The sequence below is a fragment of the Grampus griseus genome (genome assembly GCF_964374135.1).
Source record: "Grampus griseus genome assembly, chromosome: 17".
Classification (NCBI taxonomy): Eukaryota; Metazoa; Chordata; class Mammalia; order Artiodactyla; family Delphinidae; genus Grampus; species Grampus griseus.
In genome coordinates this window covers 38,656,584-38,944,941 of record NC_139011.1, presented here as the reverse complement: position 1 = coordinate 38,944,941, position 288,358 = coordinate 38,656,584, and the positions used below count along the sequence as shown (strand labels likewise).

Here is a 288,358-nt window from a genome sequence, read left to right as displayed (position 1 = left end):
AAGAGAGCACCCCTTTTGTGTTTAAGGGGGTGCTCTGGAAGAAGCTCTGATAGCGTGGATTGGAGAGGCAAAGCCGGAACAGGCAGGAGGGCCAGACAGGGGTGATGGGGGCTCAACAAGAGAAGAGGCAGGGGCACTGGAGAAGGTGGGTGGGCTGCTGACGTCACGGCCTGGTGGTGTGATGTGAGGGTTGGGGGAGAGGAAAGGGTAAAGGTGAGTCTAGGGTTCAGGCCTGGATTATCGCTGTCAGTCGCAGAAGAAGGAACACAGGAGCTTCAGGCTAGGGATGTCCCTGAGTCAATTGGAGATGGGTCTGGGCCTCAGGAGAGGACTGCACTAGTGGGGCTGTACGTCATCAGTACTTGATGCTCGTGCTGCCACAGAATGGGTTAGACAGCCCAGGAGAAGGGAGGGCTGCGGACACTAAGGAGGGACAGAGGAAGAGGAATATATAGAAAAAGGGCAGCCAGGGAGTGGGGCAAACCAGGAGAGGGGATCACCCTGACAGGAGGCAACGGAGGAGCCTTTCGTGAAGGACAGATGGTCAAACAGGTCTGATGTCCCAGAAAGGCACTTTTTTTTTTTTTTGGAGGCTTTTTAAAAAATTTTAATTAATTTGGGCTGCGCTGGATCTTCGTTGCTGCGCACAGGCTTCCTCTAGTTGCAGTGAGCGGGGGCTACTCTTCGTTGCAGAGCACGGGCTTCTCATTGTGGTGGCTTCTCTTGTTGTGGAGCACGGTCTCTAGGCGTGCACACTTCAGTAGTTGCGGTGAGTGGGCTCAGTAGTTGTGGCGCATGGGATTAGTTGCCCCACGGCATGTGGGATCTTCCTGGATCAGGGCTTGAACCCATCTCCCCTGTATTAGTAGGCAGATTCTTAACCACTGGACCACCAAGGAAGTCCGGGATGGAGGCTTTTTGATGGTAATTCGCTTTGCACAATTGTGGAAGGAGCTGGAAGCTCTCCGAACACCCTCCTTTTGGATTTTTATGGAGGCTTCATTACATAGGAATGATTGATGAAATAATTGACTACTGTTGACTGATTCAAACTCCAGCCCCTCTCCCCTCCTCAGAGGCTGGGGAGGGAAGAGGACTGAAAGTTCCCACTGTCCCGGAAAGGCACTCTTATACCCATTGGAGTTAACAACCAGAAAAGTGTGGTTGGCCCGTGCAATTTCAGGGGAAGAGTGGGTGTAAAGTGGATTGAACAGTGAGTGGGAAAGGAGGAAATAAAGATGGCAAGAAAGGAAACTCTCTCAAGAGGACTGGCTATAAAGGGAGGAGCTAGAAAGAGCAGTAGCTAGAGAGGGGTATAGGGTAAAAGAATGGATTTTTTTTTAAGATGGGAGAAACATAAACAGACTGTAACATGCTTTAGAGTGAGGAAGGAAGAAAAAGGCATGAAATCTGTAGTGAGAAGCAATTGGAGGATAGAAAGCAAATAACAGGAGAATACAGGCACTATGTTCACTTGATAAAGACAAAGTGCTGTAAGAGTGCATCGAGTCCCCAATTTGCAAAAGGGTTGGAGAATCCGGTTCCATGCCGTAGGAGCAGCATAGTGGGCTGGTCCAGGGGCAAACCCACGCGGCGCAGTCCCAGCTGAGGGGGGCTGGGCAAGCTACCTCATCTCTCTGCCCAAAGTCGGGATAAGCACACCCACCTCTAGATTCTCATCACTGCAATGAGATAAGACACAGAAGTGCCTGGTACACACGGGCAAGTGCTCAGTAATGTTAGCTGTAAGCATCTAAGGAAGCCTACCGTTCCAGGGAGAGAACTCACCCAGTGGCTTCTCACCTGAGCTGCGAACGAGTTCAAACAACACGTCCTGTGCCCTTGTTCTCTAGACTGTTGAGAATCAGACCCGTCCTGAAGGGCCGGGCACCTTGTGCCCATAGAATCCCTTGACACAGTGTGGCTGGGCTCCAGCCAGGCCTGCAGCAGAAGCGCCCGTCGTGAAGGCGGTGTGAACGCAGCCCAGAAATCTTCTGTGGGTCCCTTCCCTGTTTCTTCCCAACGCCTATCCTCTGGTCCTCAAATGAGATTTTCTGTTCAGGAGGGGGCCGAATGCTGGGGATTTCAGAATACCCCAACCCCAGGCACCAGATCTGCGTAATTGCAGTGGCGGAGATTTGAGTTGTCTTTTTGAAGAGACCGCATACTGTTTGTCTGTCAAATCGTCTGCGTGTTGGTGGAACTGAAATTGTAGGAGATGAAGAATGTGAGAATGTGCTCCAGAGTAGCTGGCATGTGGTTGGTGATCCTTAAGCGTTGGTTTCCTTTCTGGAAGGCACGGAGACTGTGTTCTTGGGGGGCAGCATGGCCGGGTAGAAGCCATGTGGGGTTTGCCCTCGAATTTTGGCTCTGCTGCTGAACAGCTGTGTGAACTTGGGTTATTTACATCTTCTTGAGCGTTTTGTCCTCACTTTGGAATGAAGCCTCGTAATACTCGCTGCACCAGCGCGTGTTAGGGATTAAGTGAGACAGAGTAGATGGAAGTACCTGGCACACAGTAGGTATTCTGTGTTTTTTCTTCTCCCTTCTTTGTGTGCCTTTTTTCTTTTTTTTTCGGTACGTGTGCCTCTCACTGTTGTGGCCTCTCCCGTTGCGGAGCACAGGCTCCAGACGCGCAGGCTCAGCGGCCATGGCTCGTGGGCCCAGCCGCTCCGAGGCATGTGGGATCTTCCCAGACCGGGGCACGAACCCGCGTCCCCTGCATCGGCAGGCGGACTCTCAACCACTGCGCCACCAGGGAAGCCCCTGTGTGCCTGTTTCGACTGCTAGGTAACCATGTTTACTCTCACAGATCTGATATATTTCTTCATATCTAGTCAATATGTCAAGTATTTAGTCACACCTCCACCTGATGCATGGAACTCAGGGTGTGGAAGTTACACCATCACCAGACCCGCCATTGTCTTGTTAGACACAGACAGACCTCTGGGTGGCTGCAATAGAGACATTATTGCCAGTTGTCAGTATTGAGGTGATGCTCTCCTTCAGTCTTCAGTGAAATGTGCGCAGGCATTTCTTTCCCCTGGTTGAACGTTTTTCAATCACCTTTAAAAACAACGCCTTCCTCTTGTTTCCCCTGACCTGCCTCTTCTCCTCCCTCTCAGCTTCCTAAACCCCATCTTGTTTCCCTGTATTGTTTGCTTAATGGGCACTTTACTGAGTGTGGTGTTTCCATTTTGAAATGCACGGAACCCAAGACAGAAATTGGATTTCTTCCTGGACGGTTTCCATCCCTTCTCCTCGTTTACAGCTTTCTCTCTTCTTTTTCATTCTGCAACACAACTGAAATTTGCTGAACCAGAAAGGGGTGGAAGGAGGTGTGAAAGGAGAGGCAATCCGCCTTCTCATCATTTCAGGAAGACCTTATTAGCGACCTGTTCTCTAGAAGAGACCAAGTGCTCTAAAGATACTCCAGGTGCCTCTTCTGTTTCCACAAAAGCCCAAGGCCTGAGTATACCGTGCATGACAGAATCTAATTACCGAGATAATTATGGTTACCTGGACTGCCCAACTCTTGTGTTTTGTAATCAAAAGCAATACTGGCAAGTATGAGTCTGAGCCTGCTGAAAATTCAGGGAAGCTATTCGTTGCTTATCAACCTGAAGCAATTTTATTCTAGCCAGGGGGCCTGTGTTACTCAGATTTTATGTTAGCAGAATGTTCAGGGATCTGGAGAATATACCAGAGCACTTCCGCCAACACAGACATTAGTCCCCCTGTAGGAATATCCTCGGCTGACTCAAGTACTCATGTTTCTGAAACTGGACTTCATAGCAATTTCACAAAGCTCTGTGCCGGTTTTGAATCTGTTCTCGTTAAATAGTGGGTCAGTACCTGACTTCAACAGCCTTCATTTGGCATTCAACGAGGATGAATTGATTATTCTTCGGGCCTGGACAGGCTGTAGATATTTGGTGAGTACAGGGTGTGCTACTCCGGATAGAGGTGTGTATTCATACCCCTCGCCACCTGCTTCATAAACATTCTGGCACAGAGCTACAAATTGGCTCTCTCTTCCCCATCTCAGTCGGCTCTAATTTATGTCTTTACCTCTCTGCCGTAGCATGCCAAGGAAATGGAGTTTCCACTTTCAAAATCAGGTTTGCTAAAAATGAGGCAACATGGTAATAATTGGCTTTTTAAATGCATAAGGAATCCCAAGTGGAAAACAACAAGTTTGCAAAAGAGGAAGAGAAATTAAATCACAGAGACAAGGACAGTTAAAAAGAGAGAGGCGAATAACAAAGAGATGTGGGAGAGGTTGACAGGAGATAAGTTGTTAGAAAGGAAGAAGGGTCAAGGAAGCAGCAGAAGGGACGACGGGAGACGGGCAAAGAAATGATGTGGACTTGAGTAACGGACTCGACGAAGGAAATAGAAAAGGTGACGGCTACACTAAGGATTGAGGAGAAGAAAGTCAGAGACAGCCAGGTCTCTAGAATTGCAGGTTATTGGTGGCCTGGGAGGACATGGACGCGGCTAGATCGATCCCTAGTGAAGTTAGGTGTCTGAATGCCTTGGGACAGTCTGATGGTCAGGGGGACTGTCCCCTGCATATGCTAACTCAGACTCATTACTGGGTTTGGCCAGCCTGTAATGGCAACAGAATTCACCGATGCATATTTGAACTGAATTTTCTAACCAAGTTCTTAGATAAACAGTCACCAGCTGTAGCTGAAAATTAGAATAAGGCTTTCGGTGGTAAGCGTTGCTATAGGAAAAGTCTGACAACCCTTCACATTGTGTTTTCCACAGTTTTTAGTACTTTGTGGTTTTTAACCCTGGCTAGTATGGTAGCAACTGTTCCATTGCTGGACTGTGTGGATCCTTCTAGTACTTACTTTTAACATGTTCCAGGGCAGGGAGAGTGGCTGACATCTGGGGTGCGAGTGAATCCCCTTGACAGGAACATTAAGTCTACCAGTAACAAAGGGATCTTTGAGAGACTTGGATTATAACGGGACCATCAGAATCTCCTTTCCCCAAAGTTGGGAATGCCAGAGCAGTTCTTCTCAGCCAGCCCAAATTTGCCAAACCAGAGCTGTCAGAGGAAGGTAGAAATGGCAGGAGGCCTGACAGGAATCTCCAGAAGATGTCATTTTTGCCTACGGCTTCAGATCCAGAGTTTGGAAACCTGGCCTCACCTCCCGGGCTTCCTGTGGACCCTGCACTGGCAAATGGATATTCTGTTGAGTCTGATGCTCTCCAGTAGCTTGTGGATAGTTTTCCATGTTGAGCAGATGCCTTCTGTTGAGCAGTTATGGTTGACGCTACAAGCCCTCTTTGTTTATGTGTTTCTTAGGTTAAGTGACAGATGACACACTTTTCATCAATGAGTGGGAAACGTAGCAGTAATAATCCAGACTGATTTGTATTTGTCAATGGGCTACTCTTTCATCCATACCCTTTGATATTTTAATATAGTTGGGTTTAATATAGTTAGATTTTTCCACAAAATCATGAGGCCCTGTCATGTTCAAGTGTTGCTGAGACACTGGACAGCCCTCCTATTCTTATCCCTGGTCCCCTCCAGAGGAGGATCATTACCTCCAGGCATGCAGAGGTACCATTAGTGGTCAATTCATTCAACATATATGATTTAACAATCAGGGTGACCATTTGCCTGGGACTTTTCTGGTTTTAGCACTGAAATCCCTTAATTCCAGGAAACCCCTCAGTCCCAGGCAAACCAGGACAACTGGTCACCCGATCATCTTTCACGTGCTGATAGAGCCTGAAGAGACCCTAGAAATCACAGTGATTCCTTTTAAAATGCTGGTTAAAACCGAGGCCTCTTTATCAATTTATTTTCCTTCTGATTCACACATTCCCTGGATCGGAGGAGATAATTAAGAACTATGATTGAAGATGTAATCATCAGCATTAAAGAATAAAATTAAACAAAAGGGACTGCTGTGTGCCAAAAAAAAAATTTATAATCCAGATTGGGATTTGAAAATTAGATAGTCAGACATAAAGTGAATCACAAATCATTATCCTCTATCTGGATACTGTTTAGTACCCAAAGAGACCACTTCTAAAATGGTATCATTTCAGGAAGTTTAAAGAATGAAATACAATGAACATACTATCATTCTATCTAGTTATACAGTTTTTCTTCTGGAAAATGTTCACAATAATGTAAAGGCTTAGAAGACCAGCCTGGAAGCCAACAGATGACGGTTCTGGTCCTGGTTCAGTCACTAACAGACAACTGACTGCAGACAAGTCATTCAGCCTCCCCAGGTCCAAGCATTTTCACATCTAAAAATGCAAGTGTAGATAAGAACTTCTTATGGAACAGCTAACAGAGGAGAAATATGAGAAGTCAGGACATGTTGCAGTCTTCACACTACATTTACAACCATGCAGCCTTGGACAAGTGAGCTAGCCTCTTAGTTTTCTCATATATAAAATGGAAAGTCATTAATAGCCTACATAGCAGGGTTCTTGTGAAGACCAAATGATAATGCAAGAAGCAAGGACAAATGTCACATTCTACTGTCATGTAGTATCCCTTAGATCCTATGGTAGCATCTAACATGGGTCACAGTTTAGTGCAAGTGTTGTTAAACTTTTATATGTGGGCCAAGTCTGGCCCATCACCTGTTTTGTGTGTGTGTGTGTGTGTGTGTGTATTTATACATATATATAGACAGAGAGACAGAGAGAGAAGAGAGAGAGTCAGAGAGTCAGTCATCATAACCAGCCATGCTCATTCATTTACATTTATACACTGTGATAGCTTTCATGATACAACAGCAGAGTTGAATAGTTGTGTTGCCACAGAAACTGTATGGCCCACCCAATCTAAAATATTTAGCCTTTAGCCCCTTACAAAAATACTTTGCTAACCCTGATCTAGCAGAAAGGTTTCAAGATTGGTGTTCCAAGGTCCAGGATTCTCCTAGGTCCTATGTCACTGTATGATATCACACAAATGATTTACTCTCTTGTTCTCTGGTTCTCATACTCTTAAAAAGAGGGGAATACAAATCCAGCCCCTTTTTTCCTCATAGAAATGTTGTTAAGTTAGATAAGAAAAAAAAAGCATTGATTTATTTTTTTGTCTGAAGGAAAGATGATTTAAATTCAAAGTATTAGTCATTGGGTAGATGCTGTTAGATGATTCGGGAATGATGAATGGTGTGTTATTACTCTGTGATATTAGTTCCTTCATGTATCTCAGTGGGGGATTACTTAGGTCAGTGATAGCATACAGACCCCTGCATTGTGGTACCACATCAAAAGCTACAGTAATGCACCAGAACCTAATTTAATCACAGAATCCAGTCAAGAGAGAGAGTTTTAATTGCTTCTTTATCCCTTTATCCTCTGAAGACTATCATTAAACATTTACAAGACATGAACTTCAGATCATGCCAGCATCTCTGCTGGGGTCATCTAGAGCTGGCCATTTTAATCCAGGACCAAGAGAGAGGGGCCTTCAGGCCCACGATGAAGGACTACTCCCAAGACAGAAGAGCAGTGGTAGTGGTAACACATGGGCCGGTTTGCAGAGCAAATACCAAAGATATTTGTCTACGTTAAAACTTTAATTCGTATTTGATTCTTGGACACGTGACTGATACCCAGGCTGTTTAAGCACATACACAAGTGAGTAACAGACCTTTGCCTAACACATGTAAATATTAGAACCTCCTCTTTCCCAAGAACTCCCTCAAAGCCCCAGGGAGGATCTCCCTAAAGGAGCAGCTCTTAATATGTCTCAAAGCAGCCAGCTAAGGAGGCCAAGCCTAGTCTTTGAAAGTAACATTGGCTCAGGTGCAGCCCATTACAAACCCTACATACAAAACTCTGGATTTATGGCATAGATAAATTAGTGGGCAATCACTTGCTCTATAAAAGGAGTCTTCACTTTACAAGCAGATTCACTGCCATGTTCCTCTAAGTGATCTATTGCCAGTAGTGCATTTCTAATAAAATCTCATTGTTAGAAATGCAGCCCACATGTGCTTTTTCATTGCTAACCTAAATGGAAGTGTGAAGAGCAGGGTGCATTTATAGTCCCCTTAGATCTTAATGTGGCTTTTGTCAAGGTCCTTTGTTCTCATGCTAGGAGCTTGATGTTACTTGTTACTTATGATTGGCTAGGAGAAATGGAGGTCCATGATTCTTTTTTTGTTTTTTTTTTTTGCGGTACGCGGGCCTCTCACTGTTGTGGCCTCTCCCGTTGCGGAGCACAGGCTCCGGACGCGCAGGCTCGGCGGCCATGGCTCACGGGCCCAGCCGCTCCGCAGCATGTGGGATCTTCCCGGAGCGGGGCACGAACCCGTGTCCCCTGCATCGGCAGGCGGACTCTCAACCACTGCGCCACTAGGGAAGCCCCATGATTCTTTAGTATAACAACAATGAAACAATATCATGTGGTTTTATTGACTAACTTAATCTGATTATCTGCATGAGATTCCAAAACAGTGAAGGAATCTTTACTTTTTTCACAGGAATAAGCTACCTGGTCTTTTGAAGACAAGTCATTATAATATTAGCAACAGAGTAATATTAAGCATTATCATATGCCGAGCAGTATTCTAACTCACTGAAGCTCAAACAAACCCAGAAGCTAGGTTATTACCATTCCTATATTATAGATGAGAAAATTAAGGCACAGAGAAGTAAAATACCCTTCCCCATGTCACAAGCTAATACATGCAGTCAGGATTCAAACTCAGTGAGGCTGGCTTTATAATTTGTGCTATTAACACTCTGCTATATTGACAAGTAAAGCAACTGTCAGGGGCTGAAATGTAGGAGCATATGACATATTTTCTACCTTCAAGAAGCTAATAAGTATATCTGCTTCCAGCCTTGAGAGAGAAACCTGGACTTGCCCTTGCCATAAAAAAAAAAAAAGACTAGAAAACTAGACAAAACATGTCAGACAACTAATTCATCCATTGGACAACAGGAAGGTGAGGACTGTGATTCCTGGGGTAAAGAAAACAAAAGAAGACCCCTGTGATTGCCCCAGTTTTCTGCCTAAAGGCATATTTGGGGTCATGGAGCAGGGAGGGAAAATCCAAGCACAACACAGTAGTCTCACTAAGTTACAGGGATGCAGATTAGAGTTCAGGAAGCCGGAGGCAGCTGTGTTTTGTAGGACGGAGTACCAGAGCAAGGAGCTACATAGAAAAAGAACTCCAGAAGTCTGCATAAGGGTCTCCTTGAGTCTTTGCTGCATAGGAAGCTGAGCATGTGTAGGGTAAAATTCCGCAAGTATCAGCACAGAACAGCCATCAGGGAGCTGGAGACTGGACAATTCCCAGAGACCTCAGGGCTGGGAAATTTTTGAATTTTGATCAGCCAAAATGGATCAGACTTGTTGAATATGTGGTACATTCAACAGAACAAAGAATAAATGAAACAAATGCAAAACAAATAACAAGATGGTAGACTAAAACGCAAAGCATATCAGTAATTACATTAACATAAATGGACTAAACCCTCTGATTAAAAGATAGGGACGGTCAAACTGACCAAAAAAAATGAGACTTAATTATATGCTATTTGCAAGAAGCACACTTTAAATATAAAGACACAAGTAGGTTAGAAGTAAGTGGGTGGATAAAAGATATACAGCAAATTCTGAACATGTGAAGCCCATAATAACTGTACTATCCATAAAAGTAAGTATCAAAGAATATTATTATAGAGAAAAAGGGACATTTTATAAAGATAAAATAGTCTATTCATCAATAAGGCATGTAAATCTTAAATGTGAATGCTCTCAATAACAGAGCTTCAAAAATACATAAAGAAAAAAACGACAGAACTGGGCTTCCCTGGTGGCGCAGTGGTTGAGAGTCTGCCTGCCGATGCAGGGGACGCGGGTTCGTGACGCGGAGCGGCTGGGCCCGTGAGCCATGGCCGCTGAGCCTGCGCGTCCGGAGCCTGTGCTCCGCAACGGGAGAGGCCACGACAGTGAGAGGCCCGCGTATCGCAAAACAAAACAAAACAAAAAAAATAAAGAAGGAACACGAGGGAACTTTTAGCAGCAATGGGAATGTTCTACAACCTGATTGCTGTGGTAGTCACGCAGGTGTGTACATGTCAAAACTTGAAGAATGTGCACTTAAAATGGGTATATTTTATAGTATGCAAGAAGGTAATCATTTGTTGTGTAAGCAATATTAGCACTTACTATTATCTAACTCTTTCCCAAGATTATACAGTACTTTGAATTCCTTTAGTTCATCTGACAAGTAGGAGATTAGCATGGGTTATCTTGGTCTGATCGAACATCACAATTGGAATTGACCTTTACATCCCCTGAGCTTTTACAGAACTTTGGATCTCATGTTTTAGCTCTTGGTGTGCATTTCTTAGCTCCCCTAGTTGGCCTCATAAAGGGCAGGAGCTTGGTACAGCTATAACAGTTCTTTACTTAAAACTTTCCCCACAGCTCATTTTGTGAATGTAGTTAATGTTGAATGAACGTATTACTGGAGAGCAATTGGGATGGGCTACTTAGGAAAGTCCCGAGTTTCCTGTCAATAGAGGTGTTTAAGAGAAGACTAAACAACTGTACATTAGAAATGTTGTAAAGTGATTCAAACATCAGATGATGTTTGGACTAGAGAAGTTCTTTCCCTGCTCTGATTTATGTAAAAAGAAAGCTTCCAAGGGGATGCAGTGTTTCTCCATAGAGAAAAGAGATTCGAAAAAGTAAGAGGGACAGTGGCCATCCTGACAATCCCCTGACCACAGATAGAGTGGGGTTCGCCCTAAACCAACAGAGTGGGATTCAACGCCTGTTACCAAGAATGTGAGGTTGAATTATAAGCAAGGGAAGGATATAATTTTGGAAATGTACAAACCAGATATTCTGTTATGAAATCTAATAGGAGTTTCAAAATACACGGGTTCATGTGAGAAGTTCCATGGAAAGAAAAGATGGTGGTGATGTGGGCATGAATCACCTGAGGATGGCTGATTCATGGAATTGCCCTTTCACTCCACTCTGTGAGGGCAAGACTACCCACTCCTGAGGACCTTCATCCTTAAGATGAAGGAATGAATTCAGCACAAGGTCTGCACATCCTCTCATCAGACTCCTTTGCTTATCATTGTCATTATAACCTTTAAGTCTAAGTTTACTCATCTGTCAAATGAGAATAATAATAATTAGAGAACCATCATGAGGATTTGATAAGATCATGCATGTTTAGTTAAGGCCATGACACACAGAAAGTACTTAGTAAATCCTGGCTATGAAAATGGCCATCATTAAACAGTATGTCATTGTACATTGCCAGTTATCCAGAGACAGTAAGTAGGAGAACCATCTCCAGTCTCTGTAGCACGCCCAGAGCGAAACAGCCTGTGCCGCCTTCTAACACGCTCATGAACAATCTTTACTGCGTTAAAATCAGAAACTTGGGGAGAATGAGTCTTTCTCCTTTTTAAGTTTTATCTGTAGAGTCCCGAGAAGTTTTGGATGTAATACTTTATTTTCCAGTCAACCTCATTTCTACGGAGGTGTATTCTACTAGATTGAAAGTTCTATGAAATTCCGTGAGAGCAGACATCTGTAAGTTACACGCATCGTTGTTTGCCCAGGGCCTAGCAAGGTACTTGGCATTTAGTAGGAGCTCAGTAGATATCAGATGAATGAATATGATCTCCTTTCCAAAAACCTTATATACAAGTCACGTTTGACAGAACCCCTAAGTGGCTGCCTTGCCGTGCAGCAATGAAGCAAGGTTCGTACATTGAAAGTGTAACTGTGATCCTACTGAGTAGTCATTTAACCTCGTTACAGCCACTGGGAGATTGTTTCTCAGCTGCATGAAATTAACAAGGAACTAATTCATGCTTCATGTTCCCTGTTCTTCATAATGAGGTCTTCTTACTAGTTTAATTAGTTAGTAAAGGACAGCATTCTCTTCTTTCCACCTTTTGTCAAGAATTCTAAAGACTTTAAGAAAAATGACTCAGGAGGTGAAACAGCAGGACTCCTGGTATTACTTATAAACTCTGCGCTCGAAACTATTTCAGGGTCTGTAGCAGCGAATCTCAAGCACCATTTACCTTGTCCCATGATGCCGGAGTTTTGAGTATAAATGATGGAGCAGCTAATGACATGTTGGCCCACAAAGCAGCATTAGCTTCCTTTATCATCATCAGCCTTTTTTAAAAAAAAAAAAACCCACAGAAATGTATACATTGCAGTTTATCTCACCACAGAAGCATTTAATCAAATGTACTGTAATTATATTTTGAGTGGCTACTGAGAATATTCACTGTTTCTTCATTATAAGGATTGTCCTAAGAATTACATTAAGGAGGGTGAACCATAATAGCATTGGGAATTTAGCTGCGTTTAAATGTTAAATTTACATCTCAGCCTTGTAGATTCCCTATTAATTGGTAGCTATGGGCCAGGATCTTTTCACGAGCATTGGCATTTAATGGATATTCCTTAAATTGGTGTTTTACTTTAAGTGAAATGTGTGTTTGCATTAAGAGCATATTCATTTCCCAGTCTCCTTCTTATACATTTGTTTCCTTTGTTTTGGAATCCACAAAGCTTTGCATGTTTAGCTCACTTTTTTCCCTCCCTGCATAACGACTTTCAGAAGGTTAAATTTTAAAAGGTTTTGTGTGTAAAAAAAATAAATTGCATCCCTTTAGCAGACAGTCAATTAATGGGGCTGCATTTAGCTGCCAAATGGGAACCTGCCAGGTGACCAAGAAAGAAAGAGGTTATTTGCATAAATAAAATGAAAGCATATTAGAATAACTGAGCCAACATCCACCAAATTTTTCACCAGTGTCAACCTCGAACTTTACCTGCTTCATTTTCAGGATTATGGTTTGAAGCCAGGACTATTCACCATGTTTCTATTTTCCTTGTAGTTCTTTCCTCAGAAGTGGAGGAAAGTTGACTAATACTTTGCAGCTTTAGCCAAATAGTTTGTGATCTTCCTGTAACCCACTGACTTACACAGAAGCATGGACACACTTATTTTGGATAAATCCATGCTATCTGACACATAAACAAACAATAAAGAATTGAAAGGAGTCAAGAGGCACTCAGTCCCAGATCAATTTTCTTCAATGTCCTGAGCGGCCATAGCATTTTTCTGGCCATGATTACATGTTATTCATAAGGATTACCTTTTATTATATTTTTAATGCTATATCTTTTCAGATGGGATTTTTTTTTTTTTTTGTAGCAGTTGTACTTTCTTCTGTATGTTTCCTATCTTCTGTGATACAACTTCCTGTGACCTTCACGCTGTCATATCCAGAAATGAAGAAGCCTATCTTGGTGCAGACTCTCGGTCCATCTAGCCCATAATTCTACTGCTGACAATGGCCCCCAAAGCCATTTTGTGGAGGACTTGGCTGCCCACCTTGACATGATCCCTAAGATTTTAGGTGCACAGTCTAAAATAATCCCATTTCTCTTTGTAACCTAGTATGGCTTAATCAGCTGTGAATTTAGCTAGATCCCTTTAAAAGGACAAGTTTAGCCTGTCCTACCTACTGGGGAGTGGGTGGGGGGCAGGATGGAGGGAGGGTAATGGAGATCCACAGTGTAACTGGAAGGGCCATTACAGGTTCTCAAGACTGATTTCAGTTCCAAATAGTGATACCGATCCTCAGGTGGACTGTCTTCTAGAGAAATACCCGCTGCTTCTGTTCTTTGTCTCATAGCCAGTTAATTCTCTATCCACAGCAAAACATTCCCTTCCATCCAATAGCAACTCAACCTTTTTGATTGTCAGTATAGTTTTATCGGTGTTTCTTTGAATGGGTAAAATACCCCCCTTCTCCTTGCTTACAACTTTTTTAAACCTTTTTAAAGATTGTGAAAACAAGCCAACTCTTCCTTTTATAAGAAAAACTATGATCTTTTTTCCCCTATAGACTATGAGCTTAAGTGCTTAGTAATAAACCTCTTTTAAAATAAATTTTATAAATCCATCAGCTTGGCCATGTGGCAGTGAGAATCACTATGCAGAGGTTCATAGAGTCTCCCTTGCAACCTCTCTCATGGACGAACATCTTCCTATCGACCAGTTGGCCTCCAATACCATAGTCATTTGCAGTGGCTCTCTCCAGCTCCACCATGATCCCCAGGCATTCCTGCCATGCACCTGCCAACCAGCCTTCCAGAATTGTCATAATTCAGTAGAGGAAGTAGGTCTAGAACAGCATGTCCATGTAGTACTTCCAACTTGTCTCATTCCTTTGTGTCTGCTTGCCAACAGAATGGGAGGTGGCAAACAGACACAAAGGTTTCTATCTATCGATACTAACATCCGCCTTCCACTCACAGTGGCTTTGTAACCTTTATGTATCTGTAGCCAGAAATCAAAATCTGTCCATTTGCACACAATTATGGAAAACCATGTTGATTTTAAGGCTTTCATTATAAAGTTCACCCTGGAAACAATCTCTAGAGTCTTTCCAAGTCTGAAGACCCATATGCATTGAATGTTCTCACAGTGTGCTCTGTCAGAGATAGTTTTTACTGATGTTCTCTTAGGAGCATCGTTCCCCAGGTATGGAGAGAACTGCCGAAAGGCCTTTACAAGGAGTCAGGCTGGCTCAGGTAAGTGGGAGCGTTATTGACTACAGGCCATGAAAGAAGAGTGGGCAACAATTTCTGTATGGACAAAGGGAGAATTATAAATTGGGACTGACATATAAACATGAGTAAGATTCAAAAATTCCCCCTCAGAAGAAGTGTCAATATTAGTTTGAGTTACAAAACAAGGTAGAAGGAGAGAGTGGTATAGATGTTTCTTTATAGCTACATATGGAAGCTATGACTAGACATGCACACACATAAAATTATAAACTCAAAGATAAGGAACCAATCATATATGAATGTGATTGTACTTTTAAGGTTTATAGGTGGGTGGTATTAAATTATAATTTTCTGAAAGGCAAAATCATGACTCTCATGTGGAAGGTGTGAGGCAGGTCAGGGGAGAAATTAGGGTATTAAGGGGTGGGTACATGTTGAAGACAAGTCCAATTTTATATACACACAGATGTGCATATATATGTTTTTATATAGAGACATATATACATTCATTTATATTAATGTGTGTGTGTGTGTATAAAATTTGTTTTTATTTTCCCCCCAATCCGCCTCATAATTGGGGACCATCCACTACCCTAAAGGGAGAAGGCAGAAGACCAGCCCTTATGTTGGTGACCAGTTTGCTCAGTGCTGTCAGAGTAATCATGGGTAAAATCATGGATGGGGACTGTGAGTCGCTGAACTTTTGAGAAGCAACATGAATGTGATTATTCATTTAAGGTTGTAGATGGGTGGTATTAAATTATAGTTTTCTAAAAGCTGAAATCATGATTCTCATGCAAATGAAAAATGAACACATGTCAAAGATTTTATTCAATTCATTCATTTATATGGGAATCAGTAAGATATTCACACCAAAGAGCATTTGAGAAACTGAGTTTATGTAATTTAATAAGTATTAACCTAAGATTGCTAGGTTAGATTAAAACTGCTTAACTGGTTAATGTCTTAGAGGCCAATAAACTGTAACCTTTGGAAACAACTGTTCTATGGGACAGAAATAATTTTCATCTAGAAAAAATGAAATAGACTAAATATCTATGAGTTAACATATAACGTCACCAAGTCTGGGACCTTTAATCAGTAGTAAGCAGTGAGTCAAACTAAGTACGTTGTCCTAGAGAATCTTTGCATGGACTTTGCCCTGAATGACATTGATAGGATGTGCTGCCTTATTTTCAAGTTGTGGATAATTTCCATAACAGTGGTGAAAAGTAGAGGAACATATTGAATAGTACATAATAGAGTGTTTAGCTCTCAGCTTATATGTGAAATATCCCATGTTTTTGGTAACAAGACTCTTCTTATCATTCCCCAAGGCAGCAGCTGAGAGAAGAATCCCCAGAAAATAGGATTTACTTAGCAAAATTGCTGTAGAGAGGGAGAATGAAGCCAGTATTTAGCTCTGCTTTTGCCCCATTAGATATTTAACGATTCATTCATTTATCCATACAGTGATTCAACAAACATTTATTGAGCATCTACTGCCTGCCAGGCTTTGGGGAGTAGAGTGAAAAAGACAAAGTCCCTTCTAGTGGGAAAGACAAGCAGCAAATAATGAAATCATTACAAGAATAATAATATAGTTTTAGGTAGTAGAAGAGTGCTGTGAAAGGTAGGGGCGGGGAAGAAGCAGGGTAAGAGGATAACAAATGATTAGAGGGGAGGGGTGGGTTTTAGATGGGATGGTTGCAAGCTCTTAGGAGAATTGGCAGGCCCTGCAGTGTGTGGCCCAGCAAGAGCAGGGGGCTTGGTGTCAGGAGAGGCTCTGCTATCCATCTTCTGATAGGTAGTCCCAGGCTGCCTGAGCCCACTGTCTGAATATGATTACATCTTCACTCTAGTTCATGGCCCAGGATACCTCCAGTTTGAGTTTCCATCTTCTTGTCATGAAGCAAAGTAAGGATGGGGGACCAGAGCTGCGAGTGGAGCAAACAACACACACAGTTCGCCACTGGGGAAAAAGCTGTTACAGATGTCCTGCTTTAAGGCAGGGAGAGAAGGCTCAGCAAACTGGTTAGGAGCATTGTTTTCAGATCAGACACAGCTGGCCTTGAATCCTACCTCTACTGCTTTGGCTGTGTGACTTTAGTTACTCAAATCCATTTTCCATCTGTTAATGACGCATAATGATCACTCCCTCATGGGGTCACTTGGAAAATTAAATGAAATCATCTCCAAAAAGCCCTAGGCACACAGGAGGCCATCAACAAATTGTATTTTTCCTGTTAGTCCCACATTTTGAGAGTCTGTAGTACCATCTTCCTATAGCAGTCATTAATTAGTCTTATTACAGGTGTACGGTTCTTCAACTTTATGGAAAGATGAATCATTATCACAGAGTTTAGGTACATGTGAACTGGAGGTCCTCCAGGTGTGTTGGTGTTGACCCATGTTCTGTGGTCAAAATTATCCAGCCAACAATGCAAGTTTTCCAAAGAGATGGAAGGTGCGAGGCCTTAGTGGCACACCTGAAACCTTTCAGCACAGGCTTGGAAATTCTTGGGTGAGAATTTAGAAACTAAAATTATAATACTTTTCATGGAGCTTTGATCTGGGACGTTTTTCCATTTCCTGTCTGTCCTTTCCGTTCCCTCTTATAAGTTGCTTTCTCTTCTGGAGAGCTATGGGTTAGGAAGCTATTAATTAGCTGCGTCTCACTCTAATTTTCGATGAGATTTAATATAGTAGGGATAAAACTGCCCCTTTTGAAAAGAGAGATTAAATGTCGGCAAATTCCTTGAATTGATTTTCTAATTGTTTTGGTAATAATGTTTTTTCATTTGATAACGTTGCTGAAAGAAATAATAATTTTAATTAAACTTTAAATGTAATTTTTTATTTTATATATCCTAGGGAGACTAAGTTTTCTTGTAGGGAATAAGTTAAGACCATAACCTTCTTCTCTAACCTCATAATTATTATGATCAGGAAATGTCTGTAATACATTACATTGTAATTAAATTGCATACCCCAGACTGTGCAAGATGTGTTTATAAAGGACAAATGGATTTTCCACAGCTGCTTGCCTGTGAGTGCATCCTTCATGAAACATTGCGGCAGCCAATGTATGCACGGAAATAACAGACTTGAATTTAAATTTTCAAAGCTTTCAAATGTCTTTCAAAATCTTCTCATAACATGAATTGCTTAATTTGTGTACATGAAAACCCACTGATTACATATGAATGAGAGTCAACCTACAATAAGAGGGGGCTATGAGAATCTTTGTGTATTTATCCACCCATCTCTTCAGGAATTAGCAGGTATTCATTTAATCTTGTTCTGATATCCTGCACAGGCTGCACAGATCCCCGTCATTACAGGGATCGTTCTGTGAAGACTGGAATCTTCTGTGAACAGTACGGGGCAGGTCAGGTATTTCTGACGATATTCATTGGACCATCTTCACCCAGTCACACAGCTGGGAAATATTTTGTGAGATGAATGTTTACAAAAGAAAAAACAAAAGGATTCAGAGAGGAGAGAGAAGAAGGGGGAAGAGAAGGATGAGAAGGAAAAATAATCCAAACATGGGTCAAGGCGGGGTCACATAGAATAGACCTCATGGTCCAACTGTTCCATCTTTAAGAATAATCATCAGAACTTTGATTGATTAAATAAGTATTTTAAATCCTTCAAGTTGTATTGAAATGATCATGCTGTTGTGGATATACTGGGTTAACCTTGTGGATACGTAATATCTTATAGTAAAGTATTAGCTGAGTGCTTACTCATCCTCACCAGCATCTTGAACTCAGGTATCATTAGCCCTCACTCATTCACGAGGAAACTGAGGCTGAGTGGCCTTACGTGATTCTCCCAAATTCACCCAGATATTAAGCAGAGGAGTTTGAATTGGAACCCGGTCCTATCTGACTCTAACCCCTATGTTCTCTCCGCTGTATCTCCCCGTCTAGGCCAAATTTCTCCTTGACTGACAAGCTCAAGGATACGTCTTCACATCCTTAAATTCCAAATCTCCCTTAGAACTAATTTCCTAAAGGTGAACTGTCCTAATCATGCTGTAATTTGTTTCCAAGGGGTGAATATTAGCCTTCAGAGCAGGCTCCTCCCTACCAGCTTTCACCTTCTAAAATTCATTTCATTTGATTCCCTACCTGTCAGAAGATACTGTGCAATTTATCCCTAAGGACAGTTAACACTTCCTCCGCCGCCCCCCACCTTGTGATGTCAGGCGCTCTCAGAAATTGCAATGCAGGCTCTCCCTCAGTGCTGGTCTTTTCGATCAGTGGCTGTCACTGACAAAATGTCTCCTTGGAACTGCAGAGACAAAGCTGTAAGGCTGCCAGCAGGCCTGCTCTCCCATCTCCTGTGGCTATCAGTGTTCTCACTGGTGGTACCAGATCTTCTGGAGTTGTTTCAGTTTTGTCCGTTGCTCACGGGAACTTAGATGATCGCTGAGGAAATGCTTTCCTTAAGTCACTAGTTTTAAAGGGAGGCAGCCAAATTCCCAGCCATCTGGCAGTCAGTTTCTTTCAGTCTGAGACAGGGAATTTCAGAGGCCTTGAAGAGGGCATGCACAAATATTTCTTGCTTCTATTTTTTCAATACGGAATTTGGAGTCTTGTCTGTCAGCCATCATGCTGCGTCTTTAGGAAACTCTAAATGGGAGGGAACCAGCCCCTAGCAAGCTGCACTTTGTCTCTTGGAATTAAATGTCCTTTTCTGTTTCTTGAAATCCACAGTTCTGATTCATCTTCTATCTGCCCTCAGTGACTTCCGTTCTTTGAACTCCTTGACTTTGTCCTTAACTTGTGGATGAATTTGACATCCAGCTGATGCTCTCTGGGATCCAGAGAGCACATCCTGCTCACCGGCTGCCACTAGTTCTAAAATGTCATGGTTTCTGTTAAAATGCTTCTAGCTCCTACCAAAGTAAACACACAGATTTGTCTCTCTCGGGTTGTGCTGTGAGTTCACGGCGTAAAGTGTCTTCTGGTTTAAAAATGGACCACTGGGCTTTTCACTGGAAGTTTGGTTATCTTTGTACACATGCTTTCCAGAGAACTTCAGAGGCTGGGTTATCATCATCTGGCCCTGGTCTTTGTCACCTGTCCCCCAAACTGTACTTCCTTCCTAGCCGTCTCCTCACCACCACGATTGTTTACAGAATTCTACCTCCACATTTTTCTGGAATGTCTCCCTAAGGTGCAGCTCCCGTCTCCCCACCTTCCTGCCCATTGGCCCCCAAAGCCTTCCCATTTATGAACTGTGTTCAGTCTGTTTTCAGCCTTATTTAGGAACTTTCCAAGATGACGTTAGTTGCCAACTTTCTCTGCCTGTAATTAACCCAAGTTACCCACACATAATGCTCACACGTTCTATTCACCTGGAATATCCGTGTCCCCACCTCGGTCTGTTGACAGCCTAAGTACTTGTGCTAGATATTCTCTTGTACCACTCCTTATCAATCCTCACCTTTCTCTACCCTATACTGTGCCGTTGGAGGCTAACGGTTATGGACTGCCCTCTGGCTTATGATTGGGTTTGGCCAAGGGAGGCCTATAGGATATGAGAGGCACCAGGAGGGGACTGATTCCCTGGCTTCAAACAACCACAGGTCCTCTGGTGACCCTCTCCAGCAGATACAACTGCAGCTACAGCTGCTTTCTTCTCTGCTTTTTTAGGCCTAGGGGTGGAAATGGCCTCCCTTGCTTCTCCTTTAGCATCCCTTATTGGTTTTATTTAACCCTGACCACTCTTCGTAAATAATCCTTTCATTAAATTTTCCAAGTTATCTGCTTGGAGTGTCCCATCTGTTTCCTACAAGGGCTCTGACTGATACAGCACCCCCAAGGCCCAGTTCACTTATACACTTCTCTGATTTCATTCATTCATTCAACAAATTCACATTCCTCATCTGTTTGTTTGGTGTTACGTTATAGGCATTGGTGACAAGAGTGGAGAACAAAACAGTGGCCTTGCCTTCAGGGAAATTACAATATAGTGGGGAAAACAAATGTGAAACAAGCAGTTATAACAAAGAATGGTGAAGATTACGATAGGAGAAGTATGGAGAGCACGCAACAAGGGGACCTAGTCTGGGGTCAGAGAAGGTCATTCAACTACATAAGGTATCCACTATTTTTTGTCCTTTGCCCATAGCACTCAGTGCATTCTGATTGTGTTGTTATTATTTGTGGACACATTTTCTCTGCCTCTACTGCAGAATAAGCTTTTGAGAGCAGAGACTGTCTTTTTCACCTTTATGTCTTAGCCCACTGCCTAGAATGTTGTAGGAACTCAAGTATTTGTCCAGTTGAATCGGACTGAACTTTCTGAACACTTATGAACCTCAGCTCCAGCCCACCCACTGAAGGTTGTACATTATTAGGCTGGATAATGGTGAGATCCCACCCTTTCAGAGCTATCAGAACAACAGAAAACATGTTTTACTAGTTGAAAAAGAAAAATCACTGAAGAGGAAGAGCCTCCTCAACACAGGTGAAGGGTTTGGTAGATGTTATCAACCTAATACACCCTGTTTCGGATATTTGCTGATAGGCATTGGAGTCATTAATTGTCAGGGTTGAGAGTTGAGCTTTCTTTTATATGTTTGTTTTGCATCACTGGCTTGTGTTGTGTTTGATAGCAACATAGCTGAACTCAGTGTGAAATATGAATGAATGGAGGGAAATCCATGTCCTACTCCAGAGCAAGGAGTCTGGGGAGATAAGTAGGTACAAAGTTTTTAAAACTTTGTTTTAAAAAAGCTTTTAAAACTTGGGTCAGCGTAGAGAAAATCTGGACAGCATCCTGAGGCAACAGAGGGCTCAGGAACAAAGAGCAGGAAGTAGAGGATTGGGAGAAGAGAACTCTGGCAATGTGGTAGGCCAGAAGTTCTCAGACACCTAGCTCCCCCTGCCAAAAATAATTGTTCGATAAAACAATAACTCTTTCTATAATACATGGCTTAGTAAGGCAAAGTAAGGGAATTCCTCTGGGGTGAAAAATGATGAAGTGAGAATCTGTAAGAGGTAAGAAAACTCCAGAGCCTTTGTCTAAGGGTATCTGCCAATCCCTTTTCTCCTAGAGCATGGGTTTTAATGAGGCGTGAGTGTGTCTGGGACAGGAGACAAAACCTGGAGCCCCAGTGTCCTTGTATAAGGTAGTGATTAACTTTAAATAAACATGTAAGTCATATGAACATCTGAGGTCTCCACTGAGAGAACTGAAAGAAAGTGTGTAACTTCCAAATGAGTAGAGTTGGGGTGGGGGAAGGAATGATAGGAGGAAGAAAAAAAATCAACACAAAGGAGAGCAAGAAAGAAAAGGGAAAAAAGCAAACTTAGAAAACAAATGGACAAATAGAAAGTAAAAACTAAGATGAAATAAATGAGTCCAATTTAACAATAATCACGAGCTACACAAATGAATTATAATCTCCAGTTAAAAATCAAAGATTGTTAGACTAGATTTTAAGAATTCAACTTTAAACTATCCGTAAGAGAAACCCCTATAAATATAAGGACAGAGGCAGATTGCAAGTAAATTGATGGGAAAAGACATACAAAGAATGAGGTTAAAAAAAGGAGATATAGCTATATTAAATATTACGTAAAACTAGACTTCAAGACAAAAAGCACTACTGCAAATGGCGAGGATGACTACATATTAATAAAGATGTTCAAGCTGGGACAAAGTGAGAGAGTAGCACTGACATATATACACTACCAAATGCAAAATAGTTAGTGGGAAGCAGCTGCATAGCTCAAGGAGATCAGCTCTGTGCCTTGCAACCACCTAGAGGGGTGGGATAGGGAGGGTGGGAGGGAGACGCAAAAGGGTGGGGATATGGGGATATATGTGTACATATAGCTGATTTTCTCTGTTATACAGCAGAAACTAACACAACATTGTAAAGCAGTTATACTCCAATGAAGACGTTAAAATAAATAAAGATGTTCAATTTACCAGGAAGATGTAATTCTAAGTTTATGTGCTCCTAAAAGAATAACTTTGAAATATATAAAAAAGAAATTGCTGGAACTACAAGAAAAATAAACACATCCCAAATCACAGGTCATTTTCACACATCTCTCTCAAAATTGATAAACCAAATAAAGAATAAATCAGTAAGGAGTTAACAGATTTGAAGAATACAATTAACAAGCTTATTTTAATGCACAGACACAATACACTGAAAGCACATTCTTTTCAACACATGTAACATTTATAAAATGGATCATCCAATAGGCCATGGAGAACAATCTCAGCAAAACTCAAAGAATTTGTATCATATAGCCCACATTCTCTAACAGTTAAATTGGAAGTCAAAAATGAAAAAATAACTAAGGAAACCCCATACCTTTGAAAATTAAAAAACACATTCTAACTCATGCGTCAAAGAAGAAAATCAAAGTAGGACTTACTAAATATTTAGAACTAAGTGATCATGAAAATGCTCATCAGAACTGGTGGGATATAGAGAGCTAAAGCAGTAATAGGGGAAAGATTGTAGTCTTACTGCTTATGTCAGTGACAAGGAAAGTGTGCAAAGTAATAAACTGAGCATTCAAGTCAAGAAGTTAAAAAAATAAAAGTGAATCAACCTAAGAATAAGGAGGGAAATAATAAATGAGTAAAAATCAATGAAAGAAAACTGCTATACATTAGAGAATGTCCCCCCAAAACAAGATTGTCTCTCTTTTTATTGAAAGAGTAACACAGCTGACAAACTGCTGGCAAGATTGATGAACAAAAAAGAGAGAAGACTCTAATAACCAGTATCAGGAATGAAAAAGCGTACTCCCTATAGGTGCCGCAGACATAAACAAAGATAAAAACAGGATATTACTGACAACTTTATGCTGATTATTGAATATTTGGAAAAACTCACACATTCCTAGAAAAGTGTAATTTCCAAAGTTAAATCAAGAAGAAACATAAAACCTGAATAACCCAATAACCAGGATAGGAATTGAATCATTAGTTAAAATTCTTACCATAAAGAAAGTATCAGACCTAGATGGTTTTGTAAGGAGTTCTACAAAATGACCAGGAAATAAATCATTCTAATCTTACACAAACTATTCCAGAGTATAGAAAAAGTAGGACCGCTTGCCCATTTTATGAATCAGATATATATCCTTGATACTAAAAATGGAAAGCCACAAACAGAAAATGCAAATTTTTTTAAATGTATAATTTACAGTTGCAACAAAAAGTATAAGCCATGGAGGAAAGAAAACTAACAAAAGGCATGCCAAACTGTATTACAAAACGTCAAAGACATTACAGAAGACTTAATAAATAGAAACATATCAACACACCATTTTCATGGATAAAAACACAGTATCCTAATATAAAGATGCTAGTTCTCCCCAAATTGATACGTAGATTAACACAATTCCCATCAAAATCCAAAAATACTTTTCGTACAATTTTAAAATGATCCTAAACTTTATCTGAAAGAGCAAACAGTCAAGAATAGTAAGATATTCCTGAAGGAGAAGAAAGAGAAAGTGAGGGAACTTGCCCTGCCAGATAACGAGAATTAGAATGCAATGGTAGTTAAGATACTGTGATATTGTTTTGGGAATAGACAAACAGACCACTGGAACAGAATTAGAAAGCCCCCAAACAAAGCAACAAGGAAATCTGATATATGCCAAAATTGATACTGCAGACCAGCGGGGAAAGAGGATATGTTAGCCAAATTTTGCTGAAACAACTAAAAATAAAAAAAGCCTACCCTACACCAAAATGGATTCCAATTCTAAATGAATGAAGAACTTAAAAATGAAAAGCAAAACTTTAAAAGTTTTAGAATAAGACCCCAGAGACTATTTTTGTGATATAAGAGTAGGGAGGATTTCTTAAACAAGATATAAAAAATAAAAATCATAAAGGAAAGGATTCATAAATTCAACTATATTAAAAGTAAGAACATCTATTCATCTAAATGCATGATAAACAGAGTGAAAAGAGCCACAAACTGGGAAGTGATTTATATAAACCAACGACCAACAAAAGATTAGTATCTAAAATATATCAAGAACGCCTACAAATCAATAAGAAAAGACAAACAAATCAATTCAAAAATGGGCAAGGGGGGCTTCCCTGGTGGCGCAGTGGTTGAGAGTCCGCCTGCCGATGCAGGGGACACGGGTTCGTGCCCCGGTCTGGGAAGATCCCACGTGCCGCGGAGCAGCTAGGCCCGTGAGCCATGGCCGCTGAGCCTGCGCGTCCGGAGCCTGTGTTCCGCAGCGGGAGAGGCCACAACAGTGAGAGGCCTGCGTACCACAAAAAAAAAAAAAAAAAAAAGGCAAGGGGCATGAACAGGCATTTTCCAAAAGAGAAAACATAAATGACAAAAAATGCATATGTGAAAACATGCTCAGTCTCATTAATAATTTAAAAAATTAGGGCTTCCCTGGTGGTGCAGTAGTTGAGAATCTGCCTGCCAATGCAGGGGACATGGGTTCGAGCCCTGGTCTGGGAAGATCCCACATGCCGCGGAGCAACTGGGCCTGTGAGCCATGGCCACTGAGCCTGCGCCTCTGGAGCCTGTGCTCCGCAACAAAAGAGGCCGCAATAGTGAGAGGCCCGCGCACTGCGATGAAGAGTGGCCCCTGCTCGCCGCAACTAGAGAAAGCCCTCGCACAGAAACGAAGACCCAACACAGCCAAAAATAAATAAATTAATTTAAAAAAAAATTAAAACCTTACGAGGTAATATTTCACACCTAGCAGATTAGCAAAACTTAGCCTGACAACACCAAGTGCTAGAGAGCATGTGAAGCAAGAGAAAGACTCATATACTGACAGTGGGAGGATAAACTGAAAAGGAAAGCATTTTGGACCTGCATGATGAAATTAAACACACATGTGGCTCTATAGCCCGGCAATTTCACTCCTACATTTAGACCCTAGAGAGTGTTGATTATATTTATTTGGTAGAACTATAAAGAAATGCAATGAGTGGTTAATACGCAAGCAGAACAGGATAGTGGGCACCTCCCTCCTCTGGAGGGAGGAAAGGATCCATGGGGTGGGGTGGGGTGGGGTGGGGTGGGGTGGGTGGGAGGGAGCTCATAAGATGGGCTTCAAAGGTACTGGTGATATTCTTGCATTGAATCATGGACATACGTGAACTCTTATCTTGTCACCGTTTATAATATACATTATGTTCTCTACAATCTTATGTATGTATGGTACTATATTTCATAATAAAATGGTAAGTAAATAAATAAATTAGTTCCAGAGGCTAAAGAACTGCAGTTGGAACCCACAGAATGGGCCAGGTAGGTTCTAAAGGATGACTGGGAGGTGTAAAGATACCTCGAGGCTCTGATCCACGGCTGAAACTACAGAAAAGCTTCACTAGAGTGACAAGAAAGCTCTTAAGTGGGGCGGAGACTCCTGCTGGTGCCCCTGGAGGTTGCTGGGAAATTTTATTGGAAGTAAATGAATGAGAAGAAAAATTTGAGCAAAGGAGTACTGACTTTCTTTTGTATCCAGGGAGGTAAAAAATGTGCACTCTGCTAATACGAAAAAATACTGTCTCTTTATAAAGAAAGAGGGTATTGTATCACTTGCTTTTCAAATAAAGTTTACTCTCCTTTGGGTAGCAGGAAGTCCAGAAGGCGGCAGTGTAGAGCTTATTCAATGGGCTTGCAATATTTTCTAAATCCAGGCTCCTTCTGTCTTTCCACTCTGCCATTTTTAGTGTGTGGGCTTTTTTGCCCCCTGCAGTTCCAAACTTCTCATCTAATTCAGCATGAGGGCATTTTACTGACTCTTGCCAGCCAAGTAAAGGCTTTCCTAGAACTCACCCACCGCCTGCCACTTCATATCCTAGTAGTCAGAACAGTGTCACATGGCCATTTCTTGCTGCAAGAGAGGCTGGGAACATCATTATTTTGCCATCGCAGCCTGTATAATAGGATCAGGGAAGGGGGCAGTGGTTTCTGAGCCGCTATTCGGCAATGCCTGTCAAAATACTTCACTAAGAATTCTTCCTCTTTTTTCCCCAGGAGCCAGTCTACTTGATGACCTATATAAATATTTCTCCTTCCATCACTCCCATGGAGACACCATGACTGTCATGGATCCAAAGCAGATGAATGTTGCTGCTGCTGTTTGGGCTGTTGTCTCTTATGTCATTGCAGACATGGAAGAAATGCTGCCCAGGTCTTAGCAAGAGCAAGAGAGAAGGCACTTTTGTCCTTTCTGGCCAGGAATCCTGGGTCTGCAGCTTCAAGGAGCCCCACTTCACCTAACAATTTTATGTGATCATTTACAAAGCACAACACTTTTTCATACTTTCTGATACCATGTTTCTTGATACTTTCCAAATTCTCTGTTCCTAGTGTAAGGAATAAGCCCCATCCCCACAAAGAATCAGCCAATGGTAGGGATCACAGTGAGGGAATTTCTTTACACCACATATTAAAAATACTGTTTCTACTTTGAAAGTAAATACTGGATAAAGCTTTGGAAGACCTCTGGCTTTTATGCATGTATTTATGAACATTAATTACAGTGACCAATATTTTGTTAAGTTATTCATTGAAGGAGTAGAGGAGTACACAATTGTAGTACAGTCTTAATTGAATGTATGGAGGCATCTGGCTTTCTAATTTGTACATTTTTATATTCTTAGAATTTTTTAATGAGGTTAAAATTTTTTTAATTCACAGAAAGAAGTCACCATTTGGGGAAAAAAATCAAGTATGTAAAATCCAGTTGCCTTATTAAAGATCTGTCACCAAACAAATGATAATACTATTTTACATTTATGTTTTATATATTTCACATAATATATCTATGACGTTGGGGCTTATTCACATTTTGCTGATAACAGGTTTGAGGCTCAGAGAAGCTAAATCATATTCACAGAGCAAAACACTGATCCCCTTCTACTCTGGGAATAATCTCTACTATTCTTCCACACACAATGTCCAGTATTCCATTTAAAAAATTACAAGACACACCCAAAAATGCAAGAAAAACTCATTGTCAAGAGTTAAAGCAATTACGAAAACCAGACAATAGAGATAACTCAGATGTTGGAATATCAGAGAGGAACTTTAACATAACTGTGATTAATAGGTTACATTCTAGTGGGAAAATGGGTCTACATACATGAACAGGAGAATTTCAACAGAAAGATGAAAACTATAAAATGGAATCAAATGCAAATACTAAAATAAAAAATACAACATCAGAGATGGAGAATTTCCTTGCTGGGCTCATCAGCAGACTGGATAAAACTGAGGAAAGAATCAACAAACTTGAAAACAGATCAATAAAAATTATCCAAACTAAAACACTGAGAAAGAAAAGTGAAGGAAAACAAACACCAGAATGGATCATTAGACTGTGATCTAATATATATGAGGCCTAACATACATGTAACTGAATTCTTAGAAGGAGAAGACAAAGTATCAGTTTTATTAATGGTGATGATTAAAAAGGCCTTTCATTTCTGGCAAGGTTGCCGACTGGTACACTGACTGACACACTGAAAACTAAAGATGTTGGATAACATCTGAGAAACACTTTCTTAAATATATGAATTAACTGATTAAAAGGTAAAGAATATTAGACAAAAAATTAAGTGGAGGCATGAACCAAGATGATATACAGCACATAAACCAGCTTTTCTTTTTGAGAAAATATGCAGGATGTGGTGAAGTTAAATTTCTATTTTCACAGCTTTTAGTGGCTCAGGGGACTATAGACAAACCCCATATTAGGGACATTAGAGAACCCCAATGAAATTGGAACCCCAAAGGATTATAGCTCAATACAATGGTGAACTAAAAATAACTCTGAGGACCATAAGGAAAATTACTGTTATTAAGTAACTGCTGAATGGAGGGTCCAGAGAAATTCCCACAGATAAAGTTACACAGTCAAGAAAATAAAACACAAAAACAGGAATCAGAACATTCTGAGCAACAGCAGTCCAAAAAAGAAAACATCAGAATTAATTCACAATATCCTCTGATACTGCAATTTTTAAATCAAGAATTTTCTAATCTATGCCTATTATGGTTTGAGGAAGTAAAAGAAGGGATTGAAAATAGAATAGAGAGTAAAGGACTATAAAAAGTGACGAAGCATATTGTTTTTTAAAAATATAGAACTTCTAGAAATGTAAATGGAATTTGAAAATTATAGGACCAGCTTAACTGCAGATAAGAGAATTCATGAACTAAAACAAATAGTGAAGAAATTAATGAGAATTTAGCACAAAAAGAAAAAGATATGGAAAAAATGAATGAGGTTAAAAACTATGAAAGATAGAGTTATATGCCCTAATATATGTTTAATCAGGGTTCCAGAAAAGAAGAACTAAGACAAAGAATTATCTGAATAAATAATAAATGAAAATTTTCCAGAAATAATGAAATATACCAATCCACAGAATCAAGAAACCCAATGAATCCCAAAGAGAATAAACGAGAGGAAATCTGCACTGACATGTTATAGAGAAACTACAGACCACAAAAGACGTAGAAAAAGAGTCATGTAAAATCCCAAATGCATTTATGATAAAACTAAAGAGGACATCCTTAACCTGATGAAAACCTCCTACCCCCAAAAAAGTTTAAAATATCACAATTACAATGAAATACCAAAAACTTTTCCTTTAAGATAAGGAATAAGACACTGGAGCTACCTCTAGTCAATGGTATCTTAGATGTCCTGGCCACTACAGAAAGGCAGGGGGGACAAAGTCTAAGCAATGGAAATGAAGAAAGAAAACTTTTTATTTGTAGCTAAATATGATCGCCTATGTAGAAAATTCAAAAGAACCTACCAAAAAATCAAAATTAAAAACAAAGTTTAGGAGGTTTGGAGAGAAAAATCAACAAATACAATGAAAAGCATTTCTATACATATTCTTAGAAAATGCAACCAAAAATGTTACTTACATTAACATCTAATAATATATCTAGAAACAAATTTTACAAAAAAAAGATGTGTAAGATTCTTTCAGGGAGAAAATGATAAAACTTCACTGAAGTATATTAAGGTAGAACTAAATTAGATAAATATGCCATGTTTAAGTTTTGGAAGACTCAATAGTAAAGATGTCCATTCCCCCCGAATCTATCTGTAGAATCAATACAATCTCAATGAAAAATTCCCAATGGGATTTTTTGGATTTGAGTTCTTAATTTTAGTTTATTGGTTGGTTGCTTGGTTTAATGTACCAAGCTGATTTTAAAAGGTAATTGGATGACAAAGGACTAACAGTAGGCAGCGTTCCTGAAAAAGAAAAAGTAGGGGATCATAGTAGCCATTAATGTGATTGCCAAATATTCTTGATTTTCTTTCTAGGCAAGGTTGTACTTTCCTGATCCCTTGTAATTTGGTATTACCATGTGCTTTTGACAAAGGAATAGGAGCAGAAGTGGTTACCTCTGAGTGGCAATTTTAAGACCCAGTGCATGATTTTGCCGTCCTCTCTCTTCCTCATCATAGCAAAAGACAGTGTTGCAGAGAGTGCCTGCTCCAGGAATCCCCCTCCAGAGTGATGACCAGGCACAACCCAGCTTCTGGTCTACCCGTAATGAACATGAAGCATGAACAAGAAAGACACTGATATTATAGTATCACTGATAATCTGTGGGACTTTGTTGCCACAGCTTACTCTGACTGATTTTTTTTTATCTTACCTTGCCAGATATCAAGACTTCTTATCAGGCTGTAGTATTTAAGATGGCATGGCATTAGCACAAGGGTAGATAAACAGACCAATGAAACAGAATAGAGAGTCCAGATCCAGAATCACACATTCACGAAGACTTGATTTATGGCCAGGCTGGTACAGAAGATCAGCAAAAAAGAAAACATAGACTTCTCAATAAATAGTAGAACAATTGTCTCTAAGTGAACAATTGTCTCTAAGTAAACAAATTCGACTCTCACTTCATATCTCCTATGTAGCGTCCTGTTGAGAATAGATTGAAAACAAGTGATTGAATCGCTTGACTAATTTAAGGGCACAGTCCCCTGAAACACATCTGAAAGCACCGAGAACAGTGCACAGTACATAGTAGCTTCACAATAAATGTCCTCTGATTGGGGAATGTCAGCTCCTTTAATCTTGTGGCAAGTCCATTTCTCAGTTTCCATTCCGCAGTCCTTCTCTTCTTTGAGGTAATGATAGGAACAGGATAAACATTCCTAACATGCAGCCCTATCAAGAGAGAGCTAAACTGAATACCAGCAGGAAAGTCCTGGCATTCGCTCAAGCAAGGGAATAAGCTTAATCAGGAAACATGGGAAGCTGCCAAAGAGGGAGGTCTTCACAGTTGTGCTTTAGGTGGTCCCATTTGTATTCCATCTTCACAAAAGGAGACAGAAGCCATAAATGGAGACCTGGACTGCAAGTAACCCACATGGTTGTCAGTTCCTACTACAGTGGCCATGCAGAGACACAAGAAGATAGATCTTCTGACTGAGTAATGTTGGTCATGCGGTTTACAAGGTGATGTCTTCCACCTCGATCCAAAATCCAGTCAGTCTCAGGTTCATGCTGGATTGAGAAATACAGCACATCCTAATTCTTTAACCAAGCTCTGTGAGGCAGAATTACAGGAGCATTTAGTCTAGGGCTAATTTTGCCTAACTACTAGGGCTAAACCCTCTGAATGCTCTGTTGATGCCCCATAAATTATGAGATTTTCCTCTCTGATGGGCAGAACAAACTATTTCTGTCCTTGTTGGAGCTCCTGGTGCTATTTCTTCTATCCCTTTCAGTTGGCTCTTCCCAGCCTCTGAGCGTTCCCTCCAACACATGCACCGATCGGTGCTCAGCTGGGGAGGGGTGGGGGACCCTCCGCAGGTCTCTGGCATCTCATTCTGTGAGGCTCTCCCCTCTCTGAGACTGTGTCCCATGAACTCTCGCTGCCTTGGCCTCCCCGGACATTCAGAATCCTCCCTCAACTCATGGTGATTCCCGGGCTCTGCTTGGGTTTCCCTTTCCTCAACGGTGACTGGAAGCTTTCTCAAGGTAAGCTAGTGCCATCGTAGGACTCACTTCGATTATTTTCCGTCTCTTGGGCACCATGGTCCTTCATCTCCTGACATTCAGTATCTTAAAAACTCTTGTTTCATATATTTATTTGAGTTTTTAATTATTTCATACCTAAAACCAAAGCTGATCCCTGTTACTCTTGGGCAGAAATAAGTGTCAAGTCACTATTTTTGGTCCAATGTATACACCCATATACTTTTTACATTTTGTACATTTTGAATCATTCTTTTCTCACTACTTGATTCCAGTTCGGGAATGTAGATTCTCAAGGATTTCACGAACTGTCCAAAGACTGAGCTAAAATTCATGGCATCTATGAATTACCAGAGTCCAAAGATACTCTGTGGCTTAGCTGGTAATCATCTTTAGTTTCAAGGATTATTTTCTAGAAAGAATATGTCCTATACAGATGTATATATATATATTTATATGTAATATCATATATTTTACATAAATGTTAAATGATGTATAAATATATATAAATAAATACCTATATAATCATTTATGTAAACTCATAGGCTGCTGGTTGCTCCCTAAAATAGAGCAACACTTTATGCCCTATTGGACCAATTTCTTCCATTCCCTTCAAGATCAGCAGAGAGGGACTTCTCAGTAGCAACACAGCTACGCTCATGGTCTACCTCCCTTTGACTTGGAGCTGCTGTGCTTTCGGCTTGTCACCCTGAGCAGCATCTTTAGATCACCCTCACAGATGGCAGAGCTCAGATATATGTCCCGTGTTGTATTCTCCACTCATTGCCACCACCATCCTCCCCACTCACTCCAGAATTTTAAAGCTCAGAGCCACTTTGAAAGAGAAAAACCATCACAAAGTGATATTCTAGCCCCTAGTTCCCACCAGCTGGTGAGACTCCACCTCCCCCCCCCCACCAACTGCCTTCTGTGTCACTGTACCCACCCAGCCCCTCCGGGAAACGGGGCCCTTTGTTCCCCCTCCACTTTCTGCATGGGGTGTGGGCTTGTACCTTCCTCGCCTATATCTTAGAACTGTCTCTGAGGAAGTGATTTTATTCCATCTCTTTGCCTTTCCCCATAAAGTTGTCCCTGAAAAATATTAGGGACAATAATAATAAAAAATATTATTATTTCCCTGAAAAAATAATAATTGCATACGGCCAGAGGAAGGCATGTCCTCCCAGGGCCCTCTACTGCTGCCTTACTGGAGGAGAATGGAGGGACTGGGTTGCGGGACAGTGTGAATGTGTGAGGCTGGGGAGTGTGTTGGTTGGTGGGATAATCAGTGGCACTGATCGCATAGGAGCTACGGAGAACCACATGGGGTAAACGGGGGAGGAAGAACTATGAAGAAAGAGAAGGGTCTGTAGAGTTTTTTCTCACGATAACTCTGCTCGCACATCATAATTGCTTAGGTCTCCCAGGCAGCCGTGGAGCCTGGCACGTGCCCTTGAATCACTACAGGTAGAGGCACTTTCAAGTACAATTCTCTTATTTTCCATCAATTGTCAAAGGCACTGTTCCTCTGCTAAGAAACCGCGTCTCATTTGAGTGGTGGCCTATAATGTGCAGGCAGCAGCTTTCCAATTTGCCTTTAGGGTCAAGCTGATTCGTCTGGCTGAGTAGACTTAAGTGCAAATCGAGAAGAGAAACCCATTTACATATTGTACAATGTGGAAAAGGTGAATTCTGTAACAGAAAAGGGAGGCGAGAAGAGGGAAAGGAGGTCAATTGCTGATTTTTCCCTTGACATTGTTAAGATGTGGTTCTGAGGGTTCTGGTGTGTCTGAATGATTTGGAGTTGAAGTTCCCAGAGTGTTCCAATTTCCTCACAATAATTACGCTAATGACACCAAGAGTGTTTTGAAAGTCCTCATGTGTCTGCACTGCATACATTTCATTGCCACGCAGTCCTATTTGCTCAGTGTGCTCCCCTCATAATAATTTGAGATGCTTCCCACTTACCTTGAGTAAATATCAAACAGATCTTGATATCTATATCTGTCTCATGAAATATACATCCTCTCTAACTGTGCCCAAATGATTAATTTACTGCTATGTGATGATTAGCGTAAAAATCTCAGCGCGACACGAGATAGAAATGTTATCAGCTAATTGCCATTTGAAGTGAAGAATGTTTTTGCATAGAAATTAATGATGCATGCTTACTTCTCAATTCTCTGTTAAACCAGAAAACCCAAGACTGTTTTTGAAGCAGAAAGGAATTACCTTTGAAGTTTGTTTTTTTTTTCCTTTCCTCTCCCTTAGATGATCCACAGTTCAGCAAAGGAATGGTGGAAAGCAACGGTTAGCAGAGTTTTGTACGCAAAACTCAGCTTTCACCAAATCAGGTCTTCCAACCAATCAATTACACAATTTCAGGCAAAGACCTTTTCCCTGGACGTTAGAGCCTCTCTGTGGCCCTGAAACTTGACAGAGAAACACTCATATATGTGCAGCATATCCTAAGCTTGCTCAAGTCCTTTGGAGAATCTGATGTTCTTATTATCATTGGTGGTCATTCCAGTTCTGCTCAAGCAGCCGTACAACTATCTATGAGTTTGATGATACCTCAGAAAGCCTTGTTTTATTTTCCAGATTTAAAGAACAATTAGTTGTGCCTTAGATCTTGATGATAAAGGCACACCCTAATCCAATTAGTTCTCTTAATTCTAAGTACCTGCCAGTCTATCCCAGAGATTGTAATGGAACATGAATTTTCCCCAAGCTCTGCCTTGCCATCCAAATCATCATCACCATTATCTGATACCCAGCCTGGGCCAGTTATGCTGCTGAGAATTTTATATGCGTTTTCTCATTTAATCCTCACCCAACACAGTGAGGTCCGTCCTATTTTAATCCCCGTTTTAGAGATGAGAAAACACGGATATACACCTCATACGTTACTTTTCCAAGATCACGGAGCTGATAAAATGTGGCTGAATTCTAAAGCATTCAAACCCGAACATCCCACTCAGACAAACGTAAATCCTCTGGATAATGACCCCTCTAGCCTTCACCGTGTGGACAGATCCAGTCTAACTGGTTCATTTTCATTTCAAGGAATAGAAAGTGGGGCTTGAACAGTGCCATTCTTTGGCTCAAGAAAGAGGGGCTTTGTGCTTTTAGAAGACCCCACATATCACAAACACACACCAACAACAAATTTGTTGAGGGTTATATGGGCTTCTGTCACCAGCTATCTGGCACTCAGGGCAGGCACAGCAAGACTCGTGAGTCTAAGCATCACTTTCAGGCGAATGCCATGTTGGCTCCAAAGAAATGCTGCCCTTGGGTCCTGCCTTTGAGAGACAACTGTATCCGGATGTTGTGAACGTAGACACTGCCTCAGAACATGAAGAAGATTTGAGGGATAAAAGTACTCAAGGAGAAAAGACAAATTCATTAACTTGTCAAATCTTTCCTCTCAGGAAGCAAGAAGGCAATAGTTATTGCATAATTAGGTACTGTTTCCCAGAAGTGTGGAGCGTCCATTTTCTTGATTCTCATCCTGTTCCAATTTGTGGTTCTGAACACACTCATGAATAAGCATGGTACTCGCAACAGTTGTACATGGTGGCATATTGCATTATTTAATATTTTCAATATTATTTAATGTCTAATATCCGTAACTTAAATTGGCAACTAGATGGACATTTCATGCTAGAATTGCAAATAGTTTTATATTTGTAAAATTAATAATATCCAACAAACATTTTTAAATCTAAGTAGAAAATGTTCACTTTAGAGAGTGGCATGGACATATATACGCTACCAAATGTAAAATTAATAGCTAGTGGGAAGCAGCTGCATAGCACAGGGAGATCAGCTCGGTGCTTTGTGACCACCTAGAGGGGTGGGATAGGGAGGGTGGGAGGGAAACGCCAAAGGGAGGGGATATGGGGATATATGTATATGTATAGCTGATTCACTTTGTTATAAAGCAGAAACTAACACACCATTGTAAAACAATTATACTCCAATAAAGATGTTAAGAGAAAGAAAATGTTCACTTTAAATATTTTTATTTTAAAATGTGATATTTGTTCATTATAATTTATATTTCTCTTTTTTAACATTTATTATTTTTAATTGCGGTAAAATATACAGAACGTGAAATCCATCATCTTAATCATTTTGAAATGTACAATTCAGTGGCATTAAGTACATCCACATTTTTTTGCACCCATCACCACCACCCATCTTCAGAACTCTTCATCTTGTAAAACTAAAACTCTGTACAAGTTAACCAATAACACCCCATTACTCTCTGCCTCCAGCCCCTGGCAACCACCTTTCTACTTTATCTCTCTGAATCTGACTACTCTAGGTACCCCATATAAGTGAAATCATATAGTATTTGTCCTGTGACTGGCATTTCACTTGTCCTCAAGTTTCATCCATGTAGTAGGATGTGTCCGAATTTCCTTTTTAAGGCTGAATAATGTTTCATTGTATTTTATACCACGTTGTGTTTATCCATTCATCCATCGATGTTGATCTATTCTTGGTGGATCAACCAGGAGAGAATAATGTGAATAACGCTGTTATGAATAATGTGAATAATGCTGTTATGAACATGGGTGTACCAATATCTCTTCCAGATCCTGCTTAAATTCAGAAGTGGAACTGCTGGATCATATGGTAGTTCTGTTTTTCATTTTCTGAGGGAACACTATACTGTTTTCTACAGTGGTTACACCATTTTACACTCCCAGCAAGAGTGCATAAGAGTTCTGATTTCTCCACATCCTTACCAACACTTGTTATTTTCCTTTTTCTCCCTGTAATTTTTTTGGGGGGTGTGTTGTTTTTTGTTTGTTTTTTGTGGCCATCCTAATGGGTGTGAGGTGGTACCTTGTGGTTTTGACTTGCATTTCCCTAATGATTAGTGATGTTGAGCATTTTTTCATGTATTTATTGGTCAGTTGTATATCTTCTTTGGGAAAATGTGTACTCAAGTAGACATTTTTTCCCCGTTTTTTAATCAGGTTGTTTTTTGTTACTGAGTTGTAGGAGTTCTTGATGTATTCTGGATGTTAGCCCCTTATCAGAGACGTGATTTGCAAATATTTTCTCTCATTCCATGGGTTACCATTTCACTCTGTTGATTGCATCCTTTGATGCAGAGAATTTTTTAATTTGGGGGTAGTCCTGTCTATTTTCACTTTTGTTGCCTGTTCCTTTGGTGTTTTTTCCAGGAAACCACTGCCAAATCCAATGTCATGAAGCTTTTCCCCTACTTTTTTTTCAGAGAGTTTTATAGTTTTAACACTTACATTTAGGCCTTTGATCAATTTTGAGTTAATTTTTATATATGGTATAAGGTAAGCGTCCAACTTCACTCTTTCTCTTCAGTGTGGATATCCAGTTTTTTCAACAACATTTATTGAAAAGGACTGTCTTTTCCCCCTTTGAATGGTCTTGGCACACTTCTCAAAAATAATTTGACCATATAAAATGAAGTGTTCATTTCTAAGTTTTGTATTCTATTCCATTGATCTATATGTCTGTCTCTATTACAGTACCACACTGTTTTGATTTACTGTAACTTTATAGTAAGTTTTAAAATAAGTAAGTATAAGACTTCCAACTTTGTTCTTTTTAAAGATTGTTTTGACTATTTGGGGTCCTTTGAGATTCCATATTTAAAATTCATTAAATATGAATTTTAGGATGGATTTTCTATTTCTGCAGAAAAACACTATTGGGATTTTGATAAGAATTGCACTGAATCTGTTGATCATTTTGAGTAGTACTGCCATCTTAACAGTATCCACAAATGAGGGCTGCTGACTTAGCTTGGGCTAATATAACTAAATACCATAGACTGGGTGACTTAAACAACAGACATTTATTTCTCACAGTTCTGGATTTTGGGAAGTCCAGGATCAAGGTGCCATCAGATTCAGTTCTTGGTGAAGGCCCTCTTCCTGGCTGGTATACAGTCACCTTCACAATGCACGCTCACATGGTCTTTCCTTGGTGTGTGCTCATGGAGAGATCTCAAGTCTCTTCCTCTTTTTATAAGGGCACCAATCTCATCATGAGAGCCTCACCCTCATGTCCTAACCTAACCCTAATTACTCCCCAAAGGCCTCACCTCCAAATACCATCCACTGGAGATTAAGGCTTCAAAAGATGGATTTGGGAGGAACACAAACATTCAGTCCATAGCAAATGTCTTTTTCTATTTGTGACTTCAATTTCTTTCAGCAGCAATTTGTTGTTTTCAGTGTACAAGTCTTTTATCTCCTTGGTTAAGCTTATTCTTAAGTATTTCATTCTTTTTGATGCTATTGTAAATGGAATTGTTTTCTTAATTCCCTTTTCGAATGGTTCATTGTTAGTGTATAGAAATGCAGCTGATTTTTATATGTTGATTTTGTAACCTACAACTTCACTGAATTCGTTTATTAGTTCTAACAGCTTATGGAATCTTTAGAGTTTTTTTTACATATAAGATCATGTCGTCTGTCAACAGAGATCATTTTACTTCTTCCTTTCCGATTTAAATGCCTTTTATTTCTTTTTCTTGGCTAGTTGCCCTGGCTTCAGTAGTTAACTTTGAACATTGTAGAAGAATGATAACTGTTTTGAAAACATATACAAAATGTTTTTAATTGTTTGCATTCACTTTAATTTATGTCTTTATTAAATATATTCAAATTTTCTAGATTTTGAATACAAATTTATTTTATTTTTTAGTCCTTTAGAACATTATTTTCAGTGGAGTACAAATTAAGTGAAAACCTGGATTATAAGAACACAATTCATGGGCTTCCCTGGTGGCACAGTGGTTGAGAATCTGCCTGCCAATGCAGGGGACACAGGTTCGAGCCCTGGTCTGGGAAGATCCCACATGCCGCGGAGCAACTAGGCCCGTGAGCCACAACTACTGAGCCTGCGCGTCTGGAGCTTGTGCTCCACAACAAGAGAGGCCGCGACAGTGAGAGGCCCGTGCACCGCGATGAAGAGTGGCCCCCGCTCGCCACAACTAGAGAAAGCCCTCGCACAGAAACGAAGACCCAACACAGCCAAAAATAAATAAATAAAATAATTAATTAATTAATTTTAAAAAAAAAGAGTAGCTCCTGCTGGCCACAACTAGAAGAAGCCTGCACGCATCAACGAAGACCCAACGCAGCCAAAAATAAAATATAAATAAATAAATTTAAAAAAAGAACACAATTCATGATTTTGCTGAATTGAAGACAAGAAAAATAAAGTTTATGGAATACATATATAATGATTTGCAAATTAGGTATGCCTGATCCAATAACAGAACACCCAAGCATGGACAATAATAATTAAATTCAACCATCTCTGATATTTTTCTGACTTTTAGTCATTATGTATGTATAGTTTTCAAAACAGCATGCTAGAAAACATTTAGTTTAACAGTTTGTTCATTTTCATTTATACTGTTTAAATATTTAGGCATATCTAAAAGTTTCTCACAATCAAGAAGCCCAAGAATAGCCAGCCCAGGCTGGTCTGCTGCTCTACGCTCTCTTTGCCCAGAGCCTCGCAAACATTTGATAGGGGCAGACTTGAGTTTGAAAGTGCGGATACAGTAGACTTCTCATCTACGGAAATTACTCTAATGTGATAACCCCATCCCCCTCCTGGTAACACCGCAGCCAGGATGATATCATACCTTACAAATCTGATTATGCACTCCCCTGCTTGGAACTCTTTGGTAACTTCTCTTTGCACTTGGGGTAACGTTCACAATATGGGAGCCCTGCACGTTCTAGCCCTGTCTTCCTTCCCCATCTCTGTGTATGTACTGCTCTTCCTCTCTTCACTCTGGCCACACTGACTTTTATTCTAGTACGTCCAACATATCCCCTCCTGCCCCAAGACCTCTGCACGTGCGCTTCCTTCTCCCTATGATGTTCTCCTCACCCCTTTCCGGTCTAGGTAACTCCTGCCTGTCCACTGGACTCATCTCTAAGATCCCTTCTTCCAAGAAGCCTCCTTTGAATCTTTGGACTAGATAGATCCCAATAATATCAAAAATAAAAATTATTTTGATGGTCGTGTATAAAATTGACTGTTTGCTCTCCAATAGGCAGAGAGGTAAGCATGTCACATGTATGGACTCCTTTTATTCTTCCAAAAGCCCTCCCCTCCATGTTTACAAATAGAGAAGTCAAGGCTTAGACAAGTTAAGTCACTTGACCACAGTCACATTATTAATAAGAGGTGAGGCAAGATCTTAATCAAGACTGTCCAGCCCCAGAGCTTATATATTTAATCCCAGTGCCACAGTGGTTTTCTCTGTAAGGGCCCTCATTCATGATTTGTTCACTCATTCCACATGTTTATAAGGTTTCTGCCAGGTGCCAAGCGCTGTGAGGCACTGCGGGTAGAGTGGGTAGAGATAAAATTCCTGAACTCAAGGAACTTTATTCTAGTTGAGGAGTAGGCCATAAAAAATAAAAGTAAAGAAATAAACAAAGGATCATTCCTATGGAGGAACCAAATAGGTTCTGCGTTAGAGAGTGAGGATAGCCTGCTACCAAAAGGATGGGCTCAGGTGGTCTCTCTAAAGAAGGGACGTTTGAGCTGAGTCCTGAAGGATGATGGGGCAGAGCTAGCTACCTGTCCTTCAAAATCCATTCTACCTTTTTTCATGGTAACAGACCCCCTAAATCTTAGCTAGATTATATCCTGCAACCCACCTCATAACTAGAGGTAGCCATGTGATTAAATTCTGGCTAATGGGTTATAACTGGAAGTAGCATGAGAAACTTCCAGGAAGTCTCCTTAAGGGGAGCTGGGGGGATGGGCATGCCCTTCTCCTCCATCCTCTTTCTTGTTGGAAGGTTGAAGGAGCAGCAGCAGACTTGGACCATGAAGTGAACTTGGGGATAGAAGCACACTAAGCAGAGAAGCAAACAGGAGGGACTATGGGTCCCTGAGACTATGGAGTACGCTATCAGCCCTGGACTGACTCCCTCAGATAAACTTTATTGACGTTGTACTTCCTACTGAAGGGTGACTAAACTTCTTTACGATTCTGAAGATTTAATACTGCTACTTGGGAAGTATAGACTATGCACTTCATGCAAAACCTTTTAACCACAGTAGTGATGGACTAAACATCCTCAGGAAGTCATTACAGACCCTTCGGCTGCCTCTGACTCCCAGTCACAGGAAATGGCTGGTTTTCCTTCTCTCTGGCTTTCCTTTGGAAGGCGTTCGGGGGCGTTTGGCATGCCGGAAGGGCCACCCACTCTATCAGATGGCACCTGTCAAACCAACAAAGATATAAACCGCCACAATGCAGATCTCTGAGAAATGCCTCCATGGCATGTTAGCGGTTTCACAAACACATTTAGAAGCTCAGATAAAGCTTTTGATGTTCCTGATCTTTGCACTTCCAAATGGTGGCTGAACAAACAGAAATCAGTCTTCTTTGAAAGCCTTCAAAGCAGTGAAATTGCCTAAATCAGTGTGTTGATTATTCTCTGACTTCCAAAAGTCAAGGAAGGTTTTCTGTTTGTTTCTCCTTCCTGAAACACTTTCACATCTCTCCTCGGTACTTTTGTTCTAGGAGATTTAAATCCGTCAATTATCTGTTTGAAGATTCATAGATACAGAGAACAAATAGGTGGTTGCCAAAAGAGAGGGAAGCGGCGGGGGGGGGGCGGGGGGAGGTGAAATAGATTAAGGGGATTTAGAAGTACAAACCTCCAGTTATATCATAGGTAGGTCACAGGGATGTAATACACAGCATACGAGTGTGGTCAGTAATATTGTAACAACTTTGTAAGGGGACAGATGGTTACTAGACTTATCACGGTGATCATTTCATAATGTATGCAAATGTCAAATCATTATGCAGTACACCTGAAACTAACATAATACTGTACAACAAATATATTTCAAATAAAAAAAAAGTATTTGAGATTAAAAAAAAATAAATCTATCAATTATCTGTTTGATATACAAGTTTGAATTCCCAATACAGCCTTGACCATCTTTTCCAAAAACTGAAACATTTTTTCAAAAACAGTTGTATAAACATTCTACTGGGAAATGGTAAATAGAACTTTACCAGAATGGGGGTAAATGCGTAAGGGCAGGAACTGATTCTTTTATCAACGTATTTAAAGCTCATGAAGTCACAAATGTGTCATTACCCCAGAAAATTCTGTGTAGAATCCAGATTTTACAAAATTCTGTGTGCTAAGGTTGTTACGCCACCATTTGTGTGAACTGGGACTTGGTGATGGCAGCAAGAGGGGTATATGATTTTGTACTTGTTTTTCAAGAATTTTTAACTCAGTAATCAGCATGTAAGGATGATTCTCACTGTAAGGATGACAGCATGGAAGTGACCACATGTGGAGATGAGCTAAGAGGCTGAGCCTTGGAGTCTTCAATGTCATTATGACCCTCGTTATCAGGATTCTATAGGTTACCGACAGAAATACAGTTAAACTAACTTCAGCATAAAAGGTGGGGAGGGATATTAGATGGAATGGAAAAATACTGAGCTGAGCTCAAGGTCTCAGTATAGTGAGGCTCCAGGAATTGAACCAGAGACTGACTCCTGCTCAGCAATGCTTCCCACCCTTTTCCACCTGCCAGTATTAGACAAAATGATGATATTTCTATGGCCCATGGGGATAAAATAATGAGGATGCTCCACACAATGGAAAGTGACCTACTCCTTGGCATACTGATCAGCTACCCATACAGCCCTTTTTCTAGTCTCCCAATTCCCAAGTTCTTAGGAAGCAATTATGGCCAACATTTATTGAGTCCTGTAGGGCAGGCACTGTTCTAAGCACTGTACATGCCTTTCATTCACTCATTAAATCTTCACACAATCCTGTAAGTTGGGTATTATATTTTCCCACTTCACAGACAAGAAAACCCAGGACTTAGAGGCTAAGCCACGTACCCAAGGTCACGTGGAAGTCGGTGGAGACAGGGTTTGAATCTACTTTGGCTCGAGTTTGCCCTTAACCCTCAGCTATAGCACCTCTATTGGGCACTAAATCCATCTATAAAAGGAAGTGAAATGATTGGCCGTGCTTGAGGCAGGTGCCCATCCCTGCACCAATCAACAATGAGAAGGGGGTGGGGTTACACGGAAGAAGCAACTTGATGCTCCTGCTACACCCATGGAAGAAGGGAGGAAGGGGGGCTTCCCTGGTGGTGCAGTGGTTAGGAATCCACCTGCCAATGCTGGGGACCCGGGTTTGATCCCTGGTCCAGGAGGATCCCACATGCCGCAGATCAACTCAGCCCGTGCACCACAACTGCTGAGCCGGTGCTCTGGAGCCCGCGAGCCATGACTGCTGAGCCCTGGCACCTAGAGCGTGTGCTCCGCCACAAGAGAAGCCACGGTAATGACAAGCCCGTGCACCTCAAGGAAAAGTAGCCGCCGCTCAACGCAACTAGAGAAAGCCCGCATGCAGCAACGAAGACCCAACACAGCCAAAAATAAATTAATTAATTAAAAAAAAAAAAAAGAAGGGAGGAAGGGGCAAAACTCAGCAAAGGAGCACTTCACAGACGCTCCTAAGGATCTTCCTCCTCTCTCAGGGGCCCAAGACTGACATAGTTATTCTCTTCAGTTCACAGCACATTATCATCATCACGCTTCCCTTGCTTTATTTCATCTTATCCCTCTTCTCCACTCCTGTTCTCCTCTCATCCCCGAAGGCAGCCGTTCTACTCTGTCTGATAGGAATCATTTCATTTATATACGTTCTTAAATAATGTATATATATTGTTTTTGTGCGTGCGTCTTTACATATATGACATTGGGCTACAGGTCCCATTCTTTGTCTTCCTTTTGCCATTCCATCTTGTGTTCATAAGGTACATCCATGTTGCCACATTGCCAGACCATAGCTTCCAACCACAAAATATACCCTATGATGTGCCTGCACCCTTTTCTAATACTTTTCCCCCAACACATGTCTGGGCTGGTCATGGACTAGGTTCTACAGATCAGTTCATCCAACTTGGGAGCCCCCTCATCTGGAAAGGCGCCTCCCTGCCTGACGGAAAGTCCTTCCTCTGTGCTCCCACAGTCCTCCATGCTTGCCTCCCTCAGGACAGAGGCCACAGAGCAGATTGGTTAAAAGTACAGGATTGGGACCCGACTGCCTGGACTCAGAATCCTGTCTCTTTCACTTACAGCTAAGTCATACAGCCTCACGGTGCCTCCACTCCCATGTCTGCAAAATGATAACCACAGCTACTCATGGGATTGCTGTGAAGATTAAATGAGAGAACTCTATGAAAATTGCTATGAAGAGTGCCTGGTACAAATTAAGTGCTATTTGTACTTACTATAATAACATTTGTTGCATGTATTGGAATGGTCTGTTCACTTGTCTGTCGCCACCACCAGATTATGAAATCCTTGAGTCCCAGGACCTTGGCTTTTCCATCTTTGTGTCCCAGAGGCCCACCCATTGCATGAATCCAGGGCGTACTCATTGCATGATACTCTCTCTTACTCACCCTCTGGTTTGACATAGCTGCAGGATTTGTATCTAGAAACCAACTGGGTTGAGGAGAGGCTAGATAGAACAGACTGGAGATGTGGCTTTAAAAAGGAAAACTTTCCTGGAGCTATAATTCTGTGCAATAGAAAATATAGCACCAGCTGCCACACACAGCCAGGAAGGTCAGCAGATCACCCAAGACTGGCCCCCAGAGGACATCCTTACCCAGGCAGATGTATGAACTTGCCTCCAGCATGGCCAAGAGCCAGCTCTTGGTCACGTGCCAACATTTTCTGCCTTTGTGTATATTCACCTCAGTGTGCTCATCTGTAAATTAGGACTAACAGCATTTACTTCATAGGGTTGTCCTGAGGATTCTATGAGGGAACCATTACCAACTGCTTACAATAGTGTCTGGCATGGCCTCAATTGGCAATAAACGTTAGCTCTTCTTAGTGTGATTATCCCCAAATCAATTACTCTTACAAATAGAGTTGGGAGACGCCACACTCATTTTCTTTCTTGTTTCAAGATCTTGGAATTTTCGTTTGTTCATTTGTATGTTTGGTTTTGTTTCCATTTATTTATTTGGCATTCTGGTGGGAATTATTTCTTAGCAGGTTATCTGTTGGAAGGTTCTAGCCCTCTTTCCCTTAGCCTCAACCTGAACTCACAGGTGAATGGTATAGCTTCCCTATCTTTGAAAGTTTCTTAAGAACCATATCACTCTCAGGCTGGAAGTTCTCTGAAGTCTCAGCTTCCAGCAACCCCCAGTCAGATAGTCCCAGGAATACAAGAGGACACCATTTGCAATCACAGAGCACACTTAAATGGGAATGAACTTGATTCTTTCTGTTGTTCAAAAAAAAGGGGTAAGAACAAGGAAATCAAACGCAGGCCCAGGGCTTACCTGGTGGCGCAGTGGTTGAGAGCCCACCTGCCGATGCAGGGGACGCGGGTTCGTGCCCCGGTCCGGGAAGATCCCACATGCCGCGGAGCGGCTGGGCCCGTGAGCCATGGCCGCTGAGCCTGCGCATCAGGAGCCTGTGCTCCGCAACGGGAGAGGCCACAACAGTGAGAGGCCCGCGTAACGCTAAAAAAAAAAAAACAAAAAAACACAACGTAGGTCCAGTGCAATTGTCCTCAGAGTAATAAAGGCCTTTACCATGAGCTTTCTAAGCAACTTTTAGGTGTTGCTGGGCCACAGAAAGACTCTTTAAAAATGCTTTGGTTTATACATGGAAAGAAGCCCTCAGGTGAATTACTGCCCTACACTAGAGGCCTAGCTGTAAGAACCATTAGCTGTAAAAGAGAGGTTAATTATGAGGAAAACTCCCTGGCCTACGCTGAGGGGTTTTAGTGACTCACAGTGAGGGGGCCACGTTTGGTGACCACAGCCCTCTCCCCGGCAAGGGCTTAATGGGGAGTCTGCTACCATGTGCCACATTTGGGCTTGTGTAGGGACCAGGAAGCCTGATCTTGTTTGGGTTCATTAGCTAAGGGGACTGTTGCCCACAGGGATCATTAACTAGTAGCAGCGGGGAAGGGGGCAGGAGCAAGACAAGCTGAGGAGACGCAGCAAAGTTACTCATTTTCTAAAATTAGGATCTTGGTGAAACTCCAAAGACTTTGCCTGGGGCTGGCTCCCTGACCCCTCAGATCAGTAAGCTGGTGGAGACAGCTTTTTCCAGGTTTTCCTCCCCACTCTCATCCACGTCCTATGCTTCAGCTGTGGCTGAAAACACGCTCAGGTGGGGAGCGCTTATTTCCAAGAAACTGCGTGAGATATTTTCTTTCAGAAGCCCTTGAAAAACTAAATGTTGTGTTTTGTCAGGAACATTTTCTTTTGAGCCAGGAACCCAGTTCCCACCCCACCCAACCCCCTCCAACATTCTGAGGACAAATAGGAAGCCAGGATGGGCAAAATTTAGGAGCTCACCTCCAAAAGGAATATTTTAACAAAACGTATACACACTTCAGATCGCACTGCCATCACTGAGCACCTACTCTATGCCAGACCCTGTGCAAAGTACTTTTCCTGGCCTTTCTCCACCATGCCCACAGCACACGGACCCCCAAGCACACGTGGACGGTCACCAGTTCTGCAGATGACACACTGAGACTCAGGCTCGCAGACCGCAAAAGGCCACCTGATGAGCGCAGAGCTGGCGTCTTTACCCAAGTCCTTTGACTGCGGTTGGTCCTATGCCACCCCTTGGCCCTGTCTCAACAGAATAACCCAGACAGTGACTTTCAATGGAAGTTAAAACCGTTGCCATTAGCATTCAGAAGTACATAGCTTAAGGGAAGGAATGTGAAAATGTCTCCCTCTGAGGGTGACACCTTCTGATCTCACCCACCCTATCTACGCTTCCGGACCTTTTTTCTTTTCCTTAATATTTCCAACTTTTGAGTACATGAGTAGGCAGACAAACCTTGTGACAAATACCTGGCCAATCTGGAGTGGTTGCATGTGTCGATGCTCCATGTATATTACCGTATGTTTTCACCATTGCTATGGATAAGTATTATTTTCTACTAACACTTCCAAATCAAATTACCTGTTAAGAATGTCTTCTTGGGCTTCCCTGGTGGCGCAGTGGTTGAGAGTCCGCCTCCCGATGCAGGGGACACGGGTTTGTGCCCCGGTCCGGGGGGATCCCACATGCCGCGGAGCGGCTGCGCCCGTGAGCCATGGCCGCTGAGCCTGCGCGTCCGGAGCCTGTGCTCCGCAGCGGGAGAGGCCACAACAGTGAGAGCCCCGCGTACCGCAAAAAGAATGTCTTCTTGGCGGGCTTCCCTGGTGGCGCAGTGGTTGAGCGTCCGCCTGTCGATGCAGGGGACACGGGTTCGTGCCCCGGTCCGTGAAGATCCCACATGCCGCGGAGCGGCAAGGGCCCGTGAGCCATGGCCGCCGAGCATGCGCGTCCGGAGCCTGTGCTCCGCAACGGGAGAGGCCGCAACAGTGAGAGGCCCGCCTACCTAAAAAAAAAAAAAAAAGACTTCTTCACTGTGCTAGCACTGGATGAAATTCTACCATTCTGCACTTCTACACTTCATGTCCATTTTACAATTAAAATAATGATAAAACTTCCTCCTGAAGGATGGTGTCGTTACAGGTTAATATGAATGAATGCATTCTACCGTCACTCTAGTTTCTTATCAGCATTCAGCCGAAGCATTTTTAATTTTCAGATATTTTCGATTTAGCAGTGTTTCTGAGGCATTTCCACTTGGGTGCAGCCAAGGCAGTGAGCAAATGAGGGGCTGACACTGTTGTGGAAGTGAGCAGAATGCCGTGAAGGCAGGGTTTGTGGCACCAGCTCTCCTGAGTTTGAGCTCCAGCTGCTGTTGATGTGGAGCAAGTTCCTTCCTCACCTGCATCTTATATTCTCCTCCGTAAAAATGAGATTGAAATTGCCTCTACCTCATAGAGTTGCTGTCAAGCATTAATTTACGTGAAGTGCTTTTTAAAATGCCTGGAACATAGTAGCTCTATGTATGTGATTGCTGTTATTATCATGATTATCATTATTCCACAAGAACCACAGGTAGGAGCTCAGCCCTTTGGGAGGCAGCCACCATGAGGCCAGGAATCAGGAGTGTGTGCGTTCGTTTCCAGAACTGAAGTGCTCGGAGCACAAAAGCATTTAGTGATATATTTGCCTCTCCTCCCCTAATTCACTGATCAGACTGTGCCCTGTGATGTGCACACTTTTGAGACTATTCGGTTCTAGTAAATAAAGAAGCTTGTAGTTTACAAACATAGGCAAGCTATCTTAAGATGTTTAAATATAAATAAGCTATTAAGCAAAAAGTGTGATAGTCATTGGCAGAATTCATGGGACGTGTTAAGTATAAGTAGTCAACACGTAGAACATGTGCATGTTAAACACAGGTAACGAAGGATGGAGGAACCAAGAAATACCTAATCTGTATGATGCACCTCAGTGCTAAATATTCATAGTATACTAAATACACATGAGATTAAATATCAGGACTTATTAAATATATATGAGCCTTTAATATTCATGATCTCCTTATCTGGAAAGATACTGGTTGTATGCTTCAGGTCACGTGTCCTCTGCCCAAGAAACTCAAATAGAACTCATAACTGTTCATCAGGCTAATTGGCAAGCAACAGCTTAGGCCAGGCACGCCACAACTCTCTAGGAGGACAAGTATGTGACATTGGCCCAGGGTACCCACCATCTGTGGGCCCCTGTGTCAGGGATCCCCAACACTACCCTCAGATCTGATGATTTTCTAGGACTCATAGAACTCAGAAAAGCAATTCAACTCTTGGTTACGCTTATTACAGCAAAAGGATACAGACAGGGCTTCCCTGGTGGCGCAGTGGTTTAGAGTCCGCCTGCCGATGCAGGGGACGCAGGTTCGTGCCCCGGTCCAGGAAGATCCCACATGCCGCGGAGCGGCTGGGCCCGTGAGCCATGGCCGCTGAGCCTGCGCGTCCGGAGCCTGTGCTCTGCAACGGGAGAGGTCACAACAGTGAGAGGCCCGCGTACCGCAAAAAAAAAAAAAAAAAAAAATGTGGAGGAACAATAATACAATCTATACAAGTGGGAGAAAGAGGAGAAGAAAGATAAGAAGGCAGATGCATGAGCATATCGGTATGGCTATGATCTCATTCACTGCCTCCAGACAGTGCTGACCGCAATTCGCCTCCAGCTTGTGTTTATTGAATGCTCATTGCAGATCAGGTGCCATGCTAAACACTCTAGCTGAATCACTATTTATCCCTTCCCCATTTTGTGGATAAGTAAATGAGGGCACAAAGGAACGTGTGTGAGGTCACCCACTGTCAGTGGTGGAGCCAGAATTCAAATGAGGTGACAGAGTTTACACTCAACCACTCTACTAGGCTGCTTGACTTCTGAAACTGGTTTGTCTTGGTCTCAGGGCCTAGCACAGAGCGGACAGAACTTTTTCATTTGCAAGTAACAGAAACCCAAAGCAAAATGTGAAAAGGGATATATATTCACTCACAAGCCTGAAAATTTTAGGGAATAGGACTGAAACAGCTGGATCCGTGGGCTCAACCAGGCAGGGAGGATTTGCCTGCCCATCTATCATCTCTCAGTTCTGTTTCTTCATTACTTCACTACTGTCAACTCTAAGCTGACATTCCTATAGCTTGGCAATCAACTCTATGAGAGATACTACTTCCCAAGGGTTCCAGCCACAGACCAATGAGTTAGACTGACTCCGATTTGCCCAGCTAATCCAGTCACTGATGAGGGGCAGTGGCCACGCCTGGGTGATATATGCACCCTTGCTGCTGGCTGTAGAGTCAGTCCTATTTGAACCACACAGATTGAAAATAAATGAGAACATTTTCCTAAAGGAAAATGGGGTTGTTGCCAAGAGAAGAGGGAACATCTCTGAGCAGGCAAAAACAGCTAATATTTTCATGAGTTCACAGTAAATGCATGAATATCGGATAGATGGATGGATGGATGGGTGGGTGGGTGGGTGGATGGATGGGTGGGTGGATGGATGAATGTGTGAATGAATGCAAAAATGTAATGCCCAGGGCAAGGGTCCGTACGATGAGAAATTTACAAGAAAAATACTTTCTTACATATCTGAACTGTGAGAGCACTCAAGGTTAGCAATTCCTTTGGTTCTCTTCCACAAAAAGAGACCAGGAGATTTGAGGGAAGTGGTTGGGAGAAGACTACTGAAAAATAGGTACTTGAAACAAAGAATGAGAACATGGGGAAGAATTTCTCTAATGGAGAACATTACAGTTTTAATAGGAAATCTGCCTCAAACAGGGTGGGTTTCTGGTTGCTTTTGTTGGCATATCTCTCCTTCTTGGTGTAGTAAGAAGACTGCAATTGTCATGGGCAATTACAGCCCAGTGCACAAAGTGGTATGTCCCATCTGGAGAGACCGGTCACCTCAACGGGCACAAGCCATCAGAGTCCTCAGGAAATATGAGCTTGTTCCACAGGGATGCTTAGTCTCTTTAACTTCCAAACTCAGGCTGTTCCTGTAGGTGGATCCGTAGTTTTCAGCCACATTTGTGTGCCTGTGAAGCTGCCATTTGGAAAGCTGATTCTCCGAATGAGATTTGGCTGAGCAAATAGAGCCCCAGTTGGGAGAGTGCATCTACCCTGCAGAGAAGGTTATGCAAAAGGACAGGACGATAGATTCCAGCAGCAGATTCAGGAAGAGGAAAAGAGCCACGCACGCCCTCGCATACATAAGCACCAGGACTGCGTTTGTGCACAGCACGAGATCAGGGAGACCTCAGCATGTTTCAGTCCCAAATCCTTGTGTTATTTCATTTTTCACTGTGTGCTCCATTTCAGGGAAAACGTACCGTGCATCTTTCTAATTTGCCTGCCCTTCAATTTTGCCCTTAAGATTTATTAACCCATTTTTTGGAATGTATTAACTCATATAGCTGCTCTTGTGTGACATCCTGTCTTCTAGGGCTAAATAGACATTCGTATCTTTTGTGTTTAAATCGGGGACTTGGGGGGAGTTTTATGCCTCCAAGAAATTGAAGTTTCTTTTTCAATCTACAAGTTTCTAAGTGTCATGGGCATCTGGGCTGCCAGGCTAGAGAGCTTAAGTCCAAGGTGCCTTTTGAGGTGTGATGTTGCCTGCTTTTAGCTCTGATAGGGGACTGAGCTGGACTGCCATCTGGGACCTAACATCCTGACCTTTTTCCTCCAGTGTCAGGCCGTGGATGCCAATCTCAAGTGAATTCGAGTTGAATGTAAGAAGATGTTTTGATTAGAGAATGTAATCGCCAACCTAGAGTTATGCCAAAACTGAAATCTGAAGGAAGAGAGAACAAAGTGGGGTCCCTTTTACAAACTGGGCTAAATGAGGCACGAAAGCTGGTTTTACTCACTGCACCTCGGTCAGGCAGAGGAACGGAGGTCCTGCAGGAGTCCCAGAGTCACTGTCACAGAATTAAGCCCTATAGACCCTGCTCGGGCCCCAGCCTGGCCAGGCTCTCTGCCTCCGCTGGGGAGGGTTCTTTTTCAAGCTGTTGAATAAGAAAACCTAAGCTGAGACGGACACAGCATAAACTTTATTCAGTGGCCAAAGAATGGAGAAGCAGGAACTAAGTTCACAGATCAATAAATCTCACCTGGCCAGAGGGATTTAATTTTAAAGAGTAAAGGCAAAGGGAGGAGGAGTGAGGCCAGTGATAGAGAGGCATATGCATTAGTCTACCGGGGGGAGGGGCAGGGCTTTTCCAGGATGTGAGATGCCACCCCCTTTTTATTCTTTTTTGGTCCTTAATGTCCTGTCATGGTCACCGATAGGTGTGCCATTTATTATGCTCCCGTAGTAACATGAGCTTATAATGAGACTCAGGCTCTGTTGGAGGTCGGATTCATCACCACCTTGGTCCCAGCTGGTTCCACATGGGTGTTTGTTTGTAGCTTCCTTTCTTATCTCTGGACGCTTTAACTTAAAGATTTACATTAACTCTGCTACAGATGGGGGTTGACGGGTTTTGAGCAGCTCTGGCAACATCACCTCCTTAAGAACCAGAGGAAATGAAGACTCTTAATTTCATCTGAGAGGAACCTGAGCCCAGCGAGGCTGAGGCATTTGGCCAGTGGGGGTGAGAAGCCCAGAGGAGCTCAGGCCTCCCCATACAGCACGCTTCCCTGCCTGAACAAAACACAATTATGGAAAAGCAACAGCTTCCCTGAAGTATTCATGCTTTTCGTAAATGCATTAAGTTTCCCCCCTGGCCATCCATTAGAATCAATGGGAAAAGCTAAAAAGAAACAGAACAGAAAACTGAACATCTGGGCCCACCCAGACCAATTAAATCGGGCTCTCAGGGGGTGACAGGGCCCTGGACATCAGTGTTTTGTTTTGTTTTGTTTTATTTAAGGGTGATTTATTTTACTTAAGGGTGGCAGTGGGAATAGTCATAGATTTCTAATACAAACCAAATACAAACATCAAACAACCATAAGGATAATGAAAATCTACAGTGTTTTTTTTTTTTTTTAATTTCCCTGGGCGGCGATTTTAATGCGTGGACAACTTGAGAACCAAAGTACTTATCTGGGCTGGGATGGACCTACCTGAGTGTTGTCAGCCAAACTGAGCCAAGAGAACATGCTGCTGACGGAGCGGGGAGGGTGTCTAGTGATGTGTCACACAGGTGGAGAGAAAGGATGCTGCCCGATGCTGTGGAATGACTCCGACAAGCTTGCCCCTGGGGGAATGAGAGGAGAGGACACAGGGACAAGTTATCTGAAAAGTGTCTTCTGCCCTGAGAGACAGTTTTGTCCTCCTGACCTCTGGCAGCCTGGATTCCTTGCACAGATAATTCCAAGCCTGCCCTTTCCCAGCACTGGTGGAGGCCTTCTGCAAGATTTTCTGCCTTGTCTTATTTTATTACCAATCTATCGCCACTCGTTCCTGTTTTGAACAGATGTAATTAATGGCAACAAGGGCTTTCCAGTCTACAAAATCAATACAGAAATGGCTGAAATAGCGTCTTGATGACAGAAGGAAGGCACAGCTCCTTATACATAATTCACCATGCAAACAGGCTGCTACAACCATAACTGCTCCTTTACACATGCAAATCTGGGAGGTGATTTGATTTATGATCTTAATTGGGCCTCTTTAGGAAAGGTCACATCTGAATTTGGTTTCAGGAAAGTCTACCCCCATTCACCTTCATACCTAAGGTCGAACTCATATTTTTAAGTGAATGCTGGACTGTATTTCTGTTCTCCTCCCCAAGCGCACGCCCCCCACTACAATTTCGTTTGAATTCATCTCTCATAGTCCAGGCATGAATACTGACAACTCACCTGACTGTTTAAAATAAATTTTTTAAAAGGAGACAATTTCTCACACGCTGCAACAGAGAACCCACTTTCCCAGACTTGATGATTTCAATGCATAACTTAGTCTTAGACAGGATGGAGCCGGTAGCACCGAGAGGTGAGAAGTCAGGTGGCACGGCAGACTGATTAGGGGCTAAGGCCTTGCTAAGACCTTTGGATTGGAGGGCTGGAGGCGGGAAGTGACGTGTGATTTGAATTAATTCTTCATCTTTTTGTTTTATCATTGCTTTTTAAAATTAGGATTCAAATTCTACTCAAGAAGCTCTTTAAAAAGGGAGGAAATTGCCAGGTCCAAAAGAACCAGGGGTCACCCTTCAGGAGGCTGGTCAGTTACAGAGGGCAGTCAGGAGGTACCGTCTCACTGACCACTATTCTCCTCTACAGATGGAGCCGTCCACCTTCCACCAAGCATCTTGTCGCAGACGGAGAAGTTCTGAGTAAAGTCAACATTTCACTCATATCATTCTTTTATCCATAAATGACTAAATGATATCATTTTTTTCTTTATTATGTAACTCGATAGACTTTAGGAATTGTGCACCCAGGTGAATCTAAGCTGCCCTTGGCCACCCTGGCTTCAGCCTATGCCTTGCAATGCTTTGTCATTGAAAGGTCCTGGCTGACCTTGGTCAGGTCACCCCCTTTGTTGGACTCACTTTCCTCTCTGGTACCTGAGCCCCACAGGATGAGCGCTGGGACGTTTCCACTTTGTCCTCTTCTATTTCTGGGTCTCTACCTTTAATCTACATTTCCGTTTAAGTGACTGATCTGTGAATGATCCAGAAGGAGGTTCTAAAGAGTGGTTCTAACCATCTCCTTGCTTTATTATCCAGAAGTGGCATCACATCAGTTGCTTCCCGAGGTAGAATGCTTAATGCAACCACCAAGGATTTGCCTTCTCGCCTATTTCCTCAGCTGAGGTCTGCACCCTGCCTTCCTTGGGTGCCTCCCATCATAATTATCTTCCACTCCCCACATTCAACTGCAGCAATAGTTCATTCGCTTAATAAACATCCATGGACATGTCTACATACCTGGCATGGCAAGGCCCCTATTTCTGACCTTCAGAGAAGGAAAGATAGTGACCAAAGGCTAGATATCAAGACAGAAAATTCAGAAGAAAAGGAGGTCACACTGTATATTTTCCCCAGGGAAGCAAACAGGAGAAGCTGGGAAAGGAGAAGGAGAAACTCACAGAAATAGCCTCAGAACAGCTTTACCTGAGAAGGTTCCAGAAGCGGTATCTGGCTTTGCTCTGACTCAGCTTTGGTTTCTTACCTCTGGTAAAACTGGGAGGCTTGTGAAACCGGATTTCAAAGCATCACTCACTCTTCACTTCCAGAAACCAGCTCCTGGTCTCCACATATAGACACATCTTTGGCAAGGATCTGCCTTTCAGGGGATGGGAAAGAGATGAGATATTACAGCCTGTTCTGAAGGGAAGAAAGAGTGACAGCTCGTGAAATAACGATCAACCATAATACATAATATTGGACCCTAAACGTGTAACCCCGCATCTGGAGCACAAAATGATGCATTCCCACACAGACTGCATCTTTACAAATATTTAAGCTGGAAAGGGAGGAAGAAAAAAAATCCTCGTTTTTATATCTGCAGGAAATATCTGAGTTTTGGCCTGGGTGATGCTGGGGCCTTCCAGGGTGAGAAATGATGCCTTGAACAATTATAGTTCCAGCTGCTGCCCTTTGAGCAAGCAGACTGTTTCCCGTCCATCCTGAAGTTATGGTCACTGATGTGTTGCTGTCTACTCTGTTCATGTCTACACGAACTTCCCCAGCCTAAGAAAAGGGGGCTTGCGGCTGGACACTGCTCACTAGTTCTTTGGAGCACATTCTTTATACTGTGTTCATGCGATCTAATAAAGTGGGGACCACGCCATTGGCATCGACTCACTGGGGAGCTTGTTAAAATGCAGCCTTAGCCCTCACCCAGAACCTCTAAATTTGAGTCTGTGTCTGAAGTTATCTGTTTGTTTGTACACTTACTTGTTTGTCTGTTTTGTTCACCGCTCTATCTTCAGCTCCCAGAAAAGCTTTAGGAACAAAGTAGATGCTTAATAAGTATGTGTTGAATAAATGAATGAAAGAGCTTATTGCAGGCCCTTGGCAATGGTGGTTGGTTCAGGAAACATGACCAACATGACCCAAGCCATTCCGTTCAAGACTGGATTCAAGTTCTAGGACTTGGGAATGAGAAGTTCTTTTACTGCTGGGACCAACACAAGAACTGTGGTTTCGCCCAAGACTAAAAGCTAACAAAGAGGAAGGTGTAGCCAAGAGATTGAAGGAGGGAGACCAGGGCCCGATGCCACTGAGCCTCTGGATCCAGCTGTCATCTTGTCCGCGATGAGAGACAATAAGTTGCTCTCTGCTGAGGTCATGCTGGCGTGGGCTCTATCACTCATGGCTGAAAGAGACCTGCCTGACACAAGCCCTGAGGTCCAGGCTTCACTGGGGTTTCACCAGCAGGATCACATGCTCAGTCTAGATTGCAGCTTTTAAGAGCAGAGGTTGTGTCTTTTATTCTTGCTATATCTCTCCTGCTCCTCCTTTCTGCTCTTGGGACTTGAATGCCGGGTGGGACTATCTTTGCATCACTAAAATTGTTATGATTATCATGAGATTTTTTTTTTTTTTTTTTTGCGGTACGCGGGCCTCTCACTGTTGTGGCCTCTCCTGCTGCGGAGCACAGGCTCCGGACGCGCAGGCTCAGCGGCCATGGCTCACGGGCCCAGCCGCTCCGCGGCACGTGGGATCTTCCCGGACCGGGGCACGAACCCGCGTCCCCTGCATCGGCAGGCGGACTCTCAACCACTGCGCCACCAGGGAAGCCCATCGTGAGATATTTTTGAAAATGACTTAAGAACTTACAAATCCTTCTGTGGCTATTATCTCAACAACCCATAAGTCTGGAAGATTGTGGAAGTACAATCCTCCTCCAGTTCATAGATGGGGAAACTGACCCTGGAGGAGACGGAGGCACCAGCCCTGGCATCAAATGGCTAATAACAAGGCAGGGGCCAACCAGGACTCTAACCCAGGGTCTCCGATCACAAAGCCTTCTTTTTCCTCATCGTCTTTATGCTTCCTTCTCATGAAAAAAACAATACACCTAAAGTTCAGTGAGTTTTCCCTAGTGGATCCAAGAACCCCAGCCATAAAGGACACTTCAGGTTCCCCGGCCTGTCAGAATGTTGCCAAACCCCACTACTGGACTTTGTTCACTGAGCACATCTCCAGCAGGATGAAGTGCAGACGCGGGGTACTCACTGGGGCTTCAAGATACCTTATGATGGGACATCAATTGAGTTCACGTCTACAGAGTCTTCCCGGTCGATTTCCTGGTACACGCCGCGTGGGTCAAGACTACAAGATCACGATGATTGTGTTACTGACCAGGGTTCTTGGCATCCTTCATCAATAGAAATTGATCAGAGGCCAGACAAGAAATTTAGGCAAGGCTTTATTGCGGCCCCTGCTGCAGCAGTGGGGAACAAGAAGAAACAACATGTTCCCTGGCTTGCTTGTTCCCCGAATGGGGGCAAGCTGGCTCCTTATATGGGGTGAGGGTAGGGGTGTGTCCAGGGCTCGGGCTGGAGTAGTTTGCTCACCCCTTTGGTGGTGACGTGTGCAGGGGACATGGGCAGTATCCTGCTTTTGCTCCCGACACCCTGATTTTGCTCCCGGCTCTTCAGAAGTGGCAGTTGGGCTTTTTGGTCTTTTTGTATCTGTTTGTCCATAATTTGCCCCAACTGTACAGACCCGAAGTTATTTTTAGTCCCTTATATACGTCCTTCATATTTTGTTACTCGAGGAGACTTTTGGGCAGGTGCAAGCATTGCAGCAAAGGGTCTCAGGTCCCAGGTCCCAGCCTGTCCCAATTGCGCTCTCAGTGTGTTTCACTGAGAATGGCATATTTTGGGACTTGTGCCCAGACAACATCCCAAGGCATAAGAGATGATTCTGCCTTAAGACACCACTCCCCTTCACAAACACCTATGCTCACTGCTCAGAAGCTGTGCCGACTTAAGCCTAGACACACACACACTTAGCATTTATTTATTAGGCTTTTAAAAACTGTGTCCTTTAGGACATGACTGTGGATACAAACCAGGAATAAGCTACCAATAAGAAAGCAAATATAATTGTGATACTAATTAAAACTGTAGCAGGATATAAAGATCTGCCTAAAACATCACCTTGTTGAGAAGAATCAATTTAAAGACACAAGTCAGGATATAAATGTTAGCAAAAAGAGGTTGTCCTTAAGGAGGTTAAGAATTCCAGAGAGTCCTTCATGGGTTTGAAACTTGTCATGGAATCAGAGCAATACTCACAGAATATCCCTTGAAATGATTAGTAGTAGTAAGAAAAATGATGATGATAAATATGTTATCTGAAATAAACAATGAAAAATGCTTTTTAGTTAGCAAAGAACTCACTCTCCATGTATCCTCTCATTTGATGGAAACCTGGAACTCCTCACAGGTATTTCAGAGGCAGCCCTGTGTATTATCAGCTGATGTTCCAAATTGTAGGCTCTCGGGATAAGGAATCATTGAGCCCAGCTAGATTGTCCTACAGATGTTAACAGTAGCCTGTGTTTGTGGAGCCAGGTCCAGTGCTGCACACGTTATATTAGTTATCTCATTAAAACCTCACGATCTTCATCCTCAGTTAACTTGTGAGGAAACTGAGGCTTAGCAAGATGAAGCCACTTGCTCGTGGTTACTCAACTATCAAGTGAGAGAGCCAGGCTCTGGGGCTGGAAGGTGCTGCTGTGACATCCCAAGGTCCCCGTCCTGCATAAGCCCACATTTTTTCGAGCGGACAGCCGAGGTAAAGACAGATTTCCTGCCTTGCAAGCAGAGGGTCCAAAAGAAGACAAGGGGAGACAGAGGACCTGTATTAACCAGCTGTTTGACCTTTTGAAAATCTGACTCCTACAGCCTCATTTTCACCTTCTGTAAAACAAGTTGCTTAGACTAAATGCTCTCTGAAGAATCACCCAGCATTAACATTCAATGATACCATGAAATATGTCACGTCTGCTGACAGGCAAGTGTGACAGGAAGGGAAATTTTGCTATTAACAGAAAGAAAGAAGAGCAACAACCATAGTCCCTTCTGCATTCTAGAGGAGCAGCAGAATTCCTCCCAGGGAAGATTAGAAATGCACCTTATTGAGCCTTTGGTTTTTAGTATATTTCTTATAAAAGAGTCTTATAAGTCCTCTGGTGCCCATCATTTACTGATCACAGTGCTTCAGAATCCTTCTCAACACAGTGCCCCAGGCAACCAACAAATGATCAAAGTGGACATGCAAGATAAAATGCATTTTATATCCCTCCCATACAGGAGTTATCTGGGTTAAAAAAAAAAAGTATGTATCTTATAGACGTATAAAGGTTATATTGTGGTCAAATGGTAGATAGGCGGCAGTCTCTTGAACAAGTGCAAGTCTGCTCAGCACATTTTCAGGGGCAAGATTAAAATGCATCTGGGAGAGCCCAAGCTGTGATTGTCCAGCAGACCTGACAGTCACATTCATAAACTCTCAGTATTAGAGCTTAATTAACACCACCGAGCATAGGATTCAGTCCGTTCACTTTCAGCCACGAGAGGGAAAGAGCAGCTTCTCAGGGAGAGTCCACACCCAGACCGTCAGATTCTCTCTGGGAGAATGAGAACTGCTCTCAGAATGCCGACTCCCACTGGGCTCAGGGACAAAACACACAGATTCTCACATCAATCTATTTCACGTCTTTTTCCTTTGGGAGTGAAGACAAGCCCGTGGGATCAGGGCAGCAGGCTGGAAATAATGGTCGGAGGGAGAGATGGATGATGGGAGAGTCCGGGCTGGCGCCTTGCTGCTATGGCATCCCAGCTCTGCCTGCTTCGGTGACCACCCAATCTCTACTCAGAGGTGCCTCCAGGAAGGAGTGTGTGTCCTCCCAGCTTCTATTTCTGACTGCCTTTGGCCTACCCATTCTTGCTGCCTTTCCTCTGTGAAAAGTTGAATGATACAGCCACAGCCAAGGAAAAACACAGCCTGCAAATCCAGCTTTCTTCTCAAAAACCAGGCAGTCCCATGAGACCCTTTGATGTGCTGTGTGTGTCTTTGATGAGAAAAGAAAAGGTATCTCTAGAGATCCTGGTTGGTGGTCAGTCAACACCCGTGCACTGAGTAGCCACTGAGGGCTGGGCACAAGGGGACATGAGAGAAAGCAAGAGGGTGAGGTCTTACTTCATGGAGCCAACAGTCTAGATGGGAAGCTAGTAAAATGCATAATTAAAATCATAGCTGGAGTAACTGTCATGGATCAAGTGCTATGAGGATGACAGTGGGCTACGGGAGCCTGGTTAATTACCTAATCTGGGCACTAAGCAGTGAAGAGCACCTGCTCCCGCGAACGTACACATACGCACAGAGCCTTGTCACCATAGCTACATCCTCAGCTTCACTCCTCCTCTGCGTCATTCTCAGGCATCTCCCTGAGAAAGCACCCCAATCCAGGATAAGTCATGCTTTCTAACTTCCTGAAACAGCAGCAGCAGTGGCTCTGGTCAAACGGGGGATCAAGGCAGTGAAGACTACAACCGCTCCACTCTCTGCCCTTTGCCCCCTAGCAGCTTCCTGCAGCTACTAATATTCGGTTTCCCTTACCCTTTCCTTGTGCTATCCAGGATTTTTTCAATAAATTCCCTGATTGATTTCAGATTCTGTTTCAAATCTCTGGTAGGTTTCAGCTTTGCCGATTGGACACTGACTGACTCGGGGCACAAAGATGTCCAAGAGACGGCCCTGCCTTCAAGGTCGGCTGGGGTCAAGCCCTTGCCCTTCAAGAGCAAGAACCCTCAATCCTACTCCTGGGCATATACCCAGAGAAAACCATGATTCAAAAAGACACATGCACCCCAGTGTTCATTGCAGCACTATTTACAATAGCCAGGACGTGGAAGCAACCTAAATGTCCACCAACAGAGGAGTGGATAGGAAGATGTGGTACAACCTCCTAGAAAAATGGAAATAAAACCAAAAATAAACAAATGGGACCTAATGAAACTTAAAAGCTTTTACACAGCAAAGGAAACCATAAACAAGATGAAAAGACAGCCCTCAGAACGGGAGAAAATATTTGCAAATGAAACAACAGACAAAGGATTAATTTCCAAAATTTATAAGCAGCTCATGCAGCTTAATAACAAAAAAACAAACAACCCTTTCCAAAAATGGGCAGAAGACCTTAAGAGACATTTCTCCAAAGAAGATATACAGATGGCCAACAAACACATGAAAGAATGCTCAACATCACTAATCATTAGAGAAATGCAAATCAAAACCACAATGATGTATCACCTCACACCGGTCAGAATAGCCATCATCAAAAATTCTACAGTTAATGCTGGAGAGGGTGTGGAGAAAAGGGAACGCTCTTGCACTGTTGGTGGGAATGTAAATTGATACAGTCACTATGGAGAACAGTATGGAGGTTCCTTAAAAAACTAAAAACAGAACTATCATACGACCCAGCAATCCCACTACTGGACATATACCCTGAGAAAACCATAATTCAGAAAGCGTCATGTACCACAATGTTCATTGCAGCTCTATTTACAACAGCCAGGACATGGAAGCAACCTAAGTGTCCATCGACAGATGAATGGATAAAGAAGATGTGGCACATATATGCAATGGCATATTACTCAGCCATAAAAAGAAACGAAATTGAGTTTTTTGTAGTGAGGTGGATGGACCTAGAGTCTGTCATATAGAGTGAAGTAAGTCAGAAAGAGAAAAACAAATATCATCTATTAAAGCATATAGGTGCCACCAGTGGGAAGCAAGTTTACACTTTCATGTATTACTTTCCTGTGGCAGCTGTAACAAATAACCACAGCTTGGTTTAAAACACAGACATTTATTCTCACAGCTCTGGAGACCAGAAGTCCTGAATCAAGCTGTCATCAGGACCACCCTCTCTCCAGAGGTCCAGGGGAGAATCCATTCTGTGCCTCTTCCAACTTCTGGTGGTTGTCAGTGTTCCTTGGCCAGAGATTGCGTCACTCCAGTCTCTGCCACCATCGGCACATGGCCTTCTTCTCCATGAGTGTGAAATCTCCCTCTGCCTTTCTCTTGCAAGGACACTTGTGACAGCGTTTAGGGCCTGGATAATCCATGATCATCGCCTCATCTCCAGATCCTTAACTTACATCTACATACACACTTTTTCCAAATAGAGTAATATTTACAGTTTCCAGGAATCAGGACCTGATACCTCTGGCTTCCCGGGGGAGGCTGATGCCCTGAGCTCAGAGGAGTTCACAACTTCCCCTGGGTAAGAGCAAAAATCAGCAAAAGCCACAGCCCCACTGATAGAAAGAGATGTTGTCCCCTGGGCACCTGAGAGAGCCACTCCCAGACCCGAAGGATGAATGGGGCATGTTCGTTGAGTGGAGACACCCTCTCACTGCACAAGACTGACTCTCAGATGCCTTCCAAGAGCTTAGCTGGTATTGAAAGAGGACTTGGCTGGGCTCACGCTTCTGGGGAAATGGGTGGAGAGAGGAACGGCAGCGTTGGCCGCAGCAGAGGTTTATACTGGCCCAGGAATTCATTTGGGGAAAACGCTCTCACTGCTAGACCACTTAAAAGGAGGACTCAGAGGTTCTGTTTTCCCTAATCTGTGGAGTTTTTCATGCCAACAAAAGCAGCTTAATTTTTTTGCCATGGCAAACTTTTTCTCCCATGTCCAGCTTCACTCTTGAGAAGAGAAGCATCTATCTTCGTATCCAGCACAATACTCAGCATGACAACAGGGAAGACTTGAATGATCAGGCTCAATGGACAATATCCAGTTTTCCTTTGTCACAGGGATGGGCAACTGGCAAGAAAATTCTAGCACTCAGTTTTTCAGCTCTGGTCCTCAGTCTGGCACCTCTGGTCTTACTTGAATTTGCTTTTTTCTCTGTAGTCATCCTCTCGCTCTACAGCATTCGTCTCTCTTTCTCCTCGCTCCCACCCACCCCCTGCTTGTTTAACCAGGGACATGTGTACATGGAAAGGCATAACTCTTAGACCTTCACTTCCAAGATGCATCTTTGGAAGGTGCCCAGCTGAGATGCTGTCAGTGCCCTGGCCGTATCCCCTCAGCATTCACCCCGCCATAACTCCTGCCACCAGCGAGCAACTGTGATGCTCACCCAAAGGCCCCCTCTGACTGCAAAAGCCCCCTGTGCCTGCTGTGCCCACTGCAGCCCACCAGGGGGTCAAGGGTCACACACCATGTGGGAAAAGGCCCTTGACGAGCCGCTGACCGGCGATGGACAAACGCCCGGCTCCCTCTCTCCTCGGGTGGGATAATTCCAAAGCCCACGTTCCACACTGGCCCCCAGTGTTTCTGGTGGGATTAAGCTCTGTTTGTCCCCGGTGGAGGATGGACCACCGTGGTGGACTTGCTAGAGGATGTACATTTATTTGGCTTGCCTTCCCGCCTGTCTGTCTTCCCCAACCCCTCACTGCTTCCCACAATCACCTCTGCCAAAGCTATTTGCACTCAAATACTTGTCTCAGAGTCTGCCTTGGGGAGCAGCCCAAGCTAGGACGTCCTCTTGTTATCATTTTGGGTCCGCCTGTGTTTCCCGCACATCCTTTCCACTCCGCTGTGGCAGGTTCACGCCCTGAAATCTGGTCCCTTTGGTCATAGTGTGAGAAAACGGATGTGGCATCTCCACACTTCCTTACTGCTCTTGGTCAGACAAAACTGTCCCCTCCTGTTTGCTTATTATCTCGTATTACACCCTGGTTTAGCTTCTCCCACAACAAACACACGTTCTTCCTTTCAGAAGTTATTCCAAGGCCAGTTAATGGTAAACCTCAAGCTTTTCTTGCTATTTTCCTTTCTTCTCAGTTTTTACCCATTTTTTCGTGTGTGTGTGTGTGTGTGTGTGTGTGTGTGTGTGTGTTTCCTCAGAAGAGACCTGATAACGGCCTCTAGAACAATTCAAGTTGGTCGTTTGACCCCCTTCCTCTACTCTCAAGCCAAATAAGGCTCTTCTCGGGAACGTTCCCATCACCTCTCCCCGCTGCAACTCTGTCAGATCAGAAGCTGGTCTTCCCGACTCAACCCCTTCCAGAGCTGTTAATAGTTATCTTTCTGGTCTCTGAATTCCTTCAGTTTAATTGGCATCCTCTGACACAGACAGCCTTGAACTATGTCCAGGCCAGCTCAGCCTCCTTGACCTGCTCCATCCATGACCAGACCCCGGCGTCAGCTTTGCCCCACAGGGATCTTTTGCCTCCGTAATTTTTGCTCCACTACTGGGTGTCTCTCGCTGTGTGTGGCCGTTGACTCCTGGCTAATAGTCATGCCTGCTCATGTGATTAAAACCCCAAACCGAATATGAATAGCTATTTCAGTTGCTGGTCGTTTGATCAAACTTCCTCAGTGTTACCCCAACAGAACCCAAGTCTCTGGAAAAACCCTTTACTGGGGTTTTTAAAAGCGAGGTCATGGGTCAACACAGCCCTGCCGTTGCAGCTCTCTGCTCCCCCATGAGTTCGTACATGATCACGAGGTTGGTGGTGAAGGGAGGCTACGAAAGCCAGTGCAAAGCGCCTGGGCTTTGACAGCACATGACCCTGAGCTAAATCTCGGTTCCACCCCTTCCTCACGTGTGACCCTGGACAAGTTAAGCAGCCACTCTGAACCTCTCTTTCCCCAGTGGCAAAATTGCGGTGATAAAATCTACCTTGCAGTGTTGAGTAAAGATGAAAAAAGATAATGCACATCTTATTGATTGGTCACTTATGGGAAGGAGAGTGTTGGAACCTTTCATTATAATGGTGGATTTGTTGATTTCTCCTTGAAACCCTGATAATGTGAAGCTAACCCAGGGCAGGCCCAGAGTCCACATTCAAAAAACACACACGTTTAATAGGAAGAAGGCTAAAGCCAGCAGACTCCCTCGTTTTATCTTTAACAAGACATCATTCTAGACAAGGGGTCAGCAAAACAACCTGTGAGCCAAATAGCCCACTACCTCTTTTTGTATGGCTCGTTTTTTATATTTTAAGATGTCATTTTAAAAAATAAAAGGGAGAATATTTTATGATCCATGCAAATTGTATGCAATTCAAATTTCAGTGTCTACAGATAAAGTTTTATTAGAACTCAGCCACACCCATTCATTCACGTGTAGTACGTGATTGCTTTCATGCTACAAAGATGTAGTCACTGTAGCGGAGACCGCATGGGCCACATATCCTAAAATATTTTCTATCTGCCCCTTCACAGAAAAAGGTTTCTAACACCTAATCTCTGATCCTGAATTATTTAAGCTATGTTAACTCTAAAGAATGCCTCCAAGTTGCCTCAGGTAATGGGAGTTTATTATAAAGCAGCAACCTTCCACAGAAAAGCTGGGGTGACAGTAAAGTGAGGTGCTGGCACATGGCATCTGTGACCCTTGACCTGATGTGCCCCTGCACATGGACCACAATGCTGTGGTTGCCCTCACAATCAACTTAAGAGGCACCAAGTAAGAGCAGGAGTCTCCAAGCCTAAATTAAACTGGAAACTCTGTCTTCGATACTCCAGGTCTTTCAAAAGCCTGGCCCGTTTTCACTTCTTTACCTTCTGCTCTCTGTTGGGTACTGTCCATCTGGTGCTGCGTACATACTTCTGTCTCCTTGAATCTCCTCAACAGCCCTAGGGGGTCAGTGTCATCATCTCATTTTATGGGTGAATAATCTGAGGCTGAGGGAGGTGAAACACTATGCCTGAGGTCACCCAGCTAAGAAGTGTGGAGCTAAGGATTTAAATTGGGTTTTTCTGACTTCAAGAACATTTGGTTCTACCCATTCACATATGGAATTCACATATGAATTTCATTCTAAGAAATGGAAAGTAAAAGCTTAATATTTTAAGATAAAGTCTGAGCTCTTGTCTGTTTTCCACTTTACCAGGGGTACAGAGTGGGATGCACTGCCCCTGCTGTGCGATCTTCAGTACAGTTGGGTAATCACACTTGAAAGGGCAAATTGCCTGAATGGACCTTTATTTCACATCTACCAGTGTGCACTATATCTCCCGAAATGTCCAGGGACTAACTTCTCACACACCTGGGATTTAGGAACTTAAGCTGAAAGCGAGTGGCTCGGTGATCCTCTAAATTAGGCTGTGATGTGACTTTTCCCCCAACAGTGAAAAGCATCACTAAGACTTGATTACCATGTAGGGATTTCTGATTGGATGAGAGGACATATCAAAGGGCCAATCACACGTCGGGGAAGCAGAGGTGACCCGGATGTCCACTTGAAGCAGACCCCTGGCTGCTCCCCTGAGATCTTGGGAAGCCCGCCTGTTGCAGGAGATGGTAGACCCAGAGGAGAGGACAGAGGGATCACCCCAACATTCCCACAAAGAACCTGAAATGAGACACTTTTATGAAGAAAATTATTGATTTTTGGAAAGCAACTTAAAGCGAGATTTGAGGTCCTTAGGACATCCTAAAAATAATTCTGTTTAAAAATACTGAAAGTCATCTTTTAGTACAGATGCTCCAAAAACATATTTTAAAATTAAATGTAAAAAATGAAAAGCATATTTTAATGTTATAAAACTTTATTTTTAATAAAATTGTGATCTGGTTTTGAGATCTCATTTCAAAACATACTAACTCCAAAATCAGTCATTAAAATAAGAGTAAAGAAATGAAACAGTTACTGTGGAATTTACATAATAAATATTACTTTGGGGGGAAGAGCTTAATCTATTCTTTTTAAAGAAGTAGCATAAAATATGTCAAACACAAATACCAAAAAAGACACAAAAAGATGGAAAAAAGAAATAATTGACTAAAATTAATGGTTATAGAATGCTGATCTATGCTTAATGACCAGTGTAGAATTCAATCCCAGATCAGTCCGAGGACAAACAGTTTCCTCCATGGACGCTTGTTTGGAGCTGCCAGGGAAACTAGACCAGGCTGACAGAGGGACTCAGTAGAGGGAGGGATGGGCAGCGGGTCCAGAGTATGGAAAACCAAGAATGAAAACAAGAGTCTGCAAGTGGCAGACGCCTCCAAAAGACAAGCACGGCTCACACTCCTGTAAATGGTACATAGACGTGGGGGGGGGGTCTCTCTCATTTCTCTGTTCCACACTCACATTCATTCCATTCCCCTCAACTCCATCCCCAGTTACAGGCCTTTCCAAACACCATCAAGACTCAAGTCACTAAAACCCATCTTTGTGACCCTTGTTTTTACAATCCTCCCTCTTCAATGAATAATGGTGACTGCTGCCAACATCCACTTCCTATTATCTGCTACACGTTGGTATCGTGCTTCCCTGGAATAGCTCCCAGGACTTGGGACCGAGGCGTGCCGTGCACTGGGCACACTCTGGCCCTTCTAGGGGCAACATGATGTGTAATTTCCACTGGGAAAGCAAGTCAGCTGGGGAGGAAGAGCAGGTAAGGATTCAGGTGATTCTCCTGAGGGGACCTGGCAACTCTAGACACGGAGTGAGGCTGGGTGGCCAGGAAGTGGTGAATTTTTCTAAGGTGGGGAGACAACGGCACATCTCTCCCACATGGTGGAACCACATTAAGGACCCTCACCTGTGAGGAGTGAGGGACACCCAGGCTAACTTAATGCGCTGCCCCTGAGGGCAACCCTCCACTGCCGGGAATGGGCTGGGCAGCCATTCTCCATAACTCAATCCCAGCCACCATCCACCCTTGAGCACTTGTTATGTTCCAGCACCAGCCTGAGCAGAACGTATGCAAAGGTAAGTAAGAGTACACGCCGCACAAGGTGGGTGCCCACAAATGTTTGTTGAATGGCTGAATGAGTGAAGACATCTCTGCCCTCAAGGTTTTTCACACTCCCATAGAGGAGACACAAGCATAGAAAATGTAGTGCTGAAACAACCAAAGTATGAACTGGGCACCTTACCCAGACATGGGAGCAATCATGACTTCTATTTTCGTGGCTCAAGGAGCACTGAGTCTGGATTTGGAAAGATAAGCACGAGCTCTCCAGTTGTAACCCAAGCAGAGAAAATAGCACACGCAAAAGGATGGATCTGTAAAACAGCACGGGGCGCTCAGGGATCTGGAGTTGTTCAACGCGGCTGGAGAATGGAGTATAATTCCTGTGTTATCCTGGCAGGAGATACCAGCAGGAGAAACTGAGTTCAGGCAGAACCTTCCACCAAGGTTTGAGGCACACACGCAAACTCCCCTGTCATTTCAGACCAGAAGAACCTGGCCGCAGGTCATGACTAAGCTGCCTCTCCCCTCCGGGGGCTGGAGAGTAGGAGCGGGGCACCTGTCCTCTGGTTCCCCTTTGTCACCAGAAGGTGTCTGTGCAGTGGTGGTTGGCACTCGGCGGGGCCATGCTGGGTCTTCACGCTGGCTCCACACTTCTCTCGTAGTCAGTCTTGCCTCAAGACAAGGCCAAATGGAAATAAACTGTTGTGGTTGGCCCCTTTCCCAGAGAAATTAAATGTAGCCCCCTGAAGCAGTAGGCTTCAAAATGGTGTGGTGATCCGGGCTAAAAATGGCCATCCGGAAGGAGGTGGATGCGGAAAGGGATCCAGGGATGAGAAACGGGCCAACTAAAGGATGGCTATGTGCTGCAAGGTGTCCTATGCGCAAGTCCTCACGGGCTCCGCCAAATCAAAACAGATGCGCGCAGGACACTGGACCATCCGAAGCAACCGTAAGAGGGGCTTTTCTCTATGGCTCCAGGCCCAGAGCCAAGGCTAGCCGGGGCAAATGCTGTCCGGCTGCAAAATTAAGCTCTACCCCACAGATAGCGTTTACCGTGACATAGTATTAAAGCCCTTTTAGAGCAAAGGATATGAACAGGCACTATACAAAGGGAGTAATAATGGTGGCAAGCATTTGTTTTTTAAAGTTCAACTTTTACAAGTAAATGAAATATAAAATGATACCATTTTTCAAAAATGTTTTTTAAATAATAATAGACAATATTAGTGAATTTTGGAAATAGGTACTCTCATACAATGCCAGTAGGAAGTAAATCGGTTCACCTATTCAGAGTTTTGTTCTTGAAGAGAGCACTGAGAAACACAGGAGACAGATGGATTGGAAGGGGCAAAACTCAAGACAAGGAGACCACTTGGGGACAGGACTGCAGGCAGAGGGGAGGGTGGCCCGAATAGAGTAGTGGCAGCAGGATGGAGAAAGTAAACAAAATTGATAGGATTCACAAGTCTTGGGAATTGATTGGACTAACTAGATAGACAATGTCATTCACTAAAATAAGAGTCTGTCGTCACCGTCACCATCACCATCATCGCTAACCTTTATGGATCACTGAGTATGGGTAAGGCATGTTCTGCGCACTTTACAAGTAATAACACATTTAATCCTCACAGCAGCTCTATGAGGCAGGGGCTAAATACCTGTCCCCATATGACAGATGAGGAAACTGAGGCACAAGAGTTGAAAACCTGCCCAAGCTTCATACATTGAGATTATTCTCTTCAACTTTGTGTTTTTTTTAATGGAAATAACTTCAAAATACAGTAAGGACTGAGTATATAAATGGTGGTACAGTCATACGGTGAAGTGTATACTTTAGAAGAATATTTGATGAATGGAAAAAGACATACAATATAAGTGGGGAAAAATCAACCACAGAATTTGGGGGGTTGGGGGTGTATATAAGATTCTCACGCTCTGATGGGAAAAGACCACTTAAAGTAAATCCACTTAAAACATAAGCAAGTGTTATAATGAATAGCAAGAAACGGATCGATGAGCGATGTATCTTGAAAACTTAAACTAAAAATTATAAAATGTTCATTCATTGTATATTTAATACTATATAGGTTATAATTAAAACTTTGAGCTAATGCTTAGAACCCAGACTGAAAGGAAGGTTGGGTAGAATCTTTCTGACAAACTGAGTCAAGGACTCGTGTGCTGTTCCTTGAATCAGAGGGAGATCCCGGTATTGTGGCTGAGGGACACGGAGTAGAAGAGAGGAACGAACGCAGCGTAGTGTGTGCACTGTCAAGGTCACTCCTGGGGGCAAACAAGGGCGTCATCTCACCAGTGACCTTCCAAGGAGGGCAGACTTGTCCACCTGGGCACTGACCATGAGACTACTTCTCCCCCAGCTCCTGGTTCCACATTGCTTGTAGGCTGTTCCTGGGGCCACTGAAGCTCCCAGCACTTCTGGGCTACTTGTGTGTGTTGGAAGCTGCACCAGTGCTGACACATCAAAGAAGCCCAGGAAGGAAGTGAAGGGTAGGAGCCATTAGTGTGGATGTCCACAGAGAAGCTTCTTCTGTCCTAAAGCCCTGGCTATGGGCAAGGTGAGGCCAAGAGCAAGGTCGTGAGTCTAGCCATCAGAGGTGACCGATACAATAACACGTATAACATGACATGAAAGCATTCTGCTTTGATTTGCAACACAGTCATAATGAAGACCTCTGCAGAAGCATTGCACAGATATTTGAGATCATCATTTTCCCCAAAGACCTTCCTTATCCTTTAATGTTCTCTTTTAAACCACCTTTCCTAACCTCCTCTTGCTTAGTTTCTCTTCGTCCATTGTTAACTGTCCTGACCCTGCCAAACAACATTTGTCCATCACTTTGTATGTGATTCCAGCAATTCTCCAACACAACTTCACGAAACAATGCATCTTTTCCAAGATACAGGATTCCTCCTTGCAGTGAACGTATAATGTGTTTGCAGTTAGCAGAGAGCACAGCCACCAGGTGATAACATCCTCACAGGGCACGGCTTTCCTCTACTCTATCTGAGGACAGAGGGAGGGCTAGCCCGAACCCCTGGATGGCTGCATCTAACTCAGTGGAGCCCCAGAAGATGAACGAGATCCAGAACTGTATTAGCAAGTGCCAGAAACATCGTTGACCAATGGGCTTTCGCAGGGGATAGAAGACAGAAATGTCCTGCCACGAAAATCCTGGGTACAACCCACCACCCCGTGACACGCATTACCCCGAGTCACAGCCCTTGCTTCTGACCAGCCAGGTATGTGGCCCCTCTGCAGGGAGAACATGCAAGAGGATGGGAGGTGGGGGAAGGGGGAGGAAGTCTCCAAAAGCCCTAACTGGAGGCAAGAAGGCAACTGGCACAGGGAGTGATAAGGATCCAGGTAAGACAGGAGCTGTGTCACTTCACTTTTCAAGAGTGACGTTGAGAAATCTGATTGGCCTCAGAGCTCAGGTGTCGGGGCTCAGTGGGTATTCATTTCATAACCCGAGCCCCTAAGCCTTCATCTGAGTTGGGCTGTCATTGAGTACCACCAGGGGTGCTGCCAAGCAGCTCCTCAAACAAAAGCCCCTTTCGCTTCTCTGCCCTGGGAAAGGCACAGGTGAAACCCACAGGGCCCGGGCCCGCTGGAGACGGAGCTTCCTTTACAGGGGCCAGCCCTGATTTTGTAAAGGGCGGTGATTACCAGTTGACCTGACCCATGCAGTGTTGTTCCAGGACAAAGGGAAGCCACTTCCAGGGGAACTGATGCCAGGGCCAGTACCAGTGGGTGGTCACTGCCCACTTTTGCTGATGCAGCCCTTCTGCCTGCCAACCCCCTTCCCACCTCTGCAGCTGGGAGTGAGTCACTGACACACCCGTTTCTGAGGCCTAGCAGGCCAGCCCTGCTTCCCAGCAGACGATGTGTCCAGGCACAGTTGAGGGTTCACCTCATGACTAATCACAAATAATGAATTGTGGTGCTTCTGAAGAGTGGCCAGGGTGGGCTACGGGAGGAGGATCTCTGTGCTGGGGCCAAATAATCCAGGCCGGGGGCGTGTCTGAGCCACCCACCCTTTACCGACATGGTTCTTGGAACTCTGCGAATAACTCCATCCGTATCCAGGGATCCAGGGTGGCAGACCACAGGCCCCTGGCATCAGGCCTCTGAGTTATGACCACTTAGCGGGCTCCAGGTCTGTCCAGATGACCCAGCTGAAAGCCGGCCCCTCGTCTCAGCAGAGAGGAAGCTCAGACACAGTGGTTCAGCCCTGGGCACCTGAGCCCGCCTGCCCGGGTTCTTACTTGCTCTGCACCTGGTAAGGACTCACTAACAAGCTGTTATTAAGGTATGGGGACCTGCATCTGGCCCCGGAATTAGGGACCAAGGGAACAAAACGGCACAAATGCAAGTAGCGGTGAACTTCGGAAGCGCCACACTGTGTTCTGGGCCATCAGTCGACTCCCCTCGTGTGCGGGGAAAGATCTAGCGGTCCCCACCTCCCCTCGGCCCCAGAGGGGATAGCGAAGGGTTAGTGAGCCAGGCCCCGCCCTTTGACATCGGTGGCAGGCCTCAGCCCTGAAGGGAAAAAGGGAAACCAGTGTGTGACAGGGCCCGTGGGCCCAGCGCACTCATGGGTCCTCATTCCTCAGCAACAGGCCTTCGGTACCAAGTTCAAAGCCCTTGCCGGTGGGCTAAGGCTCGGCTGTCTTGACCACATCGGGTTAGGTCGGCTCTGGAAGTAATAAACTTGACCGCGCCTTTGGGGGAGGTGTCACCACCTTAGCTGAAATTCTGGGCTACTTGTCCCGACCTCAGGGGACCCTAGAGCCCTTTGCCCAGCCCCGATCATGTGTCTGGAGGAATTAGTTACCTGTCTGCTGAGGGAGGGTTGGAAATCATCACACCACAGAATCACCAATTTCTTTATGCACGCCTTCACCTGTAGATTCTAAAAAACTGCTAAATTCCTACCATGCCAGCTTCTTTGCTGGACACTGAGGGTAAAACAAAGCCCTCTTGGAATTTACAGTCTATTAAGAGAGACCCAACTAAATGAGCAATTACAATAAACGAGCACGACAAATGCTGCGATGGGACCAGGGTGGGTGCCACAGGGATAGAGGAGGAGCAGGCAATCCAGCTGGCCAGAGTGGCTTCCTGGAAGAAGTGGCCCTTCAACCATGAGAAGGGAGTAGTAATAATGCTCCCTTACTCTTAAACCTGAGATACTATAGATGCCCCCAAAGAAGCTGAGCTCTTTTTTCCCTACAAAAATTACCTTTCAAAAAAAAAAAAAAGGGAGAGGAGAGATGTTCTTATCTGAGCCTTTAGAAAGTTTCATTTCTCATAGCAAAGAGCCTTTTCTCTAAGACTTTATCTGGACCTGTTTAGAGAAAGCATATTAGGCTGACATGACCTGTCGATACTAGTTTACAGAGATGCTCGTTATGGGGATGTTTATAGAGATGACCACATAAATTTGGCTAAAAATAAAGGAGGTAGAGGAATATAGCATAGCTTTAGTTATTATTCCTGGGATGGTAGCCTCCCCGTTTTGTTAGATATTGTGAACAAGCATGCCCAAGCGCCCTCAGGATACAGTACAAGAGATCCCCTTGAAATGACATCAGATAAGCCATGGGTTGTTGCCTGTCCATCTTACGTGGATTCAGAAGGGCTGCGGCTCAACAGCTGAGAGGGAAGTAAAAAAAAATGGATGTGCTCTGGTAAGAGAAAGACGCTGGTGCCGAAGACATCCGTAGTAAAAGAAAGTATTTTAATGAAATGAAAATAAAATACTTCATGTGCTACGTAATCTTAAATATATGTGTATCCCTAATGAGTTAACTTATACCCTAGGGTTTGTATAATCAGGTTGGCAAAAAACAAAACACTTTGGGGGAAACCTTCTATTGAGCAGATGGAAGCTTGCCTTATCTTCGAGGCTGCCTTCTAGGTGGGCAAAATGAGAAGTCTCGGGGCTTCCCTGGTGGCGCAGTGGTTGAGTATCTGCCTGCTAATGCAGGGGACACGGGTTCGAGCCCTGGTCTGGGATGATCCCACATGCCGCGGAGCAACTAGGCCCGTGAGCCACAACTACTGAGTCTGTGCTCTAGAGCCTTTGCTCTGCAACAAGAGAGGCCGCGATACTGAGAGGCCTGCGCACCGCGATGAAGAGTGGCCCCTTCTTGCCACAGCTAGAGAAAGGCCTCGCACAGAAACGAAGACCCAACACAGCAAAAATAAATTAATTAATTAATAAACTCCTATGCCCAACATCTTAAAAAAAAAAAAAAAAAAAAAAACGAGAAGTCTCTTCAGAGCTTGGTCAACCTACAAGAATGTATTAAGAACCTAACTGGGTATTGTGGTGGCCATGAAAAGGAAACCAGGGCCCTCGCATCCAGGAGTTTGCACACTAACTCTGGAAACCAGACCCGAGGGTGGGAAATTATCAGAGGAGAGGAGATGGCAGGGCAGGGTAGACGAGTCTTCCGTGGCACTGGAATGGCCCCCTTGTCAAAGCATGTTCTCCAAATTCAGGTCCACTGTGTCTTGAACTTGGAGGCATCTTGTGTCCATGGGCACCCATCGATAGGAACCAGAGGCAAGGCAAAAGTACCAAATTAACCCAGAGGTGCCCCGTCTTGCCAGTGCAGCCCCCCGGGAAATGGAGAGGTTGATACAGTGGTCCCTGATAAATCAATACCTGGCAGGCAAGGCAAGGGATCTCAGGGAGTCTCCCACATCGGGACCCCCGTCTGCTATGTCGCCAGGCCCCAGCCATTCTTCTGAGACCATGAGGTCCTCCCCAGGGCCCAATCTGGCTCTCTTCAGGCAGTCTGATGGTACCAGGCACCCTCTGTGCCCCAGCTCCTGTACATCTGTGGCTGCAGAAATGCCACAGATCAGAGCAAGCGCCCCAAGCTGAAAATCGGCTGCTTCCTTTCCCTGTGCCCACAAGCCCTCAGCTCTCTGCCAGCAGCCCTCTAATACCATGATGCTTCATCCTGAGCTCACCAATCGGGCACAAGTGTGGCTGACCTGGTCATGAGAGGCAAGCACCTAGGCAGAGCAGGAAGAAACAAATTTGTTTGACAGCCACTACCTTGAAGGCGACATTCATCCCTTTTCCAAAGCGTGCACCATTGGCGACTTCTACGTGAGATTTATGAGAACATTATTCGGCAAATCACATGCTGACATACTTATCTTGTTAGCTGTCAAGATGTGTAAGTATGCACGTTGACTGCCATCATTCAGCCTGCATAGAAAAACACCAGCACTCAAGAAATCTGACACAATAAATACATTTCCTAACATGATTTGTTAGATTTATATTAATCCTTTGTTCAGAGCTTGTCATAACTGACCTTAAATAGACCTACAATGACCCACAGACGAGAGGCCTCGAGTGGTCACTTGCCCCACATATAAAGCCACAGGCTGCCAGCACCACCTGGAGAGATGTGTGATGGAGAAGCTACTCAGCCTGCATCGTATATTTTATTTGTCTTTTGGTATCTAATTACCCTGAAGGAGCCACTGAAAACCATAGGTTTAGGCCTTGCCACCAATGCAAGCAGAAAGCCAAGGGGCAGGTAAAGTAATTGACATATTTCTCTCTCTTTTTTTTCTAATAGATCTTTATTGGAGTCTAATTGCGTCACAATACTGTGTTAGCTTCTGTTGCACAACAAAGCGAATCAGCCATAGGCATACACATGTCCCCATATCCCCTCCCTCTTGAGCCTCCCTTCCATCCTCCCTATCCCACCCCTCTAGGTCATCGCAGAGCACCAAGCCAATCTCCCTGTGCTATGCTGCTGCTTCCCACCAGCCAACTATTTTACATTCGGTAGTGTATATATATCGATGCTACTCTCACTTTGCCCCAGCTTTGCCCTCCCACCCCATGTCCTCAAGTCCATTTTCTATGTCTACCTCTTTATTCCCACCCTGCAACTATGTTCATCAGTACCATTTTTTTTTTTTTTTTAGATTCCATATATATGTGTTAGCATACGGTATTTGTTTTTCTCTTTCTGACTTACTTCACTCTGTATGACAGACTCTAGGTCCATCCACCTCACTACAAAAAACTCAGTTTCATTTCTTTTTATGGCGGAATAATATTCCATTGTATATATGTGCCACATCTTCTTTATCCAATCATCTGTTGATGGACATTTAGGTTGGTTCCATGTCCTGGCTATTGTAAATAGTGCTGCAATGAACATTGTGGTATGTGTCTGTTTTTGAATTATGGTTTTCTCAGGTTATATGCCCAGTAGCGGGATTGCTGGGTCATATGGTAGTTCTATTTTTAGTATTTTAAGGAAACTCCATACTGTTCGCCATAGTGGTTGTATCAATTGACATTCCCACCAACAATACAAGAGGGTTCCCTTTTCACCACACCCTCTCCAGCATTTATTGTTTGTAGATTTTTTGATAATGGCCATTCTGACCAGTGTGAGGTGATACCTCACTGTAGTTTTGATTTGCATTTCTCTAATGATTAGTGATGTTGAGCATCTTTTCATGTGCCTCTTGGCCATCTGTATGTCTTCCTTGGTGAAATGTCTATTTAGGTCTTCCGCCCATTTTTTAACTGGATTGTTTGGTTTTTTTGATATTGAACTCCATGAGCTATTTGTATATTTTGGAGATTAATCCTTTGTCTGTTGCTTCATTTGTAAATATTTTGTCCCATTCTGAGGGTTGTCTTTTTGTCTTGTTTATGGTTTCCTTTGCTGTGCAAAAGCTTTTAAGTTTAATTAAGTCCCATTTCTTTATTTTTGTTTTTATGTCCATTACTCTAGGAGGTGGATCAAAAAAGATCTTGCTGTGGTTTATGTCAAAGAGTGTATTATTTCCTGTGTTTTCCTCTAAGAGTTTTGTAGTGTCTGGTCTTACATTTAAGTCTTTAAGCCATTTGCAGTTTATTTTTGTGTATTGTGTTAGGTAGTGTTCTAATTTCATTCTTTTACATGTAGCTGTCCAGTTTTCCCAGCACTGCTTACTGAAGAGGCTGTCTTTTCTCCATTGTATATTCTTGCCTCCTTTGTCATGAATCAGGTGCCCATATGTGTGTGGGTTTATCTCTGAGCATCTATCCTGTACCATTGGTCTATATTTCTGTTTTTGTGCCAGTACCATACTGTCTTGATTATTGTAGCTTTGTGGTGTAGTTTGCAGTAAGAGACCCTAATTCCTCCAACTCTGTTTTTCTTTCTTGAGATTGCTTTGACAATTTGGGGGCTTTTGTGTTTCCATACGAATTGTAAAATTTTTTGTTCTAATTCTGTGAAGAATGCCATTGGTAGTTTGATAGGGATTGCATTGAATCTGTAGATTGCTTTGGGTAGTATAGTCATTTTCACAATATTGAGTCTTCCAATCCAAGAACATGGTATATTTCTCCATCTGTTTATGTCATCTTTAATTTCTTTCATCAGTGTTTTATACTTTTCTGAGTACAAGTCTTTCACCTCCTTAGTCAGGTTTATTCCTAAGTATTTTATTCTTTTTGTTGCAATGGTAGATAGGAGTGTTTCCTTAATTTCTCTTTCTGATTTTTCATTGTTGGTGTATAGGAATGCCAGAGATTTCTGTGCATTAATATTGTATCCTGCAACCTTACCAAATTCATTGATTAGTTCTAGTATTTTTCTGGTGGCATCTTCAGGATTTTCTATGTATAGTAGCATGTCAACTGCAAACATTGACAGTTTTACTTCTTCTTTTCCAATTTGTACTCCATTTATTTCTTTTTCTTCTCTGCTGTGGCTAGGGCTTCCAAAATTATGTTGAATAAGAGTGATGAGAGTGGACATCATTGTTTTGTTCCTGATCTTAGCGGAAATGCTTTCAGTTTTTCACCATTGAGTATGATACTTGCTGTGGGCTTGTCATATATGGCCTTTACTATGTTGAGGTAGGTGCCCTCTATGCCCATTTTCTGGAGCGTTTTCATCATAAATAGATGTTGAAATTTGTCAAAACCTTTTTCTGCATCTATTGAGATGATCATATGGTTTTTATACCTTAATTTTTTAATATGGTGTATCACATTAATTGATTTGCATATATTAAAGAATCCTTGCATCCCTGAGATAAATCCCACCTGATCATGGTGTATGATCCTTTTAATGTCCTGTTGGAATCTGTTTGCTAGTATTTTGTTGAGGATTTTTGCATCTATGTTCATCAGTGATATTGGTCTGTGATTTTCTTTTTTTGTGATATCTTTTTCTGGTTTTGGTATCAGGGTGATGGTGGCTTCATAAAGTGAATTTGGGAGTGTTTCTCCCTCTGTAATTTTTTGGAAGGGTTTGAAAAGGATCAGTGTTAGCTCTTCTCTAAATATCTGATTTATATCCATTACTCTAGGAGGTGGGTCAAAAAAGATCTTGCTGTGGTTTATGAGTGTATTTCCCATGTTTTCCTCTAAGAGTTTTATAGTGTCTGGTCTTACATTTAAGTCTTTAATCCACTTGGAGTTTATTTTTTTGTATTGTGTTAGGTAGTGTTCTAATTTCGTTCTTTTACATGTAGCTGTCCAGTTTTCCCAGCACCACTTACTGAAGAGGCTTTGAAGCCATCTGGTCCTGGACTTTTGTTTGCTGGAAAATTTTTAATTATGGTTTCAATTTCATTACTTGTGATAGGTCTGTTTATATTTCCTAATTCTTCCTGGTTCAGTCTTGGAAAATTGCACCTTTCCAAGAATTTGTCCATTTCTTCATGGTTGTCCACTTTATTGGCATATAGTTGTTTGTAGTAGTTTTATAATCCTTTGTATTTCTGCAGTGTCAGTTGTGATTTCTCCTTTTTCATTTCTAATTTTATTGATTTGTGTCCTCTCCCTTTTTTTCTTGATGAGTCTGGCTAAGTGTTTATCAATTTTGTTTATCTTCTCAAAGAACCAGCTTTTAGTTTTATTGATCTTTGCTATTGTTTTCTTTGTTTCTATTTCATTTATCTCTGCTCTGATTTTTATGATTTCTTTTCTTCTACTGACTTTGGGTTTTCTTTGTTCTTCTTTCCCTAGTTGTTTTAAGTGTAGGGTTAGATTGTTTATTTGAGTTTTTTCTTGAGGTGAGATTTTATTGCTATAAACTTCCCTCTTAGAACTGCTTTTGATGCATCCCATAGGTTTTGGGTCATCGTGTTTTCATTGTCATTTGTTTCTACGTATTTTTAAATTTCTTCTTTGATTTTTTTCAGTGATCTCTTGGTTATTTAGTAGTGAACTGTTTAGCCTCCACATATTTGTGTTTTTTACCGTTTTTTTCTTGTAATTGATTTCCAATCTCATAGCGCTGTGGTCAGAAAGGATGCTTGATAGGATTTCAATTTTCTTAAATTTTCCAAGGCTTGATTTGTGATCCAAGATGTGCTCTATCTTGGAGAATGTTCCATGTGCACTTGAGAAGAAAGCGTATTCTGACACTTTTGGGTGGAATGTTCTATAAATATCAATGAGATCTATCTGGTCTATTGTGTCATTTAAAGCTTGTGTTTCTGTATTTATTTTCTGTTTGGATTATCTGTCCATTGGTGATAGTGGGGTGTTAAAGTCCCCTACTATTATTGTGTTTCTGCCGATTTCCCCTTTTATAGCTGTTAGTATTTGTCTTATGCATTGAGGTGCTCCTATGTTGGGTGCATAAACATTTATAATTGTTATATCTTCTTCTTGGATTGATCCTTTGATCACTATGTATTGTCTCTCCTTATCTCTTGCAACAGTCTTTATTTTAAAGTCTATTTTGCCTGATGTGAGTATTGCTACTCCAGCTTTCTTTTGATTTCCATTTGCATGGAATATTTTTTTCCATCCATTCACTTTCAGCCTGTATGTGTTCCTAGGTCTGAAGTGGGTCCCTTGTAGACAGCATATATATGGGTCTTGTTTTGTATCCATTCAGCCAGTCTGTGTCTTTTGGCTGGGGCATTTTATCCATTTACATTCAAGGTTATTATCAATATGCATGTTCCTATTACCATTTTCTTAATTGTTTTTGGTTTGTTTTTGTGGGTCTTTTTCTTCTCTTGTGCTTCCCACTTAGAGAAATTTCTTTAGCATTTGTCGTAAAGCTGGTTTGGTGGTGCTGAATTCTCTTAGCTTTTGCTTGTCTGAAAAGCTTTTGATTTCTCCATCAAATCTGAATGAGACCCTTGCTGGGTAGAGTAATCTTGGTTGTAGGTTTTTCTCTTTCATCACTTTAAGTATATCTTGCCACTCCCTTCTGGCCTGCAGAGTTGCTGCTGAAAATTCAGCTGATAACCTTATGGGGATTCTTTGTATGTTACTTTTTGTTTTTCCCTTGCTCTTTTAATATTTTTTCTTTGAATTTTATTTTTGTTAGGTTGATGAATATGCATCTTGGTGTGTTTTTCCTAGGGTTTATCCTGTATGGGACTCTCTGTGCTTCCTAAACTTAGGTTACTATTTCCTTTCCCATGTTAAGGAAGTTTTTAACTATAATCTCTTCAAGTATTGTCTCAGACCTTTTCTTTTTCTCTTCTTCTTCTGGGACCCCTATAATTCAAATGTTGGTGCATTTAGTGTTGCCCCAGAGGTCTCTGAGATTTTCTTCAATTCTTTTCATTCTTTTTTCTTTATTCTGCTCCTTGGCAGTTATTTCCACCATTTTGTCTTCCAGCTCACTTATTCGTTCTTCTGCCTCAGTCATTCTGTTATTGATTCCTTCTAATGTATTTTTCATTTCAATTATTGTGTTGTTCACATCTATTTGTTTGTTCTTTAGTTCTTCTAGATCTTTGTTAAACATTTCTTGTATTTTCTCAATCCGTGACTCCATTCAATTTCCGAGATTCTGGAATATCTTTACTATCATTACTCTGAATTTTTTTTCAGATATATTGACTATTTCCTCTTCATTTATTTGGTCTTGTAGGCTTTTATCTTGCTCCTTCATCTGTGACATATTTTTTTGCTGTCTCTTTTTTTTAATGAGTGGGATTGTGTTCCTGTCTTACTAGTTGTTTGACCGGAGGCTTCCAACACTGGAGTTTGTAGGCTATTGGGTAGAGCTTGGTCTTGGTGCTAAGATGAGGAACTCCGTGAGACCTCACTCTGATGAATATTCCCTGGGGTCTGAGGTTCTCTGTTAGTCCAGTGGTTCAGACTGGAAGATCCCACTGCAGGAGCTTCGGCCTGACCCCGGGCTCATGAACCAAGATCCCACAAGCTTCCAGTTCACTTTGGTGTTCCTCCCATCTCCTTGGGCATCAGAGTCCCCCACCAGTCGCCAGCAGGCGCCCTAGTTGTGGGGAGACGCTAACTGCACATCTTCCCACACCACAATCTTGACTCCGCCCTGCCATATTTCTTAACAGTCCTGTCCACCTTTCCAGAGGCCAGAGTGCAGCCCTGAAATGAGTTCAAGTGCAGGGGAAATAAGAGCATGGATTCTGGGGAGACAGAAATTTCAGTGTATTGAAGGACTTCAGAGTAGAGAAATGAATAAAACCGCCCCTACCCTTCCCTGTTGGATCAGCTCTGGTCAGGCCTCAAGCAGCAGACTAATTGCTGCTTCACTGGTGATAGTTTAGAAGTCTAAAAGAGAGAACATCCTACACTGTTGGTGGGAATGTAAATTGGTGCAGCCATTATGGAGAACAGTATGGATGTTCCTCAAAATCTAAAAATAGAACCACCATATGATCCAGCAATCCCACTCCTGGGCACATATCTGGAGAAAACCATAATTTGAAAAGATACGTGTACATGTACATAGCAGCACTATTTATCATAGCCAAGACATGGAAGTAGCCTAAATGTCCTTTGACAGAGGAATGGATAAAGAAGATGTGGTATATACACACAATAGAATATTACTCAGCCATAAAAAAGAATGAAATAATGCCATTTGCTGCAACATGGATAGACCTAGAGATTATCATACTAAGTGAAGTAAGTCAGACAGAGAAAGACAAATACCACATGATGTCACTTATATGTGGAAACTAAAATACGACACAAATGAACTTACTTACAAAACAGAAACAGACTCACAGGCATAGAGAACAGACTTGTGGTTGCCAAGGGGGAGGGGAGGTAAGGGAGGGAAGGATTGGGAGTTTGGGATTAGCAGATGCAAACTATTTTATATAGGATGGATAAATAAGGCCCTACCATATAGTACAGGGAACTATATTCAATATCCTGTGAAAAACTATAATGAAAAAGAATATGAAAATGAACATGTATATATATAACTGAATCACTTTGTTGTACAGCAGAAATTAACACAACGTTGTAAATCAACTATACTTGAATAGAATAAATTTTTAAAAAATTAATTTCATAAATAAATAAATGAATGAGAGGGCAAACCCTGCCCCCCCACCATGTCCTAAGGGTATAGTTCCTCTTAGTGAGATAAGGGGTCCAGGACTCTGTATTGTTAGAGCCATGCAGAGAGAGGACAGATATGCAGGCCTGAAGTCACCTACTCCCTACCCCACCAAAGGAGGCTGAGCTTCCAGTCCCGTGCCTGGGAGCTCTGGAATCAAGTTCAGAAAGGGCAAAACAGACATCGAAAACACAATTTATCTTCTCCAAAGGATCTGTTTTATCTTTAAATTTATAAAATATTTACATTGTGTGCTTGCTCTGTTAAGATAATCAAAATTCAAAACTTCTTCCCAACTCTCTGAATAAAATTGATTTTCCAGAAAAAGGAAAGTACCCAATTTGTTTACGCTGTGGCTTTCTGTCCTAACAACTGCTAGGATTTTTGGAACACTTAGTAAGTGTCAAGGACTAGAGCTTTACCTAAATCACTTAAATCTCATGATCGCTCTCTGAGGGACTATGACAGTCCACGTTCTGCAGATGAGGAAGCTGAGGCTTGGAGAGATGACACGAAAGCTCACACAGCCAGAAAGACACAGAGGTGGGATTTGTGTTTAGTTTTGTCTGACGCCCAAACTGCTGCCCTTGGCCATCAAGAATCATAGCCTTCAGGCCTGAGAAGCACAGTCCTGGACTAGAGACTGTTTTCTTCCTGATGGAGGATGGACTCGGAATGACACTCCCACAAAAATGACAATAATGACAGCAACAACAAACAATGGTGCGTGTGAGGCCAGGCAGTGAGTGTGTGGAGGGACCAGAACCCAGCGGTCCTTCCTCAAGTCAGGCCCCACCAGCCGTTCCACAGAGAGAAAGTTTGGAGGTGACAGCCCACGTGAGAGCCAAGGCCTCACAGCAGGCCAGGCGGCCTCCTCTCAGAGGGCGCTGTGGGGAGCCACACGCAGAGATACAGCCGTCCAGAAGGCTCTGCGCCCACTGGGCGCCCTGGGTTTGCTCTTGTTCTGAAAAGGTGTATGCTTTCAAAGGGCACTTCTCAAAAGAAGTTTTGATGCCTCCCTTTACCAGACACTCTTCCTCAAATTATACTTCCTTGCAGGTTCCCTCTGACAAAATACTGTGGGGGAAATGCCTCTCATAACCCTGAAAAGGGAGGCACCATAAAGGGCCTTCTCAAGATGCTGACTTGACTGTATAGCTCAGCAGAGGATGAGAAAACTGAATGTTAACCAAAATGGAGTACAGTGAACAGGGAATACGCGTCCCTTGACTCAGGCTGCAGCTTCGCCGCTCATTCTTTGGCTCATGGGATATTTATTGAGCACCTACTAGGTGCCACGTGCTGTAGTGGATGCTGTGCATACATAGATATACAGGATGTAGTTCCTGCTTTTCAAAGTCAAGTAGAGAAAAGTGACAAAAATATCTGTCTCCACTTAAGAGCGCAGAAAATAAGAACTAATGGACACATGGCAATATATAATATGAGCTCACAGTTGCTGAGCACATCTATGTGCCCGACACTGTCTGGACTAAACCACTGGCATGTATTACCCTGTTTAAACTTTATAAATCCCTTAGGTCCAATTAGCAGCCCATTTTAAGGATGAGGGTACTGAAGCTTAGCAATATGGAGTCACTTGCCTGTATCATACAACCAGGGCATTTCAGACCAAGCTTCTCAGGATTTGATCCAGAGCCGTGACCTAAAGGGGCCTGGGTTCCAGTCTGGCGTGGCCAGAAGCAGCCACAGAGCAACCTCTGACTCACAGGGTTGCTGAGGATTAAAGGTTTAAGGCCACTGGGGTGTTTACACCCACTTTAGTCATCAGCCCTGAATGTGAAGGTCTTTGCCTCTACATAATGGGGTCTGGACTAAGTGCCTCTTTGTCTACCTTTGGGTCAGGTGACAATCAGTCAGGCAAGGTTTCACAGAGGTGACCTTTAATAGGATTTTGAAAGAGCTGTACAAGTTTGCCAGACTCTGGGTTATGAGGACAGAGGGGAGAAGGACACAGATATTCTAGGCGGCGTGGGAACAACATGAGTAAAGGTGGAAGCAGTTACGGACAGCTGGAGGTGAGCACAGGGCTGGGTTGGGGAAAATAAAAAGAAGAGGCCCAAAGGGTGGGCAGGGGCCAGATCTGGAGACCATGAATGTCTTGCTACCAAATTACACTTGACCCTGAAGATAACGGAGAGTGCAATGGAAAGGTCACTTGGCAATGATACACAAGGTAGATCTGGGGGAGACCTAAGCGGCAGCAGGAAGCCGAGTTAGAACACCGTGGACACAGCACAGTGAGAGCGTCACACATTCATTTCTTCATTCATTCAGTCAGTCAGTCAGTCAATCAGCAAATATTTAAAGACTGTCCATAGAGTAGTTCTCAAAGTATGATCTGGGGAGCCCAGGGAGTGGTCAAATCTGTTTTCATAATACTGCTAAAACATTATTTACCTTTATCACCCTCATTCTCTTACAAATGTCCCATGGAGATTTCCAGAGGCTACGTGACCAGGGAAAACACAATAGATTCAAGGCACGAGCAGGTATGAGAATCTCTTGGCCTTTTAATTAAGTCAGACGTAGAGAGTTGTATTTGACTTAATAAAACAAGGACATTACTAAATTTCTCGCTTTGGGAAAACAATCATTTTTCATAAAACAACTTATTTATGTTAATATGTAGTGGGTTTATTATTTTTTGAATGAACTAATAAATATTTTTGAATTCCTTTTTTTAATAAATTTTCTGCTTTAATTTTCAATATGGTAAATATTGACACACACAGCCCATATAAAACACTAGGTAGTATTCAGGACTCTAGGAAGAAAGCAATGCACAGGTCTTCCTCCCTGCCCTCAGAAGGCTGTTGTTCTACTCAAGTGAGATAAATGGGTCAACAAACTGAGACATTTCAGGAAACCATGACTGTTTGGGGGACATAGAGCCGGTAATGAATGGAGGATGGCAGGTGGTGAGGTAGCAGCTGATCCGTGTGCGGGCAGCAAACTTACCCTCTTCTCTTGCTCTCAATAAATGCCACTGTCCCCAAGGGCACCATGACCCATGATGCCCTCTCCCATGATGCCACTTGTCCCTCCCACACCCCTCATGGTACAAGCAGACCTGGAGTTGGTGCCGGCTTCGCCTCCTCCAATCCCCCTCCCTCCTTCCTGCTCAGGCATTGATATTTTGTTGAAAGCTTCCCAGAACCAGTCCAGGATCCCTGGACACTCACACCATTCTTTTCATAGATGATTTTTTTACACTCTTTCCACCTCAAACGACTCTTCCGTATCCTCACTCACAGCTTCCTAATGCACTGAGAAAATAGAAACAATCCAAAAAGAAGTTGCACATTTCCCTGTCACCCCACGCAGCCCCACCGCGTGGGCGCTCAGATGCCGGGGCTTTCTATTCCCACCACCCCTCGCACTGGAGATGCGCCCCGCCCCCCGCTGCCGAGCCACACCCATCCCGAGCCACTCCCCCTCCCAAGCCCCACTTCCTGGGGACCCCCTTCCCATCCCATCGACACTGCCTGCTCCCGGCAGCAGTCTTCCTCTCTCGTGCTTCACTCATTTTCTCTCCTTACTGGAACTTTCCCGTTAGCCCACAAATATCATTTCTTCCATTAAAAACCTCCTTTTACCTCACATCCCCCTCCCCCCCTTCTACTGCCCTATTTCTCTGCTCTCTCTTTTACAGCAAAATTCTTCAAAAGTGTAGAGCAGTGGAAATGGTAACTACATGGATAAATATTTATGATTTTTTCCCACTTTTAAAATCACTTTAAAAGACAATTAACTGTTTAAACACAAAAGATAACAATGTGGTGTTTAGTTTATTGCAGTCTTATACACATGTCGAGGTAAAATATTTGACAAATATATCACAAAGTTGAGGAAGGAAGAAATATACTATTGTAAAGTTCTATTATACCTGAAGTGGTAAAGTATCGTTCAAATATGGAGTTTGGTAAGTTAAAGGAGTGTACTATATATTCTAAAGCAAACACTCAAATAACAAAGCAAAGATCTATAGCCAATAAGCTAACAAAGACAATAAAATGGAATCATGAAATCTATTTAAGTATTCCCAAAAGGAGGCAGAAAAAGAAGAAAAAGGGGGTCAGGGAAGAGCACAGGGAACAAATATAAAACAAATAACATGTTAGACAAATCGAATCGTATCAATAATCACAATAAATAGAATGGTCAAAATAACACAACTAACAGGCAAACACTGTGTGATTGTATAAAAAGTGAGACTCAAGTACATCTTGATCGCAAGGAATACACTTGAAATATAAAGACACAAGTAGCTTATGAATGAAGGGATGGAAAAAATATACCATGCTCAAATTAATCAAAAGAAGGTGGAAGGTCTAAATTTCATAGCAAGTAATACTAACAGGGATAAAGACAATTACAAAAGTAACAATTCTATATGTTTATGAATCTAATAACACACACAAACACACACAAAAATTCTCCAAGTGTTTTCTCTCCTCCCGGTCTCCAGTTCTTCCCTTCTCATTCATTCCTGAACTCACTCCAGTCATAATATGGCTCCCGCCCTCCCCCTGAAACAGTGTCCTGATGATGCCCGAGTCCCTAGCTCGGTCCCTGCTCCATCCTCACCTCGCCTGCCGCTTTCAATGCTTTTCACCCAGAGGCTCACATGCTCCTCTTCCAAACACTTTCTTTACCTGTCTTTCAGAACACCACCCTCCCTGGCTTCCTTCCCTCAGGAGCTCCCAGTTCTTAGTCTCCTTTGCTGGTTCCTCCTCACCTCCCCGAATTCTGTTAGAGTCCCTACGTTCAGTCGTCAAATCTTCAGTCTCGATGCTTTAAATACCATCTGCTGTTGATTTCCAGATTTATATCTCCTGCCTGGACCTCTCTTCCCTTAACTACAGACTCATAAATCCAAACTTTGGCTATTAATAGCCATCTCAAACTTCACAGTATCCAGAAATAACCCCCTACTCCCACGCCCCAAAACCTATTCCTTCCAAAGTCTCTCTCCCATCTCCATAAATGGCAACTCCATCCTTCCAGCTCTCAGACCAAATGCCTTGGATTAACTTTAAATCCTGGACTTCCCTGGTGGCGCAGTGGTTAAGAATCCACCTGCCAATGCAGGGGACACGGGTTCGAGCCCTGGTCTGGGAAGATGCCACATGCCGTGGAGCAACTAAGCTTGTGTGCCACGATTACCGAGCCTGCGCTCTAGAGCCCGCAAGCCTCAACTACTGAGCCCACGCACCTAGAGCCCATGCTCCACGACAAGAGAAGCCACGGCAATGAGAAGCCTGCGCGCAGCAACGAAGAGTAGCCCCCGCTCGCTGCAACTAGAGAAAGCCCGCGCACAGCAACGAAGACCCAATGCAGCCAAAATTAATTCATTCATTCATTAAAAAAAAAACAAAAAACCTTGAATCCTGTCCAGGGAGGTTGAGCTGTTCGGTGCAGGCACAGAGGAGGGGGAGAATTAGACTTAATCAAGGCGGAGGTTTTGCCACAAAAGTATCGTAGAGGGAGGCAAGGAGGACAGGACATCCCCACAGACTCCAAGCTAGAATAGGAAGGAACTGAGGACACAGTGATTGGTGGTAACTGAGAAGTTGGCTGGGTCCACGGGCTGGCAGTCCCCATGGAGTCAGGGTTGTTGGGGCAGTAAACCAGGTAGTGGTCTGAATAAGATACTTGAAAACAAGATTTCAGCTATTGTGCACTTGTTTTCTATGGCGCCATACAAACAGTATGGCCAAGGGAGCAAGTCATTGAGGTGGGATACAGGGGAGCGACCAAGGATTGCCTCCCCAGATGCTGAAGAGGAAAATCGCCCCAGTTCTTTGAGCATCCTTGATCTCTCCTTTTTTGTTTACATGTCTGCCTCCCAGACTAGAAAGCAAATCTAGTGCCTACCACAGACCTTGGTGTACTGGAGGTGCTACATAAACGTAGTCGGTTCTTTTTTAAATCAAAGGGGCAGAGAGGAGACCACCAGATGTAGGCCCTTCACCTTATGAAAGAGCTGATTATTAAAATCTTCTGAAACCAAGTCTTGAGGCTGGTGGCCACATCTCCTGCAGTGTGATCTAAGTCCTCTCCACTCTGTGTGGTCCCGGTCTCGAACTGCTGATTATTTAGCCATTTAAGAAGATAAGCCGGTGAGCTCCACGCTACATGGGTCAGCTATTTTCTTCCTAGGACGCCAGGTCCAATTCCTTTTGAATCCACACATCTTTATCTAGCAGCTACCATGTGCCAGACTCTGAAGTGCTGGGGACAGACCAGCTCACATCGCTCGCCCTTCATCTCATGGAGCCCGGGAAACTCAGTTTCCAGCAGAAGGATCGTGCTTCTCTTCCAAGAGTAATTGCCTGGGAATAACTTCTTGTTCTGGAATTGGGAGAACATCTCTCTAAAACTCTAAGTAAGCACAGCATTTTGCTGAATTTCTGTAAATGGGGCCAGCACTGCCTTGTTAGTCAGGATTTCACCTTCCTAAGCTGGGTTCCCGCTAGTTTTGTTTTGCTTTGTTTAGTTATTGCAGCAGAACTGGCTCACAGGGAATGCTTTCTTCCATGTAAGATTGATCTCTTAAAGACTAAGTCTAACTCACAGACACTTGACATAATGAACATAATGACAAGCTTTTCCTTCACATTGTCACTGGCCACTATAGAATCCAGGCTGCCCAGGACTCCCTAGAAATCAGAGAGACAACCCTCTCCCCCCAACCCTACATTACTGGTCAAGCATGGGTTAAAGGTGTCAGCCCATTCTCACCTATTCTCTCACAAACCCAAGTTTATTACCACCCACGTCTCAAAGACAGTATTCCAAACCCCAAGTCTATCACCATCTTTATTCAGCGTTCCAACAATTTTAGCTAAACCTACCTACGCACCGTGTCTTCTCTTAACTCCTGAAATTTGAAAAAGGAATACCGTTCAATATATTAACTCCACTTATTGATTATTTATTCACTCATTCATCATTTATGTACCAGGCACAGTACAAACGGTCAAGCAGGCAGGCAGACATGCGAAGCCAGAATTGCGATGCTGATGACAAATGCCAGCATGGAGGCATTACCAAGCTGAGCGTCTGCTGTTCCGTGCCCTGTTTATCTCTGTTTGACATAACAAAAGCTGAGCTCTGCAGAGCACTTAGTAATATGCCAAGAGCCGTGCACAATTTAATCTTCCTCAGAACTGAATGTGATAGCTGCTTAACATCTCCTTGCCTCAGTTTCCTCATCAGAAAAGATTATTGAAGAGTTCTTAACTTGCTAGGCAGGCATAAACATCACACGATTTTCTTTCTTCAGTAACTGCAGGCAACTACACTCTGCTACTTTTAGGCATTCCGTTGTTTGTTCCCTCCAGTAGGACTTGAGGCTATCTATTTTTTAAGTGGCAGCTCATGTCTATTTCCAAGTTCTTCTCCAGCTGGCCCTCCGGTGCTGACCTGATGTGTGACTCCTATAGTTTGGGGCCATGGGCAGGGGTGGGTCCGAATCTGCTTTCTCATCACCCTCTCTTTGATGTGTCTTCCAGGCACTCATCTAGTGTCAGGCAGGGAGAAGGAAGGGGGAGAGCACCTCTTAGCTGACACCCGTGGTAAGGCGGTTGTCTATTTTAATGGCCGCAGCTCCAATCCAGCTCCCTGTAGACCTGGCAGGGATGGAGTGCCATGCAAACCCGCTGACAAGCCTCTCATCCCACACAACTCCTTAGGCATCAACTGGTCACTTTTGAGATTCTTCTGGCAGAAGCCCCACTGCATTCCTCTTTGCCCCTTCCTGGGGAAGCCTCCACTGAACTGAAGCCCCCATCTCATCTCTCCTCTGCAGCCTCAACTGCGGAGTTTTGGGGGTGACTGCTACCCCCTCTCCACCTGACTGTGTCTTCTGACATCCCAGTTCTCTACTGAGTTGGAGGAGCAAGGACACGAACCCACACTGGGCTGGACAGTGACCAAATCATGAGGTCTAGCATGGTCTACGATGGAGTAGTGTTTGTGCTTTAAGAAAGGGAGAGCCCCTGAGAATTCTGGACAGGGAGATGGCATGATTAGATTTGTATTTTATTATAGTCATTCTCAGAGCACAGTAGAGAATGGACAGAAGTGTGAGACCAACAGCAGGGACACTAGGAAGCAGCCGATGCCATGCTTTCCAGCTTACGATTGTTTCCAAACATGGCCAATCTTGATCAATCTTTTTTGCTTTATGACATGGTCTAAAACTTGTTCAACAAGCTTTGGGCAAATTGATCTTGTCTACCTATGGATGGCTGTAGTGGACTGAATGTGTCCCCCAGAAAGATATGTTGAAGTCCTAACTGCCAGTACCTGTGAGTGTGACCTTATTTGGAGATAAGGTCTTTGCAGATGTGATCAAGTCAATGTCATTAAGATTAGGGTGAGCCCTAAAGTCAATGACTGGTGAACTTATAAGGACAAGGAGAATTGAAGACACAGATACACACACAGAAAAGAAGGCCATGTGAAGACGGAGGCAGGATTGGAGTGATGAGCTACAAGGCAGGGAACTTCAAAGACTATTGATAGCCACTAGGCACTAGGAAAGGCCAGGAAGGATTCTACCCACAGTCTCAGAGGCAGCATGGCCCTGGTGACACCTTGATTTCTAGAACTGCGAGTCAATAAATTTCCATTGTTTTAAGCCACCACATTTGTGGCATCCCTAGGAAACAAATACAAGGGCCAAATAATTACAAAACATTAAAGCCATCTAGACCTATCAGAGGAGGAAGCTGAGGTCCAGAGACCTGACTTGGTTTCCAAATGTCCACAGAGAGTCCATGGCAAGGACGGTGTACTGGAAGGAACCAGCACAGTCCACCCTGGCTGTCATTTCTGACACTTCTGTGGCTGTCCACTTTTGACTTCAGCTCCTCTACTCCTGCCCAAACTCATACCATACTTGTATTAGTCAGCTCAGGCTACTATAACAAAATGCCATAGACTGGATGGCTTAAACAATAAAAATATACTATCTCACAATTCTGGAGGTGGAGAGTCTGAGATCAGGGTTCCAGCAGAGTTGGGTTTGTTGGTGAGGTCTCTCTTCTGGGCTTGTAGATGGCCGCCTTCTCACTTTGTCCTCCCCTGGCCTTTCCTCAGTGTGTGTCCTCTCTTCCTCCTCTTATAAGACCATAGTCCTATGAGATTAGGGCCCCCTCCTCATTTAACTTTAATTTCCTCCAAATACAGTCACACTGGGAGTTAGGGCTTCAACATGAATTTTAGGGATGCCTCAGTCAGTTCAAGCTGCTATAACAAAGTACTGTAGACTGGGTAGTTTACAAACAATAGACATTTATTTTCTCACAGTTCTGGAGGCTGGAAGCCTGAGATGGGTGTGCCAACAAGGTTGAGTTCTGGTGAGAGCCGTCTTCCAGGTGGTAGACTGCCAACTTCTCATGGTATCCTCACATGGCAGAGTGCAGAGAAAAGCAGGCTGTCTGGGGACCCTTACAAAGGTACCAGTCTCCTTCACGAGGGCTCCTCTCTCCTGACCTCATCTGATCCTAATCACCTCCAAAAGCCCCACCTCCTAATTCCATCACATTGGGAGATAGGGTTTCAACGTATGCATTTGTGGGGACACAAATATTTTGTCCACAACATGGGGACACACTTCTATCCATAACTTAAGGCAGGTTTATGTCATTCTTCAAGTGTCTCTTTCCTGCTATAAGACTACAAGCTCCTAAAAGGAAACCCTCTTACACTGTTGGTGGAATGTAAATTGATACAGCCACTGTGGAGAACAGTATGAAGGTTCCTCAAAAAACTAAAAATAGAACTACCATACAACCCAGCAATCCCACTCCTGGGCATATACCCAGAGAAAACTATAATTCAAATGCACCCCATGTTCACAGCAGCACTATTTACAATAGCCAATGTGTGTGTGTGTGTGTATGTATATATATATATATATATATATATATATTACTCAGCCATTAAAAAGAACAAAATAATGTCATTTGCAGCAACATGGATGGACCTAGAGATTATCATACTAAGTGAAATCAGTCAGAAAGGGAAAGGAAAATGCCATATGATATCACTTATATGTGGAATCTAAAACACGACATAAATGAACATATCTACAAAATGAAAACAGACACACAAATATAGAGAACACACTTGGAGTTGCCAAGGGGGAGGGCAGGGTGAGAGAGGGCAGGACTGGGAGACTGGGGTTAGCAGATGCAAACTATTATACACAGGATAGATAAATAACAAGGTCCTACTGTGTAGCACAGGGAACTATATTCAATATCCTGTGATAAACCATAATGGAAAAGAATGTGAAAAAGAATATATATGTATAACTGAGTCACTTTGCTGTACAGCAGAAATTAAACACAACAATGTAAATCAACTATACTTCAATAAAATTTAAAAAGAAAAAGACACAAGCTCCTTAAAGATAAAGAAACCATGGAGTTTTACTAATTTATCTTTTTTTATACCCAGTGTAGTACCTGGTCCAGGGTGAGCACTTAAAGAATATTCACTGATCTGATTGAGTCATTTCTTTGCAAGCTGTCCAACTGTCTCAACCCTATGGTCAGTTCCCATCCTATACAAAAGTATATGTGGAAATAGATATTGCAAAGTTTCCAGCAATCAATGAGTATTCCATGAAAAGAAAATATTTCATGTTCAAATAAGTTTGGGGGTGCTAGGTTATAAAAAGTTAACCTTTTTTCTTTCTGTCAGAACTGCCAGGGGGCTTTAATAGGCTAATACTCGACTCCCCACGATGAGTATCAGTAGAAATTGCTCTTCCTTCAGACCCACCCAACACCTCACTTGTACCAGGTATCCCTCCTTCTGCGCTGAAGGATAATTTGCATTCCTAGTTGATTTCCTTTTTTTTTTTTTTTTCTGTACGTGGGCCTCTCACTGTTGTGGCCTCTCCCGTTGTGGAGCACAGGCTCCGGACGCGCAGGCTCAGCGGCCATGGCTCACGGGCCCAGCCGCTCCACGGCATGTGGGATCTTCCCGGACCGGGGCACGAACCCGCGTCCCCTGCATCGGCAGGCGGACTCTCAACCACTGTGCCACCAGGGAAGCCCTCCATTTTGTTTTTAAGCAGAACATGAGCCAGAGGCATCCTCTTGTCACCTATAAGTCTGTGCCAGCTCTGCTTGGAGATGCTGACATGGCCTTAAATGTCACCACATGCATATTAAAATTCCCGGCTTCTCTGCTCCGCAGCGCCTCTGGGATCTCTGGCTAGAGCCCTTTACAGGGGAGAACAGGCACAAGAAGCAGATTACCATGGTGGTGCATGGCAGTCACCTAGGAGACCAGCTGTGCCTTTCCATTCTGAGTGCAGCCCCCAAATAAATGAGGTGCCTATGCATCCTAGGCGAGCAGTGGAACCGCTCACCTGGCATGATGGCCTGGTGAGCAATGGACACACTTGGAGCTCACCCCCTGCCCCTGCCATTTTAGAGAAGACGAAACAGGGCCCAGGGAGATGCTGTGGCTTTCCCAGCAACAGAGCTGATGAGCTTTTTGTTTTTAACATTTATTTTCTAAAATAAAATATACATAAACATAGTGTCAAGAGTCTAATAATTTCAGAAGTTTGTTACTTAAACAGCAGCCCCTTCCCTCCCATTTACTGCTTCCCAGTTAGCCAATGCTTTTCTCATAATTCTTCCCCTGGGTTAAAATTGTAACTCAATCACCAGCCATCATAAGGTGCTACATTTTTTTCTAATTGCTTCAGAAATAAATAGATGCTGTCCAGGGTGTTAGCTCAGGGGAGGGGAAGAAGGGAAGGGACGGAGGCAGCCACCACTGCCACTGAGACAGCAAGGGGTCCCCAGGGAGAGGCAGAGAATGTGTGCTTTCTCTTCCCAAGTTCTCAACTGCCCACACTCCTGCCTTTCACAGGCTCCTGGAGTTCGCTGCGTAGTTGGGATGGGCAACCCCAGGACCTGGGAGAGAATCCTCCCTTCCCAGAGGCTTCTGAGCCCAGTTTCCGAAGCTCCTGCAAAGAGTGTTCGAAGCCAGCAGTTACTCTGGAGGGCGAGTCGTGGACACTTCTCCCTCCTCTCCGAGAGCCTCGCCCTTCCCAGCATTGACCCTGCAACAGCAAGCCTACCCGAGCGCCCTGTCAGAGGTCTGGCCCCTGTCTGGGAACGTTGGCATTAAACAGGGAACTCTGCCCTGGGGATGCAAGGAGAAGAAAAACAACACCTTGTTCTCTGCCTGGAATGGCTTGCCGTCCCATGGGAGGGGCTGAGAAAGTGTAGTGAAGCTTGTTCTCCCACCCTCCGCTCGCACTCAGCATCCATGCACCTTTCCTAACAGCACCCTGATTTCCTTCTGGTTTGGGGAACTTGCCTCCCCTCCGAATAGAGAAAATAGAGAAATCAGATGCTCCTCCCTCGGTACCCAATGCCACAGGGGCCAGGCAGGACTAAGCTCAGGAAACAGATGCTTTCCCCCATCTCTGAGTCTTGAGTGAGTGTCCCAAGGACCCGTGATACGGTCCTTCTGCCCCTGTAGTGGCATCCCAAGTGCACAGTCCTGATAAAACATGACTCCCTGGCTTCCCTCTCCCGCCCCTCTCAAGGCCGCCTGGCCTCCCGTGTCTTTGCTAGCCTGGTGCTCCAATGGTCCTGTTCATTCTGAGTGCCTGATCTACCTCCCAATAATCCCCACCCCCAGCCCCCGTTAATCAGAGTCATTTTCTGTTGCTTGCAATCAAGGACCCATCAAGGATAAAAAAAAAAAAAAAAAAAAAAAGAGGCACAGATAATCCTCAGCAGGTGTGGTAAATTCTAACGGCGTCACCAAGTGCCACCAGGAGAGGGAAAAGTACACAGGAGGAGGCGGGGAGAGACCCAGGACACCTGCAACGGGCCCTGCAACTGCCCCAGGTGCCACCTCTGCTGCTGCTTCTGTGTGACAACCACAGCCAGGTGGCCCTGCTGAGTTTCCTCCCAGAACTGAAGTCTGACCCAGTGGATGCAGCGCCCCTCCTTCCATGTCTGGGCCGGGGCCCCTGGGAAAGGGAGCAGGGTCCCTAGTGGTAGCAGTGGAGCCAGGTCAAGGAGGGCACGCTGGCATCCTTGCATCCCCCCAGGCAGTCTCTCCTGAGTGCCCAAGCCCAAACCTTCCACTGACCATGACTTGGGGCCATGGTCCTTTTGAGTTTTGGCACCTTCCATCCCTCCGCCTCAACCCTAGCTCACTGAAAAAGCCCGTTCTTCATGTTTACCGTTCTCTGTTTCCCACAGGGCCATATTGGTCCACGTCTCAGTTTTAGTGCTTTGATGGGGACTGTGCTTATAACATTCTGGATCAGTAATTTCCATAGAGATGCTAGCAAAACAACAAATCCAAGTGAATTAATTCTGACAAAACTCTCGCCAGAAAAAAGGAAGAGGGCCAGTCGCATATTATAGTCTTCAAGCCCCAAACTCCCCACTTACCTGGTGTTCCCCAGAGTCAGGAACAAAGGAAGGATAAGCCTGATCTTCCCGCGTGCCTGCCGCCTTTTTAATGAGGGCATTGGAAATGAGGTCTGGGAACCACTCGTTCAAGGTTTCAGCTGTTGGCTCCCAGACAAGGAAGGATCTTGGGGAAAAACATTATAATGTAACTGTGACGAAAATCTCTTTTCAGTAGGAGATTTTCAGAACATTAAACACTCTCCACAGACAGTTTCAGATGGAGTCCCTAGTGGCAGAGGACTGAAAGGCTTTTGAATCTGAGTTCCCCCCCTGCTCTATTTGAAACATCTCCTTCCACTTGGGATGTTGTGTTTGAGGTTTGGCAATGAGGTGGCATTTCCTTAAAAGGGAAAGAAAATTCATATTTTGGTGGCCATGGCTCAGGTAGCCTGTGTTCCCAGAGGAAACAAAAGTCTTTGCAAGGAATGTTTGCCTTATTCAGTATAAATAATGTTGGTTTGTTTATGTCTTAACCCCTGTTTGGTGATTAATGAGAAAAATATATCTTCTGAGACTCAGAGCACACTGGATCCTTTTTAGTGGGCCACTCTAGGGTAAATAAAGATGAAAAGAAGAGAGAGCCATTGTGACTCCAATGAAATACATTCTTCTTAGTTAATCTGAAGTTTGGATGACCCACACTGTTCTTAGGGAAAATATTGTCGCTTTCAATGGTATTCTTCTTTCTTTCTTTTTTTTCTATTTGCAAATCATGACTCCTGGAAATTTTAAATTACTTCCGTGTTTGGAAAATTAGGTAATGACATGATTTACTTTGGGCATTGCATGATGTGGTAGGATTGGGCATCAGTTAAGTTCCCTGATTTGATGTCAGAACCGGCTCCAGGAGGTACTGGCTGTTCGGATCTTAGGAAAGTCGTTTTGCCCTTCTAATTCTCAGTTACTGCAGGTGTGAAGTGGGGTGAAAATGCCCACATCACGTCCTAGGGCTGTTATGCAGATCAAAGCAGATAATGAATTGCAAGTGCTTTGGGAATTGCAAAGCATGTCACAATGGTAAGAGAGAAGGAAAAGGAAGCCAAGGTTTATTGTGCACCCAATGCGCACCAGGCACTTTGCAAATCGACTGACACTGAGCACGCTACACCTCCAATCTTGCTGCCCCCTCCCCTATCCCTCCTCCAGTGGCAGCCAAAACGACATAGATCATGTCATTGCAATTAGAATGAGCATGCAGATAAACAGCAAGGGTTTACTATATAGCACAGGGAGCTATATTTAATATCTTCTAATAACCTATAATGGAAAAGAATCGAAAAAAAGAATAGAGATATATACATATACGTATGAGTGAATCACTTTGCTGTACACCTGAAACTAACACAGTATTGTAAATCCACTACACTTCAATTTAAAAAAGAGAATAGCCTGCAAACTCCCTGCAATGGCCTCTCAGGCCTGATCTTCCTCCTCCAGGCACAGTGGCCACCACTCTGTCCCTCGTGCTCTCTGCTGTAATCACGCGGGTCTCCCTCCATCCTTTGGTCATGCTCAGCTCCTTTCTGTCTCAAGGCTTTTGCATATGTCAAGCCCTCTTTCTGGGAGGCTCTTCCTCCTTTCGTCACCTAGCCAATCTTTTACATCCTTTTCAGTTGACAGGTTACTGCTTCCCCATCAGCCAAGACTACTGTTTTGACCAGACAGGTTATAGAATACGCAGCTCCAGCAGGCGCCATTCACATAGAGTACAGTTCGCACAGCAACGAAGCACATGGTGACCTTGCTCTCAACCTCCCCCACTAGTCCCATGATACCTTTGATTTGCACCGTGCTTCTCCTTCACAGCAATTTGCACATTTATAAACATTTATTTGTTAAATGTCCGTCTTCTCCACTAGACCATCAAGATAGGGACCATGACTCTCCTGTTCACCTCAGAATCCTCGGCACCTAGAACGCTGCCTGCACACAGAAGGTACTCAATAAATGTGTATGGACTGACTTTCTGTGACGTATGATGAAGCCATTCTGTCTCAGTCCAATGGCACTGAGTAAGCATGAGCGTTGAGGCTCAACAAGTGTCTCCACAGTTGTCTGTTGTCCACCTCCCTCCCCAGTCCTGGCGTGGACCTGGAAGCTAAGAGGTCCAGATAAGCCACAGGCCAGGTTCAGAGGACCCCAGAGGAAGAAGGCCATCAGGGCAGCTGAGAACCGAGCCCTACCTTCTGCTGCTAAAAGACGCATCTCTGCCCGCTAGAAGGATTTAGTTTCTTTCTCCAGAAATGAATTCTTGCAAGGAAAGTAGATGACCACAGAGCCTGAAGTCCTAAAGATCTGAGTTTTAATCCTTCCCTATCACAGGCTAGCTGGTAATTACTCACAAGTGATTATAAAATGTGCTGTCCTTTATCCTTGCTAGAATATTTTTAAATTAAGCAAAGCACTTTATAAGCTCTAAAGAATGGCTGAGCTCTTAAGAATGGTTCTAACGATGTGATGTAGCATTATTATTTGCCGTTGATTAGAAACCTCTTCAAGAATGCGGTCACTCAGGGCTTCCCTGGTGGCGCAGTGGTTGAGAGTCCGCCTGCCGATGCAGGGCACACGGGTTCGTGCCCCGGTCTGGGAAGATCCCACATGCCGCGGAGCGGCTGGGCCCGTGAGCCATGGCCACTGACCTGCGCATCCGGAGCCTGTGCTCCGCAACGGGAGAGGCCACAACAGTGAGAGGCCCGCGTACCACAAAAAAAAAAAAAAAAAAAAAGAATGCGGTCACCGTTGCTTCCCTCTCACCTGCTTCTTAGGATGCAGCTATCTTTAGCTATAACTTGTTGATTAGCCAATCACAAAAGCATTAGGAGCAGAAGATAATGCCCACTCTGTATTTTGCATTATATTAAAATAAACAGCACTAGCAAACTCAGCGCTGTTGTTTGGTGAGCCCTCACTCATTCGTTGATTCGTGGAGCAAGCATTTATAAACGCCTTCTCTGCACCAGGGCTGCATTATGTGTTAGAAAGCGTGTGTTTCCTGTCTTGGAGGAACTCACCAGATAGGGCAAGGGGTGGGGTAAGTGGGAGACCCGATGTTCAACTAGAGGGAAGTCTATTCTGATGGAGGTACCAACAGCGTCCAGGGCAGCACGCAAGGGGGCTGATCAGCCCTGCCTGGGTGAGGAAATGATTCTCAGGGACGCCTTCTTGCAAGGCCACCCTGGGTTTGGCAGGTCGCAGAGAAACATCCGCAAGGGAGGGGAGGGACAGGATGCTTCTGGAACTATTCCTAGGCAGTGGGAACCAACTGGATCCCTTCTGTCTTTCAGTTATCTGCTTAAAAACTCTTAATTTCCTGTCATCAGCCCCAGCAGGAAGACAAATGGGGGAATGTTTGCAGAGCACCACCCCCTCCTGGTCTCCGGGGCCCAGGCCCTCCCAGGTGGGCTTGTTGGTAGGAGGTCTGTGGGCAGCAAACCAACTCCAAATTCCCATTGAATATGTGGGGTTTGGTAGGGGGCACTTTGCCTGGTGCATTTTACTTCAGTTTTTATAAACTTGTGTATTTCAGAGGAAATATCAGTCTTGGGTTTCTGACTCATTTACATTCCTCAAAATGTCATTCTTTATTCATGATACAAGAAACCTCTATAAACCCTTTTAAAAATTCCCTCAAAAGGCTGGATTTTTGGATCCCCAATGACCAGAGTGTGGTCTTCAAATCTAAACCTAAAACGAAGAGAAAGTTTGAGTTAGACCCCTTCCCACTTCTGACACCTGGGCTTTCGCAGGGCTGCTGGTGAGACTGTGGAGGGTGGGAGGGAGCTGCGGACCGTGATCTTGACCCTGAGCTGAAAGCATGGTTCTGCTGATATTATCACGCCTGGCCAGTAAGGGGCTGGCTCTGTTGACCTACTGAAACGCCGTGGAACTTCGGAGGGGCCGGTAATAAGACGTCTGGAAGAAAGATGAATGTCCAAGGAAACAAACGAGATGCCAAATGTTCCACGTTAAAAATGTGCAGAAACTTAGGGGTAAAGGGAAAAGACAGGAGGGAAGATGGGAGCAGAAGAGGTGAGGACTGAGCAGTGTGGAGGTGGCCAGAAACTTGAGAAACAGGATTGCATGACACTGTGTTGCACGTCATTTCTGATGCTACAGTGGAATTCCCTTCATCCTCCCCAACCTTCAGTAAAGCCACCTGCACTCTGTGTGAGAGGTTTGTTTGGGGGAAGTTAAGGGAAATGACTGAGTTGTACATTTGGGTTGAACAAACCAAGTGGGCGGTGAGACAGTGGCTGAAATGACTAGTTTAGTGGCAGCAGGAGCTCACAGCATAAGGTGACCGCAAGGCTGTGAGCTGCTCAGAAATTTCCATGACTCTTGAGAAAATAATTAGATGTTCCACTACCTGCAGGTTGAGGGTTTGAACAATCTCATCTAGCCCTTAAGGGACTCCAGCTAACATCTAGGTTTTACACTTTTATTATCCCCCTTGGTCACACAATAAACAGATATAATCACCCTCATCTCCCAAAGGAAAAGGCCAGAGGGGATAAGTCATTTCCCTGAGTCCCATACCTAATAAGTAACAAATCCAGAATTTGAACCCAAGTCTTCAGCTGCAATTTTGCTTAATGTTTTATTTTGAAATGTCCAGGAAGTTGCAAAATAGTTCAGAGAAGCCCAGCTTCCCCAACTTCTGCCACAGTCTATGTTCTTCCCACCATCCACTGAAACTAGGGATAACGAATGGAACTGCAGAGACTGCAGATTTGTGCGGAAACAGGAGTTTTAGGTTTACAGATCGTCAGGCACCGCATCTCTTTCTGGAAACCGGAAAGTAAGCATAAAAGAGTTCAGCCTAAAAAAGGTCAAGCCCTGGGGCAGTGGTTTGCAACCCTGGGTGCACATTCAAATCACCTGGTGGGCTTTTTTAAAATACCTGTGCCTATCCCAGCATAACAGGTTCTAATCTAATCAGTAACGTCTGGGGCTTAAGAGTCGGTATTTCTGCAAGCCCCTCAGGGGGGTCTAAGCAGCGGGTATTGAGAACCACAGCTGTAAAACTACGCCATAGGTATCAAGAGGCTCTGAAGTGAACCCACCCTTTCGTCAGACCCAGGTGTCAAGCTACCCTCCTTCATGGGTCCCATCACTGTGGCCTGAGATGCCTGTAAGAGGAGCCTGTGAATGAGAGGATCCTCAGGTGACCTGGCAGGGAAACTTTCTCTGTTGTGCTTAATACAAAGCTTTGTGGTCCTGCCACTCAGAGCTGTGCGTCCCTTTCTGAAAAAGTAAATCAGCTCCAGGTACATCAAAGGAGAGTATCATTCCTCTGGCACTGGCTTTGTTTTCCCATACATCTAAGGGAAGCAGGTCCACTTATCTCCAGAATACTTTCCCAGAAAGCTCGGTCGCCTGCTGTGTGAGGTCACAGGTCCACAATTTTGCATCCATCACACCTTGTACGGAAGCGGGAGGAATTGGCTCGCTTTGTTTTCCAGCACTAGGGAAACAGATTTCTTCTTAAGCTTCACACAATAAATTGTATTAAATCCTTTCAGCAGGGTTTCCATGGCTATGTGAAAGCAAAATCATACAGTAATTGTTTTAAATAATACAGCAAGGCGAGCTAGAGAGTACATCTTAATTTTTGTCATCTGTGTGGTGTTTCTGTTTGTATGGAAATGTTCCCGAGGCAGGGGAAAGGTTTCTGCATTCACTGGGAGTTGCTTGGCAAATGTAGCGCAAGGTCAAACACAAACTGAAATAAACAGACCTACCAAATCCCTCAGCCCCTTGCTCTGTCCATGTGAGCTCCGGGGCTGGTTTGCTTATTTTAAGTGGCAATTAGGATGGTATTTATCTCTTCGCTGCTTGGGCACCAAAACCTATCCTCCCACTGCATATGCCTGGCTCCTGCTTCGCTAGGGAGAGAGTTGGATGTATACCCTAGGCAAAGGTGACACCTGACAGGAACCACACCCCACCCCCGAGTATCGATTTGTCCTCTGGTACCAGGGACACTCTCTAGTAGTCTTAGCCCAGGATCCACAACAAAATGTCATGGATAAGAATCATTCTTCAAAACTGACCCTCCTACATTCCGGTTCAAGCCACATCAACCAGGCTATTGCAAGTTGCTTCAACTCTGAGATTCCATTTCTTCATCTACCAAGTGAGGGTGATGACACTTACACACCAGAGCTTCTGAGTCTCAGATGAGGTCACGCATGGAAAGTACTTGTCCTCGTAGCTGACAGGGTGTCAGGGCTCATTAAATGGTATTCATTTTTAAATGATTATTACCATTATCATTATTCTTCATTGACTGTAGAAAAGTCCTCCTGATAATATGGTGAATCTTAGAGCTGTTGTCTGGGTGATATCACCCTGGGTGATATCCGGGTTGGACCCCTTCCAGATGGCGGAGAGCCGGCTGGGTGCTGGAAAATGGGGAAGGAAGGTCTGGTTCCTGCCCTCCAGGAGCTCCCAGACCAGGAGTGGGTCCCGTACCACCTGAGGCTCGTGAACGTTACACTCGGATTGTGCTTGGCCCTGGCGGCTGCCCACATTGTGTTATTACTCCAGGGAGGAATCGATTCTTGACAATCCATTGGATAAAGAAGGAGAGGGTTCTACACCGTCACTGACAAAGATGTCATCTTAGGTCCCGATCCCATGTGAGCAGTTCAACTTCCAAATACAGATACAAGTAAGGTCCCTCGGCCAAGCCCCGAAGAGAGCTCAGGGTAGACTTCGCCCCAGGTCGTAGTCTTTGACCACAGCTGATGTTCAGGAGAACCTCACGTGGGTGGGAACTGGGGGAGGTGACAGGAAGGAGAAGGTGGGGGTGGGGCAGCCCAGCCTCACCAAGTATGTATGACATCACTTGGCGGACAAGCCAGCGTTGGAAGGGAAAGGACGTTGGCTCTAACCACAGTCTGCCATTTTGAACTCTGTGGAAGTTTATTTTAGCTTTTTGTTTTTTTAATGTTTTAAAGCATGGACAGTAAATAGTAAGAGAACACACGAAGCAAAAGATTTGCCCACACAGAAGTTGTCTTTGGAGCCAAAACGAAGACATACTTGAGATGCTTTGCTTTCCGTCTGTGCCTGAGCGAGATGTTCCCTCTCTGCAGGTCCCCTGGGAGCTTTGGAACAAACACACCAGATTCCAGGAGCTGAGCCTCAGAGGGGCCAGGCTATGGCCCCCAGGAGGTCAGGGTGGCTTGTCCTTCGGTGCCTCTGGCCTGTTTGTAGCCTCTGCCTGAAATTCATTCTTTGTCTGTGCTGAGCCAGCTCATGCCCTGCTTGCTGCTCCTCTCAGAGCTTTGTCACAGGTGCGACAGATTTGATTCCAAGACCGGGGGCCTCTCTTCTGTGCTCTCACATCACCTCTCCTGTGGTACTGACCCTCTGGTTATACTTCCTGTTTACTCATCTGTCTCCCCCACGAGATTATGACCTCTTGGGGAGGGACTGTCTCTTATGCATCATGGGTCTCCAGGGCATACCACCCAGTCTGGTGCATAGAGATATGCAATGAATAGGTGTTGAATGCGTGAATGACCATATGAATGAATGAATGACCAAAATGTGACTGAACACATCAGTATGCTGATGCACTGAACCTCAGTCTGATGTTCCTTTAGCTCTCTCTGCTGGAGCCCAGCTTCTTTACGCTTGCCCTCACCCACTCTGGATTCCAACAGCTACCCCCTACTCCCACCCTTCCCTCAACATACACGCACACACACTGGATGACAGCACCATCCTAGGCCCCAGGGGACTTTAGACGCCTCCTCTGCCGGGAAGCCCACAGATCTCACTGTGACAAGGATCAGGTCGGCTCAGCTCATGTGTTGGTAGTAAGACCCATCTATGGGATCATAGCAGCCACATTTTCAAAGGCCAAGTGGTACTATTTCTTCTGACCTCAGATTTTCTTTGGAAAATTTCTCCAGTGACTCAAAATGCCCTCTTGGCTTGTGGGAAAAAAACAGAAAGCAATGCAAAGGTGTTAATGACCTAATCTTACCCTCAGGGCATTAGCAAAAGACCAGACTCTTAAAGGAATTCCTCCCACATGCCGCAAGCTCTTCATCTACCTTTTGCACAAGAGCACATGATTTACACGGATTTACTAACCACAGTAGCTACCCACTGACCCATTCACTAAGACCCTGGCACTGTGCTTGTTGCTTTTCGTACTTTATCTCTCTTAATCCCCAACAAATCCATTAGGTAAGCCCTGTTGTGATTCTCACTTTACAGAGATGGAAATGAAGTTCAGAGATTTCAGGTCATTTGTCCACATTCCCATATCTAATAAAGGAGGAACTTGAGAGTTGAAATCTTATCTGCGTATCTACTGCTGTATAGCAAACCACCTCTAAAATGTAATGGCTTTAAACAATTTACCATTACCTCTCATGGGTCTGTGGGCTGACGGGGCTACGGTGGGAAGTCTTCACTGATGCTCTCTCCTATGGCTGCGGTCACCTGAAGCCTCGACTGGGCTGGACGTTCTAGATGACAACTCATGTAAGCTGACTGTCACTGTTGGCTGTGGGCCGGGAGCTCTTCTGGGACTACCAATTGAGCACTAATGATTTTCTGAGACTCTTGGCTCTGTTCACTGGGGTATTGATTCTGGGCTCTGAATCATCCTTCCTCTTCCATAAGAGGTGGCCATGTTTGCAGCTTAGTAGCCTTCTTCTCCTGTTTCCCACTCCTAGAAGGCTCTTTGCATTTTGAACTACCTCTGTCTTTTTCCATCCCAGCTGATGGTGCTTCCTCATTCATAATGCCCTTAAATTGTTGTGAGCTTCCTAAGGACTCTTTTGAGTTCACACCATGAGTCAAAATACACACCAGCAAATCTCTTTGAGAAAGGCCCCCTTTCTGCCTTGGGCTGAGAGTCAGATGGGTGGAACAATGCCCATCAGATTCCTTTGAAACTTTTCTGTCTAGTTGAGAAGGTCTATGAGACATACTCCTAAAACTTTCTAAAAGCTTAACAAGTGTCTTAGAGCCATGCCTTTGAGATAATCAATACCCTCATATCATGTCTTACTTTGAGAACCTTTTTCCAACTGGAGAGGCTGGGGATAAGAATCAGCTTTATTTCTAAACCCAGCTGGTCTGCTTCTTTATATCTCATCTAAGTTTACTTGAAACTGAAGAGTTCAGTTTTCAGCTCATCTCTCTATGCCCATACCTACCTAAAAGAAAACAGTAGGCACTTTTGACGTTCTATCTGGACGTCTCCTTAGCCAAATCTGCTATGTCACAGGTATATTTTCTGTTGTTTGCATTATCATAAACAACAGAGTACCAAATTATCCATCATTATGAAATAAGGGATGCCTTTTTCCAGCCCCCAGTAACAGTTTCCTCCTTTTCCTTCCCATTTTCAGGCATAGTTTCCTCAAGCACTTCCTGGCTTCTTCTTGCTGCTTGGTCCCAAAGCCAATGTTGCACAATTTAAGTTTTTATCATAGCCGCATTCCACTTCTGGGTACCAAATTCTATTCTACTTATCTGTGACTGCATAGCAAGCCACCCAAACCTTAATGGCTTACAACAACAATGTATTGTTTCTCACGGCTTTCTGGGTGGACTGAGCCCAGCTGGGTGTTCTCACTTGGGCTTTCTCATACACTTGCTGCCAGATGTCGGCTGGGGCTGCAGTTATCCGAAAGCTTGGCTATGGAAGATGTTCAGGAAGGCTCACTCAAGCAGCTTCTGACAGCCTGGCACCTGACTCCAAGACAGACCATTCTGAGAGTGAGTGTTCCAGGAGCCCTAGGCAGAAGCTGCAACACTTCTTATGGCCTAACCTCAGAAATCCCAGAGCAACATTTTCATTATATTTTATTAGTTAAGTAAGACACTATGGCCAGATTCAAAGAGAGAGAGGAATTAGATCTCATCTCTCAATGGGAGGAGGGTAAAAGGATTTTATTTAATTTTTGGTCATATTTAATTTTCTATAAAGCTCCTAATCACTAAGATCTGTGTCCTCTCATTAAAAGTAATGGTCTATGGGGGCTTCCCTGGTGGCGCAGTGGTTGAGAGTCCGCCTGCCGATGCAGGGGACACGGGTTCGTGCCCCGGTCCGGGAAGATCCCACATGCCGCGGAGCGGCTGGGCCCGTGAGCCATGGCCGCTGAGCCTGCGCGTCCGGAGCCTGTGCTCCGCGACGGGAGAGGCCACAACAGTGAGAGGCCCGTGTACCACAAAAAAAAAAAAAAAAAGTAATAGTCTATGAAAATTACAGTTCAGCTCTGCATACCTGGTAACTCATTCCCCTAAATGTTGATGTTGATTCTGCTCCAAGGCCATCTTGTTGTCTCTTATCTTACAAAAATATATACACATCCTAGAAATATGTGGACCCAATTCGCCATTCTTCTGGGTCTAGCATCTGCAAAACATCTGCTGAATCTGACACATGAATGCTAAAATTGGCACTGGCTCTGTCAAACAGTCATCCATGGGAAAACTGGATCAGGAATATTGCTTCTCTCCAGACAGTTTCTTCTCCAGGAATGATTAGGGTTAGCTGCCTGAAGCAAAGAGGGAAATACCCAGATCAAATACATTTATAACCCTCCTTTAATGACTTCTAAGTGGCAGACCGCGGTATAAGTCTATGTCCAATTACACACCGTATGGACCATCCGTTTGATGGTTAATAGTCATCGGCCCCGTTTTGCTATCTTCATCCCTCGGCATGGCTGTTTTATGTGGCTGAAAGTGAGTGACCATTTCCCACTTAGACTCCCTCTGCCTCCAGGTACAACCATGGCAGGAGGGCTGAGACTGTTGGAGAGGAAGGTGAGAGGGATAAAATGCAGCCTGGGTCTCTGCAATTTTATTAAAATGTTGGGGGATAAAAGTAGATATCCTATGCTGCCTAAACAGCCATGTGGCAGCATCCTCTCCCCCTGCTGAGAGGTGGTACAGGTGGGTGAGAAAGTCCACAAGCTCTGGAGTCAGGCAGCCTGGCCCCTCCACTAAACATGCCACAACGGACAGGTTATTCACCCTTCTGTGCCTCCTTTCCTCAGTTCTCAATATTTACCTTCTCCTAGTAGTAGCGTGTAAACACCTGAAGAATGACTAAGGAATCAAGGGGAGCCAACTGAAGACTGAGCGATCAGGGGAGGCACATCTGAGGAGGTGGCATTTAAGCTGAGCCTTGAATGACAGGAAGAACCAGCAGACTTGTAATAATCATGACAGGTGCATTCGTTTCCTGTGGCTTCTGTAACAAATTCCCATAAACGAGGTGGCTTGAAACTACAGAAATGGAATCTCTCACAGTTCTGAAAGAAGAAGTCCAAAATCAAGGTGGCAGGGCCATATTCCCTCCCAAGGCTTTAGGGGAGAATCCTTCCATTTGCCTCTTCCAGCTTCTGGTGGCTCCAAGCATTCTTTGGCTTGTGGCTGCATCACTCCCATCTCTACTTCCGTGGTCACATCGCCTCCTCCTATTCTCTGTGTGTCTTCTCCTCTGTGTGTCTGTCCTATAAGGATGCAAATGATTGCATTTAGGGCCCACCTGGATAATCCAGGATAATCTTCTCCTGTCAAGATCCTTAGCCACTTATTTTGCCATAAAAGGCAACATTTAATTTTTTTCCACAGAAGGTAACGATCACAGATTCCAGAGATTAGTATACGGATGTATCTTTTGTGGGCCACCATTCAACCCACTACAGTGTGGTCAAAGAATAAAGAGAAGGACTGGGTAGGGCCTTTTCAGCCTGGTAAGGGGTTTAGTAAGAAGCCATAGGTCTCGGGCCTCCAAGGTTGTGCCAAGGTGTGTACCGAGATACGCTTTATAGTGATCAGTCTTGCTGCTCTGTGAAGAATGGACTTGTGGGGAGAACAGGAGAGTGGTGGTAGGGAGACCAGTTCAGAGGCTGTTGTCAACCTGAGAACTTAAGTATGGGGCAAATCTGCCATTCTCTCTAATCTAAGGATTATAGGCAAATAATTCTTTGTCAAAGCCTGGAATACAGTATTGCTAGTAAGAACAGTCTTTTGACAAAGCAAATTCTAATTCTAAACGCTGCAAAATACGACTGTGTCCGAGCTCCACTTTATTTTACCTGAAACCCAAATAACTGACTTTCACTATTAGCTGAAATAAACTCATGCTCTCTCTGCCACAGCATTTGGGGACTTTCTCCATTATACTGATGACATGGTTCTATGGCCTGGAACTCAGAGTGGCCTTGAGAAGAAGCAGAAACATTTGGTTAACTACAGTCAGAAAGAACAATCTCACATCAGCTATGCTGAAGGGAAAATATTCACCGTGGAGGGCAAGAAGTTAATCCACAGACGGAATTCCTCTCCTGCCGCCACCCTTCCCCGCAGGCCTCTCCCTCATCCCTTGCAGCCAACGCAGTTGGTAAGTCCACTAACTTACAGACATGCTCAGAAATGGACTTTATGCAAAGATGAGACAGCATTCTTGTTTTTGTTTTTTATAAAAAAGGGCAGAACTTTGTTAACTTCCAGGCCAAAATTGTCTCTTTCATGCATAATGCACAGATCTCTCAGGTCTTAACCAGGTCCGCATGCTTGCATGTTTGTAAACTGGCCTCAAAGTTCTATTTCAGACATAAATTTTGGCTCTACTACCAGCTACCCTTGTGACTGCTGTCTGGCCTTGCTTTGCCTCATAGGGAAAAGGGAGGGAGGACCAACATTTATTGGAGACCCACTCTGTGAAACACACTTTCACACTTGCTCCTGTGGCCTGAGACTACCAAAATTCATTGTTCCCCCCCACCTCAGTAATGGGACCCTTGATTTTTTAAAATAAATGTATGTATTTATTCATTTATTTATTTAATTTTGGCTGCTTTGGGTCTTTGTTGCTACGTGCGGGCTTTCTCTAGTTGCAGCGAGCAGGGGCAACTCTTCGTTGTGGTGCACGGGCTTCTCATTGCAGTGGCTTCTCTTGCTGCGGAGCACGGGCTCGAGGCACGTGGGCTTCAGTAGCTGTGGCACGTGGGCTCAGAAGTTGTGGCTCACAGGCTCTAGAGTGCAGGCTCAGTAGTTGTGGCGCAGAGGCTTAGTTGTTCTGAAGTATGTGGGATCTTCCCAGACCAGGGCTCGAACCCCTGTTCCCCGCATTGGCAGGAGGATTCTTAACCACTGAGCCACCAGGGAAGTCCTGGGACCCTTGATTTTTAACTGGCCTAGAGTTGCCAGATAAAATACAGGACTCTCAGTTAAATTTGAATTCCAGATAAACAATGAAAATTTTCTTATTAAAAGTATGTCTCAAATACTGCATTGGGGATACTTAGCTAAAAAAAAAAAAAAAGTTCATTATTTATCCAAAATTCTAATTTAACTGGATGTCCTGTATTTTTGTTGCTGTTGGTAAATCTGGCACTAGGCTACCCTGAATAAAGATGACATTTCTCAATTTCCCTGAAGTTCGGTGAGATTATGTGACAAAATTCTGGCCAAAGGGATACAAATAAGATTATAGCTATATATGCAGAAATAAATGTCACAATCTATGAGTGTGCAAAGAAGAGACCTCGATATAGTTGGAAAAGCATAATTTTAGAGCTAGAGGGATCAGGATTCAAATCAGAGCTCTACCATATAATTAGGGATTTGATCTTGGTTTCTTTCATTTATTTTCTCCTTCTTTAAAATGAGGCTAATAACGTCAGCCTTCTAAAGCTCTTGTAAGGGTCAATTGAAAGAAGGTATGTAAGAGTCCTAGTACATCATCTAGCTCACCATTCACACAGATAACAGATGCAGGGTCTGGAATTTGACCAAGCTGTCTGCTTTCTAAAAGCTCTCTTCCTTGCATACACTCACATACTGTAACAGTTCTGAATCAAGAATAATTCTGTTCCCTTCTGGTCATCCTAACCACTCCTTGGAAATTTAGCCAAGATCTTACTTCATGAAGATTTCTTTTCTAGGGATTCTATTTCATTTATGGTTAGTACTACAAACTTTATGAGTTTCATGTTTTATATATTCACTTTTCGTCTCCTAAGAACCCTAGATTTTAAAAATTCTTTCCTCCATTTTAAAACAATAGCTAAGCACATAATAAATGCTCAATAAAAAAAAAACAGAAAGAAATGGTGTGCCCCTCTCTCTTTCTCCTTCCTGCCCACCTGCTGGAATGTAAAGGTAATGCTGGAGCTCCAGCAGCCATTTTGGACTATGAGGTGATCTGAGGAACAGAAGCCACTCATGGTGGAACAAGAAGCTAAGAGACCTGTCTGCAATAAGAAGGTCCTTGGTCTAGAACAAAAACAAGAAATTAATTTCCATCTTATTTAAGCCACTGCTATTTGGGGTTTTTTTGTTTGTTTGTTTGTTTGTTTTTGCTGCTTGTAGATAAAACTAATGGTAACAAATACACTATGTCAGCTAATTTTCACTCAGCCTTTAAAGTAAGGCATATTATCCACATTTTGGCAAAGAGAATCCCAAGGCTCAGAGACATTAAGTAGCTTAGCCAACATGGTCACAGAGCAATTGTTGAGCCAAGTTTTGAGACCCAGTCTATCTGAAGAGTATCCAGGCTCTTATTTTTTGTACACTACACTGCTTGTCTGGGTGAGAATTTTTATCAAATTCTTAAGGTTTTTATAACATTGTATCAAATTTGCTTCTGCATGTCTGGTACCTAAAGCATTTAGCTCTCTCCCTCATCACAAGTACAGAGTATGGACATTTCTGGCATTTGTTAGTGTTCTATGATCTAGAAGTCCATCCATAGATCTAATATTGGAGAGGACTGAAACAAAGGACATTTTATTTATTTATTCATTTATTTATTTCTCTAAAGAAATTCATCTGGCCTGTATTTGAATATTTTCCTGCAGATATGTCTTAACTGAGTTATGATTCAATATGAAGTCCTCAGCTTTCACAGAGAATCAGTATTAAAATGTCTATTTGAAGAACGTTTCTGGATCTTTGGAAGCATTATTGTGTTGCTTGCTGTTCCTTGCAAAATACAATTTTCATGCAATAAATTTCACATACAATCTAGTGCCAGAAAAAAAAACTGAAAAACATCTATTCAGGTGCGATCCTGTTTCCTTTTTTTTTTTTTTTTTGCCAAACATCGAAAGAATAAGAGAACCTAACAATTACTCTTTTGCTTTGGTTTCCAGGAATCTTGGAGCTAAATCTTATGGTTATTTGCAGTGTTTCGATTAGCCCAGGTACTAAAATATTTATTTCTGTTTTGTCTTTTTTTAATCTATTTTTTCTGTTTCTCTACTATTTTTTCTTTCATATCTCCAATTATCCATTTTAGGATACATTTTTGTTATTATAGGGTCACCTCAAGTCTGCCTTCAGTTATTTAACAAATGTTTTTATTGATTCCCTTGCACATAGCACTTGACGGAAGGAGATGCTACAGGCTATAAATTCCTAGCTGAGCCTTTGCTTGTTACTCATGAGCACTACTTTCTTTTGAAAGGGGCTCACAAACCTCTACGAAATAATCTATTCCAGAATTTAGGTGAGGATCAACAGTAAACCCAGTATTTCCTCAAATTCACTTTTTTCTTCCTGTTTTGGAAAATGGAGATATTATCCCCACAAGCCAATCTTCTGACAGAAGACACACATGAATCTCAGGAACCGTTAACAGGACCAGCCCTAGAGGAAATTGGAAGAGAGTAGCTTTTTAACAGCAGCCTTTCTGCTCCCTTTCTCTTTTGCCAGGGGGCCCTTCCCTGGGTTTCCAAACAATAAGTACAGTTGGACCCTCTTCTCACCCTTCTCCAGCTCCCAACATCCTTCTCAAAGGATGCTCACGCATTGTTTATGTCTCTGCAGGAAAGTCACCCTCCTCTTTTCCTGGGGACAATGGAATCTTAGCCCTTATAGCAAATTAGGGGACAAAAGCCTTTATCTTCATTAAAGGAAATGTACACACCAGTGAACAGACCTCCAAAATGGGAAAAGCAAGCCCCAAAAGCCTTGAAGAAAGTAAGCAATGGGGGCCTTCCTGGTGTCTGAAATCGGCCCACGGAGTCGGGCATCCTCGATGCCTGGGCTGTCCTGCTCCAGGAAGCACCAGCAGGTTCACATCTCCATGGTGACGCAGCCTGGCTTGTCAAATATTCCTGAGCTTTCAGAGAGTCGGGGAAAAAAAGAAAAAAAAACCCACCAAGTGGACAGATTGGGTTTTTGCTAGGCCAGGGAACTGGGATTGGAATTTTGAGTCTTGACTCCCATCCCTGGAAACGGTTGACACCATCATGTGGGAGAGCCTGCATTTTTTGCTATTTTAGGCTGAAAGGAGAAACCAGCAATGGCCCATATTCCTACGGCCTCCCCTGAGCTCACCGCCCTCTTCACGGAAGGCGGATTCTGATCCGGCCCCTCCCAGCCTCACAGGGCACCTCACCCGCAGTGACACGTGGTGGTTTTTAAAGCACTTGCACGCCAAGTGCAACTATATAGTTTTATAAGCTCTGCTGGACTGTTGAGCAAACCAGCTCAGGAAAATTTAGTGACTGGCTTAAGGTAAAAAAACAACAGAGTTGGGACTAAACAGCCAGAGCCTTAACTCCCAGATAAGAGTTATTTTCAGTTCTCTTCAGCTAACTGTCCTCTGGGAGCCGAGCAGGCTGGCCAGGCTGGCCTCCTACCTCTCGGGAGCCTCACCCGGCAGATCCTCACCTCCCTCCATCCCTCCCTCCCCCACGCTTTGCTCACACTTCTCACATCCTCGTATGCAGGTTGGGGTCCTCTGTCCCTGGCCTGTGAGAGTGTCAATGGCAGGGACAGTGTCTGGTTCAACTCTGCCTAACGTCATAAGTGAATAATAACTAAATAACAAACCAATGAACTTGGGGATGGCCCTCGGTGCCGTCTCACCCACACGCTAAGAGCGCCCTGGTCCGTGTTGCAGCCGGTATAGAAAAAAACCCAAATCTTTTTCCTGGCAAAGTTACCTCCACTGCTATATTCATGTATAAATGAGCAGGTGTTGGCAGCTACGGGACGTTCTGGTGAGAAAGATTTAAGACCCTGGCATAACGTCTGCCTCATCAAGTCCACATCAGAAAATCAAACAAACCAGAATATGATCTTTTATTCTGTTTTTGTCTTAACGGCTTTGGAACTGTGGTCAGTGGAAACAGCATCATTCTCAATAAAAATATTCCTGGCCAGCCAAGTGACACATCTGGTCAGTAGTGACGAGGGAGAGAACGAGCTCTTTCATTCCTTGGCAGCCTGGGAGAAGGCATCTGGGCAGGTCCACCTTGAGAATGTTTGCAAAGTGTCACTCCAGTAACTCCAGGAGAGCTGGGGTGATGAATTTCATAACTAAAATCAGAAATCTTGTCCAGCATAAAGTTTGGATGGTTTTATGAAATCATGGAGCAGAAGAGATCCTAAGTGAGAATAATTAATCTATCCCTCCACTGCTCTACAGGACAACACCGAAATTATCCTACCAAATTCTCTATGTTTTTTCTTTAATCTGCAGAACAGGAAACTCTTGAAACCTCTCTGGATAACCCCTTTAAATACCTCACAACCTTCATGGGAAGAAAGTTTTCCTTCTTTCTAACCTAAATCCCTCTTGCTGAAATTCAAATTCATTCCCTTTTGCTTACGGATCAGCCAAGAATTTAATGCCTTGATCAATTTGCATCAATACATGAAATAAAATTCATGTTGTTTTAAGACGTGAAGTATATCTATTAGCAAGTTCCAAATACCCAACTCAGTGGCTAAATAAAGGTCCTTTAAGCTGAGGATGCACTGTCTAGAAATTGGGTCACGTAAACAGCTAACTAGGACATGAGAATCATGAGCAAAGCACTGGGAGAGTGAAGGAGATGGAGCTGAGGCTCTCGATCCCCACAAATGGTAAGTACAGAGGTAAGTTGAGCTTTGGCACCTTAATAGTAAGGGTTTGGGTTCTTTTCTCTTTTCTACTCTGATTTCCACAGGGTCAGTCATTTGAAAGACTTTCTCCCTCATTGTGGCAAAAGAGCTGCAGCAGCTCCAGCCCTCACATTCTTACAGCACACCATCCCTTCAAAGCCACAGGCCTGAAATCCCCTTAGATGATATCAGCCTGGATCATGAGTCCACACTTAAACTGGGAAGTTGAATGTAGTGATTGGCTTGATTTAATCAGGGCCCACCTCTGGACCTGGAGGTGGCAGGGGTGGGGCGGGTGTGGTGTCAGCTTCCTAGAAGCACTTGTGATTTGTGGGGAAGAAGAAGAAAATGGACTGAAAATCTGAGTACTGTTAGGGTGGGCAATTGGATGCTGGGTCATCGTGAAAACAACCTTCCCCCTCCCAAGATTCAAAAGCATGATATGATTTTCTGCATGTAAGACATCTGCTCAGACCTGTGGCTTGTCCACTTACAGACAGGTCCACGCTCCCTGGTGATGAGGATCACCTTGGGCCCTTGTTAAAGATACAGTCCTCAGGTTCCTCCCCTGAAGCTTCTATTCAATGGGTCTGGGATGGAGCCTGAGAATTTTTAATCCAACACATTCTCCAGGTGATGCTTGTGAGACCAGCTCAGCCCACAACCAATCCCAGTGCCTGTTCTTCCCACTCCCAAAAGCGAGGGAGTACATCATGTCTGCAAAGGTCTTCAAGGTGAGGAAGACATACTCAAATCATGGATGCACAATAGATTTCAGAAGGGTATTTCTGAACCTGGTCATTGTGAGTACTGGTCAGGAGTCTATGAAGATAATTGATAACCCTTGTTGAGCATGAAATCTGTGAAGGATGCTGAGTGCTTCACATAAATTTTCTGTAAGTGATGCATCTCCTTTGTAGAGAATTTTCAGGCAAAGCAGAGACCACCATCCTTCTAAAACATTCTTATTAAGAATTCAGAGCAACATCGATGCAACTAGAGATTATCATACTAAGTGAGGTAAGTCAGAAAGAGAAAGACAAATAACATATGCTATCACTTATATGTGGAATCTGAAATATGACACAAATGAACCTATCTATGAAACAGAAACAGAATCATGGACATAGAGAACAGACTGGTGGTTACCAAGGGGGAGGGGATTGGGAGAGGGATGGAGTGGGAGGTTGGGGTGAGCAGATGTAACATTTTATATATAAAATGTATAAACAAGGTCCCACTGTAGAGCACAGAGAACTATATTCAGTATCCTATGATAAACCACAATGGAAGAGAATATGAAAAAAAAAAGAATGTATAAATATGTATAACTGAATCACTTTGCCTTACAGAAGAAATTAACACAACATTGTAAATCAACTACACTTCAATTAAATATATATATAAACTGGAAAGAAAAAGAATTCAGGCACCTTTATAATATATAAAAATCAGGATCCCCCATATAGAAACAGTTTTATTTAGTATCTACTGTATAAGGAAATATATAATATCAAGAAATCACTATTGTGTGAGTGTTTCTTTGGTTGAGGTTACCTTAATCAATTTGTAATGTATTGGAAAGGCTCCTGGGATAGCCAGTAGCATCCAGGCCTCTGGGAAGAGAAAGGCAGTATCTGGAGAGTGTTCGGTATTCAGCTGTGGCTGCCTCAATTTCTGCTTCTCTCCGTGTGTTTGCAGCACTTCTCACCCAACACCCCCTTTTTCCATGCTTAAAACAAGAAGATGATGCTGGCCCACAGCTGCCAGTTATGGGTTACCTCTGTGCCAGACACCTGCACCCCAAATTAATTAAATCAAGTTCAAGTTCTAGAAGGGAGACTGTGGTCAAGCTACGCATAGACGAGGCACCAGCCCGGGTCCAGTTAGCTGTGACTGGGAAGGGAGCAAGGGTGATGCGAACATGGGCCAGGGGCCATTTTCTGTTGGGAGAAGGAAATTAGTTCTCAGAGAAAAAGAGTCTTTGGAGGCCGAAAAGATGCCCCTCATAAAGCTGCTGATATAATTTATTGTATTCATCCCAGAGGCATCTGAAAACATTGGGAAAATTGCAGTGCGATACAGTGCTGCATGCATTTATGGCTGCCCAGAACTACTACAATGATCCCTCAGTTCTCCCAAGTCCAAGGCCAGCACACGGGAGCCAGTGTTTCAGAGGAAGAAGAATAAGCCAGATGATTCTCGGGAGTCCTTGACCTCTCTGGTCACATCCTTGGAAAGAAATGGGAAAAAGAATACTTCGCCCTCCTCTAGAAGTGATTTGAGGACGAGAGACTGGTTCCTTCCCCCTCTGACTCCCCCAGGACCCTCCCAAGGGCCACCCCCCCCCATCCCTGGCCTGCCTTGAAGCCGACCTGGCCACTGTGCCTCTGTGGCTAGTTGTAACAGTTCAGCCTTTGCTGGCAGCGGACTGCCCACTTCCTGGCAGCCCCAAACTGCAGGAGACTAATAAAACGAGCCCTAATGAATGGACAGATCTGCAGTCATGATGATCTCTCTGATTTATTCTTGTTGATAATTTGAGTGGAGTAGACCAAAGGGTGTCTTAGCGTCATAACTAGGAGATAAAATTCTGATGAATGAAGCATTACCTTGTTGCATAATTAAGAGGGTTGTTGACCCTAATTTAAATGATATTGCCAAGGTGAACCAAATAGCAATTCTGGACCAGAGAGTTTCTTGCTCACAGTAGACTCTCTGCAAGCAGAGGACCTAACTTTAATTTTGGCAAAGTTTAGAAATGAGCTTTGTTAATGGGGCTTTTTAACCTGGGTATGGAGCTAGATCTGAAGAGTGCTAGGTGTCAGATTCTGCCTTGTACAGGCCTCCTGGCTAAGCAGAAGGGACCAGGACAGAATCAGGGGTCTGTGCATTCCAGGCCGCCTTTCAGGATCTGCTGTTGCCCTGCTGGGTGCCCAAGGGAACAGGGCCAGATGAAGAACTTCCAGAGAATGTCAGCACCAAAAAAAATATAGCCCTCCACAATACGTAATTTTAAATATATGTAGTAGTAAACCTTAAAATTAATTCAAGGAATTTTAAAGATGTTCTGATTTTTTTCTATTATAACTTCGATGCATCTTTTAGAAATATCAAAGTTCCCCTCTTGGGTAAACCAGCACTGTGAATGAGCGAGAGAAAGAGCCAGGACTGACAAACAACAGCCCTGAGTTCCAGCCCTGGTTCTGCTTCTCGAGCACCTGTGGGACCTTGGGCAAGCCACGTAACTTTTATGGCTCTCAGAAAGGTCATCCAGAAAATAATGGTTCCTCTCTGGGCAGTTGTGAGGCTCAAATGAAATGTCAAAGTGCTTCATAAACTCTGAAATGCTCTACACATACACAGAGGAGGCCTTCCATGATATTCATCATGCAAGTGCCTGAAACAGGGAGTGGCAACAGAAAGTGAAAGGTTTCATACCCCAGAACTATCCACTGCTGAGGTATAGGACTTAAAAAATCCATCCCCACTCCAGACCCCCTTACAATTAATATAAGCACTCCTTCCTGCCAAAAGGGGAAGGTCTGCCCCTTCCTGAGGGTCTGATGCCCACAACAGCTGACCACATTTGCAAATTCAATGCAAATAGATAGCAAAATGAAATTGCAACTCTTGCAATAAATGAGGGATTTCATGAAGTCAATGAGTGTGATGTTGGAGACTGCTCAGTTCAGTTAGCTAAGCCACTGACCAAGAAGTATAGGCAGTTACCAACAAAGAGAGAAAAAGCGCAAGGTTAGTGATGCATCAGAGAAAACCATTTGAGTAGCAAAGCTTTTTTTTTTTTTTTAAGGGGCTCTTGGGGAAATGATAAAAACGCAAGTATTTTGTAAACATTACTCTGTTTTGGATTGTGCTACAAAACTTAAATGTGAAGAATTTAGTATCAGACAAGCATGTAATTTTGCTGGAAATTTTTCACATGTAAAAAATGTTTATTTCATTCATTCTTTAAGAATTAAATAATAGTTGGTATTATGACCCTAAGTTTGTTTGATAGAAAATAAACTAATTTTTATAAAATGTTTCATTTTCTAGGCAAAAATCACATTCAAGGATTTTGTTTTTTGATTTTTTTTTTATTTTACTATGATCTTTTGGATTCACTTTCAAGTAGCTTTTTTTTTTTACTGATATCAATCATTCTCAGATAATGAGGACTTTTTATAATTATTGAAATGAAATTTGCTAATTTCATTATTTCCCAGTCTCCCTCAATGGAAATGATATTGACAGTTTCCTCAAGCCCAAGGGAGGGAAAGGGACAAGCTTCCAGCCCTTTGGAAGTGGAAAGGCTCAGCGTGTCCCTCTTTAAGAGATAAAGCCAAAATGTCTTGGAACCAATACAGTGAGAAGTGAGCCCAATTTTCTGGGCAGAATGGACGCTGCCATGCCAGGCTGGGTGCAGAGTGCACTGGGAGAGGATGTGCCAGGGGCCGGCTGTGAGGCATGAACGCCGATGGCCTCTGTACCCCTTGGACCACCAGACTGGACTCGGCTACTCCAGCTGGCCACGCAGGTGCTCCTACATCTTCTCCACTGGCTCCACTGCTCCCTCCTCAAACCTCAGTCAAAAGAGTCAGGTTTCCAGGACACGCCTGCTGACCCCTCACTGAGGACTTAACTTAGATGCGCTCATCAGTAACCTTGGAAACAATAAGCCTCCACCTTACAGCCTCAAGCAGGCTGATTGAGCAGTTCGACATGCCAGAGTCCTTGGTACATTACCCCTACAGTTCTGGGCCAGCATTCAGAGATGTGCAGCCAGAAGGTAAGATCTCAGGTGCTGCTAGGCGGACCTGTGTCCACATCACAATTCTACCACCTTACTAGTTGTATGACCTCAGGCAAATTACTTGACCTGGGGGCTTCCCTGGTGGCGCAGTGGTTGAGAGTCCGCCTGCCAATGCAGGCGACACGGGTTCATGCCCCGGTCTGGGAAGATCCCACATGCCGCGGAGCGGCTGGGCCTGTGAGCCATGGCCTCTGAGCCTGAGCGTCTGGAGCCTGTGCTCCGCAACGGGAGAGGCCACAACGGTGAGAGGCCCGCATACCGCAGAAAAAAAAAAAAAAAAAAAAAGTACTTTACCTGTCTAAACTTCGATTTTCCCTCTATAAAATAGTAAAGCATTTAAAAATAGGTCTGCCTCATGGGGTTTGAGGTACATGTTAGGTCAGACTCCCCAGAAGCAGACCCGAGAGGAGGATTCACATGCAGTGGTTTATTTAGAACACACTCCCATCACAGGACTCGAGGAAGCAGGCAGGGATGGAGAAAAGTCAAAGCAAGGCATGGTTTCCTAGCCCACGATTCGGCAGCCTGTTTCTCTGAGTGCGGCTCCAGGAGATGGTGCCTGACTCAAGACCTGACCATGACGTCCACCTATATTCTGCCATTTGCAGGAAGAGTTGATCAGAAGCTCCAGTCAATAGTGGAAGCTCCGTGGTCCAGAGCACAGAGGGAGCCTTACATAATCGGGGATGGTTTGTCAAAGCACATTTCACGTGCAACTGATTCTATCACCTTGGGACTTGCTGGTGGAATCAATAATCACCGTACACATTTTGTTAGCTACGCCTCATTAGAGATGGGTTTCTGGAAATGGCATCGTGAAGGCTGCTTATCTGTCAGTGCTCCGTTTAAGTATGGTGAGTGTTCCAGATAGGTTTTTCTAAAGCATTAGACGTCGCCATGGCCAGATGCAGCTCGTCATGGTTACTGGAGTTGAGGGAGCCAGGGGGAGGGATACGACAGCCTGAGCTCACCTTCAGAGCTTGCAGCTTCAAGTGCTGGAGGAAAGCTGGGGAGAAGTGTCCTTGCAAAGTGAGAGCTTGATCAGAACTCTTCCAAAGAAGCGTCTTGACTTCAGCGTGACAAAATTCCAGCTTGAAGTCACTACGAATTCTTACACTTTCTTCTGTGGGTCTCCTGCCTCTGCTGCTCTTCAGGATATGTTTGACTAGCTGCTAGGACCACCTCAATACAACAGAAATACGTCGGTGGAAGATGGCTCTGTCCTTGATGCGCCACGCCCAAGTCAGAAGGTGGAGGATTACTCTTTATCGAATCCTAGCAGGGCTCTGACAGGGGCCCTCCCTTAGTGACCGAGTGAGGGCAGGGGCAGGTCACTGAGTTCTCCATTCCCCGGGCACATTGCAGCACCTGGTACACAGTAAGCGCTCAGTACACAAGTTAAACTGGACTGGATTGTTACACCCTCAGTTTGGGCTTCTCTTCACTGTGAATAGTTCCTCTAACATGAGAACTGCTTGCTGGGCGCTCTCACACACACTGTAATCTATCCTCACTGCTCCAGGACAGGAGCCTTCCAGCCAGCAACAGCGAAAGGCCACAGACAGAATGGAAACTGCTGACAGTATCGGTAGTAGGCAAGGGGGCTAACAGCTCCTGTTCAGCCTAGCAAGTTAACACTCACAATTGTCCTGTCAGTGGGTGCTGAGGAGCATCAGTATTATGTTATGGGTGAGAAAAGAAAGACATGGAGCAGTTACTTAATCCAAGGTTTCATACGATGTCCAAATATAGAGATGCTCATGGATTGTGAAGATCTAGATTTATCATAAAAGGCAAGTTAAGAAATGCTAACTTGCTTCACAAAAGGATTCCTTTTCTTTTCCTTAAGCATGCCCGTTGTCTCGGTGTTTGTAATATGCAGTTGTTAACAACAACAAAAAATTTATATACAACTTTCAGCACCACGTCTGGTCCACAAAGCAAAGTTGTGTGTCCAATGGAGCTCTGTCCTAGTCAATCTGTATTCACGAGGTTAGAATGCAGATTATTCCCATTTCTAAATAGGAGCCTGGGGTTAACCGGGTGTCGTCAAAGGGTCTTCAGCCCCATTCCTCTGGGTGAAAAACAAGGGACACAAGTCCTGAGCCCCGGTGGGGATGGCCCTGCCTTCAATGGGCCCCACTTAGCCATAGCTGGGATACTAAGCTGAATAACTACTGGCTATTTTGTTCATATTTCTGGGCTTTGTTTCCTCAGGGGAAATACGTAAGAGGTTAGATAAGGCAGTCTCATGCTTTGTCAGACCTGAGATTCTAGGATTCTAAATCTGGAGGAGCAGAGGCAGAGGGGTGGGCTGGGTTAGAATGGGCAGGAACAGTCACCTGGTTCAAGAATAAAGAGGATGGGGCTTCCCTGCTGGCGCAGTGGTTGAGAGTCCGCCTGCCGATGCAGGGGACACGGGTTTGTATCCCGGTCCGGGAGGATCCCACATGCCGCGGAGCGGCTGGGCCTGTGAGCCATGACCGCTGAGCCTGCGTGTCCGGAGCCTGTGCTCCGCAACGGGAGAGGCCGCGACAGGGAGAGGCCCGCGTACCGAAAAAAAAAAAAAAAGAATAAAGAGGATGAAGACCTTTTATTCAAATTCCCACCGATGTCCTACGAGTCACTGCAAGAATACCCGTAAGCACACACCGGTCAAGTGCATTCCATCCAAGCTCTCCTTGACCTTGGGAAGGGTGGTGTTTGTGAAGGATCTGTTTCTCAGCATGCACCAGGGAAGTGTTTCCATTATCTCTGTGGCTTCTAAAGCATCAAGGGGAGAGTTTCCTGTTTCGGGGGAATCAGCTCTGAGGCTGTGAATCAGGAGAACTTTCAAGTTCTCTCCAAAAGTCAAGTTGCAGGCTGAGCAGGACTTGAAGCCAGGAAACCTGATGCCTCAGAGAGCACAAGGTTCAACGGTGAGAAACAGGGACCCAAAGTGGCGGTGGTTGAAACAACATAGAAGCTTAGTTCTCTCACCCGTAAAAATGCAGAGGAAACCAGTCCACAGCTGGTATGGCAACTCCACATGCTCTTGGGGAGCCCAGGCCCCTTTGGGCTCACAACTTGGCCCTTCCTGGGGTGCAGACCACATCCACATAACAGACGGGAGGACAGAGGGAGGGGTAAGGACAAAGGGAGAAAAGAGTGGGCACCGGCAGTTTTTAAGGAGGGCTCCCGGAAGCTGCCCCCAACATCCCCACCGATGCTGAACAAAACTGCATCACAACCTACAAATAGAGGCAGAAGGATTTGGAACTCTGAGCAATCTTGGAGGACAGGAGTGGAGAGATGTGAGGAGAAAGAACCAGAAGGAAGACAGGAAGCCGCTGGGTCCTTGCCCCCAGATCATCCATAAAGTACGCCAGATGTGCAAAGTGCTTGCTGGGAGAGGCTTTTGTGGAAAGTGCTGCAGGACCTGAGTGTTGAATGGGGGCTGATAGAGAGGCAAGACAGAGGCTGTGGTGCCAACTGGAAGCTGGGGCAGAGAAGTCCACCAGAGCATAAGCCTCATTTCAGGAGAAGGCTGGAATTTTCATAAACCACAGCCTATAGGTCTGAGTCCAAGGCATTGATTTCAAAATCACACAATATATTGTGGGGCACAAGAGGTCCTAAGCCTTTATCTACAGTACACATTATTATCACTATAAAAAAAAAAAAATCAAGAAATTGGCCCTCAGAGAGGTCAAGCAACTAGCCCAAAATCACACAGCCAGTACGTCCCAGGGCTGAGATTCAAATCCACTCCTGTCTTGTTGCAAGGCCAGTGCTCCCAATCACTACCTCTACTGTCCTTGCCCACCTCGCCCACCCACAGCTCACACACACACCCCTGCCAAGCAAGGCTTTCCCTCAGGTTCAAGTCCAGCTGAGGGGCTGAGCCTCCAGCCTGCAGGAAACCACCGCTGAGGTATGAGGTATGGTGTCCAGAGGACAAGTCCCTCGGGTGCTGGCTGTGGCTTCACCTTTTACTTCAGCTTCCAGTGGGTCCCACGCCCTCCCTGCCCACAGCTGCACTTCCTCCCCTGCAGGTAGACAGAAAGAAAATCCCCCCCAGATGAGGCGGTGGAAAGTAACAGCGCTTTCTTTCAAAGGCAATGGGAGCTCCTGGCAGATGCCCAGGACCAATCTTCAGGGAGAGCCCTCCAGCAGAGGAGCCAGAGCAGGGCTGGGTGGGAGGCTGGGCTCGCTCCCCGGAGGCAGGGAGGGCAGGGAGCTGAGGGCCATACTCCCCAAGAGCGCCGCTCCGCTCCCGGGGCTGCGTCCTGCCTTCAAATAAACAGCATCATAGCACTGCCCAGGTCCAGGGCCACGGAGCCAGGGGCTGCCAACATTTCCACTAGAAAGCCCTAATCTTTCAGGCTGAAAACGCGGCTTTCAGAGTTTATTGTGAATTGAGACTTTTCCATGTAATCTTGGGACCCAATTTTTACTTTTCATTGGTTTGGATTCTCCAGGGATGGAAAGCCCCCTAAGCAACTCCCCCAGGCCCCCAAAGAACCAAAACTAAGCCCCTAGCTGTCTAAAATGGTTTTACTTTTTGTTTTAGACTTCTTTTATCTTCTGTGCTGTGGAAATTGAAATAAAGCTTCAGAGAATGAAGAGTTCCTCTAGGCTGGGCTGGAGCCTGGAGAGCTTTGTAAGTGTGGGTGGGAGCAGAGGGGCCTGACCTCACAGTGGCCCTCACGAAGGACGGGAACCGGGACACAAGCCCTGCCCGGCCAAGGGCAGGTGAGGCCCCCGAGGCCGAGCGGGCCTACAGAGGGCGTCCTGTAATACTACTAGGCCTCTCCAGTCCGTACTTGGTCACCACCACCCCAGCATCAGGAGGAAAAGGAGACTTCTCCGTCCACCGCCTCAGTCCTGAGACCCAGGCCGCCCCCGCAGCATCACTTCATCACCCCATCCTCCCACGCCTGTCCTCACGCAGCTGCTCAAGCGCAGAGCACGGCTTGCCCACAGATGAAGAAAACAGAGGTGTTCCAAGGTCCGAGACAGCCACGCACAGTCTCCCAGGTCCCCCCACTCTGGGACAGGAGAGGGTTCCCCCTTCCGGGCAGTCCCTGCTCCCTTCACTCTAAACCCTCTTCCTCAGAGCAAAGCTTCCCTCCTTCCCATTTCTCACTCTGGCCCAAGGCTGGGCATCTCCTCTGGACACTGTTTTATCTCTGAAGGAGGAAATGTCTTCCCTGCTTGGCTCCCAGGGTGAATTTATCTAGCCACTCACCCACCCGAACATAATTAGCCACGCCCCTTCTATGTCCCGCCTTCTCTTCTCTTATTCCCGCATTTTGTGCAACTCATCTGAAACTCTCAGTTCTCTCTCCCACCTCCTCCCTCCTCGCAGCCCGGCCTGCAAGGAAGTGCACAGAGCCCACTGCCACCAGGGAGAGTTCATCTTTCCCCAGCTGAGGTTCTGGTTATCAGTTTGTGCGGAACATTTCTTGTGAACAGTTTTTTTCACATTATTATAAATTCATTCTAATTCTGGCCTGCCCTATGGCCGAAGGTAAATCCTGCCATGTCTCTGGCCTCAGGGACTTCACCCGTGTGGCTAGTCTTCCGTCCATCCCTTTACTGGCACTGCTCAGTGTTGGAAGAGGCTGACCTGCCTGTGTGTCCCTGAACCACCCACACTCCTGAGGGGTGACCTGTGATGGCTTACCCCTCATCGTGTAGAGAAGACAAGAGTGGGAGCCATGAGGAAGGATGAAGGGCAAGCCGCTGGCCTGGGAAAGGGGGAGCGAAAAACTCCTAAACCTCTCTGAGGTATATGGAAAGACCCATGGCTCCCAGGAACCCCTCGCCAGATTCTCTGAGGCCCCAGCCTGTATCAACTGGCTCCAAACCGCCGCAGGTGAGAAGCCCCGTGCCCCTGCCTCTGAAGGAGCCCTCCTCACCTACCAGTAGTAGCTGCTGACCGCCTTCCCAGACTCACGTGGCTACAGTCAGCAGTCCCTGTCTGGATTATCCGTAGCCAAGAGTCACACCAGAAAACACAGAGGAAAAGCACCAAAACCTGGAGAGAATAATAATAATGGAGAAGAGAAGGAGGTGGGGGGGGGGGGGCGGAGCTGCAGCAGCAACAGCAAGGCTTGATGCCCTGAGACCTTAAAGCAACATGGGTTGTACGCCACATTCAAGCTGCAGCCAGATTTCCATAGTAGAAAGGCTGTCATGCTGTGAAGAAAGGTAGGGAGTTGTTGGCCCCTGGTCCTTACAAATAACAGCAGTGTTTTTGTTCCTGCCTTCCCACTTCCTTAGTAACAAGGATGACCCGGGAATGGACTTCTGCTCAGTGGGCATCTATTGTTTTTCAGGCCCGGCATCCATCCCCCGCTTCCTCTGGTACAGACACCATCATTTATTTTCATTTGGAAAAAATTATCCCTTCCATATTGTCAGTGTTGTAGCTTGGGTGGGGCTGACTCCATTCTGGGCTCCAGGGCTGGGCAGTGACCCAGTTCTTAGTAACTGGTTCGAGTGTTTGTAATGACTTCATGAACCAAGAGAGTCAATCTCAGGGCTTTTTTTCGGGGGGACTGCAAGGGAAGAAATATTTTTTTGTCTTCATTAGGATTGCTGAAAGAGTAATATTTGTGGGTCTAGAACATCAGGCAGCCAGCTTGCCACCAGAAGAGAAGAACCTGCCTGAGAATGAAGTTAATACAGAGCAAAGAAAAGCTGACATGGTTTGATCCCCTGGATCAAGCCCTATCTGAAGCCCAGACTGCCCCTGGACTTTCCAGTTCTACATACTAATAATTTTTTTTATTGCATCAATTTGAGTCTGGTTTTTAATGACTTTCACCTAACTCAGAACTTTTGTCTCTATAGAGAAGAAAACTGGGGCTTAGAGATGCTAAATAACCTACTAAGGTGGCACACACTGACTAGTAACTATCAGAGTTTGGATGTGAACCCAGATATGCCTGATTCCAAGCCTTAGCTGTCAGACTCTACAGCCTCCCATTATATTCCTTCCCCCACTCTCTAGGTCCCTGACCTAACTCTGGTAAACATTTAGCAGTCAACCATTCTGGAACATTTGGCATCTCCACCAAGTACCCAGAGTAGTGGCTCCAGCCAGCTTTACTTAGACCACAGTCCATGCCTGCTGCTCTTTGTTGGTTCCAACTGGCATTCTAGCTCTGGTTTGAAGGCCGTGGCTTTCAAACGCAGACCTGAAGCCAGCTCTAAGGTGAGCACGTTCTGCAACCTGCATCTTACCCTTTGTCTTTAGCACAAAATCCACCACATTTTCTCCAATTGCTCATTGGCCCCAGTGGCTATTGGAGTGCTCAAGGGCACAGAACTACCGTGACTGTTTGGCAGAACCGTTTCTTGTTAGATTGGCATGGGTCACCATTGCTCTAGCTCAGCTAGGGCTGAGGAACAGTTAAAACAGCCAACAGGGTGGGGTGAAGTAGCAAAGCGCTTACTCCCCACTCTAATTAGAACAGTCCTTGAAAAGAGGGATGAGAAATGCCATGCTGGGTATGCCCCTCCCTGCTCTCTCCAACTCCCAACCAAGAAGAGACTGGAAAAAATAAGGTTAGCATCTCTGGGGGCAGGGGTGGGGGGGGGTGACATAACAAAAGCCCTAAAATAAAAAGGTGGGGAGGTCTCCCAGATGGTGATCTTACCAAAGTGACTGGGCTACAGGGAAGGTTCTCTGACTGGAGCTCTAGAGAAATAACAGCCCATATTCTGGATCACCCTTTTGGGTTTCGAATGATAACAACTCCTAAGCCAATTTATTATAGGTCAACACAATTATCAGCAAAGTATGTGTTTGTGTTTATCTGTTCAAAGGATTACTCTAGGAACTGGGGCCAGATTGAGAAGACTGCCTTTAATCAGAGGCCAAATTAAAATTTTGCCTGCTGCTATGGCATTTTTTAAAGCATTATTCAAATGCCTCTAACGTAATTGTTGAAGTGAATGTTCGTGCTTAATTTGAATACTGCTTAGATCCACAGGGAACCCCCAAAAAGAAAAAAAAAAATCATAAAATGTCAGCCTTACACAGTAAAGCTACCAGGGCTGATGCTTAAATTTAAGATTGGTTCAGACATCCTGCTGAAGCACCAAATGTTTTTTCCTAGGAAGCCAGCAATATTGTGTTTAACACCTAAAAATAATTTCCTTGGCCCAAATATCCTTAAATTATTGAAAAATTTACGCATTTTCTTTGGAAGGAAATAACAAAAATCCGGCAGAGGATATAAAAAGGAATCCTGCCGATTGAAAATAGTTTTTAAAGTGCTTCCAGGAGGACCTTCAAGATGGCAGAGAAGTAAGCCGTGGAGATCGCCTTTCTCTCCACAAGTACATCAGAAATACATCTACAGGTGGAACAACTCCTACAGAACACCTACTGAATGCTGGCAGAAGACCTCAGACTTCTCAAAAGGCAAGAAACTCCCCACATACCTGGGTGGGGCAAAAGAGAAAAGGAAAAACAGAGACAAAAGAATAGGGATGGGACCTGCACATCTGGCAGGGAGCTGTGAAGGAGGAAAGGTTTCCACACACTAGGAAGCCCCTTCACTGGTGGAGTCGGTGGGTAGCCGGGGTGGGGGGAGCTTTGGAGCCACAGAGGAGAGCACAGCAACGGCGGGGAGAGGGCAAAGTGGAGAGATTCCCGCACAGAGGATCGCTGCCGACCAGCACTCACCAGCCTGAGAGGCTCGTCTGCTCACCCGCCAGGGCGGGCAGGGCTGGGAGCTGAGGCTTGGGCTTCGGAGGTCAGATCCCAGGGAGAGGATTGGAGTTGCCTGCGTGAACACAGCCTGAAGGGGGCTAGTGCCCTGAAGGGGGCTAGCTAGGGAGGGAGTCCGGGAAAATGTCTGGACCTGCCTAAGAGGCAAGAGACCATTGTTTTGGGGTGCACGAGGAGAGGGGATTCAGAGCACTGCCTAAACGAGCTCCAGAGAGGGGTGCGTGACTATCAGTGCGGACACCAGAGACGGGCATGAGATGCTAAGGCTGCTGCTGCAGCCACCAAGAAGCCTGTGTGCAAGCACAGGTCACTATCCACACCTCCCCTCCCAGGAGTCTGTGCAGCCTGCCACTGCCAGGATCCCGTGATCCAGGGACAACTTCCCAGAGAGAACATACGGCACGCCTCAGGCTGGTGCAATATCATGCCGGCCTCTGCCACTGCAGGCTCGCCCCACATTCCGTACCCCTCCCTCCCCCTGGCCTGAGTGAGCCAGAGCCCCCTAATTAGCTGCTCCTTTAACCCCGTCCTGTCTGGGTAGGGAACAGACGCCAGAGGACGACCTACATGCAGAGATGGGGCCAGATACAAAGCTGAGCCCCGGGAGCTGTGCAAACAAAGAAGAGAAAGGGAAATCTCTCCCAACAGCCTCAGGAGCAGCAGATGAAATCTCCACAATCAACATGATGTACCCTGCATCCGTGGAATACGTGAAGAGACATGAATCATCCCAAAATTGAGGTGGTGGACTTTGGGAGCAACTGTAGCCTTCGGGTGTGCTGTATGCGACTGACTAGTTTCTGATTTTTATGTTTATCTTAGTATAGTTTTTAGTGCTTGTTATCACTGGTGGTTTGTTTATTGGTTTGGTTGCTCTCTTTTTTATTACTTTTTAAATTTTTTTATTTTAATAATATTTTTTAATTTTAATGACATTTTATTTTATTTTACTTTATTTTTCCTCTCTTTCTTTTTTTGCTCTCTTTTCTTCTGAGTCGTGGGTCTGACAGTGTCTTGGTGCTCCGGCTGGGTTTCAGGCCTGAGTCTCTGAGGTGGGACAGCTGAGTTCAGGACATGGGACCACCAGAGACCTCCCAGCTCCAAGTAATATCAATCAGCGAGAGCTCTCCCAGAGATCTCCCCCTCAACGCTAAGACCCAGCTCCACTCAGTGACCAGCAAGATCCAATGCTGGACACCCTATGCCAAACAACTAGCAAGACAGGAACACAACCCCACCCATTAGCAGAGAGGCTGCCTAAAATCATAATAAGTTCACAAAGACCCCAAAACACACCACCGGACGCAGCCCTGCCCACCAGAAAGAGAAGATCCAGCCTCATCCACCAGAACACAGGAACCAGACTCTCCACCAGGAAGCCTACACAGGCACTGAACCAACATTACCCACTGGGGGCACAGACCAAATAAAATGAGAACGACGAACCTGCAGCCTGCGAAAAAGAGACTCCAAACATAGTAAGTTAAAGCAAAACGAGAAGACAAAGAAATACACAGCAGATGAAGGAGCAAAGTAAAAACCCACCAGACCAAACACATGAAGAGGAAACAGGCAGTCTATCTGAAAAAGAATTCAGAGTAATAATACTAAAAATGATACAAAATCTTGGAAATAGAATGGAGAAAATAAAAGAAACGTTTAACAAGGACCTAGAAGAACTAAAGAGCAAACAAACAATGATGAACAACACAATAAGTGAGATTAAGAATTCTCTGGAAGGAATCAATAGCTGAATAACTGAGGCAGAAGAATGGATAAGTGACTTGGAAGATAAAATACCGGAAATAACTATTGCAGAGCAGACTAAAGAAAAAAGAATGAAAATAATTGAGGACAGTCTCAGAGACCTCTCAGACAACATTAAATGCACCAACATTTGAATTACAGGGGTCCCAGAAGAAGAGAAAAAGAAAGGGACTGAGAAAATATTTGAAGAGATTATAGTTGAAAACTTCCCTAATATGGGAAAGGAAATAGTCAATCAAGTCCAGGAAGTGCCAACAGTCCCATACAGGATAAATCCAAGGAGAAACATGCAAGACACATATTAATCAAACTATTAAAAATTAAATACACAGAAAAAATATTAAAAGCAGAAAGGAAAAAACAACAAATAACATACAAAGGAATCCCAATAAGGTTAACAGTTGATCTTTCAGCAGAAACACTGAAAGACAAAAGGCAGTGGCAGGAAATATTTAAAGTGATGAAAGGGAAAAAACTACAACCAAGATGACTCTACCCAGCAAGGATCTCATTCAGATTTGACATAGAAACTAAAACCTTTAGAGACAAGCAAAAGCTAAGAGAATTCAGCACCACCAAACCAGCTTTACAACAAATGCTAAAAGAACTTCTCTAGGCAAGAAACACAAGAGAAGGAAAAGACCTACAAAAACAAACCCAAAATAATTAAGAAAATGTTAATAGGAACATAAATATCGATAATTACCTTAAATGTAAATGGATTATGCTCCAACCAAAAGACATAGATTGGCTGAATGGATACATAAACAAGACCCATATATATGCCGTCTACAAGAGACCCGCTTCAGGGACACATACAGACTGAAAGTGAGGGGATGGAAAAAGATATTCCATGCAATGGAAATCAAAAGAGAGCTGAAGTAGCAATTCTCATATCAGAAAAAATAGACCCTAAAATAAAGACTATTACAAGAGACAAAGAAGGACACTACATAATGATCAAGGGATCAATCCAAGAAGAAAATATAACAATTGTAAATATTTATGCACCCAACATAGGAGCACCTCAATACATAAGGCAAATGCTAACAGCCATAAAAGGGGAAACTGACAGTAACACAATCATAGTAGGGGATTTTAACACCCCACTTTGACCAATGGACAGATCATCCAAAATGAAAATAAATAAGGAAACACAATCTTTAAATGACACATTAAACAAGATGGACTTAATTGATATTTATACAACATTCCACCCCGAAACAACAGAATACCCTTTCTTCTCAAGTCCTCATGGAACATTCCCTAGGATAGATCATATCTTGGGTCACAAATCAAGCCTTGGTAAATTTAAGAAAATTGAAATCATATCAAGTATCTTTTCTGACAACAATGCTATGAGACTAGATATCAATTACAGGAAAAAAAAACTGTAAAAAATACAAATGCATGGAGGCTAAACAATACACTACTTAATAACCAAGAGATCACTGAAAAAATCAAAGAGAAAATCAAAAAATACCTAGAAACAAAGGACAATGAAAAAATGATGACCCAAAACCTATGGAATGCAGCAAAAGCAGTTCTAAGAGGGAAGTTTATAGCAGTACAATCCTACCTCAAGAAACAAGAAACATTTCAAATAAACAACCTAACCTTACACCTGAAGCAATTAGAGAAAGAAGAACAAAACAACCCCAAAGTTAGCAGAAGGCAAGAAATTATAAAGATCAGATCAGAAATAAATGAAAAATAAATGAAGGAAACAATAGCAAAGATCAATAAAACTAAAAGCTGGTTCTTTGAGAAGATAAACAAAATTGATAAACCATTAGCCAGACTCATCAAGAAAAAAAGGGAAAAGACTCAAATCAGCAGAATTAGAAATGAAAAAGGAGAAGTAAGAGTGGACACTACAGAAATACAAAGAATCATGAGAGATTACTACAAGCAACTATAAGCCAATAAAATGGACAACCTAGAAGAAATGGACAAATTCTTAGAAAAGCACAACCTTCCAAGACTGAGCAATGAAGAATTAGAAAATATAAACAGACCTATAACAAGTAATGAAATTGAAACCGTAAATAAAAATCTTTGAACAAACAAAAGTCCAGGACCAGATGCCTTCACAGGAGAATTCTATCAAAACGGTATTTGTTCGGACATATTTGACAGATATCAAATTCTATCTATCTCTATTTAGAGAAGAGCTAACACTTATCCTTCTCAAACTCTTCCAAAAAATTGCAGAGGAGAAACACTCCCAAATTCATTCTACAAAGTCACTAACACACTGATACCAAAACCAGAAAAAGATATCACAAAAAAAGAAAATTATAGACCAATATCACTGATGAATATAGATGCAAAAATCCTCAACAAAATACTAGCAAACAGAATCCAACAGCACATTAAAAGGATCATACACCATGATCAAGTGGGGTTTATCCCAGGAATGCAAGGATTCTTCAATATATGCAAATCAATCAATGTGATACACCATATTAACAAGTTGAAGGATGAAAACCATATGATAATCTCAGTAGGTGCAGAAACAGCTTTCTACAAAATTCAACACCCATTTATGAAAAAACTCTCTAGAAAGTAGGCATAGAGGGAACTTACCTCAACATAGCAAAGGCCATATATGACAAACCCACAGCCAACATCGGTCTCAATGGTGAAAAACTGAAACCATTTCTGCTAAGATCAGGAACAAGACTAGGTTGTCCACTCTCACCACTATTATTCAACATAGTTTTGGAAGTTTTAGCCACAGCAATCAGAGAAGAAAAGGAAATAAAAGGAATCCAAATCGGAAAGAAGAAGTAAAGCTGTCACTGTTTGCAGATGACATGATACTATCCATAGAGAATCCAAAGATGCTACCAGAAAACTACTAGAGCTAATCAATGAATTTGGTAAAGTAGCAGGATACAAAATTAATACACAGAAATCTCTGGCATTCCGATACACTAATGATGAAAAGTCTTAAAGAGAAATTAAGGAAACACTCCCATTTACCACTGCAACAGAAACAACAAAATACCTAGGGATAAACCTACCTAAGGAGACAAAAGACCTGTATGCAGAAAACTATAAGACACTGATGAAAGAAATTAAAGATGATATAAACAGATGGAGAGACATACCATGTTCTTGGATTGGAAGAATCAATATTGTGAAAATGACTCTACTACCCAAAGCAATCTACAGATTCAATGCAATCCCTATCAAACTACCAGTGGCATTTTTCACAGAACTAGAACAAAAAATTTCACAAGTTGTATGGAAACACAAAAGACCCCGAATAACCAAAGCAATCTTGAGAATGAAAAACGGAGCTGGAGGAATCAGGCTCCCTGACTTCAGACTATACTACAAAGCTACAGTCATCAAGATGGTATGGTACTGACACAAAAGCAGAAATATAGATCAACGGAACAGGATAGAATGCCCAGAGATAAACCCACGTACATATGGTCACCTTATCTTTGATAAAAAAGGTAAGAGGGCTTCCCTGGTGGCGTAGTGGTTGAGAGTCCACCTGCCGATGCTGGGGACATGGGTTCGTGCCCCGGTCTGGGAAGATCCCACATACCGTGGAGCAGCTGGGCCTGTGAGCCATGGCCCTAGTCCTTTCTCCAAAGAAGATATACAGATTTCCAACAAACACATGAAAGGATGCTCAACAGCACTAATCATTAGAGAACTGCAAATCAAAACTACAATGAGTTATCAACTCACACCGGTCAGAATGGCCATCATCATAAAATCTTCAAACAATAAATGCTGGAGAGGGTGTGGAGAAAAGGGAACCCTCTTGCACTGTTGGTGGGAATGTAAGTTGATACAGCCACTATGGAGAACAGTATGGAGGTTCCTTAAAAAACTAAAAATAGAATTACCATATGATCCAGCAACCCCACTACTGGGCATATACCCAGAGAAAACCACAATTCAAAAAGAGTCATGTACCACAATGTTCATTGCAGCTCCATTTACAATAGCCATGACATGGAAGCAACCTAAGTGTCCATCAACAGAAGAATGGATAAAGAAGATGTGGCGGGCCTTCCCTGGTGGCGCAGTGGTTCAGAGTCCGCCTGCCGATGCAGGGGACACGGGTTCGTGCCCCGGTCTGGGAAGATCCCACATGCCGCGGAGCGGCTGGGCCCGTGAGCCATGGCCGCTGAGCCTGTGCATCCGGAGCCTGTGCTCTGCACCGGGAGAGGTCACAACAGTGAGAGGCCGGCATACCAAAAAAAAAAAAAAAAAAAAAAAAAAAGATGTGGCACATATATACAATGGAATATTAGCCATAAAAAGAAACGAAATTGAGTTATTTGTAGTCTGGTGGATGGACCTGGAGTCTGTCATACAGAGTGAAGTAAGTCAGAAAGAGAAAAACAAATACCGTATGCTAATACATGTATATGGAATCTAAAAAATAAACATTGTTCTTAAGAACCTATGGGCAGACAGGGATAAAGACGCAGACATAGAGAATGGACTTGAGGACACGGGGAGGGGAAAGGGTAAGCTGGGACGAAGTGTTAGTGTGGCATTGACATATATACCTTACCAAATGTAAAATAGATAGCTAGTGGGAAGAAACCGCATAGCACAGGGAGACCAGCTCGGTGCTTTGTGACCACCTAGAGGGGTGGGATAGGGAGGTTGGGTGGAGACGCAAGAGGGAGGAGATATGGGGATATATGTATATGTATAGCTGATTCACTTTGTTATAAAGCAGAAACTAACACAACATTGTAAAGCAATTATACTCCAATAAAGATGTTAAAAATAAAATAAAGATAAAGTGCTTCCGTCCAGTAATGAGAAGTCAAAGAAATCACAAAATACTTTCAAGAACAATATGCTGAATTGCCCTCTGACCCAGAGACCATTTGATCCTATGTTGGCTTTTGCTAAATATTTGTTTCATGCTTTTATTTAACTGTTCACTGATACTTAACCCCTCCCTCATTTAGATTATAAAGCATGTTGCAGGTCTATATCCTACAGTTCTTTCAACACACCAGGGTGCCTAGTTCATGCCTGAGATCAGAGAGGGTACTAAACAAGCATGCTGTCCAAATCTATGAATAAATAGTGAATGTCCTCAGTCCTCTCAATTATTCCACTCCAGCTATGCCAATCACAGAGCCTGATGAGTCCTTGGCTTTGGTATCACGTGGCAAGTGCACACCCAACAGCCATGCTCCCTTCGTCCCTGCAGGCTGTGTGCCTAGTCCCTGGGAACTAATCCTGGTTGGTCTAAGCCAGTCATGGCAGTAGCATTCCTCTTGCCTAGGAATTGGTCTAAGAGGGGATATATATGTATATGAGACTTATGTCTGGCCAATGAGATGAATGAGGTGTTAAAGGAACGTGCACTACAGATTTCAGGATAGATTTTCCTCCCCTGTAAAAGAGAGAGACGGTTCTACAGGAGAAGCCCCTGTTTGCCCCCTTGGCTACTTTTCTAATTTAGATGCTGTCTTTGAGAATATGATGTTTGGAACTGAAGCAGCCATCTTGAGACCATGAGACAAGTTTGAAGACAAAAAGTCCTTGCTGAGTCTATGCCAAGGATGTTAGGAGGATGGAAAGAATCTGGGGACCTGATAAAATAACTGAGCAGCTAAGCCAAGCGTGGGATCACTTGCCTCCACATTCCTTATTATAAAAACAGAAGCTGCCCTTACTCTTGGACCTCTTTGGTCAGAGTTGCTGTTACTTGCACCTGAAAGCATTCTATCTGATTCATATTACTCTCACGAAAATTAGAAGTAATTATGTCTCCTCTCTTCTTCCAGGAAGGGCCGTATGATATAATGGAGAGAACCTCTGTTTTGGAGCCAAAGACACTCTCATCAGTCAGAATTCCAGCTGAGTAACCCTGAGCAAGTTTTTTAACTTTCAGAATTTCAGCTGCATCATTAACTATAAAATGTAGATAGCAATGCAGATTTCATAAGCTTACTATTATAGAAAGTAAAAAATAATTTGCACATAAGTTACTCAATCTGGCACATAGCAGGTGCTCAATAAATGCTAACTGCCTTGCTTCCTTTCCCTCCATGTGATCCCTGTGTGGAGTAGAAGATTCAGTGAATTTTTTGTACATAGGGAAGCACACCCCTATGGAAATGTCAAGAAGGAATGATTTCTCACTGTCTTTCTCATTTGAAGACAAGAGCAGGGATAGGGACGGCTGTCTGTGTGGGAGAGAGGCTGCAGCTCAAAGAACAGCTTATGACGAGCAGGCCGATCTATGCTGCTTGCACACAAACAAATACCCTAATTTCATAGCTGCAACACCCTTTTGTTGAGTCTGGTGCCTTCTGCAACTCAGCTTCCCTGTAAAACATCTGCTCGAGGCCTCAATAGAGGCCCCCTCTTCTGAGCTGCTTCAGGCCAGGAGAGTCTGTTCCCCAAACTGCCCACAGCTGGGAGCCTCTGAAGTGTGGACTCCACTGCTCAGTTGGCAGTGATCCTGAGTGAGCGTGCGTGCCTGGGAGCCTCGGGGTGCCATGGGCCTGTAGAAAAGCAGCAGGCAGTCTGCAGGCCGTGTTCCAAAGCTGACTTTGGACACACACGTGGACACACCCAGGACATATGCCTTCCCTGGACACACAGATATGGCCCCCCACACACGTACACACAAACACACACACACTTCCCAACCCTGGTGAGTAGGCACAGTGACAGCCACCCTCTGGAGAGCTGGAAGCCTATCTGGGACCACACACCCTCTTCCCTCCCTCCTGAAGTCAGGAGACAATGTTAGTCTAACTCACCAACTCACCTGCAAACCCCAGCCTGAGAGGCAGGGCAGAATAGTGGTTAAGGGGCTCTACCCCCAGCTCCAGGAATTACAACTTACATGACGTTGAACCAGTTATCCAAACTTTCTTGGGCTCTTTTTATCTCATCTGGAAAATGCAGGTAATAATAGAATTGTGATGATGTGTCTAAATGTTCCAGCACTGTGTTTGGCGTGTGGTATGTGCTCAGCAAAACAGACTAAGTCCCAAAGCATACTTAGGAAGAGACAGCTCCTCCCACCAGAGGACCACTCCAAGGTACAGCCCATCCAACCTGCCACCTTAACAGGCCAGAGCTCACAAGACTAACACGTCCACCAGCCCAAACTACTTGTCAAACACCTCCTATGTGTATGCAGTTGGGATTCAACAGTGAACAAAGATCCTTGAAAGCTTACAGTCCAAAGGAAGAAACAAACTCAAAGACAAAATCATAGCCTTGAATTGTGATAAGTGCTATGAGGGAAAAGAAGGAATGTGGGCAGTGGGGGTGGGAGTACCATTTTATCAGGAAGTCAGATAAGACCTCCTGCTGAGAGAATGACACGTGACCATGGAGGAGCTCAGTGACCCTCCAATGTTGTTGGATGAGTAAATGCCCCCTACCCCAGAGGTGGCTCTGACAGTAAGATGAGTTCTCAGGGCAGAAGATGAAGAGCTCTGATGATGATACACTCAGGCCCTACAACCTCACTTCCTGAGGGACAGTCAGCCCGGTCTCGCTCCTCTCTCCCCCTAAGTGTTCTGAACGTTCTCATAAGGTATCTGGTACCATAGCACCAGGCGATGCAGCACCAGGCTTTGATGATCATATGTGTCCTAGAATCTTAGAATTCAGGCTACTTGATACTGAAGCTCAAGGCACCTCTCCCCTAGATCTGCTCCTTGGATTCCATTCTGCAGGGCACTCTCTTGTCCAGCTTCTTTTCAGTGACATCATTCTTTTAGAGACTGACTTTGTTCTAACCCAATTTTTTGAAGTCATTTGAATTCAAGGGACCTCTTAGCAGATCTCAGACTATTATACACATTCATGTATAAAGACAGAGAAAGATCCCAGGAAAGTCATTACCAGAATAACATCGGCTTGGTTTTTTGTTTTCTATTATAGACCTGTGTGCTGTGGAATATTACTAAAGCAGAGCATACCTAGTACATTTCCAACATTCTTCACTTGCTTTCCAGCTCACTTCCATTTTCCTACTTTATTTCCAGTATGCTGTGAGAGTAATTTAGTGTACTTTTTGCCTGAGGCTTTGTGCAGGTAATAGCTTCCTTCCCCCACTATCCTTTAATCCATTTGTATTAGGTTCATGCTTCTCCTTCACTTGAAATTATTCCCAGTCTCTGCTCCTGGGCATTTCCAACCTCTCTGTAATTTGTCAGCAATGCCTTCATGAATCATTAAGGACCGTTCATTTGCTCACTTGTTCAGTACTTCATGAGCACCTACTATGTGTAAGCCCTTGAGCTATAGGAATGCGAAAATGATTAAGACACACTGTTAATTACTATTCTGTGGTCTCAAGGATCTCATAGTCTCTGGTGGGAGCAGACAGGGAAACAGACAAGAACAAGACACTCCATTAGGTACTATGAATCGAAGTATGAACAAAATATTGTGGAAATAAAGAGAAGGGAGGGACTAATTCAGCCCTGAAAGATTAAAAACTACAGCCCAGGCAAAAATATCTGAGCTGTATCTAAGCACCAGAGAGGGTGCACGAGGGTGTTCCCCCTAGCAAATGGTGTGTGCCAATGTGCAGGGCGTGAAGCAGCACCATGGTGTCCACAGAACCCACAGTGGTTCACGCGAGCTGGTGCGCAACACATGGGGCAATGGGAGAAAATCAGGGACAAAGATGAGAGGAGTGTGCTGAAAGTGAGTTTGGAGCAAAATGCGGGTCAATTATGTAGCCAAATGAAAGATGACTGTAATTGTAAGACATTAAATAAATAAAATTCCACAAGTCCATAGTGATAGTAAACAGAAAATAAAGAAAAACATGTCCTTATTTGAAAGCATTAGAGGTGATTATTATATGCCAACTTCTGATTCTGAAAACTGACAACTAAAGGGAACAAGTTAAGCACTTATACTGCCTTTTCAGAAGGACGTATAGTTCATCACCAGATGATGAGGGTAAGGTCTTCCTTATAGAATACCAGCTAAGAAATGTGAAGGAAATGCCAAATTTAGAAAATCACTATTTTGTAACCCACGGAGGAATATCTGATTTGGGCAAATACCATCAATGGCTGCTAAAACCTTGGGACGAAAATTTAAGAGAACCGGATATTCTCACAGTGACCAAGCACCATCTCAGAGATTACCTGCTGATTGGAAGAGGAAAACCTATCTTTACAAAGGAAAGATCTAGTGATCACCATCTTAACTAAGAGATCAAACTAACAGCATGATAGCGGGACAACCTGTCATGTACCTTCTGAAGTGACGTCTTATTAAGCACACACCTCATTTACACAGTATTCTTGCCAAAGGTGTTTCATCCAAATCCTCAGTTTTCAAGAAGTACAGAAGACAGAGAAAAAAGTTAAATTACCCCACGAAGCAGCAATCAGACAAATCCAGAATGTGGAACAGCCTATAAGACAACTGGCCTAACTTGTTTAGAAGTTCAATGTCATGGGGGAAAAAAACTGAGTGGATTATTCTTGTTTTAAAAAGAATGAAAAACAGCAAAATGCAATGCCTGAACATTATTAGATCTTGCTTTTAAAACTGGGCTTCCCTGGTGGCGCAGTGGTTGAGAGTCCGCCTGCCGATGCAGGGGACGCGGGTTCGTGCCCCGGTCCAGGAGGATCCCACATGCTGTGGAGCGGCTGGGCCCATGAGCCATGGCTGCTGAGCCTGCGCGTCCGGAGCCTGTGCTCCGCAACGGGAGAGCCCACAGCAGTGAGAGGCCTGTGTACCGCAAAAAAATAAAATAAAATAAAATAAATAATAAATAAAAACTTTAATACTATAAGATAATCTCGGGAGCAATGGAAAATTCTAAATACAGACTGGATACTAGACGTTATTCGGGAACTGTAACCTTCTGCAGTCTGATCATGGTTTTGTGATTGTGTAGGAGAGTAACCTTATGTTTTTTGAGATACATGCTCAAAAGGGGTGAAACAACCAATTATTTTCAAGTGATTCAGCAAAATATAAACATACAGACACATGAATAAACGAATATGGCAAAAAGTTAAAAATTACTGAACTTAAATGGTAGGTATATAGGTGATCACTGTACTTTTCTATCAACTTTTATGTGAATTTTCATAATAAAGAAGTTCGAAAGAAAAAAATGTAGGGTCAGATAACGAAGGGCCAGTCATGAGCTTCTTAGGATTTTGGACCTTACTCCTGAAGGCTCTGAACAGATGACTGACAGGATCAAATTTACACCTTAGAAAGATTATTGGCTTAATGCATTCACTCCACTAGCATTTACCACCTACACCAAGCGTTGAGTGAACCCTGAGTTAGATGCTGTGGGAGATAGGAACACCAAAAAGGCACTGCTGGCCAGAAAAGTATTTACCATAAACAGAGGTGAGACACAAAACACGGAGCACGGGTAGAGCTTCCTTGTCAGAAGAGGACGGGGAGAGCTGGGGAAAGCGCAGATGCACACGCCTCCAGGTATTAAGTGGTGTTCCAGGTCACCAGCACAGCCACGCCACCCCAAAAAGGATGAACCTACAAGTGACTAAGATCTCCCAGCAATTCTAGACTTCTGATTTCTTATTCCTTGATGGCAGAACCCCACTCCCATGAGAGATGCTGAAAAGTGCTAGATTTCCTTGAAGAAGAGTGTGGGAGTGTGACCCATTTCTGGCCCAAGGGACCTGACTCAGGTCCCCTGAAATCCACCAGGGACTACCAGCAAAGATTTTCTTCCCTGATAAAGACAGAGAGGACCCCTTTCCCCTCCTTCCTGGTTTAAGTGCAGCCAGATGAGGATGTGGTGCTTGGAGCTAGGGAACCATGAGGGGGACCCAGAGCCCTAATATCCCTGTGCTACTGAAGCAAGCCTGCAACTTCCTATCACCCAACTTCTTGTTATGGGAGAACTTCCTGTTATCTTTCTTTCAAATCACTCATATTTAAGTATTGATACTTATAGCCCCAAACCTCACTCAGCCTCCATCTGCAGCCATGTGCGTCTAGAACCAATCCTGACCCTGGGACACAGCAGTTAAAGGAAGCCTCGGCCACAGTCTAGGTCACCCAGGCCATCAAGTCACTGCCCCTAGTTGAACTCCACCAGCAGCTGCAGTGTGGGATGGTCAGGAAGGTTCACATTCACATGTCAACTCTGATTGACTGGCAGTGACTAAGGTGCTATGCGGAGGGTTCTGATGCACCGTGTGAAGGGTGAAATACAGGTTCTGTGCAAAGAAGTGCCTAGATTCCTGTGCCAGATACCTGCCCTGGCCTCACGTTTATCATCGCATGTATGCACGGAGTTTGGAAGCAGAAGACCTGAGTTTGAGCCCTGGCTCTATTGCTTACTGGTTTTGTGATTTTGGTCAAGTCACTTAACCTCCTCGAGCCATCTTATGGGATAATTGTTATCACTGAGATAATGAAAGTGAATGTGCTTTGTAAACCATGAAGCGCCATGTGTGGGAGTTATTTCGTCTTATATTTGTCAAACCTCAACTGAGGACCAGGTTGATAGGACGTAGGGAGAGGAGGAAGGAATTCAAGGTTCCAGCCTTGGACACCTCACCAGAGGGTGCTGATCCGGCTAAAGAAGCAGGACTAACACAAGGTCAGAGTTTCAGGTGAAGGTGAATCAGCAGAAGTTGAGTTGTGAGCCTAAATGGTGAAATATAGTTGGAGAAGATGTCAAAAGCAGAAGTGAAGATGCTAAGGACAAAGAGATAGAAACCACAGACTGGAGATGGGATCTCTGCTTTTTTTTTTTTTTTTTTTTTTTTTACTTCTTCATCACCAGAGGGATATGTCCCCATCCAGCGGTTAACAGTGGCTCCCCAAGGCTGAGGACCTCAAGGGGTAAGAGGGTAGAAGGAGTTTCCAAAATCTTCAGAGGGGCAAAGGGGGGTGTGGTCCCCTCCCTAGGTGAAGCCACCCCAGGGCAGCGTGCCTCCTTCCCTTGTAGCAAATCAGTGCAGTAAGACCAGAAGGGGAAGCCCAAAGTGTAAGAAGAGACAGTCAGAAGTAGATAGACTTTCGGTAAGCTACAGGTAGCAAGACCATTTATTTTTCTCTTCCCCCCTCCCCTATGGCATAGCACAAACTCACGACATTCCGAAAAAGCCCAGCAAGTAACAAGTTAAGAAATCAGAAGGCCTTTTGCAATAAAACTAGGTGAGAAAGGGGTAAGGGACTCTTAACAAGAATTACTCCAAGAAGCCCTTACTCTCCAGGTTACTAAGAGTCTAAATTGCCTTGTGAAGTCTGACCTAGAGGCCAGAGAATGATCCCCCATATGGATCTAAAACACCCGCCAGCCCCATGCAGGAAAAGGGGAAAAAAAAAAAAAAAAAAAAGATTGACGACAATTCCAAGCAAAAGCTGAGAGGAAGCTGAGACCCAGAAGCGGGGCAGAGTTCAAAGCTGTATTTGTCCATCACTTTATCTCTAATGTCTACAACAGAGATGATGAATGAATGGGCCTCTGGGGCGGTGAGGAGCCCCAGATCGGATGGGCTCTGCAAGGTAGTGAAGGGAGGGGTGTGAAAGGGGCCTGGGAAGTGGAGGCTCCACGCCTGTGAAGAAGCAAGTGTGCGAGAGGAACTGGACAGAGCCCCTCCAGTTTGTAGCCCCAGAGGACTCTGCACAGGTCTCAAGAGGACGCTCACACCTGAAGGACAGGCTGCCCTTCATACCCTTTTGCACTCCACCTATCACAAATAGCGAGGCTCTGGGTGTTTAATTTTTTAGTTGAAAACATTCAAAATTGGGAGATTCTACATATTCTGATTCCCCCCATTCCTTTTTGAAGATGGAGCGACACTAGGCCTGCGGGCCCCCAGGTAAACGATCCGGCACTGCCCAACAGCTGCCCCAATTTACACACAACACCCACCTCTTCCCACTGCTCCCAGACACACACACAGGTAAGGCCGTGAAAACACAGAGAAGACGAGCACCTGTAAGCCCAGGAGAGAGGCCTTCAGAAGAAACTAACCTTGCCGGCACCTTGATCTCAGACTTCTAAGCCTCCAGAACCGGAAATAAATTTCTGTTAAGTCATCCAGTCTGTGGTATCTTGTTATGGAAGCCCTAGCGAATTAATACATACATCCTTACGAAACAAATATGGGCCACTTCACAAATTTAATTACCAGCCTAGCCCTAAGGCATCTGAAAATACACTATGTTTTAAATTCATTCTTTCATTCAACATTTGAGCACCTACTATGCCCTGAACACTGCACAGTTATTGATTCAAGCCCAGTATCTTATAAACCAATTTTATTTTCTTGTCATTTAACAACCCACTTCTGATTTCTTCTAACCATTTTCTGCTGGGAAGCTTTATGTGGCATTTGGTTGTCTGCTGCTGATTCTCCTGATTAATGGAAAATGGTCTTTGTCACGAATCTGTTACGAACGGTATCAGAAATCCTAGTTCTCAACTCCGGCTAGACATCAGAATCATCCGGGATGTTTTTAAAATACCTACACCTGGATCAGTCCCTTCCTCCATTCTGATTTAGTTGGTATTTGTGAGGAGCTCTGCCAGGACGTGTATATTTCTTTAAGCTTCCCAGATAATTCTGATGTGCAACCAAGACAGCACTGTTATTCTAGTTTGAAAGTTCCTTGAAGGTCACCTCCTTTGCTACTCAAAGTACAGCTCGCAACCTGCCAGCACCGGCGTCACCTGGAAGTGTGTTAGAATTGCAGAATCTCAGGTTCCACCCTGGACTACTGCATCAAAATTCATATTTTAACAGGATTCCCCACAAAATTCAGAGGTACTCTAAAATTTGAGAAACACTGGATTTCCACTAGAATTACCTGGAAAGCTTGTTAAAAACAAGACTGGCTGGCTTCTTCCCAGAACCACAGAATCGCAATCTCTGGTATGGGCTTGGGAATCAGAATTTTATATATGGTTAACGTAGCTAGTCACACATGGGCCTGAGGCTTAGGAATCACTCCCGTACGCCATAGCATACATCCCCTCAACTACCCAGCCTCTGCTTAACCTTCCAATTCTTTTTTAAAGATAAAAAAATATAACAGAGAAACAGGCTTTTATTTTTTCCATCACGCATGCAAACTTACAACTATTTAAACTGTTTCAGAACAAAGAAATAATTGCATTATTACCAGCGTGTCAATTACCAAGTAAGACAACCAGTTACTGATTACTGTTGGGAGGTTATTATCACAGAACACAGCAACAATTTCCAAATTATACTTTCAAGCCCAGAGTTATATTATGAGACCAGGACAAGCTGATAATTCTAATAGTCACACAAGTCTCCATCTTACACAGGAAAAAAGACTGATGCTCTGGTGAAAGATCTCAAGTAAGCACCTCATCAAAGACTGGTAAGTCTTTATCAACAAACAGTCTCTCTTTCCTTTTGTGGATGCAGGGAAAAGGCAGCATCCCCTTCATCTCTTTTTGAGACTTCTTGTTAATTCCGAAGACTTTCATTCTAAGGCCCACCTCTGGAACTTCATTCGTTAACACGAAAAGCAAAAAACAGACCTGATGTGATAATGATAGTGCACCCCACCACTATCACCACCAACACAGAGTCCCAATCTCCCAAAGCAGTCCTGGTTGAACTGGCACAGGATCTTGGACTTTTGATAAACAATACAGGCAGGGAGAGGGAGACACAGATGAAACCAGGTTGATCATAACTGATAACTGATGTAGCTAGGCGATGGGCACACGGGGTCCAGAGACCATCCTCTCCACTTCTGTGCATGTCTGAAAATGTCCATAACAAAGAAGAAGAAGCTCAAAAAAAAAAAAAAAAAAGGCAGACCTGTACAGTTCTATTTTTCCATTAAGCAAAAAATGAGGAAAATGGTTAGATTTACTTAGAGACAAAATAAGCAGCATATACATTAATCTTCCACATACACAAGGCCACACCTAGAACAAAAGAGAAAGCATCCAAAGTAACATTATTCTGTTTTTGTTTGTTTCTATGATTTATAAAATCCACTAATGATGAGAGAGAGACTGGACAAAACTTTGGGCATACCCTCACCTAGGCGTCGCATTTGCCCACAGCCCTTTAATTCTCCCGTCCCCACCCTGGGGAAGGTCCCTCCCCATCCGCTCCAACACTGAGAGGCAGGCGTGTTCTCCCTGAGGCTCCTCAAGCCATTTCTATCTGCTCTTCCAGGCCCGCTCCACACCAGACTCATTCCCACTCTGTGTTTTTGCCCCAACTCCCCTGCCCAAAACACCCTCTCGACAGCTCTGAGTCAAGACCTCCCTAGCCCCTGGGGAACTCAGAACAAGGTCTTCCATAAGGAAAGGGACGCTGGTGGGTGGAGGGCAAGTGTAGACACAGTCCTACTTTCCCACCCTCAGGGATAAGGGGGAAAGAGGGCACAGGTGAGCCTGGGCAGGGAGGGCCCAGATCAGCTTTTACAGCCACAGGAAATGAGCCTTGGAGATTCAGAACAGGTTCCGCCCACCCCCATCCCCATGCCCCAGGAGACAGCCTTGGGATCCCCCACCCTATAAACCAAAGCCTACTTCTACGGGTATTTGAGGGTAGAAGCCAAGAGAGCAAAGGACTGCTAAGGGTGGGAAAGCTGGGGAATGAGGTTCCAGAGGGCGAGACGCTACCACAGAGGAGGAAACAGCAGGAGGCAACTGGGTCTTAAGGGACAGAGGAAAAGGTCGGAACAGGAGTAACCCTGGTTCACGACACTGCTGCCTGGGGGGTTATCATTCTAGCAGATGCACAGCCATGAAAAGAGTTTTCAATATCAGAATTATAGCGTGAACCCAGGAGTCGGGAGCAGGGTCTGAACTCAGACCCACTTGGCCTTCTGGCTTCCTCTACCCTCTTCCAGCCCAGTGTGTGCGTGTGTACAGCAAGTCCCCAGCTATCTCGCTACCTGTATGTAGAAAACCCTGGTTTTACAATTGTTTTGTTTTCTCTTTCTGAGATGCGGTACTACTGAAACAAAAAAAAAAAAAAAAAGGAAGGGAGGGAGGAGTGGTAGACAGGACAGGGAGAGAGGGAAGGGAGAGAGGGAGGGAAGGAAGAGTGAGGAAGGAGGCGTGGAGGTGTGAGATGAAGTAGCCACAGGCCCACAGATCAGAAACACCTCTTCCCCAGCAACCCCACTATAGCACTCTGGTCATGTGTGAGGAAGGGATGAGGGGAGTTGATAATCAAGATACCTAGATTATACGTGAATCCAGTCCCCACCCTCACCTGGAGCCACAGCCTGATGACAGTGAACACATGTCCATACATACCAGCCCGCCCATCAGTCCGGCAGCCAGGAGGGTTGCTGGAAGGCTGGGGAGGGTAGGTGTGTGTCTCATACACCAGCAGGGCGCCTGGGTCCACAAGCAGTTCTTGAGGTCCTTGTTGACCAGGAAGCCAACTGGGGCCGATAGCAACCTAGACAAAACTCAATGGCCTCATAGTGACGGGTCATGGTGCAGACCCTGACGAAGGTTCACCAGGAGAAGGGCCCAGAGGCAGGAAGAGATGCATGATGGTACAGAACACACGGCATACTGCTTCTCACCCTTAACCTCATCTGTGTCCAGGAGGACAGCATGGGCCCCTGGCCAAAGCCAGAGATCTTGTAGATGGCACCTTGGCTGGTGACCCCAGAGCCACGGAACAATCAGTTCTGGCTGATGGCCAATACCATGTGCACAAGCTTCATTTTGCAGTGGCAACAGAAAAGCTTGCCATAGATGGCATGCATGGTCACATGAACCAGCCCAGCAAGTCATGGGCCCTGAAGTAGTAGAGCTTAAGGATGCACTGGTCCTCTTGTTGGATGACTCATGAGTGTCCACGTTAAAGACAGGTGGGAAAGGCCAGAGCCAAGAACAGGGTCCAGGCAACGTAGATAAAGGCAGCACACATCTGAATCATGTGTGTTTAACATATAAACAGTAGGGGTGAGGTCACGTAACATGTGACACTAACATAAAAAAGCAAGAATGCCATGGGGAGGCAAAAGAACATAATCATAAACACCGTATTCTTGTAACTGAAGTCCAAAGGGAACACAGTGCACAGAGGTCAACATGAAGAGAAGGCAGACAGCCAAACACATGTGGTCAGCCGGGCACGGGTCCAGCAGGAGGTAGTAGGGAGACTTGTGCAGAATCAGTTGGAATTGTTTACCCCAGGCTCTGGGGTCTCCACTGGCTGCCTTGCTGGACATGGCCTGCCCTCCTTTCCTTTCTCCGCTCGGGCCCCTTCACTCATAAGGTAGTACTGCAGGGGATTGGGCCACAACTCCTCGTTGATTATCTCCACAATCTTGTCAGACTCAATGGAGCTGTGGTTTGAAAACCACCCAAAGAAGCTCCGGGTGTCGTCTGGGTTCCCCTGGCTTAGGGACTGAAGATCGTGCCCTGGGAGCCACTGGATTGGAGTAGAACGAGACACCACCTGACCGGAAGGACCACACCCATATTCCTTGATGAGCACCTTATTTTGGAAATAGGGGTTGCGGCCAAAGTAGAACTTGATCTTGTAGCCCAATCTGGCGAGGCCAAGCTCTTCCACCTCCAAGCTGTTCAAGTAGCTGAGTGCCTCTTTATCTTGGTTGTTCAGAAAGGATGCGAGCTGGGGGTGGTTCTGAAAAGCCTGCCCCCAGAAGCCCGGGATATTCTGGATGAGGAGGTTCCTCCGCTCTAAGTGGTGCAGTCGCAACTGCCCAAACTTGCGGGAGAGCCGCAGGTAGGCCCTGTCCGCCTGGGCGTTCATGGTCTCCAGCTTCAGCTGGACGTTCTCCAGTGTATCCATGCTGCCATCTGTTGCCGGGGGCCCTGACCCTGCATCCTTCTCCACCTTCTTTTCCTCTACCACTGGAACGGAGGCAGACTCCCCAGTGGTCCCTCTCTTCGGTTTCCCAACAGCTACGGCCGGAGACGCCCTCCCCACTGCGCTACAGGAAACTGGGGCCTTCTTCCCAGCGGGGCAGCGTCGATTTCCAACGCGAGGGACATTTTTCGGCCTTCCCATGGGCCCCACGGTTCCCACGAAGACAGTGTCTGTCGGCAGGCGCTCCGAGAGGGTTGTGGCCTTCCCCGGGTCGGGCCTGGCTGCGGCCTGCCCGCTATCCCCCTCAGCCCGGGCCCGGAGCGCGAGGCCACAGTCCAGGGGGAGCCGGCAGGCACCCTCTTCCCCGGGCCGGCGGGGCGGCGCGGGCTCAGCGGTTTCAGCGGTTTCCAGGCCACCCCAACCCGCGCCAGCCTGCACCTGTGCCTCCTGGGTCTCCTCCCCGAGCCTCTGGCACTGTGGGGGGTCCGGGTCGCGTGAGGCGTCGTCAGGAGTAGCGCGGACTCGGCCTTTGGCGCGGCCTTTGCCACGGTTTTTAGCGCGGCTGGACTTTTTACCCCTACTTCGGCCGCTCATGATGGTAACGGACTCAACTTCAAACGCACGCTCCGGCCTGCGGCCCCTGGCGCTTGCTCGCTGTCCCTACCGAACGGGCCTCTCCATGGCAACCGCCGACGTCACGACTGCACGACGGTACCGTAGCGCGAGGACTGGATGCGCCCGGTGATTGGCTCCAGTGCCGCAGCTGCGCACCAGCCGACCCTCACAGACGCCCCCACCCCCATCTCACCCCAGCTCGCTCTCACTGTTCGAGAGGGCAGTCCTTTCGTTTAGTTTCTTCTCGTTGGTCTCAGTTGTGCCCTCGCGGTCCTCTTATACAAGACACCCTCAAGACAGCCATCATGTCAGTTCCCCTACCATATACTTTCTAAGCTAAATATCTAAAGTTCCTTCAGTTATCTTCTGTGATATCTATCATAATGAAACTGCTCCTGGTCTCTATGTCTCATCTTTGAAAGCCTTTGCTGAGGGATTTGCCCAGGTACCTTAACTCCAGGGACTTTAAAGGTAGGTACCGTAATGCCAGGCCACAAAGCGATGTGATACGTGGTGGGATGTTAGTACTAACTACTTTAAAAAAAAAAAATAGCAACTGCTATTTTATGAGTATCATTATGTGTCAGGCACTTTACTATGTGCCTTATATGCATTTTCTCAATATGTTAAGGAGGTATTGTTATCATTCTCATTTTCCAGATGAGAAAACTGTGGCTCAGAGATGCCGAGGAACATTCCTGAGGTAATGCAATAAGGCATGGAAGCACAATTCTAACCCAATTCTGACTCATAACCTTTATTTTATATTCACAGGTGTCTAATCCTTCCAGACCTGCTCAGCTGTAAATTACTGCGTTAGCGCTTAAGAAGGCCAGCCTTGCCTGTTAAACCAGCATCAGCCGAGCACCTCTTCATCCTGGGACCATGACCTGAGTCCTCTAGCTGCCTCAGGCCTAATTTACAGAGCTGGGCTATCACTCAAGGTATAGGGCCAGGAGTGAAGGATACAAGTCAGAATTCCTATAACTGGAGTAAGATGGGAATGTGGTCAGAGAATTATTTAATTATCATTCAAGGAGTGGAGCAGGGCTTCCCAGGTTAAAGTTCAGAAGCAGACCCTCCATAGTGGCAGTGAGGAGGCCCTAGAAACTTCTTAGAGACTGCAAAGAAACAGCCAGACAACCTATTGCGTGTTCACAAGAGAGCCCTGGACCATGCTTTTACTAGCTAGGTGAAAGGACCATGAAATAGTGAAGCCAGTGATGAGGTTATGACCAGTATGAAAGTTTTCAGGTTGTCTCTTTAAGTTCAAAGGGAACAAGAAGGCCCTTGCAACCAGCTAACGGAGAGGTAAGCCCCAGCGTCTCTGGGTTCTCAATACCTCTTACACTCATTACTCTCTTATACTCTCTTGTGGTTGTGGCCCAGCAGCCTGGCATCACCTGGAAGCTTGTTAAAAATGCAGAATTTCAGGCCCTACCCCAGACCAGCTAAATCAGAATTTGACTTTTAACAAGATCTCAGTTGGTTTGTATCCACATTAAAATTGAAGTATAGGAGACAAGGAAAAAGAGGAATTGTTTGATACAGTTGGGCCTTACTTTAAACCAGCCCGATACAAACGACTCTAACTTTCCCAAAGATTCTACAATAGCTTGCAAGGCTCTCCGTGATCTGCCAAGTTCCCTCCCTGCCACTACCCAACTTACCTCTCTGACCTCATCCTCTTGTCTCTCCCACCCCCTTCCAACTACACTGGCCTACTTACTGTTCTTCAAAATTCTAGGTAGGCTCCTGCCTCAGGGTCTTTGCACTGGCTCTTCCTTCTGCCTTAAATGCTCTTCCCCCAGATATGGTTTACCACCTTGGCTGGCTCCCTTCACACTTTGCTCAAATGTAACCTTCTCAATGACCATCCTATTTAAAATTGCCACCCAGCTCCATCCTTCTAACTCTGCACTAACTTTTTTTATTCCTTAGCACTTGTCACCTTCTAACACGCTACCAATTATTTATTACGTGTATTATTTAACTGTCGCTCCTCACTAGAGTGTCAGCTCCATGAGGGCAGGGATCTTTGTTTTGTTCACTTGTGACTACAACAGTGTCTGATACATGAAAAGCTCTCAATAAGTGAAATAACCAATCAAAGGAGAATTTTTTAGAAATGAGTTTATAAATTGATTCTGATTCTGAAGTCAGAATACCCCTCTTTTCCCCACAGAAGCAATTTTATAGACGAAGGTTGTATACTCAAATCAATGCATGGAAACCTATCAAACTCATAATTTAGCTAAAAAATCATCTTTTGATATGGGCACCATTCAGGGACAATCTTAGGTAAAAAATCTAGAGTGACACATTTAAAAATTAAATTAGGGGAATTCATATTTGACTTAAAAGGGATTAAGCCAAGGGTTACCTTAAACTCTTGTTGAGGGCCCTTTCATAATCACTTCTTCCCAAGGTCTTCCATGGTCACTCCAGACCACAGTAAGCAGCCCTGTCCTTGATCTTACAGAGAAGTTGTTAACTGTAATATATTCATTTAGCAATCAGAAATGCAGTTTTTGTGCCAGTCCTTGTACAGAATTACCTCTTAAGCCAGATAACCACAGTCTGGAATTCTCTGTAATCTCGGGGGGAAAAAATTAGCTGAAGCAGCCACTATCCCTCTGTAAACTGCAGAAATTGATAGATTGGCCCACTTCTCAGAGCACTAACAGTTGGACCTGTTGTCAAGAGCCTTAATCCAGCATCAGCATCTGCGTCACGTAACGCTCACCCATGACTAAACCACTGCAGGATTAACGTAGGCTGGCCGCTGCAAACAGTGTTTATTGTACAATCTGCTTGAGCCTGTTTTCATCATGTCAAAGAGATAAGCATCAGGTAAAGGGAAACAAATGTGAGACTAACACCTTATATAAAGATACTCCTCTCCTCCTTGAGAAGCTGGCCTGTGCTACTGAACTGAACTGTTGGTTTTCTTTCGAGGTATTGATATTTAATTTATATGAGACTATATCTTGGGTTCCCAGTTAGATAGTAAACTGTATAAGGGTAGAGACTGTGTCTCTTTCTTTTATCCCTCAAAGCACCTAGCGTGGCCCTTGCACATACTAGTAATTATAACAAAAGTTCACATTTATTTTGTACTTTATACAGTACCATGTTCTAATTCACCGAATCCCTACAACCATGCCATGGGTAATATAATTATACATACACATACGTGTACATACACATTCATATATAGATAAACTAATACCTATATATATCAATTAGTCATGAATCATTTTCTATGGGGTGTATATGTGGCATGATGATACTAAACAGAAGTGAGTTTCATTTCAACAGTCCAGGTTGAGAATAAAGCATCTTCATTTGCATTGCATTTGTCATAAGCATTCTATGACTATTACGAAGGAAATACAAATTTACTCTCATGAACTCAGAAATCTGGAAGCAATTTGGCCTTTTCCCAAAAATTAGGCATTAAATCCACAGTAATGTAAGCATTTAATTGATTCTTTTAAATAGTTGATCATTAGCAAATATTTATTAAAAACTCATAAAAACACTTTTCAAAATATTAGAATAACTAGTCGTCACTTCTGTTCTCTGAAAATTGTACTTCCTCCATTCCTTTTAAGGTCTGATTTCCTCCAATCATAGAAATTAACAGGCTGGGAAAAGACATTCCAGTCATCCAACCTATTGCGCAGCCAAGAGAACAATGTTCCCCACCGTCTCCCTGCCGAAGGGCTTGAAGATCCCAGATGACATTTTTTAGCCACAAAGGTTTTCTCTTCCCCCAAGGAGATAGTTTGAGTCTGTTAGATCAAACAGTGAGTATTGCTTACTATAAGACATTTTGCCAACTAACCCTCCCAGATTTGGAGGATCATAGAAAAGGAGTGGCATAGGGAATATTTTTCAAAGCCAAGGAGGGAGAGAAAAATCTGCCTCTTAATGGTAAATTTCAAAAACTATTTGAATTTAACATCTTGAATAATGTGCCTAGCTTCTTCCCAGTTCCCACTCACAGCCAAAGACCAAAATTTTGCAGCATCACCTAAGTTATTCAGTTCATGTCGTATAAGTAGCTGTAAAATATTTTTAAATATTGACAGGTGTATTCTTCCTTCCTGGCATTTTCTTTTTACCCTACAACATTTTCACCATAAAAATTAGACCTTTAGGCTAAGGCTTTTGTTCTGGAGAAGGGAAAATACTGAAGAACCCAGCAAGAGCAGAATTTAGCAACTCAGATTCTTCACTTTGAATTTCAAAATAGGTTCTTGAGAGGGGAAGATACAACAGCATTGAAAGAGAAAAAAAAATTTTTAGCTCTGCAAGAGCAAACCTGGGAGCATTAAGGGCATAGAGTTTATAATATAAACCACAAAGGAAGAAAAACATGTGATGATATACAAGCCAGATCTCCACCACACAAAGAGGAGACTAAAACCTTTCCTGAGCTGGGGTTGAAGAGCTTGGGGAAAATTTAGAGAGTACATTGTTGGTGCAGGATCTATAGAAAGGAACTCTCACAGTTACCCCTCCAGGGGTCAGACCTCTTAGAGAGCTAGTAGAGTCCATCCTCACTGGAAAGATAGAAATCTGAGAGTAGGGAGGACTAGTTCCCAACTTGAAAACTGGAACTCAGACAAGAAATCCTCTTAGAGGGCTTCGTTCCATCACAAGGATAAGTATTGCCAAAGGAAGGTCTTTGAATTTTAAGTGTTTTAAGTGATAAGTTACCTAGTTATTTGAATTGCCATGTTTAAGTTCATCTGAACTTTATAAATTGCTGCAACTATGAAAATTCATACCCATTACAATAACATTACCTAGACCAGACCCAATATCTAATGGGTTTAAGCCATGCAATACCAAAGGCAAGGAAACTTAAGGGACGGGTGACTTCAAAACTCTTTAGAAGATAAATGGCATTGATAATTTTAGAAAATAACAGAGGGTATTAAAAAGAAGCCTCATAAAACATGGTTATGATTGCAAAAATCAAAAAATTTATGAAACTCCAAGCACCAAATATGAACATTTTCACTACAATTTAGGGGGGGACCCTAAAACAAAAGTAAGTGCTGTCCAAGGTGGTCTTCCATTGACTGGTTATGTGTTGAACTTAGAACCATGGGTGTACCCCATTTATTGCAGTTATTACTTTTAATATGTAACTTAGTAATTTACCATACACTTGAATTCCACCTCTGGTTGGGTTACATATGCAAGTCTTTGTCTCCAACCAGATCAGAAGCTTTATGATTTACAAAGGCCGATCTTGCCTTCTATGTAAGCTGCACAGTGCCTTCTCTGAATTACCCCACAGTCATCCCCCAATTTCCACACAGCCCTCATCAATTTCCAAAACAAAAATAAGCTGTCCTCAGTCAACACCTCTACATGTCGTCTAGTGCAGAGAACAGTAGGTGCAAGGTCTCTCTCTTCCCTACCATCTCTTTTCATGCCACTCAGGGATGTTCTGTTCATATTATACCCATAAGTTTATTATCTTTATTGTTCCCTTTCCTGTATTTACACACACACTTTTTTGTTGAAGTATAGTTGATTTACAGTGTTGATGTTTGTATATATGTATGTTCTTTTTCAGATTCTTTTCTATTATAGGTTATTATGAGATATTGAATATAGTTCCCTGTGCTATGCAATAGGTCCTTGTTGTTTCTCTATTTTTTATATAGTGGTGTGTATCTGTTAATCCCAAACTCCTAATTTATCTCCCCCTCCCACTATCCCTTTGGTAACCATTCTGTTTTGTAAATAAGCTCATTTGTTTCATTTTTTTAGATTCCACATATAAGTGATATCATAGGCTATTTGTCTTCCTCTGTCTGACTTACTTCACTTAGTATGATAATCTCTTGGTCCATCCATGTTGCTGCAAATGGCATTATTTCATTCTCTTTTATGGCTGAGTAATATTCTCTTGTATGTATATACCACATCTTCTTTATCCATTAATCTGTCGATGGACATTTAGGTTGTTTCCATGTCTTGACTATTATAAATAGTGCTGCTGTGAACATTGGGGTGCATGTATCTTTTCAAATTAAAGTTTTCATCTTTGCCGGATATCTGTCCAGAAGTGGGCAGCTCTATTTTTAGTTTTTTAAGGAATCTCCATACTTTTCTCCATAGTGGCTGCACCAATTTACATTCCCACCAACATGTACACACACACTCTTAACATCCTTGTGCCTTCCCTTTTTTTCCCAACAATGCATTAATAGTACAGAAATATTCTACAGAAAGAAGTAAAGTTGGTAGATTTTCACTTGGAAGATTAATTGGGAAGAAAAGATCTCAACAGGACTAGGATATGAAACTTGGGATATCCCAGGAAAAAGTCATTAAGAAAGGACAACATGGAAAACAGAAACTGGAATCACCCTCATTTCATATAATCTAAGATCCCGCATGGGTTACACAGGGTCCTGAGATTGAGGAAGGCCAGGATCTTCATGGAGGATGACCAGTACCTGCAGGGAGTTGGGGTCTTAGGATGGGGGTGGGGAAGTGAATCCTCTTATATCACCCAGCACATCTCACACACCAGACAGGTAGCTATAAGGATGAGAAGACCCCCCCTCCCCTTATCAAACAAGCCATCAGTTTTCATGAAGCTAGGAATTTTCATCAAAGACATGGGGAAAATGAACAAAGAATGTTACATTGAATTTTAAATTAATAGGCAAGCATTCTGCAGTTAAAATGTTCAATTGTATGTTGCAACCAACTAGCACCCATAAGCATGAGGTTTCATTGTTCCATTTCCTTTTACCTGGACGAATTTAACTGAAGATACTCCTTGTCTTCTAGAATGCCTGCTTTGGTTATTCAGTCTGTGTTTGTGTAATATCTGACAGCAATAAGATACTTTAAAAAGCACTCAAAATTAATAGTCAAGAAAAAGAGTAAAAGAAAATAAAGAACTCGAAAATGAAGAAAAAAAGCAGTGAAATACAGTCACCCCTCAGTATCATGGGGGATTGGTTTCATGATGTCACCTTGAACAAGAAAATCCAAAGAAGCCTGGGTCAGTCCCTTACATAAAATGGTGTAGTATTTGCATATAACCTAGGCATGTCCTCCCATATACTTTAAGTCATCTCCAGATTACTTATAATATCTAATACAAGTAAATGCTATGTAAATAGTTGCTGGTGTGCAACAAATTGAAGTTTGCTTTTGAAACTTTCTGGAATTTTTTTTAATACTTTCCATCTGAGGTTGGTTGAATCCACAGATGCAGAACCTGCAGATAATGAAAGGTCAGCTGTCCCCAAATGCATCCCAATCCATTGTGTCTCCTACACTTGCTAGAAGCTGGGCACAGATTTGATTCTGACCTTTTATCTACCAGTGCAAAGAGAGAAATCAGATGTGGTGTAACGTTCATAATGTTTGTAATATTAAAAAACAAACAACAACAAAAACAGGTTCTCAGAGAAAATGCATTGATTCTCAGTGCTGAATCCAGAGAGGAGTATCAGGATTCCAAGTCCCAGTAATATCCTGACACTGAGTCCAGCACCGTGGTACCTGTAGCACCGCCTTATAGGCTGGTGAGCAGCCAGACAAAGAGCCATGTTGTAAATGCAGTTCCATGGCGGTTCAGGTCCAGAGCTAGAAGGCTTAATCCAAGGAGACAGTTTGTAGAATTTTGAGGAGAAAGCTGGGTGTGTGTCTTGAAGTCAGCCTCTGCAGTATGGCCTCCGCGGCTGATGGTGTGCCTGGAGCCTGGATACGGCCTAGAGCCTCGACACGGCCTGGAGCCTGGATATGGCCTGGAGCCTGGATACGGCCTGGTAGGCATCACATGAAGAGCGAGCTGGTGAACTTCATTCTGCTCCTTGCTACCAAATCGGTCCAGACCTTTCCTGAGAGCCATGCCCTCCTCTCCCATTCCTTCATCTTTTTTTCTGTCTCCCCTCACTTTCTTTTCTTTCCTTCCCCCGTACACTGATGTGTTTAGAGAAACCACTCCAGCTGCTTCAAAAACGATTTTCCCGCTCCAGGCCCTCTCCCATCCACACGCAGACTAAGCCGAGTCCCTGTGAAATTAAGCCATGTTTCCCTCTCAGAGTGGCTTTGTACCTCAGTGTCTCCACACTGTCAGAGGTGTCGGTTGGGGTCAGGGTTCAGGTACAGGACCAGGCACGTGGCATAGGTGAGTGAAGCAGGCCCAGTGCAAGCCTTTAGGGAGTTGAAGAGGGAGTTAATGCCCCATCTCAGGCTGGCAACTGCCACTCCACTCCAGCTGATTGTAGCCATGGAGAAATCTATTTTTATGTGAAATTTCTCACTTTAAAAATCCTGTGAGAGCCAAACAAGACAATTCTGCTTGTAGGCTCTAATTTGCTACCCCTGTTCTACATCCTTGTTTTTTAAAAAAAAACAGTTTTTAAATGAAATCATGAAGGAATGTCTGGAAATTATCTGAATTCCTCCAAAGAAGAGCAGTTTTTGTGGTTGTCCCTCGAGAAGAGCCTATGAACGTAAAGAAAGGTAATATGATCAAGCTGGACTCCACCTTACGTTGTTAGGGCAAGTGAGGAATTGATGGCAACTGGGAGACAGCTTTACTCAAGGTGAGCCCAAGTAAGGGATTATATTTTTGTCAAGATTTTTATCCTTTTTCATTTTAAACTGCAAAGATGATGATTTTTAATTGGTTTTATTTTTTCATACATTAAGACTCTGTGCTACCTCTGATTCCTTAACATGTGTAACTTAGACTCCAAAACTATTTTCATCTCGCTACAGTATGAAGGCTTTGCAAGATCAACTCAGAGACACGTCCATACTGCTCTCTGCACCCAGCAGCCACATCTGGACAGCTCTACTGAACAGCTAATGCAATTCTGACACAAGTGGTGGATTTGAGTGACTAACGCTGCCTCTCTGTTGTTTTTTTCCTCCCCTTCTTAATCAATACCCGTATAATTGATCAGGTAGGCCATATGGCCCCTCTGATTCCCACATTAAGACAATTAGGACACCAGCCAGGTCATTGCTCAAGCTGGCATTCTTCATAACTAAGACAAGAAAACCTAACTCTTTGTCTTCCTCAGACAAAAGCCAACTCCATCTGCTCTTGGGTATGATTCAGTACGAATTCATATAATATCTAGCTAAAAAGGAGTACAGCCACATTTAGAAAAAATATTGCCTAGAAGTGAATTGTATGCCAGTAAGTTTCCCCCTGCAGAATCCAGACTGAAATGTGATAGTAAAAATCTAATGTGATAGTAAAACTCTAACTCAAGAAGAGTGAGTATACAGTGTAGACTAAGATTTTACACACACTCTGAGAGAGAGCTGCTGGTCACTGGAGAGTAGGTAGACTCTCCTACTCTAGGGCCGAGTGTCAGAGAGGAAGAGTTAGGAGACTGGGGGGTTCTCACAGCTATGAGCTCTAAAATGATAGAGGCGAGGGAGGACTTAGAAATGCAAGGCCAAGTATAAGGAAAGATAAAAGGTCTATTTTCTGGCATCAGGATTTACAGAAGGAACCGCTCCCACACTGCAACCCTCTTTTTATAAGAGAAAATAACAAGCTAAACAGCATGTCATAGCTGAGATTTCTGGAAAGTCAGCCATTCTCAGCATCATGGAATCTGTGAATCGGGAGCCAATGGGAAGCAAAACAAGTAGCAGTTTGAACATAGAATTATTATTTTATTTAGAACAGAAAGAGAAAATTTACTAAATGTATTTACTAAACATAGGCTAAACATATGACCTATTGGCCAGGAGATTTATGCTTCCCTACGTGATGTGTTCTCTTAACTCCAACCCCCAACCCCCAAGCAGGAGCGGTGGAGGAAGCAAGAACCACCGCAGCAGGGTTAGTCCTGGAAATGACATTGTGCACCAACAGACTTCCTGCAGAAGGTTTCCAAGCATAAGAGAGACCCCTGAAGTACCTGGGCGGCCCACCCACTACTGAAACAAGACGAAAGTGCCTCTGGGAAGGAGATGACAAATATTCCTCTTGTCTTCCATCACTCAAACCAATTAAAAAGTAAAACAAAAGTACCTAAAAAGAGGCCAACAACAGCAATCAATTCTCCCAGTTTATAATCAAACAGGATTTCAGCAACCAATGATGTTAAAAAAAATTTCTACCATATGCCTCATGTGTTACACTAGTAAATGATTTCTTTCATCATCAAGAGAGTTTATATGACATTCTCTTGACAATGAAAGAATTTATTTCCTAGAACAAAACTCTGGAAAAAGTCATGTTAAGAATCATGCTGGCATAAGTCAGGTGTATCTAAGGGCCTGGCCTTCTGGCCTAAATTTTATCATTCAGTCACGACTGGAAAATATTCCAAACCACCCCCCTAAAACTGCACACAGTTAACAAAGAAACATGTCATTTAAAGATTAAAATAGAAAATTCCTTTTATGATTTTGAGATTGTGTACATGGGATGGGATAGGATGGGATCTTGTGGGATGGGGGAGGGAGTTAGCAGGAAAGGGCGGCCACAGGCAGTAGCTCACTTATGACTCAACATGTGTTAGGGTCTAAAGAAATCCTACCCAGATCTTTTTGATTTTGAACTCAGATAAATGAGGCTACCTGTTGGCAAGAAGCAGCAATGCTGAAATGAGAGAAAGAGGACTGAATTCATTTCCTATTGCTTCTGTAACAAATTACCACAAATTTAGTGGCTTAATGCAACATGAATTATTTTCCAGTGCTGGAGGTCAAAAATTCAAAATGGCCACAACGGGACTGAAATCCAGGTGTTGGCATGATTGTGTTCCTGACAGAGGTTCTAGAGGAGAATCCATTCCGATGTTTCTCCATCTTCTAGAGGCTGTCTGTGTTCCATGGCTCTTCCAGACAGCAGTTGTATCACTCCTACCTCTGCCTCTGTCCTCACATCTCCAGCCCGCCAGCCTCCCTCTTTCACTTACAAGGCCCCTCCTGATTACAACAGCCCTACCTGACTTACCCAGGATAAATTCCCATATCAAACTCCTTAACTTAATCGTATTTGCAAAGTCCCTTATGCCATGTTCGCTAACATATTGACAGGTTCTGAGGATTAGAATTTGGGGGCCATTATGCTTCCTAACATAGGGCCATAAGTATTGAGTATTGTTTTTAAAAGTTAAGTGTTAGAAGGCTTACGATTAGTTTTCCTGCTTTATAATTGTTCTCTTTCATATACACCCACATATCTCTTTCATATACACCCATCATTTTATTTCTGTGCCCTAAATCTAGTTTATTATAATAATAACAATAGGTAACATTTATTGTTTTCTAAGTACCAGGTACTGTGCTAAGGAACTTTCATTTTCATATTTACTGCTCACAACAACCCTGTGAGATAAGTGCCATTATCATTCCCATTTCGTGGATGAGAAAATTGAGGCTTAGAGAGGTTAAGTAATTTGTCTAAGACTAAACAGCTGAAATTCAAGGCAAGGTCTGTCTGGCTCCTAACCCATAAGAAACAGCTCAACTAGATTGAGGCTTGTAACAGAAAGGTGTATTTTTTTTTTCTGTAAGCTTTATTTATTTATTTTATTTATGGCTGCATTGGGTCTCTGTTGCTGCGTGTGGGCTTTCTCTAGATACGGTGAGCAGGGGTTACTCTTCGTTGCGGTACACAGGCTTCGCACTGCAGTGGCTTCTCTTATTGTGGACCATGGGCTATAGGTGTGCAGGCTTTTGTAGTTGTGGCATGCGGGCTCAGAAGTTGTGGCTTGCGGGCTCTAGAGCGCAGGCTCAGTAGTTGTGGCACATGGGCTTAGTTGCTCCACGACCTGTGGGATCTTCCCCGACCGGGGCTCGAACCCGTGTCCCCTGCACTGGCAGGCAGATTTTTAACCACTGCACCACCAGGGAAGTCCGAAAGGTGTATTTCTTTCTCATGCTCCATACCCATTACAGGTCTGCCTTGGGTCTGCTGCATCTTCACATCTTCATTATTCTGAGACCCAAGATGAAAAAGCAGCCCGATCTGGGATATTGCCCTTCCCGGATATTGCCCTTGGTCAGAAGAGAGGAAAGAGAGAGATGGTGGTAGAACCTCCCGTAGGCTTTTAGAGTGTTATCTTGAGGTGACATAATCACTTCTGCTCACATTTCATTGGCTAAAGCAAATCAGTGGCTCAGCCGAACATCCATGTAACCAGGAGGTTTAATCTATTGCCAAGTAGCGCAGCAAATATTTGGAAAGAATTATACAGTCTATGACAGCTTTAAGTATGGTACCATTCCACTCACTGAAGACGAGAGGAAAAGTAATAGTTTATCCAGTCATGATGATGTGGGACCTCCCTTGGTGGCCCAGTGCTGGTCCCTCAGCCAGCTGGACTGCTGGGTCTATGTGAGCAATCACCTGTGTGGAGGGAAATTCTCAGATACTGAAATTTTCCTTCATCCATGAGCCCAAAGTGCCTAATGCTCCATCATTAGAGAGAGAGAATTGTGTCACCTGAGGATAGCTGTGTGGTACTAGGAGTTATGAACTGTTCTCCAAGGGAACTTTCTCCCAACTGGTGGAATCTAGATGGATGCAGGCCTCCCTCAAAGTATCAGGTGAGGAAGAGTGTGGGTCTCCAAAGGTCCTCTCTAGTCCAAAGACTTCCTAGGATTCTAATCCAGGTGGAGAATACTCTTCTCTAAGGACAGTTCTTAGGACCCAAGGATTAGGAGTGATGGTTGCTTCTTGTGCAGTGGCCTCAAACTGTGCTCCAAGGAGCCTTGAGGTTCTATAAAATTGTCTCAGAAATGGCCAGACAGAGGGACACACACCCAGACACATCCTTGCCCTCATTCCTGGAACTTGCCACACAGACTAGGGCTAGGATAAAAAATGTGGCTTTCATAATGAGACGAGAGGTGGATGGAGAGAGAGAAGAGTTCCTTTTGATAAAACAATTCACAGAAAATCTGCGAAGCAAGGCTCCATCTTAGTAGTCTGGAAGATTCGTCTGCCCAGTATTTGTTTCACCCAAGGTTATCAATGTTCTGCCCCACCCCTACTCCGTGTGGCCCATTCAGAGAGGCTGGGACTGCACGGCTGCACGGCTGGGACTGCACGGCTGCCCATGTGGAGGACATTAAGGACACAGGGCCAGCGGAGGAGCAAAGAAGGGAGTGTCAAAGGGGAAGGTTGGTTCCCCATGCCACCGAGGAGGGTGGCCCTGGGGCTGAGCCCACGGCTCTCAAGGCACAGAAGGGCGCATGCTGGATGGTGCACCTCGATGCCCCACCTCCCTCGGAACTCCGTGGGGTCCAGCACGCCCGGGGATGGCTGTCAGTGAGGCCACTTAGCAAAACACTGTTAGGACCACTTCATCTCACGGTAGTATTGAGCGCACACACAGAAAAGGCTTCCACTTAAGATTTACTTTGAATTTTTAAAACAAAAGCTTAAAAACCCCACAATTTAACTCAGTCTTCTCACTTCATGGGAAAGGAAATAGGAACTCAGATGAAAAGGCTTGTCCAAGATCAGAGAGAGATCCAGTAGAAAGTCAGAACCAGAACCAGAACCAGGATTTTTGGCTCCCAATTCAGTGTTGCTTCCAGGCAGCCCTAAATTCCTCACATCCTGGGCGCGCATCTTTGGTGCTCACAGCCCTGTCACTTAGGGGCGACGACCATTTGCTTTAACTGGGTAACCTCACTTCCAATTCACTGATGGAGGAGAATGAGTATTTGGATTTTGCAGCAAAGCCCCTGCTTCAAAAGGAACCAAACCTTATTCTTGTAGTGTTACTGGGTTCCTCTAAAAGCCACGGCATGGGAGTGTGAGCTTCTGGCTCCCCCTGGGTCCCCACTGCCCCCCACATCCCTTCCCCCGGCCTTCTCACGCTCCATGGAAACGCCGCCCTGACTTGTCGGGATGCTGCAGCCTGCGAGCTGGCTGCCAGTTGGAGTTTTCTCAAGTTTGCCACGTTGCAGTGACAGGACTGTGTCGAGGCCCAGATGCTTCGGCATAAATAAATAGCACATCTGGGACCTGGAAGGGGTCCAGCTGCATATGATAGAAAAAACTGGGGTGGAAACAGAGCCAAGTGATACACAGCTGGAAACCGTTAAGTTAGGAGCGAGGTAGGGGAGCAGTTGAAGTAGAGAGAGGAAGAAAGAAATGGAAAGGGAGGGGGGAAGATCAAACCAGCGATGACCGTTGTCTGAAGGCTCTGAATTATAATTGCTGAGAAACAGACCTGTGGTTTACACACAGCTGAATTAAGAGCATTCTTACAAAATGATAGTTTATAATCATTGACCTCAAAGCAGAGAGACCAAGCAGGGGAACTTGACTCCTGGATGTCTGGCTGCCTTGGATGTGTCTGTTTGGTCACCTCCTAGCTATTTGCATCTATAAATGGCCTCGTGGTGAACAGGGTGAAGGAGTTCAGACCTGCATCGATGAGCACCCCAGGGCTCCCTTCCCAGGGTCATCGGCATTTGGGAAGCTCACTGAGTTCCCAGACTCCAGGGCAGCCTCAGTTGAACATGCCTGTCGCAAACACGCAGAGGATTAAAGCGGAGGCTGGGGTGGGGGTGGAGGGACAGTGACATCACCGTCTCCCAGCCCAGAGGCCCCAGCAGATGAGTCAACGAGATGAATCAGCGATGGCTGCAGAGGGAGCTGCACACCCACAGCCCCACCAGAGACTAAAAGCTACCATGGTATCACCAAGCAGAGGAGAGGAGGTTTGAGTACGGGGAAAATTAGGACACAAAGAAGAGACAGGAACACAATCCGTTGCTCTCTTAATGGAAATCAAATGCATGGATTACCTTCTTAATGATGGCTTGATTTAATCTCCTGGATTAAAAATACCCCAAATGAAGCCATCGTCAAGAGATGCCAGAATGCAGGCTTTCTAAGCAAATCACGGTATCGCAGGGCAAAGCTTTTCTAGATCCTTCCAGACCCTCCCACTTCATCCTTGTCTTGTCGCAGGCGATAGCAGGTAAATCCCACCATCCTAGAGAGGATCCGAGGCTCCTTCCAACCTACTTGGTGCTGAACATGGATGGCCATAAGATGCAGGCTTGTCGTCTTTTAAGGAAAGCAGATGACTACACAAAATGGACCCTACGACAACTCTTACACTTGGTTTGGTTGAGATTCCAGGTTTTCTGCATTCACAGGGAATCTGAAAGGATAAATGACTTTCTTTGGGTCTTGGTTGGCAAAGTTTCTAATTGGCAACGATTGCACTTTGGAGAATTCTCAAAATGACTGAACCACAACAGAAAGACTAATCTTGGAAGCTAATTCTTAGTTTGTAGGTTCCCAGCATTCCAGTGAAGGGAGGAAACCAGTCAACCTTCACAATATCATTTATAGTGATTCTGAAAGCTCATAATAACACATATTTAGGGAATATGGTTGGAAGTTGGTATGGTTCAGTTATGGATCTATGCATTATTTAAAAACCTTTGTTCATTCATCCAAGAAATATTTACTGAGCACTTTCTAAGAACCAGGCATTATGCTGGAAGCTGGAGGTAAGTTGTTGAATGAGACACAGCCCCTCTTCTCAGGGAGCTTATAGTCGGGCAGCCAGAGTTCCTACAACCACTGTGACTGTGAAAACACAGCTGTTCATTGTATTTAAAATTAACTTCTTAGCGCATCAGTCAATTCTAAAGAGAAAAGAAGTCTGCACAGCACTGGAAGTATCCCATGCCTCAAAATAAAAATAGGATTGTATTTAGAAAAATCTTAATTTTGTGGTATTCCAAGAAACAGAAACTGCATAAAGGGAGGTAAGCCAGAATTCTTTCTATAGCCTGGTAATTAATTTGCAGCTTAAAATCTCCTACAAGAGACTCCAAACCAAAGTACTATTTTGGGGAAGGAGACGAATTCGGGAGTTGATGGAAGGCATGTTTCCTAAAGCATCTCATAATTCAAAGTCCACACAATTCAAAAGCAATCCTGACCAGGGATAGATCGTTTGGAGGACTCGGGGGCGTGAGTGCTATTTACCAGCTGAAATGGCATGGCCATGTGGCAACAGCAGAAACCCTATTTACAATTTGTCCTGCTGCTGGCTTGAAACTGTATCATTCTCCGCTCATTTTTCTGTTTAGTTTGGCAGCCCTCCAGATTTTTCTCCATCCTGTTCCCCCCAGGAAGTCAATCTGTATGGACTACAGCAATGAGTCTCCTTGCCCTCTGGCTTCCAGGCAGGTCCCACCGGTGGGCAGCACCCACTGAAATCAGGGTGATGGAGGAGGGAGGTTAGGGTATCTACTCCCAGAACCCTCTGCCAGGCCACAGAAGGTCAAGTGTGTCCCTTTACCAAAGCCCCCAGCTCCTGTCAGGTGACCCTCTCCACCCAGCTACCCCCGGAAGGGGTTCAGTAATTGCTTATTCGCCTCGTGCCTTCGGGTCAGGAGGGAAGATTTGTACTGTTGCTTGCGGTTTCCCTACACCCTGCCCACGCCTTTGTCAATAGCTCTTTAATCCAGTTTAAGTGTGCCATCTATTTGCTGCCGGGACTGTGGCAAATCAAGGGGATTTATATGATCTCAAATGTTGTACCTAAAGGGAGGCTTTATTATTATTTTCATATTACATGATTTCAAATTTGCTTGGTTCAAACTTGCATGAAAAAGCAATAAATTTCAAAAGATCCACAGGGCCATCTGCATCAGTAACAGTGTTGAAAATCAAAGTTTACAACAACCTGCCTTAGATCTCCCTCTGTAGCTTAACAGACTATCCTTTATGACTTTGGGGACCTTCCTCTTCTGCTTTATTTGTAGCTTAAATGGTAGACATTAGGTCATCCAACAATTCCTTCTGACCTAGCTTCATTAATTTCTAGGCAAGAAGACGAAAAGACTTTACCGGCAATGCATTAAGGCAATCACCCCTCTGTCTTTCCAGTCATTGAATTCCATTCCCAGGCAACGATAATCTCTGAATTATCAGAGATAATCACACACGCGACATCTCTTCTTCCACTGCGACATCTCTTCTTCCACTGCACACACGCGACATCTCTTCTTCCACTGCAGCAATGCATGGGGGTGGAAGAAGCACACACGCGACATCTCTTCTTCCACTGCAGCAATGCATGGGGGTGGATTTTTATTTGGCTTCATTTTTTCATAATTTCAGCCCCTTTTGTTGGGTCACTGATTCAGTGGTAGACAATTCGGCTTCCACTGCAGCTCAGAGAAGCCAAAGCAGACAGTTTGGCTGTGGGGAAAATGGGTGTCTGTCACCAAGAACCATGACACATCTGCTGATTTATGGACACGACCCATCGTTTCATCTGCCACCTCCATGTGGAACTCCCCATCCATCCATTCATTCTTACTCATTGGTGCCATTTCCACTTCATCACTTTCAAGGAAACGCTTTCTGGAAGCATTGTGGGAAAGGGCAGTCAACAATTTCCTGAGATTCATGTCCGAGGAATATGGATTTAAATGAAAAGGCAGGGATGGACAGTGACCGCCCTTGTAACGGGCAGACCGTGTAGTACACACGCTGACAGCACTGACTTTAGAATCAGGTCTGCATTTTAATCCTAGGTTCACCTCCTATTAGCTAAGTAACATGAGTTAGTTGCTTAACCTTTCCAATTCTTACTTTTTTTCTCTGTTAATTGTGGATATCATTAATACTTACTTCAATGGCTGTTGTGGAAATTAAATGAGGGAGTATCAGTAAAGCTCTTAGCACATTGTATGGCACATGGGGCGCTCACTAAATGAGGGTTTTCATCCGGGAGCCCTTTGGTGGTTTTCTGCTGCTCCATGAAGCCCTTCAAATTCAACACACACTCCCCCTTCCACTGCCTAACTACTAACACGTAGAAACAGAATTTCTCCCCTTGTTGGTATGTCTAGATTTGCCAATCACAGGGGTTACATCTTCCTGTCCCATAATGATCTCAGACGTATAAACCCACCATTATGGAAAAGGGCAGTGTCATAGGCACACAAGGTTTTGCCCTTTTCAAAGCACTGCTTTTGGGGGTGGGTGGGTGTGAAAGGTTAGGCTGAGCTGGGCTTCTCTGATGCCTCTCTGAATGATGGAAAGCCAGAAAAACACCATTCAACCCATAAAACTATCTAGCTACTAACTCTTCCTACCTACCTACAACTCCTCTATTGGAATCATGTTTATTATTTACCCCTTGTCTCCCCAAAAGCTATGATATTTAAATTTAATTCTTTAGATGAATGGATATCATTGAAGAATTTTAAGCAAAGAGTGTTTAGACTTAGATCTTCCAAGAGCATTCTGGGAGCACTTAGATCTTCCAAGAGCATTCTGGGAGCTGCATAAAGGATGGGGAGGAGGGGGCATAACTAGATCAGTGCTTCTGGAATGTTTCAGTGTGTCTGATCACCTGGTGATCTTGTGAAAATGCAAATTCAATTCTTTTTTTTTTTTTTTTGCGGTACGCGGGCCTCTCAGTGCTGTGACCTCTCCCGTTGCGGAGCACAGGCTCCGGACGCGCAGGCTCAGCGGCCATGGCTCACGGGCCTAGCTGCCCTGCGGGTATGTGGGATCTTCCCGGACTGGGGCACGAACCCGTGTCCCCTGTATCGGCAGGCGGACTCTCAACCGCTGCGCCACCAAGGAAGCCCCTGTGAAAATGCAAATTCTTATTTGCAGGAGGCCTGGAGTGGAGCCGAAGTTCTGCAGTTCTAATCAGTGCTCTGGTCCATGGCCGTACTTTGAGTACCAAGAAGCCAGACCATTTAGTCCAACCTCTGATAGTCCAAGTTTGATAAAGGATAGCGCCCATACCGTGTACAGAGCTGTATCTTGCTCTGTACAGCTCCTAGCATTGGGTGCAGTATAATTATCGTGTTTATTTAATAAGTGCTTTCTGACAATGCTGATGTTGATCGATGACAATGAGAAATAAAACGAAATTGAATTATTGAAAATGTGTCCCAAAGATTTCCAAATGCTGGGGTTTTGTTTGAGAGTGAAGGAAAACAACCCAAGGTTTACCAGTCTTAGTTTAGGTTTTGCTTTCCACCAATTTCAGGCTGTTTCTAAGGGACCACCAAATCAATTTTTTTCAAATGAATGTTTTTAGTTTCATGAAATAATGGGTTTTTTACTTTGATGAAATGAAAAAATACCTCTCACCATGGTTCTATAATATTGGGTTGACCAAAAAGTTTCTTCAGGTTTTTCTGTAAGATGTTATGGAAAAACCCGAACAAACTTCTTGGCCAGCCCAATAATATTAACAGATCAATCCAATGCCCCTTGTAAAGAAGGACTGAGTGTCAGAATGGTAAAAATCCTTTTTGTCAGTCACCTCTTCTCTCCCTGGTCTGTTGTGAAAACAAAGCCATTGGGACTGCATTCCCCGTTCTGTCACTCACACATCTCCATCTCCACGTCACTCAAACCACAAGCAGTTTGCTCATCCAGGCAAAGAATGACTGCTCTACCTCTTGGAGGAGACCTACATCCTCATAGATCAGAGGTTCTCAGTGAGGTTCCTGGACCAGAAACATCAACATCACCTAGGGACTCGGTAGAAATGCAGATTCTCAGGCAAAACCCCAGACCTCCTCAGATTCTGGGGGTGACCCAGTGATCTGTGTTTCAGCAAGCCCTTCAGGTGATCAAGCTGAGAACCGCTGTCCTGCATTTGGGTTTTCAGGTGAAGGCACTCCAGCTGAGTGACCCTCCTGATTATTTTCCCTGCCTTTTGGAGAGGATCTGTGTCTAATTGGTGAGTCTAGGAGAAGGAGTTGAGTGTTTGGGGTCCGCCACTGCTGGAATCTCTGATTCTGATCTTCCTTCCCACAGAGGATGCACTCTGCCAGGGGGCAGGAACTGGGGGTGCAGAATCTTCTCATTCTTCCTACCCAGAAACAATGACTGTGATGGCCTTTGAGGCTGAACTTGATCTGACCTTGCAAGAGCCCTTCATGCCCGAGCAGGCATAGCTGTGACATAAATTTCATTCTAGGAAAAATAGAACATTTTAGACCTAGTTAAAACTAATCCTAAAATTGGCTGTAGCATATGTGCTTTTTATGCATTGGATTTGGGAAATTTTTTGCTACTTGGATTATGTCTCTTCAACATTTCTAGAGGCCAGGTGTTTAAACTACAAAGGCAGCTAAGTTCTTCCTGGCTGCAGAGCGCCAGTGTGAGTTTCATGCCAGACCTTAATCTAGATCAACTACTCAATGTTCTGTTCCTTTCTGCATTGTTAGGAACTGCATTCAAGGACAAGGAAGAGAAGTGTGGAAGTAGGGGGATGATCCACAGACTCAAGTCACCCCCAACCACCAGACCTCAAGTTTATCCTGTATTTGTTCATTATGTAAATTCTGGCCCTAGCTTTACATCCCAGGGGCACTAACACTCTCCAAAGATGGTAGATTTCACTAATGAATACATCAAAGAAGGAACAGGAGCCACTGTTTTTATAAAGAATATCCCATCTTCTTGGGAAAAGGAAACTACCCCTCCCCTACAAAAGCTCAGTGAAATTATTATCAGCCCCAAAGCTAAGAAGGCAATTTAGGAGGCCTGAGCCTGAAACAGCGTATCTGGAAGCAGGTTTGCTCAGAAACTCAGGGAGGAACTGGATTGCTGTCAAAATGCACTTCTGCCTTATTATCTCAATAGGAGCAGAGAGAGAATGAAAGACAAAAGCAGATGGCCTGATTAAACAGGAGGAAGAGAAAGATTTCCTTAGAAGGTTTGGGTTTTTAGAGACAAGGTAGATGGATATAAAGGAGATCAGGGAACATAACCAACTCCAGCTGCTCATAAAGAGATTAGGAAGAAAAGTGATGAAATCTAACAGAGTCAGCCAGAACGACTCCTCCCCCATCCCCACCTGCAAAGGGATCCCAAGTTTAGGAAACCGTTGAGAGAGGCATGCCCTTACAGCTACAGGAAGAGAGTCCCTAATGAGAGCAATCAGAGAAACCACACGCAGGGGACTGCGGCAGCAGTGGTTACAGAAATCTTAGATTTGAGAAGGGGGGATCCATCTAAAATATTCAGAAGAAATACTGGCTTAGTTTCAAGGTGGAACTGTTATCATAAGTGAAGATGCAGATAATACCTATGACCTGAAAGAAATGCCCAAGAAATCCATGGAATTCACACAAAGAAAAGCACGGTGAAAAATGAGACCTTTTAAAAAGAAGGCAAGCAAGAAAAAGTAGGTCAGCGGCAGACCTCAGGTTACATATTGGTTTAATGGAACTGCACCCCTTAGGTTGGATTATCCCATTCGTGAGATGCAGATGGAAAACCTCTCTGTGAGCAATGGATGCTGGAAAGATCCAGAAATCTTTGATTTCTTAGCTCTCAGTATGAGGTACCCTCAAGAGAAAAATCTATAAATAGAAAAACAATCCTAAAGTTTCTAAATTTTAATTTGCTTCATGGGAGAGAAATAGACCTTGAATTAGGCTTGGTGACTGGGGCTGTCACTGCTGTAAATTTCTAAACTTGTCAAGAAAGGAACGTCTAGTCTCTAATGAAGGCAGTGGCAGTTTCATGTGGATTTCCCTTCCACCTGCCCACCCCACCCCAAGTATGTTAGACGAGTGCCATAAGTAACCTCTTTATGAAAGCTGTCTCCCAACCGAGTTTAAGTTCATAGGTTCATAGTTTAAGTTCATAGATTATGGAAAAGTGCCCTGGATAAACTGGATGGCATTCTGAAAAAGGTGCAACTGAGAGTTATCCTGTCTATCCTCTTTCTCACAGCCTTTATTATGATCTTCAGGATGCTAAATATAGAGTGATGGAGATAGAATTTGGCCAGGCAGGGATACCTGTGCTGGAAGATGGACATTTGATTATGTTCCTCTAGAAGATGGTAATTTTCTCTAGAAGAAAGTAACTGATCATTTTAGGTGTCTTATGAATTATTAAACTAAGAGACTTGGGGTTGGATTAATTCACTTCAAAGACACCAAAGGAATCACACATCTTTCACTCGAAGGAACCCCACCTACAAGAACCTCTGAGAATCTTTTTGGCCCAGCCTGAGCCAAACATACCTGAACAGAACTGCTCCAGCCATTGTACCAAAGATGCCCCAGCAAACTTTCAAAGCATATTTTGTCTTATGCTTTCCTACTTTCCAACTCTCCTCCCCATTCTCCTGTTTCTGGCCACTTTCTACTGGCTCCTGGTTCCCCAAGGCTCCCCCAAATGCAGTACCTCCTCCCTGTTTCCCCCCCTTCCTCTTTGCCTCCCTCTGTGACAACAGGCACAGATCTGTACTGTCCAATATGGTAACCACATGTGGCTACCAGACACTTGAAGTGTAGCTCATCTGAACTGAGATTTGTGATAAGATTAAAATACATGCTGGATTTTGAAGACAGCATGAAAAAATATGTAAAGTATGTCACTAATTATTTTAATTATATATTGAAATAATATTTTTGATGTATTGGTTAGATATAATATATTCAAATTAATTTCATCTGTTTCCTCTACCTTTTTCAATGTGGCTACTAGAAATTTTCTTTTTAATTTATTTATTTTTGTCTGCGTTGGGTCTTCATTGTTGCACATGGGCTTTCTCTAGTTGCAACGAGCAGGGGCTACTCTTTGTTGCGGTGCGCGGGCTTCTCATTGCAGTGGCTTCTCTTGTTGCGGCGCACAGTCTCTAGGCGCGCGGGCTTCAGTAGTTGTGGCCCATGGGCTCAGTAGTTGTGGCTCACGGGCTCTAGAGCTCAGGCTCAGTAGTTGTGGCACACGGGCTTAGTTGCTCCGTGGCATGTGGGATCTTCCCGGACCAGGGCTCGAACCCGTTTCCCCTGCATTGGCAGGGGATTCTTAACCACCCTGCCACCAGGGAAGCCCTAGAAATTTTTTAATTACTTATGTGGCTCACATATTTCTAATACAGGTCTAGTGCCCTGGGCCCTGAGAATCTCACTGCACCTTGTCTTACTCCTGATCTTCTAAAGTACCCAAACCAATCTAACTTTTCTTCTTCTGGCTAAGCACAGATTTCAGTGTTCTTAGCTGGAGAATTATTTTATAAATGCACCATATGGTGCTAAGATTGACGATGGCCTAGCATAGTCATACGTTGGGGCTCTCACATGTATTTATTGAACACCTACCACGTGTATAGATTGTACGTGAACCAAGCGGGCATACTAAGGAAGCATCAACAGCTTCAATCAACAGCCATCCAACAGCTAACAGTCTAGTTGGGTATCACCATTTGATGACAGTAACCTGAAATATTGACATATCTTCCCCTAAAGGAATGAATCAAATAGGAATTCTAACGCACCATGGTAGAATAATGGAAACTACTTGTATTATGGTTATAGAGGAAGTTTCATGGAGCCATTCAATTCATACCACATATGTCCGCATACTTCCAGCCCACTGCATTGTCAAGCAGTTGGAGAATTTTTTTTTCTTTTTGTCCCTGACAAGAATTACAGACTCTGTGTTTCTCTGGTGTAAACAGCATCCTGAAGAAAGGTAAGTGACTTGAGCCAAGTCAGAAAAATAAAAACAAAATGTCAAAATACTTTCTACTTTGTCTCTTCTGTTTGAAGACAGAGGAGTCTGGGGGCTGTGCCTTGACTGGTCTACCCTGCAACCTCTTCTCCATTCCTACTCACAGAAAAATCAGACCACAGCCAATTAAATAGGAGCCCCACTCAGAGAGGAAATGATTCTTGCTTCTCTTTTTTCGTTTCATGAAGGAAGCCAATCATGTCAGTTCAAGAGGCCAAGGATAATTTCATTTATAAATCATACATTTTGACTACATGAATTTTAACACAAATTAGGGGTGGGATTTAGTTTCAATTCTCTTTCCTTTGAATTTGATTATTTTAAAAGAGGAATGTTTTCCTTGAAGCAGTTAGTATTTGCAGGCCAAACATTTGCTGCTCACAGCTGTCTACAGGGTTGCCTTTGGATATGAATGTTCCTAATAGATCACAGTTTGGGGCTTAAAATGTCCATGTTTATCCCAAAATGTTTATTTTCTTTCTCATTCTACAAACACTATAGTCAATTTCTTTTCCAACCCTTTTTTATCTCAAAGAAAACAAGTTTTATCATTTGAAAGTATATCTTATGCCATAAAACCAGGTCAATATTAAGAGAAGAGTGTAATCACATATATCAGTATCAGACACAAAACGCAGGATTTAGAGTGGAAAAAGATGAGCTCTTATCAACCACAGTAATTAATTGCAAAGAACAGAGAAAGCAGAGCCCACGCTTCAGCGTGGAGATCTTATTTAGTGGGATCTGTGCACTGGGACGGGGTTCCCTCCATCCAGGAGCAGAAAGAGCTCTACTCTCTCCACCTTAAGGTGCCATAGTTAAGTTTGAGCCCCAGGTTCCGATGATAATCAATCATTGATTTACTTTCCATGTCATGCCAGACGTTCCCAGCCCTGAACACACCCCCGCTTTCTCATGTCTCCTTGTTTTTATGGTCTACACTCTGCTCTCTGCCCAGTACACTTCTCCTCACACTGCTTCCATCCTCCCCCATTTCCTCACTCAGACATGCCTGTCACCCCACATGTCCTCCCATCTCCCAACTCAAGCAGAACCTCCTCTGAGGAGCCTTCCCTGATGCACCTTCCAACCACCCACACCCTGGCCCCCAGGCAGAGGGAAATGCCCCATGATCCCACTGTAGAACTTCTCACTGGTTTGGTTATTATTTGCCTCTAGGTCTGTCTCCTCTCTGGTAAACTCGTGAGGTGAGGAACTGGATCTTGTCTAACGTGTTATCAGTAGGGCCTAGCGCAGCACCTGGAACCAGCCCTGCTCAGCCAATATTTTTTGAATGAATAAAGTCAACATTTAATTCATTCTTTCTTATGTGCTCAGGACTGTGATAATACCAAGGGCAATTCAAGAAAGCAGTTAGACAAAATCTGTTCCCTATGGAGTCCAGAATCACAAGAAGTTGTACCTAGCCAGCATCATGACGGAGCAGGTGATGATTAAGTTCTAGAGTGGGAGAGATACTGCTGCAGGGTTGAGAGCAGGAAACCCACAGTGGCTGAGAATACAGCCAAAGCACAATGTGAATATTCATTCATTCATTCAGTAAATATTTATTGTGGGCCAGATGCTGATTTAGGGGTTGTGGATACATCAGAGAATGAAACAGACAGAATTCCCTGCCCTCATGGAGCTTACTTTCTATTAAGGGGAGACAGACCAACAAGTTCAAACAACCCCCAAGAAGACACATGCTAGCCCAATAAGGGGAACAGAGACACTGGTTTTGTTAATCTGCTTCTTTCTGCTACTTGTACTGTATGAGCTGGCCGGCCTGTTCAGCTAACATTAAAAAATGGAAGACCCGGGACTTCCCTGGTGGCACAGTGGTTAAGACACCGCGCTCCCATTGCAGGGGGCCTGGGTTCCATCCCTGGTCAGGGAACTAGATCCCACATGCATGCCGCAACTAAGAGTTCATATGCCACAACTAAGGAGCCCACCTGTTGCAACTAAGACCTGGCACAACCAAATAAATAAATAATTTTTTTTAATGGAAGACCCATTTGCAACTGCCATTGTGCTCACAATACTTGGAATTATCCTTGCATCATTCACACTCCCAAACAGCTACTTCCCACTCCAACTCTCCTTCCCTTCTCCAGTGAGTTGCCCAGGTCAATTCACAGGCAGTAACGGGGTTTGGGCTACACAATGGTCACTGGTCTTCATTTGCAGTTTCTAGGGTCTGAAGCATTGAGGAATCAAGTAAGAAGAGGATGTGGTATGCTGCTTGTGGCAGGCTTCTGTCTTCTTACTTCTTTTGACATATTTTTGAGCACCCTAGTGATCGCCGCTGAGCACACCAAGGTAAATAAATAAAACCACCCATTCATTCAACAGATATTTAATGAGCACCTACTAGAGTCCAGGCAATAAGTCTATCACTATCAATGTTGAGCAAAAGAGATGAGGACCCCGCCCCAATGGTACTTGCAGTGTAGTCAGAGGGACAGGCATAAACAAGAAAATAAGTCCATTCATCACACAAATGACAGCTCACTGGCCCTTGAGCAGTGGTGCAATGAAAGCAGTCTTCCCTGTGCTTTCATTTTACCATTTTCTCCTTTTTTCTGTTTCTCTGGTTTATGTGTCTTTGCCTTCTTTGTCCCACTCTTTCTTACTTTTTCCTCTCCTTTGTTTTTAAAGCTTGAGTGTCTCTAGAAACAGCCTTCCCATCCCATTCTACACATTGTACATCCACTCACAAGGTTTCAACAACACCTCTCTGCTGAGGACCCTCAGATCTCTCCAGGTGAGGTCTCTCCTGGGAGCACTTGGCTTCAGTCCTACATATGAAACTGCTCACTAGAAATCCCCACTTGTTTGTCTTCAAAATTCGTAATGTAATACAGTCAAGTTGAATTTATTATCCCCATGCTACCCCCAACCCATAACAGGCTTACCAGCTATTTCCCACAGTCTCGGAACCAAATTGTTAATTTCCTATCTCCGTGGCAAGAACACTTTCCCCCTAGACACTCACCAGAAAGCCAAGGGTTGGCCTTTTCACCTCCCTCTGTCTTCCCACCACATTCGATCAGGTTTCAAGTCCTATGGAGTCTGCTCCCCTGACATCTCCTAAACCTACGCCTCCTCTGCATCCCCTTCACCACCACCCCTTCCAGGTCTTGTAGGGATTATCCTACATGCTCTCCATTTCATCCCAAACACCCTGACCTGCCTTTCTGTGGCCACCAGATTCATCTCTGTACAATGCAAATCTAAGCAAATCTTCAGTGGTCCCCAGGTTATTTTAGGATACATTTATAAGCTGCTTCTCATGGCACATAAGGTTTTGCATTTCTCTCCAGCCCCATCTCTTGCTATAGCCATGCTTAAGCACTTTGGGTTCCGCAAATGTGCTACTCTCTGTCCCCGAAAGAGTGCCTTTTATACCTCTATCTGCCAGGAACATCCTTCACCCACTTCTTTGTCTGATTAAGTCTTACACACTCTTCAAGACTCAGCTCAGAACTTCCTTCAGGAAGACTTTTGCATCAGCTTGTACGTTTTCAGCTTCAACTAACAAAATATCAAACTAGATATTTATTATAGTATAATTGAGAGGTTATTATTCCCCTGCAATTTCAGAGCTAGTTAATTTAGCAGCTGGGCTCTAGGCTGCCTTTTCTTTGTCTTGGCTTTCCCCATATGATCTCAAAATGTATACCTTGCCTCCAAACATCAAATCCACACAAAACCACACCCAAAGACAGAAAAAAATAAGAGCTTCCCCTTGGACATCTCTCTTTTTTATCAGAGAAGAAAATCTTTCCCAGCAGTCTTCTCTTCTGGTCCCATTGAGTAGGTCCAGGTCACTAGCTCACCCTAAACCAATCATTGGCAAAGGGAGAAGGATTACTACGGTTTATCTGTGACTGGTGGAGAAGCCCCTCTACTCTGAGTGCCTTCTGCCTCATACAGAACAAAGTTCAGGTTCTATTGACAAGAATGAAGGAAGGAAATGGTGGTGAATGAATGAAGGAAATGGTGGTTAGGTAGGTTACTGACAGTTTTGGCCATGCCTCCTCTCCTAGAGTTCTTTGTTCACCCCTCCCTCACCAGAATGAATTAGGTTCTTGTCAAGTACTCTGTCATTGTGCTTTCCAAACTGTTCTGCAGTGTTGACTTAGTTATCTGTCTCCTTATACCGACCTCCATACAGTTTATTCATATTTGGTTCCTCAACACCCAGCAAAGACCTAGTGCAGTGCTCAATAAAAATTAATGTTTGAATGATGGAGTGATTTAATTAATTAATTAGTAACATGTCCAGGACAATTTCCACATGGTTTCATTAATCCTAATAATTTGACCCATCTATATAGTGATAGAAAAAAAAAAACAAACAGACTGACGTATGACCATACAGTTTGTGCTGTTTGCTCCATGCAAGTTCTATTGTTTTATTGCTTTTGTAGCTCAACCCTATGGTTGGTTACCTTCTGCTCCCTCTGCAGCAGCAACCAAATGACCACTTTCTTCATTAAATAGAGTCGATGTTTCGTGGCCCCCAAAAGGACCATGCTGGGGCTGAGCCATTTTTTTCTATTACTCTGTTAGTGTCTGCCAAGCCAGCAGGAATCAACACCATCTGTCAGCTTACCATCTTTGGGGTGGAACTTCAAAGGCAGGGTTTCTTTTTCTGGGTCAAGTTGACCTGTAACTTTCATCTTCTTTATACTAACCCTCCATCTGTAGAACTGCATCATCTCTGCAAAGTGGCCAACAGCATCTCATCCAGTGCCTTAGCAAATATTTATTGAGGGAGCTAGTGAATGAATCATTTAACTGACTTATATATAATCTTCAAAAACAGCCATAGCAGACAACAGTTCTTATTTAAAAGGTATGTGCCACAGTAGAAAATTTAAAAATAACCAAAGCAGCACCTTTTATCAATGTTGGCATTCTGTTCGCAAACTAATTACCACCTTATGTAACTGACCTTATTAAGGGATGTTGACACCTTCTTAAGTTACTTTGGAAACCAAAATCAAACCCAAATACAATCATGATCTTGCCAGGTTCAAACACTGCCGTTTTGATGTGGCCAGAATTCCCTATTGAGTTCAGAAATCCAACTCAAATCCTTAAGTTGGAAGAAGGAGGGATGTGAATCAAATCAATAAATGAATAATGAATAAAATGGCCAATAATTAACTTAGGCATGAAAATAAAAATAGAAGTGTCAACTGAAGCCTGCCCTGGTAATCTTCTAACGTAGGATAAACATTAGTTGGTTGGTGGAAAATTTGTTTTTGGCATTTGTATGGAAGATGGCTCCTTAGCAAACCAAAGAACTACAGAGCGATGTCATGTCAATATGCCATGTGACGGTAAGCATTTTCCCTGTGGCGGGAATCACAGCCAGCGTACTGGGGGATCCCCTCAGCACAGTCGAAACATCAAATAGAATGCTCTGTTAGAAGTTAGGGTCCATGAAAACAGAGTCATGGACTCATGCCCCAGGCTGCCCAGGCAGGAGTATATCTTGACACAGGTCCCGTGAACGGGACTTGCCAGAGTTTCGGTGAGACCCAGACGTCAGTCTAGCCACTAGGTGTGGTACCTCCCGCTGGGACAGGGACAGCATCCTCATGAGGACGTGTGCTGGCACAGCCTCAACAATTCAGTGGCTGGAAATGGAGCTTATTTGGCACAAGATGTAAACCAACCTATGAAACAAAGGAACAACTACCAGCAAACATTGCCTATCACAACAAACCAAAGGCTAATCTTAGCTCACCAAGGTCATAAACTCCTAGAGGGAGGAAACAGCTAGACGGTGGCAAATAGCATTCACAAATAATATTAAGGTTGGGCTGACTCTGAAATACATGTTCAGAAAATTGTCGTGTGAGATGCAAGCTATTATACGTAGAATGGATTAACAACAAGGTTCTACTGTATAGCACAGGGAACGATTTTCAACATCCTGTGATAAACCATAATGGAAAAGCCTGTGAAAAAGAATGTGTGTATATATATATATATATATATATATACATATATATATGTATAACTGAATCACTTTGCTGTACAGCAGAAATTAATACAACACTGTAAATCAACTATACTTCAATAAAATAAATTTTAAAAAAGAGAAAATTGTCCCACAAAGATGAGCTTTAGAACTTGTTTAATCCAAACTCCTCACTTAAGAAATCGAGTTTTAAAGAGGGGAAATGACTTGCCTGATCTCACACGGCTTTCTCTGGGAGTGTTAGAACTGGACTCCTGGACCCCTAACTCCAACTGAGGGCTCTTCCCACTTTAACTCTGCACCCTAAAGCTCCTACCACAGTGCCCTGCGTGCAGTTGGCTTTCAACCAAACTTGATGAATAAACCATGTCAATCATGATTGTGTGTTAGCAGGGGCAGATCCTGGTTATATGGGGCTTAACACATAAAGTTTGGAGGAAGGGACTTCTTTAAGAAAAATCATACAAAATGAGGAATATAAAATGTGGTACAAAGGTGACTATTTCTTCAGATTGAGAGAAGAAAGTTTAACAAATTACAAACATAACAAAGTTAACAACACAAGTGTTACAAAATCCATAAATGTAAGATAATATTCTTATGAATGAACTGCCTGGCACGTCTCTGTAATACTTTCTTGCCCAACAGTTTCTGGCGCAATACTCTCTGGTTAACTCTTCATATAATAACAATTGTGTAATCTTCTCCACAGAGAGAATAGAACATTTACTCTTTCTTCTAACAGAAAAAAAAATTTATTTATTGTTAACAGTTTAGAAGAGTTACTTTGAGCTTCACGAGTTCTTACTGGCAATTTGACATTAATTTTTAAGGTTTTCAAACCTGGGAAAACTCTAATCTAGTTGCTTTCATAAGAGCTGCAGGATTTCAGGACATTTCTTGGCTAATCTTAAATACTTTTAGAATTCATGACACATTCATCAGAGAAAATGCACTTTAAAATGGCTGCTAATCCCACTACTGGGCATATATCCTGAGAAAACCATAATTCAAAAAGAGTCATGTACCAAAATGTTCATTGCAGCTCTATTTACAATAGCCCAGAGATGGAAACAACCTAAGTGTCCATCATCGGATGAATGGATAAAGAAGATGTGGCACATACATACAATGGAATATTACTCAGCCATAAAAAGAAACGAAATTGAGCTATTTGTAATGAGGTGGATAGACCTAGAGTCTGTCATACAGAGTGAAGTAAGTCAGAAAGAGAGAGACAAATACCGTATGCTAACACATATATATGGAATTTAAGGGGGAAAAAATGTCATGAAGATCCTAGGGGTAAAACAGGAATAAAGACACAGACTTACTAGAGAATGGACTTGAGGATATGGGGAGGGGGAAGGGTAAGCTGTGACAAAGCGAGAGAGAGGCATGGACATGTATACACCACCAAACGTAAGGTAGATAGCTAGTGGGAAGCAGCTGCATAGCACAGGGAGATCAGCTCAGTGGTTTGTGACCGCCTGGAGAGGTGGGATAGGGAGGGTGGGAGGGAGGGAGACGCAAGCGGGAAGAGATATGGGAACATATGTATATGTATAACTGATTCACTTTGTTATAAAGCAGAAACTAACACACCATTGTAAAGCAGTTATACTCCAATTAAAAAAAAAAAAGAAATAGCTTCATCTTGCTAAAACATTTAGGATTTGACAATTTGAGAGAAAAAACAGGAAATCCTGAAAGTACTTACTCTCTCCTTGTTTAATGGACAACACATGGGTTCCTGACTGAGCGATGCTTCCTCTTGCTTTGATCTGAAGGCAGAGGGAAATACATGTATTATCATTTTAAAGGGTACTTATTAAACTTACTTAAACATATGTATAATACACAAATAAATAACTCACTACTTCCAAAAAAAATGGCTGCTATATTTCAATGAGCTACATAATTGTACAATAAATTAGTCGTATGCTACACAATGATTCAAAGATGAATATGTGTAGTTTTTTTCAAGGGGTACACTTGTTTCTTCAGCCTGTTTCTTGCATGCTGTTTCGTCTGGAATCGCCAGACTTCCTCAGGGCAATTTATATTAGATTCACAAAAACATGATCTGACGTGCATGCAGAAAACACAACTTTGCATTCAGAATGGACTCAACATTTACAGCATTGCTACAGGATTGGGTCCCACAAACATAAGAATTCAGATGAAATTCTACTTTATGAGACTCCCATTACAATATTTAAAAATGTAAGGAGTGGGCTTCCCTGGTGGCGCAGTGGTTGAGAATCTGCCTGCTAATGCAGGGGACACGGGTTCGAGCCCTGGTCTGGGAGGATCCCACATGCCATGGAGCAACTAGGCCCGTGAGCCACAACTACTGAGCCTGCGCTCCGCAACAAGAGAGGCCGCGATAGTGAGAGGCCTGCGCACCGCGATGAAGAGTGGCCCCCGCTTGCCACAACTAGAGAAAGCCCTCGCACAGAAACGAAGACCCAACACAGCAAAAATAAATTAATTAATTAATAAACTCCTACCCCCAACATCTTCAAAAAAAAAAAAGAAAACCACAGCTTTAAAAAAAAAAATGTAAGGAGTGTTTATTGGTGTACACCCTACATTATCGAAGTATAGCTCTGACAGAAGAGAACTTCCTTTTTGACAAAGAGTTGATGGGCAGCGAAGTCTCCAATCACAATTTTACACATCTGGTGATTCAAAGACTTCTTCACAGACTAGCGTCTGGATACACTTCAAACCTTGTTTCTTTTCACCTTCCTCCTAGTGTCAAGACTGGGCATTGAAGGACACACGTGTGTCATGGGGCAGCCTCTGGCACAGTGAGCGGGGTTGGGGGGAGAATTTCAGAAAGTCATCTACACTAGGAGATCTAGCAATAACTTCACTATACATGCAAGTGACTGAAGACCACAGAATTATATGCCACTAAACCAAACTAAGTGTATCTCCAAGTTTACATCCTCTTAGCAACATCCCTAAAAGTTCAGGCCATGATAAAGTCACCTGACCCAAGGCAAAGTGGGAGAGGAAAAAGATAGTACTCTTAATTGACTGTGGTGAAAATACCATTTTGAAATTTTTACAAAAACTTATAATTATGTGAACACAAATCTGGAGACCCTCCTGTGCCCTTGGAATGGGCCTTATAAGTGAAGGCCCTTGAAGTGGAAGCTTTACAGCCTCTTCCGTCTTCTGGTGGTTCCTAGGAACCCTTGGCATGCTTCAGTCTCTGCCTGCAATGTTGTGTGTGTCTGTGTGTGTGTCTCTGTGTCCTTTCTCCTCTTCTCATAAAGACACCAGTCATATTGGCTGAGGAGCCCACCCTAATCCAATGTGACATCATCTTAACTAAGTACATCTGCAACATCCTTACTTCCAAATCAGGTCCCGTTCTGAGGGACTGGGAATTAGGACTTCGACGTATCTTCTTTGGGGGACACAATCAACCCGGAACAGAAAGGACACAGTACTCTCCTCGCTATGCATTAACCAGCTGTGTGGTCCTAAGCAACTCAAACTTGCGATTCAACAAACACCAGTTAGCACCGAGCACGTGCTAGGGATCCCCAGAAAGGAACGATCAGGCAGCCACTCTTACTGAGCCCCCAGCCTGGGAGAGAGACACGTGAACTAACAGCACACCACAGGCTTATGGTCGCTTTATTGCAGGCACATATGCCTGGGGAGATCAGCCCTGTGAGGAGAGAGCCCACAAGCACGAAGGTTGGACGGTTTCTGCAGAATGCGGTCTATTTGAATTGTTTTTAAGAATGACTGGATGGATGTTCACCAAATGGACAAGAGAGGGGAAGAAATTCCAGGCAGGAGTCATGGTGCATGAAAAGGCTTGGGTTAATGGGAAATCATATGTTCAGGGAGAGTTTTGTGTAATTTTGTACACAAAATCGGAAGCAAAGCAGTACTTGACAGATTAGGTCAGAAAAGTAGAGGGAGCTGGCATGAAAGCCTTATAAACCATGATAAGGAGCCTGGTCTTTATTGTTTAGAGGGAAACAAGAGAAGTGTGGGAAGGAAAATAAAGTGGTTGGATTTGCATTTCAGAGAGATTGCTGTGGCATCAGTGTGGAGGCTGGGTGAGACAGAAGAGGACAGAGACCCTTCTGGGGATATGCAGGTTCACATCTTCTTTAATCTCCTCAACAACACTTGAAAGCTGTAGGAACTGGAGCCCAGAGAGGGGAAGGAACCCTCACAGCTCAGCAGCGGGCTAATGCACGCTTGGTTCATAGGCTCAAACCACAGCTGTGGTCCAAGGAAGAGGCAACCAGAGCCTGATCCAAGGCAGGAAGAAGCATAATGAGGAGAGGACAGACTCAAAGGATGCTTAGAACTAGATTCCCATATAGGTGTGGAGTAAGAGAAAAAGGGAAGAAGCCCACTGCCTCTTTGAGTCTTATTTGCTCATTTCTCATGGTCCTTACAACCTGAAGTCAAGTGATCACCTACGACAGAACACCTTGAGGAGATGAAAATGCACGAGACCACCTGAGCATCCCCTTGAAGGAGCGGTTTGGTTTTGTCTCCCTGGCCTCTCCTCCTGGAGTCCTCACACCATAATAGAACTAAACATATCATTCCAGGGATCAGCAAGGAAAAGGGGAAATTCTAGGGAGGAAGGATGAGGGCAGGAAGTAGTCCAGTGCCTTGGAAACAGTTGTGTGTGTGTGTGTGTGCACGCACACGTGAACCAGAGTTAAGAGAATCAAGGCTTTTCTTTTCTCTTTGGCTTTTCTTGGGTTTTTTGTTTTTCTTGTCCTTTCCTTTTTTACCTTTTTTCTTTTCTTCTCTTTTCTTTCCTCAGGTCTATTCCTTTGTGGGGCATTCTCTAAAAGACCTTGGGTGAAGTATCTTCCCAGACACTAGTCTGAGTGTGAAGAATCAGGCTCCCCAGATCCCATAAGGTAGGGAGGACCTCAGGGAGCGGGCTGGGACTCCTACTGGCCCCACCTTTGGAGCTGCTTAACATGTATACCTTACTAATTATCTATTCCAATACATATGTAACATGCATCAGATTAACCCTATTATAAGGTTTATGAAATTGTGGTAATCAATCATCTTCACAAATCCTCAATCTTTATATTTGTTGCTCAAAGATTCATCTACTCACACATGTTAAGAACTGGGGAGCTTCCGTTTTTATCCTGCCTTTTCATTCCTTCATGCATCTATAAATCATTCTTCATTTATCAAATGTGTATTAAGAAACTTCCGTGTGCTATCCTAAGATTATGAAAATAAAACCGTACTATAAAATAGCATAAAATGTGAATTTAGTAGAACATTCATGCTCCTCTATAAATGTGTGTTAGGCGTTACTGTGTCTTCTCTTTTATATGCAAAGATGAGAGCACTAGCCTGCCATCAGTGATGTATATACTTTGAGCTGCTTTCTGGGTACGGCATAGGGTGCCGGAAAACACCCCTTCCATGCCTCAGGCCCTCTGTGATCCTGTGCAGTGATTGTGTTCTGAGACTCCATTCACTCATATACTCCAGGCTTGAGTCTCCACATACAGTGGTTCTGATGACTTCTAATTCATGTAAATGTTAGGGTTGTCTCCTTTTATTCTGCAAAAAGTACCTAAAATACCTTTCTTTTAACCATAATGGTCAACTGGTAGTGTATGCTGAAACCATTGATTTCCCAAATATAGCGCCTGCATTTAGCACTGAGAATAGCCCTTTAATTACTACAAAACCAAACAATATTTGGAGAAGCTTGCACATTGGGGTGCAGCAGATGCTGGGGCACAGGGACTCTGGGTGCAGGTCCAGTGTAGCAGGCAGACCCTCGCCATGTGGAAGACTAGACCCAGACAACAGGGGAGTCAGCACACGGATGCATGGCCAAAGCACAGGAAAAAGGCATCTCAAAATAGACAACACTCCAAAACAGGCAGGCAGTGGGGCTGAATGAAGACTTTCTGCAAGGGCAAGAGGCAGGCCTTCAGATGGGAGTGAAAGGACAGCTCGCATCAAGGGGACAGAAGAGGGCAGCGATAAGAAAGGTTGACTCTGGCAGACAGACCTGGGTTTGAATCCTGGTCCAGCCACTACGTAACTGGAGAAGACTGCTGGTGGATTCCATACCTGACTCTTCTCTCTGAGCATATGTCCTTTGCAGTTAGTTGTGGCCATGGGACTGCCTTCTTGCCAATGCACCGTGAATGGAAGCCGTTTGGATTGGTACCTTAACATTTCCCACACCCAGTCCTCCATTCTGCCACCCCCTTGCAGTGACCTTGGTATTGAGAGGCAATACTCTAAGATGCATGGGGCCTCTGAATCCCTACCTGGAGCAAAGGCCTGGCCAGTCAGGAACACCTGCCCTGGGTTTCAGGTGAGCAAGAAATACATTTCTACCTTAACTAGTACAACTTAGACAAGTTATGCAGCCTCTCTAAAACTCATCTGAAACCTAAGAGGAATATTAATTAAATGATTTCCTATCATCCTGCACAACCTGGACCCTCCTTCCCAGCCATCTTCCTGTGCCATTTCTTCACTCCACAAAGGTGCGTTCACACATGGCTGCTACCTGGGAGGGGTGCACCTTGGCCATCCTATTTCATCCTATTTTCGTGCCACCCACCACCATTTTTCTTCTAAATTTACTTCCCCCACCTCAAGTTCCTTTGACAGATGTGTATACCCACCTCCTGCTTTAATTTTCTTCTTGGCATTTATTACTATCTGATTTGTTTGGTTGTTTGTTTATAATATCTCCACCATTAAAATAAAGGCTCCATTATAATATAAATATATAACTATATAAATGTAATGTAAAATAAGTATATATATATATTATTGTAAATAATATAAATATATATTATCAATAAACATAAAATACGATATAAACACTGTATCTTTTGGGTTTAGCATAGTATCTGATCTACAGGAGGCCCTCAGGCAATATTTGTTGGCTAGATGGATGGGTGGATAGATGGATAGATGGATGAAGCAGAGCCCAGCTCTAAGAATAGGAATACAAAGTCAAGGACAGACTAAGCAGCATGGGTGACTTCATGTGGAGCTAGAGTCCTAGGTTGGCTCTCTTTACCGTCTCCTACACCCAACTGGTCCAAGAGTAGGGAAGCCAAATATGTTCCTGCCTGCATGCCAATCCTCGGCCATTGGGTAGAGCTGCCTGGAACACTGAGTCAAGTGGGATTCTAAGGCTGCAGCTGTCTGGGCTTAGCAGAAATGAAGGTGATGGTCCATTAATGGTGTCTGTCTCAGAAAGGGAAGTAGGAAGTAGTGGTAAGCATATTTGCAGTCCTTTTCCTGGAAGCTACTATGGGGCTGAACCTGCTGGTGTGGGTCAAATTATCTCAGCTGTAGAAGGAAGCGAGCCACAGAGGCTGGGGAAAGGCAGGACCTGACAGCATTTTTGAAATGCCATTAACCACCTGTGCTGGCTGTGATTACACCAAGGCTGACAGTCATGTGATTAAACGTGCTGAGATGATTAGTCTGAATGGGCTTTGGGCTCCTGGCTTTCTTCCCATTGATTTTCAATGGGTAATAATAACACACTGATAAATTCTACATAGGGAAAGGACGCAAGGGCACGAGGACTTTCACGCCTGCCTTAACCAGGCTTGTGTTCTCCTGTGACAATGGCCACATTTCACTAAATTAGTAGTTGTGCTAGCCCCCTTTTCATTCCTGCAGTATGATTTTTTTTCCAGTGGATGGCTTGGCTTGAAGCAAAGTACCCGAAGCCTGATGAAGCCTCGTCTGACAGTAATTGAAGATAAAGACTAAGCCTTCAAGTTTTGAAGCATGTCACAAGGAATTCAGCCTTGTTATAGAGCAAACCATAAAGCTAAGGGGTCTGTTATTACCATAAAATATATCTTGCAAAACCATTTTCTATTTGTCCAAGACCAATCATCTCTTTCTCTCTTAGAAAGGAGAGAGCCACTTTTCTCCAGTCAGTTTTAAAGCCAGGATGCTGCCTAATATTCTGTAAGGCTTTAGGATTTGCGTAGCTCAGAGGCTGAAACAACAATATAAATGAGTTGTTTAACTTCTCAAAACTTCCCCCTCAAAGGTCACAGAGTCTCTCTGCTGTCCAAGTTTCTCCCTGGAAGAAAGTCAAGAACCCAGCGGTCCTTATTTTGCACACCTTTAATGTATTCAGTGGCCTTGCTTGAGGATGCTATCACATCTGTCATTGCCAGGATGACACCCAGACCCAAGCTGGTGTCCTGTGTATGTGTATTTATATCCATATCCATTTTTAGGTCTTTTAACTATTTTCAATACATTTTTGTTATAGTTTCCATAAAAGCTTTGTATATATTTTTTGTATCTATTTCTAGGTATCTCATTTTTAGAGGCTACTATTTTTTTATTTCATTTTTTAAATGTATTGCTGATAGATAAAAATTCAGTTGCATGGCTGTTTTTGTTGGTTGTTTATCCAGCCACTTTACTAAACTTTCTTATTAAGTCTAATAATTTATCTGTAGATGCCTTTGGATTTTCTATGCAATTTTTAATTCTGTTACTATGACTCTTAGGATCCTTGCATTCCAATCTTATTTCTTTATTAAACTAGTTAGGACTCCTACTACAGCATGAAATAGAAATGGAGATGGTAAGCCCTCTAGTCTTATTCCTGATATTAAAGGGAATATTTTCAATACTTCTCCATTTTTTATGATATTTGCTGTTGGAGTGCTTTTGTAGATGTTTTTGAAGTTAATGAGGGTTCTTCCTATTGAGCATTCTTCCTAGTTGCTAAGAGTTTATATATGAACATATGTTGAATTTTAGCAATGCATTTTCTGTAACTATTAATTGTATACTTTTCCCCCTTTAATTTGTTTTTTTTTTTTTTTTGACCGTGCCACGTGGCTTGCAGGATCCTAGTCCCCGACCAGGGATTGGACAGGGGCCACCGCAGTGAAAGCACTGAGTCCTAACCACTGGACCGTCAGGGAACTCCTATCTCCCTTTAATTTATTAATGCAGTGAATCATATTAATTGATTTTCTAATGTTTAACTTTACATCTTTGGGATGAATCCAACTTACTGACATATTATATTCTTACATCGCTGAATTCAGTTTGCTAATATTTTTGTGTAGAATGTTTGCACCCATGTTCATAAATGACACTAGACTGTAATTCGCTTTTCTTGTACTATTCTTACCAAGTTTGGTATTATGATTATGCTAGACTCATATATTCTGAAATCATTTTTATAAAATCAAGATTATTTATTCCTTGAATGTTTGATAGCACTTAGTAAAACTGTAAAATTGTTTTTAAAAACACAGTAAACTGTGAAAAAATATTATTTTGTGGGAATATTTCATATTACTGATTGAATATTTTTATTTATTATAAAACAATTTTATTTATTATAAAAAATATTTTTAATTATTATATTTTTATTTCCTCTTGAATCAGTTTTGGTCAGTTATATTTTTCTAGGATTTGTCAATTTTATCTAAATTTTCCAATTTATTGGCATTAGGTTGTTCAAAAGACCATATTTTCTTTTTAATATATGCAGCGTCTATAGTCATATCTTTTATATTTCTAATGTTGTTAATTTGTGCCTCTTCTCTCTCTCTCTTTTTCATTAATTTTGCAGAGGGTTTCAATTTTATTAGCCTTTGAAAAAAACTTTGGTTTTGTAGGTCGTCTTTATTATGTGTTCATTTTCTGCTTTAATCTTGTGTTATTTTCTTCTACTTTTTTTGAGTTTATTTTACTGCTCCTTTCTAAGGATACTTAGTTCATTAGTTTTCTACCATAATTCTTGTCTGACTGTTCTTTAGACTATAAATTTCCCTCTAAATATAGCCTTAGTGGAAATCTAAAATTTTTGATAAGTAATATCTTCAGTACAATTCCGTTCTAACATTCTTTTAATTCTCCTTTTTATTTCTCCTTTGGTCTTGGAATGTTTAGAAGTATGCTTTTTAATTTATAAATAATTGGAAAATTTTCATCATATTTTTGTTTTTTATTTGTAGCTTAATTAAGCTGTGGTTAGAGAATATGACCTATATGATAAAATTCACTTAGAATTAAGCCTTGATTTGTAGACTAATACGTAGTTGATTTTCACTGATGTTCTTTGTTTCTAAAAAAATAAGTTTTTTATAGTTGATTGATGTGGTTTTATGGAAATGATCTATGATTAAGTGAACCATGTTCATTGTATTATGCAAATCTTATTCATCCTTAATGATATTTTTTAGTCTGCTTGTCTTATTACCCCCTTAGGATAGTGGATTTGCCTATTTTCCCTTGTAGTTCTGTAAATTTTTACTTCACCTATTTTGAGGCTACATTATTAAGTCCATATAATCTTGGGATTATTTTATCTTTCTGTTGAATTGAACCTTCTATAAAATAAAGAAATTCTTTCACTAGGAATACTCTTTGCCTGTGGTTTATTTTGATATTAATATAGCTAGGCCAATTTTATTTTACTTAGCATTTGACTAATTATCTTTTCGGTATTGCTAGATAACAAACTACCCCAAAACCTGGTGGCTTAAAACTGTAATCCTTTATTATTGCTCATATGTCTGCTGATCTGGAATTTAGCTGACCTGGTCTGGGATTAGATATGCTTCTCAATGCAGATGCGTGGATTGGACTGACTATGGTGGTTCTGCTCCACGTCTCATCTACCTTGGACCAGTGGGCTAGCCAGGGCCCCTTCTTCTCATGGCAATGGCAGGGATACAAGAGCACAAATGGACACTAGTAAAGCCCTTTACAGCCTAAGCTTAGAATTGGCACATTATCACTTCTCTCCATAGACCACTGGTCAATGAAAGTCACATTACAAGTCCAAAGTCAAAGTGTAGGGAAGTATACTGTACCCATAATAAGACCAGGAAAAGGGAGATGGAGGGAAGAGTGAAGAATGAGAAGTAAATATTCAACCTATCACACCATCTTTTTGCTATCAATCTTTCTGTGTCCTTAGGCTTTTGTACGTCTCATGTAAATAGGATAAACTGGATGTTATTTCCTGTTCAGTGTGATCATATTTGTCTTTTTCTCATGTATTACAATTGCTGATATATTTGGATTTATTTCTAGTCATTTTTAATTCCATCCTCCATAATCTTAACCTCTCTTTTATCTTTTCCATCTCTTTGTCTGTCTCTGATAATTTCTCTCTCTCATCTTCCAGGTCATTAATTCTGTTCAGCTGTATCTAATATATTAATAAACACGTATAATTCATATGTTAATTTCAATTATTGTATTTATCATTTTGAGTTGTATTTTATTTTGTTTCAAATTTGCTTGCCTATTCTTTACAGATTCTCTCCAATGCTCATATTTTCAAAGTTGTCTCACTTCTTTAAATATATTAACCATAGTTAAGAATATCTAAAGTATTTATAGGTCTGTTTCTGAAGTCTTTTTTTTTCTTCTGGTGCCTTATACACTCATGATTTTTACTATAAGTTGCTCATTTTTCTTGGAAGTTTATCTCCGAAAATCTTGGGGGATCTGGAACGAAGTTGGGTCCCTGCAGAGGTGATTTACATTGGTGTCTGTCGTGCTCCCGGAGGCTCTGATATTTTAAGCTTAACTGTAAATTAAATTCTTGGTTCAATGTTTTTGAGTTGCCAGTTCCATATGAATTCAGGCTTCAAATTAGCACGAAGCCCAGTTTATGGCTAAAAATTCTGAGAGGATTTCTTTTTCCCCTGATTAGCACAAAGTTTTGAGACAAGTAATTTCCTCTTCGGTCTAGGGTGAGAGAAAGGAAGAGACCAGGTGGCCCTTTAGTTCTCTGCCTTGAACATACCCTGAGTTTTCTGGTGTCTCCCTTTTCCGTGAATCCATGAAAAAAACAAACAAACAAACATTAAGTTCACCAGGATCAGCAACTCTACACAAAACATCATAAGCCCTATTGTTTTCTTAATAAGTAAAACCACATCACCTTGTGCTTTACAGTTCCTGTATTGAATACATGAGGAGCTCAGAGATGGTTTAGCATCACCTCTTCAGTTCAGTGATTTGACTCAAATTCAAAGATGGTACACCCGTTTCAATAATTAAACCACCACTTCAAGGGCTTTATCATTAAGCATAAAGAAATAGGAACTAATGAGAGTTGGACGTGGGGATAATATTGTGTGATACTAGCAATATGCTTGGCAATGTCATAGAAGAGAAAAGCTTAGACTTTAGTTATCTCAAATAAAGCCTTTTCATTTCACACACGAGGAAACTAATGATCAGAGATGCAATGTCATATAGCAGATCACACAGCTAATAAATGTCAGAATCAGAATCAGAGATAGTCTAACTTCTACCCTAGCCTTCTTTCCTCTTAAACCAGTGTCTTCCAAGCTATAATATCTGGAATAATAGTTTCTCCATGAGTTGCTCCCCAAAGGGTTCTTTGATCAAATAAGTTTAGGAAATTCTGCATGCCGTTAACTCTCTTTCGTAGACTTAGAAGGCATATAGTATAACCAAGGCTCAGAAACATTGTGAAGTAAGAATTCTTTTTAACTATCTCTTCCCAAATTAATTTAACCAAAAACCCTTTTCCTACAGAACACCTGTTAAAACTGTGCAGAACATTTATGCTCCCCAAAGCAATTTAGGAAATGGTCTCCTGATAAAAAATCATCTCTGCCATTTTCTAAGTAGCATAAAACTCTGTGCAGTCATTAAATCCCCAACAAAACAAAGGGGATCCTGTGGCACATACTGTTTTATTACATCTGAAGTTGTCATGTCTGGAGATACACATCAAAAATTTCATCATTGATTTGAACCTTCAGTTATATAAATAAAAAATCTTAATCTTTGAAAAATGGACTAGAGTATACTCCCACTTCCAACTAGGATGGAGTATCCTTTATCAGACCATTCCTCCTGCTACGAACAATTAGGAATGCTGAATAAAATACTGAAAAACAGCTGCTTAAAGATATCAGCAATCAGTCAAGGCAACCAAAACCTGATTGGCCAAGACCCCAGAGAGAGGAGAAGGACACTGCAGTGAGCCTGACCTTCTCCACTGACAATTTGTAAATAAAGTGGGGTCAAGAGGCCAAGCAGAAAGTAACTTCTCAGAGCTTTTGGTAGCTCCATAGGGCTGCAGAAATAAAAGTTGGAGTTTTAGGTGACCCAAAGTCAGTACCTGAAGTCTTAAGATACTGGAGAAAAGGAAACTACAGATAAGTGGGCCCAATATTCTGTCTGTGTGGCTTTTCTCATTGAGGAATTTTCTGATTCTCAAGACACATCAGACACTAAGCAACAGCTAAGAGGTGAAAAGCCAAGCAGAACTTTTAGGATTCTCACCATTCTGGGGAACAAACGCTACAAGTATTAGAATTATCAGATATAGACTTTACAATAACCATGTTTAATACTTCATGACAATAGACGACAAAAGGAAAATTTGACCAGAGAATTCAAATCCATAAAAAAGGGTCAAATGATAATTTTAGAACTAAAAAGTACAATAACTGAAAATAAAAACCCAATGGTGGATATAACAGCAGGCTAGAGATAGCAAAATAGAGGATCAGTAAATGAATGATAGGTCAGTAGAAAATATATTACTGAAGTACAACTAGGAAAATGTGTAAAAAATTACTAAAAGAAGCTAAGAAACATGGGATGTGATAAAAGGTCAACTTACTGTAATGCACCTCCCAGAAGAAGATAGGACAAAGCAGTACTCACAGAGATAATGACAGCACCATTTGAAACAAATTCAAGTCATCAAACCACAGATTTTTAAAGCTCTACAAATTCCAAATAGCATAAATATAAAGAAAGCCATGCCTAAGTACATCATAGGAAAACTATGAAAACCAAAAGCAAATAGGATATCTTAAAACCACCCAGGGAAAAAAGACACATTACTTTCAAAGGTAATACTGGCAACTAACTACCCAAAAGAAATAATGGAAGTCAGAAGGCAATGCAATGTGACATCTTTAAAATGTTGAATGAAAATAACTGCCAATATCCAGTGAAAATCTCCTTCAAAAATGAAAGCAAGATATAAACATTTCCAGGCAAAGAGAGAGAGAGAGAGAGAATGAGAGAGAGAGAGAGTTTGTCACCAGCAGACCACTCTAAAAGAAATACTAAAGAGAGTTCTTGAGGCAGAAAAATTTATCTTAGCTGAAACCTGCAAATATAGGAAAGAATGAGTATCAGTGAGAAAGGTAACTATATGGATAAATCTGAAGAAAAATTAACTGTAAAAAATCATAACAATGATGCTTTGTTCCATTTTAAATATATGTATAATTAAAATGCATGACAAAATATAGCAAAAGTAGAAAAGGTTAAAAATAATTAAAGTGTACTAAGATTCCTGCATTCTCTGAAAAGTGGTAAAAGTACTCCTTTAGAATGCACCCTTGTAACTCAAGATCACATGTTGTCATCTATAGGGTAATTGTAAATAGAATAGTAAAAATAGATAATACATACAGAGAACAAATAGTAAGATACACAGGACAAATAATACAAATATATCAATAATTACATTAATTATGAATATATAAAATATTTTATTAAAAAAATAAAACTTGTCAGACTATTGTAAAAAGAAACAATTACATGCTGATGATGAGACACACATTAAGTGGAGGAAAAAATTTGAGAGTAAAAGCACAGAAAAAGATACACTACACAAAACTAAACTATAAATAAACAAATAAATAAGGCAAATGTAGTTCTTTTCTTGTCAAACAATGTTAAACGTTAAGGCAAAAAGATTACTAGAGGTAAATAGGGACATTTTATAATGATAAAAATGTCAGTCCACTAAAAAGATGTAGCAATCCCAAATTTGTATGCATCTAATAACATAGCCTCGAAATATAGAAAGCAAATTTTAAAACCTCAAGGATAAATTTTAAAATTCACAATCACACTGAGGTGCTTTAATACATCTCTTTTAGTAACTGATAGAACAAACAGACAATGAATCAGTAAAAATATGAAAGATTTAAACAACACAATTAACTAATCTGACCAAATTGTTACATTTAGAACACTCCATCCCCAAACTGCAGAGTATACATAACATTTACCCAAATTGACCATAAGCCGGGCTGAAAGGCAAGTCTCAATAAATTTTGAAGAACTGAATTATACAAAGTATATTTTCTGACTGCAGTCAAAGCAAGCTATAAATTAATAACAAAAATATAATTAGAATATCTTAATATATTTCAAATTTTTAAAATATATAAATAACCCATGGGATCAAGGAGAAATAAAAATGGAAACTGGAAAATAACTTCTAACTAATTAATAATAAAAATACAATATATCAAAACTTGTGAGATGCAGCTAAAGCTGTATTTAAAGAAAAATATATACTTTTAAATGCATGTATTAGAAAAGAAGAAAGCTGAAATTTAATGATCTAAGTATCTATCTCAAGAAATTTTTCAGTCATCAAGAACAGAAATTAGTGAAATAGAAAACAAATACACAATAGAGAAAATGTACAGAGACAAAAGTTGATTCTTCGAATTTAAGTTTACGAACTCTATAAACCCCTAGCAGTATTGAGAGCGAGAAAAAAGAGAAAACACAAATTACCAATATCAAGAATGAAAAGAGAGACATCACTACAGATCTTGCAGATATTTAAAAGATAATGAGAGAAAATTATGAACAACTTTATGCCAATACAAGTGAAAATTTGGATAGAATGGACAAAGTCTTTGAAATTTTTAACTGGGAACTGACCCCCAATACAAGAATTGTATTGTATTGTATCGTATCGTATTGTATTGTATTGTATTCTTGTAGAAATACACGAATAGAAATATGAATATTCCTGTATTTATTAAAGAAACTGAGTCCATAATAATAACCTTCCCGCTAAAACACACACATACACACACACACATACACACAACACTAGGCCCAGATAGCTCCACCAATAAATATTTCCAAACATTTAAAAGTAACACTAATTTTATACATACTCGTCCAGATAATAAAAAAAAATATAGTGTATACATCACAACTTGTGTCATGAGCGCAGCATAACCTCGATACCAAAGCTGACAGAGAACAATTTCAGGCAAAATCACTCTTGTGATACTAACACAGTATTAGCAAATCCAATCCAGCAAAATGTAAAATGTATAATCTAACATAATCAAGTGAGACTTATTTCAGGAATGGAAGGTTTACTTAACATTCCAAATCAATCTCTGTAATTCACTAAACAAATAGAATACAGGGGAAAATTATACATTTATTTCAATAGGTACAGAGAAAGCATTTAATAAAAATCAACACTTATTCACTATAAATACTCTTCATAACTAGGCATAGATGTAAATTTCCTGTAAAGTGGATTTACCTGATAAAGGTATATGCAAAAAACTTACAGCAAGTACCACAATTATTTTTAGATTATTAAGCTATTGGATAATTATTAAGCTTCAAACCCATCCTTTTTTTACTTCATTTTGTGTTTTGGGAGCTGGCACTCTGCAGTTCACATTTTTGCTTTGCCAGCAAGCTTCCTGTTAGGCTTTAGGGAGCATGAGACAGAGGCTGCAAAGCTGGAGGAGGAAGAAGGGACTTTCCTGTTTTCTTCGCACTTGTTTGTGTTAATGCATCCAAAGTTCTTCATCCTGGAAGTGACAGTTGTTTCCAAGAGCAGCAGTTGTTTCCAGTTTGCAGCTTTTTCATACTTAAGACTCTGTCGCACCATGCCCCGTCAGAGATAACAATGCCAGCCCTTGTTGCCCCCTCCTCACAGCTCTGAAACCAGCTCCAAGGGGCCCTCTTCAGGAGCACCTTCAGCTCCAAGGTCCTCAGGCACTGATCAGGCAATATCCTGTCCCCAGAAGACTACAACCCAAATCCATGGAGCCTCTCATCTAAGCTTTTAAGTTTTACTAATGTCAACCCCTTTCCTTTGTTTCCCTAGCACCAGGGTAGTAGCTGCTTCCTGTGGTTACAATCTCTGTGATACTCCATGTCATCTCTTTGCCTTTTCTCTTCTCCAAAACATGGATGATAATTCTTTAAATTAAATTATCTTTTTTAAAATAACTAATATGGTTTCTGTATTCTGACTGACCCTGACTGATAGAATACCTAATGGTAAAGTAGTGGAAGCCTCTCCCGGAGACTTGTAATTAACAAGGACATCTGCTGACATCTCATCTATAAAACATCATACTGGAGGACCTAGCCAGTGCAGTAGGAAAAGAAAAAGAAGTAAAAGGCATAACAATTAGAAAGGAAGAAATAACATTATTTTGACTATATAATTGTATACATAGAAAACACAAAAGAAAGTACTTAGAAATTATTAAATATATTATATATCAATGTCAATATTTTAAAAATTATATTTCCAAATACACTGGCAACAAAGTATTAGAAAATGGAATTTTTTAAAGAGATAACTCTACGACAGTATCAAAATCCCCCAATATCTATAAATTTAGCAAAAGATGTACAAACCATTACTGACAAAAATTTTAAAAGACTTAAATAAACTAAAGGATTCCTACCCACTGACCAGGAACACCTGCTTTATATTTACACTGCTGAGGGTAGAAAATAAACTTCTACTGTGCTAAGCCAATGAAATTTAGGGATTTATTTGTTACAGTAGCTGGTGTTATCCTGAGTTAAATGTTTGGGCTGAAAATGTGTGCCAATATGATATGATTTTCTCAAAGGTTAATTAAGTAAGTGTACAACCCCTAAAAATAAGATTTTTATTAGGTTCCATATCAAAAAGTTTTAATTAAAAATCAGTCTCTCTTTATTCAGCTTTCACTCTGCCCATTTCAGAGGCCAAGAGGCTTTTCTATTTGTTAGGCCTCAGAGGTGTGTTAAGATCCCAAGACCATTCTCACGTCCAAGAGAGGAAACCCTGGAAAGAACACCTCTTTCATCATCTCTCTTTCCTTGATCACTAATACAGTCTTTTTAAAGGCTAGTGTATCAGAGGTAAGTTCACCATCCTTGCCCACTGGTGCTTTTTTTAGAATATATCTGCTCTAATCTCAGCTTCTTGTGGATGTATGAGCTGAAGTCTTAATCCTTCCCCCTCCCCCAGCAGGCGGGCATGTGATTGAAACCCAGCTGATTTACTGGTCTGTCAGGGACAAATCAGTTTCTGGAGCTGGAAGATCATTCAGATCCATTTTAAGCCACGTTCATGCTGATAAGTAAACAAGGAAACTAGTATATAACCAGTATATAAAGAAGCCAGAAAGCAGTGTTCATTCCTGGAGAAAATCAGGGGCCAGAGAGCATTTGGAGTGAAAGAACCTGAGACTAACTGACAGTTTTCCACTCCCTTGGAAGCTTTGCTATACTTCCTGGAAATGAGTCTCATGAGACTCCTGTAGGCTTCCAATAAGTCCCTTCTTCATTTCGATTATTCAGGTTGGCTTCTGTTGTTTGTAACAAATAGACCCTGATTGAGATAGAGAGTGTTATGACAGTATTTAGCCAGGAGTCTGAAGAAGAGATGAATCCTGTCTTCTCTTGGTTATTCCTGTGTTAGAGTATCATTCTCAGAATATTAAAAACCTAATTTTCATATAGATAGATAAGTAAGCCCATATCATAGTTCAGTTCATTAATGAGGGAACCAGCAGGATGGCAATGCTGTATCAAAGGAGGACATGAGAAAACAGGACTTGTGCAGTGAGTGGGGGGTGAAAAGAGGGCTGAGGTAAGACTGTAAATCCAGATACAAAACTGGTTAATGTCCAAGAGAGCAGCAAAACTGTAATATTTAGGGTTATCTTCTCTATTGGACAGAAGATAAAATCATCATCATCTCAACAGTACTGTAAAAGGTCCGAGGCCAAATCAGCGGTATAAACTATGTTGCATTCCCCAAAAGAGTGAGAGGACCCCAGGCAAGCTTCTCTAGACCAATGCTTCTCAGACTATACGAAAATACAGATTCCTGGATCCTGCCCCCAGAAATTCTGATTCAATAGGTCTTGGGCTGGGCCAGAGAATTTGCATTTTAACAAGTTCACAGGTGCCACTCTTAATCAGCAAACCATACTTTCAGTAACATGGCCTTAGATGACATTAAAAGGTCATGAAATAATCCTTTTGCTTTCCAAGGTTTGAGTAACTTTTCTCAACACTCCACTCAAAGTGGGACTCAAAGTCCCCAAAGGAGATCTAAGCCTCTGGATGAAGAAAAGCAAAGTAAGACAAATAGCACTTTACTCTTGGCTGAATATTTGCGCTCAGAACTGAGCGAAGGGCTTAGAGGAACAAAGCTAGGTCATATGGAGAAGCCCTTCTTTTCCGTGCTAGGTAGGTCCCAGTCACACTGAACCAAAGCAGGCCATTTTCCCCCAGACTCGTATTTGAGTCTCTGGTATTAGGGTTGCAGTGCAGGGAAAAGCTTATTTAAGCCACACTAGCCAGTGTCAGAGGAGAAGTAACTAAAGAGAGAGGGAGAAAGTAAATTCCTTTCAAAATCAGGAACCAGGCTGGTCTAGGCTGCCTTCCTGGGAGGCCTCCTTTTGCTGCCACAGTAGAGAAGAGAGCTTCAAATGGGAGAGGAGAGAGAATCAGGCTTTCTCCCAAGGGAGCAGTCCTGACCCTGCTTACTCTTCTGGCTCCAAGGGATAATGCTGCCAGATAAATTACAGGACAATTGACTAAATTTGAATTTCAGATAAACAATGAGAAACTTTTAGTGTAAGTATGTCTCAAAAATTGCGCAGGACATACACTAAAAAAAATTATCATTTATCTGATGTTCACATTTAACTGGGCATCCCATATTTTTATTTGGTATTATAATAACACCAACTTTATATGGCTATCGTGAGGATTAAATGAGATAATGAATGTAAAATATTTAAAACATAGGAAGTGTTTGACACGTGTTAGTTGTTAACATCTTTCCGGTTGTACAGAGGGTAAGTAAGGCTTGGAGAGAAAGTAATCTGCCAATACTGGACAGCAGGTGTTAGAAGCCAAATTGTGTCCTCCCTTGCCCCCAACACCCGCCAAAATGCATATGCCGAGTCCTAACTCCCAGTACCTCAGAATGTGACTGTCTGGAGATAAGAACTTTATTTTATATATATATATCTTTATTGGAGTATAACTGCTTTACAATGTTGTGTTAGTTTCTGCTGTATCACAAAGTGAATCAGCTGTACATATACATACATCCCCATCTCCCCTCCCTCTTGCGGCTCCCTCCCACCCTCCCTATCCCACTCCTCTAGGTTGAGATAAGACCTTTAAAGACGTGACTAAGTTAAAATGAGGCTATTAGGATGAATCCTAATGCAGTCTGACTGGTGTCTGTACAAGAAGAAGAAATCTGGACACAAAAAAGAGGCACTAAGGATTCATGCACACAGAGAAAAGATCAGGTGAGGACACCAAGAGAAGGTGGCCATCTGCAAGCCAAAGAAAGAGGCCTCAGAAGAAACCAAACCTGCTGACACCTTTGCCTTGGACTTCCAGCCTCCAGAACTGGGAGAAAATTAATTTCTGTTGTTGAAGACACCAAGCATGTGGTATTTTGTAACGACAGCCCTAGCAAACTAACAGAGCAGGTAAGGGGTCAAGCTGGGTTCAAACTCAAGAGACTGGGCCCCAGTGATTAAGCAGTGCTTAACCATTAGCCAAGACTACCTACACTGTGACGTCAGCATGGATTCATCCCAGCACCTAAAGTAACTGTCAGTTGTGACAATAAATCCATCTGTTACCACCATCCCTGCCATCCACCCACTACCATCTCCTCCAAGGCTCACACTCACTGTCCTGGTTGATTCTAGTTTATCTAATAATCTAGATCATTCTCTACTTCACCTTCCACCTCCCTTAACATTCCTGGTTGCCAAGAACCCCTTACTGAGAACTACTGGTTATCATCTGATGGATGCAGGCACAGAGTAGCACTCAGTTAATGGTCACGGCACTGCTACTATGGCTGTTTAACGCAGGGGTGTTGAATGAACATATGAGCGGCTGAATGCATGGTGTCCACCTGGTTCTCTCTCCCAGACTCTTCCAGGACCTACCTGTCCTCCTGTCCTCCTGCTTAGACTGCCATGCTATTCCAACCCAGCCCCCACCAGAGTGAAAGCTCTGTGGTTGGCCCTGATGGCTTGTAGAACTCTCTGAGCTTTGTGACTGAGTGTGAGTGTGTGTGTGTGTGTGTGTGTGTGTGTGTGTGTGTGTGTGTGTGTGTGTAATAGAAGTGGTGGGGGGAGAATAAGGGGAGGGCCCATATTCTCATCTGATTGCTCAGTTTATTATACAACACAAGCTGTAACAGGCAACAACATGGACTGGTTTTTTTCCCCTAGCCTTACCAGTGTAAATACATCTAAAGGCTAGTCATGAAACATTTCCAATTAAAGTTGTAAATAAATGTCTCACTAGAATGTTGAATGCTTTCAGTTCTTGAACTGAAAACCAAAGTAAAAGCTAAAACTGGAATAGAAAACAACAAATTACTTAGCTCTGCTCGTAATTTGGGAAACGTGTTCTCCAAGAGGACAGCCATTTGGCTGCTAGCTGACCTCTCACTTGTCCAAAGTACCTATTATGGGTTGAATTGCAACCTCCCGCCAAAAAAATATGTTCACATGCTGACCCCTAGTACCTCAGAATGTAACCTTATTTGGAATAGGCTTAATTAGTTGAGATGATATGAAAAGGAGGAAGGGTGCTGGGCCCCCATCAGTACTGACCTTCTCTTCTCCTCTGTCTACAGGAACCTCCCCTCTCTCAACTACACAAAGCCCTGGGGTACTATTATTTCCTCCGGAGCATCGCAGACCTTTCCCCACCCCTGTAGCAGCTCTCTGTCTGCCGCGACGGCAGCCCCCCACCTTCAGGAGCCCTCAGGCCCCAGAGCAGAACTTCTGGTTTCTTCTGTGGTCTTTCTGGTTTGTGCAGGTCAGTATAATTTTCAGTGTTGAAAACGGTAGATGATTACTTTCTGCTAATGATCTTCTGCCTGGCCTCCTAGATTCCTTTCAGTAACTCCCACCAGAATTTCAGCAATCAATGAGTCAGTGCTTCACTTGTTTGCCTAAGGAACTCCCTGCCTGCTTATCTATGTGGCTCACTGGGACCTCCCCTTGTCCTTACCTCATTTCCCTCTCTTCTTCCCTGACAAGTTGCTTTTTTATTCCCACTTTTTTTTCTTAATTTTTAAAAAATTTTTATTGGAGTGTAGTTGACTTACAATGTTGTGTTAGTTTCAGGTATACAGCAAAGTGAACAAGTTATACATATACATACATCCACTCTGTTTTAGATTCTTTTCCCATATAGGTCATTACAGAGTATTGAGTACAGTTCCCTGTGCTATACAGTAGGTCCTTGTTTGTTGTCAATTTTATATATAGTAGTGTGTATATGTCAATCCCAATCTCCCAATTTATCCCTCCCTCTCCCTTACCCCTGGTAACCATAAGTATGTTTCTACTTCTGTAACTCTATTTCTATTTTGTAGATAAGTTCATTTGTACCCTTTTTTAAAGTCCACATATAAGTGATATCATATGATATTTGTCTTTCTCTGTCTGACTTAGTTCACTCAGTATGATAATCTCTAGGTCCATCCATGTTGCTACAAGTGGCGTTACTTCATTCTTTTTCATGGCTGAGTAATATTCCATTGTACATGTGTACCACATCTTCTTTATCCATTCCTCTCTTGATGGACATTTAGGTGGCTTCCATGTAGTGTTTCTGAGCCTTCTGCTCTGGCCTCCAGCACTGCCCATGTTCCTGCTCCATATGTCATCCCCACCTACTGGAGTCAAATAAGACTGGACTAATAAAAAGAAAGTCTAATGTCTCCAAAGAAAACATACGGGTGACCAACAGGCACATGAGAAGATGTTCAACATCGCTAATTATCAGAGAAATGCACATCAAAACTACAATGAGGCACCACCTCATTCCAGTCAGAATGGCCATCATTAAAAAGTCTACAAATAACAAATGCTGGAGAGGGTGTGGAGAAAAGGGAACCCTCCTACACTGTTGGTGGGAATGTAAATTGGTGCAACCCCTATGGAAAACAGTATGGAGGTTCCTTAAAGAACTAAAAATAGAATTGCTATATGATCCAGCAATCCACTCGTGGGCATATATCCAGAGAAAACTCTAATTTGAAAAGATACATGCACCCCAATATTCATAGCAGCATTATTCCCAATAGCCAAGACATAGAAGCAACCTAAATGTCCATCGACAGATGAATGGATAAAGAAGATGTGGTACATATGTACAATGGAATATTACTCAGCCATAAAAAAGAATGAATTAATACCATTTGCAGCAATATGGAATGACCTAGAGATTATCATATTATGTGAAGTAAATCAGAAAGAGAAAGGCCAGTATCATATGATATTACTTCTATGTGGAATCTAAAATATGACACAAATGAACTTATCTACAAAACAGAAACAGGCTCACAGACATAGTAAACAAACTTATGGTTACCGAAGGGGAAAAGGGATGAGGGAGGGATAAATTAGGAGTTTGGGATTGGCACGTACAAACTACTATAAATAAAATAGATAACCAACCAGGATCTACTGTATAGCACAGGGAACTATACTCAATATCTTGTAATAACCTATAATGGAAAAGAATCTGAAAAAGAATATATGTGTGTGTGTGTATCTCACTTTGCTGCACACCTGAAACTAATGCAACATTGTAAATTAACTATACTTCAATTTTAAAAACCACTATATATAAAATAGATAGACAACAAGGACCTACTGTGTAGCACAGGGAACAATATTCAATATCTTGTGGTAAACCATAATGGAAAAGAATATGAAAAGGAATATATATATATTACTGAATCACTTTTCTGTATACCAGAAACTAATACAACATTCTAAATCATCTATACTTCAATTAAAAATAAATTAAATTAAATTAAAAACAAAGTCTAATTCTTCTGTCTTCGCGTGCTTCATGAATTCCTGTCAATAGCTAGCAATTTAACAGGCGTCACTTTTCCTAAAGGTCATCTTTGCCAATTCTCTTTCCCCCAGCTGGGTTCTCTGGATGGCCCTTGATAAGTACACGTGAGAAGGTGTCATTGCTTTTGTCATATCTGCAGGGCTTCTTCACCTTAGCCACGAATGACACTTGGGTCTTAGGAAACAGACCCAGGTGTGTCCTGAAGCTTCACACGGCATGGCCAAAATGAAGGGTTCCCCACTGTTTCCACACATTGTCGGGGTTATCGCTGCAGAACGCAGACCTTCAACTTGAGTTCACAGCTACCATGAAACAACACGATTCTGTCCTGCTTCCCCTTCATTTGGCAATTGCCATGTTATGGGAGCCAGCATTACTATCTGAAAAGTCATCTCCTTCTCTCACACTCAGACCCCCAGATACATGTAGCTTCATTGAGAGATGCATGAGCCAAGTGAAAGACAGAGAATCTCCAAGGGTAAAATTTACAGAGGAGAGTTAGCGCCTGACACCAACACACTTTACTCTGACTCTTGAGCCAGTCCGGGTCCTTTTTTCCACGTGTTTCTGTTTGTCCATAAAGCAAAGGGAAACCTGATGAGTAATGGAGAACATGAGAGTCTATTCAAAGCCTTCTACCCACAGCATGAGAGGAGGTGGTTGGTGACACCGATGTTAAGAGCAAGTCCTAGATTGGCATCTGGCCAAAGACTGTCAATGTTATTGGGAGATGATCATCCTACTGGTCATTTAAGACTGGCAGTGTATTTGGTTTCACGAACTCCAAATCAAGATGAGCAGTTTCTAAATTATTTTCCCGCAGTAAACAAACACATCTCTAGAAAAAAAAATTAAAGATTTGTGTGGATGAAGAAATGTCCCTGGGCAGGAAAGTACAAACAGATCATGCTTATATGACGCTGAATAAACGGTCAGAAAGGACCAAATCTATTTGGAGTGATGACTATAGTCATCTGATGTCAGACTGCCTGAAACAGCTGAATAAAGTGGGATTTTTACCCTGTAACTGATTCTGGCCCATTAAAAACATGACTTGTTTTGCCTCTCTGTAGCCTCTTCTTCCAAGTTCTGCTTGGAAGTCTAGGGTGGCCCACCCTAGACTATTAGACATTCATTAATCTATCAGTTTACTCCAAAAACATTTATTGAGCACTTATTCCATTCATAGCACTGCATGGGACTCAGCAGAAATGTAGAGGTAAAAAAGCTAGCCTGTACTTTCAAAGATGTTAGAGCAACCAGAGAGATATACAAGTGGACAAATAACTAAAAGATAAGAAAGAAGGTTATCATTGTCATTAAAGAGCTACAAGAAAGAAAGAAGGAAGCAGTTAACTCTGACTTAATGATGCTTGTTTTGACCTAAATCGTGTTAAAGTTAGCTGCCTAACAGGGGCACTGTGATTTTCCAAGAGGGAGTTACAGTATGCTATGTCCCCGCAACTCATGTTCATGTCATACGGTGCCTTCATTTAAGGCAAACTGCTGAACCTCTCCCTGCACTCAATTTGTAAAATGCTGGGGAAAGACATCTACTGTGCAGAGGAAGCTGTGTTTGGAAAGGGAGGCTGGGGTGTGATGGGAAGGGGCCTGGAAATTCCCTGCTCCAAGGAAACTGGCTTAGTCTTCTTGGCTACACTGGGTTTTTCTGAGGCAGAAATAGTTGTCCGGTTGGGGCCTGCTGGCGTGATTCACATGAGGCAGAATTGGTTCCTCAGGGGTTTAACCCAGCCTGGCTGCAGCTGGAGGGCCCCTCTCAAGACCCTTTGTTTTCTTTAGCCAGTAAGTGTGTTTACCCACATGTCAATGGGCCCAAAACAAATGTTTAAAGCCAAAATTTACTAACAACGAATTGCAAAGGCAAAACTACCATGTCCTATGCTAAAGAATTCATCTGTAAAGGACATGTTTCCCATCTGAAAATCCAAACAAGCAGATCACAAATGTGAACAAAAACAGTTCAGGGGAAAAACAAGGCATTCTACCCCTTTGACAGAATATATGTCCCAGATAATAAAAAGTAAAAATGTTCAGAGTATTGCTTTTTATATGAAATTAGTTCATGAATTTTATTTACAATCCAAACATATTTTCTAAATCTGAGTTGTGTCAAAACATGCCTGGTTGAGTAATAGGTCACTTAAGAAGAATGACCATCATGGGCTGGTTTCCACCAGCGTTCCTAAGGGTAATGTTTGCATTGTGTTTGCAGTTTTCCAAGCACTTTTATATCTATGACCTTGCTTAATCCTCACAGCGAGCCTATAAGAAAATACAGACAACTATTTTACTTTCACTTGTTGCGTGAGAAAACCAAGGTCTGAGCACAGCAAGCATGGCCCATGAGCCTCAGAGCGGCCCTAACTCTCTAGCTCAGCATCCTTTTCATTCCCCTACACTATTTCCTGGGACAAGTGCCAGCTACTTATAGTACCAGCCATACCAAGGGGACAAGGGATCTCTCAACCGTCTCATTAATTCAGTTATTTATTCATTCATTTAACAAACCCTCACTGAGTGTTGCTGGGCACAGGAGATAAAGTGGTGACACAATACAGCCCCAGCCTCATCCAGTTCAGAGTCAACTGCAGAAGACACACAACTAAACAAACCTTAATAATAGAGTATAGTGACGCTATGACAGGGCAGCCAGGAACTCACTGCCTTAAACTCACTGCCCCATTGTGTGTAGCATTCAGCTGTCTCTGGGCTTTGCTGCCTTTCAGAAAATAATAACAACCACCATTTATGAAGTGCCTACTTCGTAAATGTGTAAAGGCACCGCATTTGGCCTAGATACATTCTCTCCTTGAATTCTTGCTGTAACTCCTGCAAGTAGGTATTGGGATTCCATTTTACAGAGGAGGATACCGGAACTCTGGGAAAGTAACTTGATGTATTGATATTTGTTCTGGATTGCCGCATAAAAAATTCCCCCCAAACTTGGTGGCTGAAAACAACCACATGTATTATCTCACAGCTTCTGAGTCAGGACTCTCAGCATGTCCCCGGGGTCCTCTGGCTCAGGGTCCCCACGAGGCTGCAGTCAAGGTATCAGCTGAAGCCCCAGGCATGGCAGAGCTCCACGAGGGAAGAATCTCACAGCTCACTCACAGGGTTGCTTGGGGCTTCAGTTCCTGGTGGGCTGTTGGACTGAGGGCCCCGCTTCACATCAGTTGGCTGGAAGCCACCCCCAGTCCCCTGTCACATGAGCCTCTCCATAAAGCAGCTCGTGACACGGCAGCAGGCTTCATCAGAGTCAGAGCTAAGGAGGGGGCAGGCACAACAGGAGTCACTGTCTTTTACAAGCTAATCTCCAAAGTGACGTCACTTTTGCCAGATTCTATTCATTCGGGTCACCAGGTCCGGGCCACCCACACAGAAAAGGAGGGAGTTGCACAAGGGAGGACATCCAGGAGGCGGGAGTCATTTTAGAACGAGCTTACCATTCTTACCAACAGCTAATCTTGTATATCCAGAGCCCAAATCCATGTCTGTCTGACCTACAATTCACGCTCAATGCACCACCTGGTACAGCCTCACAGGTTTCCAACACGTACATAGTTAATCATATTACAGTTTTCAAAGCATTAGTACACATGTGATTTGTCTCATTCAAGATACGCACAGGCAGATATTTTAATTTTCATTCTATGAAGGAGAAAACTGAAATTCATAGAGCATAAATGACTCATGGATTTGTGTAAGTCGTTATAATTTTTAGTGTCAACATTTGACGGCATTCTAGTGTTGGAGCTTAAATGATTTTCCCAAGCTCACCCCAGATGGAGCCTGGATTCTGGTTTTCTGCCTGCAAATCCCAAGATGCCCAATGCTGTGATTATCCTTTTGACTGACTTCCACCTACTTCTATTTCTATTTCTACGAAGTCATCAGTTGCAGCTCCTTATCCCCACTTATCTGTGGGAGGCATTGTCAGAAGATCTTAAAGCCTCCTAAATCCCATCAGAGGGGTCCTCAGCCCCCATCCCCCAGTTTCCCAGTGTGACTGCAGCGCCAAGGCCACCATGACGGTAAGATTGGGGATGAGGCGAGAAGAGAAGCTCCCAGAACTTTAGGATGGTCCCTGTGTTGGAGGCACATCTCACTGCCCCACCCATGGGTCACAAGGCGGCTTTTGAAAACAGTTAGAAGCGGAAAGGTGTCTACCCAATACTCAAAGCAAGCATCAATCTTATGTTCATTCTTATGCAGATAGCTTTGGCCCTTCTTCCTCTCTGGTCCTCAATCACAATCAACCACTAAGAACCCCCCCCCATTGTGTTCGAAACCCACACTCTGTCGCTTGGTTAACATAACAGCCTCCTTACTAAGTGGTTTCCTTGCCCTAGTTTCCAGCCCTAAGTTCATTCTCCATGGCATCCAAAGTAAGCTTTCTGAACTCAGATCTGATATGGAAACTCTTCTGCTTGAAAATTTCAATTCATTCCCATCACGCTCAACATCAAGTGATATTCCTTATCCTAGAAGGCAAGGCCTTGCTTATCAGAATCCTCTCCTTTCCTCGCCAGCCTCCCATCATCATTTCTGCTCCAGCCACACTGACGTGGCGTGGCCAGTGTCTCTTGCGTACCGTGCACTCTCTCATTTTCTGACCGTTCCTGCCCCCATCGTCTTCCACCCTTTACCTAGTCAAGACTTCCAACTCATCCCTCATACGGCCATTCTTCACGAAGCTTTCCCTGACTGCTTCCAAGTCTGAATTTGGTATCCTTTCTTTGTTATCTCAAGGTATGCCTTGTGCCTGCCAATTGTGTTGTTATTGTGTCCGTGCCAGGAGGACAGAGCCTGGATTTGCCTTGTCTTTTATATCCACCACGGCCAGCATAGCATCAGAACCCATAGTAGTGACTTAAAAATTTTTTGAAAGAATGAGTGAATGAATGTGCCCCCTGCTCCCATGTTCCCAGGATTAAAGGTCTCCAGCTGCTTACTCATCACCCCACAGGTCACCAAGGTTCATTTGGTCCTGATGCCTTCAAGGAGATTGTCCAGTTATTGGTGGGGACCTCCCACAACTTGAGGCAACCTATTCATTCATTTGTTCCATCAACAAACATTTGTGCCAGGTATGTTCTGGGCGCTGGAACAGAGTCAAAGATGAGTTAAGCACATAAAAATTCGGACCAAAGTGAGTTCTTAGTCTGGTGTCTGGAGCTTATGCTATTTCAGACAGTTCCTCAGGGAAATAATAGGCTCATGTTTATAAAGTACCTTAATAAAGACACTACCTTGGTATTACTATTCTTTCTCAAATACATCTGGTCTTTAGTCACTGCAACATTACCAGCCTGTGCTAAAATAGCATCATCTTCTACTGTTCCATTTTGTTTTATTGCTTAAGTTTTGGAGTATGTGGCCTGTAGCTAGCAATACCCGCTCTGAACTGATGACAGCATACACACCAGCTGCAACGTTATTGTTTGGAATTGTTTTTGAGATGGTGATAATTTTAGGAGTTAATAATCTTACTGTTAAAAAGTAATATAGGGGGCTTCCCTGGTGGCGCAGTGGTTGAGAGTCCGCCTGCCGAGGCAGGGGACATGGGTTTGTGCCCCGGTCCGGGAGGATCACACATGCCGCGGAGCGGCTGGGCCCGTGAGCCATGGCCACTGAGCCTGCGGGTCCAGAGCCTGTGCTCCGCAACAGGAGAGGCCACAGCAGTGAGAGGCCCGTGTATCGCAAAAAATAAAAAAAATAAAAAGTAATATAGGTCAGTAATATAGTCAGTAATACACTTTAACATTTTATGACCCTTCCTCCATTCCCTTCTTGTTAAAATATAAAAAATAAATATTCTTCTCAGAGACTTAGGGGTTTGTGAGCTTCTACAGGATTTTAAGCCATCTTCATTAGCGTTTATACAGTTTATTCTCTACTCTGCCTCAGCCCATGGGAGCAGAGGAAATGTCCCAGCAAAACAAGACTGACTTTTTCTCCTCCAACAGATACATTAATTTATTCAAGTATTTATTTATTCTCTTACTAGTTCCAATACTAACGATAGCAATAATTACATAACTCTGATTCAGTATAGTTGGCTCCCATGTCCCTTGATGCAGAACCCACAGATACGGAGGGATGACTGTACTACATCATTTTACATAACAGACTTGAGCATCCATGGATTTTGGTGTCCGAGGGGGTCCTGGAACCAATTCCTTGCGATACCAAGGGACGAGTGTACTTACTATCTGCCAGGTGCTGCATTAAAAGCTTTACATTTACTAGGCACAACAGCCTTTAAAAATTGGTGGGCTTCCCCAGTGGCGCAGTGGTTGAGAGTCCACCTGCCGATGCAGGGGACACGGGTTCGTGCCCCGGTCCGGGGAGATCCCACATGCCGCGGAGCGGCTGGGCCCGTGAGCCATGGCCGCTGAGCCTGCGCGTCCGGAGCCTGTGCTCCGCAACGGGAGAGGCCACAGCGGTGAGAGGCCTGCGTACCGCAAAAAAAAAAAAAAAAATTGGTGCTCTTGTTATCCCATTTTACATATGAGAACACTGAGGCTAAACAAGGTCAGATAAGTTACCCAGAGTCACAGAAGTCCTAAATGGCAGGGCAGCAATTCAACTTCAGATCATCCTGATCCAAGAGCTCCCATTTTTAATCAGTGCACCCTTCTCAATGTCCTTTATTTCAGAAATACCTGAGGTGACTTAGAGTACTTAGAGTAACACATTCAGTACGTGAGATAACACATCAGTGAAGTAAAGAGATAAAGAGGAAACTTAAGGTAGAAACAAATAGGATGGAGTTGGAATTAGCATATAAAATGTACAGCCGTAGAGTCCTGTGTACTTTGGAGAAGAAAGCAGCAACTTGGGCTCTACATTTCTCAGTCAAAGAGGGACGTGTGTTCATTTACATACTTTGCAGTATTCATAAAATGAAAAACAAACTAGGTGCTTGGGGGGGGAAAACGTCTCTATCTTGCTACTGAGACTTATAGAAAATTTCTCACTTGAGTCTCTTAAAAAGGACCGTGTGATATCATGATAGACAGACTGTCGCCTGCCACAGCCTCCAGGCAACGGTTCCGTGAGGCCGGTTCATAGATCCGTTTATAATACATCTCAGTGCAGTGAAACAGCTTAACCTCAAAGCCCAGGTGAAAAGAGCCAAGTCCAGATTTTACAGCTTTCCAACGGCCCGGCTCCCAGGAGGCAGGACTCCATAAACATATTCTCTAACACCAAGGGTGCAGGCATGTCACAGCATCAGCTAAAGGCAAGTCCATGTCCTTCCATTGGGTGTGTATGTATTGGCACGCCTCTATGGAGAACAAGAAGCATTTTGAGGATGGGCACCTGGTACATGCATCCCATCCCACCCCTGTGCAGAGCCAGACACAGGAGAACCCCCAGAGTACGTCTCAGATTCTCTCTGAAAATGATTTCGGGTACATCAGGGTAACATGGGTGACTGGGCCCCCAAAACCTTACTCCATAGAGTGTAGCTGTGAACATTTCAGCCTAGAAGAAAAAATTCAATCAGCTGTTAAACTCCAGGCACAGTCATTTTTAAAAAAACAATAAATACACTGATTAAAGCAGATCTTGAACATCTAAGTTTAAGCAATGTCACTTCCTGGCAAACTCTCCAAGATAAACCAGTAACTAAATACACTGACTTGTTGTAGAGGGCTGTCAGGACAAGTTAGTTAGATGCTGGAAGATATTTAAGATATGGTCCGTGGGACTCAATCCCAGCATCTTGAATAATTTCTTTCCCACCTGCTTTGAAAGCAGCTGCCATGATCCAGGAGTGGCATCCTAGAGCCTTAGAGCCAATTTTACCACCTGAACAGGACAGTCTCATTCCTGGGCACAAGCAGGCCTCTACCTACACCCTCAGTGGGAGTAGGGGGCAGGCTGTGCTATTGGGTTTTAAAGCACTGAGTGGCCTCAGAACTCTTTGGTCCTATACCCAATCAGTAAAGTATTTTATATTTTATTTATATATAGTACATACGTGTGTGTGTAGGTATATGGTACTACATTACATGTAACAATTACTGTAGGTTATATGTATCAATTACTATACTAATGTTCTACAAGCAATAGAAAACATTCATTAAAAGAGACATTAGGCAATCCTACTCCTGGGCATATATCCAGAAAAAACTCTAATTTGAAAAGATACACATACCCCAATGTTCACAGGACCGCTATTCACAATAGCCAAGACACGGAAGCAACCTAAGTGTCCATCAACAGATGAATGGATAAAGATGTGGTATATATCCACAGTGGAATACTACTCAGCCATAAAGAAGAATGAAATAATGCCATTTGCAGCAACATGGATGGACCTAGAGATTATCATACTAAGTAAAGTAAGTCAGACAAAGTCAAATAACATGATATCACATATATAGAATCTGAAAAAAAATGATGCAAATGAACAGAAATAGACTCACAGACATAGAAAACAAACTTATGGTTACCAAAGGGGAAAGGGGGAGAGAGGGAGGGATAAATTAGGAGTTTGGATTAAAATATATACACTACTATATACAGAGTAGATAACCAACAAGGACCTACTGTATAGCACAGGGAACTCTGCTCAATATCTTGTAATAACATCAAATGGAAAAGAATCTAATAAAGAATACATATGTATGTATAACTGAATCACTTCGCTGTACACATGAAACAAACACATTATAAATCAACTATATTTCAATAAAATTTTTTTAAGAAACAGAGACGTTTGGGAGGAATGAGATACAAAATGAGTAGAGACAAAAGTTCTCCAGAAGTTCTAATATTTTCTCCCCATCCCCCATTATATAGTCTCACACACTCCTCTTTAGGGGCCACCGTCTAAGAGTAAGGAGCTAGGCCTTTGCTGGACTGATTCTTGGCACCTCAGGCAAGGTTTCCATGGTCCATCCCTGGCCCATCTCCCAAGCGGCATCCCTATTAGGGCTCTCTACCCACACTCAATTCTCCACATGGGCACCCACAGCGTTTCCTACATGCACAATGCACTCTGCATTTTTTGGGCAGGATCATGTCATCCCTTCAGTCCAAATGCCTTTCCCTCTTTCTCCAGTTATCACACTTTCAAGATCAAGCTCAGGTTCCATCTCCACCCTGTAATTTACCTAGATCCCTTCTCAAATAGGAATCACTTTCTTCCATAATAATAATTCCCACAGTTATCCTTTCTATTCTCCCTAATATTGCTGCAAAATATTATTATCTGTGTTGCAGATGGGGAAACTGAGATTTATGGAGGTTGCATAATCCACCCAAGATCACATCCCTAGTGACCGACAGGAGCAGCATTTGAATTACAAAGCTTCCTCTCCTTCATGCCCTGGAATCCCATGACAGAAAGTATATTTTACATATATTCCCTTGTGGCATCTTCAATTAGTCCTGGGAGGACATGCCATCATCCCTAGATTGGAGCTAAGAAAACAGAGCCTCAGAGAGGTAAAGTGATTTGCTTAAGGTCACACAGCTAGCAAACAGCAGTAATGGTTTCAACCCAGATCAATCTTTCTGCTTTGCCTTGCAGGTACATCCATTCTTCTCGCTACTTGTTACTGGCACCTCACTTTATCTTTCAGTTATTTTGCCTCAGATTAAATATCAATTTCAGTATTCCTTTCCTTCATTGTTCACAGGACAGAAGATGTGTTTTACTCAACTCTCTGGTGGCCAAGACCTACACATAGAAAGTATGCTTGTAAATATTAAATGAAACCCTACAGGCAGAATAACTGCAAAGAAATCTCAAGTCACTGTACTGCCCCATCTCCAGAGCCTCTGCACCTATTGGCTGTCAACACAGGATTCAAAGAATATGAAAAGGAAACTGGAAAAGGTGGAAGAGAGTACCACCTCTTGCTATCCCCTAAAAGATCATACTTAAACCATGGTTGTCCTTAGAAACTGATAAGAGACCTTTTTCTGTCAGCTGTGAGCAGAGTGCTGGAACATCTCCTGTAAGATGCCAGAGGTTCAGGTAGCCATCCAGACAGCAAGACATGCCTGGGGACAAGGAGAAAAGTTACTGATATTACAGTGTCCAGGGGATGGTCTATAACACTCCTCTGCTCTCCAACACTCCTATCTTTGGTGGGATTTTAAGGGACAACACACATGGCTAAGGAGAGACATGGTGTAATTCAGTCTATTTTGCAAGTATCTAAAAGCCCTAGTGTAGGGGACTGAAGCCTAGCGTAGGCTCCCCAAAGATATCAGATTCTAATCCCTGCAACCTGTGAATGTTATTTTATACGGTAAACTCTTTGCAGATGTGACTACATTACAGATCTTAAGGTGGTTAAGAGTATCCTGGATTATCCAGGTGGACCCAATGTAGTCACTTCTGCCCTTAAAAGGAGAAGAGTCAGAGAGATACTGCAGGAGAGATGGGGCAGAAGGGAAAGTCAGAGAGCTCCAGAGTGTGAGAAGGACTTAGGCCACCACTGCTGGCTTTGAAAGGGCCCATGAACCAAGGAATGTGAGTAGCCTCTACAGTATAAGAATAACTCCCAGCTGGCAAGGAGTCTGCCCACAACCTGAATGAGCCTGGAAATGGATTCTCTCCTAGAGCTTCCAGCAAGGCAACTTGACTTCACACTTGTGTGACTCTGAGCAAAGGGCCAGCTCAGCCATGCTGAGCCCAGACTCCTGACCTACAGAAACTGTGAGATAGAACATGGGTGTTGTTTTAAGATGATAAATTTGTGGTAATTTGTACAGCAGTCGTAGAAAAGGAATACATTTTCCAACAGCTCTTTATCTGCCCTTTTGTGGGCCTTTCCTACTCTCCTTGTTCCTTAAACACTGATTCCCATTCTACTCATTCTCCCTGAGTAGTATTCTTAGCGTCATGGCTTCAATTTCCATCTATATTCTACTAAATCCCTAAGCCATGACTCTACATCAGATGTCTTCGCGGAGTTCCAAACCCATAGATCCAGCTGTCTGTTCAATATCTCCATTCCTGTGTCATCTGAAACTCAACATGGCCAAATATGAAATCATTTTCTTCCCCTAAAGCTGCTCCTACCTCTGAGATCCCTGTGAGAAATGGTGTCACAGTCATACAGCTGCCAGAGTCTAAACCTGATTCTCATCCTCATCTCCTCCCTCTTCCTCAGTCCCCAAGCCTCAAATCCTGTCTGTTCCAGCTCCCAATCTTCTCTAACCCAGCTACTTCTCTCCATTTCCCAGTACAAGTCACTGTTATCGCTCATCCATGCTACTGCAAAAACTCCTGACTTGGTAGTCCATTAGGAGTAGTAGTCCATTCTCCTAGCTGCAGCCAAAAGATCATTCCTAAGATAAAATCTCTATCTGTGGGAGGAATATAACAAAGTGGATATGACTGGAGACCAGTTACCACTCTGAAAGATGAGGTCAAGGGTATCATCCATAACTAGGGCAAAAAGATAAGTAGAAAAATAAGAGGGAAAAAATAAGAGACATGGAGAACCACATTATGAGGCCCAATATCAACTATGAAAAGAGGGAGTGTCCAGCAACAGATGAATGGATAAAGCCAATGTGGTATGTACTATACACACAAGGAATACTGTCCAGCCTTAAAAAGAAGGAAATCCTACCATTTGCGACAACATGGATGAACCAAGACGACATTATGCTAAGTGAAATGACAGTCACAGAAAGACAAATACTGCATGATTCTATTTTGTGGACTCTAAAATAGACAGGCTCATAGCAGTGGAGAGTAAAAATAGTGGCTGCCAGGAGCTGGGGTGGGGGGGGTGGAAATGGAGAATTGTTGCTCAATAGGTATAAACTTTCAGTTATACAAGATGAATAATTATAGATATATGCTATACAACATAGTGCCTTTAGTTAACTACACAGTATTATAAACTTTAAAATATTAAGAGGACAGATAAGATGTTAAGTGTTCTTACCACCAAGAAGCCCAAAAAAACCCAAAAGAAATTTTGGAGGTGATGGGTACGTTCAGTACCTTGGTTGTGGTGATGGTATCATGGGTATATGCATATATCCAAAGACATAAAAATATAAACATTAAATACATGCAATTTTTATATATCAGTTATACTTCAATCAAGTTTTAAAAATAAAAATTAAAAGGTGAGAATGGGATATCCCAAAGTTCTAGAAAGCAATTTCCAAGTGCCCAAGAGTATTAATGAAAAAGACCTCTGCCCAAGCATATCCTAATAAAATTTTTCATTGGAAAGTCTGGATGCCTAAAGACAAAGGAGAAATATATAAAACTTTCTAATGGAAAATTATTTTATTTTATTTTTTAAATATTTTAAAATTTATTTATTTTTATTTTTTATTTATTTTTGGCTGTGTTGGGTCTTTGTTGCTGCACGTGGGCTTTCTCCAGTTGCGGCACGCAGGGGCTATTCTTCATTGTGGTGCGCACCCTTCTCATTGCAGTGGCTTCTCTTGTTGTGGAGCACAGGCTCTAGGCACGCGGGCTCAGTAGTTGTGGCACGTGGGCTCAGTAGTTGTGGCTCGCGGGTTCTAGAGCACAGGCTCAGTAGTTGTGGCACATGGGCTTAGTTGCTCTGTGACACGTGGGATCTTCCCAGATCAGGTACTGAACCCGTGGCCCCTGCACTGACAGGTGGATTCTTAACCACTGTGCCACTTGGGAAGTCCCCTGGAAAATTATTTTAAATGTAGAATCATATTCTCAGCCAAACTAACTTCATATGAGAAGGCAAAATAAAGATTTTTTCAGATATACGTAAAGAGTTCCAACTCTCTAAGTGAACTGTCTGTGATGTACACTGAGCAAGTATCTCAACTGGCCTCCTGCAAATCAAAAAGTCAAGTTGCCTCTGACAGATCTGATCCAAGCAAAACAAAATTCATCCTACCACAACTGGTAAACAAAGAAACCAGAAGAACTTGCAGTTAAATCTAAATAAGTTGGTACATGTTTTACAGTTAACCAAATTTTAGAATTTCGCTCTCTCTGGGATAGATTATACTTTGATTCTTTGAATCATGAGATAAATTTCAGAACGTCAAGAGACAGGCTGATTTCACAGCCCTTTATCCACTGTTGTATGTAATGCTTAAATGATATTTAGATACTGCCCACATTGATTTCAGCCCTCTGCTCAAACAATGAAAATACCAATTTTGCAAACAGTCCCAGGACCCAGATCTGGGTTGCTTGCACAGTGCTTAAGGGTGGAGTATGCAAGAAATGCCAGGAGCCTAATGCCAAGCCCTCCAGGGAATTTTCAGGTTATAATTCCAGCAAGCAGATTATAGAGCTATGGTGAAATTTACTTAAAACCACCACCCATGGGGAAATCCATTATGCACTCTGGCCATGACAAAATCCCTTACAACTTTCTTCTGATACAAACAAAAGAGCAAGCAATCAAGAATCCTAAATAAAAAGCTTCAAGCAAATATTTTTTCTCCCTTTTTGCAGATACTGCAAGATAGGGGCAGTGAGCCTTTGGCCCATATTGCTGAAAAACAATGGCCACAATTAGCATCTTCTGTCTATTGCAGGGTTTTGTTTTATTATTAGCTGTAGGCAAGGTTATACCAAAGGCTGCCTAGACTACCTTAGTGACACACTAGAAGCCTTTTTAAAGTTATGAACTCATGCTGATGTTTCAATTTAACTCTAATTTTATTAACTCTTTTCTCACCTGATTTTATATAAGCATTTCCTGATTCACTTTTTCTCTAAAATGCCAGCTTTTCTCCTATCTTCTGTATACAACACATTTTACCAATTTTAATACTCTCTTGTTATATATTGTCATATATATATATATATATATATATATATATATATCTCCTATATATTGTTACCAGGGGTTTAAATTATAATATTCTTCAAAACTTTAAAAATATTAAATTTTTCCATAAAACAATTAACAAAATCACTAAGACATTAATAAAACATATTATAAATTCACAATTAAAGAAAAGAATCTCTGAGGTAGGGTGGATAATACCCTCCTAAATTATCCACATCTTAATCTCCAGAACCTGTAAATATATTACTTTGTATGGCTAAGAGCACTTTGCAGAAGTGATTAAATTAATGATTTTGAGATGAGGGGATTATCCTGGATTATCCAGGTGGGCCCAATGATGTAATCACAAGTATTCTTGTAAGAAGGAAGCAGAGGGAGATACTACTACAGAAGAGAAGGCAATGTGATGACAAAGGTGGAGATTGGAGTGTTGAGTTTTGAAGAAGGAAGAGCCACAACCAAGGACACAGGCAGCAACCAGAAGGTGGAAAAGGCAAGCAAACTGATTCTCCCCTCAGGCCTCCAGAAGGAACCAGCCATGCCAACACCTTGACATAAGCCTAGTGAAACTGATTCCATACTCTGACCTCCAGAACTAGAGGAGAAAAATTTTGTGTTAAGTCACTAAATTTGTGGTAATTTATTACAACATCAATAAGAAACTAATACCATCTCCCACCAAAAAAAAATTTTTTTAACCTGGAAATTGAAAAGCATTCAAAATAACTATTTAATTAGAAGAGTAATTATAAACTATTTAGAAAGGAATGAGTGTACTACATATTGAAGGCTAAGATATTTGGCCACAGTGGTAGCAAAAGGAAAAATGTATAACCTCATAGGCATTTATTAGAAAACAGAATAATTAAAAGTAAATTTAGCATTCAATTCTAGAAGCTAAATAAAAAAACAAAAGAATAAACCCAAATAAAAAGCAGTAACTAATAACCAAAAGGCAGACATTAATGCATTAGAATACAAAATAAAAAATAGCAGACAAACACTAAAACTCAAAGTTGGTTCTTTAGAAAGATCAATAAAATAAACATTGGCAAGTCTTGTTAAGAAAGAAGAGAGGAGGGCTTCCCTGGTGGCGCAGTGGTTGAGAATATGCCTGCTAATGCAGGGGACCAGGGCTCGAGCCCTGGTCTGGGAGGATCCCACATGCCGCGGAGCAACTGGGCCCGTAAGCCACAGCTACTGAGCCTGCACGTCTGGAGGCTGTGCTCCGCAACAAGAGAAGCTGTGATAGTGAGAGGCCCGCGCACTGCGATGAAGAGTGGCCCCCCGTTTGCCACAACTAGAGAAAGCCCTCGCACAGAAACAAAGACCCAACACAGCAAAAATAAATAAATTTTAAAAAAGAAAGAAAGAAAGAAGAGAGGAGACAAAAAACAATGTTAGAAATTCAAAAGATAATAGAACCATAGATACAGAAAGGACTATTTTAAACATGAAAAGTATTCTATACAACTTTATACCAATAAATTTGAATGTTTACACAAATTGCATGTTTTTCTATGAATATGTATGATTCCAGAAGAAACAGGAAAACAGTGGAACAATAACCAGTTAATACATTTTTTTAATTGTCAAAGATATATCCTGAAAATGATAGTAAGCTCAGATGATTTTAATGGCAAATTCTAGCAAGCACACAAACCCTGTGTTATGTAAAATAATACAGAGCATGGGAGGCATATGAGGCTGGCATAACCCTGAAACCAAGAAGGAAAAGATAAAATAAATCTAGGAAACTATAGGCTAATCTTTCTTAGGAAAAAAGCATAAAAGTCACAAATAAAAAAGCAGCAAATGGAATACAGTAGTAACCTTTTAGAATATACAGCATGGTCAAGTTCAGTTTATCATAATTATGCAAGAATGTCTCAGTAATAATATACCTACTAATTTAATTCAACACATTACCAAGTTACAGATGAAAAATAATAAAATCCAACATATTCTAAAAGAACACTGGATTTAAAATAAAAAAAAAAACCAACCTTATCCTGTTTTAGGAGGGAAAAAAACCTTAGCAAGCTAAGACTAGAAGCAAGCTTACTTAATACAATAAAATTATCTGAAATTGCTAACAAACCTATATTAAAAGCATTCCAATTAAAATCAGGTATAAGACAAAGAAGTCTACTATCATCATTCTGCAGGAGATCTAGCCAATCCAATACGACAAGAAAAAGAAACAAGAGGTATTATTTGCAAGATTCGAAAGTACCAAAAGAGCTGCATTCAACACCTGATCTATGGAAAGCTTACAAAGGAAGAGGGAGAAGATGGGACAAAGAGCCAAAACCAGGTCAAGACATAGAATGTGGGGCAGTGCTCTTTTGAGGATGCTAGATAAGCTCAAGGCAGTAGCTTCTAGGTCAGGTAAATTAGTATGTTAGAGTCTTAGCCTTTCACCTCTCTTCTTTTATTTCTCTATATTATTCAAATGTGAGGTTTTGGAGGAAATCTATCATACACACATACACACCCACAGAAACAAATGTCATTATGTGTATTGGATAATGATACCTTCTAAGAAATACCAAGATAACTTTATTAATGAAAACTAGTAATGGATTCATCAAAGGAGCTGAATACATGATCAACAAAACCAATCTTTTTCCAAAATTAATCAATTAGAAAATTTCATAGGAAGGGGGACCCCATTCACTATCACAGCATAAAAATATCTGGGGGGAAAGTTATAGACAATACTCAGAAAAAAATATGGAGAAAACTTTGGAGAAAATACATTGAAGGATATTTTTTAAAAGGTCAGACTAAATAGCTATCCATGTTCCTGAATTGAAATGTTTATTATTATAAGGACTTTAATTCCCTCCAAATAACATATAAATCAATATAATTACGATCAAAATTCCAAAAGGACTTTTAAGCTACTTAACAAGTTGATTCTAAAATTTCATCTGGAAAAAGGAACACATTAGAATACCCAAGTAAATTTTGAAAAAGAACAATGAAGAGGAATGTGCTCTACGCGCTTTCAAATCACGTTATAAAGATAAAATAATTTAAAGTGGGATATTGGAGGAAGAATAGATAAATAGATCAAAGAAAATAGAGAGTACGGACACAGTCTGATGTACACATGGAAATTTAGTATATAATAAAGGGTGATTGTTGTTTTTCCAAATCTTTAGTGAAATAAAAATAGTATGTAACTACCCATTCAAAAACAAACTTATATCCCTGTACAACATGATTTACAAAAACTAAATCTAGATATATTGAAGAATTAAACATAAGAAACAAAACCATAAAATTTTTAGATAGGACTTCCCTGGTGGCGCAGTGGTTGAGAGTCTGCCTGCCGATGCAGGGGACACGGGTTCATGCCCTGGTCCGGGAGGATCCCACAAGCCGCGGAGCAGCTGGGCCCATGAGCCATGGCCGCTGAGCCTGCGCGTCCGGAGCCTGTGCTCCGCAACAGGAGAGGCCACAACAGTGAGAGGCCCGTGTACCACAAAAAAAAAAAAAAATTTTTAGATAGAAATAGTGGAAAACTCAAAATCCATAAAGGAAAAAATTGAAATATTGAGCACATCAAATTTTTAAATTGCTATGTGGTAAAAGATGTCATAAAAGATTAAAAGCTAATATGAAAAATATGAAAAAATATTTGCAATAAATATGAAGACTATTTATTAGGATTAATATCCAGACTGTGCAAAGAGATTCTACGAGTTAGTAAGACAACAACAGTTTATTTTTTAAAAAATAGATCAAGGGATAGAAATAGACATTTCACAGAAGAAAAGATACAAATGGTCAATTAAGAGATTAAAAGATGATAAAACTCACTAATGAACAAGAAATCCCGAATTAAAACAACTATGAGATGTATTTTTATCCATTATATTTGCACTAATTCTTAAGTATGAAAATCCAATACTAGGAGAAGTTATGAAAAAGAGCACTCTCATCCACTTTTTATGAGATGGTAAATTAGTAATGCTTTTTGTATCAAAATTAAACTACACCTACTCTCCAACCCAGAATTTCCAATTATAGGTATCTACCTGAGAGACATGCCCACATATGTGCACAGAGACACATGCTCATTGCAGCATGATTTGTAAGAGAAAATCTTGTGGGAAAAAAATGAATTTTCAATAAAAAGGAGATGGCTGAATGATTTGTGGAAGGGTAATATAAGTAGCTAGGTTTTTAGACCAACTCTTTCACTAAAAACAACTAAAGGCTGGGGGAAATACTAGGAACATCTTAAAGGCAAAGAGAGCTGAAAAATAATTAAGAATTACTAACATCAGATCATAACTGAGGATGGGAACCTCAAAAGATAAGCAGAGCACAGAGGTTCACTTTCACCTGAGGGTATTTCATTTTTATAGTCTGAGGAAGGCCAAGACCCACCAAAAGTGGGAGGACTAATAGAAAATTCTCATCCCCTAAAGCTGTATTCTCAGGAGGAGAAAAACAAACAAACAGAATCCTATAAGTTACACCCACAAGCCATTCCTCACTCCAGTTTATTGCCCAAATTCATAGTGTCTGACGTGGTTTAAAAAAATTCTCAAAATGAGTATTTAGTTTAAGTTTTTCTGAACTTGAACTTGTAATGCTCTCAGATGCCTGACAAAGGCAAGTACTCATTGGAAGAATTCACCTTCATTCCTGCCTCAAGAATTTTCATGCGCAAACACACACACACATACACAATGAAAGTATTTGAGCTTTTCACAAGAAGTCCTGTCACCAAGTTTGAGAAGCAGCTGAAACAACAGACAGCAAAAACAGACCCCAAAGGAATTTAGATATGTGAATTATGAGTCAAAAACATGTAAAATAGATCTGCTTACTCCGACCAAAAAAAGAAAACAGAAACTTGAAAAATATGTGCAATAAATAAGAAACTATTAAGAAAAAGACCAAGAAGGGACTTCCCTGTTGGTCCAGAGGTTAAGAATCTGCCTTCCAATGCAGGGGGACACGAGTTCTATCCCTGGTCAGGGAACTAAGATCCCACATGCCGCGGAGCAACTAAGCCCACGTGCCACAATTACTGAGCCTGCGCTCTAGAGCCCGAGAGACACAACTAGAGAAAAGCCCTGGTGGTGCAACAAATAGCCCACTCGCCTCCACAAAAGATGCCACGTGCCGCAACGAAGATCCCGCATCCCACAACTAAGAACCGATGCAGCCAAATAAATAAATAAATATTTTTTAAAAAAAGACCAAGAAGATTTTTATAAAACCAAACAGATATAACTGGGCATGAAAAAAAATCATAATTAGTATTTAAAGCTCTATAGGTAGATTTAACAGCAGAATAGATTCAACAGAAGAGACAATAAACTGGAAGAAAGATTTAAAAAAGTATCCAGAATGAAGAAGTGAAGAGAGAAATATACAGAAAAGATCAGCAAGTTAATAAGAGACACAGAGGATAGATTTAACATATATCTAATGGGAGAAGGAGAGAAGAGAAGGGACAGCAGAGGAAATATTTGAAAAGATAATGGCCAAGAATTTTCCAATAGTCTTACAAGACACCAATCTGTAGACTCAAGACACACAAAGATTGTGAAACAGAAAAAATAAATTCATATATATATACATATACATATATAACCATGAACACAAAGAGGGTCTCTATGTTAAAAAAGAGAAAAAAGATAGATTACCTCCTATCGGTTGGGCTGAAAGCTGAAATGCTGACAGCCACAATGAAAGCCAGAAGTCAACCTTCAACAAAATGAGAGAAAATCACTGTCAACCCAGAATGTTATACCCAGAAAAAATTTTTTATAATACATCCATAATATGTATTATGTGCAGCATGTAAAAAGAATGTGGTATAGCTATATGTGCTGAAAAGAAAAAATTCTGTACTGTATATCATCATGGGGAAAAATCACATTGCAGAAAATACAGTATAATTCAATGTATACAAAATATAGACTATGTTTGCATATGTTTCTATATTATACAATATATTTAAGGAAAAGGCTTGGAAGAAGCCATTAAATAGTAAGTAATGATTATTTTGGAGGGGGAATGATTTCTCTGACTATTGAGACAGGGAAATGAGGCAGGAATACGTGTGGCTCCACCTGGCTCTTCCGTGCTCTAGGGTTTGGACAAGGCTGACTGCAGGACACTCGTGTTCTTCCCTCCTCCAGGTAACAAACACCAGGCCAGACTCTGCCTCACACCAGACACAGGGCCCTGGGCCTGCCAGTGCCCTACTGCTCCATCCTTACATCGATTGACAAGCTCAACTCAAATGGGGAAGAAGCATGTGGTCTATTTTGCCCTTGGGTCAAAGTAGCATTTTCTAATCCTGTTTTGTCAGAGATAAAATTCATATTTTGATCCCAATTTGACATCTGTGTCTTTTTTCTCAATATGCTCAACACCTGGACAAGAAATGACATGAATAATTGGCCACTTCAAAACTCCAACAGTGAGAATGTATTTATGTATTAACTTGGAGAGTCCTTGCCCATAGCATGATTTCAAAACATAGAAAACCAAAGTTAGTTGTATTGAAAAAGAAGCAGATTGTCTTCGATTCAGTTCAGTTCAACAACCCAGATATTATAAGCACTGACTGTATGCAACCAAACCACTATTTTTGGTAGATACTCCGATGTGTAGGACAAGGTCTAACCTCAGAGGGCATTACAGTGTAGGGGAGGGGAGGGCATGCGGCAAACAAACTTTAACACAAAGCAGAAAGAAAACAAATGCTCAAATAGAGGTAGAATCAAAATTCTATGGGAACAAAAAGAACGGTCAGTTAGTTCCACAGGGAGTCTGAGCAGACTTCACACAAGAGAAGGCATTTCAGATGATCAGAAAGATGAGAAAAACTGTGATGGAGAAAGAAGGGCAGAGAGAATAGTAGACACAAAAACATAAGGTGGGAAAACGCATTCCAGGTTTGTAGAACTCTGAGCTGCATGACACAGTTGGAAGAAAATAAAAGAGAGAGAGGAACTGACAAAAGAAGACTGTAGTCAGATTAAAGGAGGTGATGAATGCTGGGTTCAGGAATTTTTTTTTTGGAATTAAAATAATCCCACTTTATTGCCCCCAGCCACAGACAGACACAGGCAGGAGAGAACAGTCTGCTAACTGCTTCTTTGAAGAGGCAAAGACTCTTGTACCCAAAAGGTACTTGTCCTCCCTAAATGGGATTTCAGAAACAGAGCTGAAAGGGGAGGCGATGGCCTCAAGAGCCTAAGCTTGTATTATACATTAGACAGATATTTAAAAGTAAACAGCGATTAAAAGGAAAGCCGTGAATGGCAGCAGAGAGCTCCAGACCCTCCAAGGCGTTCATGCAAATGTCTCACTGCTCTCTCAGCACTGGAAATCTGGGCCAAACTGTAATCATTGCTCTGATTTTTTAAACAATGTTGTTACCCAGCTGCTTTGAGGGGCTGTGCTCTGGTCCAGGTGGTGTGACCGAGTCTGCGGAGAAGCCTCTGCTTGGGTTCCCAGTGCCATACCCTCACCAAGGAGGCCTGTGCGCATGCTCGGGGCTCAGCTTAGTGTTCCCGGGTCCGGGAGGCTCCAGGTAGGTCTGTGCACGCATTCCCGACACTCAACACACCCTGTGCCGAGGCCTGTTTCCTCACCAGTCTTCCCCCCAGCTGTGACCTCCAGGGGTCAGGAACCATGTCCCACACTGGGTAAGCTCGCAGTAAGATTTTCTGATGGGCAGTCTGCCGTGACACACCTCTTAAGAGGTATGCCAGGAAGGAGGGCAAAGTCCAGGCCAATAAACACCTGCCTTAGCAGGTCTACATTTTCCTTGTTAGTTATCATTGTTATCATTGTTATTGTTGGTATCATCCTCATTAGCACCAGCGTCAGTCATGGTTGGAATCCCAGCCCTTATCTAAAGACTTCAATCATTGTGAGAGACAATCATATGCTCAGCTTTTCTCAGTTGCTCCCTTTTCAGAGAAAATGAGTTTAGATCCTTTTGTTTTAGCTGCACTAAAACTTTTTCAGATTGCCTTTTTTCAGATTTTATTACTTTTGATCTGATGTCCGTTTCCTGTTCCAGGATCCCATCCAGGATATTACATCACATTTAGTCATCCTCTTGGTCCCCTCTCAGCAGTGCAAGTTTCCTGATTTCCTGGTTTTTGATAACCTTGACAGTGTTGTGGGATCTGGTCAGATACTGTGTCAGATGTTACTCTACTGGAATTTGTCTGACGTTCTTCTTCTTTTTTTATTTTTTTAACAGACAGAAAATTATATTTCAATAAATTTAATCAGAACAAACGTAACATAGGGGTTGGGTTCAGGAATTTAATATTATTCTGTAGACAGTGGGAAGCCATGGCGGATTTTTGACATGATCAGATCTGTGCTCTAGAAAAACAACTTTGGTGTGAAGGATGGACTGGAGAAAGGAGAGGGCATCCAGTGAGGAATTCTGTAATGATGATCCACGTAAGACTCGAGGGGTCATTTCTCCAAAGAAGATATACAGATTGCCAACAAACACATGAAAGAATGCTCAACATCATTAATCATTAGAGAAATGCAAATCAAAACTACAATGAGATATCATCTCATGCCAGTCAGAATGGCCATCATCAAAAAATCTACAAACAATAAATGCTGGAGAGGGTGTGGAGAAAAGGGAACACTCTTGCACTGTTGGTGGGAATGTAAATTGATACAGCCACTATGGAGAACAGTATGGAGGTTCCTTAAAAAAACTACAAATAGAACTACCATATGACCCAGCAATCTCACTGCTGGGCATATACCCTGAGAAAACCATAATTCAAAGAAACATGTACCACAATGTTCATTGCAGCTCTATTTACAATAGCCAGGACATGGAAGCAACCTAACTGTCCATCAACAGATGAATGGATAAAGAAGATGTGGCTCATATATACAATGGAATATTACTCAGCCATAAAAAGAAATGAAGTTGAGTTATTTGTAGTGAGGTGGATGGATGTAGAGTCTGTCATACAGAGTGAAGTAAGTCAGAAAGAGAAAAACAAATACCGTATGCTAACACATATATATGGAATGTAAAAAAAAAAAAGTATGGTCATGAAGAACCTAGGGGCAAAACAGGAATAAAGACACAGACCTACTAGAGAATTGACTTGAGGATACAGGGAGGGGGAAGGGTAAGCTGGGACAAAGTGAGAGAGTAGCATGGACATACGTACACTACCCAACATAAGGTAGATAGCTAGTGGGAAGCAGCTGCATAGCACAGGGAGATCAGCTCGGTGCTTTGTGACCACCTAGAGGGGTCGGATAGGGAGGGTGGGAGGGAGGGAGACGCGAGAGGGAAGAGATATGGGGACATATGTATATGTATAACTGATTCACTTTGTTATAAAGCAGAAACTAACACACCATTGTAAAGCAATTATACTCCAATAAAGATGTTAAAAAAAAAAAAAAGACTCGAGGGGTCTGCAGCGTTGTCACAGTTAAAGGTAAAGGAAAGTCATGGCGAGGGCAGACCTTACTTAGGGCATCATGTGAGATGTGGGGAAAAGAGAACCGTTTCAGGCTCAAGCAAGCCACTTTGAAGCAGGGGAGGAGAGAGTCCTCTCCAGATGCAGTCTGGCCACCCAGGAGCAAGAGGCATTGCCAGGAACCCAACAGCCATCAGGAAACCTGGTTTCTGGAACAGGCTGAAAAGATGTCACCATAGAGTAAAGTGAAATCTTAGGGAAGTTGCAAAGTAGCCCCAGAGCCCAAGAGCAGAAGCCAAGTGTGACCTACTTTTAATTTTTTCCTTTCTAAACAGAGGGCCTCTGGTACTATGGCCCTGGGACAGGGTCCACCCCTGGGGCCTCGGTTGTTCTGGCGGGCTTCTGCTTTCTGAAGAGAGCACCTGTGCAAGTCTTGCAGCAGAGGAATGGGCCTGGGGCATGGCTGGATTTGGGGGTGCAGCACCCCTTTCTCCTGAGCCACATGAGAGCAAGTGGGAGGGCAGAGGAAAGTTCTCTGAGGGGAAGTCTGTCATCTCTGGCAACACCTGGCCACACTGGGGTAATCTGGGACCAGAGAGATACGAACAACTCGGTCTGATGCTCCCTGATTTTTCTTCAGTTTCACTGTTGTTAAGTCTGGACAAAATAAGCCTCATTAGCTATCTCCAAGATCTCTGGAACACATATGCTGAGAGCTTCCCAGCAGAGGCTTCGTTGATCCCTATAAAGGACTGTAATTATGCAAAGATATGAATCACTTGATTAATTTTCAATATGCACAGAAGCTATTCATTTCCATCAAGCCAAAATACTTTCCGGAAGCCCGAATGGCCCCTATCTTTACAATTTATCACCATCATTTTATTACCACCATCTCTGGGGACACCCAACTCCAAGCTTTAAGGTGGAAGCTTTTAAAAAATAAGGACCTTTTCCACATTTCTGTGGCTGCCACACAAGATCCAGCCTCCATAGTCCCCCCCACCCTGGCCCTCTGGGCTCCCCACTCTGTTGAGCACCCAACCCGCAGATGCGCTGGGAGAGGGCCAGACCACAGCTGGGGAAGGTTGGCTGCGTACGCCTAACCTTGGCAGCTGGGGATCCGTGTGCTGCGCAGGAGGCCTCTGTTACAACAGCCTCAGTGTTGGAGGAGAACATGCCAGCAGAGGGCTCAACAAAGGGTCGCTTGTGTGAGCTGGACCTCTTTGCTGCTGTTTCTGTTAGCTGGCTGCCCTGGCCATCAGATCCTCCAGCTCTCACTCCATCCCATTCTTTCTTCTCCCAAGGATTGCTTTGGCGGTACCCCGACACCAGTGCCTCTTCCAGACTCCTGCTGTTCTTAGGACCAGGGCTCCGTGATGGTTCCCAGGACCACAGAGAACAACCACCGCAGCAATGTAAACAGAGTAGTTCATATTTACTGAGCACCTACTGTGTGTGAGCCAGACATGGTTTTGCTCATGGAGTCCACACCACAAGCCTAGGAGGTAGATTCCATAGACTGCGCGTGTTACAGATGAGGAAGCTGGAGCTTGGAGCACTCCATTCACTTACGCTGCGCTGCACCACGAGCCAGTAGAGGCTGGAGCCCCCGGCTGCTGACTCCCCTCCTAGAGCTTGTAACGGCCACTCTGTACTTGAGATGGTTGCTTGAGCTTCCCGTTTCTCCATTTATATTCTCCATCCACTAACCTTCCAGAGAGGCCAAGGGAAAACGAAAGCTCCCCTCCTATTGGTATTGAGATTCCTTCAACTTTGGCCAAGGTGCAAATTTGGGCCAGGCATGGAATAGATGGCCTCACTGAGCCAGAGACCAAAAGTAGCGGGATGGGGTTAGAATAATGGGCAGAATCTAACATGATGAAGTTTCACAAGGACAGAGCCCCACACTGGACCCCTAAACACCACATGGGTACATCCGGATGCCTATACACACATCATGTAAGAAACACCCAAGCCCACACTGGGGCTTGAAGCAATACTAATAATGATGGTGCTAACAGCTAACTTTTATTGAACATGTCCTAGATTCCAGTACCATGGGGACTAATTTCGTCCCCATTTAAAACAAACATATACATTTAGGAGGTTAGGGCCACTAGCATTCCCACAGAAGAGGAAACTGAAGCTCTGAATGCTCTTGAAGTGATTTCCCATAATCCCCTCACTAGCAAGTGGCCACGCCGGGATTAGGATCCAGGCAGCCTGGTTAAATTCTGCTCTAGCACCCTCCCATCCTTACAGAAGTTCATTAAATAATCCGGTGCAATCGTACACTGCGCGCACTGTAGTTTTTAGAATGAGGGAAGTGTGTCAATGCTGGCACACGCCACGCCAGGCCAGACACAGAGTATTACTGCATCCAGTCCAGGAGGCCATGCTTCAAAGTAAAGACGATCTGGCGAGGAGCTCATCGGAAGTAAGTGGTCAGGATGGCAAAGGAGCCAGAACTACATCCCACCAGGAAAAGCTAAAGGAGTTTGGCCAGAGTTCCCTGAAGAAGCCGCTTCAAATTCTTCAAATACCGAAAGGGCTTGTTAGTGGAAAAGGGACTGGATTGATTTTCGATGGCCTCAGGGGTTGGAACTAACACCAGAGGGGGGACGTGACAGGGAGAAAGCCTTCAGCTCAGCAGTCTGTCAGCTCTGGGGGAAGCGGGAGGGACAGGATTGGCCTTCACTGGAGAGACTCTCACAGGCTGGACCACTGCGTGGTAGAGTGTGGTCACGGGGTCCCAAGCAGAAGACTTGCAGCTAGACAAGGCACAGAAGCCTGCCTGTATGTGATGATTCTCTGATCTTTGAGGATGACCTGCCCACACCTCTCACTCTCAGACACAGCCCATCTAGAACAACTGGGTAGCGCCTGAGCCCTCTCTCAGCCCCCGCCCCTGGCCCAGCCACAGATGATGGGAACGGAGGCGGGTACCCGGTCCAAACGCGGCCATCAGATGCCCCATCCTGGGGATCTGGGCTTAGGAACGGACAGCAGTGGGCCATGTGCAAGTGGCTGACCCTGTATCATGTACGCCTGAGAGTTTTAGGGCAGCCGTGTTCTGCCGAGTGGCCAGAGAAGCACGAAGATCAGTCTGTGTAAGCGAAGGAGGCGAGGGTATGCAGCAGAGCCTCCCAGGTCTGTGTGCCAGGCGCCAGCTGAGGCCGGCTGCTCCTCGACCCCAGCTCCAGGGAGACACCCTCACCTCCTTTTACAAAATATTCCCCAGGGAGCTTGTGACACTTGTAACCAAAAGAATCCTGATAGAGATAGCGGCTGGCCAGGCAGGTCTCTTCCACAGAGGGTCTGTGACCGGAGAGCCTGTCAGCTCCTGAACAGTAGCACGTGTACTGAGGTAAGATCCTGAAATAGGAAACTTGGGGCTTTTTCTTTCTTCCCTCACTTGCTGACCTTGAAGGGAAGAGAAGGCCCTGAGTGGAGCAGAACTTCTAGTATGCGCCATAACAAAGATTAGGGACGGCCACTCCCCCTCAGCGGGCCCCGGGTAGCTCAAGTCCTTGAGCTGCAGGGACACAGAAGAAAGGGAAGAGCTAATAGTCAGACTCCTTTACTTCCAGACTCTTGGGAGTCATGAGAAAGCCCTGAGTGGAAGAGAACACAGAGTTAATTCTGTAATAAAGACTAAGAAGACATGGAGGAGGAAGAGGCAGCCGAGAGGCCCTCGCCCCTCCTTGGGAGACAAGGTGAGCGTCACCAGGACTGGAGGAGGGGACTAGCATGATGGGACCTTGACCTTGGGGGGCTCTATACTCAGAGACAAGAGGACTAGAGCTGGCGTGAGGTACAGGAATGACTCTCAGGGAGGGAAGTCTGTGTTGAGAGGCATCTGAGCCCCTCATGAGCCCTTCGAGTGCCTGGAGATCACTCCAGCCCTTCAAGGGAGCAGCTCCAGTGCAGAGGTCATGTCCACCAGTCACTTCCGTCGAGGCAGCCTGCACATCCCCTGGCTCATCTGGCAGCCTGTGCTGCCAGGATTGCTGAGCCCCAACCAGAATGGCCCCATGTGGCTCCTCCCCTATCAACTGCCCTAAATGTTCTAATGTCCCTAGAACAGAAAGTGGGGCCTTAGCCCCGGGGAGCCATGGTGATATGTAAGCAAAGCTCCAGCCCCGGGGTTGGGTGGCACAGGGCGGGAGGGTGTGAACCCCACCTCACTCCCTGGTACACACAATTCACAGGACCCAGTGACTGGAATTAGAGACCGTTTGGGCTCCATCTCCAGGGAAGGTCACAAAGGAGGGACCTTGAAGGGCGTGGGTACTGAGGAAAAGAATGGAGTCAATTGCCCATTTCTGTGTTTATGGGCAATGCACAAACATCAGTTGCTTTTCTCAGTTTACAGGGTAGGAAACTGAGGCTCACTGAAAGGAAAGAAGGAAGGAGGGAAGCAGATTTGTTGAAAGCCCACAGAGTGGTAGAGGCTGTGCTAGGCATGTCCTGCCCAAGTTGGTTCCCTTGGGTCACGTCAGCTCCTGTCCTCAGTTTCTGTCATTCTTGGCACCTCTATCATCACGGAGGCTCTCACCTTGCCATCCCATGGCCCTCCACTGCTTCCCTCCACCTCCGCTTCCCCTCCTTTAGACAATGCAATCCCTATCAAACTACCAGTAGCATTTTTCACAGAACTAGAACAAAAAATTTCACAATTTGTTTGGAAACACAAAAGACCCCGAATAGCCAAAGTAATCTTGAGAAAGAAAAACAGAGCTGGAGGAATCAGGCTCCCTGACTTCAGACTAAACTACAAAGCTACAGTAATCAAGACAGTATGGTACTGACACTAAAACAGAAATATAGATCAATGGAACAGGATAGAAAGCCCAGAGAAACCCACGCACATATGGTCACCTTATCTTTGATAAAAGAGGCAAGAATATACAGTGGAGAAAAGACAGCCTCTTCAATAAGTGGTGCTGGGGAAACTGGACAGCTACATGTAAAAGAATGAAGTTAGAACACTCCCTAACACCATACACAAAAATAAACTCAAAATGGATTAAAAACGTAAATGTAAGGCCCAACACTATCAAACTCTTAGAGGAATACATAGGCACAACACTCTATGACATAAATCACCTCAAGATCCTTTTTCACCCACCTCCTAGAGAAATGGAAATTTAAAAAAAGTAAACAAATGGGACCTAATGAAACTTAAAAGCTTTTGCACAGCAAAGGAAACCATAAACAAGATGAAAAGACAACCCTCAGAATGGAGAAAGTATTTGCAAATAAAACAACTGACATGGATTAATCTCCAAAATTTACTAGCAGCTCATGCAGCTCAATATCAAAAAAACAAACAACCCAATCCAAAAATGGGCATAAGATCTAAATTGACATTTCTCCAAAGAAGGCATACAGATTGCCAACAAACACATGAAAGAATGTTCAATATCATTAATCATTAGAGAAATGCAAATCAAAACTACAATGAGATATCATCTCACGCCAGTCAGAACAGCAACCATCGAAAAATCTACAAACAACAAAGCTGGAGAGGGTGTGGAGAAAAGGGAACCCTCTTGCACTGTTGGTGGGAATGTAAATTGATACAGCCACTATGGAGAACAGTATGGAGGTTCCTCAAAAAACTAAAAATAGAATTACCATATGATCCAGCAATCCCACTGCTGGGCATATACCCAGAGAAAACCATAATTCAAAAAGACAAATGCACCCCAATGTTCATTGTGGCACTATTTACAATACCCAGGTCATGGAAGCAACCTAAATGCCCATCGACAGATGAATGGATAAAGAAGACGTGGTACATATATACAATGGAATATTACTCAGCCATGAAAAGGAACGCAACTGAGTCATTTGTTGAGACGTGGATGGATCTAGAGACTGTCATACAGAATGAAGTAAGTCAGAAAGAGAAAAATAAATATCATATATTAACGCATGTATGTGGAACCTAGAAAAATGGTACAGATGAACCAGTTTGCAAGGCAGAACTTGAGACACAGATGTAGAGAACAAACGTATGGACACCAAGGGGGGAAAACCATGGTGGGGTGGGGATGATGGTGTGCTGAATTGGGCGATTGTGATTGACATGTATACACTGATGTGTATAAAATTGATAACTAATAAGAAACTGCAGTATAAACAAACAAGCAAACAACTAATACTAAACTTCCTTTGGGTTATTTGTATGGAAATATGTTAATATAAATGTTTCAGACATTACATGAAATTTCTAAAAATTCTATATGTACTGGTATAATGTTATGTCATAATTCTAGTTATTACTCTAAAATGTATATCTCAGAAATAACTAAATTTCCTTGTCAATTGCATTATTATGAACTTTCATCAAATCTTTAACCATGGTCATTTTTAAGTCTTTTGGCATTTACATACAGTTCTGGGTATACTCTGATGCTTTTGCAAAAATGTTCCTATAAAAGGGTTTCATCTTCAAGGAATTCATGGAAAAGACTCTGACAAGTACAAGTTTCTGGTAACAGACTATACTGCCGAACTGAATGAACAAGCATTTTCAGAACTCTAATGGAAAACTGATGAATTCATAAAAGTGCTAACAAAAGATCAAGATAAAAAAATTAATTACATGGGACTGAGTGAACTGATGAGGATTATTATAATTTTTGGTGACTTTCTGTTTGAGTTAAAAAAAAAAAACCCCACAAGGACTCAGAGGCAAAACATATACAAATCAATTTTCACTGCAAAGTAAAGGAGCTGTTACAGTGGAGGATTACTGGACTGAATGTCAATATTATGACATAGTATGATTGTGTTTCGTGTTTGGTAATTGCAAACATTGTTGCTTTTGTTGTGGTCATCCATTTACAATGCTTGGTGTCAGTTTATTTATCTCTTGTAAAAAATAAAATACTGTGTGTGTGTGTGTGTGTGCGTGAAAAAAAATTGCTTTGGCTATTTGGGGTCTTTTGTGTTTCCATACAAATTGTGAACTTTTTTGTTCTAGTTCTGTGAAAAATGCCATTGGTAGTTTGAAAGGGATTGCATTGAATCTGTAGATTGCTTTGGGTAGTATAGTCATTTTCACAATGTTGAGTCTTCCGGTCCAAGAACATGGTATATCTCTCCATCTGTTTGTATCATCTGTAATTTCTTTCATCAGTGTCTTATAGTTTTCTGCATACAGGTCTTTTGACTCCTTAGGTAGGTTTATCCCTAGGTATTTTATTCTTTTTGTTGCAATGGTAAATGGGAGTGTTTCCTTAATTTCTCTTTCATATTTTCCATCATTAGTGTATAGGAATGCAAGAGATTTCTGTGCATTAATTTTGTATCCTGCTACTTTACCAAATTCATTGATTAGCTCTAGTAGTTTTCTGGTAGCATCTTTAGGATTCTCTATGGATAGTATCATGTCATCTGCAAACAGTTACAGCTTAACTTCTTCTTTTCTGATTTGGATTCATTTTATTTCTTTTTCTTCTCTGATTGCTGTCCTTAAAACTTCCAAAACAATGTTGAATAATAGTGGTGAGAGTGGGCAACCTTGTCATGTTCCTGATGTTAGTGGAAATGATTTCAGTTTTTCACCGTTGAAGATGATGTTGGCTGTGGATTTGTCATATATGGCCTTTATTATGTTGAGGAAAGTTCCCTCTATGCCTACTTTCTGCAGGGTTTTTACCATAAATGGGTGTGGAATTTGTCGAAAGCTTTTTCTGAATCTATTGAGATGATCATATGGTTTTATTCTTCAATTTGTGAATATGGTGTATCACATTAATTGATTTGCATATATTGAAGAATCCTTGCATTCCTAGGATAAACCCCACTTGATCATGGTGTATGATCGTTTTAACGTGCTGTTGGATTCTGTTTGCTAATATTTTGTTGAGGATTTTTGAATCTATGTTCATCAGTGATATTGGCCTGTAGTCTTCTTTCTTTGTGACATCGTTGTCTGCTTTTGGTATCAGGGTGATAGTGGCCTTGTAGAAGGAGTTTGGGAGTGTTCCTCCCTCCACTATATTTTGGAGGAGTTTGAGAAGGATAGGTATTAGCTCTTGTCTAAATGTTTGATAGAGTTTGCCTGAGAAGCCATCTGGTCCTGGGCTTTTGTTTGTTGGAAGATTTTTAATCACAGTTTCAACTTCAGTGTTTGTGATTGGTCTGTTTATATTTTCTATTTCTTCCTGGTTCAGTCTCAGAAGGTTGTGTTTTCTAAGAATTTGTCCCTTTTTTCCCTAAGAATTTGTCCATTTCTTCCATTTGTGCTTTTCTAAGAATTTTTCCATTTCTTCTTCTGTCCATTTCTAAGAATGTGTCCATTTCTTGCAGGTTGTCCATTTTATTGGCATAGAGTTGCTTGTAGTAATCTCTCATGATCTTTTGTATTTCTGCAGTGTCAGTTGTTACTTCTCCTTTTTCATTTCTAATTCTATTGATTTGAGTCTTCTCCTTTTTTCGTGATGAGTCTGGCTAATGGTTTATCAATTTTGTTTGTCTTCTCAAAGAATGAGCTTTTAGTTTTATTGATCTTTGCTATTGTTTCCTTCATATCTTTTTCATTTATTTCTGATCTGATCATTATGATTTCTTTCCTTCTGCTAACTTTGGGTTTTTTCTGTTCTTCTTTCTCTGATTGCTTTAGGTGTAAAGTTAGGTTGTTTATTTGAGATGTTTCTTGTTTCCTGAAGTAGGACTGTATTGCTATAAACTTCCCTCTTAGAACTGCTTTTGCTGCATCCCATAGGTTTTGGGTCTTGTGTTTCATTGTCATTTGTTTCCAGGTATTTTTTGATTTCCTCTTTGATTTCTTCAGTGAACTCTTGGTTATTAAGTAGTGTATTGTTTAGCCTCCAGGTGTTTGTATTTTTTACAGATTTTTTTCCTCTAATTGATATCTAGTCTCATAACATTGTGGACAGAAAAGATACTTCATAGGATTTCAAGTTTCCTAAATTTACCAAGGCTTGATGTGTGACCCAAGATATAATCTATCCTGGAGAATGTTCCATGAGCACTTGAGAAGAAAGTGTATTCTGTTGCTTTTGGACGGAATGTCCTATAAATATCGATTAAGTTCATCTTGTTTAATGTATCATTTAAAGCTTGTGTTTCCTTATTTATTTTCATTTTGGGTGACCTGTCCATTGGTGAAATGGGGTATTAAAGTCCCCTACTATGATTGTGTTACTGTCGATTTCCCATTTTATGGCTGTTAGTATTTGCCTTATGTATTGAGGTGCTCCTCTGTTGGGTGCATAAATATTTACAATTGTTATATCTTCTTCTTGGATTGATCCCTTGATCATTATGTAGTGTCCTTCTTTGTGTCTTGTGATAGTCTTTATTTTAAAGTCTATTTTGTCTGATATAAGAATTGCTACTCCAGCTCTCTTTTGATTTCCATTTGCATGGAATATCTTTTTCCATCCTCTCACTTTCAGTCTGTGTCCCTAGGTCTGAAGTGGGTCTCCAGTAGATAGCATATATACAGGTCTTGTTTTTGTATCCATTCAGCCAGTCTGTGTCTTTTGGTTGGAGCATTTATTCCATTTACATTTAAGGTAATTATTGATATGTATGTTCCTATTCCCATTTTCTTATTGTAGGTCTTTTCCTTCTCTTGAGTTTCCTGACTGGAGAAGTTCCTTTAGCATTTGTTGTAGAGCTGGTTTGGTTGTGCTGAATTCTCATTCAATAACTTTTGCTTGTCTGTAAAGGTTTTAATTTCTCCATTGAATCTGAATGTGATCCTTGCTGGGCAGAGTAATCTTGGTTGTAGGTTTTTCCCTTTCATCACTTTAAATATGTCCTGCCACTCCCTTCTGGCTTGCAGAGTTTCTGCTGAAAGATCAGCTGTTAACCTTATGGGGATTCCCTTGTGTGTTATTTGTTGTTTTTCCCTTGCTGCTTTTAATATTTTTTCCTTGTATTTAATTTTTGATAGTTTGATTAATATGTGTCTTGGTGTGTTGTTCCTTGGATTTATCCTATATGGGACTCTCTGAAGTTCCTGGACTTGATTAACTATTTCCTTTCCCATATTAGAGGAGTTTTCAACTTTAATCCTTCAAATATTTTCTCAGTTCCTTTCTTTTTCTCTTCTTCTTCTGGGACCCCTAAAATTCAAATGTTGGAGCATTTAATGTTGCCCCAGAGGTCTCTGAGACTGTCCTCAATTCATTTCATTCTTTTCTCTTTATTCTGCTCTGCAGTAGTTATTTCCACTATTGTGTCTTCCAGGTCACTTATCCGTTCTTCTGCCTCAGTTATTCTGCTACTGATCCCTTCTAGAGAATTTTTCATTTCATTTATTGTGTTGTTCATCATTGTTTGTTTGGTCTTTAGTTCTTTTAGTTGTTGTTAAACGTTTCATGTATTTTGTCCATGATATTTTCAAGATTTGGATCATTTGTTATAAAAAGGAGCACAAAATGGGGCTGGAGGCTGAGCGTGAGGCAGGATGGAAATAGGAGGTAGTGGAGTAGGTTTAAATGCTCAACAGAATAATGTGGTAGAGGAAGAGATGGGTGATGCAGAAGAGACCAGACAGTGGTAGGGCAGAGCCCTTGAGCAGGGGACAGGGGATGGGATCCCATGCACAGGTGGAGAGCCAGCCTTGGGTAGAGCCTCTGTAACTTCTCGCTCCAATTACAGAAGGAGGGACAGCACAAGGTCCAGGTACAGGCAGGATCATAGATCTGGCTGGTGAAGCCTACCAGCATTCTCTTTCCATTGTTTTCATTTTCTTGGTGAAGTAAGAAGCAAGTCTATGGATAGTGGGGGGAGAGCATTGGTGGTCTTAGGAAAGAGAAAAAAGTGAAATAGTTCCTCAAAGGGTGGAGAATGAATTGACAAGGTAAATAATGTTGCTCTACCAGCCTGGGCTGAGAGTCTACTTAAGGTCCATGAATTGAAAAGCATGGCCAGGCACAAGGTTGTGTGCTCTTTGCAAGCCACATTCAGCTGCTTGGCGCAGATGTGGATAGTGAGAGGGGTGGATTTCACCAGGGTTGGAGTTTTGCCAACAAGTACAATGAAGGGAGAGACGAACAAAGGAGTTGAGTGGCAGGAAAAAAAATGTATGCAAGACAGTCCGTGAAATCTCAGCTGGATAAAGAGGGAAGAGGTGGCAATGGAAAGAAATAAGATGGATGGGAAGTCTGAGAAGGGTCAAATAATTCCCGGGGTTGGCTTAGTGGAGGGCATGGGCTAGAATAGAAGGAGATGGTGGCCAGAAAGCACTTGAAGTGGAGACTTTGAGGTGGTGAAGGAGAGAGTACTACGGAGTCTGGGGGATGGCTGGCCACGGGAATAAAGGGCTGACGTGGTCGAACATGAGATCTTTGCAACTGAGAGGCCCAGGGTTGGATGCATCACCCATGTGGATATTCAGAATACTAAAAGCAATGACAAAGGCAGTGGAAGAAAGACTGAAATCCAGGCTAAAATTATCAAAAAATGAGGAGGCATGAGGGAGAGGAAGGCGGGTGACACAAAGGAAGGAGTGGGATGTGGGAGAGCCCCATGGCCCATGTTTCCGGTGCCCTGGAAGACTGTAGGGCGTGGGAGGAACAAAGCCCTGGAAGCAGCAGTGAGAAACAAGGAGGTCATCTGGCCCACCTCCAAGCCCGGGATGCAAAGAAGGTAAGAGAGGAAAAAAAGCAATGAAGAAACACCCCTTGAGGGAGGTGTAGGGGATTTCAGTCAGAGCTGCAAGAAGATGAAGAAAACGTTCAGAGAATAACTTGAGGCTCCAGGAGATTTTGCTGCTGAGAGAACACGAGTCCAGGAGGTGCAGTGGGAGGGCTTGGAGGGATGGGGGGAGGGTTCAAGCACAAGTCAGAGCAGGGCAGCAAGAGGGAGGGTGGCAGGGAATGGGCTAGAGTGCTGGGCTTCTCGTGGCTTCCGAGGTAGACAGGCCATGCTGGGGAAAGGAGTCCTAATGAATGATTATTTATCAATGCTGCCTCTTTAGGGACTGGCCCCTGGACGCGGAGTTGGAGAGTGTTGAGGGAAAGGATGTCAGGATCTCTCCAGAAGCCAAGTTGAAGCCGAAGTGTTTCACTTCTGATCTGAATTATTCAAGAGGTTTCCTTCTTCTCAATTTCTCTTTGCCAACAGGGTCCCAACTTCCTGGCCTGGTTAAGCCCGTGTGAGCCTCCGAGCATTCTGCTCTGTGGACCAAATTTCAAACTTGAGCTCATGGCTGCATCAGTGAAATGCATCTCTTTCAATCCACCTAGAATAAACAGGCTGTGGAAATAAATATTTCGGGGACAGTTCTGGTTGCCTTCTGCCTAAACTGACCCAACACTAAGAGCTTTTTATAGCATGAGCAGTAAGTAAAATTATCTGAGCGTTATTTTCAGTGAAAACATTCAGACACCTGTCTGTGGTAGACAAACAACATGGGAAAGAAAACATGAAGTGAGGAAAAATATAACCGGAGCCAGAGACCATGGCATTAATTATCATTTTTTTTTTTTTTTTTTTCTGAAGGTTGTGGGCGTCCCAGATCAGGTCTTTTCACACCTCTCTGCCTTTAAGCAACGCTATTTTGCCCCTGAAATGTGCTTCTTTTCCTTCGCTGCCTGAAGAATTCCTACATGGGCTTAAGGATCCAGGTCAAATGTCATCTCCCCTTCAAAGCCGTCCTAGGTCAGCCCCTCTTCCTCCGGCTAAGTGAGCTCTTCCTTCAGCACATTCCCCTGTTACTTTGCAGTTTGTATAATTGGCCCCGCTGTGTCTCCAGCTCATCCTGCACCAGCCCGGCTCCTTCCTCTGGCTCGACCTCACCTAATCCCTTACCTCCTCCTCCCTGGCTCGCATCTTCTTTTCCTTCAGGTTCCTGCTTACAAATCACTCCTTTGGAAGCTTTCCTGGCCCCTTACCTAGAGGAGGTCCTCCCTGTTCAACTTTCTCAGTCCCCTGTTTGTTTCCTTCCAGCCCTGATCACAGCTGACCACATTGCCTGACGAGCATACAGCCAAGCTGCAGCCTTCCTCCCCCTGCCTGCCCCATCTTCCACAGATACTTCTCGTCTCTCACCAACAAATCCAGAGACAGATACCATCTAGAAATGAAAAGAATCATTGCCAGTCTTCCATCACCCAAACTGCATGTTTTTAACCTGAAACTGCATTTTTAATTTTCTTTTTTTCAGCATCAACAACTGAAAACATCAGGCCATCGCTGTTCAAAGTAAGCCCTGTTTCTGAGTATATTTTAGTCTACTAAAGGAGCCTGGGAGGGTGGGCGCTGGGAGCCGCAGCTGAAGCCAAGGGAGAAAGAGCTGCTTCTGACCCTCTCCCCCCTCGAGGCCCAGGCCCACGCACTGCAGTTCTGCCTGCTTTGAGATCTCCCGAAGCCAAGACGTAGGACAATTTATTTGAAGTCAGAGGACAGAGAAAGAGGTCCACCCAGGATTAAGAATCCCCCATTCTCTTCACTATGGAGCAGCCAGAAGGAACTTCTCAAAATGCAAGTCTGATCAGGTCCCTCTCCTTCAGAGACTTCCATTGCTCATCGGATGAAATGCAAACCTCTTAACAAAGACTGCGAGGCTCTGAATGGTTTGAACCCTGATCATCTCTATGGTCACAGCCTATACCTCTTGGGGTCTTTGTGGGCCCCATAAATAACATCCCTTTTTCCCACCCAAGTTCTGGACAGTGGGGAGAGAGAACATAGGAGCAAGGAGATGAAGACCACAACAGCATCTTTATTCATGATAATGACACCTTGGAGGATGTAGTTAGAATCTCTGCACTGCTGTGCTTCCATGCTCTGAGCCCCAGAATCAGGCAGCCTTCCCCGCCCCAGGGAAGCAGTGCTGCTGGGGATAGGCCACCCCAGGGGCAGAGCCTCTCCCTGGCGGGTCAGAGGAATCTCACACTCCCTGCAGGCAGCTCCCTCCCTCCGAGGTAAGAAAGACTCTGGGCTGCACCTGCCACCAACAGAGGTCATTCCTACTCCACCCCAGGGAAGGGGGGGGCGAGTGAGGGCTCGAAAGAGGCCAGGAGGGCTACAACTAATACAGCTCCCTCCACGTGGGAGAAAACATCAGGAGAGGGAAACGCATCCCCCTTCACGCTGCCTTCCTCCCCCACTCCTTCACGCTGCCTCCCTCTCACCACAGGCCCTTTGAATGTACTGTTCCTCTGCGGAAATGTTCTCCCCTCCCCCCGTGGCCCAGATAACTCCTGCTCTCCTTCTGATCCCTCAGCTCTCAGCTGGAGCATCACGTCCTCCAGCAAGGCCTTCCTGCCTCCCTCACCCTCACCCCAAGCCCAGTCTCTCGGGCGCCTCTTCTACCTAAGACTTGTCATCGCTGTAGTCTTACAGGGTGTGTGTGATTGCTCGGTTAACATCTATCTTCATACACTAGTCCATAAGCTTCATGAGGGCACAGTCTGGCACCGTGCCTGACACATAGTCGGCATTTGAGAAATATTTGTGGAATGGAATGAATGAATGAATGAACAAATACATCTTGGGGAGAAGTCACAACACACGTACACACCCACTTACAACTATGGACCCCACAAAGAGAACTACTAGGGTACAGGTTGTCCTTCATCCTCAGGGATGCTGCTACTACTCACCATGCTTCTTTGTGCACAAGGGGGACCAGACAGACTGTTGCAGTCTTTCCCTTGGAAATGGCCTCGGAGATGGGGATTCTCCTGTGGGAAGATGACTGTGGAGTGCTCTCAGGATCAACACCCCCGGAAAGTGAAAGAAGCAGGGCCAGGCAGAGAGAGGAGTTGAACTGCAGTACAGTCGTAACAAAGGCCTCACTGGAACCTACAGAGAGGGATGGAACTGGAATGGCCCTTCAGAGATATCTCAGACGAAGGCGGGGGCCTGCCTGGCCTTGGAAGCCTGTGTCATTGGATGTAGGCTGGATATAGGCTGCACTTGGGAAGGGGGGATGACCTTGGGCAAGGTGTCACTCTTCAACGGAGGACAATGCTCAGAGATGGACTCAGCTGAGAGGTATCAGCTGTCAACACTCCCAAGCAGCTGGGGGAATAAGAGCCTCAGTCTTGGAAGAGGAAGGGGGGTCTGGGTGGCACTCAACATCATCCACAACAAAGACCATTCATGACCTGCTTTCCGTTTAGAGATTTGTTCGTTAGACACTAAGCTTGACTTTCTGTTTAGAGATTTGGGCTTGCTTTCTGTTTAGAGATTTGTTCGTTAGATGCTAGGTCACTTACCCAACAAAAATTCCTTGAGCAACTATTATATAGCAGGCACTAAGCTTTGTCAAAAAAATGTCTAGGTCCTCTACAAAAGTTTCAGTAGAAGGGTTCAAGAAGGATGCTAATAATAAGAGCTACCAGTTGGGCATTTTTCACATGCCAGGCACTATAGCAGGTACTATCCAGACTCAAATAGTCCTTGCATTAACTCTGTGAGATTCATATTATCCCCATTTTACAAATGCAGAAAAGGCAGCTCAGAGAGGTTATGTGACTTACCCAAGGTCACACAGCTCCTAAGCAGCAGAGCTTTCTTTGACTCCCAAGTCCATGCCCTTAAATACCATCTTACACTGCCCCCTTCTGAAAACAGAAAATTACTCCCAGAATACTTGCATATACTTATATGTGTGTTGGAAATGCATGCAGCTGAAGGTAATAGGAATTCCAGCTTACAGTGGTTCAAACAAATCAATATTTCATTTGGTCAAATTACAAAACATCTGGAGGCAGCCAACACCATTGGTGTTGGTTCAGTGGATGGATTATGTTAGGCCATCTCTGCAAATGTCTTGGCCTTCCCCACATGCTTTTTGCTTCCTCGTTGCAAAATGGTGGTTGAATCACTAGATACCACAGCCATATTTAAGTCAAAAAGAATGGGAAGGGACTTCCCTGGTGGCTCAGTGGTTAAGAGTCCACCTGCCAATGCAGGGGACTCGGGTTCGAGCCCTGGTCCAGGAAGATCCCACATGCCACAGAGCAACGAAGCCCTTGCGCCACAACTACTGAGCCTGCACTCCAGAGCCCGTGAGCCACAACTACTGAGCTCGCGTGCCACAACTACTGAGACTGAGCTCTAGAGCCTGAGAGCGACAACTACTGAGCCCGTGTGCCTAGAGCCCACGCTCCGCAACAAGAGAAGCCACCATAATAAGAAGCCCACACGCCACAACGACCCCGCTCACCACAACTAGAGAAAGCCTGCGCGCAGCAACAAAGACCCAATGCAGCCACAAAATAAACTAATTAATTTTTTTTAAAAAGAATGGGAAGAAGTAGCATTAGTGATTACCTTCTCTTTTTATCAAGAAAGAAAGATAAAACTTTCCCAGAACCACTCTCAAACTGTCTCCCTCTTACATCTCATTGACAAGACTATTCATATGACTACCTCCCTTCACAAAATACTTGAAAAGCAAATATTTAGCTTCCTGAGCCTCTATGAGGGTGGCAAGGCATCTAGAGGGGCACTAAACTGGCCAACCAGTCACATCTGCTACAATCACCTAAATTATGAGTCTGCCTTATAGTCATTTTTTGTGCGTGTGTCTGTCCCCTTCACAAACAAGAAAAAGGTAGAAACGCCTTCCAACTCAGTTTGTGTCTTCAAAGTTCCTGGCACACAATAAGTAGGAGTTCAGTAAGTATATGTTCTTCAGAATTAAGTATCCCATTCCTCAGCTCCTGCTCCAGGGCTGACTCTGAGAGAAGAGACCATTCCATCTTCCAGATGGCCCTTTGCCCAATTCACATCCACCCTGGCGATGGAAAGAATGCACTTCTGGGCTGCTAGCAGTCTTCAGAGCATCCACAAGAAGTCCTGGAACGGAGATCTAAGGAAGGGTGTGGAGAGCCTTAAGGGAAGCACAGACTTTCACCCTAAAAATTTCAGTACCACCCAAGGGTCTTTATTTAGCCTTATTAATAGAAAGAACATAGATCTCTAAGTCAAGAGACCTAATTCTGGTACAGTATTTTTGAAAAACTAATTGTGGTCTTAGGAAAGTTTCTTCACACACCGCTGGGTCTCTGGGTCCTCATCTATGAAATACTAACCATCCAACAATGGGTCCCTCGGAGACAGTTTCTTAGAATTGGAAGGGACATTAATCCCTCCCTTCTAGAGATTAGGAAATTGGATCATAGGGAAGAAAAGTGACTCACGCAAGGTTTTCCGACTACAATGAAATGCAACTGTCTAAATGAACATTTATACAAACACAAGAAACACAATGGCAAACCACATAATCACGAATTCCACCACATTCTGCTAGTTGGTGGCTTACTGCTGACTCGGAAGAGTCTCAAAATACCTCCAAGCTGAGTTACCTCTGGCATCCTCACTGAATCAGGATATCACTTTCTGGTATACAAGGAGTCAGATTATACTGAGCTTCATGTGTCCTAAAAGAATCTTCTCATTTCTGTGTATGTAAACAACAGCAGACAGGCCAGCAACGCTAATGCCAAAGCTTGTCTGCAGGCAATATTGAGCCTTTTCATTAGTCCTGATGAAAGTCTGGGCTCATCGCAGCCGCCCTGCTTCATGTATCTCTTAGGTGTAAATCAGAGGCGCCCGACTTCAACATGGCAGTAACTGAGAGTATCACCCATTCAGAAAACACAAAAGGCCAAACACTACTCTGAATTCAGCAATGCTTCTAAATAACTTTGTATCTTACTCATCAAAGCAAGTTATGCATATTTTCAAAATAGTAATTTTAAAGTATCATGACTTATAATTCATTTCGTGCAAAGAGTCACAGTTTGGGAAACGTTGTTCTAAAAGTCAACAGACAAGGTCATCAATGTGCCATTATTCATGTGTTCCCATAAAGAATCATGGTGAGCCAACACGGTATGACACCCGGTATGAGACTCGGTAAACATCCTCTCCCTACAACTATAGGGCACTGGGTGATTCACATTATCTCTCAAGGTCCTTGTTTCCTTTCCCATAAGAAATGATTCTCAACATTGGGTGCATTGGGTATCACCACAGCCCTACACCCAGATATTCTGATTTAATTGATCTGCATGTGGCCTGGATGTTGGGATTTTTTTTTATGCCCCCTAAATGATCACAGGATGCAAACATGTTGAAAACCAGTTACACAGGGAAAGAGTTGGACTAGATCAGGACAGCAAACACTGACCCACCTTCTGCCATTGCCCTCCTCCCACCCACCCACTGCAGACCCTGCTGTCGACAGGCGAGTTCCTCCTGCTAAGCCCGAATGTTGTCTCACTCTCTTCATCAACACAACAGCTCACACAACCACTGCCAGTAGTTGAACCCTGGCACAAGGGACGAGATTCTTTAGCCCCTTGGCATTAGAAAAGTCTTAGGCTCCATTTCCAAAATTTCCAAATTTCTTAGATTCTGAGATTTCCTCTAGTACTGAGGAAATTTCCAAAATTCTTAGATTCTGAGATTTCCTCTAGTACTGAGAAGTGAAAACTGATAATGGAGTTCTCAAGTTAACTCACGGACTATTTGATGTGACTTGGAGCTATTTCTTCTTGTTTCCTTGCTGATGCCCACACATGCTGTAGCAGTAATACTAATCAGTTAAGGTAACCGGTCTGTGCCTATCAGACACTTTGGCCAATAAACTGTACAAATAAATCTTCTGGAATTGAGAGCTCAATATTCATGATGATTGTCTTAATAAACCAGATCTATTATAAGCCTCCTATGGATGATAATACAGCACTTGGCTGTTTGAATGGCATAAAAATTAATACAATCACAATAGAAAAACATGATAATTAACAACATGGCTGCATCTAAGTCTATCTGAAGTCACCTAATGTAAACAAACTTCTAAGCTTAAAATATTTTTGAATATTTTTGCTTTGTTTTTCTTTGGATGGGAGGACTATAAATGAATGTATAGGTAAGTACATAAATAAAGAAAATATTTTACCTTCAGTGTCAGTATCACAATTTGTTTCAGTATTCTCAGGGTAAAAATGTGATGAAAATATGCCCATAACAACAAATTATAATAACAACATAATTATGTATATGCAAATTAATTAATAAACGGTACTTTCTGAAGCAATTTCTAAGCAATACCACATTACACCCCATCACTTAATGACTTTAGCTTTAAGTTGTTAATCGAGTGATGAAGAACTGTTGGCTTTCTCATTTTGGCTTTCTCATCTTAAAAGCCTCAAGCTCTTCTAACGCAGAAGTTTCAAGAACAGACTCTCAATGTTCAAGGTTCAGAGACATCTAAGGTGGTAGCTTCAGACCCAGTCTTTCCCACATTTAATTTAAGTTAAGGAAATAAAAACAACCAGTCAATACCGTCCCACTAGGATACACCAAGGAAGTGTCACAATCACTCAAATACATTTAAAACAGTGGTTTTCAACTTTGGCTGCAGTTAAGAATTACTTGAGAAGCTTTAAAAAATATATTGATGCTTGGGGTCCCACTCTAGAGATTCTGATGTAATTGGGCTTAAAGGTAGCCTGGGCGTCAGGCTCCACCAGTGCTTCTAAAGTGAACCAAAGGCCAAGCACCAGAGCCTCGGGAAAATATCATCCACCTTAAGAGGAAGGAGGACTACATGAACAAGGACATGCGCTCTGTTTCCTTCTCTTCAGCCAATGTGTGCCCACTGCTATTTGGCTGAGCTAAGAGTTAGGAACCAGGAGGTAGGGAACTCAGGGAGAGAGACTGGTAAGCAAACTCAGGAACAATGAGCTAAATCACAGAAGTCAGCACTGCAGTTCAGAGAGGCAAACCCCTTCCACCATTTGTGGGGACATTCTGGCAAGAAGCCAAGGGGCTGGGCCATGGGACTTGGGAACTCAGCTCCAGGAAAAGCAATATTTGGATCAGAAAATCCTTAAAGGGAGAGAGAGCTCTACTCATCCACTCACTCGCTCTGCTAAAGAGGAGCCCCAGATAGGAGACAGAAACAATCCCCATAGTGAGAGCCAGCAGCTGCAATGAAAGCAATAACTGGAAAAATCTGGAAACTGATGACCAGCACATTGTTTATATTTTGCCCCAGAAGAGGGAAACCTTTGAATGTCTCCCCTGCTCAAAGCACCTGTTTTCCACATGTCCCAACAGTGTGTAAAGCGTAAAAGAAAAGGGACTTCCTCGGTGGCACAGGGGTTAAGAATCTGCCTCCCAATGCAGGGGACCTGGGTTCGAGCCCTGGTTCAGGAAGATCCCACGTGCCATGAAGCAACTAAGCCCATGCACCAAAACAACTGAGCCTGTGCTCTAGAGCCCGTGAACCACAACTACTGAGCCCACATACCTAGAACCCATGCTCCACAACAAGAGAAGCCAACACAATGAGAAACCTGAGCACCGCAACGAAAAGTAGCCCCCACTCGCTGCAAACAGAGAAAGCCCACATGCAGCAACGAAGAATCAATGGAACCTAAAATAAACAAACAAATAATTTACCTTAAAAAAAAGAGTAAAAGGAAATGGAATTTTAAAATACATGGGCAGACCTTCAAGATGCTGGAGGAGTAAGACATGGAGATCACCTTCCTCCCCACAAATACATCAGAAATATATCTACATGTGGAACAACCCTACAGAACACCTACTGAACACTGGCAGAAGACCTTAGACTTCCCAAAAGGGTCTTTGTGCTCCAGCCAGGTGTCAGGTCTGTGCCTCTTATGTGGGAGAGCCAAGATCAGGACATTGATCCAGCAGAGAACTCCCTTCTCCATGTAATATCAAACGGTGAAAGCTCTCCCAGAGATCTCAATCTCAACGCTAAGACCCAGCTCCACTCAACAACCAGCAACCCACAGTGCTGGACAACCTATGCCAAACAACTAGCAAGACAGGAACACAACCCCATCCATTAGCGGAGAGGCTGCCTAAAAACATAATAAGCTCACAGACACCCCAAAACACACCACCAGACGTGCTCCTGCCCAGCAGAAAGAAAAGATCCAGCTTAATCCACCAGAACACAGGCACCACTTCCCTCCACCAGGAAGCCTACAAACCTACTGAACCAACCTTAGCCACTGGGGGCGGACACCAAAAACAATGGGAACTACGAACCCAGAGGCTGCGAAAAGGAGACCCCAAACACAGTAAGTTAAGCAAAATGAGAAGAGAGAGAAACACACAGCAGATGAAGGAGCAAGGTAAAAACCCACCAGACCAAACAAATGAAGAGGAAATAGGCAGTCTACCTGAAAAAGAATTCAGAGTACTGAGAGTAAAGATAATCCAAAATCTTGGAAATAGAATGGAGAAAATACAAGAAACATTTAACAAGGACCTAGAAGAACTAAATAAATGAAATTAATGAAATGAAATGAAATCAATATTAATGAAATTAAAAATTCTCTAGAAGGAATCAATAGCAGAATAACTGAGGCAGAAGAACAGAAAAGTGACCTGGAAGATAAGATAGTGGAAATAATTACCACAGAGCAGAATAAAGAAAAAAGAATGAAAAGAATTGAGGACAATCTCAGAGACCTCTGAGACAATATAAATGAACCAACATTCGAATTATAGGTGTCCCAGAAGAAGAAGAGAAAAAGAAAGGGACTGAGAAAATATCTGAAGAGATTATAGTTGAAAACTTCCCTAACATGGGAAAGGAAACAGTCAATCAAGTCCAGGAAGCACAGAGTCCCATACAGGAAAAATCCACGGAGAAACACACCAAGACACATATTAATCAAAATATCAAAAATTAAATACAAGGAAAAAATATTAAAAGCAGCAAGGGAAAAACAACAAATAACACACAAGGGAATCCCCATAAGGTTAACAGCTGATCTTTCAGCAGAAACTCTGCAAGCCAGAAGGGAGTGGCAGGACATATTTAAAGTGATGAAAGGGAAAAAACTACAACCAAGATTACTCTGTTCAGCAAGGATCTCATTCAGATTTGACAGAGAACTTAAAACCTTTACAGACAAGCAAAAGCTAAGAGAATTCAAAACTACCAAACCAGCTTTACAACAAATGCTAAGGGATCTTCTCTAGGCAGGAAACACAAGAGAAGGAAAAGACCTACAATAACAAACCCAAAACAATTAAGAAAATGGGAATAGGAACATACATATTGATAATTACCTTAAATGTAAATGGATTAAATGCTCCAACCAAAAGACATAGACTGGCTGAATGGATACAAAAACAAGACCCATATGTATACTCCCTACAAGAGGCCCGCTTCAGACCTAGGGACACATACAGACTGAAAGTGTGGGGATGGAAAAAGATACTCCATGAAAATGGAAATTAAAAGAAAGCTGGAGGAGCAATTCTCATATCAGACAAAATAGACTTTAAAATAAACACTCTTACAAGAGACAAAGAAGGACACTACATAATGATCAAGGGATCAATCCAAGAGGAAGATATAACAATTGTAAATATTTATGCACCCAACAGAGGAGCACCTCAATACATAAAGCAAATACTAACAGCCATAAAACGGGAAATCGACAGTAACACAATCATAGTAGGGAACTTTAACACCCCACTTACACCAACGGACAAATCAGCCAAAATGAAAATAAATAAGGAAACACAAGCTTTAACTGATACATTAAACAAGATGGACTTAATTGATATTTATAGGACATTCCATGCAAAAACAACAGAATACACTTTCTTCTCAAGTGCTCATGGAACATTCTCCAGGATAGATCATATCTTGGGTCACAAAACAAGCCTTGGTAAAATTAAGAAAATTGAAATCATATCAAGTATCTTTTCCGACCACAAAGTTATAAGACTAGATATCAATTAAAGGAAAAAAATCTGTAAAAAATATAAACACATGGAGGCTAAACAATACACTACTTAATAACCAAGAGATCACTGAAGAAATCAAAGAGGAAAGCAAAAAATACCTAGGAACAAAAGACAATGAAAGCACGACGACCCAAAACCTATGGGATGCAGAAAAAGCAGTTCTAAGAGGGAAGTTTATAGCAGTACAGTCCTACCTCAAGAAACAATAAATATCTCAAATAAACAACCTAACCTTACACCTAAAGCAATTAGAGAAAGCAGAAAAAAAAAAAACCCAAAGTTAGCAGAAGGAAAGAAATCATAAAGATCACATGAGAAATAAATTTAAAAGAAATGAAGAAAACAAAGATCAAAGAAACTAAAAGCTGGTTCTTTGAGAAGATAAACAAAATTAATAAACCATTAGCCAGACTCATCAAGGAAAAAGGGAGAAGACTCAAATCAATAGAATTAGAAATAAAAAAAGAGAAGTAACAACTGACACTGCAGAAATACAAAGGATCATGAGAGATTACTACAAGAAACTATATGCCAATAAAATAGACAACCTGCAAGAAATGGAGAAATTCGTAGAAAAGCAAAACCTTCTGAGACTGAACCAGGAAGAAATAGAAAATACAAAACACACCAATCACAAGCACTGAAATTGAAACTGTGATTAAAAATCTTCCAACAAACAGCCAGGACCAGATGGCTTCACAGGCGAATACCATCAAACATTTAGAGAAGAGCTAACACCTGTCCTTCTCAAACTCTTCCAAAATATAGCAGAGAGAGGAACACTACCAAACTCATTCTACAAGGCCTCCGTCACCCTGATACCAAAACCAGACAAAGATGTTACAAAAAAAGAAAACTACAGGCCAATATCACTGATGAACATAGATGCAAAAATCCTCAACAAAATACTAGTAAACAGAATCCAACAGCATATTAAAAGGATCATACACCATGATCAAGTGGGGTTTATCCCAGGAATGCAAGGATTCTTCAATATACGCAAATCAATCAATGTGAAACACCATGTTAACAAACTGAAGGAGAAAAACCATATGATCATCTCAATAGATGCAGAGAAAGCTTTTGACAAAATTCAATACCCATTTACGATAAAAACCCTCCAGAAAGTAGGCATGGAGGGAACTTATCTCAACATAATAAAGGCCATATATGACAAACCCACAGCCAACATCATTCTCAATGGTGAAAAACTGAAACCATTTCCTTGAAGATGAGGAACAAGGCAAGGTTGTCCACTCTCACCACTATTATTCAACAAAGTTTTGGAAGCTTTAGCCACAGCAATCAGAGAAGAAAAAGAAATAAAAGGAATACAAATTGGAGAAAAAGAAGTAAAGCTCTCACTGTTTGCAGATAACATGATACTATACATAGAGAATCCTAAAGATGCTACCAGAAAACTACTAGAGCTAATCAATGAATTTGGTAAAGTAGCAGGATACAAAATTAATACACAGAAATCTCTGGCATTCCTATACACTAATGATGGAAAATATGAAAGAGAAATTAAGGAAACACTCCCATTTATCATTGCAACAAAAAGAATAAAATACCTAGGGAAAAACCTACCTAAGGAGACAAAAGACCTGTATGCAGAAAACTAACTATAAGACATGGATGAAAGAAGTTAAAGATGATACAAACAGATGGGAGAGATATACCATGCTCTTGGATTGGAAGAATCAACATTGTGAAAATGACTATACTACCCAAAGCAATCTACAGATTCAATGCAATCCCTATCAAACTACCACTGGCATTTTTTGCAGAACTAGAAAAAAAATGTTCACAATTTGTATGGAAACACAAAAGACCCTGAATAGCCAAAGCAATCTTGACAAAGAAAAACGGAGCTGGAGGAATCAGGCTCCTGGACTTCAGACTATACTACAAAGCTACAGTAATCAAGACAGTATGGTACTGGCACTAAAGCAGAAATATAGTTAAATGGAACAGGACAGAAAGCCCAGAGATAAACCACACACATATGGTCACTTTATTTTTGATAAAGGAGGCAAGCATAAACAATACAGAAAAGACAGCCTCTTCAATCAATGTAGCTGGGAAAACTGGACAGCTATGTAAAAGAATGAAATTTGAATACTCCTTAGCACCATACACAAAAATAAACTGAAAATGGATTAATGACCTAAATGAAAGGCCAGACACTATAAAACTCTTAGAGGAAAACACAGGCAGAACACTCTATGACATAAATCACAGCAGGATCCTTTTTGACTCACCTCCTAGAGAAATGGAAATAAAAACAAAAATAAACAAATGGGACCTAATGAAACTTCAAAGCTTTTGCACAGCAAAGGAAACCATAAACAAGATGAAAAGACAACCCTCAGAATGGGAGAAAATATTTGCAAATGAAGCAACTGACAAAGGATTAATCTCCAAAATTTATAAGCAGGTCAGGCAGCTCAATATCAAAAAACAAAAAACCCAATCCAAAAATGGGTAGAAGACCCAAATAGACATTTCTCCAAAGAAGATATACAGATTGCCAACAAACACATGAAAGGATGCTCAACATCACTAATCATTAGAGAAATGCAAATCAAAACTACAGTGAGGTATCTCCTCACACCAGTCAGAATGGCCAGCATCAAAAAATCTACAAACAATAAATGCTGGAGAGGTGTGGAGAAAAGGGAACCCTCTTGCACTGTTGGTGGAATGTAAATTGATACAGCCACTGTGGAGAACAGTCTGGAGGTTCCTTAAAAAACTACAAATAGAACTACCATATGACCCAGCAATCCCACTACTAGGCATATACCCTGAGAAAACCATAATTCAAAAAGAGTCATGTATCAAAATGTTCACTGCAGCTCTATTTACAATAGCCCAGAGATGGAAACAACCTAAGTGTCCATCAACAGATGAATGGATAAAGAAGATATGGCACATATATACAATGGAATATTACTCAGCAATAAAAAGAAACGAAATTGAGCTATTTGTAATGAGGTGGATAGACCTAGAGTCTGTCATACAGAGTGAAGTAAGTCAGAAAGAGAGAGACAAATACCGTATGCTAACACATATATATGGAATTTAAGAAAAAAAAAATGTCATGAAGAACCTAGGGGTAAGACAGGAATAAAGACACAGACCTACTAGAGAATGGACTTGAGGATATGGAGAGGGGGAAGGGTAAGCTGTCACAAAGCGAGAGAGTGGCATGGACATATATACACTATCAAAAGTAAGGTAGATAGCTAGTGGGAAGCAGCCACATAGTACAGGGAGATCAGCTCGGTGCTTTGTGACCGCCTGGAGGGGTGGGATAGGGAGGGTGGGAGGGAGGGAGACACAAGAGGGAAGAGATATGGGAACATATGTATATATATAACTGATTTATTTTGTTGTAAAGCAGAAACTAACACACCATTGTAAAGCAATTGTACTCCAATAAAGATGTTAAAAAAAATCTAGAAATAATAAATGCTGGAGAGGGTGTGGAGAAAAGGGAACCCTCTTGCACTGTTGGAGGGAATGTAAATTGATACAGCCACTGTGGAGAACAGTATGGAGGTTCCTCAAAAAACTAAAAATAGAACTACTATACAACCCAGCAATCCCACTACTGGGCATATACCCTGAGAAAACCATAATTCAAAAAGAGTCATGTACCACAATATTCATTGCAGCTCTATTTACAATGGCCAGGACATGGAAACAACCTAAGTGTCCATCAACAGATGAGTGGATAAAGTAGATGTGGCACATATATACAATGGACTATTACTCAGCCATAAAAAGAAATGAAACTGAGTTATTTGTAGTGAGGTGGATGGACCTAGAGTCTGTCATACAGAGTGAAGTAAGTCAGAAAGAGAAAAACAAATACCGTATGTTAACGCATATATATGGAATCCAAAAAAAATGGTTCTGACAAACTTAGGGACAGGACAGGAATAAAGATGCAGAAATAGAGAATGGACTTGAAGACACGGGGAGGGGGACGGGTAAGCTGGGACGAAGTGAGAGAGTGGCATGGACATATATACACTACCAAATGTAAAATATATAGCTAGTGGGAAGCAGCTGCATAGCACAGGGAGATAAGCTTGGTGCTTTGTGACCACCTAGAGGGGTGGGAAAGGGAGGGTGGGATGGAGACGCAAGAGGGAGGTAATATGGGGATGTGTGTATGTGTATAGCTGCTTCATTTTGTTTTAAAGCAGAAACTGACACACCATTGTGAAGCAATTATACTCTAATAAAGATGTTAAAAAAAAAAATCCATGGGCCATAAAGCCCTATTGGTCAAACACCCCTTTTGCTTGGTGCCAGACGTTTATCATCATGTTGTCACAGCAGCGTGAAATGAAGAACACTGACGTATAAAGATCACTTTATGGATAACAGTCCCAAAGTCAACCTCACTGGAATAATTTTGCCATCATCTGGGTGCCATGTTTTCCAGTCCAGCACTGAGTTAATTTAAAATAAATGACCACTTCAGCGTATTTGTGCCATATAAGATGGGGTGTAATTTCAAGGGAAAGGTAGATGCTTAATGGAGCAGTGAAACATGTACGGAGCCAACACCTGTTTTATACAAAAATTCTGGCCTTTATACAAACTATCATTAAGTTGCAAATACTTATTGGGAGCCAAGTTCTTGCTCTATAAACAATCCTAGCTTGTGAAAGCCTTTGAGAATTTTCTTGATTTAAAATGCATTTAATGATCTGTAAAGGCAAAAGAAAAATGCTGAAATACAAATACAAAATAATATAAATAATAATTCCCATGTTCAACATGGAAAAATGATGTATCGGTTATCATTAGGCTTTGTGTTTATCTAGAGTCTTTCTCCAAGGGGATTGCATGATTCTACTGCAACATTGAGAATCACCCTTGAATAAATAGTTGCTCCCTAAGTTCGGTGTTGAACAAACACTGGGAGAGGGGAGGTTTCTCCTTGCACTCATATATCTCTCCTCCTGACTCTTAGCTCATTCTCCTTTTTTCCTATTTTTCTGACATCAACTGTTAGATCCCAGTTTGAGCTAGAAATGGCAAAGGTGACATTTCTCTACTATCTTTCTCTAAATTGATTCTTTCTTTCATGTAACAAATGTGCATTGGCTCTCATTACTGTCAGAGACAACTCCAGAATAATCTTTGCTTGAGTTCATACATTCACTTTGAAACTGCAAAACTCGAAAGATCATATTGTTGGGTCTGATTCTGACCACTTTAGGGCTCCAAGAGTGATGAGATCTCCTAAGTAGCAGTTCCCCCATTTACCATAAAAGGCAACATCTCTCAGGCAATCTGGTTTGGCCAAATGCAAATCAGTACAGTAGGACTTGTCATTGCCTTCCCTTGTTTGATTCATTACCGACTTTTGTCATTCCTTTTCTGTGACATTGGCAAAATCGGTCTTCCACATTCAATTCTATGCCTCCAGTTAGGAAAGTAGGTAGAACTGTATCTACCTAGACATGTGAGAGGTCTGAGCAGTCAGTAATTAGATGATCCTTCAGACCAATATTCTTTAAACATTTGTTCAACATTTTTTTTTTGGTCACGTGGCTAGCCGGATCTTAGTTCCCCAACCAGGTGTCAAACCCTGGTCCCCGGCAGTGGAAGCGCGGAGTCCTAACAGGACCGCCTAACCGGAATTCCTAACTGGAATTCCCTTGTTCAAAATTTATTTAATGGGAGTAAAGAGAAACTCATTTTCTATTAATAAAAATTGTATACTTTTCTATGTTCAAAAATGAGGGATTAATTACTGTCGTCTTCAGAACCAGAAAACGCCTCAGAAGAAAACTGAACCATGTAAAGATGCAGATGATAAAATAAATCACTCAAAAATAAATTACTTATTCCCACTAAACAGTACCATATCATGTATTACTGAGTTTCAAAATATCCATTCACTACAAATTCCAGCTTCCCACAACGATCAACAGGAGCTAATCTCAAGGCTGATGGTACAGAGGTTAGAACATGCAACTTACACATGCATGTTGCAAAGATACTCAAAGATGGCCGTGAGGAGAGAGTCTTTAATTTCTGCTCTAGAGCTTGCTTATTTTAGTGGGAAAAGAATAAATCTTCATTCGGCCAGTTACGGAAGATGTCACACGGAAAGCTGAGTTACTCTGCACCATATTTCTCGGATGTTCTCATTGACAGAGTGGCACCTGGGCAGCTCCCCAGTCAACAACTCCCCAAATTTAGCTCTACCCCCAGTCCAAGTTCTGTTCATTCAACATGAGAACTACTATTGATTTCTCATCATTCCCTTCCATTAGTGAATGCAGTCCCTGCCTGCATTTTCTCTCCCTTCAAATAAAGTCCAATTAATCTGGGATTACCTTGCCCTGATTACCATTCAGTCTGAAATCCAAAATGCGCTTCCACGTGCCTCATATGGTTTGTGGGGAAGGAGGTGATAAAGAAAACTCAGCTCCCTGAACCAATGCAACTTCCCATACGTATGCGGCATTTCTACGGGTGTAGAGCCCAGGATCCCAGAGCGACAAGAAACGGAAACCAGCAACCACTGAAGGCCACTTGCTGGCTCCACTGCGCCCCCTTCAGGGCATCGTATGTCTTCATGACTGCAGGCAATCTTTGTCAAAGCAGGTGCAGCTAAAGCCCTACACTCCAAAATGAAAAGAGGGAGAATTCAGCTGATGAGATAATTTCATCCATCGTATGTGTGTCTTGGGAGGAGAAGAAATAAGCTCTTCCATTTAAAAACGAGCTAAATCCGTTAAGGACTTCTCTGTTATGAGCTACTAAGAAATAGATCACTTGCCTCAGAAACCCAGGCAAAGATCGTGCTGCACAGATCCCCAAAAGCATCATACTGGCCAGAACAACAAGAAGAGAACTGGAACTGAATACAGACTCTGACGGCTGTTGGATCACCACGGGCAGCCCACTCAGCTTCCCTGAGTCTGCTTCCTATTTATAACACAGGAAGAAAAATCTCAGTCAATCTCCCGAACCTGGGCTTTGAGAACCTTGGGGAAAAAAATACACATCCTAAACCAGCTCTGTTTTCCACAACCCACCACATTTCTAATGGGACATTGCTAAGTGAACTAAATTAAGTCTTCCAACCTAATCACTCAAGAAAAATAATGCACCTGTAAGACAAAGAAACACCAAAGCTGGTGGTTCTACTGAAAAGAACCAAAAACAAAAATGTTTTTACAATATCAAACCACCTTTGCAGGGCAACAGCAATGAAGGCACCAACTTGCTTCGTTTGTTGACTTAAAATCTCTGTTCAATTCTCTGTCCTCTCCCTTGTTAAGGAAAGTTCTGGAACTGCCCAAATGGGAATTGGGTAAAGAGCCATTTCTCTGTGTCACCTTCTCCCCAGTTTACTCAGGTGTTGTCTTCATTGTCCACTGCACCCCTCACTGCTGAAACCCCCCCTTCTCTGGGGACCCACCACTCCCTTCCTCCACACCTCTCTGTGGTTTAGGAGACGTCAGCTGGCAGCTGGAGGCCCCTGACTTGCCTGCTTTTTTCTTCCCATTCCTGCCTTCATTCTGCACCACAATGGGGGCTGCCCGCATATCCACAGACCTCCCCACAACCTACACTTTTCTCTGTATATGTTGCCCCTTGGTCATCCTCCAGCCCAAGTATGTAACACCGGTGGCCTGGGAATAGACATGCAAGGCCCTGGAAGCAGCCTCTGTACTATCTGCACAGGAATTTTCAATTTTTCCTGGGTACTCAAAGGGTAGTCTAGAAAAAGAGCACATTTTCTCGGCCCCATGGACTCCTTCTGGTGGGAGGGGGTGTAGCCACAGAGTAGGGCCCAGGACAGGGGTCTCATCTGATTGTGTCTCAGGACAATACAGGGAGAGGTCTGGATAGAGAGCCTGAGATGGCCCTGGTGCTTTTCCATGGCTGCTGCATAATTTGCAAGCATTCCAGCAGTTCCCATGCGCCCTAGCCAGGGACACAGAAGAGGTAAGAAGGACCGAAGAGGTACGGAGTAGGGAAGATGAGACCCCTAAGGGCAAGGACCTTGAGCCTGGAGGCAGAAGCAAGGTCCACTGTCAGCAACTGTTGATGCCGGCACGTGACACAGCAGGCAGCGCCAGTGACACCAGCAGTGGATTCAGTGAGGACAGAAACAGATACACAAAGTCAAGCAGGCTGAGACGCTTCGCCAAAGCCAGCAAGGATCCAGAATATTTCAGCCAACAGACCGTGTGCCTGAACACTGGCAGCCCTGTGGGATTGAAGGGGTGGGAACGAGAGAAATGCTGAAGATCCAAGTTTACATGGACGACACAGATGAGTGAGGCAGATTAAACTGAGAAAGACCGAGATACCACGAGACCATACATTGAAAGCAGAAGTACTCTTAGCCCACCCTCCCCACCCCTTTCACAGGCAGGGTGGTCTCAGGAGGAAGATCAGTTTACAGCAGTGCTACCCAACCGCTCTCCCATCATGGCGCACAGCGAAAATGATAACGCGTGTGTGGACCACGGGGGAAAGCCGACAAGGCAAGCAGCTGGGGGCGCTTATCCCCGCCCAGCTGCCCCGCGTAGAGGTATCAATATCTAGGCACCTCTGCCACTCCCCCCTGTGCCGCAGGACACTGGGGAGAAGCCCCGAGTCACAGAGGATAAAGAGCCTGCATGTTAGAGCCTACATGTTTCTCCGTACATAGTAGTAATGGTTTATAGAAGTGTAGACCCCAGCTATGGGATGAATGAATGAAACGGACAAATTAACCTACATTTCATCACTTTCTGAGTAACTTCAGTCATTTTTTTTTTTTTTTTGGCCGCGTTGAGCGACATGCGCAGTGTGGACACGTTCCCCCACCGGATCGAAACTGCACCCCCTGAATTGAAAGCGTCTTAATCACTGGACCGCCAGAGAAGTCCCAGTCAAGATTCTTAACTTCACAGTTTCCCTTGGAACAGGAGAGAGAAAAATCACTACCTTGAAAAGCTACTTTGTGAGGATGAAAAGAGGCAAGAGATATATAGCCTTTTGGGCAATTAGTATAAACTCAATCAACATTAGGTTTTTGGACCACTGCGCCCTATACACTCTAAGCAGACACTCCCAGGGGGACTCAATTAACAAAATGGACAAAGCTCAGCTCTTTGTCCCTGCCCAGTATGGCCCTTCCCTGGGCGACCCTGTAGCCACAGTTGCGTCAGACTCCGCCTGGCTGCTGAGCTACAAATCTCTCTCACCTTCCAGCCAATTGTGGGCCCATATGTTAAATTGCCTTTTCACTTGATTCATTCTTCCTTTAGCCCCTAGACCTTGCCCTCCTCGCCTTCACAGCCAAATGATCCCCGTTTTCTCTCTCAGAGCCTACAGCCCACTCTTCCCTTAGAAAGTACAGAGGAAAGAACCATAACAATACATCCTGGATGAAGGCTGGCAGCTGGGGGGAGAGGCTGGTGTCAGGAGCCTACGAGGGTGCCTTGGGAGTCCTGGCAGATCTGAGAGACACTCAGTGACCCGTAAGAACAGGACACTTTGAGGTCAGCAATTTTTTCCCTAAAACGTTCCACAACCTTCCCTGAAGATCAGTTATAGCACCAAATATATCAGCCAGCCCATCACCCCTTCTCCTTGTGGGACATGTTATTCCCCCAATACCTGTGAGCCATCTTCATCAAATCAGCCCTCTGAAAGCTTTGAGACTGAATATCCCTGGCACTGCAGCTGTTAACAAGGAACAGAAATATAATAAAGGCTTTTCATTTAACAATGAATCAACTCAAGCACTTGGGAAAAGGCATGACATTTACAAGAACATTTACATTTTTGTGCTAAAATATTATTTTAAAACTTCACACTGTACCACCAAGTACAGTTCTGGGTGGAATTAAACACATTTCATGTAACTCAATATCATAGGTTTTGTTAAGCCTTGTGCTCGTGAAATATCTGAGCTTGCACTGGAATCAAGGTAAGAAAAGTGGCTCAGGAGGGGGAAATGTGAGAATATATCCAATGTCTTCAGTTCTTATGTGCCTAGAAAACCAGAGCCAGTGTGGGAGGATTAGATGACCCCAGCGACTTGACTGGATGCCTTACCCTGAGGCTAATACACAAGTTCCTAAGAAGAACTGAAGGCTGCAAATCTTGCCTACTTGACAAAAACATGGCTGAGTTTCCGGACTACTCAGTTGATTGCTTCTAATCTGCCCTCCCAGACAGCTCATTATTTCTTTCCTAAACATGCCAGGTGCTAGATGGCCTTCTCTCGGCTGAGGAAAAATGAAGTGAACCTTAGGAAGTATAGAGTTGAGCCACTCTCCTTGGTAGGTACCAGAAGGATCGTTGCTTAGGGAGCTCGTACAGAAACAAATGGTCTGGGATTCACTGCCCTGGCTATAAGGGCTCCCTGGACTTTAACACCTTTCACATTTCTCTCTTTCTTTGGAATTTATGACTTTAGCAAAGCAACTGATGCACGTAATTCAGAAATCTAACTTTTCTGGGAGACACTTTGAACATACAGACATAACTAATGTCTTACTTTAAACAAAATTTTCCCGATGATCTCTGCATGAAGCATGGAGGTGGCTCCTTTTCAGAATCCCACATTGTATACAGTGTGGCTATCACTTTGTTCCTCTCAGTGAAATAGTTTGTTTCTGACATGTTTCTCTCTCCCACTTAGACGAGGCTTCCAGCATGACCAAGGGTAGCTAACCCAGTGCACCCATGTTCCAGGGACCTCTCTGTACTGTGTGGTTTTCTTGTGTTCCGTTTCTCCTTGGCTCTGCGGTATACTCAAATCAGACTACTTTTAACAAAAATGTTGGCAATGACATCATTATGCTGCAAGTCAGGTTCTCTTCGCAAATCCCCTTCCCTCCCCTGGAGCCAAGTACCTATGAAAGATTTTGTAATGGTACTTAAGATCCTGAGGACTCTGTTATCAGTTAGGATATAAATTCAGTTACGTGTGACAGAGACCCAGAATCACACTGGTTTAAACAGGATAGAAATATATTTCTCTCTCATATGAAAATTGCTCCCAACCACATAACTCCGGGAACTTCTTGAAGTCTTCATTCCAGCCAGCAGGGAGATAGGGAAGGAGAGGGGACACTCCTTCCTTCTGAGGTTTATGACCTGGAAATGTCACATGTCACTTTTGCTTATATCTCATTGGCCAGAATTTAGTGATCTGGCTACACCTGGCTGCAAAGGAGTCTGGGAAGTGTAGTCTTTAGTCTGGGGTAGCTTGCCTGATAATGTACTTGAAGGCTACCAATACATCAACATAATGTTCCACACAATAACAGTGAAGCCAAAACGATCTGTGACTTTGAACCGGATTCTTCCCCTGAACCAGTGTTTGTGGAAGTACTCCCTTCATTTTACAACCTGGGGAGCAGCATGTGCATCAAATATGATGTTTCGTATTTGGGGATCTGGATTTCTCGATCCAAGGAAAACTGTATACAGAACGGAGCGCATGAAAGAATTATCCAGATAATTCAAGGCAAAAACATCAAGTTCTTGGAAGCAAGACTTCTTATTTTGGGGGGCTTGAACAGGAAGGACACTCTCAGAGTGAGGAGACCAACGTGATGAGAAGTGTTAAGTGAAAACCTCTTGTTGGGCAGAGAAATACATTTGAAGGAGCTGGCGCAGTGCCCCCAACTGCCTGATCAACACGATGTGCCAGGAGAAGGAAGTGATGCCAAAACTCGGCCTCTGTGCACCGGTGCCGAATCAATCCTCGGAGACAGAGTTTTGGGTAAAGTAGAAAAGAATAGCTTTATTGCTTTGCCAGGCAAAGCAGGGGACACAGCAGGCTCCATGCCCTCAAAACCTGTGTGTCCCCACTAGGGAGGATTTCGTGAGGAGTTTTATAGCAATTGTTCAAGGGTGGGTTTGCTGAGTTTAGGGTGTGCGCAGGGCCTGCCCTCCTTTAATCTGGTCTCAGGTGATCTCTTGATGAGCTTCTCTGGTTCCTTTAATCTGGCCTCAGGTGGTCTTCTCTGGAATAAAGAATGCTAACTCCATTTGTTGGGGGTTTTGGCTCTGTAAAGAGCTCAAAGATGTTGTTCTGTGTGTCCCTTGAGGTGGAACCAGGACCCTGCCCCAAGGCTGCACCATTGTTTTTCTTTTGTTTTTGTTTTTTTGGGCTGCTTCTCCCTTGTCTCTGCATTCCCTCCTTTCCCTGCTTAGCAACAGTTTAAATCTGCCCTTTGGGATTCAGGGAGGGTCATGGAGACTGCAGTCTGTTCCCTCCCATCAAAGAATGGGGGACACAGAGAGGCTCCATACCCAGGAGCCCTACAGGGTCCTGCTGGGTTTCAGAAGCACTGGTTACATTGCAGATTCCAAAGTCATTGTGTGCCATGTTTAGGAAGAAAGGCAGCAGTCACTTTGTCAAAAGTCACAATCCTGACATTAGCCTGCCTGGGTCCCCACGTGGGGCAAACACGCTTTCTCTGTCACTCCCTGCAGTAAGGCTGCTGGCTGCTACTTCTAGACGACATTGGATGGGGACTTAGACTGAGAGATGACACTTCTTTATTCTACCCTGAGTTCAGGAAAAGATGTCAAAAAGGGAAATGTTAGGCCCCTTGACTGCTGAGTTTTTGTGTTTCCTGGCAGAAATTACCTAAAGCAGTGATTCCTAACTCTCACTGTACATTGGAATCGCGAGAGGAAATTTTTAAATATCTACATCCGGGCCGAGCCCCAGAGATTCTCATCCAGTTATCCTGAGGTGTGGAGTCAAAGGAGAGGAATTTTTAAACGTCCCCGGGTGATTCTAACGTGCAGCCAGGGTTGAGAACCGGTAATCTAAGGAACCTCCTCCCTGTGTTTTGAAGTGAGCCCTGATCCATCCTAATCACTACAGGATGTGCAACCAAGATTAGAAGATTTCAGATGGACTGAGCCGGGGGCCCCGCTGCCTTCAGTGGTTGCAGCCAATTATCACACACCCACAGCTCTGATGCTGAGCCCTGGAAGAGGGTAGATAGAACAAAGGGAGGAAAAAATAGCAAGAGAGATTACCTTTGGTCATGCTCTTTTTGTACAAGGAATCCAATTAAGGAGCCCCTCAAAAGATGTGGGTTTAATATCATTCTACACAAGGACCTAAAAAGGTTGTGGAAAATGAAATGATTTCAGGGACCAGCTCCTCTGTCAGTTTCCATCAAGGGTCTAATATTGAAGACTGACAGTAATGTCACAGTAATTCTCACCTTTCCATCATGTTTCTCATTGCTTCCCTGCAGTAACCCAGCACTCTGGCCAAGCTGGACCACTCTCTGTTCCCAGTGTCCCAATTTTGTCATAGAGTCTTTTTCATTTCCCCCAGTGTGATGTTCTCTGGGCCTCTTCTTAATCCCATATGTTGTATCTTTATTATGACATGAGTTATATATTCTACTTTATTTTATACTTACTTGTATTCCAGCCTTTTCCTCCCAACAATGCAAAAGCATCTTGCAAACAAGCCCTGTGTCTTACTCATCTTTGCATCCCTAACATGGTGCTTTCCATGTGATTGGCCCTAGCAAATATTTACAGAATACATATGGTTTTCCAGAAGCTTCTCCAGATGGTTCTTTCATTTAGTGTGTAGGTCCCAGGAAAAGGTACTTCATACCTTATCTCTCACTTCTGAGCCATGGGAACCTTAGCAACTCACTCAGACTCTGAATGAAGGTTCTTCTTAGGTCCGCCCAGGATAAGAGACATCTCTGGACGTGCCACCTACCACTTATCTAGCAGCATGGCAGTCTGGTATCCTAAATGGCTCTCTTCCAGCTGCCGTGAGTCACTTGACCTTTCAGGATAGGAAAGAAAAAAATCCCATAGTCCCTCTTTAAAAACCCTGGGGCTATTAGGGGAAAAAGGGGGTTGGAATGGGTGGGGTTCAGCGGTGGACACACAAAGAAAGTTCTTCAAATGACAATAAAGCATTTAAATAGTTATGGCAAAGGAAGGAATGCTTTCCAGAGGCCAAGAAGTTTTTCAGGTAAATGAAATTCTCCACCTCCAGGGAGGCATGGACCCCTGATCTGAGCTGCAGGGAGTAGAGAAGGAGGGCTGGCAAAGGATTTTATTCCTAAACACATTCCTGTTTTTTAAACTTTAAAAAGCCAGCCAAACACTCTGCCTCCTCGGGAAACAGGAATAATAACTACATCCACAGAATTTGTTAGGATTGACTGATTAATATTATTGCCATAGTAAAATTAGCATAACCGATATTACACGTATATGACTCAGTACAGTTTACAAAATTTTTCTTATGCATTGTCTCACTTCAGACTCACAACAACCCTGTGACTCACAACTTATCTCCGAAACAGAAATGGACTCACACACATTGAGAACAGGCTTGTGGTTGCCAAGGGGGAAGGCAGTGGGGGAGGGATGGAGTGGGAGTATGGGATTAACAGATGCAAGCTATTATATGTAGAATGGATAGACAACAAGGTCCTACTGTATAGCACAGGGAACTGTATTCAATATCCTGTGATAAACCAAAGTGGAAAAGAATATGAAAAAGAATATACACACACACACACACACACACACGTATACTGAATCACTTTGCTGTACAGCAGAAATTAACACCACTATACTTCAATAAAAAATAAATGATAAACAAATAATTTTTTAAAAATTATGATTCCCATTTTACAGAGCATGAAACTGAGGCGCTGGTTGCTGGCACGGAGGAGGGATAACGTGTTCTTCCCAACCACACCACACCCTGGTGACACGGAAGGCAAGGCAGAGGGAGCCCCATGTAAACGCCCCGCCCCCGCTCAGGACCCGCGTAGGTGCAGAGCTCCACAGGTTCTGGAGTCAGACAGACCCGCCCAGGATCCCAGCTCTGACTCTCCAGAACCTTGGGCAGGGGACTTGTTAACTTCACTGAGTAGCAAACTCCTAATTTGAAAAATGGACATTATAATACCCACAGGTTTTCTTCAGGATTAAATGTTTGCGCAGTGCTTAACACAGGGCCGGGCACAAGACAAACCCTTAATGAGTGGTAGTTATTAATATTAGTATAGGCTTCAGATATGGGCAATAGCACACCACACATTGCAAAGTGCTCTGTAATTATGGCTTCTAGTTAAATACACGGCTTAATGGAAAAAACATCTGGGAGTTTTCGCTGGCTGAGAGTAAACACTAATTTCAAATGAAAAATCTGTGCTAAACCATAGTACCTCAAAGGGGACACCAATATTTTTCCAAGATTATGTATTCTGTTTCCAAAAGTATACACACTGATCAAAGCTGGGTTTTATTTATTTTAAAATACCCTGCGTTTTAAAATGTCTCCCCATAAACCATGTCCACTAGATTAACCCATATTTCACTGCACACTTCAATAATCTTTCCATGTTAAACAACCACCTTGAGTTTACTCCTCTGTATTTATTATGCCTGTATTTTATTATTTTCTTGGTAAACCTTGTGTTTCAAAGGCTTTCCAGAACAACTCAATCACAAAAATATGCTTTTAGGTAACACTTAAGATATAAGGTTTTAACCCAGTGGTGAAATAATTTTAATTATAAAAACAAAAACAATGAAATGGAATCCTAGTGACAGTTAAACAAATCTTTAATTGTCCAGCCAGCTTGTAAATCCCTTCTTCCTTCCCTCTCATTCAGTTTGCAGACCTGGATATCATCTCATTAAATCAACGGCTCAGATGTGCACACAAATGTCTTACACCAATTACACATATCTCTTTCCACCTCTCTCCCAACACCTCTTCTTACACAGTGGCGACATCAGATTAAATCAGGGGAAGAAAGTAAATAAGGAAATATGGTAGCTGAAGCAAAAACAAGCAACTGCAGCTGGTGCTTCAGGTCAACAGTCCCCAGGTGTCAAAAGGAGATTTTGTGATGTGAATGCTGAGTGTGTGCGTGTGTGTGTGTGTATGCAACTCAATAATTACTGAATTCCCCCTATTTCCAGTACTAAAGTACACACCTAGCACCTATGTCTGAATAAAAGTTTATCAAATAAATCAATGAATTACAAATAGTCCACTAAAATCACACCCTGTAATAGCCCTTGCAGTATACTAAGATCCCATTTACTCATCATCTGCATTCAACAATTTGTTTTGGCAATTAAAAGTCTAAACAATTACACTTTGTTCAAGCCCCAAATACCATACAGATTAGATAACATGTGCCTCCTGTATTAGCTTCTGAATGGTATCCATCTGCACGAGCTTCCCCCTTACCCCAAGAGCTTGCCAAAGTTTTGGAAAGACATGGGAATGTGTGTCACACGTGGAAGGAAAATGGAGGAGATGGTGCTGACTGACGTGCTGAGAACAAACCGACGATCTCACTTTCCTCAGATCCATAATTCTGCGGGCTGAGTCGCCCCACGGTCTCCAACCGTAAGCCCTCACTCTCCTCTGCGCTGGGCCCAGGGAAAGGGCCCCTGAGCCTGAGGATTGGGAATGGCTTGCAATTGCAGGAAGTAACGCAGGGAGTCTGCTTTTCAGCATCCTGATCTCTGATGCTCCAGGGAGTCCTGGGATGTCATTGTAAGAATAGACTCTCAGTGAGGAAATAAGGAACTGGTCCCAGAGTCATTTTAAAAATACATCTGCTGTTGGAAAGAGAAGTGAATCTAACATCCTTCTCATGGAACTGACTTGCAGATAAGTGGGAACTTTTGGTGTCACTCCTGGTGTCATTCCTCACCCAGCTACACAGCTGGGATGGCTCCTTATCCTCCTGTATAGAACTCACATGAAAGCCCAAAGCCATGATGTCATCCCCTGGCCATTTAATGATCAGGTTTTTTGTTTTCCTTTTAATAATCTTTTGTTCTCACCATCTGGAATTGGCACCTGAACAATGTTAGGATGTTTAATATCCTCCTCGGAGTTGGTAAAATTGGATGAACTTCTTTGGGACTGGAATTAATATTGGGGGAGTTGTTTTCTTTCATTACAAACTCAAACATCTCCGAACTCTTAATGAACAAGATAAATAAGTCCTTTCTTCACTGTCAGAAAACAGACGGGTGTTTGCTCTTCACAGAAAGGACTTCACAATTTATAAAGCGATGTTTTTGGGGTAAGCAGTATGTACTCCATTCTCTGCATGTAAACTAAGAGGCCTCATTCTCACCATGAGAAGGACTGGGGTGAGACTGCACGTGTGGAGTCTAGCAGGAGGGCAGGTCAGTTAGATAGAGGGCCCTGACCACAGACCGAGAGGCAGAGAGAGAATGTGGTAATGGATGGAGCTGCAGGATGAGGCTGTGTTGCAGGACAGCTACTCTGGCAACAGGAATGGGGCAGGTGGGAGTAGGAAAGGACAGAGTCACAGTGGAAGTCTAGGCCCCTGCATGTCAGGGCCTGGCCAAGAGACGGGGCCAGTAGAATGCCCCACAGGAGATAGTCTAAAGAAATGGGACTTGACATTGCAGCACTGTTTACAATAGCCAAGACATGGAAGCAACCTAAATGCCCATCAAGAGATGAATGGATGAAGAAGATGTGGTACATCTATACAATGGAATATTACTCAGTCATTAAAAAGAATGAAATAATGCCATTTGCAGCAACATGGATGGACCTGAAGATTATCATACTAAGTGAAGTAAGTCAGACAAAGACAAATATCATATAACATCACTTATATATGGAAACAAACAAACATAAAAGATACAAATGAACTTATTAACAAAACAGAAACAGACTCACAGACTCAGAAAACAAACTTATGGTTACCAAAGGGGAAATGTTGGGGGGGATAAATTGGGAGTTTGGGATTGACACATACACACTACTATATGTAAAATAGATAAGCAACAAGGACCTACTGTATAGCCCAGGGAACTCTACTCAATATTCTGTAATAACCTAAATGCGAAAAGAATTTGAAAAAGAATAGCTATATATACATGTATAACTGAATCACTTTGCTGTACAGCTGAAACTAACACAACATTGTAAATCAACCATAGTCCAATATAAAATAAACATTTTTTTGAAATGGAACTTGAAATTGGGACTTGACTAGATTACTGACGAGGTAAAGGTGGACCTAACAGCAGGCCTGAGTGGGCGCAAGAAATGAAAGAGACAGGAATTAGGTGGGGTTGAAGAGTTCTGGAAGGCTAAGTTCCAGAAAGCCCCTGAGGGGTGCCCAGCCAGCCTGTGGTCACTCACCCTTTTGCCACAGCTCCAGTGCAACTGGCAGGCCTCAGTTTCTTCCGAGGTGCTCCAAAAAGGAGAAAGAATGGAGTCAACTGCTTTGGAGAAAGAGTTTTGTTCTTAGAGTTTTATATGTGGCAGCCAGAGAGCTCCCCAATGTTATCAGGCCTTCAGGTCTTGCATTTTACAATGGATTTCTCTGACAACATGGTGCTCCCCCAGAGGAGGAGAACCAATGGAGGAAAGTCCTTAAAGATGATGTCCAAAGGAGAAAGGCTGTTGCCTTTAAAGAGATGTCATGTGAGGAAGAAGGACCAGATTATCCAGAGGGGCCAAACAAGGAGAAAAGGATAGAAGCTGCAGGGGGGACAGACAGTGATTCCTTACAGATTTTTCTATCAGTGAGGACTCGCAACCACTCCTCTTCGGGGTAAAGCCTTCCCTGAGGATGTCCGAATCACAGAGTTGTTGAGTTAGTGGGGACTATAGAGCCCAACTTCTTTGTTTTACAGAAAACAAAAATGTAAGCCTGGAAATGCTACAAACACACCGTGGGTCCTGGAGGTGAGAGCATGGGCTCCTGCACTGAGGGGGCTGTTGGTTGAGATGACCTTTGAATCCATTCCAACTTATGAGCCTATGTCCCCCAAAACAGCTCAAAATCCAAGCAGAGAGGCAGAGAATCATGGTAGCTAAGAACACTGGCTTTGCTCTCAGAACTGGGGCCAGATCCTGGCTCCATCATACACCTGCTGGTGACACTGGACTACCTGACACCTATCTGCCTTGCATCTATCTTACTTCTTTATGCACAAAATGGGACCAATACCTGTACTATCTCAGAGGACTATTGTGAGGGTTCAATGAGAGAATAAAGGTTAGCTATTATTATCTTCACCCGGACCCAACACCTGACACCTAGATGTCTCATAGAACACAAAATATAACTTACTTATTGTTGCTACACTGAAAAATGCTACGCTGGATGTCAGGCCAATATGCATGAACCCATTTACCATTCTATGGAATTCCATCCTTTTAGAGCCTTTGGAGTTTCCTGCTATACCAGGTTTCTCTTGAAGAAAAGTAGCATTCGATTAAGAATTTATAATCAATCATTCACTTGCCGAGCAACTACAGCCATGTCACACCCAGAGCTACATACTGGGGATAGAAAAATAAACCATACACAGGTCTTGCCCTTAGGAAACTCAACCTAGAGAAGAAGATAGATCACAGGAATTTTTTTTTCCAGAAAAGGACTCCGGTTCATATCAACTCATATTTTTGGGTGAATACTTGTTATGGGTTGAATTGTGTTCCCCCCAAAAAGATTATGTTAGAGTTCTATCACCCAGTAACCCAGAATGTGACCTTCTTTGGATATAAGGTCTTTACAAATGTAAGCAAGTTAAAATGAAGTCATTAGGGTGGGCCCTAATCCAATATGACTGGTGTCAGAAAAAAGGAGAAATTTGGACACAGAAATGTACACACACAGGGAGAACTCCATGTGAAGATGAAGGTAGAAATTCTGGTGATGCTTCCAAAAGCCACAGAAGGCCCAAGGTAGGCAGTAAATCACCAGAAGCTGGGCAAGAGGCCCGGAACAGATCTCCCTCACAGCACTCCGAAGAAAACAACCCTGCGGACACCTTTATCTCTGACTTCCCAACTAGCCTCCCAAACTGTGAGACAATACATTTCTGCTGTTTAAGGCACCCAGTTTGTGGTACTCTGTTACCACAGCCCTAGCAGACTAGTACAATACTCTATGCTAAGTTCTCTGCTAGGCACTTCAGGAGATATAAAATAAGATGAGATACAACTGTAATACACTGTCATGTTATAGCAGGATGAACAAAGTGTTGGAGTAGCACAGAATAGGAAATGATTCATTCTAATGGGGGAGAGATGAAAGAAGACAGTCTTTATAAAAGAGGTGACATTTAAGCAGGGTCTTAAAGTATGAGAACTGAGGCTGCGTAAAGGGTAAATGGTGGTGTCACTAAGTAAGAGGGAAGGTGGGGAAAGAGCAAGTTTGGTGGGAGGGTAGTAAGACCAGGAGTTCTATTTGGAATGTTTTAAATCTCATCAGAGTAGAGATTTCTATTCTGTGCACCCAAGATTAGGAATCATCTTCTTGTGTCTATTAAATTTAATCAGTCTTACCCGGGGGCCACAGAAAGCTAAATCATTCTTGACTTTTGAGGAGTCATTATCTCAAGGCCTGATGTTCCCCGTGTAATAAGCAAGCCCTCTGGGATCCTCGCCCTGCCTGCACAGCCCTGCCTCTCTCATTCACAGCTTTTTCTCATCTTTCCTTCAAGTCATCTGAGTTGGATGACTACCCAGAAAGTCTCCCACTGCTGCAGAATCGGAAATGTGGGCCCTCCACCTAACAGCTGGGGTTGGATTCAGGGTTGCCAGTGGATAATTTCTTGCTTTTGGAATTCAGAGGGAAGGGCTATGGAGCAGGACCCTGACCCAGGAGTGGCTTCCAAAGCTCTTCAATGCAGGCAGAGGGAAGTGAGTCATCACTGGCCATCAGAGAGGAGGGACTCCCTGCAGCTGGACTCCATGAAAGAGACATGCCGGACACCCGCACAGCCTGCCAGGCTTCCTTAAGGGAGGCAAGTGCGCTGGAAAGGAGGATGGAAAATTACACTCATAGATTACCCCTTAAAAAAAAAAAGTTTATGGAACTGACCAGTATGTTGTGGAAAATTCTGGGCTCACAGGACAGGGAAAACATAAAACTGGGCTTTGTCAGGGTGGAAGCAAGAAAAAATCATTAGAGAAAAATGTAAAACCTGTGCCATGCCCTTCACTCGTGCAAGAAACCTATCCTGATTCTGCTAAGTCGACTCCCCTCTTTCTGACCCCTTCTCTTCTCTTGCTTTCCTCTTCTTTCCTTCTTTCCTTCCTGTTCTCTTGCGTTGGTTTAATTTTTTTCAGGAAAGTCTATGGACTTGATGAGTTGCTGAAGTGTTTGCCCATTAGTCAATTGCTGTCTCCTCTGTGGTGTCAGACTCTCTGCTTCTCAGGAGAAGGGGATAAGCAGAGCTCCTTCACTTACCAGGAGCAGCCTCTGTGCACACCTGTTAGCTTTTGAGGGGCTAATAAATAGTGTCCCTGGTACCCACTGGCGTTCTGAAACCATTCAGAGGTAGACACAGGAATCTGGCAGATGAAGTTGGAAATATCACCTTCAATACAGATAACAAGCTCTCCTGGAGGGCATGGCTTAGCTCTGGTGTTACTGTCACCCACCAGTGACAGGTGCAGCTAGAAAATGGCAGGCTCTTCCTTAGAGACCAACCCTGCAGGGCTTCCCTTGTAACCAAGAACAAATGAGACACCATCCCTATTTAAAGGCTCACCAATCAAGTAAGACCCTCCTCTTCCTCTGGGGAAGACTAACGCAGGAACAGAGGGAGGCCAGGGTGTTCCTCTAAAGAAGGACCCTTCACACGGAAGGAACCATCAAGAGTGGGGAATATGTGTTCCCCTCACAGTGTTCCCTGCAGGAAGAGGTTTAGGGAGGTTGACTCCCAGTGCCCTTCCCAAAAGAATGTCAGGAAAGGCAGAATTTCAAGCACCCATGGAAGAGACGTTTCTGGAAGTTTTTGGACAGTTGCCTCCTCCTGTGGTAAGGTTGGTCCTCCTCTGCTCTTATCTCACTACCATCATAAATCAAGAAGAAATGTTTATCATCCATCTCAGAAACCCCTCGGGAGGCACTAGAAGGCATTCAGAACTGAGCTTCATCATTTCTTCCTAAAACTCTCAATAGCTTTCGGTGTCCTGTGAGATGAAATCCAAACGTGTTAGGCTGGTATGACATAGTCTGGGTTTTTTTCCCCAATATCCATCTTCTTACTTTTTTAATACAACCCTCACCCACAACACACACCTGAGTTTTAACTGGGCATAAGACTGCTCAGCTAAAGACAACATTTCCCAGCTTTCCATGTAGCTAGTTTCTAGTTAATGGGACATAAGAAAAAGTAATGCAGGCAATATCGGGATCATCTCCTTAAAAAAAAAAAGCTGACCTAAGTGTCCATCAACAGATGAATGGATAAAGATGTGTGTGTGTGTGTGTGTGTGTGTGTGCGTGTGTGTGTGCATGTGTGTGTAAAACATGGATAGACATCCAACACGGATGGACTTAGAATGCATTATGCTAAGTGAAATAAGTCAGACAGAGAAAAACAAATACTGTATGAGATCACTTATATGTGGAATCTTAAAACTACAACTAGTAAATATAACAAAAAAGAAACAGCCTCACAGATATAGAGAACAAACTAGTGGTTACCAGTGGGGAGAGGGAAGGGGGGAGGGGCAATATAGGGGTAGGGGATTAAGAGGTATAAACAATTATGTATAAAATAAGCAACAAGGATATATTGTACAACATAGGGAATGTAGCCTATATATATATATTTATAAATATTTTTTATATTTTTAATTTTTATTATAATTTATTATAATTTGAATATTTAATATTATTTTTATATAATTTAATATTTATTAATTATAATTTATTAATATTTTAGTATTTTATTTACTAATTTATTTATTTTTGGCTGTGTTGGGTCTTTGTTTCTATGCAAAGGCTTTCTCTAGTTGAAGCAGGGGCCACTCTTCATTGCGGTGCGCGGGCCTCTCACTGTTGCGGCCTCTCTTGTTGCAGAGCACAGGCTCCAGACGCGCAGGCTCAGTAGTTATGGCTCACAGGTCCAGTTGCTCCGCGGCATGTGGGATCTTCCCAGACCAGGGCTCAAACCCGTGTCCCCTGCATTGGCAGGCAGATTCTCTACCACTGCGCCACCAGGGAAGCCCCTTGACTTGTATTTTAAAAGATCATGGTGGCCTCCCAGTATCTAGAAAAAGTAAGCTATGTTACACGGATCAAACGTCCAGCTTAAATCAAAGAAAAATGATGGATAAGACTGTAAAAAATAAAAACAACTGAAAAACATCGACTATCTGAAAAGACTTGAGGAACTTCCAGGCTAATTTTTGGATGAAACTCTGTAACCAGAAAGGTAAGCCAAAAATGAGACCTACCTACAAAACTGCTTATGATCTGAGGGCATTTGCCAATGACACAAATGACTCCAGTTGCCAGCAGCAGACCTAGAGAGACAAGAGTTGGGCTCAAGCCCACCGAGAGTGAGGAGTCTGGGGAGACCCTTCCCACACTGGGCTGAGACCCAAAAGGACTATAATCTCAAGTCAAGTGCAACCAGATCTCATCCTGCCTCTGCCCCCTCAAACCTCTGGAAACTTCACAAAGGGTTGTTTTGGTGGTAAAAAGGGAGAGGGAAAAGGAAAAGAAAAAGAAAAACATCTATTCTTGAGTATTTGTGGCCAGGGCCAGCCCTCTTACAAATTTGTACCGCATTCTATACGGCCTGGAGTATGAGCCACTGGGTCTCAAACCTTGAACTTGTTCTGAGGTGTTCTGATTGATAGCTCATCTCAGAAGAAAACATATCGAACCTAGGCTTCAGAGGACCCACACAAACAATTTTTCAACAGAAATGACCAGAAAGCAGTCAAAGATTAGCAGGCATACAAAAAAAACAGGCCAACCTGAACATAAACAAGAACCATCCAAAAAATCACAGACCACAGGAAAAGATCCACAAAGATTTCAGATGGTGGAATTATTAGACCTATATTTATTTTAAAAAAAAAAGAAAGGAAAAAACTTTGATGACACGTTTAAAGAAATAAATGACAAACATGAATATATATGCATGGAATAGGAAACTCTACAAAGTGATATAGCATATCTGAAAAAGAAATGAATTTCCAAAATGGAAAAACACAAGAACCAAAAACGACAGTAATAATGATTGTATTTGGCTTCAAGTTGAACACATCAGAAGATAAAAGTAGTGAACTGGAAGAAATTGTGGACATCCTCTGGGTCAAGTAGAATCTCATTTTCTAGGACTTTAGGGCAGAATTGTTCTCAATTCTTTCAGTTGCATTATGGTAAGTTTCCACAGGCTGAGCTGCTCTTTTGTAGAGCATATATGGATAATTATTATCTCTGCTTCCTTATAGGAGCTGCGATTCTCAAAATATTTAACGTGGTGGTTGATTGCACCCATATTTTTGGTCAGTAGCCCAAAGAAGCCACAATTAATTCTCCTGCTAAGTAGACCTCCAGCCTCAGCACTAAACCCAGAACTCTGAAAGAGTGGAAATTTGCCATCTCTGGCAGGTGGAATTATCAGTAGGTGTTTGATGAATGCCTAGTAGGTCAATTTGATAATATTTCCCCCTTTGATTAAAAACCAACATTCCCAGCTCCATATGGCACCTGAAGGGCTGGGGAAATTTATCTGAAGCTTCCATAAGCAAAATTACAGTAAGGACCTCTTTGCCCTTTGTTAATTGAAAATAAGCTACTCTCTTTTGGAGAGGGACTCGACCCTCTGAGGGCTGCCATGGAAACTCACTCACTAGAAGATTCAGCAACTGCTCACACATTTTCATTTCACCCACAGCAAGATGTAATCCAAGCAAAGAAACACTCAAAATATAAAAATATTTATTAGCAGGGGACTGCAATGTGTGTCTTGCTAGTTACAGGCCCCACCCTCTTTCTTTTGGAGGATGCCCAGCTGCAGTGTCCAGGGGGAAAGTTATCCTAGGACCATCATCATAAGCCAGCTCTGAAGACTGACCAAGAAGAGCATAGGACATGCCCTGCAGGAAGAGGAAAAGAAAGAGTAAATTGTTTGAGAAGTCACTGGCTTCTGCATCTCAAAGAAATGAGGAGGTTCAGGTCAGGACAGGGCGACCAGAAGCCTCCAGGGAAAAACTCATCTCTGATTAACCTTCTGCTCTGCTTGCAAAACCTTCCATCAATGGCTGAGATTTTGGAGCCATTTGCCTAAAACAAAAGAAACCATAATATCGCCAACTCAGAGGGCCCAACTTCCCAGAGCCCATCAATCAGCAAGTTCTACTGGGTCTAATTTTCCCATCCTCTCTCTTGCCAGTGCTACCACAGAGGCACAAGCCCTTACCACCCAAGACAGAAGAAGAAGAAGGTCAGTTTTGTGCTAAGCCGTTGGCAAACATGCATTTAACCCTTACAACAAACTGCGAGATGAGTAATAATTCTTGTCATATATGAAGGAACAGAGGCTAGGAGACTGAGAGAAGTCACACAGCTGGCAAGTGACAGAATTAAGTCTCAAACCCTTCATTCACCTGATTCCAGGTCCACGCTCATCACCTCATCATCTACTGCCTCCCAAGACTATTTCAAGGGCATCCTATTTGGACCCCTGTGCTTATCCTCTTCCCATTTCAAACCATCCTGTACTCTGAAGCCAGATTAATCTTCCTAAAACTTGCTTTTAATCATGTCACTCCCAACCTCTTATCTTGTCCACCATCTGGTCCAACTAACATCCAGCTTGCCTCCCAAGGCTGGTACTTGCTGCTCTGTAGATGTGTTTCTTCGTTCCTCATTTCCCTCCCCTACACTGCCTTCCCCCTGACTTTTCTTCTCCTCAAAACACCAGCATTGGTTCCTTTATATCCTCAATACTAACTGAATGCCTACTAAGTCCTCTACAAGATTTATTGCCAAGAGACAGTATAATTTAGTGGGTAAAACTCAGACTGGACAAGTTGCCTGATTTGAATTCTGACTCCACTAAATATTAGCTACATGACCTTGGGCAAGTTTCTCAACCTCTCTGTGCTTCAATTCCCAAATTGTAGAATGGAATCATTATGGCTCCTACTGAGAGGATTAAATTAGTTAATACACATAAAACACTTGAAACAGTCCATGGAACAGAGTAATAATAAACAGGAGCTAGTCCTAGCAGTAGTACTAGGTACTGTCACCGAGTCTAAGCTCGTACAGCTTACCGCACGACAGGCCAATAATTGAGAGACAAGCTGTTGGGGCAAGGAATAATGACTTTATTCAGAAAGCCAGCTAATGGAGAAGATGGTGGACTCATGCCCCAAAGAACCATCTTGCCTGAGTTAGAATTCAGGCTTCTTTTATACTAAAAAGGGAGGGAGTAAAGTCAAACACTTTCTGGTTCCCATTGGCCTCCAAGGGGTGTGTTAATTTCTTCCTGCCTGCAGTCATTCACAGGTGGACCTGGTCAGGATGTTTCCTGTGAGCTAAACAAAGGTATTTTAGCTTTACGGTCATTACCTGGGAAGCAGGGTTCCCAGAGATGTGCCATTACGTATAATTTAAGCTTATAGGCAACATCCCTTTAGTGATTAACTTGTAATAGAATACAAAGGCTCTTCCCTATTACAGTACCAAGCACTGGGCTAGTTACTGGGATACGGAAATGAATAAATCACAGTCAGCCCCTTTCCTCGCAGTCCAGTGAACAAGGTGGGCATGTCAACCAAGAATCACAGCCCAGTGCTCTACGTGCTGTAACAGAGGCAGGTACAGAGGGCTGGGGGGAAGATGTTAAGTATCTGAGGTAGGGTATGGTTTCAGGAAAGAAATTATGCTTTATCTCAAAATTAAAGAAGCATAGGAGTTCTTCTGAATACACAGAGTGATGGCATAGGAGTGACATCTGAATAAACATGGCACAATCATCCAGGGAGGATCCAGAGGCTGGAACAGGATGGGGCCTGATCCCATGAAGACCTTATGCCATTCTGAGAAGCTTATCCTCGAGACTGTAACCAGAGGAATGCCCACCCCAGACCATAATGGTCTCAGCCACTTCTGACCTGGTCAAGAACACTCATTGCATATTTTACTAATATGATACTTATTTGCCGTCCTATCCTATTTCTGAGTACTAAGCAGCCCACACAAGCATTTCTGAGAAGCTTTGCTATGCTGACCCACCAATGGCCCCTCTCTGATGCTTCTTATCCTAGGTTGGTATGTTTTCCACCAGGGAACTCTGCTACCTTGGCCACAGCTGATTGGACCAAGGACTAGCACCTGACCTGCAGGCAACTACCTCTTGGTTAGCCAGTGCCTAGGGAGGGGGCCCCAGAACCGAAGCCAGGCTCAGTGGTATCTTTTCATCCTGTATGTGGACTGCCTAGAGTCCCTCTCTTAAGGAAATCTGAATGTGAAACACACACAGAGAGGAAAACAGACATAGAGGCAATGAAAGTGGGAAAACTCACTGTGAAAAAAGCAGTAAGCAGAAGCCATGAATCAACCAAACCCACAAGGTAGAGAGCAGTACCGGCAGACAGGCAAAGCTCAGAAATAGGTGAGGCAGTGTCACAAACACGGAGCACTAGGTAGGGAGCCGGTAATGAGAGAAGCCGTACTATATCCTGAACCATATAGGATACGGTTGCCAAACACTCCTGGTTTTTGTGAGTGCAGCAGGGCAGTGGTTAAGACAATTTTCTGTTTTCCCTATTTCCCTAAGCGTCTTCAAATTAAACCCCAAAACACTGTGGACAAGTCTCTTTTCCTTGGAACCTGAATGAGTCTAATGTAACAGGGACAAATCCTTTCTGCCCAGCTAGATGGCATGGCCTGCGAGGGCTTTCTCGTGGAACAGCCTGTGCATTGGCAGAAAAGCAAGAAGGAGAACAACTTATTCGGAAAGATTCCTAGGGTTTTCATAAGAGGAAATGTAGGCAGCCTGTGGAGGGAAGGGTGACACAAGAGACAGGAGAAGCAGGGAGGGGCCAGATCCTAAGGGGGCAACCATAGCAAGGAATCTGGGTTTCATCCTGAGATTATGGGGCTCTGTTTAGAGCCCCATAGCTTAGGAAGGAAGAATGATATGGTCAGGTTTGAGATTGTTGGATAAAGTCACATTATACACTGTCATCTCCAATGGAGGCAGATATAAAACATTTACAACCCAGAGGAACTCTCTTCAGTAAAAATGACCTACCCCTACGTGACCCGGAAGGAAAGCCAACTTTCCAGGTATATTCACCCAGCCAAAAATGGAAAACAAAGAAATTTAGGCAAATTACAAACTCCAGTGCCCAGACAAAGGAAGCCCCCGCAAAGAACAACTCCTCCAACCATTATTTCCTTGAGACAGAACATAACACACATGAAGGAGACCCAGAGCTGGTGGGAGTTTTTCTGAATGTTTTCTGAAATGGGACACTCATTTCTCTGGGGAAAACAATCTCTAAAGAGAGATTTCATGGAAAGTCACCCTGTATCTTATCTACTTTACCCTGGTCTAAGTCTCACAGTCACCTGTTACTACTCCACACAGTCTGGCACTGGAAGCTTCCAGAAGGACTCTGGCTACAGAGCAGTAATAAGAACTCGGGATGAAGTGACCTCCCAGGCTCACTCTGGCTTCTAGAACTCAGCCTCCACCTGCCAGCGCGCTGTCTCCCCTGCTTCGTGCTTACCTTGTCTTTCCCTCTCACTGATGCCTTCAAATAGCCCTGTGTTCCCAGGAACAGTGGTTATGCTATCAATTCAAAGAACCACCACTTCAGAGGAAAGGGATCGCGAACCCACCCCGCTCCCGGGTCCCCGCTGGCTATTTGCAGAAGTTCTCCACAAGCCGAGAAAAGTCCTCCGCGTGCGATACCCGCTCCATCACAGTGGGTTAATCAAGGCTCTCTGCAGCTTCCTCCACGATCTGCTCGCACTGCCTTCTCTCTGAGACTTGGCAGGGAAACGCACGCTGGTTTTCATCCTAACTCAGGGACAGCGAGGTTTTTCATACCTGCGCAGCGGCCTGTGCCAGTTTGGATTCAAAGGGGCATCACGGGATGAAACAGAAAGAAAAGCAGCGGAGGCGCCAAGCTGCGAATCATAACCAGCTTCCCTGATGCGGTGCCACAGTCAACGTTAGACTGGAGAGCTCATTTCCTGTTTTCTTTACAGGTTAAACCCTGTCAAATTTGATCCAACTCCAACCCAAACTTGTCTCTAACAAAATGATTGTTTTCCAAGCTCCAGCTGCTGGCAGATTCATTTCGAGACATATTCAATACAAGTGAACCACTGTATAAGGTAAGATGCTTAAGCGGGGTGCCTTAGCCTGAATTTTCCTCTTGTTCTCTGTTCCCTTCTTTCCCTCCTCAGCTCTTTCTTTCCAGTTTTTGGCCTTTGTTAAGTTCACTCCTGGGGCCTCATTTCTGCTTCATTTTCTAGACGTCTTTTCATTTTTCCAGCTACCCTCCTCCTCATTTATTTACCCTTCACTCTATTTTCGTCTTGTTTCTTCCTTCTCCTCTCCTCTCTTTTCCCTTTCTTCTGGCTTCTTGCCTCTTCTCAGTCTTAATGTTGAGAGGATCTACAATCCTAAAGTCACAGTGGTATTCCAAACGTTGGCAGCAGGTACCACAGGGGCGCTGACTCATCAGGACAGACGCTAGCAGTGGAGCGAGGAGATCCAGAAGGTTCCCTACTTTGCTACTAACTAGTGGGTTGTGAGAGGTGAAAGAGGACAGTGGGGCAGGGACAGGAGAGCACCCTCAGAAGGCTCATGGAAGTGGCTAATTACATTAGCAATTCAGAACAATTTCGATCTTTTAATGATCAAAAGTGTACCAGAAAACAGCCACTGACATGTGGGAACGGTCCTGGTTCTGTCAGCCAGGCCTTGGTGTTGCTAGGAGCTGGCGCTGACATGTACAGCCAGACCTTGTTGAATATGAGCGATTTCACAGAACACCAATGACTGTGATGGATCCAAGGAAAAACAAGACCACTCCACACAAAAATATGAACATCATCCAGAGTGCAAAAATGGGGCTGCCCTGGTGGCGCAGTGGTTGAGAGTCCGCCTGCCAATGCAGGGGACGCAGGTTCATGCCCGGGTCCGGGAAGATCCCACATGCCACGGAGCGGCTGGGCCCGGGAGCCATGGCCGCTGAGCCTGCGCGTCCGGAGCCTGTGCTCCGCAACGGAAGAGGCCACGGCAGGGAGAGGCCCGCGTACCGCATAAACAAACAAACAAAGTGCAAAAATGACCACACGTCCTCCTATCCTGCTAATGAGTGACCCCTCTTCTTTACCAATTACAGTTCCAGCCTTGATTCACTCATCCTGCCTTCTACGGTTGGGTTAAGATACCCAATGATAGAATTACCCCCACTCTTGGAACGCATCCTATCCTAATTTCTTCACCCCTCCCTCAAATCATCAAGCACAAGCCCAAATCCTATAGTAGGTTCTTTCCAACACCCTTTAACTGAGTCTCCCCAAGTTCCCCATGGTGTGTGTCTCCCCCGTTACAACAAGCAACAAACCCAACTTGTTCAACCACAGGTGTGCTCCTGGTGGGCTTTGGCTGAAGGTCACTGACGAGGTGCATTTTTGTCCTGCCAAAGCCTTGAGACCACTTTTTTCTTTTTAAAGAAGATGTTGGGGGTAGGAGTTTATTAATTTATTTTATTTATTTTTGCTGTGTTGGGTCTTCATTTCTGTGCGAGGGCTTTCTCTAGTTGTGGCAAGCGGGGGCCACTCTTCATTGCGGTGCGCGGGCCTCTCACTGTCGCGGCCTCTCTTGTTGAGGAGCACAGGCTCCAGACGCGCAGGCTCAGTAGTTGTGGCTCATGAGCCCAGTTGCTCCACGGCATGTGGGATCCTCCCAGACCAGGGCTCGAAGCCGTGTCCCCTGCATTAGCAGGCAGATTCTCAACCACTGCGCCACCAGGGAAGACCCTTGAGACCACTTTGAGGATAGGATTCTGACAAGGAGGACCTGAGCCCTCACCTCAGTGAAGGGCGCCAGTTAAGTTCCCTGTGAGGCACAGACAGGGGTCCTGCTCTTCACCCTGTCCCCCTTCCCACTGGTAATTCTGGAAAGCTCCCAAGAGAAGAGCATGACAGAGAGGGAAGTCTTCCAGATCTAGCAGGGGAGATCCTCACCTCTTGGCTGGGGAGTCCTGCTGTAAGGCGAGGGGGAGGAAAGGGCAGAGTTTGGGACAGATGAATCCTTTTGCCTCCTCGAGGGTGGAGGCAGCTCTCTACATTCTCAGAATAATTCCCGAGTGTCTATAGTACTGTTGTTTATTCCCCCACCACAGACCACTTCCACTCCAGAGCCGACCTTACTTCCTCCCCATGACTAGGGTTTCTAGTTTGGTCCAGGAGCTCCAGCAGGCATTATTTTCCCTTTCATCATGGCTTTCAACTAACACACAGGAAGGAGCTTAGAGCCAACAGAAAACTTAACGCATCAATGCCGATGTCAGGAGATAGGACCAAGCCTGCCTCTTAGAACGCAACTTAAGCTGAAGGTAAGCACTAGATTCCAGGAACCTGAGTGGCCACACAGTATGCCCAAGTTCATGTAAAAATGAGTCTTGTTATAAAGCAGTTCCTCCCGCCTTCAGACACTTGAGTGAAATATGCTTCAGAAGGACTCATAATCGCTAGACACCAAATGAGCCACCAACCCAGGATTGCCCCTAAATTATTCAAGATGTTGGAAAAATACATACACAAAACAGATCAATCAAAGAAATCAAATACATGCCCTGCAGTTCTGAGACGATTAGGTGGAAACATTCTGCAATTACACACAAACAATTATTTCCCCCACTGAGTGGTATCAGAAAACTTGGAAAAATTAAATGCGGTATCATATCACCAACCCACAGAGTAGAAGGCGTCATCCTGAGCACTGGATATCAGTAAACAGAATTACAAAGCCTAATAGGATCACAGAACAAAACCTGAGGGAATCACCGTCTTTCAAACAAGACCGTGATTATCTCCCTGTGTGAGCTTATGGGGGGCGGGGGAGGCAGGGGCGCTGTTCCTGATTCAAAGTTCTCAAGGTCACAGGAGGAGCACCTGGGGATGCCAGAGCCGATGGGCCGCTCTGCATCCCACCAGCACCCAGCACCCCAGCTGCCCACTTTGGGACAGTTTAATCTGACAGAACAAAGCAGCTGGAAGATGTTGGAGCAGAGAAAATCATGGCATGCCGAGGAGGCATTCTCCCTGAGCTCATTAAAAAGATATATTAATTGGGATAACTAAGCTGCTATAACAAATAAATCCCAAATTTCCGGGGACTTCACAGAATAAAAATTTCTTTCTCTCTTAAGTACCATTCCAATGTGGGTGTCCTGGCCAGCGGACAGCTTTCTTCCTTACGCCGATCAGGGCCCACCAGCCCTCCAGAGCAGCAGTTCTCTGCCTTGGTCATCTTCTAGAACATCTGGGGAGCTTAAAACTCTTGCTGCCCCCCAGAGTTGTGTGTGGGGTTTTGGTTTCCCCAAAATACAGTCTCAGTGATCAAATCACATTCTGTGAACGGGTATGCAATGGAAAGCACAAACCCTGGAGGCAGCCTCATCTCCCCAACTCATCTGAGGGCCCTGAAGAATCAAGGCCATAGTATATGACTATCTGTGACCATTTCCTCTCCCCATCCAGTCACCAGCACTGTCTGGGGGGTGGGAGTAGCAGGTACTTCGAATCCACTAGCACAGCCCACACTGAGAGTGAAGGTATGAAAAGGTAACTAATCAAATGGAGAACTTTAGCAGCCAAGGAGAGTGCTTGGTGGAGCCCCATTGGCTGGGAACCAGAGTGGCCTCTGTATTTAAAGCAAAAGAGGAGCCCATTTTCTGCTTGGCTCCAATCTGGAAGTTACTCTTTTTACCAAATTAAGCCACAGGGGAAGCCCCTTCACCGTGTCACAGTGTAGAGGCAGTGGGGCAAGCCCAGCTCCTCAGGGGCAAGTCCCAGTGCTTTGGGAAAAGACAGCCTGTGACACCTGGGATCAGCAGGAAGTCAGTGTTTTTGCTGAGCTTGGTGAGGGACGTGAGCCTCCTTTAAACACCATCGATGGAGACTCAGGCTGAAAATACACTGGGAGCAATGGCAGAGCAAGACTGAGAATTCTCTCATAAGGGCCAGAAACAAGCAATCAATAGTCCCACAGACTGGTCTGGGACAAGAGCAGCGAGGCCACATGACAAAGGGTCAACAGGGTCAGGGTGTGTAAGAAAGATGCCTGCATGTGACCAGGGCTGAGCTGGTCCCTTGGCCACACTTGGTTGAGCATCTTACCAGGAGGTTGGGAAATGGAAATGAATCCCTCAACACCACTGGATGGTATTCATGATTGTTGCAAATGGCCAGCTTGGGTTACCCCTAAAGTAATCTACACGTGCTCTGATTCCACAGTGAGAGTTCTGTCATTCCCAGCATACCCCATTTGTCATCTTTTATAGTACAGCATAATACCCCTCCCAGCGTTAACTGTAAATAGATTCCCAGCCTGGATGTGCCCCGCTAGACTCACACAGTCAAGATCCCAGTGTCCAGAGTGACGTAACCAGGCAAGCAGTTTACTCCACAGGGAACACAGCTGTCAGCAGCATCTGAAAAGAAGAAAAAGAGAAAAGAAAAGAAATACAATGGAATACTACTCAGCCATGAAAAAGAATGAAATAATGCCATTTGCAGCAATGTGGTTGGACCTAGAGATTATCATACTAAGTGAAGTAAATCAGAGACAAATATCATATGATATCTCTTATATATGGAATCTAAGAAAATGATACAAGTGAACTTATTTACAAAACAGAAATAGACTCACAGGCATAGAAAACAAACTTATGGTTACCAAAGGGTAAAGTGGCTGGGGAAAAGGATAAGTTTGGAATTTTGGATTAACTGATACATACTACTATGTATAAAAGAGGTAAACAACAAAGACCTACTGTATAGCACAGGAAGCTATATTCAATATCTTGTACTAACCTATAATTGAAAAGAACCTGAAAAAGTATATATTTGAATCATTTTGCTGTACATCTGGAACTAGCACAACATTGTAAATCAACTATACTTCAATTTAAAAAATTAAAATTAAAAAAAAAAGGAAAAAAGGAAAGGAAGGAGAGGATGGGAGGAAAGGAAGGAAAAAATCTCTCAGTTCTGGGAGGGCATATAGCATACCCTAAATAATAGAAACTCAGGCATGAAGAAAATATAGAATCTAGTACGGGCTCTTGCAAAAACTAATTTCTGTGACCTTGGACATGTCCCTTACCATCTCTGGGCTTCAGTGTCCTGTAAAGAGAGAGAGTTGGACTAGAAGTTGTAAGGCCTCTTCCAGCTCTGTGATACTTCCATTCAATGGTGAAGATGATTATGGAAAATTGAATTTACCTAACGTCAAGTCTTATACAAGAGAACTTTATGTACATCTCTAGTCATTTCTAAATGACATGTGAAAGAACTCAGTTTAGAAATGATGCAGGCCTCTGCTTTCTCTCCTCCCTTTCAGCTCCTGTTACCGTTGGTCATTACTGCTGCTCATGAAGGTTGCCATTAGATGAAAAGCAGGAGAAAAGAAAATGAACTACAATTCCATCATTTGGTTTTCCTTACTTAGTAAAGAGCAAATTTCAAGCAACAACATGCAGATAAGTACAGGTGGGAACTCTGTACATCAAAGAGGAAAAGCAGAAGGAGGAAGGAAATGTAAGTGTTGCTTTACACAGCCACGATGGGCTTCTCTGTCCCAGGCATGCAAGGAGAGCCAACACATACGGCCATCTTTCCTCACCCTCTGCTGCGGAGACCCAAAGAGCATGTGTGAGCATTAAATTGGATGATTTGTCATGATAGCTCAGATCTGGAGTGTGTTTTCCCATTAAAGCTCTGGTCTTCTCCTTCTTACAAATGTGTGCTTTCATGCTCTTTGGGCTGTTTCACATTGCATATAAAAAGGCAGCAGTAATTGTATGAATCTGCCCATCTCACATGTACCATGCTCAGTTGGTCAGCGTAGCCTTGGTGATGAGGTCATCTTCCAGGACTTTTATATTCAGGAGGTGTTGGGGCAGCCGTTCTTCCCTAGATATATTTATGCTCAGCACTGTAAACTGAAATATGGCCACAGCTACAAAAGAAGAGTATGAAACAGAGATCTATTGTGTCTCAAAAGTCAAGCCGCTACTTGGTCATTGGATAAATGAGGATAAGATAAGTTACCCTTACAAATAACTGCAAAGATTTAGGAGCCTGAAGATCAAGAAGTGAATTTCTTTCTCCTGTAAGAGTCCAGGTGCCCAGGCTGACAAATGCTCTGCCATCTTCAGAAGGCAGCTGCTGAGGTCTCCCTGGGAACTGCCCTCCCAGTTCACCAGGAGGGGAAAGGAGCATGAAGGACCCACAAGGGCTGGGCCTGACAGCTGTATCCACTACTTCCACTCACAGCCCACTGGAGAGGACTTGGACACATTGTCACACCTAAATGCACAGAAGGCAGGGAAATGTAGTCTCACTGTGTGGCCAGAAATGGGGTGATGAATTTGCATAAACAGCTAGTGGTCTCTTCCACTTTTTACTTGCAGGTTGCAATTCATTCGTGCATCATAAAAATCAATTTAGAAAGTGCAAATTAGCATTTTTTTTAAATGGGATGGAAGAGAGGAGAAGGGAAAGAAAGCATAGGGAAGGGAAGGGGAGGGGAGGAGGGGAGAGGAGAGGTCAGAGACTAGTGCATGTAGGAAGGTTAAGTAGTGTTTAATGAAATTTGTATCAGTTGTATGTGTGTTAATAAGATATGTCACATGAATTTCTTACTGTGGGTCACAGTCAGAAAGATTTGAAAGCCCCTGGCTTAGCCACACCTTCTTTTTTTTTTTTTCTGCGGTACGTGGGCCTCTCACTGTTGTGCTCCGGACGCACAGGCTCAGAGGCCATGGCTCATGGGCCCAGCCGCTCCACGGCATGTGGGATCTTCCCAGACCGGGGCATGAACCCGTGTCCCCTGCATCAGCAGGCAGACTCTCAACCACTGCGCCACCAGGGAAGCCCAAGTTTTTTTGTTTTTTTTTTTTAGCCACACCTTCTTAAGTTTGTTGTTTAAAACTCTAGGAAGATGAGTTTTTTTCAACCCACAGATATCTCTTATTGTAACATCACACTAACACCATTAGTTATTCACTGTAGAGTAGAAACTGGTCTTGGACACCACAGAATGGTGGGAATGTGTCCATTTATTCATAACAACACAGAACTAGATTTCCAGTTAGAAAGCCTGAATTCAGATCCCCACTGCTAGTCCCCATTGTTCATTCATTCATTCACACCACAAACATATACTGAGCACCCATTATGTGCCAGTCACAGCGCTAGTGCGGAAGATAAAGCATTAAGCAAATAATCACGGCCCCTGCCCACACTTTGAGTTAGAGACAAATAATAAACAAGAAAACAAAACTGATAGCTACAGAATGTGAGTGGCATGTTCTGTTAACCTCTTAGTGCTTCCATTTCCTGATTTATAAATAAGTATCATATATCAATACCTCAAAGGTACATGATGGTACTTTGTAAGTGTGTATACTTAGGTAAGGAATTACTTTATTCAGTGATGATTTGCTGAATGCTGATCCCATACTCAAGAGTGTAATAGGACCATGGAGTTTAGCTATTAGCAAATCAAACAACCTCTTTATAAAGTGGCCTCATCTAGTGTTACAGGTTGAATCATGTCTCCTAAAAAAAAGATATTTTGGAGTCTTAATCCCCAGGACCTCAAAATGTGACCTTATTTAGAAATAGAGTCTTTGCAGATGTAGTCAAGTTAAAATAAGGTCATTAGGGTAGGCCCCGGTCCCACATGACTTGTGTTCTTATAAAAAAGGAAAGACTGGACACACACACACAGGGAGAACGCCATGTGAAAATGAAGGCAGAGGTCAGGAGGATGCATCTACAAACCAAGGAACACCAAAGACTGGCAGCAAGTCGCCAGACGCTGGGAGAGGCATAGAGCAGACTCTCCCTCACCGTCCTCAGAAGGAACCAACCCTGCCCACACCCTGCTCTAGGACTCCTGGCCTCCAGAACTGTCAGAGAACCAATGTCTGTTGGTTAAGGCACCCAGTTTGTGGTACTTTGTCAGAGCGGCCCTAGGAAACAAACACACCTGGAAACCGAGACCCAGGGCAGCAACTCCAAGAGTCCAGACAGTTCTGTACCTGGACTTCAGGTCATTTCCTGATGGACGATTCTAGGGCTCAAGGCTACCTGCTGAGTGGAAAAAGCAAAAATTAGGGCCATTTGCCTAATTTTCTTTTTCCCTTTAGCACTTTCTGGAATAGAGTTGTCATAAAATGGATATAATGCCATTATTAACATCATTAGCAACAATTCACGTATACAAATCTTAGTGAGAATTAGATTTTAATGTTTCCTTACACCAAATGCTAGAGCCAGCTGCACCCAGCTAACTCGTGGGAACAAAACTGGTTAAGCCGATGCATGATTTATTTTTACTCCTCTAGAAAGTTGACACTTTATTCATTAAACTACCCCCTTTAACACATTTCTAAATCATTGCTTTCCACTCTGATTGTCTAGTTCTCATTTCTGAATTTCAGCTGGAGTGGCTTTGATGATGAATTCTGTTTTTTACCTGACAAGGGAAGTTAAAACCGCCCCCTCCTGAACATTTAAAAGGGAAATTCAGGCCCTTTTTTGTCAGGCTGTTTATCATACCTTGCAAATACTCAAATCCATTTCCTCTGGAAAAGGTTTGTCTTTCTATGACAGGCATATAAAAAGGTTTTATTACAGTACTCTATTCATTGGCGCTGCTCTGCCTGAAGATAAAAAGGAATTCATTTTCTGGATTTTCCTTGAATGTCAGCTCTACAGTTTCCTTCTATTATCAGAGTTCTTAACCCAAGAAGAATGGAGGGGGAGGAGAATTCAAGTTAATATACAATATCAAGCTCCATTATTGACTAACATGAATATCAAAAATCCCCAAATAAAATATGAATTTAAATGAAAGCAGTAAAGACCAAAAAAAAAAAATCTCTATAGGGATTTAATGGCAAGCAATCATTGGATTTACTTGAAACACGCTACGCTGCATGCCTCCCCAAATCTGGAAAATCGCTTCAGCATCAGCTCTTAGGTACAGCCTGATCTGTCAGTTATGGTATAGAGCAGTGCCGCTCAGGCTTTAATGTGTTTGTAAACCACCACGGGGTCTGGTTAAAATGCAGATTTAGGGCTTCCCTGGTGGCGCAGTGGTTGAGAGTCCGCCTGCTGATGCAGGGCACACAGGTTCGTGCCCCAGTCCGGAAAGATGCCGCGGAGCGGCTGGGCCCGTGAGCCATGGCCGCTGAGCCTGCGCGTCCGGAGCCTGTGCTCCGCAACGGGAGGGGCCGCAGCAGTGAGAGGCCCGCGTACCGCAAAAAAAAAAAAAAAAAATGCAGATTTATATTCAGTAGGTCTAGCCTGGGGCCTGAGACTCTACATTTCTAACCAGCTCTGGGGTGATGCAGGACGTTGGCTTCACTCATCCTTGAGCTGAACCTGTCAGAATAACATAATTATGTCTCAAAATTACATAACAGGCTGGGGTCCCAATCTCATACTAATCTGCACCCACTCCTAGGATGCAGTGCTGTCTGGGCATGTCCAATGGGCTGGTGGAGAGTCCATGTCTGGTGCTGACACCAGCCAGCCCCAAGGACTCATGTCTGATGGCGTTGGAGAAAGCTGCAGACGGAAGCTGTGTGCAGGGGAGACCCGCGAGGCTTGGAGACGCCGCAGGGGAGAAGGGAAACATGCCACGGCGTAGAGCATAGCTTCACCTCTGCGTGGGGCTGCACTGGCTTCTGGGCAGGAAGACTGCGGGGGGGTCGGGCACCACACGCATCCTTAGGGTTTGCAGATTGGGAGGCATCAAGAGACTGCACCGTCGTGGCAATCATAAGAGAGTCCAAAATGGAAACGCTGCTCAGGAGCAGGTAACTTGGTGGCCGTTTGAATGGGGCTGGAGCTCATTCATTACACAGTGGGGGGCAGGAACAGGGGCACTTGAGTCCCCGAAATCCATGTAAACACAGGAGGCTTGAGGAGATTCGGGTTACACTTGCTTCTAGTGGTTGGGGGCTCGGGGCAATGAAGTATGGATGAATCACTGTCAGTCTATCGCTGTGCCCAGGAAAGCAACTCAAGCACAAACGGTAAGTCTTCAAATGATGAGACGTGTTTATACCTTTCAGCCACAGACATCTCTCATTTCATAAGCCAAGGAGATGACCAAACCCCATGTCATATAAATTAAGTACTGTGTAGGGATGAAAGAGATCGGGGAGAAGGGGAAGGAACCACCAGTTTAATTTCTATAACATCAAATCTGGGAGCACTGTAAGTTCAAGTGAAGTCCAATAAAGGATAAATGATCAAAATCAGCCTTCAGCCGACCTTGCTAAGCCCAGACACATTCAGTAACTTCTGTCCCTGAGCCTGGCCACGTGGACTGTGAGCATCTTTGTCATCTTGAAATTCTGTTTTCAGTGACTTTTACATGCCACTGGTGGCTGGTTCTCTCTTCTGGCCTAAAGAAATGGATAATAATTTTGGTAACAGGAACCAAGTGATATAGAAGAACCTGAAATTCCTTCTTTCCATTTCTTGTTTATTTATTACGACAGTCTGACGAACAAACCAAAGACACTGTCTGTCCTTCCGCCTTTCCCCACCAGCAGCACCAGAGGGCTTTCCACTCCACTCCGAGCAGTGAGATGCTCAGAGCAGTGAGAGGCAGGGTGGTGCTGGAATGCACTGCAGTGGAAAGAAGACCAGCAACCTCAGTGCCACCTCTGGGTAGCACCAGTCAGTGAGAGAAACCCCACAGTTTTGCACGGTCTGAGCATACTCATAACCAGTCATGTGAGGCTCCTAGGATAACCTTGATGCAAACTGGTATATGTCCCTTGCTAGTGCTCTTAGTCACTCTGATGGTCAGTTGCAGCAGCTCAAGCCCAGCTGATGCTCTATCCCCTCCCCCACCCCCCAGTTCCATTATATTAATTATGTGACCTATGCCTCAGTTTCCTTTTCTGTGAAATAGGAATCCAACAGGACAAACCTCGGAGTATTGTTAAGAAAATAAGTGAATAATGCATGGAGAGACTTAGTGCACTGTCTGGCAAACAGCAAGTGCTCCATAAATGCTGCTTCAGCTTTTGCCCCGCCTTCTACTGCCAGGAAACAGGGGAGCATAGTGGTTAGAAGCATAGGCTGAGGAGTAAGACTGCCTGGGTGTGCAATCCCATCTGCACTGCTAACCACTGGCAAGTCAACTGTTCTCTGCCTCAGTTTCCTCTCTTAAAACATGAGGATGCTTATAACAGTGACTACCTCACAGCGCTGTGGGATAATCCGTGGAAAACACTTAGCACACAGAACCTGACATACAGTAAGTACTTCAGTACACTTATGTGCACTTCTATTGCTCCGTTATTACTCTGACCTGACACCGTTAAAGAGAAAGCAGCTTCCACTTGAGCTCTGTGCAGAATGTCACAAACCAACACCCTGGTACAGGTCACTCACATGCTGGCATCATTTCCCTATTCACACTGTTCTGAATGATGCTACTTATTCGTCCCAATCTCAGCAGAGAAAAAACGGAAAGTCGCTTTCTCCAGTTACACTTTAGCTCATGCTCTTCCCCAGACAGAGAGCTGAGTCAAGGGAGGAGAAGTAATTTTCTGAAGCCTTGACGAAATCTTTATTTAAACCTTATAAACACTGCAAAACATTGTTGAGGATTTGGATTTTCCCCACCTGCCAGCTCCTCACAGCTTGTCCAAGGAAGAAAGACATAAACTTAGGTAAATAAAGGAATTTTAATAAAAAGACTCTGCCTCTTTTGCTTTTTGGCATCAATAAAATTATTTTCCAGAATCCTCTAACAGATTGTAAATAAGTCTTTTTTGAGAATCCCTTTCATTTGGACCTGCCTTCTCCCTGAAGCCTAATGGAAGTTGGGTGGGGCCGGGGGAGGGGGTCCCTAAAGCTAGAAATCCTTCAAGAAAAGATTCATGGCTTCACAGGCCATTAACACAAAGCCTCAGATCTCATCCCAGAAGCCTGCTCCATGACAAGTTTCCAGCAATTACAAAAACCAGTAAATTTTAGAAATGGTAGAAAAAGACCAAATGTATAGCTGGCAGTCAAGGCGGGCTCTAGGCATGCTTGTCTCTGAGACCCTGAGTCATGTACCACGATGCTCATTGCAGCTCTATTTACAAAAGCCAGGACATGGAAGCAATCTAAGTGTCCATCGACAGATGAATGGATAAAGAAGATGTGGCACATATATGCAATGGGATGTTACTCATCCATAAAAAGGAATGAAGTTGAGTTATTTGTAGTGAGGTGGATGGACCCAGAGTCTGTCATACAGAGTGAAGTAAGTCAGAAAGAGAAAAACAAATACCGTATGCTAACGCACATATATGGAATCTAAAAAAAAACGGTATTGATGAACCTAATGGCAGGGCAGGAATAAAGACGCATCCATAGAGAATGGACCTGAGGACAGCGGAGGGAAGGGTAAGCTGGGACGAAGTGAGGGAGTAGCATTGACATATATACACTACCAAATGTGGCTAGTGGGAAGCTGCTGCATAGCACAGGGAGATCAGCTCGGTGCTCTGTGACCACCTAGAGGGGTGGGAGGGAGGCTTAAGAGGGAGCGGATATGGGGATATACGTATACATATAGCTGATTCACTTTGTGGTACAGCAGAAACTAACACAACATTGTAAAGCAATTATACTCCAATAAAGAAAAAAAACACTGAATTGTACACATTCAAATAGTGAACTGTATATTTATACAAATTTTATCTCAATAAAAAAATTGCAAACAAAAAAACTTACACATGCCAAGTCCTACGTCATCAGGTATCTTCTATGGAAAATGACTCAGAACCTATCTTACACCAAGGCAGTAGAGGCGTTTGCTTATGTGATATGATTTAAAGCACACTGCCCCCACTATAAAATTTTCCCCCATACATCTCCCACAGTACCTGAAATACTGTCATTGGGGATTTTGCTGCTTTGGATTCAATCTTTACGGATTCCATAAGTCCTCTGTTGAATTGCAATAGCACCTTGCTTAGAATAACATATAAAGTTGTAACCAGGAATAGCAGGCTCAAAAAGAACAGACTAACAGACAAGGGAGTTGTAACAGAAAACTAAGAAGGGGGAAAATGGGTCTAGGGAATAAGGGATTATTTTCTTCAAAAAGAGCAGAGATAGTCCTTGGGTCAACAAGGGACGACATAGCGGCCCTGGGTTACAGGGAAAGGGCCAAAAAAGAAAGGAACATGAGAAGGGATCAGGAAGAAATCTCCCTCATTTCACAGTCCTGTTCAGCACCAATTTGGTGATGGATCACAAGTGAAAAACTGTTGGATAAACTACTCCTCAGTTTAGTGTGGTACCTGGCTACTGTGTCACCTCCCACTGTCTTGCCCCCATCTGCTTCCCCTTCTCTTGCTCCACCCAGTGACCTTCTCCCTAAAACCAACTGAAACGTGCACC

General features: G+C 43.2%; 2 protein-coding genes and 1 long non-coding RNA gene across 5 annotated transcripts in view; 1 reads left to right on the top strand and 2 right to left on the bottom strand.

The window, feature by feature from the left end:
* Nucleotides 1–27,982, top strand: part of CPQ (carboxypeptidase Q) — a 466,878-nt gene extending 438,896 nt beyond the window's left edge. For both annotated transcript variants that reach the window (XM_082674777.1, XM_082674776.1), the window contains exon 8: nt 26,604–27,982. In XM_082674777.1, coding sequence (XP_082530903.1) covers nt 26,604–26,767 — 164 coding nt within the window. In that variant the 3' untranslated portion in view covers nt 26,768–27,982. The remainder of the gene's footprint in view (nt 1–26,603) is intronic.
* A 26,985-nt stretch (nt 27,983–54,967) lies between these two features.
* Nucleotides 54,968–279,354, bottom strand: LOC309835608. Its single transcript, XR_014298033.1, has 4 exons — nt 279,276–279,354; nt 177,483–177,546; nt 56,256–56,335; nt 54,968–55,002 (listed from the first exon to the last, which is right to left on the bottom strand). It is a non-coding gene; the product is annotated as an uncharacterized lncRNA (long non-coding RNA).
* On the bottom strand, nt 141,872–146,263 carry TSPYL5 (TSPY like 5). 2 transcript variants are annotated; one of them, XM_082674883.1, is made up of 2 exons: nt 144,080–146,263; nt 141,872–142,729 (listed from the first exon to the last, which is right to left on the bottom strand). In XM_082674883.1, the coding sequence occupies exon 1, from the start codon at nt 146,208–146,210 to the stop codon at nt 144,954–144,956; it is 1,257 nt and encodes a 418-aa protein (XP_082531009.1). In that variant the 5' UTR covers nt 146,211–146,263; the 3' UTR covers nt 141,872–142,729; nt 144,080–144,953. The 2 variants fall into 2 exon arrangements, with proteins under 2 accessions (XP_082531009.1, XP_082531008.1); XM_082674882.1 differs by having other exon boundaries at nt 144,036–146,241.
* Nucleotides 279,355–288,358: the final 9,004 nt, after the last annotated feature.

Excerpts from the sequence above, each read along its gene's own strand:
- TSPYL5 (XM_082674883.1), bottom strand. The coding sequence starts at position 146,210 with ATGAGCGGCCGAAGTAGGGGTAAAAAGTCCAGCCGCGCTAAAAACCGT.